Below are 288,358 nucleotides of genomic sequence, written 5' to 3' on the forward strand. Positions count from 1 at the left end.
TAGCTCAACTGGAATTCCATTACCTCCACTAGCTTTGTTCGTAGTGATGCTTCTTAAGACCCACTTGACTTCACATTCCAGGATGTCATCTAGGTTGGTGATCACACCATCGTGATTATCTGGGTTGTGTAGATCTTTTTTGTATAGTTATTCTGTGTATTCTTGCCACCTCTTCTTAATGTCTTCTGCTTCTGTTAGGTACATACCATTTCTGTCCTGTATTGAGCCCATCTTTGCATGAAATGTTCCCTTGGTGTCTCTAATTTTCTTAAAGAGATCTCTAGACTTTCCCATTCTATTGTTTTCCTCTATTTCTTTGCATTGATTTCTGAGGAAGACTTTCTTATCTCTCCTAGATATTCTTTGGAATTCTGTATTCAAATGAGTATAGCTCTCCTTTTCTCCTTTGTCTTTTGCTTCTCTTCTATTCACAGCTATTTGTAAGGCCTCCTCAGACAACCATTTTGCCTTTTTGCATTTCTTTTCCTTGGGGATGGTCTTGATCCATGCCTCCTGAATAATGTCACGAATCTCTGTTCATAGTTCTTCAGGCACTCTATCAGATATAATCCCTTGAATCTATTTGTCTCTTCCACTGTATAATTGTAAGGGATTTGATTTAGGTCATACCTGAATGGTCTAGTGATTTTCCCTACTTTCTTCAATTTAAGTCTGTATTTGACAATACAGAGTTCATGGTCTGTATCACAGTCAGCTCCCAGTCTTGTTTTTGCTGACTGTATAGAACTTCTCCATGTTTGACTGCAAAGAATATAATCAATCTGATTGTGGTATTGACCATCTGGTGATGTCCATGTGTAGAGGCTTCTCTTGTGTTGTTGGAAGAGGGTGTTTGCTATGACCAGTGCATTCTCTTGGCAAAATCTTATCTTTAGCTAATTTAGCCCATCTTCTGAGGTAAGACTTTTCTGAGAACTCTAGCTGGTATTTTATGAATCAAGAAGTCTTTTCATTCTGATGAGTGAGAACAGAAACTATTCTTAGCCCTGTATGAGGTTGAGGATTGTTCTACTTCTCTCAAGCCATTCTTTGCATGAGCTGGCTATTTTCCTCATTGTAATAAAACAGTACTCAGCCAAAGACTCAGGGGATCCCTCTGCAATTCCCTGGAGTTCTCTCTCTCTTTCTCTCTGATATTTTACCCTACAATGCTAACCACTGTAACCTGACTATGCGAAACTCTGTCTCCTCAACTTATTGAGATGCTTGAGTTCTCTTTGGGTTCCCACTTCCTGCACAACTCCCTGAAAACGCTACACAGTCAGCTGATTTATCCATCTTATTTGCTTGCCTGTTGTACGGTGTCTGAGAAGCATTGTATCATATCTGTCCCATTTGTTCTCTTTGTTAAGGTGGGAAGATAAATCTGGTCCCAGTTATTCCATTATGGCCAAAAATAGAAATCTCTTAAGTATCTCATTCTTAAATATTCATGGAAAAGTATGATTTGTAGACATCTACAGAAAGTCTATAACATGAAAAAGAAAAGAAAAGAAAAAAACCCAGGAGTAAGCGGAATTAATGCAGGGCAAAAAACTTCAAAAAACAAAAATTATAAATCAATATCCTGAGAATAATAAGTGAGAGTGAAAGTGTTAGTCACTCAGTGGTGTCTGACACTTGCAGCCCCATAGCCCACCAGGCTCCTCTGTCCCTGGGATTTCCCAGTTAAAAATACTGGAGTGTATTGCCATTCCCTTCTCCAGGGGATATAATAAATCTATAAAATATCTGAGAAAAAGGAAAATTAATCAAATTTAAAGTACACTAGATGACTATTTTAAACTCTAGTTTAAAAAATAATATGAATTATATTTTTCAGAAAACAAAGCAAATAGGAAATTGGACTAAAATGATAAAATATTTAGGAAAACCAATCCAGGATGCTCAGTATCAGGGTAGTGGTGTTCCAGAAAGGAAAAAGAGAAAATATAAGGAATAAAATTATCAAACATACATAAAAAGAAATCCATATATAAAGGAAGAAATTATCCAATTTCTAATGGTTTGGCACAATAAATGCAAAAACAGTACCACACTAATGCACACTTGTATGCAATATCATGAAATCAGTGATAAAGGAAAGATCCAATGACTTCTGTGGAGAATAATGTATTTTATATGAAGGACATATCAGAAAGACATTTTTCCACAGCAGTACTTGGTCCTATAGGATAATGAAGGCTCTAAGGGAGTATTTGGAAATATTTCCTGGTGGCTCAGAGGGTAAAGCATCTGCCTGCAATGTGGGAGACCTGGGTTCAATCCCTGGGTCAGGAAGACACCCTGGAGAAGGAAATGGCAACCCACTCCAGTACTCTTGCCTGGAAAATCCCATGGACAGAGAAGCCTGGTGGGCTACAGTCCATGATCGCAAAGAGTTGGACACGACTGAGTGACTTCACTTTCTTTCACTTTCATGAATAAAAGAAAGTTATTTAAGTTAAAAAATGAGACAATTCTTAACTTCAGAAAAAAAGATCTTAAGAGAGAAAATTCAATCATAGTATAGTATAAATTAGGGCTTCCCTGGTAGCTCAGTTGGTAAAGAATCTGCCTGCAGTGCAGGAGACCCAGGTTCAATTCCTGGGTCAGGAAGATCTGCTAGAGAAGGGATAGGCTACCCACTCCAGTATTCTTGGACTTCCCTTGTCACTCAGCTGGTAAAGAATCTGCCTGCAGTGCTGGAGACAGGGTTCGATTCCTGAGTCAGGAAGATCCCCTGAAGAAAAGAATGACTACCCACATCAGTATTCTTGCCTGGAGAATTTCATGAACAGAGGAGCCTGGAGGAGTACAGTCATGGGGTTGCAAAGAGTCAGACTTGTCTGAATGACTAATTTATACTATAAATTTATATATTCATAGTTATACATTATTACCTAATAATTATGATATGCTACATTGGTAGGTAATAATCTGCATGAAAGAAATTTACATTCTTTTTCAAAATAATGAGAAGTTTATTTCAGGTCTTAAAATTGTAAATCAAGGAAAAGAGGTACAATCATGTTATTTGTTATGAAAATTGAAGAAATGAAGGCTAATACCAAAAGTTATAACTAAAGGGATTATTGCTTCTTGTAGGTAGTCTAGGGGAAGGCAATGCAGAGGACACTGATTAAAAAAAAAATTCCTTTGGTACTAAATATGTGCATGCGTTATTTTGAGTAAAAATTAAGACGTAATTTCAATAAGATATAAAAAAATATTGACTCTGTTCCCTGTGTCCTTGGGGCAGATTCAATCCTCTCTGGAGATTTTAGCCAAGCTAATTTATGTGCAATTCCCTCTTCATCATTTTTGTTCAGGAATTTATTTTTTGTTTTTAAGCAGAGCTACTAAAAGATGGGGCAACCTGTGTCTCCATATTCATTTTATTTATAGTGGTCTTAAAATACCAACTAAAGAAATTATAGACACATGCTACACCTGAGATATTTTCAAGCATGCATTTTGTTGCTCACTTTTATTCACCACTCCGCTCTCATCACCTCTACTCACTATCCCTTCCAAACTCCCATCTGCTTGCTCCCTTGGGATGATATTAGTTACGCCATTCCTTCACTAGCTGCTGTGCTCTTCAGTGTGAACAGGGCCTTGTGTCCAGCTCAGTCAGGACTTGTAGCTGAAGAGCTCATTTGGACCCTGCTTCACTTGGTCCCCTTCCAACTATGTTCTTGGCTTACTTTACTTTGGTGGTTGAGAAATTACAGACACCATAACATTTATCTTTTCTTATCTTACCTGCATCTTCATATATCTTACTGACTAAGACACATTCTTCTGATTTAATACATCTTATTGCTATTAAAATAACAAAAAAATTCCAAGTATACCTAAGTAAATTATTATAACTTTCTTTTACACAAACCAAACATATTTTATAAAAGCATTGTAAAACAAAATATAATTTACTCTTGGCCTTTATTATTCACCACTAAGTAGAATGATAAAGGAATAGTCATCGTCTTCACAAAGTATTATACATTTTTCATGGTTTAAATGCTTTCTATGGAGCAGTCTCTATGTTAAGTAATTCATAAGTATTCTCACAACAGCCCTGTAATGTAAGTACTGTTATTATCTTAGATAAGAGAATTGAGATTTAGGGATATTAATATTTTCCAAAGATCATAAATTAAGTCAGAGATTTAGCTACAAGGTACAAGTTTCTGTGGAGTCATACAGACTGGAAAGAAAACCGACTCTGCCTGTTAGAAATAAAGGTCTTGAAAATGAGTCCTTAAAAAGACGATGCCTGAACTGAGTCCTGAAAATAAAGATTGAATAAAACAAGAAAATAAAGAGTGAGAAGATAACGTGTGCCAGAAAAAAGAAAACAGTAAGGGCCAACATGTAGAGTATGGCACTTAGGAACACCATAGAGAGATTCCTATGACACAAATATATACCCTGTGTTGGCAAAAGGATGAAGTAGTTTTATTGAAATCCAACCATTCTTATTTCTTATGTGTTGTTTATGGCTGATTTTGTACTGTAAAAGCAAAGTTGAGTAATTGCAACAAAGTCCATTTGGCCCACAGAGCTGAAAAATACTTGCTATCTGATGCTTTACAGGAAAAGTTTGCCAACCCCTGTTTTAGAAAATCAGTTAAGTTTTAGAGCAATTAAAAGTAAGAAAACAATTGTTTTTACCCTCTTTTCTTCTGTCTCCAGCATTCTTTATTTCTTTGTGTAGGTGCAAATTGTGATTGAGTATCATATTCCTACTGTCTGAAGATTTAAAATGTCTTATAATTCAGGTCTAGAAATGTCAACCCACTCCAGTGTTCTTGCCTGAAGAATCCCAGGGACAGAGGAGCCTGGTGGGCTGACATCAGAATGAGCACAGTCTCACTGAAATACCACGACTAAGTCTACCTCTGTTTGCTTTTATTCTTATTTCATACCTCTCCAGAGGTTTTGCATTATTTTTTTAAAACAATTTTTTACTAAAAAATATTAAATCCTGAAAAGAAAGTTCAGGAATATTACAATGCACTCTCGTGTACACTCACCTACAATGACTACTGTTAATATTGTTTTGCCATACCTTCCTCTTGCTACACACAGACATACATGCTAAGTATCAGCTGAAACCCTTGAGTGTCAGGGTTGTCATGACCCTTCACCCCTCAAATACTTCAGTGTACATTTCCTAAGAAATAGGACATAGCCTTATTAAGTTCAGAAAATTAAACATTAATACAAAATTATTTAACCTGTTGTCTCAATGTTGTCCTTTTTAGCATATATATATATATATTTTGATCAAGTATCCTAGTGCAAAATCCTGCCTGTGTTTACTTGTTATGTTCTTTTATCTCCTTTAATCTAGAAGTATTAAGATAAAGAAGAATCCCAAAACGGAAGAAATCCTCAGTCTTTCTTTGTGTAGTGTAAAAGTCTGACATTAAACTTTTGATTGCTGAAGCATCCATTTCAGACATCCATCTTAAATAGACCACTGTCAGCTCTATGGTACAGCTACTAGCCACAGGACTAGGTTGCTCCCATCCGTGAACTTCTCCTTCCATAATGTCCTAGGAAATGTAGATAATTGACAGCTTAAAGTGATCCCACTTTTCCATTTTTGCATTTTAATTTCCCATCTTATGCTTTAAATTCACCAACAAAGAGTGAACCCGTGAAACCCTAGGCACTTCATCTTTGTGAACCTAATACAGACAAAGCCCCAGGTCCGTGCTTCCTCCTTCTCTCTCTGCCTGTGACCTCTCTGTGTGGCCCTCCAGGCATGCCATGTACCCCCCAGGACCTGGGAGTAATAAATCTTTTTCTTTAAAGTTCCCTGGTAGTTTTGCTGAGATGTGTCCTGTGGTCATAATAAGAACCACAAAGGCTAGTCCAGCCACAACATTGGCCTTGGTGGTAGTGGGGGTAGTGTTTGTGGGACTTGCTATAGTAAATATAGGGTCCGGGTGAGAGCTTCAGAATTCCTAGCCAAGAACATCACTATCAACTGACTATGACCAACACAACACTGTGTCATGAAGTGATTTATTTTTTTTAAAGAATACATGCCAGCTATTTGAAGAAAGTTCTCCAGTTTGGATTGTCTGATAATTTTTCATGATTAGATTCAGATTATATACCAGATTAGATTCAGATTTATCCTGGTAGGAATACTATATAGATGATGTTGTGTCCTTCTTAATATTCCATTTCAAGAGGCACACAATATTTGTTTTCCGCTTTGTTGGTGATGTTGATTTTAGTCACTTTGTTAAGATGGAGACTGTCAGATTTTTTCTCTGTATAAATATCCTTTTCCCCTAGTATCTACCAAACAATGTGTGGGAGACTCTTTTTTTGAGGCTGTATAAATACTGTACTCCTTAATATAGTCCTCTAATGATGAACGGCCTGCCAGAAGCCTGGTTTCTCAACTTATTGCCATACTCAGGTTGGTCAGCAAAAAGTGGCTGTAAATCCTCAGAGCAATGCACCATTTGCTGCTGTTCAGTTGCTCAGTCGTGTCCGATTCTTTGCAAACCTATGGACGGCAGCATGTCAGGCTTCCCTGTCCTTCGCTATCTCCCAGAGTTTGCTCAATTTCATATCTGTTGAGTCTGTGATGCTATCTAACCATCTCATCCTCTGTTACCCCGTTCCCCTCCTGCCCTCAATCTTTCCCAGGATCAGGTCTTTTCCAATATACTATACTCTAGGACTTTTGTTTCTTTGCTGTCGTTCAGTCACTCAGTCATGTCCGACTCTCTGCGACCCCATGGACTGCAGCATGCCAGACTTCCCTGTCCTTCACCATCTCCTGGAGCTTGCTCAAACTCATGTCCATTGAGTTAGTGATGCCACCCAACCGTCTCATCCTCTGTCATCCCCTTCTCCTCCTGCCTTCAATCATTCCCAGCATCGGGGTCTTTTCTTTGTTTGTTTCTTGCCTCTTCTATTTTCAAGTGTTTGTTTCCCAAGTCCTGTGAGACTGCAAAAAATTTCACTTTGAATTTAAAAAGATTTTAGTTTAGATTTCAGCCTCTTCCATAGTCTTAGAATATAGCAAATGTCTTTTGTGGAAAATGGTTATGTATCTGTGGACTTCAAACCTTCAATTTTGTCTCTCTATCCCCAAGTGACTTCTAAAGGCTACATTGGTTTCTCCTTCTTTTAAATGTTTCTCTCTGTCTGAGCCAAACCACAAACTTCAGCTCACACCAAGAACTGGCAGATTCCCTCATATAAAAAATCAACTGCGATTTATCTAGTCACCTCTGAATGTTTTTCCTCTCTATATAATTTAGCACCATCTTCTTCTCATAGTTCCCACAGTTCCATGATGCCTTTTCAAAAGTATTTGTTGTAATTGATCTTTTTTCCTTTGTTATGAACTGTGAGACTATAGGCTTGACATAACCTTTTAAATCCTACTTAGAAGTCCAAGAACAATCAGTTCTTACTTGCATCTGATAACTCCAGTATCTGCATCTCCTGTGGTTCTGTTTCTATTGGCTGTTTTTCCTCTTTGTTCTTTTGTCATGTTTTCTGTCTCTGTTTCTGTCTGGTAATATTTTGACTAATGACCAACATTTTAAGTAAAAAAATTGTAGGGATAATTTGAAGTTTGAGATGATGTTATCTTCTCCAAGAGATGATTCATTTTTGTTTTAGCAAATAGGCTGAAGGCAGATAACTAATCCAATCAGGAATTGAATCTTTTCTAAATTCTTTAGGAGGGTTAGTCTAGTCTGTTTCTCCCTTGCTTTCAAAGAGCAGCTCAGTAGAAGTTTCATCTGGCAGCTTGGATTATATGTCAGATCTTTTTCTTCAGAAGGTCCTGAAGTCCAATCTTTGTTTCCAAATTCTGAAAGGACTGCGGGAAACTCCTTAGCTTCTCATTCTCTCAACTGCAGCTCACAAAATGACAAATGTCAAAAGGAAAAGTGATGGTTTTTTGTTTTTTTTTTTTTCCTGTCTTTACCACTCTTGTCTCTGGTATCTTTGACTCTCCCTGAGATCTTTATGCTTAGCTCCCCAGTGTCTCAAAACAGATTGGGTATGTGTGTGTGCATGTATGTGTACATAATTCTTGCTTTTACATTTATACCGAAATCGAAGATTGTTCTGCCACAAGCTACACTGCCATTTCTGATACCTTTTGTTTCTTTTCATTTGCTTGATATACATTGCCTACTTGTAAATATTTTATTTACTTTTTTTTTTTTTAAGATTTTACATGTGTGTCATATACGTAGTACAGAGTTAGGTTTTGCTTCATGAATCAATCTAAAACTCTTATTTTTAAAATAAAAATTGCCTTTTCTTTTAAACCATTTTTATTTTTTCCCCCTACTCTCATAGAGCCTTTCCCCTGCCAAACTTTAAACTTTTTATTTTGTATGGGGGTACATCCAATTAATAATGTTGTGGTAGTTACAGGTGAATAGCAAAATGACTCAGCCATATATATACTCGCACCCATTCTCCCTCAAATCTCCCTCTCATCCAGGCTGACACACAGCACTGAGAAGAGTTCCATGTGCTGTACAATAGGTCCTTGTTGGTAATCCATTTTGAATATAGCAGTGTGTACTTGACTTTCCTAAACTCTCTTAACTATCCCTTCCCTTTGGCAACCATAAATAAGCATTTGATATTTGATAATGTGAATATGTCTGGTCTTAGTTCTGACTTCACTTTGTGTTATTTTTTCTATTTTTATAGTTTTCAAAAGATCTTTCAGAATGTAATGCTTTTTCTTTATGTGGTGTGTATATTTGTAATTATTAAAATACTGATTTTTTATATTATTATATGGATTACTCTTATAACTTGATATCTTTCCTGGTGGCTCGGTGGTAAAGAATTCACCTTCCAATGCAGGAGACTCAGGAGATGGGTTTGATCCCTGGGTTGGGAAGATCCCCTGGAGGAAGAAATGGGAATCCACTCCAGTATTCTTGCCTGCGAAATCCCACGGACAGAGGAGCCTGGCTGGCTATAGTCCATGGGGTTGCAAAAGAATCAGATATGACTTTGTGATTGAACAACAATATTACTTTCAGCTCTGTATTTTAAAAATACAGGAAGGAAAAAAAAAAAAACTGTGTCCTTTGTTCCTTTATCACATGCGATATAACTTATTCTTTTTCTTAGGGCTTACCAGGTGGCTCAGTGGTGAAGAATCCACCTGCCAATGCAGGAGATGTGGGAGACTCAGGTTTGATCCCTGGGTTGGGAAGATACCCTGGAGTAGGAAATGATAACCTGCTCCAGTATCCTTGCCTGAAAAATCCCATCAACAGAGGAGCATGGTGGACTACACAGGGTCCAGAATCAGGTGTGACCAAGCACACACATTTCTTTTTCTTACCCTCCACTTATTCCATCACTTAAATTTAGTTAATAAACCTACTTTCTTAATGTTTACTTTAATATATTAAATCAATTTATACTTCTGTTCCTTGATTTATTCCAGTTTGAAATGAAGTCATTTGCTCCCCAATATTTACATGAAGTAAACTGCAAGCTTTCTGTAAGCCCCACTTCTAAATTATGAGGTTTATGTGTATATTGTGAAGGCATATCATATTTACATTTTCATCTGTCACCATGATACCAGCAGTTAATATGTCAGAATTAAGAACAGAATCCAAGTACTGTAAAATGTTGTCCTATGTATTTTAGATATAGTTCAACATTTACCAATGTACTCACATGCATTTTTTGCTGTAGTTACCATATTTATCATGTGATGAGATGAACTTCATCTTCTAATAAATTTCTCCAAAAAAGCTCAAAAAATTTTTGCATGCAAATAATTATAATTTTTTTGTTTGTTTTTTACTACTTGATGAATACTTTCACTGGATATGAAATCCTTAAGTAAAGTTATATTGGACTTCCCTGGTGGCTCAGACGGTAAAGCGTCTGTCTGTCTACGATGCGGGAGACCCGGGTTCAGTCCCTGGGTTGGGAAGATCCCTTGGAGAAGGAAATGGCAATCCACTCCAGTACTCTTGCCTGGAAAATCCCATGGACAGAGGGGCCTGGTAGGCTACAGTCCACGGGTCGCAAACAGTCGGACACGACTGAGCGACTTCACGTGGTTCATGTTCAAGTAAATTTTATTCATTGAATGTCCTCGAATGCTGTGTGGGAAATCTGGGACTGTCTGATCCTTCCCATATTACAGATGACTTTTATTTCTTTTACTGTTGCATAAAGGATTTTTTCTTTCTCTTTCAAGTCCAATAATATCTTAATATCTTAGCACTAACCATTCTGGATCTTTTTTTTTTTTTTTTCACATGCATTGTACATTTTAAATATTTAGGTTCAAGTATTCTTTTATTTCTTAAAAAAATTATATTGAATTATAATTTTAATAATGGGTTCTCTTTCTAAATTTTAGTTTTATTTATTGAGGATTTCAGTTCTGAATAAGCTGTATCTCCTTGCTTTCTATGTTTATCATGGTTTCTCTAATTCTTTGTTTTCCTTTTATTTTTGTAACTTTACCTCACTGTTTCTTTTAATTATAAATAAAAATTAAAATCTTTCTTAAGACAACAATGTTGTATAATTTAAAAAATTTTAAACTTTGTAGTCATATTTATGGCCCAAACCACTGTACTTACAAACTGATATATGTGTTGATTTCCACTCAAGTCCTAATGAAATAAACCTATGCAACCTGAGCAAAACACTACATTGGATAAGTATAAATAAATATAAAAGGTGATGACACTCCATTTACATAATTCATGATATGTGAACATAAGAAGTAACACCCAAGGAAGTCTATTAATTTGTCATACCCACTTCATATAGTAATTTTCTGTCTATTTATACAGATTCAGCTAAGTGAAACTAAGAGAAACCACCTATTGTACTTTCCTCATTTCATAGGAAAAATTTCTGATATTCAGAGGTCATGTGACCTTATCAACACTTTATCAAAGAAAAATATGAATTCTCATAGTTTTCTAATGTTGGCCATAAAAAGAAAAAAAACCACCTGATGTTACTTCAACATCCCTACTACGACTTGAAATTTTCTTTAACCTTTTAATTAGCTAAAAGTATTTGTGAAGAGAAATTGATGAATCCTATAAATCATAACATCTCATTGTCTTGGGAGTTTAAAAATCCACTCCATGTACTCATTTTCAATTTCTACTCTGAATAGACTACGAACCATATAAAAGTGAGATATTATTAATAGCAGATTTGATCACTAACACAGGAAGTAACTGCACTTAGATATTCTGCACCAGCTTGCTTCAAGTGCAAACACAAATACCGAAGAGAAACTCGAGCAAATGGTTGAAACTTATTGCCACACAGCTGCCCACTAATGTGTAAAAGAAAAAATAATAACCATCTTTAGCACTATTAATGCCATATACAAAGCAACCTGTTCAGTGCATGGCAAATGATAGATCCATAATATACAATTGTTATTGTGAATTTGCAGATTCAGAAACCAAGACTTAGTGATAAGTGAACTTCTTAAGGTCAGTTGTTAAGAAGCAGAACTAAGATTCAAATACAATTCTGTCCATTTTACCTCTTTCTGAAAATTTTCTCTATAATGGCCTAGAAACATATTTGTGCCAGTGATAACTTTCAAAATAACAAATATCTGTATAATCTTTCTTTAACATCACAGTTTAAAATATTTGAAGGTGGTTATCATATACCACAGGTCTTCCACAGTGGCTCAGCAGTAAAGAATACGCCTGCAATGCAGGAGCTGCAGGAGACGTGGGTCTGAGCCTTGGGTGGGGAAGATCCCCTGGAGAAGGGCATGGCAACCCACTCCCATATTCTTGCCTGGAGAATCCCATGGACAGAGGAGCCTGGCAGGCTACAGTCCATAATATCCCAAACAGTTGGACACGACTGAAGTGATTACACACATGCATGCACCATATACCACAAGAGTCTTCTCTGCTCTAAATGGGTATTCTCTTTCTAGTAGTTCATCTTTAATATGACATGTGGCTGATTTGACAGTCCACTCATAAATCTGACCATTCCTTCTGGACATGTTCCCAGTTGTCCATGCCTCCTTCTAAAATGTAACATCTAGAAATTATCAAAACACTCCAGTTATGTTGTCATTACTGAGTACAAAGTAGACCGTTTAGAGGTCTAACTATTAACTGGGGATAATGAGGAATTGCTGTATCTTGGCTGAACTCAAGTACCAGGAAGAGAAAAAAACCTCTGAAAAAATATCTCCTTTCAGTTGGGTCATAATATTCTGCTTCTGACAGAAAATGGTCCAAAATAACCACCACTTTTACTGAATTCTGAAGATATAAATATGTTGGTTATTCTGCAAGAAGGCACCAATGCTGAACGGAGGAAGTTCATGGGACAGTCACTGTGGACAGCTGCTTTTCTTGAATTTACAAATAATCTGTTAATTCTACCAGGGACAGGGAGATACCTGCTGCATGCCTCCTATAGCTTAAGTTCAAGTTATGCTATTTAATCCTAAACACAGTCATCAGAGTTACCGATGACTGCCCATTTGTATGTATTTTCAACTGAGGGATGATAGAATATCTTAGCATTCATTTATTTATCTTCACAACAGAAACTGGAGCCTTGCCCATGTTCATACAGTTAGGAAGGTGTAGAGCGCAGTGTTCTTGCCTGGAGAATCCCAAGGACAGAGGAGCCTGGTGGGCTGCTGTCTATGGGGTCGCACAGAGTCGGACACGACTGAAGTGACTTAGCAGCAGCAGCAGCAGAGCGCAGATTCTACTTTAAGTCTGAGGACTGTCCCTAGAGTCCATGTGCTTTCTTACATGTCAGGTTAATTCACAAGATGTGGTAGGAATTCTCTAAATGCTCTCCAATGATTTTCTGCCTCCTGATATTTGTATCTGTGTTGAATTCCCTCCTTTTGGGTGTGGGCTGGCCCTTGAAATGAATGGAAAATGGCCAAAGTGATGTAAACTTACTTCCAAAATTAGATAATAAAGAGACAGTGTCTTCCATCTAAGGTACTCCTTCTTTTGCTCAATTACTCACTCTTAAGGAAAGCCAACTGCACTTTGTAAACTGCCATGTGGAAAGACCTATATGGCAAGGAGTTGATGTTTCAATGAAGAGCCAGTAAGGACGTGAGGCCAGTCAACAGCCATGGGAATGAACTTGAAAGCAGAATCTCTCTCAAAAGACCTTTGAAATGACTGTAGTCCCAGCCAACACTTTGACTGGGAGAGATCTCCAGCAAAGTCATGGCTTGATTTCCTGAATCATCGGAATTATAAGATGATTAATGTCTACTGTTTGCAGCTACTAAGTTTGGGGGTAATTTGTTACACATCAATAGGTAAGCAAGATGTCATAGCAAAGCAGAGTCAGCGGGAAAGAGCAGAGCTGCGTGCAGTCACCAACACCTGTCTTTCACCCATAAGGTGTCGAGCATGCTTTAAACACTGTCCCAGCGTTGTGCTTATTTTATAGCTACACTATATACGTTCCTAATGGAATTGAAGCCTACTCTATACATGCATTAAGTTGTGCTGGTCCAAAACTTCTTTTTTCTTAAACATGGTAAAAAGGATAAACTTCTCATACTTTCCCTTGTTTCTGACATTTACAAACACAACTATTAGAATGTAAATGTGTCATCTTAATGATTATGAATTTTTTGATACCTGTTTTATAAAAAATCTAAAGTTGATTTGAAGTTGAATCACAAGTTGAAGTTGAATCACAAGTAGTTTGAGGGCTATTGTCATGGATTTTACCCACCATTTTATTTCCAGTCCAGCTCACATTGTAAACATCCATGAGTATTTCTATAGAACACTGTCTTGCTGCTGCTACTACTGCTGCTAAGTCGCTTCAGTCGTGTCCAACTCTGTGCGACCCCATAGACAGCAGCCCACCAGGCTCCCCTGTCCCTGGAATTCTCCAGGCAAGAACACTGGAGGGGTTGCCATTTCCTTCTCCAATGCATGAAAAGAAAAGTGAAAGTGAAGTCGCTCAGTCGTGTCTGACTCCTAGTGACCCCATGGACTGCAGCCCACCAGGCTCCTCCATCCATGGGATTTTCCAGGCAAGAGTACTGGAGTGGGGTGCCATTGCCTTCTCCGAACACTGTCTTATTGGCAACTTAATAGTGTTTAGGATTAAGATGAGTAAATATGAACCATAGCCCAATTGTACTTTTCCTGTTCTTTCTTATAGAAAGCAGTTCTGCAAGAAGTTGACACATTCAGTTTGGCCAAAAGACTTGTCCGAAGTATTCATGAGTCCTTGACTCCAGCAAATGCAGGTACCCTCCTAACTTCCATGTACTAACTTACAATTTTCACATAGTGCTTATAACTGTTCTTATGGGCCATAAGCAACAAAGGGGCAAACTAAGAATAGGTTACACATGCTAAATCGCTTCAGTCATTTCCAACTCTTTTGCAACCCTATGGACTGTAGCCTGCCAGGCTCCTCTGTCCATGGGATTCTCCAGGCAAGGATATTGGAATGGGTTGCCATGCCCTGCTCCAAGAGATCTTCCTGACCCAGGGATCAAACCTGCATCTCTTACATCTTCTGCATAGGTTCTTTACCACTAGTGCCACATTTGAAGCCCACAAATAGGCTATATTTAAAATTCAATTCTAAACTAGTCAATCTTAAGATAAAACAACCCTGAATACTCATTAGAAGGACTGATGCTGAAGCTGAAACTCTAGTATTTTGATCATGTGAGGCGAACAGGTGACTCATTGGAAAAGTCCCTGATGCTGGGAAAGATTGATGGCAGAAGGAGAAGAGGGCATCAGAGGATGAGATGTCTGGATGGCATCACCGATGCAATGGACATAAACTTGGGCAAACTTTGGGAGATGGTGAGGGACAGGGAGGCTTGGTGTGCTGCAGTCCATGGGGTTGCAGAGTTGAACATGACTGGGCAATGAACAACAACAAAGAATTTAAGTAAAACTTAAGATGTTATAATTATCTACAGAGGTAAATAGTTTGAGTTGGAAAATGTGTGTGCTCACTGAAATGTCATTATTTAGAAAACTTCATTTTATTTTTTGATCAGGCTTTGTGACATGCAGGATCTTAGTTCCCCAAACAGATTCTCAACAAATGGACCATCAGGGAAGTCATTTTAATGTATGAGATAAACTGTTAACAGATTATACATGACTATTAAAAACCCATAAAATTTTGACTGACAGTAACTTCCTCCCAGGGAATATAAAGCTGACCTAATTCCAATACACCAGCAAAATTTAGAAGAGTTATTTTTATTTTTGAAGAACAATGATGAACATTATAAACAAGCATGTTCTTTATTTAAATAAACAGTTCTAGCCTTTTTTTCACTGAGACACATACTGCTATCTGTCCCCCAATACTCAGTCTGTTTTTTTTTTTCAGGGTCCTATCTGGACTTTATTTAAATTGTGTACATAGCTTATTCATCAAGGATTATTTTTTGCATTAATTTTGACTTTTAAAAGCATTGCAGTCAAGTATTATTTATCTGGATTACTGAGTTCTTTGGCATCTCCCTAAATTTAGAGCCTGAGGTGAATGCCTCATTTGCACCCTAGCCCCAGTCTTGGCAGAGCCAAAATTGGAACCCAGGGCTGCTGATTCCAAAATCATGCTCTTAACTATTTTCTGTGCTGATCCCTTACCCATATGTGCATGTGAGCACACATGCACTCATATATGGTAAAATATTCTTTTCTTCAATAAACCTTACTGTGGCAATGGAGAGGGCGGGGGCTTAGAAATCAGACAGTTCTGGGTTTGAACCTTAATACTTAATATTATTCTTTTGGCTGCACTGTGTCTCGTTGCCATGCACCAGAGTTTCTCTCTAGTTTTGATTCCATAGTCTCTTTATTCGGAGAAGGCAATGGCACTCCACTCCAGTACTCTTGCCTGGAAAATCCCATGGATGGAGGAGCCTGGTGGGCTGCAGTCCATGGGGTCACGAAGGGTCGGACAAGACTGAGCGACTTCCCTTTTACTTTTCACTTTCATGCATTGGAGAAGGAAATGGCAACCCACTCCAGTGTTCTTGCCTGGAGAATCCCAGGGACAGGGGAGCCTGGTGGGCTGCGGTCTGTGGGGTCCCACAGAGTCGGACACGACCAAAGTGACTTAGTAGTAGTAGTAGTCTCTTTATTCCTTAGAATCTCATTTTTTATGTTTTGCTAAACCCATGGCTATTTGGAGAAATGGCAACATTTCTCAACCTTTCTTGCAACATGGTGTGACCCTCAGTTCTGGCCAATGGATTGTAAAGAAAAAGTTCAAACAGTGAGAGAGGGTTCACCTCTCTCTCCTTGCTTCTGATGGATAGAAAGGGTAGAGTTCCAAAAATCATCTTGGAACATGAGTGAAACTTTCTAGTTATAAGGATCTTTGTTACTGACTTGGTAGAACGCTGGAAACGTTAAGTAACATATTCTTCATTGCCTCACTGTCCAATCTAATGTCCCTCCAGGGATCCTAGGGGAAGGTTGCCCACGGGAACACTGTCTCTAATCCCTCATTTCCATCCACTGTGCACAAAATTGCTTTCCCAAAGGCCTAAAGGATAGTTAGTAACCAAACTACCCACCTACTGGTTCGGTCTGAGTTAACAGATACTCATTTCAGATTATCTGGGCAGATGAGGTCAAAATTCGAATCAGAGATGTGAACAGGATAGCTTGGGAAAAGCTCTCTAATATGTGAAAAGAAAATAGAAACTTTAAATATGAAAAACAGAGGGCTTCTTTGGGTAATAATATTTGAACTGAAGTTTAGTCAGACTCTTTAGCACCAAGACGAATTTTTTTTTTTTAAGTGGTATTCAGCTTGGGAAAGATGAGCATAATTTTCCAGGGGCTTTTTAGACTTTTAAACAGTAATAGTTCATGACATAGTGTAAATACCGAGAAAACTAAATATTAGTTTCTGTCTAATTTTGCTGGAAGTTTCTCCCAAATTTTTGAAGTATTCTTAGAAAAACCCACATTATGTTTTCCCTTTTTCAATATCTAAAGATTAAATATACGTTGGTGTGTTGTGTGTGTTAGTTTTTCAGTCGTGTCCGACACTTTGTGACCCCATGGACTGTAGCTCTCCAGGCTCCTCTGTCCATGTAATTCTCCAGGCAAGATTATTGGAATGGGTTGTCATTCTCTGCTCCAGAAAATCTTCCTGACTCAGGGATTGAACCCAGGTTTTCCCCCCATTGGAGGCACATTCTTTACCATCTGAGCCACCAGGGAAGCCCCTATATATGTTGATGTTTCTGTTTACTAAACTTTAAATTATCTTTAATATTCTTTCTATAAATCTCTTATTTTATACTTATCCGCCATTTGCACAAAATTAGACCTGGTTTTGTCCTTATTTTTTTCATGTATCTGGAAATTATATAACAGCCGCATCCCAGGCAGCAAATCCATCTGTACTTTGGTAGAGACCGTGGCACTGCTTATGGGACTACTGAGCTAGTCTGTGTGTCTCCTGATATTATTCATCATTGAGTTTTGTGCCAGTTTTTGTCTCCTAGGCCTTTTCAGTTTACATTCCTCATTCAAAGAGATGCCAAAAAACCAGCAAGAAAGCATTTATTAAGTTGGACAGTGAGACATTACAGAAATGAAGGCGCTGGATGGATGAGTATTTATCTTTACGAGGCCCCAGCAGCAAAGCCTGTTAGATACCAGCAATTGCCTGATTTTGTTTGGTGTTCACACCACTGTCTTCCTGCTTCAGTGTGCTACAGTCCTCAGAGAACTTCAGAAAGGACTGTGAATGTATTATACACATGTAAGCACTTCTGGAAATGAATTAGTAGAGACAAAGTCATGCATTTTTTTTTTAATAAAATCATGACAGAAATCTATGGAAGGAAGAAAAGAAAGTGCATTCTTGAATGTTTAGTAAATCAAAATGCATGGCTGACAAAAATGTTTGGGCTTAATTCCTTACCACAAGTTGAGAACTGTATAAAAAATATTTCACATGTCTTCTGTAAGCAGGGATAGAAGCAGAGTGGCAGCGTTACTGCTTCGTGGTTTTGGTGGGCTTCCATGGCTCAGCTTCTTCTGATCCTCATCTGCCTGAAAGGCCAGAAGTCCCTTCTCATTGATCCAGTAAGTTCCAGGTTTCTGACACTGTCAGGAACTTCTTACTAGTTAGCATTAGAAGCAGTCATATTTTTTTTTTTTTAATTAGAAAATGGAAATCTATGTATCTTCAGCTATACTGGAGCTCCTGCACAAGGAAACAAAAGGCTTCTTGGACTTTGAAAAGACTTTTGACATCATTTCTGCTTTTCTAGTCCAAGCACATTGGCTGCCAGGAAAGCTAAGGTGAAGCAGCTCTGACAAGGAAATACGTGGAGACAGGTGAGGAATGCCACTTTTTCATCCTCTGATTTTTGTATATCTACTGGGGCCACTAGGGAAGGATGTTTGACTTTTAAAAATGCTGTGGTTGGTAACTTTGGGCTTTCTTTGTGATGCTGACACAAGATATCATTTCTGGAGTCAGGTAATTTGCAGATGTTGTATACTTTGGCCTCATGGAAATTGAGGGAAAATATCTTTAAATGGTACTAGCAAAAAAAAAATTCTGGCATGAAAAGTAGTGTCAAAACTGAAGTATTTCCCAGGAACTCACAACTAGACTGAAAGTTGATGGACGACAAGGGTTGAGTCCAATCTAGTCTTATGTTACCAAATGTTTAGTATGTGCCTGGGTAAGTTACTCATGAAATATGAGTCATATATGAGGAAATTTATTTATTGATAAAAAATTATAAACAGAACTTTTTTTAAAGGGTAAAAAAAGCTTGCTTATTATTTGACCATTCATACTCAGAACTAGTTAATCATTTATTCATTAAACAAAAATGTACTAATGTCTTCTGATGTCAAAACAAAACAAAATTTTAAAATGAATATTAATTTATAGAAGGACAGTTTAAAGGAGATAAAATATAGCCTCACTCAACAGAGTCTTTAACTCAATTAAAAGGTGATTATTTGAGTAAAATAGAAATTATATAACTATCATAAAATCCTTGGAATCGATCAAAAAATTCTACTGGAAAAGATAAATAGTAGAATAGTAGTCACAAATTTCCAACATCTAAATGATATTGGAACTACAAGTTCATACCAATCACAGGTTATAAAATATTGATTTTTGGAATGAAATTTCCAATTGGAGTTGATTATATCTACTTTTGGCCTAATTTTGATGAGATGATTTCCTTTGTAGCATTAGGGGTAATTTTGAATTACAAATGTAGTGTAACAAAAGCCTAAAGAGAGAAAGAAAACAATTAAAACTGGATATGTACTACCACAAGAGCTAAGAATTTCTTGTAAAAGATATTGAGGCACCAGTTTTCAAGCTCCTTCATTGATCTGAGACTGAGGAGTTACACTGCCCGTCTCTCTGCCTAGACCTGTCAGGAAGGATGACACACACTTACGTGGACTCTCAAAAAGACGGAAGTCAGACCCGAGGAAAGCTAACACATTCTTTTTTTGAGGTTGTGGACCACATGTTTGATGGTTTTGGGGTCAAATAGCTACTGAATATTTTCTGTCCTAGTTACGGAGGGAAATGAGATTAATTATTAAATTAGAACAACTGATTCTTCCTCTGTTCTCCTTTTGTCTTTTCGTGGCCTGTATCTTCTTTCCTAACTTGCAGGCAACTTTCCCAACTTGCAGACATCAGAAAACAGCCTCTCACTGTGGACAGTAACTGCAGCCATGAAATTAAAAGACTCTTGCTCCTTGGAAGGAATGCTCTGACAAACCCAGACAGCATATTAAAAAGTAGAAACATCAGTTTGGTGACAAAAGTCTGTATACTCAAAGCTATGGTTTTTCCAGTAGTCATGTACAGATATGAGAGTTACACCATAAAGAAGACTGAGCACTGAAGAACTGATGTTTTCAAACTGTAGTCCTAGAGAAGACTCTTGAGAGTCCCTTGGACTGCATGGAGATCAAACCAGTCAATCCTAAAGGAAATCAACCCTGAATATTCATTGGAAGGACTGATGCTGAAGATGAAGCTCCAATATTTTAGCCACCTGATGCGAAGATCCGACTCATGGGAAAAGACCATGATGCTGGGAAATATTGAGGGCAGGAAAAGAGGGCGGCGGAGGATGAGATGATTAGATAGCATCACTGACTCAATGGATTTGAGCAAACCTTGGGAGATAGTGGATGACAGAGGAACCTAGTACACTGTAGTCCATGGGGTCACACAGAGTTGGACATGACTTAGCAACTGAACAATAACAACAGCATTAATAGAAAGGTAAAATATGATATATTTACATGCATAGATTCAGATAAAATAAAAGATCAAAGGGGAGAGGCATGTCAATATAGAAACCTCTCTTGATGTGCACAAATCACAAATTCAGTTCAAGAACATGATCAGCTATAGTGAAGATTCCCAGAAGAAATCATTTTTGTTCCCACCAGTCCCAATCCCTTTTCACCTCTCTATGAAAATACCCCTGATCTACATTCCAAGATACAAAATATTAGTACATTCATCAAAATTCCCCTCTTGCTGCATGCCCTCAGACTGAGGATGGGAAAATGAGCTCAGGGAAATGCTTTTGAAATTCTTTGGAATGCAGCTAAATATAGGAAAACATGAGTTACAATTGCCCCATGTAAGCAGTAATTCACTGGGGGGAAAATGGTGTCTGAAACCACAAAGCAGTTGATGATTCTTAAATCTGGCAGCCAAATCATGAGATCCTAGGCTCTGATCTTTTTGGAGGATCACTATTTCTGACATGAAGGTTAAAAGTCATTAATTTCCTCAAGTTACCATGCAAGATTTTTCCCAATTTTATTTAATTGACTATATTATTTTCAGAACCTTGATTTAATGTCTGTCACATAAAGCAAGAAAATAGATAACATACCAGAAGTAGAGGGGCAGAAATAGGTTATTGAAGGATATGTACTTTACCAAGTACAAAATCTCTCTTCTCCTTCTTTGCTTTCTGCTATCCATTATGATATCAGTAGCACAACTGCATGTGTGTGTGTGCGTAACAAAGAAAACAAAAAAGTTCTCCTTATATTTTCACATTGAGATAAAAATCTGCTTTCACGTGGAATTTGTTTCTTCGGAGAATTAAAACATTCATAAAAGCAGGTGCTAAATCAATCCTATTAGATTACATGCATTTCTCCACCCTATCGTGTACCCACATTTGTACACTATAGCGTGGCCATGTGGTAACTAATTGTGTAGTATATAAAGATTCTGGAAGAGAAGCAGCCCATTTTCTTCTCAGATAGTGGGAGATAGAGTAACATGTACACACTAGAGGAGATGCTATGGAAGAAAAGAAGACAGGCTGAGAAGCCTGAAGAGATGCTTGTTAGACACAGCAAAAAAAGAGACATGGGAGAACAGCAGGCAGACAATAAAGCAGAAACAAAGAGCAGGGAATGTTACCTGTAATAAGGGTAGAGGTTGTCCTGGAGTATTTAAGTTTTGATTTGACATACAAGAGGGATTGAATCTTCTAGCTCTAGAATGGATAAAATAAGGCCTGGAGGTGGAAGCAGACTGATAACTGAAAAAGAAGCTACCTGTTGGAGAGTAGGATAGACGAAGGCTGATTAACTAAGAAGATTGTGAAAGCCAGGCTGAGCACATTCAACTCAATATAATAAGAAATTTAAAATCATTAACACAGCATATAGGGATTTTTAAAAAAGATTTTATAGACATACAAATCTAATCTATTTGATTTTAAATAAATTAGCTAATCTTTCTGATACTCAATATTTTTCTTCTGTAAATAATATAATACAGTTGATCCTTGAATAGTCCAGAGGTTGGGGCACTGACCTTCCAAGGGGTGGAAAATCCCAGGATAACTTTATATCCTATCCTCTGTACCCAAGGTTCTGCATTTGCAGATTCAAGCAACTGTGGCTTAGATAGTACTGTAATATGTATTTCATGAAAATAAATCCACATATAAGTGGACCTAGTCAGTTCAAATTTGTGTTGTTCAATGTTACACTGTTATCTACAGTATGTTGTTGTAAAGATTAAATATGCTTATTATGCAAAGCAGGTGGCTTATTTTAATATGCACAATGATTATTAATTAGTTCATCCTTTCTCCCTTCCTTTAACAGAGTGTTATAGAAAGTAGAATATTAAGACAGTTAGATAGTGAAGAATGTTAGAAATTGAATTTAGTAGCAATAATCAGTAGACAAAGTATATAAAAGGTCAGTATTTTAACATGCCTACTGGTTAATGGACACTATTAATAATTTATCATTGTCTCTAAGATAGATCTTGATTGCAATAAGACAAAATAGTTCCTATTCATTTCAACCTTAACAGATACTTCCTTTATATGAACAGAGCTATCTGATAGGTATCCTTGTCTTTTTAAAAAACATAACAATGTTTGGCTTTAGGAGTATTTTGAGTGCTATAAATTATTCTTGCCAAAAACCAATCCTGTATTCTTTGAGCCTTAACAAATCTAGTAAAGCGAACTGTTCCTGCTTTTAGCACAAAACATTTCACTGTTAAATAGGTGACCTGCTTTTAATAAATACCAAAGTTATTGTTGGCTCTAAATTCTCTCTATGCAACTGAATGAATATTTGTATGTATGCAAGTTCTGAAACCTAATACAGACTGTAAAATTGTACAAATCCGCCAGTAATTCCATTTGTCTGTACAAATGGTGTCAAGAGAACTCAAAATATATTTCAAAACTTTCACGTTGTCTTTGTTACATCCTAACTTTCTATTGCTATACTGCTGTTCAGCTAAGGGTGGAATAATGTCAGAATTTCACTAATAGGAAATTGACTATATTATAGGAAAGAAAGCTGTTGTCAACAACTCTCATATTTTAGAAATTTTAGAGCTACTCTGGGAAAAAAATGAACTGGTAGGTTAGTTTTACTACATTGATATATTCCCTGGTATCTACTTGAGTGAATTTATATTGGTTTTATTGAAAAAACACTTTGGTTTTCAATTTAACTTTTAGTGGTAAAATTAGGCTTTTTAAAAAATAATTGTTTTCTTCTTTTAAAATTTTTTTATTATTATTATTTTTACTTTACAATATTGTATTGGTTCTGCCATACATCAACATGCATCCTCCACGGGTGTGCACGTGTTTCCCATCCTGAATTGTTAGCAAGGCTTCCCTGATGGCTTAATGGTATGCCATGACATGGGTTTGATCCCTGATCCAAGAAGACCCTGCATGCTGTGGAGCAACTAAGCTCACCAGCCACAACTATTGAGCCTGAGCTCTAGAACCCAGGAGCCACAATGACTAAGCCCATGTGCCACAGCTGCTGGAGCCTGCAAGCCCTGGAGCCTGTGCTCCACAACAAGAGGAGCCACTGCAGTGAGAAGCCCGTGCACCACAGCTAGAGAGTAGCCCCCGTGCCCCACAACCAGAGAAAGCCCTGCAGCAGCAAAGACCCAGCACAGCCAAAAATAAGTAAAATAAAAAAAAAATTTTTAAGCATTGTTTTCATATTAAAGTAGATGTTAATGTTAAACCTGTCATCGCTTTCTTTTCTACACCTCTTGTTGGAGAGTCTGACAACCTTTCACGAAGTGCATATTGAAACATCCCTATTCTAGGCCGACAGCCCAGTTTCTTGATTAAATCTGAAGTGTGTACATGACACAAGCTGAGCTAATCATATTCTTTCCTTTGAGAATGAAAATGTAGTACACAGAAACCACATAAAGTCAGTGGTAGGTGCCAGTCCACAGAAGGTTATGGAGCCTACAGGCATATTTCTGGGCATCTATAAAGGATCATGGAGAAGGCGATGGCACCCCACTCCAGTACTCTTGCCTGGAAAATCCCATAGATGGAGGAGCCTGGTGGGCTGCAGTCCATGGGGTCTCGAAGAGTCGGACACGACTGAGCAATTTCACTTTCACTTTTCACTTTCATGCATTGGAGAAGGAAATAGCAACCCACTCCAGTGTTCTTGCCTGGAGAATCCCAGGGACAGGGGAGCCTGGTGGGCTGCCGTCTATGGGGTCGCACAGAGTCGCACACGACTGAAGTGAATTAGCAGCAGCAGCAGCATAAAGGATCATGTGAATGCAATAAAACCAGATCTATAAACAGAGAGACATGAAATAGATGCCCACATAGATACAGTCATATGGCCCCAGAAATAAAAAAGTCAAGACATTAGCATCCTTGGTTCTTGAACAACACAACAGTCCTTCATTATAGAATCATTTTTGGCTTAACTCAACTTCCTTCTATTTGGATTCCAGGATGTTTTCTTGATCTTTGACAATATATCTCATTTACCAAATGCAGATTGAAAGACTTTTTTTCTTGCGTCATATGATACTTGAGTAACATAAATACAATGAGTACCTCACAGGTCTTCCATTTTTAATATGTTAGAGTATGGTAGAAAATAATGTTATGAAGGGAAACATTTTATAATTAACATAAAGGTCAAAATTTCATATAAATTTTCCTTCTCTGTCTAATCCCCTCACCAGTCCCTTGACTTCTACACACACACACACACACACACACACACACACCCCTAGATTCTAGGGAGTGCAGAAAAATTGAAACTAAGCGATCTTGTCATCAGACTCATAGAAAAGTCAGTATATAATAGGCCATTGTCATTCTCAACAAGACGAACACTGAGGCCTTGGGTGAAACAGCAGGGTTCATTCATCAATTTATTCTACTCTAGGCAACAGAAGAGTCCAACATGCATTTAAACTCTGGGACATCCCAGAAATCTTATGAGCCAGTCAGTTGCAATCTCTAACCCACACTATAGTAGTTTAAGAAATCAAGCGTGCTACGTAGGAGAAACAAAAAGTGAGTAAAGTTGTGAATTTCATGAAAATGAAATTATAAGTTCCTTTATTCCCTAAAATTAGTAAACTAAAGAAAAAAATGATTGAGAGAGACTCCACAAAGTAAGAAAGAAGGCATAGCATCACACACTGCATGTCATGGAGCATTCATAGGTGAAACATTTTTATATCCTTTGTTATAACTGCTCCAAAATCTTCCAAAACTAGGAGTTCCTAGCCCTCATGTTTTATCTCCAAACATGACTTCAGCTATTACAAAAATTTGTACCTTTCACCCATTTGGGAATGAAGGATATGTTACTACATTAAAGTCATAGAATCGCAAGAGGTCTAGTGGTTACTGAAAATTATTGTGATTGCCTTGTAATAGGAAAATTTCCAAAGTTCTCCCTTAATGTGGTTGCAATTTTGAATAGTTGATGTGAGAGAGTCAGTGTGGTAAGGATACAAAATACTTAGATTTCTTTACTAGAATAAAGACCTGGAGAAAAAGTCGTGAGTTGTGCAAACCATTCGTCTTGGTTGGTGCTTAGAGGCTTTATGCAAATGTAGAAACAATAAGAAGAGATCATTTTCCTCATCTTTTGAGTGTAAAATATTGGAAGGGGATTTTGTTTGGCTGCATCTTCAAAAACCAAGTATCATTGTGTGTAAACAATACCAATCCAACAGAGGGAGCTAAATGCACACGGGGATTGAGGAGATGGCAAAGACAATTAGGAAATTATAGTCAGCAGCATGTTTTAATACCTAAGTCTCAGCCTAATCTTCCCTCAGAACAACCTTCTGATGTGCACAGGAATGGACAATTGATTTGGAAGCCAACTTCCTTGTCTTCCCTTATTATTAAATCTTTATTTTCATTTTTATCCTACTCTTCCATTTGCTTTTCCTGCTTTCTTGATGCAGTCTCTCTCTCTCTCTTTTCCTTCCTTTTCCTTAACACGCTAGGTTTGACAAAAGCTTCCATAGCTATTATTTATTGCCACTGTTAGTGCTTAGGCTGTAGTATAATTCTCCACTAACTGTCTATATTCCTGTCAACTCCAATTTTTGTTATCAGTTTGCATTCTATACTGCAGACATATAGAAGATGTATTGTGTAATGCATCAAATGCATACATATGCGTCAAAAGCAATGCATACGAGTTAAGAATGCACGGATGAGAAAAGTACTCTTGAGTTATTGGCAGCTTCAGACTACTCAAACAAATCCAAAAGGACTGCTAATCAATTGTTGTGGTTTAGTTGCTAAGTCATGTCCGACTCTCTTGCGATCCCATGGACTGCAGCTCACCCGGTTCCTGTGTCTGTGGAATTTCCCAGCCAAGAATACTGGAGTGGGTTGCCATTTGCTTCTCCAAGGGATCTTCCCAACCAAGGGATCAGAGTAGCCTTGTTTAAATAATAGGCTGCAGGTCAAAGATTCCAAAGTAAATAAAAATGTATCTGATAAAAAACAAGCTTTTGAGCATCATGCTATATTCAGATTTCACCTATTTGTATCATTTCCATTTTGCTACTATTGAAATTGGGAATATGACCATCAAAGGAGAAAGTATGACACCCACTCTCAAACACTGTACAATCTATATGAATATAGGCATGTATTTCTAAGACTTTCTAATAGAAGCTTACATATAAACATATGTATATGCATAAGAGTATAGTTTTGGCATTGAGACATGTCCTGGATAATTATAAAGAAGAGAGTTATATGATTTATGTATTAACTAGTAGTTTATCATCATACTACTTTAAAGCATTTTAAAAGTTTACTCTCATTCCCAGGGAATTTTGTCATTACAAAGGCACTACAAAATCCATAATGAGGGAAGCCCAGTCATTACTACAAGCATTTTATTTGCTACACTTTAATGGATAAAGACTGAGAATAAAACTGTTTCAGATGAAATTTAAGTAGGTTTTAATTGAGGTAAGGGGATTCGAGAGTGGCAAATACCAAGAAGCAGCTTGTAAGCACCAAAGATAAGGTAAATGTGGGGTTATCATAATAATCTTATGAGTAATCAGAAAGATATTATCTATAGGGATCTGTGGCAATAGCTAATCGATTGTTTGGTCTCTAGGAATAAATGCAAACCTGTCTTCAGTCCCCAAAATGAAAAGTTACATCCTCTTAACCTTGTTTCATGATTTAATCCAGTTTGTAAACCCAGAATTATTTAATTGATAGACCACATATTCTTGATGAAAAACCCACACTGTACATCATTCTCTTCTTTTTCCCCCAACTTTATTGAGGAATAATTGGTAAGTATAATTTTATATATCTAAAGTTTACCACATGATCGTAATCCACCTACAATGCCGGAGACACATGAGACACAGGTTCAATCCCTGGGTCAAGAAGATCCTCTGGAGAAGGAAACGGCTACCCACTCCAGTATTCTTGCCTGGAGAATTCCATGGATAGAGGAGCATGGTGAGCTACAGTTCCAAGCGTCATAAAGAGTCAGATATGACCGAGCAACTAAGCATGAATGCATGCTTTCCATCCCCTTTCCATACACACACACACACACACACACACACACACACATATATAGTGGAATAATTACCAAAGTCAAGATAATGAACACATCCATCACCTCATATAGTTGATGCTTGTCTGTGTTTGGGATGGGAGGGTTGAGAACATTTCGGATCTACTCTCCGAGGGCAGAAGAACAACAGAAAATACAATGGACATATTGCAGACTGTGACCATTATGTGATATTTAAAGACAAACCTGGGGCTTTGAGGAGATTTCATCCTACTTAATGGCCACTTCTGCCCACGTTCCCTGAGGATGTCTATTCTGCTTCCCTTTGCCATTTGTAAAAGTTCAACAAAAATTTGTTGAATGCTCAGGTTCTTTTACTCTCTTGTTCTTGTCTTCAGAAAGTTTGCTTTCCATTCTTTTTCCAACAGGACTCTGAAACCCTAGAATCTCTACAGGATTGTAGAATGCTAATATAAGAGAGACAAAAATAACTATATTGGTAAACTTTTAGCCAGACTCATTAAGAAAGAGAACTCAAATCAATAAAATCAGAAATGAAAAAGGAGAACTTACAACTGACACCAGAGAAATACAAAGGATCACAAGAGACTACTACAGGCCACTATATGCCAACCTCTACATTGCATTATATGAGAAAAAGGTAGCAAGTGACTACTACTGAACACTCATTAAAAGTCAGGCCAAGTTAGATATTCCATATTATGCTGAAACATGTGAAAATGTTATATTTGTAGATCAAAATGGCAAATTATCAGCAGATAAATTATATACCTCAATCCAAAGGTTTTCTTTCTTTCTTTTTTCATAATTAATGCCTAAAGTCTAACAGAAATTTTACTAGAAGAAAGGTAATTGCATCAAATCTATGACTCTCTCTCACATATTCTTCCCTATTTCTCTACTTTTTTTCAACATTTAAAAATGTCCAGTTTCATCAATTAAGCATCGAGGCAGCACTAATGGTGGGGTTTCACTTTCCATTTGAATATACTAATGTGCAGTCTACCAATGCTGCTGCTGCTGCTTAGTCACTTCAGTCGTGTCTGACTCTGTGACACTGTGAACTGCAGCCCTCCAGGCTCCTCTGTACTCAAGGATTCTCTAGGCAAGAGTACTAGAGTAGGTTGCCATGCCCTCCTCCAGGGGATTGTCTGGACCCAGGGATTGGACCCCAGTCTCCTGCATTGCAGGCAGATTCTCTACCACAAGGCCATCAGGGAAGCCCACAGTCTACCACAGTGGAACTCAAAATCTCTGTCTTCTGCTGGATCAGCACTTCAGCTCACCCTTAGCTTAGTGTCGATGGCACCACGTTTTTTCCTGAACCAAATCAAATTTTGATATTCAGTCCTCTAGGATAACACGGTGAATATTATCCTTTCTGTACAATTAATGCAAAACAGTTGTTTATTAATATTATTTACATACTGAGGCAAGGCAAGGAATTATGCTGTGACCCATTTTAAATCTCTTTATCGTAAGTTAGTGGACTACTTTCCTACACATTTAATTTTAAAATAGAGAATATCCTCTCAGTCCATTCCACCAGCCATAAAAAAAAATAGCTTAAATTTGCTGACAGGCATTTTTGCAAGGCATTTACCACTTCCAAGTCCAAGTGAAATATTTCTCCATAGTGTTTTTTCAACATTTACAGTACATTTGAGAGAATCTATCTCAGATAAAGTCTATATTTCTTTTCCAGTGCAACTCTCACAAATTTTAAAATAAATAATATCATGACATGCTAAATTATTACACTACAATTATTTTCAGACTTTTAAAAATCAAAGTAATAATAGGCGTTAAAATTATCATAGATTAAAACTTCCTATTATGTAAGTTTTTATTAAGGTTTTAAAAGAAATCATAACCTTAAATTAAAGAAATTAGGGAGCAAATTTAGGATGTCTAAGTGTGGGTCAGTGTTCTAGGAGATGCCTCAAATTCTGTTATTTATTTATTCAATAGTATACCAACATTTTTAGGTAAGAAAAAACAGATTATTTTGTACATTTTATGTTATGCAAGTGTAAATTATTATTTATTTTAACAGATCTATATGCAATAAATTAATTTATATAATTATTATTTAAAGAAGCAATATACAACCAAATTTGGGATGTCAAATTTTACCCAGAGGTTTTTTCTTTAATTTATTTTGTCACTCCCTTTAATAGCCCAATGTTAGCAAAATTAATATACCTTTGAACATTTATCATATGCAGGATTTATAAGAAGATCCATTTTTCATGATTTCCTGGAAAATCATTTGCTGAATTTTAGAAACTGTGTGCATTTTACACATTTAGAAACTTGATTATTTTTATGTATAACCAACTCAAACATTCTTTTAAGAACTGACTATATCTAAATCAAACTATCTATTTTATCTTATGAAAATGTGAAGGCTGATTATAACTGACAGTTTACCAGGAAGAAACTAGATTTCCATTTATTTTCTCAAAACCCTCCATGACTTTTCAATGATCTTAAGTGACCAAAAGATCTAGGAAAATTTAGTTCATGAAAAAATAAGTCAGTTTGACATGATAGGAAAACTTTTGTGTTGGAAGTATTAACAGTGGGAAGGAGACTGATTTAAATTAAGTCAAATCCTGAGAGAGAACAGTCAGGGACAGAGGAAGATTGAGAAGACTCAGCATACACTAGTGAAGAGAGAAATGCTTGTTTTTTAAGTAAGTAATACTTAAAGTAGCTTCTTTAAATAATTAAATTAACTATTAAGCTTGAACATAAAATGAAAACTAGTTTAACTTAATGATGAATAATCTCAGAATACTAAATGTGTCTTTATTTTGTCTTTGATTTTATTTTAGAGAGCTTTGTTGCATGAGTCATAGAATCTTCACACTACTTTTAAAATCTTTATAAGAATTAAAGTGAGTATTTTAAAGTAGTTAATTGTCCATATATAAAAAAGAATACAAAGAAAGACAGGTACCATTCCAGCTTTTAATAAATTTCACAAAATGAAATCTAGCTCTTGACAAGAATACATACATGTTCATATTTGAGAAAGTTGTGAGAATGAATATTGTAAAATTTGCTGTTATTCATCTATATTGATTTATTTTCTTATGTATCAGGTCACTTAATTGAAGTAAAGTGATGGCTTCTATTACAGTATCTTAGAATAGTACCTTTGACTGCATTTCAATTTCTTGAGCTGTCAGTTTTTGTTCACTATAAACTGATTTATTAGAGACATATTTTGTACACATGTGTATTTGGCTTAAATTTTCTCTCCAGACTTTATCTATACATAGAAATAAAAAATTATCAACAAAGAGGTTAACTTTTTAAAAGAAGAGAAACTGAAAAAATTCCATCCATGAAAAGATACTTCAAAGATAGCACCTATTACTTTTATTTTTTTAAAGGATAAGACTAGCTAGTTAATTTAACAGTTTCCTGATCTTTCTCTTTTTTTTAAGCTCTTTTTATTTTGCCTTTATTCATTAACTGTATTTCTTAGTAACAAGTCTTTGCTGTATAATAATTTTCAAGTTTGCTACAAACTCTGCTTTAATTTTCTAGTAATCTGAGAAGACAACCACAGCTGCAATTTTGAGGCAGACAGTGATCCCTGATACTGACAGTTTTCCACAAACAGAAAAAAAAGGAAAAATAACTATTCCCACAAGTTTACCACAAATAATAAGCCTGTGGCAAATTCTAAAATTTGCATACAATTATCATTAAGTTTAACAAAAACATAATTATCCCTAACAATAAATGTCTTAAAGTGCTAAAATAAGAAAATTTAGCCACATCCAGTTGTATAACATTTTATGAAATATCTTGAGAAGCCTCTAATGGAAATCAAGGGGCTTCCCTGGTGGCTCAGATGGTGAAGAATCAACCTTCAATGCAGGACACCTGGGTTCGATCCCTGGATTGGGAAGATCCCCAGAGAAGGGAATGGTAACCCGCTCCAGTATTCTTGCCTGGAGAAGTCCATGGATGGAGGAGGCTGGTGGGCTACAGTCCATGGAGTTTCAAAGAGTCGGATGTGACTGAGCAACTAACACTTTCACTTTCTCAAACTGAAGCCGGTAAATTCTTCAGGGAAATACAATTACATTCTCAGTATTTATGAGTCTTCAAGTTTGAGAATGACTAATTTAAATCAGTGAGTGAACAGATCTGATATTTATGAGATTTCTTAAAGTTGCATTCTTTAAAGAATAATTCACATTTAATCTTCCACAATAATGCCAACAATATACTTAGCCAGTATTTAAATCCTAGTAATTAAAATGAGAGGAACCAGAGATCAAATTGCCAACATCCACTGGATCATGGAAAAAGCAAGAAAGTTCCAGAAAAACATCTATTTCTGCTTTATTGACTATGCCAAAGCCTTTGACTGTGTGGATCACAATAAACTGTGGAAAATTCTGAAAGAGATGGGAATACCAGACCACCTGACCTGCCTCTTGAGAAACCTATATACGGGTCAGGAAGCAACAGTTAGAACTGGACATGGAACAACAGACTGGTTCCAAATAGGAAAAGGAATACATCAAGGCTGTATATTGTCACCCTGCTTATTTAACTTCTATGCAGAGTACATCATGAGAAACGCTGGGCTGGAAGAAGCACAAGCTGGAATCAAGATTGCCAGGAGAAATATCAATAACCTCAGATATGCAGATGACACCACCCTTATGGCAGAAAGTGAAGAGGAACTCAAAAGCCTCTTGATGAAAGTGAAAGAGGAGAGTGAAAAAGTTGGCTTAAAGCTCAACATTCAGAAAACTAAGATCATGGCATCCAGTCCCATCACTTCATGGGAAATAGATGGGGAAACAGTGGAAACAGTGTCAGACTTTATTTTGGGGGGCTCTAAAATCACTGCAGATGGTGATTGCAGCCATGAAATGAAAAGACGCTTACTCCTTGGAAGGAAAGTTATGACCAACCTAGATAGCATATTCAAAAGCAGAGACATTACTTTGCCAACAAAGGTCCGTCCAGTCAAGGCTATGGTTTTTCCAGTGGTCATGAATGGATGTGAGAGTTGGACTGTGAAGAAGGCTGAGCACCGAAGAATTGATGCTTTTGAACTGTGGTGTTGGAGAAGACTCTTGAGAGTCCCTTGGACTGCAAGGAGATCCAACCAGTCCATTCTAAAGGAAATCTGTCCTGGGTGTTCATTGGAAGGACTGATGCTGAAGCTGAAACTCTAATACTTTGGCCATCTCATGTGAAGAGTTGACTCATTGGAAAAGACCCTGATGCTGGGAGGGACTGGGGGCAGGAGAAGGGGATGACAGAGGATGAGATGGATGGATGGCATCACCGACTAGATGGACATGTGTTTGAGTAAACTCCTGGAGTTGGTGATGGACAGGGAGGCCTCTTGTGCTGTGATTCATGGAGTCACAAGAGTCGGACATGACTGAGCAACTGAACTGAACTGAACCATATATTTAGCATTTTAAGGGACTGCTTAAAGTATAGTTTTAAGATGTAAGTAATTTTTACCAAAATAAAGCAACTAAGTAAAACTAGGTAATTAAATCAATGTTTATCATGAAAAATTACTGATTCTATGAAAAATTGCCTGGATAAAGACCAGATTCACAGGTTTAGAAAGTCTCACCAAGAGGAATGTGAGAGATGACATCAACAAAATGGTTAAATAAGATGTCCCAGCCTATCTATACACAGAAACACTGATTTAACAACACTATATGGATCAAATACCCTTATCAGAGAAACAGATTCCAGTTAAGAATTTGCCATTCTGCAGATGAATACAGAACTAAGAACAGCTGAATTGAAATGGGTAAAAAAGTAATTTTACCTGTTTTACCTGTGCCATCCCCTCTCACAAGTCAGTACAGTTCAGTACCAAGAGAGATCAATTTGGCCCACAGTTTTGTCTTGGAGGGAAAGAAAGAGTGAAGTGTGTTTTCAATATCCTATGCTTTTTAGTCAACTGGCTAAGGACTGGTCTCTGTCTTACTTCACACAGAGCACTGACGGAACTGGCAAAGTCCAGATATCTGGAGAAGCTAAGAACAACAACAACAAAAAAAGGAGGAGGACCACTTACTCCTGCCAGCGAGGCTCTGTGAGATTGCAAGAAGATGCACAACTCTGAATATTCCCTTCGTGAGTGAGAGAGGCTTGAAGTGTGAGCATCCATAAATAAGCTTTGAGAAGTTCCTAGAATCTCTTGCTAGGCTGACTGTGAAGCTCTAAATCTACTAAAGCCAGCCCTTAAAAATAAGGAAAAGGTGGTTCTTTCTTTATATGTGCAGAGTCCAACACAAAGCTAGAAGGAACATGAAGAAGCTGGAAAATATGATGCAACTGAAAAACATAATGAAGCAAATCTCCAGTAACTAACTCCAGAGCAATGGGTATCTGTGAATGACCTAACATAGAATTTAAAATAATTGTCTTAAAGTTCAGTAAGATACATGAGAACATAGGTAGATAACTAAATGAAATCAGGAAATGATAATCTGAACAAATGAGAATATCAACAAAGAAACAAACAACAAAAAAAAAAAAGAAAGAAAGAAAAAGAACCAAACAGACATTCTGGAACTAAAGAATGCAATAACTGAGTTGAAAAATTCAATAGTTTCAACAGTAGGCTAGGTTAAGCAGAAGAAAGAAAAAAAAAAAAAATCATCTCCCTCAAAGACAGTTCATTTGAAACTTATTCAGAGAACAAAAAGAAAACAGAATGCAAAAGAGGGACGATCCTGTGGAACTTATGGGAAGCCATAGACTCATGGGAGTTCCCCAAGAAGAAGAAATGGCAACCCACTCCAGTGTTCTTGCCTGGAGAATCCCTTGGACAGAGGAGCCTGGCAGGCTACAGTCCATGGGGTTGCAAGAATTGGACACGACTTAGTGACTAAACCACCACCACCAACACCACCACCACCACCACCACAAGGAGAAGAGTGAGAGAGGAAGAGAGAGATTGAGACAGAAAGATTACTTAAATAAATAATGTCTGAAAACTTTTCAAATCTAAGGAGTTACAAATAGACATCAAGGATTCATAAATCTCAAAAAGAAATTGACATTGAGGACACACCATCAAATTGTTAAAAAGGCAAAGAGAAAATTTTGAAAACAGCAAGGGAAAAGTGACTTCATGTATAAGACAGCCCCCATGAGATCTTCAGTGGACTTTAAAAAAGAAAGTTCACAGAAGAAAATGGGATGATATATTCAAAGTGCTGAATGACAGAAAAAAGAAAAAAACCTGCCAACCAAAAATATTATATCTGATAAAACTGTCCATCAAAATGGAGAGATAAATACTTCTCCAGACAAGCAAAAGCTTAGGGAGCTCATTACCACTAAACTACTAGACTTGGCTTACAAGAAACACTAAAGTTAGTTCTCCACATTGAAATTAAAGGACACCAATGAGCAATATGAAAAACAATGAAAATATAAAATACATATATGAGTAAATGGACAAAGATTACTATAACCCTGTAATGGTGGTATGTAAATCAATTTAATTTTAGTGTAGAAATCAAAACCATAATATTTAGATAACTATAACTACAAATATCTGTTAATGATATGAACATGCAAATTGTGATATTAATAATATAAAGTGTATAGGGTCTATAAAAGTCAATAATTTTTGTATGCATGTTGAATAGTTATCTTTTTAAAATAGACTGCTGTAACTATAACATGTTTTATGTAAATCTCATGATAATCACAATGAAAATACCTTCAGAAAATACACATAAGAAAAAGGAATCAGAGCATATCACTACAAAAAAATAAAAATAAAAAAAAAGACCATAAGAAAAGGGGAACGAAAGAATCATAAAAAAGAAAAAAATTAAGTAAGTACTCGTCTATCAATTACTTTAAACATGAGTGGATTAAACTTCCCTTAAAATATAAAACCTAGAGTGGCTGTATGGACAAAAGGACAAAACTCAGCATATACTGTCTATAAGGGACTCACTTTAGATTAAAAGACACAAAAAAAGCTGGAAGTGAGAGGATAGGAAAGAGTATTCCGTTAAAATGGTAACCAATAGAGAGCAAGGCCAGCTATATTTACATTAAAAAAAAATGCTTTAAGTAAAAAACTGTGACTAGAGACACTGATCAATTTATCAGAAAGATATAACAATTATAAATAAATATGTACCCAACATAAAAGCACCTAAAATAGAAAGAAAACATTGACAAAACTAAAGGGAGAAACAAACAGCAATACAATAACAGTAGGAGATTTTTAATACTCTTCTTTCAGTAGTGGATAGAACACATAAACAGAAAAGAAGGAAACTGAGGACTTGAACACTATGTCAAATGTACCTAATACACATACATAGACCAGTCCACCAATAGAATAAACCTTCTTCTCAAGCACCCATGGAATATTTTCCAGAATAGATCACATATTAGGTCACAAAGAAGTCTTAACAAATTTTAAAAGATTGATATCAAATATCTTTTCCAAGCACAATAGAATAAAATGAAAAATCAACAATAGGAGACAAGTTAGAAAATTCACAAACATATGGAAATTAGCACATTAATGAAAAGTCAACAAATTTTAAATTTCAGTTTTAGAAAGAGAGGTTTGAGAGGAGAGGAAGGCAATAATCAAAGCGTTAGAGACAGAATTTTTCAAAATTTCAACATAATTCCTCAGAATAAATAATTAATAAATAAAGTGACTCTCAAACATAATAAATAAAAATAAACCCAAACTGTATCAGTCATCTTAAGCTAAACTGTACTGCACTAACAAATTACTTTAAAAATATAGTATCTTAAAACAACAAAGATATATTTCTTGTTCACGTCACATATCCATTATAGATTTACTGTACTTCGGGTCCATGTGTACACTCCGAAATCTAAACTGATGGGCATTTCTTCCTTGGGGCGTTGTTAGTATTGTCACAGAGGGAAAAGAAAATCGTGTAAAACTGTGTAACGACTCTTCAAGTTTCCACTAAGCTATTGTACATGTCAGTTCTGCTTTCATTTCACTGGTTGAAGCAAGTCACATGACTAATACTGATTACAATGGGACAGGGACGTATGATCTTCCCATATTAATATAATCTTACTATGTTCCTATCTGGGCTTCCCTGGTGGCTCAGAGGTTAAAGCGTCTCCCGGGTTCCATCCCTGGGTCGGGAAGATCCCGGAGAAGGAAATGGCAACCCACTCCAGTACTCTAGCCTGGAGTGGCTACATGGAGGGAGGAGCCTGGTAGGCTACAGTCCATGGGGTCGCAAAGAGTCGGACACAACTGAGCGACTTCACTTACTCACTCATGTTCCTATCTAGAGTGTATTAATTAGTATCTGCTGCTACTGCTAAGTTACTTCAGTCGTGTCCAACTCTGTGCGACCCCATAGACGGCAACTCACCAGGCTCTCCTGCCCCTGGGATTCTCCAGGCAAGAACATTGGAGTGGGTTGCCATTTCCTTCGCCAATGCATAAAAGTGAAAAAGTGAAAGTGAAGTCGCTCAGTCACGTCCGACTCTTAGCGACCCCATGGACTGAAGCCTACCAGGCTCCTCCATCCATGGGATTTTCCAGGCAAGAATACTGGAGTGGGGTGCCATTGCCCTCTCCAATTCGTATCTGGGAAAACAAAAATAAAACTGAGTATTTCAAACAAAAGTATATAATACAGAGAATTGTTTACAGTGTGTTTGAAAGCTAGGGGAGCCAAAGGGAAGGTAGTGTTATCCAGGTGTTACTGTTTCTGTTGGAAGCACTAAGATACAACCATATTGTAGGAATCCAACAACCCATCCTCTTAAGGACACACGCTGAAATATCTGGGAGTGCACATCCCTACTGTTGGGGCTGCCATATCGATACTATAATTGTTGTCTGCTACTCTTACTAGAGATTGGCTGCTGAGGCTCCTAGACAGCAGAAGCTTCCACTGAGGTGCTGAGTTCATCCAGTGCTGCTGCTAAGACTGCTAGGACAAGAAACAGAAGAATGAACATCGAAAGAAAAGAAGCATAAAAGCAGTTGCAGAGAAAAGCCACACAAAGGAACACATAGGTGAGAGTAGATTGCTGGGGACGGCAATGGAATCCAGAGACAGTGCAATAACGTTTTTTAAGTGCTGAGGAAATGTAAATATTAGCTTAGAATTCTACATAAAGTTAAACTCATTCAAATGTGAAATTTAAATAAATATATTATCAGGAACACAAAGGCTAAAGCTTTAAATTTTGTAGACCTCACTGTACTGCAGGATGAATTCTAGTAAGAAGAAAGTAAAACCAGAAGAAAGACTACAAAAAGACATTAGTAAAAATATTGGCAAATCTAATCATGGTTTGACCAATAAATGCAGTGATAATAGTCACTGTAAATGGATTAAAAACAAGACGGAACTAAAATAAGACTATGTGTTTGTATGATGGGAAAGATTAATGATAGTAATAGAGAGCGAAGCACCATAAGTTTATTATAAACATAGAAAAGTGGAGATAGCAATATTTTTAACCTACAGTTAAGTCAATTATTTCCTAAAAATTTAAGAATAACAAGTGAAGAGTCTAAAATAAGTGTATAGTTTCAAAATCAATAGAGGGAGAAAAGTAGATCGGATTATCACCTAATAGAATAGGAGGAAAAAAGATATCAATTTCATTGTATTTGACTCCGTTTATAATCCATGCATAGCAACTTAACATAGAAAATTATTTTTCTCACATAACAAGAAGACAAGAAGTAGCCAAATACTAAGTTACTGTTCATTGTCTCTATTATTCTTTAGGTTATAAGATAGTTGCTGTAGCTACAGCTAGTACTGCTGCATTCCAGTGAAAAATTAAAATTCTTTGGAGCTACATATTTTTCATTTAACAGGTAAAAAATGTTAAAAAAAAAAAAAAGAACACTACAAATGAAAACTTTTGGGTGCAGCTAATGCAGTGCTTAGGACAAATATATAGCCTTGTTTGTTTTAGAAAAGAATGGGGCTGAAAATTAGGTAAGCATTCAAATATGGACATTTAAAATTGAAAAAGCAAAGTAGTAGTAGGAAATAATAAAGATAGAGCAGAAATTAATAAAATATTTTAAAATACCATAAATTTTTATAGCAAAATTAATAAAATTCTGGGAAAACTGATTTAAAATGTAAAAAAATTTAAAAAGCTACATACACATAATATTGAATATAAAAAGTAAGAAGTAAGAACTACAGCTGAGAAACAGGTAGTAGAATACTACAAATTATGGCAGTAAATTTAAAAAGTTTTAAAGCTGGATAAAAGGGTAAAGTTCCTACAAAAATATAATTTATCAAATTGACTCAAGTGGAAATAGAACATATAAAGTATTGCTAACTATTAAAGTAACTGAAACTAGAAATGCTTCCCCTGGGACTTCATTCCCACAAAATGTCCTGATAGATTTTAATAGCTAAGAATATTTTCTGCACAGAGATGATATGTAAAATAGAATTATGAAAGCTTTACATCACAGAAATATGAGAATTATTTTTAAAAGCAAAAAGTTGAAAACAGCCCAAATGCTCAACAACAGGCATATAATTAATAAATTCTGGATTCTTTTTTCATCAGTATAGTATTAAGTAGCCTTTTAAATTGGAAAACTCAGCAGTGGCCACAGGACTGGAAATGATCAGTTTTCATTCCAATCCCAAAGAAAGGCAACGCCAAAGAATGCTCAAACTACCACACAATTGCACTCATCTCACACGCTAGCAAAGAAATGCTCAAAATTCTCCAAGCCAGGCTTCAGCAATACATGAACTGTGAACTTCCAGATTTTCAAGCTGGTTTTAGAAAAGACCGAGGAACCAGAGATCAAATTGCCAACATCCACTGGATCATGGAAAAAGCAAGAAAGTTCCAGAAAAACATCTATTTTTGCTTTATTGACTATGCCAAAGCCTTTGACTGTGTGTATCACAATAAACTGTGGAAAATTCTGAAAGAGATGGGAATACCAGACCACCTGACCTGCCTCTTGAGAAACCTATATGCAGGTCAGGAAGCAACAGTTAGAACTGGACATGGAACAACAGACTGGTTCCAAATAGGAAAAGGAGTACGTACAAAGCTGTATATTGTCACCCTGCTTATTTAACTTCTATGCAGAGTACATCATGAGAAACGCTGGGCTGGAAGAAGCACAAGCTGGAATCAAGATTGCCTGGAGAAATATCAATAACTTCAGATATGCAGATGACACCACCCTTATGGCAGAAAGTGAAGAGGAACTCAAAAGCCTCTTGATGAAAGTGAAAGAGGAGAGTGAAAAAGTTGGCTTAAAGCTCAACATTCAGAAAACTAAAATCATGGCATCTGGCCCCATCACTTCATGGGAAATAGATGGGGAAAAAGTAGAAACAGTGTCAGACTTTATTTTTCTGGGCTCCAAAATCACTGCAGATGGTGATTGCAGCCATGAAATTAAAAGACACTTATTCCTTGGAAGGAAAGTTATGACCAACCTAGATAGCATATTCAAAAGCAGAGATGTTACTTTGCCAACAAAGGTCCGTCTAGTCAAGGCTATGGTTTTTCCAGTGGTCATGTATGGATGTGAGAGTTGGACTGTGAAGAAAGCTGAGCACCGAAGAATTGATGCTTTTAAACTGTGGTGTTGGAGAAGACTCTTGAGAGTCCCTTGGACTGCAAGGAGATCCAACCAGTCCATTCTAAAGGAGATCAGTCCTGGGTGTTCATTAGAAGGACTGATGCTAAAGCTGAAACTCCAATACTTTGGCCACCTCATGTGAAGAGTTGACTTATTGGAAAAGACCCTGATGCTTGGAGGGATTGGGGGCAGGAGGAGAAGGGGACGAGAGAGGATGAGATGGCTAGGTAGTATCACCGGCTCGATGGATATGAGTTTGGGTAAACTCTGGGAGTTGGTGATGGACAGGGAGGCCTGGCATGCTGCGATTCATGGGGTCGCAAAGAGTCGGACATGACTGAGCGACTGAACTGAACTGAGCCTTTTAAATATTTTAAAAATTTCTTTCCTTTTTACATTGCATTTTCTGATAAACCTAAAATTCTAACAAATTTTTATTACTTGTTAATTGCCTGGTATTAATTCTTAATTTGGAAATTTAGCATGTGTTCATTCTTGAGGTGTGGCAGGTGGACAACATTAAGGCAGGCTGGAAATGCTGAGTACAAGGTGATAAGAGAAAGCAATAATGGGTAGTGGCCTAAAGTGGATAGAGCATTAAGGTGACATTCGATGACCAGGATGCATGAGAGAACATATGAGCATTTTTCCTGGACCCCAGAACTACCTGGAGAATGGAGCTTGCTCAAAGACTTCCTACTAATTGAAAAATGTCAGATTCTGAGCTATTAATATTTGAGTATTAATATTAGAATCTGAAAGCACCTCCTTTACAAATGAAAAATGCTTGTAACTTAGTGCTAAATGAAAAATTAATCTGGTACCAGACTAATTAATGATGTAGCAATCTGATATCATCATGATCATATGTTTTTAAAGCCTATATACAAAAGAACTTTATTGGACGGAGGTACATCAACATGGTAAGAATAATTGCATGTATATGATTAGATTTTTACTTTCCTTCCTTCTTTTATTTTCCTTATTATTTCAGGTTTTTTAAATGAGTTCATAAAGCAATACTCATTAGAAAAATTTCAAAATGATCCCATTTCCCAAAGTGGGCAAAAGAGAGAAATAGCTTTTACAGAATAGTGCCTGTCCAGGCACCCTTCCCCACAATGAATGCTCTACATTATGCAGCCTTTTACCTTTGACCTAAAGACATAAACAAAAACTCAGTTTGTGCTGAACCAGTTTTACTTTTAGCTTAGTCTTAAGCATGATCCATGCTGCTGGCTGTTTGCCTCTTGTAATGCATTTTCTGAAATAGCCACAGAAATATGTAACACAAACATTATTTTTCAGAACCCATCATTCATAAGATAACCATAATAAACTCCTCTGTAACAGACTTTCAAGGAATATTACATTTTCACTCTGAAGTAAAATAGAAGCCTGCATTACAGCAACCTGGCAAACTTTCTGACTTGCGTTCTGGTGATTGCCAACAACTTTCTTCTCTTGGGCCCTGAATTTAGGACCAAACGCAAACCACAGAGAACTACAGAGACACCACGTTGCACTGCTCCTGGTAGCAAAGAAAAACTTGACTCTGTTGGCAATCGAACAAACAGAAGGATGTCACATTCTCACCACTCCCACATCGTGACCAAGCAATGTGACTCTGCCTGTAGAGTATTGGCTAGAACTGTAACAATGGCAAATATTGACATGGCTTAGCATTTCCCACAGAAGTATCTGGCACAGTTAAGATATTGGTTATTGTCTATTTAGGCCACCAAGCCTTTGATATTTCAAGCTAATGTTGTTCAGTAGAGAGGAACTGGTGTACATGATACTTAATCAAAAACAGCAGCTACTGAAATACTGACCTTAAAACACCCCTAGTAATAGCATCTCTCTTGCTCTACTTCTGTGCGTAGGTGTCTGTTAAGAACTCTAAAGTTTCTGTTCAACTGGTCAGAGGAAAAACATTGATAGATATATATGACCTTGAATCATGCTTCAGTTCAGTTCAGTTCAGTCGCTCAGTCGTGTCTGACTCTTTGCGACCTCATGAATCGCAGCACGCCAGGCCTCTCTGTCCATCACACACTCCCAGAGTTCACTCAGACTCATGTCCATCTAGTCAGTGATGCCATCAGCCATCTCATCCTCTGTCGTCCCCTTCTCCTCCTGCCCCCAATCCCTCCCACCATCAGAGTCTTTTCCAATGAGTCAACTCTTCGCATGAGGTGGCCAAAGTACTAGAGTTTCAGCTTTAGCATCATTCCCTCCAAAGAAATCCCAGGGCTGATCTCCTTCAGAATGGACTGGGTGGATCTCCTTGCAGTCCAAGGGGCTCTCAAGAGTCTTCTCCAACACCACATGGCACTTGCTCTCCATCTGAGGAACAGGTCCATAGATTTCCTTATCACTATATACCCTAGGATCTCCCTGGTAGTCAAGTGGTTAAGACTTGGCAGTTCTGCTCTAGAGGGCCCAGGTTTGATACCTGGTTGGGAAATGAGACTCCACAAGCCGCAGGGTAAGCCCAAAAATTAAAAAAAAAATTAATTACATATCTTATCCTTCAATGCAGGAGACCCACGTTTGATTCCTGGGTCTGGAAGATCCCCTGGAGAAGGAAATGGCAATCCACTTCAGTATTCTGGCCTGGAAAATCCCATGGACAGAGAAGTCTGATGGGCTACAGTCCATGGGGTCTCAAGAGGCAGACATGACTTAGAGACTAAACCACCACCACCACCACCACTATCCCATCAATGTAGAGCAGGTATGTTTTAAAACAACTAACTTAATCCCTGAACAACCTTTAAAAAACACAGAACTATATTTAATATTTATACTTGTGGAGCAAAGAATTCTTAAAATTGAAATATATAACTTAGATGTTTTAAAATTAATAAAGATTTGAAATAAACTATCAAAGGGTTATTACAGGGAACACATTCACATTAATGGGTGTTTTTGTTCAGTTGCTTAGTCAGGTCCAACTTGTTGTGACCCCATGGACTGCAGCATATCAGGCTTCCCTGTCCTTCACCATCTCTTGGGAGTTTGCTCAAACTCATGTCCATTGAGTCAGTGATACCATCAAACCATCTCATCTTTTGTCTTTCCCTTCTCCTCCTGCCTTCAATCTTTCCCAGCATCAGGGTCTTTTCCAATGAGTTGGCTCTTCTTATCAGGTGGCCAAAGTACTGGAGCATCCCATTAATAGGTAGATAAGACTGTATATCAAGCTCTGCATTTTAATTTATTTTATTGAACTATAGTTGATTTCCAATGTTGTGTTAGTTTCTGCTGTACAGCAAAGTGGTTGTTTTATATATAGATAAATATACTTTTTCTCTTCTGTGGAGTCTTCTCCACTAGGGTTTATTGCAGAAATATAGTTCTCTATACTATACAGTAGGGCCTTGTTTTATCCATTCTATATATTATGGTTTGCATCTTATCAAGCTCTATATTTAAATGGATGCTTCTGAATTGTTTTAAGAGCTCTTTCTGAAAATATTGTATTTTACCTAGCAAAATCTTTTTCTTTTCACTGATAATATAAAACTAATTATTTTGCCATCTAAACTACAGGTATTTCAAAATTGCAACAGTTTTCTATGCAGAGTTTTTCATGTTGTATAACCCTACAACCACAATGAATTATTTCCGTGTGACCTTTTACTGCTATCACAGATGATCACCAAAAATTAGTCAAACAATAGTTGTAATGCTCCAGTCACTTGTTTCTGTGTTGACTTCTAATTTCGGTGAATTTATGCTGTACTTGTGGGCTTCCTAGGAGGCACTAGTGGTAAAGAACCCACCTGCCAATGCAGGAAACATGAGAGATGTGGGTTCAATCCCTGGGTTGGGAAAATCCCCTGGAGGAAGGTGTGACAACCCACTCCAGGATCTTACCTAAAGAATCCCACAGACAGAGGAGCCTGGCAGACTACAGTCCATAGGGTGCAAAGAGTTGGACACAACTGAAGGGACTTAGCATGTGCACTGCTGGACTTCTGAGTTTAGGAACTGTAATTTAGTAAAGTATAAAACTCATGGCTTTAGAATGAACATTTCCCTAGCTCTCCCCAACCCCATGAATGTTATTGTTTAAACAGAGGTGAGAAAACATTTTCTTTCTGAGTGCTCTGTTGCCTGAAAGTACCTAAAGAGCAAAAGCTCTAAGAGCCTCGTGTCTACTTCTGAGCAGAAACATTCTCAGTATAGTCTGTTTCATAGCCAGGCTTAATACTTAACAAATTGCCTGGTAGTGCAATCACCTTTCTGCTTGCAGAAAACCAAAGGTCTCCCATGACATGAATGACACTGTAAATCTACATGGCTATTCATTTCCACTGACTTTCAGTGCTCTTAACCTTATCAGAGAGCCTGATAATCCCCAAATAATTTTGTTGCCTTTTTGCACTGTTGCCTGGTAATGAAAACAGAACCCTCCTTCCAGCCATCAACTTTCACATCACCCTTTGGGAACAGTCACACACACACACGTATTCATACGTATATTAGATATGTTAATATGATTCAGTGTTTATTTGGAGGCCTTGACGAACTTATTCAGATCAAATCGGATCATCTCTGTGGATCCTTTCCCTTTGAGCACAATAACCTAATTTAACAAATCACATATTTGCTTAAGTCTTCTTTCTAATGGAAAGAAAACGACATGGAAAAAGTTGAATTTTTAATATCATTAATCTATAGCTAACTCAGCTTGCTGTCTTATGCAATACTACGAGAAACAGCTGGGCCCCACTAACCAGAAAGCACTTTTATGGTTTCTCTTAAGGGCCATTAAATCAATGTGATGAGAGCACAGCTGGACTGGATCCTGAAAAATTTATCAGATCCCACACAATACATAAAGGAAGCATGCGGTGCTATTGCAGACTCGGCACCGACCCTCTTGCTTAGACTGCAGGTGGAGCTTAACAGAAAAAGCAAACTCCCCTATTGAGCCCTTGAAAATCTGATTTTCCCTTCTACCTCTCCCCTCTGTGTGGGTGTCTTCTTAAAATACCAGTTACTCATGCAACTATTAAAAAGAATTTTCTGGCTGGATTTATTGGCATGGCTAGGACGTACAAGGACCTGCTTGGCTGTCCCAATATAGCTTTCAACACCAAGAGTCATGTTTTTTGCTTAATAAATTTCACCACATGGTGGGTCCAAAACTACAGCCCTTATGAAAATTTAGAGAGCACAGTAACTCAATAAAGGCTTTCAGTTAAGGGCCAATGCACAAGTAACAACTTCTACCTTATCATACTGGAGCAAATAGGACAACTGCCAAATACATGCATCAGTTTTTTTTTTTTTTTTTTTTTTTCTTTTCTAATTTCAACTCAGCTTTCCCCAATGCTTTATGTATACTGAATGAAATTTTAAAAATCAATGTTATCTAAAGGGCATGGAAAGATTTTATAATGAACCAACAAGCACATATTAGGTAAGACAGTGATAGAACTTAGAAACTAGACCACCCAGATCTGTGGGCAATTAGGCATAACTGCCTTAGGGGTCTAACACCACGGTCTCTGTTCTCTTAATCATGATATCATAATGAGAAAGATAGAGGTATTATATAGCATGAATTTAAATCTAAGTTATGAAATTATATCACTAATTTTGTAATCCTAAGCAAAATATTTACTCTTTGAAATCTGTTTCCTCACCTGTAAAAAAGAAAATGATGAGAGAGTCTTCCTCATCTCAGTATTAGAAGGAAAAAAAATGAAATAATGCAAGTGAAGAATTTAGTTTGGTGGTTGGTATATAGTAAGTGTCTGCTATATCTTCTCTATCTTTTCCTTCTTACTCCTCCTTTTCATTATTATCCCTCCATCATCAGTTTTCACTATAGCACTCATCATGCCCACAGTATTGTGAACGTCTCGGCTGTAGATAAAGTATCTTACTTATTTCTACATCTCTCATAACATATTTAATATTTAATGCAGGGAAGCATTACTTAATCAAGCCTTGAATAATAAATCACTTGTGGTTCTCTGCTAGATGAAAATTGCTCATCCCTAAACATATGGCTTGAGAATTTTCCATGCCTTAGAACTGACAAGTTCCTTTTAAAATCCACACGTGTCAAAATATAAACTCATATGCCATACTTAGTAGTGATTATCATATATCATAGATGCCCATAAGGACATATTTTTAGCAAAAGATCAGATAGTAATAAATGCTACATCAGTTCAGCTCTGCTGCTCAGTCGTGTCTGACTCTTTGCGACCCCATGAACCACAGCACGCCAGGCCTCCCTGTCCATCACCAACTCCCAAGTCCACCGAAACCCATGTCCATCGAGTCGGTGATGCCATCCAACTATGTCATCCTCTGTCGTCACCTTCTCCTCCCGCCCTTAATCTTTCCCAGCATCAGGGTCTTTTCAAAGGAGTCAGCTCTCCGCATCAGGTGGCCAAAGTATTGGAGTTTCAGCTTCAACATCAGTCCTACCAAAGAATACCCAGGACTGATCTCCTTTAGGATGGACTGGTTGGATCTCCTTGCTGTCCAAGGGACTCTCAAGAGTCTTCTCCAACACCACAGTTCAAAAGCATCAGTTCTTCGGCACTCAGCTTTCTTTATAGTGCAACTCTCACATCCATACATGACTACTGGAAAAACATAGCCTTGACTAGACGGACATCATGTCATGACTAAATCAACTGTTCTTATGTAACATAGCCATACTAATAGTGGCCACACTCATATCTGCATGGTTGAGGGATCTGCTCTAGAGTAATTTATTGTCAAAATGGAGGTATCACGTGAAATATAAATTAAAACATAGCAGCTAAAAATCAATCAGAAAAAAATCAGGCAGACAACTTAATAAGATCATCTTTCAGAAAACACTAATGATATTTTGCCTATTATGGACAGTTTAGGAACACGGATTTTTTTCCTTATTTTTTTCCTTCTTACATTAAGATCAAAAGTGCACTCTTACTTCCTTTCCTCTCATAGTTATTTTAAGCATAGCCAGATATAATAAGGACACCCTCAAGCAATAACAATGAACAAACTTAAATTTCAGAGGTTTATATTTTTATTCAAGTTGAACTTTTTCAGCAGTTTCCAGAAAGCTCAAGTTAAAATTACTTACATTGAACCTTTCATGCCTTCTTTTATAACACTCTCCCCTCAACCCCATACTCCACTACACACAAACATAAGGCAGCTAGAAAACTAGAGGTAAGATACCTATCTTATGATCTTATAACATCTCCAAATGAGGGTCCGGCAAGCACAATAGTCTTGCGTATAACATGAAGATCCCTTTTATTTATAGTATAGCTTTGAATCATACAAACTCTGGTTTTAACCAGCTGAGTACTCATCATTCATGTATGATTTATGTTTATAACATAGTTTACCCTATTTAAGTTTGGCACAAAATGAAGGTTAAAATCAAGGCCTGTTTCCAATTCCAGTCTAGTTAGTGTGTCAGTATTCTGATTTTGGATCTTCCTATAATTTTCTCATTTCATGCTACAGCATTTTATGTGAATTCTATATTCTCTGCCATCATAGCTCAACAGCTACAAAATAGTTGAGGAAAAGAAAGAAGTAGTTGAGTTATAGTATGGGCTTAGAGAAGGAAATGGCAGCCCACTCCAGTATTCTTGCCTGGAGAATCCCATGGACAGAGGAGCCTGGCAGGTTACAGTCCATGGGGTCGCAAGAGTAGGACACGACTTCGTGACTACACCACCATATAGTATGGGAATTAAAATTATTTAAAAGTTAGCTGAATTTTCTCAGATTTACCACCTACCACCAAAGGGCTCTGTCGATATTTTGATGGGGTAATAATTTAGCACCTGATCCAGATAAAAATAATATTATGAATAGTCAGTATCGTTCTCTTCTTTTTCACTTGAATTAATCAACCAAGGTCCTCATCAAACCCCAGCCTGGACAATTTTATCGATTTGCTGTTTTAACAAAGATTCATGTTCATGTTTAGAACATTAGAAAAAAGTAGTGGGAAGTGCCATTTGTCTCTTTCTGTCAGGCAAGGATGCTGTAGGAGAAGGGTGCCTCTCAATTAAGGGATGTGGAACTAAAGAAGGAAAAAAGTCATGTATCTGAATAGGCAGCAGCTGACACAGCCAAGGGTTCTTACTTCCACCTCCTTCCTGTTTCAACAGAGAATTTTTGAGACTAACATAGAGGAATAATTAGAGGCAATAGTGAGCCTCCAAATGGACTCCCTATAGAACTACGTAAGCATCCAGAACCCTTGTCTAAGCTCTGAAGGCGTCACCTCATTTCTAGCAAGCCACTTCTAGTAAGCGGCAGCAGGCTCTGCAAGGTGTCTCAGCTCTTTGCTCTCCAGTTTGTTCAGGCTCAGCATTGCTTCTCCCTGGATACCTCTTCACTGAAGTAGTCTCCAACAAGGCAGCTGTACCAATGGCTCTGTGTCTTCATTTATCTTCATTTGAGATTCCTAATTGGGGAATCTCTGCCAACAAGCTGGGAGACGGCCAAGACACCTTCTGGCCTGCAAGACCACCCACTGACTCACAGAGGACCTACCTCCAGGCAGATGCAGACCCTCCTCAGAGCTACTGCTAAAGGAAGACAGACTGCGTTCAGCTCCCATTGTTCATCCTCAGCCTGTTGCCCTTGGGTGGAGAACAAACTCCACAAGGGAGGCAGAGGCCCTGCTGCCCAGAGGTAATTTTAATCCTATCCATTAGAAAACAATGCCATAGGACTTCAGAGGGGCCATGCTTTCTCAGAGGAACATTACAATCACAGTCAGTGCACCATGCAGCAAAATGCAGTGAATTTAGCCGAGGTTACTAACTCGAGCATCACATGGAGTGCACTCCTGAAATAAGCACCCCTTTTTGTTCCCCAGTATATCAAGTGGATGTAGCTCCCACTGAGAGCAGAAAATAAGTCTGTAATGATAGAAGATAGACTGAGAAAAGCTGTAAAGGAAGCACCAAAAAAAATTGCTTTCATTACGGGTCACACAGAGTCGGACACGACAGAGCAGTTGAGCACACACGCAAGCATTTTGTAATATTTGGAGACAAGCATCTCCAACTGTTGAGAATTTGCTTTTTGACTGCAGCCACTAATAATGGAACACGATGGCACTAAAAAATCCCTTATCTTAGCCTGGAATTGCTTAGGAGCTGAGAAAAATAATTACCAAAAGCTCTCTTCTTTTCAGCCTCTGGAAATGAGAGTTGAAGAAACTCAGCATGAACAGCTATGTCTCTAGAATTCTCTGTCTCTTTCTAAACAATGTTGATGAAATAGATATGGTAAAAACATCCAAAAAGAATCACATCTCTTGGAAGATCTGCTTCCCAAACTATCCTGAAGCTCATCCTAGGACAAATATGGATATTAGCACACTGAAAGAAGGTTACATGAATATAGAAGGGGAGAAATGTAAATTCTGCAAGAACTTTGTCTTCTGTCCCCAAACTAGACTACATTCTAAGTCAGCAAAGAATCTAAGAAGTTACATTATCAGTACCTGAGTCCTTTTTTCCCCCATATGCCACATACATAATACTAATACCATACATAATACCAATATCTGTTGTGGAGATAAGTATAAATGGCTTCCAATTTTGTCACATTCTTTTCTGCTCAAACATGAAGTAATTAAAATCTTTTATGCTGGGAGGAGAGTATGATTCTTAGGAAAGAAACTGGAAGAAATCTAACTTCCCCTCTCTTTTTGTCCATTCAATCAAAGAGTTTTGTTTGCTTTTAGTCACCAAGTGAGGACCAGTTTAGCGAACACTTATAGCTTCCTCTACCATTTCATCCACTAGAGTACTTGAATTTTTGGACAAGGTAATGGGTGACATCTGTCTGAGGATAAAGGGATGGAGGGATGGAGGGAGACAGGGAGGGATGAAGTGAAAGAGAGAGGGTGATGGGGGAGTGTGAAGACAGAAAATCTCGGCAGGCTGTTCAGATTTAAATTTTGGTCTCTTTTGATGTTGTTACTGTTGCGGCTAATATATTACTGACCTCTTTCATATTTGCTACAAATGAACAAAAAAATAACTAATTAACCTTAACCTTTTTGTTTTGCTGTTAAAACTACTGTTCCTTTAGGCGGCTTACAAAGAGAGGACATTTGGGTAATAACTGCCTTTTATTTTGCCCTTTGTGTCCATGTAACATCTTAATGAAATGTTTAGATTTGAAATATTTTAAGTGTAATTAAGGTAGCATAGTTGGCTTAAAACTCAACATTCAAAAAATGAAAATCTTGTCATCCAGCCCCATCAATTTATGGCAAATAGGGTAAAAGTGGAAACAGGGACAGATTTTATTTGGGGGGTTCCATAATCACTGTGAACAGTGATAGCAGCCCATGAAATTAAAAGACACTTGCTCTTTCGAAGGAAAGCTATGACAAACCTAAACAGCATATTTAAAGGCAGAGACATCACTTTGCTGACAAAGGTCCATCTAGTCAAAGCTATGGTTTTTCCAGGAGTCATGTACAGATGTGAGAGATGGACTATAAAGAAAGCTGAGAGCCAAAGAATTGATGCTTTTGAACTGTGGTGCTGGAGAAGACTCTTGAGAATTCCTTCAACAGTAAGGAGATCAAACCAGTCAATTCTAAAGGAAATCAGCCCTGAATATTCATTGGAAAAACTGATGCTAAAGCTGAAGCTCCAGTCCTTTGGCCACCTGATGTGAAGAGCCAACTCATTGGAAAAGAGCCTGATGCTGGGAAATATTGAGGGCAAGAGGAGAAGGGGACGACAGAGGATGAGATGGTTGGAAGGCATCACTGACTCAATGGACATGAGTTTGAGCAGACACCGGGAGATAGTGAAGGACAGGGAAGGCTGACATGCTGCAGTTCATGGGGTTGCAAAGAGTTGGATATGAGAGTGGCTGAGCAACACAAAAGAAGCATACAGACAAAATCCAAGCATCTAGACTACCTGAGTGTGATAATACTTTTGGTATTCATAACATAATGAAGCTGGAAGAAAACTTAGAGGTCAAGTATGTTTTGAAATATTATAGTCTTCCCATTTAAGTTGAATATGCCTTAAGTCTCTCAAAATCTGTTGGCAGCTTCCCAGTATGGGCCACCGTTGCTCTCACAGGGACTATTATCTCTGGCCATTCTTCAACTCAATTTCTTCCTCCTCTCAGCACCTTTCCACTATTGTGCTCTCCCCTTGATACCTCAGTCATCTTTCAGGATTCAGTTTAAACGTCATTTCCTTTAAGTTTTCCTGATCCTCCCTTTCACTCCTATGCTCTAAAGCACTTGTCCTCGATTTGCCTTTCATTGGTGTGTTGGAACCAAATCACTGGAGTTCGCCAGACTCAATTGTGAACATTTATTCTCAATTTCATGTTCAGTAACCACATATTGGCAGCTTGAAACTGGCCAATGTGGAAGTATTTAAATCACATAAATTGGAAAATGCTACAAATTAAAGCTTCTTCCTTGCCTCCCTCCTTTTCCATTGGTCTTGTTGCTCCTATTACATATTCACCAAAGACCTTTTGACTATTTGTTATTACACATTTTACTGTGTGATCTTTGCTGAATATTTTTCCTGTCTTCTGTTTAGATGGTAAATTTCATGATACCACAGACCTTATCCCTTTACTGCTAATTCCAAGTCAGTGCCTAGAAAACAGTATATGGTCAATAAGTGCTTAATAAAAAAACTAGTCATTAATTTACATAAAATACTTGGTTAAAAAAATATTTACTTCAAAGTTAATGTTATTACTGTAAAAATGTTGAAAAATATCACACACAGTAAATAAAGTAAATAATATGCTGCTGCTGCTAAGTCACTTCAGTCGTGTCCAACTCTGTGCGACCCCAGAGACAGCAGCTCACCAGGCTCCCCCGTCCCTGGGATTCTCCAGGCAAGAACACTGGAGTGGGTTGCCATTTCCTTCTCCAATGTATGAAAAGTGAAAAGTGAAAGTGAAATCGCTCAGTAGTGTCTGACTTTTAGCGACCCCATGGACTGCAGCCCACCAGGCTCTTCTGTCCATGGGATTTTCCAGGCAAGAGTACTGGAGTGGGGTGCCATTGCCTTCTCTGAAATAATATGCAGAGCCTACCATAGAAGCAATCATTGTTTACATTTTGGTGAATGTCATTTATGATTTTCTCCTAGTTATAAACATATAATGTAGATATAAATGTGCATTTTGTGGTTTTTACACAAACTACTATGTTTTAAAATACATTATGAATGAATCTATGTATTGTGAACATCTTTCTATATTTATCTATCATATATTTATCTATGTACACATATATATACTTACATTACCAATTTATTGTCTTTTTGAATGTACCATATTTTACCAATAATCTGGGGAGAATTTGAATTTTTTGACATAATAAATTTGTAATCAATATTCATATCTGTATTTCCTTTTATAATTCTATGATCATTTCCTTAATGTGGAGTACAGTAATTACTTGTTTAAATGGGTTTTTAAATATGAATTTCCAAATTACCTTCTAGCAATTGAATTATTAATTTCATTACATATAAGGGTTTTTTCCCTCCAAACCCTCTCAATCACTAGATATTACCTGCATGTCTCCCAAAGAGAGGAACCAAAAATAAATCTAGCCTTAATTTGAAGTAAGGTTGAGTACATTTTTCAAAATGAAAAGTAATAACCCCAAATAATAGAAAACCCTAGAAGATAAACCATCCCATTATTTGGAGAATACATTCTTTCTCTCTCCAAATAAATCTGCTAAATTCTTTGGAGGCAGGACATTCTGTTAAGATCATCTCTGACGATCTGGCCCTGCAAATTTGATGAGAAAAAAAAAAACAGGTGAAATGGGAATGATCATTTATACCTTAGAGACTAAATAGAGTAAGTGCAGAGAATTTCCTCAACTAGGAGAAGCCAATAGTGACCTTAGTTCAGTGGCTCAGTCGTGTCCAACTCTTTGTGACACCATGGACTACAGCACGCCAGACTTCCCTGTCCATGACCAACTCCCGTAGCTTGCTCAAACTCACATCCATTGAGTCGTTGATGCCATTCAACCATCTCATCCTCTGTCATGCCCTTCTCCTCCTGCCTTCAATCTTTCCCAGCAACAGGGTCTTTTCCAATGAGTCAGTTCTTCACATCAGGTGGTCAAAATTTTGGAGCTTCAGCTTCAGCATCAGTCTTTCCAATGAATATTCAAGACTGATTTCCTTTAGAATTGACTGGTTTGATCTCCTTGCAGTCCAAGAGACTCCCAGAAGTCTTTTCCAACATCACAGTTCAGCTTTCTTTAGAGTGTCCAGCTTTCTGTACAGTCCAGCTTTTTTATAGTTCAACTCTCACTACTTGAAAGACCATAGCTTTGACAAGATGGACCCTTGTCAGCAAAGAAATGACTCTGCTTTTTAATATGCTGTCTGGGCTGGTCATAGCTTCTGTCCCAAGGAGCAAGTGTCTTTTAATTTCATAGCTGCAGTCACCATCTGCAGTGATTTTGGAGCCCAAGAAAATAAAGTCTATCACTGTTTCCATTGTTTCCCCATCTATTTGCCATGAAGTGATGGGACCAGATGCCATGATCTTAGTTTTTTTAATGTTGAATTTTAAGCCAGCTTTTTCACTTTCCTCTTTCACTTTCATCAAGAGGCTTAGTTCCTCTTAACTTTCTGCCATAAGGGTGGTATCATCTGCATATCTGTGGTTATTGATATTTCTGATATGCAGCAATATCAATAACCTCAGACCTCCATAAGACCTCAGATTTTAGGGATACTACCATCCCTGGGAGCTATCCAGGGTACTAGATTGAAGCTCTGTCTGACCCAAAGGACCAGAGCTCTGGGTCTCTGTGATTATAACTTTTGTTGTAGTTCTACCTTGACTCCCCAAATTCCCACTTCCAGTCCAAAACCAAAGCTATTCTGTACAAAACTAGTTAAAAAAATGAACCAACTGATTTTCTCAAATGTGTTTAAAGAAGTTTTGCCTAATCCTTTTGCTTTCTTGCCTACTACTTGTTCCTGTAACCTGTCATTTATGCCCCCAAATATACAGCCTGATTCTCTAGCTGAGTATCTGAAACAAGCCCTTCAGTACTGACTGTCATGTACAGTAGAAACCATTGCTTATTTATTTGTACATCTACTTGTCAGGAAAACTTGAGAAGTCTGAGCAAGTTTGCAAAGACCAGAAAAACTCCCACTGTCACATGGATCTTCTTGTTTCCTATTTTACCATGACCAAAAATTTTCCCCATGAATTCAATTATTGATATTATGTTCCCTTCCTTTTTATCCAATATATTTTCTTACTACTTTCAAGCTTGTCTTCTCTGTCTCTTTTAAGAAATATTCATTGTATTATACCAGCATTTCAAAAGTCTTCTTAAATATTAGTATTCTTCTGAAAACTGGATAGAAAGAAAATGTCAAGTCCAGGGAACCCAAGGGTTAAAACAGTTGTGAATGTGTTTCGTGTGTTAAGTAGCTAAGAAGACTTATGGCATCTCCAGAAATTTGAGCCTTGCATTTAACTATGATAGTGAATTTGGTCCCCAAAGAGGCTTGAAGCCATTGCTTTGGGTACCAAGATTTTTTTTTTTTTTTAAACTAACTATAGCATGCCTGCTTGGCTGTTTTTAGGGACAACTCCCAAAACAGGAGAGGAAAATGAGGAATACACTCATTGCCCACACTTTTAGATGAAGACCATAGCAGCTATAATTTTATTTCTAGCAAATAACCTAAGACTACAGATCTCTTTACTAGGTTATGCAGGAATCTCCCACAAAGTCAGCACACCTTTCACTCCTGTCAAAGCAAAGCCCACCAACAAAGATGTCTAACAGCATGTATGGAACCTATAATTAGCTTTTAAAATCTTACTCTTATAGAAAGGAGAAGATATAAAGTGTAATCAAAAATTAGAAAAAAATCTACAATAAAAAGCACAAAAGAAGACCAAATTCCTCTAATTAGCATAAAATTACATTCAGAGAAAGGAATGACATAAACAGCAAGATATGAAAAAAAGGTTAAGAAGGACTTTAAAAAATTGGAAGCATTTACAAAAATAAAAAATTTCTAAAAGTAAATAAGTACATAAATAAAAGCTTTTTAAAAAATCATGGCATCTCAGAATATTAAAGATGTGAAAATCTTGCAGGAATGTTTAATGACGAATTTTTAAAAAGATACCAGCCAATTAATAAGTTACTGTAAAGGCTTTTGGGAAGATCAGAAAATTTACTATTATGTTTAACAAGGTGCTTGAAGTTACATGCCATCAAAATGAGAGAGTTGACCAAAAAATGTGAATGACGAAAGATTCACAAGACAATGAATTCAGCCTAGAAAGGCCATCCAAAGAAATCACAGGATGACAACTACATCAGTCCTTGATAGTAACTGATGGTTCAGACTGGAGCAAGTCAATGGATATATCTGGAAAGAGGTCTTAGAATACAAAGCCATCAATATATTATTCAATATAGTTAAGTTTTAAAATTAAAGTAAGGTTGAAATCTGACTCAAAGGCATGTATATTCTAAAGCTATCTATACACATTTCCACAGTTGTTCTAATTTACAGCTTAAATTATAGCATAGATGAGTTCCAATTTATTACACATATACCTATATCCTGGGTGTTACTACTTTAAAATACACATTTAAAAGCCTGAAATTTTAAAAATAGCCACAAACTAAAAAAAATTAAAATTAAAAAGGAAGTGCAAGATCACTTACAAATCAAGAAAATAAATACAATTAAATTGGAGATGAGGCTAGAAGGAGATAATTCTTCATGACCAGATAATTTTTTGTTGTAGGGGGCTGTCCTGTATATCATGTTAGTAGCACCTTCCTTGAGTTGTGAGAATCAAAAATGCCCCCTGACATCGCCCCTGCCTTCTGGGGGGGCAAAATCATTCCTGGTTAAGAATCATTGTATCCTTATCATCTCTCCATCTAAGATGAAATTATAATTTGTGACACATTTATTTGGAAGAATTTAATTAGTAGGGTTATACATCTATTTGACAATATGAAAAAGCTTTAATATTTTTTTAGCCACATTGCATACTCCTACTAATCCAACTGATCTTATACTCAATTTGTTTTAATGAATGACTTTGCCTGTGTTTATAGAGGCTCGTCCTTCAGTTCACTGAGACAATGATGAGAAGATGAGCACAGCTCTACTAAAGAATATTTTTCAGGTACCTCAACTAGTTCCTAGTTGTGATATTCAGATAGACATGAATTTCAAAATATGTTTAGAGGTTATAAAATATTTAGCTATTAATTTTACTGTCACATTAAACGATTAGATCAGAAAATAAATTCACAGTCATGGTCTCAGGTGCTGGGATGGCTTAAAAAATCTTCTTTTAACGTCAGAAGTAGGACGTGCCACTGTCAAAGAGAGGTGCATGCATGTGTGTATATGTGTGTGTGTACACATATTTCCTTTCTCCCTTTTCCAAACTCCTCCTTTCTTTGGAGAATCACTGTTAATCATTTGGTATGATCATTTCCAAACAATAGTCCATACACAAAGACATAGGTGTCTTATGATTTCAAATTTTAATAGTTTCTATGCTTTCCTTGTGCACAAGTTTCTCTATTCACACAAACATATAGATTCCAAAAATAAATGTATTCTTCTCTTGCCACTCCAAATTTTTCCTCATTAGTAAAAAAAGAATGGAAAGAAATTCAAGAAAATGTTAACAGAGTCATGTTTGAAAGCCATGACTGTGTTTGATTGTTTTTTTTTTAATTCCTGTTTTTCAAAAGTTTCACACTACATTTCAAATGAAAACTGAAACATTTTTAATATAAAAACATTACAAATCCTTTCTAAAAGAATTGTCATAGTAAAAAAAAAAATAACGAAAGAAAGAAACCTGTCCACATATTCTAAAGTAAATTTTTTAGTGTTTTACTTGATGAAATATATTTGTAACCAATTAAAAACACTTACTTTAAACCTATCCCTGACATTTTTTGACCTGAGTTGTATATGCCAGAAATCTGAGGCCAAGAGCGAGGGAGCCAGTCCAAAGACTGACATTCACAGACAGCTCTTGTCAACACAGTGTTTCGTTTTGTTTTCCCCACACACATGCACCTCTAATAAGCATTGCAAACACATGCTGATTCCCCTGTGCAGAATTAAAGCACCGATCACATTCCCAGATCTTAGGAAAAGGAAAGTTTTTTTCTAGTACTGCTACCCAGTGGTGGATCATAAAGCATCTAAGAAAACAGGGATTTAAATCTCTTATCTTCCTCTCCACTCTCCTGCATGTTCTTTCCCCTATTCTCAATCAACTTTATAACCATGGGCCTTCTGTGGAACTGTCCATCCAAAAAAGATTTCCCCTCCTCTGCATTCCTGAAAAACTATGATTTTTATAATACTAATCCAGAATTAAATTCTATTATGATATTTGTTATTATTTTCATATTAGATTTCCATCTTCAGTGGAAATGAAAAAGAGGTTCTGTAAGTGCGACTCTACTAGGTTCTTCAAGGTTTCCTCCCACCACGTAAAACTCAGCTAAACATCCAGGTTCTGCTAAGAAAAGTCAATGTGGAAACTTCCATTTTTTTCCCCCCAAAATAACTTTCTTGTCTCTTTCTGGACTCTCAGTACCTTTCCTCTCTTTGCAAATATTGACCCCCAGCTTCTTCTTGGCAGTTGCTTTGCTATCTGCTTTCATCTGATTACATAGAAAGGCTGTAAGAGTCAGTCGGCAGGATGGGGTGGATAGAAATTCTCAGATGTCTGCACTTTACTTTCTATGAATGTGGGTCCATTTTTCAAGAGGATCTCTTACAGAGAGTTCACTAGAAGAGCTATGCAAGAACATGCCACATTGATTAACCTCTCTAATATTCAATTTCCTATACTTTGAAATAATAATGATACCTATCTTCCTTAGATGTCAGGAAGATTAATGCAATAACAATAGCTAAAAGAATTCTGCAGAATGAATGGCCCAGAGTTAGCATTATTACCACCAACACTATCATCATTTTTATTGCCATCACAAAACCATATGGCAGTAACCGCTCTGTCTTTTGTGAGATGCTTGGTAAAACAATATTCTCGATACTTAGTGTCTTTTATGTTTCTCTTGTATTATAACGTTTTCTAAAAATGGACTCCAAGTGTAATTTTCCCAGATATCTCTCCAAAACAATTGCAGGAAGGTCTTAGTTATATGTATCAAAGTCCAGAAAAAAATGTCAAGTCACTTACCCAGAAGATCTAATGTTTACCTGGGATCGCACTGAGCACTCAGTTCAGTCGCTCAGTCGTGTCCAACTCTTTGAGACCCCATGAATTGCACCATGTCAGGCCTCCCTGTCCATCACCAACTCCCGGAGTTCACTCAGACTCACATCCATCGAGTCAGTGATCCCATCCAGCCATCTCATCCTCTGTCATCCCCTTTTCCTCCTGCCCCCAATCCCTCCCAGCATCAGAGGCTTTTCCATGAGGTGGCCAAAGTACTGGAGTTTCAGCTTTAGCATCATTCCTTCCAAAGAAATCCCAGGACTGATCTCCTTTAGAATGGACTGGTTGGATCTCCTTGCAGTCCAAGGGACTCTCAAGAGTCTTCTCCAACACCACAGTTCAAAAGCATCAATTCTGTGCTCAGCTTTCTTCACAGTCCAACTCTCACATCCATACATGACCACAGGAAAAACCATAGCCTTGACTAGACGGACCTTTGCTGGCAAAGTAATGTCTCTGCTTTTGAATATGCTATCTCGGTTGGTCATAACTTTCCTTCCAAGGAGTAAGTGTCTTTTAATTTCATGCCTGCAGTTACCATCTGCAGTGATTTTGGAGCCCCAAAAAATAAAGTCTGACACTGTTTCCACTGTTTTCCCATCTATTTGCCATGAAGTGATGGGACCAGATGCCATGATCTTCATTCTCTGAACGTTGAGCTTTAAGCCAACTTTTTCACTCTTCTTTTTCACCTTCATCAAGAGGCTTTTGAGTTCCTCTTCACTTTCTGCCATAAGGGTGGTGTCATCTGCATATCTGAGGTTATTGATATTTCTCCCAGCAATCTTGATTCCAGCTTGTGCTTCTCCCAGCCCAGCGTTCCTCATGATGTACTCTGCATAGAAGTTAAATAAGCAGGGTGACAATATACAGCCTTGATGTACTCCTTTTCCTATTTGGAACCAGTCTGTTGTTCCATGTCCAGTTCTAACTATTGCTTCCTGACCTGCATATAGGTTTCTCAAGAGGCAGGTCAGGTGGTCTGGTATTCCCATCTCTTTCAGAACTTTCCACAGGTTATTGTGATCCACACAGTCAAAGGCTTTGACATAGTCAATAAAGCAGAAAAGGTTTTCTGGAACTCTCTTGCTTTTTTGAGGATCCTGTGGACGTTGGCAATTTGATCTCTGATTCCTCTGCCTTTTCTAAAACCAGCTTGAACATCTGGAAGTTCATGGTTCACGTATTGCTGAAGCCTGGCTTGGAGAATTTTGAGCATTACTTTACTAGCATATGAAATGACTGCAATTGTGCGGTAGTTTGAGCATTCTTTGGCATTGCCTTTATTTGGGATTGGAATGAAAATGGACCTTTTCCAGTCCTGTGGCCACTGCTGAGTTTTCCAAATCTGCTGGCATACTGAGTGCAACACTTTCACAGCATCATCTTTCAGGATTTAAAATAGTTCAGTTGGAATTCCATCACCTCCACTAGCTTTGTTTATAGTGACGCTTTCTAAGGCCCACTTGACTTCACGTTCCAGGATGTCTGGCTCTAGGTGAGTGATCACACCATCGTGATTATCTGGGTCGTGAAGATCTTTTTCGTACAGTTCTTCTGTGTATTCTTGCCACCTCTTCTTATCTTCTGCTTCTGTTAGGTCCATACCATTTCTGTCCTTTATCCAGCCCATCTTTGCATGAAATGTTCCCTTGGTATCTCTAATTTTCTTGAAGAGATCTCTAGTCTTTCCCATTCTGTTGTTCTCCTCTATTTCTTTGCATTGATCACTGAGGAAGGCTTTCTTATCTCTCCTTGCTATTCTTTGGAACTTTGCATTCAGATGCTTATATCTTTCCTTTTCTCCTTTGCTTTTCACTTCTCTTCTTTTCATAGCTATTTGTAAGGCCTCCTCAGACAGCCATTTTTCTTTTTTGCATTTCTTTTCCATGGGGATGGTCTTGATCCCTGTCTCCTGTACAAAGTCACGAGCCTCAGTCCATAGTTCATCAGGCACTCTATCAGATCTAGTCTCTTAAATCTATTTCTCACTTCCATTGTATAATCATTAGGGATTTGATTTAGGTCATACCTGAAGGCACTGAACACTAGGTTGCCTAATCCACAAAACACATTTTCTATGTGAGGGAGGTTGAAGGAATAGGAGTGAATTTAAAACTCTGCCAAAACAGCAAAAGATGCTTGTCCAAAAAGTGAGAGGTAGAAAAAAGTACTTGGAAAAGCAAAGTGTTATATTTAGAATATCTATTAAGTTACACATACAATTACATTAGTTAAATAAAAATAATTTAAGAAAATAAATTACATTAAATACATCAAATAAAATCAGGAATTAGTGAAAAATACCACATCCAATAAATTGTTTTAAATTCAAATAAATAGCAGAAATTCAAGAAAACTTTCTAACGTCTTGAAAATAACTAAAGCAATTAAAAAGACATAGCATCAATACTCAGCTGATTCTTTCACAAATCAGTATTACAGTTATACTAAGAAATGTTTCACCTTTTAATGGGCTAAAATTACCAGAGTGGAATGTGTATATCTTAGGTGTACAATTCAATAAGTTTGAACAAATGTATACATCTGTGGAACCAATCAACACATGGAATAGTTCCATCTTCTGGCCCCTTGCACTTAATCTGCATTCCTCATAAAGAACAACTTGTGATTTTCATTACCATATATCAGAAATGCTGATTCTTGAACTTAACATGAATGAGACCATACAAGATAAAAAAAAGAATTTTTATATGTGACCTCGAAAGAAACCAAACTAGTTCAAGTAGCTCTATTGTGACAGTGGTATGATACATAAAATGTAATGTTTGACTGATCACAAATATGTTTCACTAATATTTATTTGTATATTGTCCCAGACTGTATCATACCATTTTCTTAATTGTTATTTGCATTAGAATAGGACTGGCTAAAACAAATAAAGGTTAATATAGAACGTTCAATGGAAAATACTCCTCACCACTGCACAAAATGTGAATCATGGTGTGTTCATGCATATTGAGTCGCTTCAGTTGTCCAACTCTCTGCAACCCCATGGACTGTAGCCCACCAAGTTCTGTCCATGGGATTCTCCAGGCAAGAATACTGGAGTGGGTTGCCATGCCCTCCTCCAAGGGATCTTCCCAGCCCAAGAATGAAACCCATGTCTCCTGGGTCTTCTGCACTGCAGGCAGATTCTGTACCACTGAGCCACCAGGGAAGCCCCATGGATCATGGTAGTCACTTACAAAACTACCTAAATTTGCATAATTCCATAAGTTGTCATTTCCTTCTCCAAAGCTAGAAAGGGTACTTGCTAAACAAATAACTTGAGGAACCTCATTCTTGTAATGACTATACAAGTTTCAACAAAAGACAGTAAATGTGTATGAAGCTTAATGTACAACATGCAAATTCAAGTAAAGTGTGAATGGCTTAGCGCTTGGGAATGGAGCCCAGTACGGAACAAGGGTGGGGCACTAGGCAGAACCACCACAAAGAGGAGTAAAAATTGATGCCAAAAGTCCTCAAAGAACCCAAGTCACTCTTCTTGACCTGTCACCATATTCTTCCCTAAAATGAAGGCACACAGAAATTTTTTCAGAGGAAGAAGGAAAAATAGCAGAGACTCCTAGGATTGAAGTGGTGTTCTTGGTAGAAAAACTGTTGTAACCAGAAAATATGTCAGTAATTGTTAGATAGCTAACACAGGGCTTGGGTTTCCCAGGTGGTAAAGAACCCACATGCCAACGCAGGAGACATAAGAGACTCAGGTGTGATCCCTGGGTCAGGAAGATCCCCTAGAAGAGGGCATAGCAACCCACTCCAGTATTTTTGCCTGGAGAATCCATGGACAGCAGAGGCTGGTGGGCTACAGTCCATAGGGTCACAAACAGTTGGACAGGACAGAAGCGATTTAGCATGCACACATGCATGCATGCATAGAGCTTAGCCCCTGGAAGTGGGCGTTGGTCATGAAGCAGAGAATAACCCCCTAATCAAGAATACAACAGTTTCCCTTATCCTAGGGATATATGTTTCAAGATCCCCAGTGGGTCTTGAAAGACCCCCCAGAGAGTCACACCTGAAACTGTGGATAGCACCAAGCCCTATGTATATTGTGTTTTTTTCCTATACATACATACCTATGATAAAGTATAATTTTATAAATTAAACTTCAGGCACAGTAAGAGATTAACAACAATAAATGATAATAAAATAGAATGATCATAACAACATACTGTAATAAAAGTTAAGTGAATGTGCTCGCTCTTGTTCTTTTTCTCAAAATATCTTAGTGTACAAATTTAAAATCTTTTCATCTTAACTAAGCATTTTTCACACACTGTGGTTCTATCTTTTGTAGTTCTATGGTGTGACAGAAAAACTAGCTTAAATTTCTTTTTCCTTCCTCATGATTTCATGGGTAGAAGATTTGCTCTATAGAGCCAACTTTCCAGCTTCCAGGATAGCCAACTCCACCCTCCACTCCTCTCACATCCCCATTCAGTTTGGTTTTCTTGTCAATGTCAATGAATTTTATGTACATGCTTGGTATACAACCAGTAAGAAATGAACTTTTTAGCAGAATTTTAGTATAATCAGATTTAATGTTCATTCTATCCCTGATAGCTCAGTTGGTAAAGACTCCACCTGCAATGTTGAAGACCCTAGTTTGATTCCTGGGCCAGGAAGATCCGCTGGAGAAAGGATTGGCTACCCGCTCCAGTATTCTTGGGCTTCCTTTGTGGCTCAGCTGGTAAAGAATCCGCTTGCAATGAGGGAGACCTGGGTTCAATCTCTGAGTTGTGAAGACCCCATGGAGAAGGGAAATGCTACCCACTCCAGTATTCTGGCCTGGAGAATTCCAGTATTCTGGATTGCAAAGAGTCAGATACGACTGAGCGACTTTCATTTTCACTGAATATTACAGTATATACTTTTTCAAGAAATTAAACTTGATTACCGAAATAGCTACCAGTGCTAGTTAGCAATGCTAGTAAGCTGCATTTTGCAGCAGCAATTTCTAGGAGTGTTTGGGTGATGGTAGTGAGGGTGGGACAAGTAGAAGCAGCAGGGGGTAGGGAGTGGATTAGGCTAAAAGGGTTATTGCTAAACAAGTAACCTGGGAGCCTCATAGGAAGATTATGACTGTCAAATATGGTACATAAATTTGGTTCAGTTATACTCTAGGACATCTTAGAATTACAAAAGCTTTACTAGCCTAAACTTCTCTAAGGTAAAAGTAAACACCAACAGTCCTTGTTTCTAATTCATCATTAATTATAGCTAGTTCAAAAAATATAAGCACCTGTAAGTGTAATTTAAGACTTGAAGTCTTCCCCTCTTTCACTTTCTAATTTACCCAAGCAAAGATTCAATTTAAACGTGAAAAATAATCTCAACATAACTTCATAACAGCATGGGGATCAAAGACATTTACAAAATCATCAATATTGCAAATATAAAAAATTGCATTATACTTACAGTTAATACAACTTTGGAAACATTTTAAATGTTGTTACACTGCTCTTCTCTTTACTAGATAGGAGCCATTTGGTGCTACACTTTTGAAATCAAAAGACAAATATTCTATATTCAAGAGGAAAATCAGAATGATTTTTTGCTTAAACAGCCTTTGATCCTTTCTTTAGAAAACCTGAGAGTACAAAATAAAAATCCCATTACCAAACACCTCAGAGATTGCTCTGTATCCTCCTGCCAAACTACCACATAGGAGATACAGAATTTGAAATTTTTTTGTCCCTTTCTTTCTCAGATATAGATCACAAGGGCCCTTAGAAGACAGCAAGCAAAAACATTTGGAAATTAAATTATTTGTTTCATTAAAGCAAATTTTACTGTGAATTGACAGATATCTTTAGCCACAAGCTCTCACATAACACCTCACTGTCTATTTGTTTGAGAAGGAAAGTAGAGGTTTCACCTTCCTGGAAGCTAAACAGTACACAGCAGGAAAGTTGCTTTCTTTAGAACAACCATGACACAAAGTTTATAAGAAAGAATATTTTTATAACGTTTAGTCCATGGTAGCAGAATTTATTCCAGGGTGGAATTGTGTTTACTTATTTTTAATGGTGTGTACTGCAGTGCATCTGACTTCTCCTCCACTGGAACGGTTTCTTTCTGTTCCTCACAGAGACACCACTTTCAAAAGTGTAGCTGCTAGCCTGAAGCAGCTCAGAAGATAGTATGCAGGGTGGTGCTGCCCTGAATGAGGCTTCCAGAAGTCCATGTGCATGGGCCACTTTAATCCCAGAAGCTGGACTGTTTTAAGAATTTCGCTTAACATAGGCATTACCCAAAAGGACTTATTAAAAGATAAAAAAATTGTCCAGAAGTTTTGGACAATCTAAACAGAAATCTCATGTGATTAATAGTACTCTTGCTGCTTGCTGCTCCAAATTTGTCTTTAGCATTAGATATGGTCACAAAATCGAAAATAATGATAAAGGTGATGATAGTGATGGGATCTATATTATGAATTAAGACGGTCCTGAGTGAATTTAATGGTAACCTGCTTGGATAGAAGCCAATGTCCGTGCGTGTGTGTGCACATAAATGAGATCCACAAATATATATTGCTTAAAGACAAATTCTCATCTGGGTTTGTCCAATTTGTATCCCAACCACCTGACTGAAATGAACAGGTAGAATGTACTTAGACCAGATTTCTAGAAATGATGGTGACTCTTACTGTAAGACTATGAATAAGATCAAAGAAATCATTGAAAATGACAAATCCAAATTACAAAATCAAGAAAGTATAGTCTTACTGTATGATTTAAGAGTAAATATACCAAACAATTGCCTGAAAGCTATATAGTAGACTTCTAACATAAAGTTTCTTCTCACAACAAATCTGATGAAAAAAATTTTACAGAATGTGGCTAAGTGAATAATATCTCTTCTGGTCCAAGTTGTATTACTATTTTCCAAGATTTGGCTAATCCTCATCTATGTACTCCATGAAATTGTAGCAAGACAGTCCCTGCTTTATATCAAGACTTCAGTTTCATTTCTGCCTTATGAACTTGTTCAAAGTTCACCTTAAGTACAGCTTTATCACTTGATTTTCAAGCTGTATCTAGCTTTCTCCTTTGGGCTCTGAAAAATACCAGTTTTTCTCTCCATGACCAGGGGCATTAACCCTCTTCTGTTCTCTGCCAGGATGTAGAAATGGGGGCGGGGGCGGTGGGGGTTGCATTGTACTTCTTTTGTCAGATTTCTGGGAAGGCCGTACAGAAATGTTAATCTTCTATTTTGATCTTTCGAATTACTATTACCCAAACACATCACATTGGGCCAAATAATAAATCCAAGAGAAATAGTGCTTTTGCCTGGAAGATTATGTGTGCTAAGTTGCTTGTAAGACTCTTTGCAACCCTATGAACTGTAGCCTGCCATGCTTCTATGTCCATGGGATTCTCCAGGCAAAAATACTGAAGTAGGTTGTCATGCCATCCTCCAGGGGATCTTCCCGACTCAGGGATTGAACCTGGGTCTCTTATGCTCCCTACATTGGCAGGTGGGTTCTTTAACACTAGTACCACCTGGAAAGCCCCAGAAGATTATGTCACAGTGGCCATTTTTCATTTACCAAAACTTAGTTACTTAAATGAGCTCAGCATTTATATGTTAATGCAATATAGGCAAGCAGCAAAATGAAAGCTGGATTTGAAATGGCACATCTAAACTATTTTCCTCTGGTAGCTCCAGATATGATTTTACAAAGAGCCATTAATTAAGATTCATAGTTAAAACCATTGGTGGCATTTGTACAATTAAAATAACAAAATGATGCTCAACCAAACTCTCCTGAGAGCACTTTTGATGTACAGGGTAGTATAAAAGAACATATATTTGATTTTTTTTGTTAAGTGAAGCTTATTTTTATTACAGCTATAGTCACATCAATATGAAGAGAGCATAGTAAGGTATGTAACTCCAAGGTCTTTTGCCCGCACAGCAACTGTTAGCCCATCAACTTCATCTATGAGTCACAGCAGGTCTATACCACCATATTGTTAAACTAATATTTCACCTTATGAAGCAGGTCTAAACTTATTATTTTAAATATCTAAAAACAACTGGCCCTTACAAATCAATTTAATTTCCTGATCCAATTATAAATTTGTCATCAATAAACATACTTTCACTTCCAACAAAAACAAGTTTCTTGATAATACAAAAGAAAAATACTTATAAATATATCTTTGCTGTAGTAATAACATTTTGGAGAGATGATAATTTTAAATGTATATAAACTTTAAAATGTAATAATAATAAATTAAATGATACAATCAATTTAATAAATTTTAAACTGTGAAAATTTTAAAATTGTATATATGTCGGCTAAAAACAGAAAGGTTGATGTGCAAGTTTGAAATAAGTAAAAATACACATAAGATAAAACTTTAAAAAAAATTTAAACCCTTGATTTGTTCTGTCGAAAACACTTATTATTGACACTCCTGACAAGAAACAATATAGTAAATATGACATCAACTCCCTACCTCAATCAGGGATTCTTTAGTAAGCAGCTATTCTGAGGAGAATAATAAATATATGCTTATTTAAAATATAAACTAATTTTAACTAAAGTTGAATAAGTTCAGTCAGTTCAGTCGCTCAGTTGTGTCCAACTCTTTGTAACTCCATGCACTTCAGCACGCCAGGCTTCCTTGTCCATCACCAGCACTCGGAGCTTACTCAAACTCATGTCCATCAAGTCGGTGGTGCAAACCAACCACCACATCCTCTGTCATCCCCTTCTCCTCACACCTTCAATCTTTACCAGCATCAGGGTCTTTTCAAATGAGTCAGTTCTTCATATCAGGTGGCCAAATTATTGGAACTTTAGCTTCATCATCAGTCCTTCCAAAGAATATTCAGGACTGATTTCCTGTAGGATAGACTGGTTGATCTTGCAGTCCAAGGGACTCTCAAGAGTCTTCTCCAACACCACAGTTTGAAAGAATCAATTCTTCGGTGCTCAGCTTTCTTTATAGTCCAACTCTCACATCCATACATGACTACTGGAAAAACCATAGCTTTGACCTTTGTTGGTAAAGTAATGTCTCTGCTTTTTAATATGCTGTCTAGGTTGGTCACAGCATCTATTAATTTCATGGCTGTAGTCACCATTTGCAGTGATTTTGGAGCCCCAAAAAATAAACTCTGTCATTGTTTCCGTTGTTTCCCCATCTATTTGCCATGAAGTAATGGGACCGGATGCCATGATCTTAGTTTTTTGAATATTGAGTTTGAAGCCAACTTTTTCACACTGCTCTTTCACTATCATCAAGAGGCTCTCTAGTTCCTCTTCACTTTCTGCCATAAGGGTGGTGTCATCTGCATATATGAGGTTATTGATATTTCTCTTGGTAATCTTGATTCCAAGCATTTGACATGATGTACTCTGCATAGAAGTTAAATAAGTAGGGTGACAATATACAACCTTGATGTACTCCTTTTCCAATTTGGAACCAGTCTGTTGTTACAAGTCCAGTTCTAACAGCTGCTTCTTGACCTGCATACAGATTTCTCAGGAAACAGATAAGGTGGTCTGGTATTCCCATCTCTTGAAGAATTGTCTGCAGTTTGTTGTGATCCACACAGTCAAGGTTTTGTCATAGCCAATGAAGCAGAAATAGATGTTTTTCTGGAACTCCCTTGCTTTTTCAATGACCAACAGATGTTGGCAATTTGAACTCTAGTTTCCTCTGCCTTTTCTAAATCCAGCTTGAACATCTGAAAGTTCATGGTTCCCATACTGTTGAAGCCTGGCTTGGAGAACTTTGAGCATTACTTTGCTAGCGTGTGAAAGTGAATGTTACTCAGTTGTGTCCAACTCTTTGCGACCCCATGGACTATACAGCCCATGGAATTCTCCAGGCCAGAATACTGGAGTGGGTAGCCTTTCCCTTCTCCAGGGTTCTTCCCAACCCAGGGATTGAACCCAGGTCTCCCACATTGCAGGCTGATTCTTTACCAGCTCAACCACAAGGGAAATCTAAGAATACTGGAGTGGGTAGCCTAGCCCTTCTCCAGCAGATCTTCCCAATCTAGGAATAGAACCGGGGTCTCCTGCATTGCAGGTAGATTCTTTACAAATTGAGCTATGAGGGAGCCTGTGAGATGACTATAATTGCATGGTAGTTTGAACATTCTTTGGCATTGCCTTTCTTTGGGATTGCAATGAAGACACTTTTTCCAGACCTGTGGCCACTGCTGAGTTTTTCAGGCATATTGAGTGCAGCACTTTCACAGCATCATCTTTTAGGATTTGAAATAGTTCAGCTGGAATTCCATCACCTCCACTAGCTTTGTTCATAGTGATGCTTCCTAAGGCCTGCTTGACTTCTCATCCCAGGATGTCTGGCTCTAGGTGAGTGAACACACCATTGTGGTTATCTGGGTCATGTGACCTTTTTTGTATAGTTTTTCTGTGTATTGTTGCCACCTCTTTTTAGTATCTTTTGCTTCTGTTAGGTCCATAACATTTCTGTCCTTAATTGTGCCCATCTTTGCATGATATATTCCCTTGGTATCTCTCATTTTCTTGAAGGGATCTCTAGACTTTCCCATTCTATTGTTTTCCTCTATTTCTTTGCACCTATCACTGAGGAAGGCTTTCTTATCTCTCCTTGCTATTCTTTGGAAGTTTGAATTCAAATGGATATATCTTTCCTTTTCTCCTTTGCCTTTGCTTCTCTTTTTTCTCAGCTATTTGTAAGGTAGCTAAAACCTCCTCAGACAACCATTTTTCCTTTTTGAATTTCTTTTTCTTGGGGATGGTCTTGATCACTGCCTCCTGTACAATGTCACAAACCTCCATCCATAGTTCTTCATGTACTTTATCAATCAGATCTAATCCCTTGAATCTATTTTTCACTTCCACTGTATAATCAAAGGGGTTAGATTTAGGTCATGCTTAAATGGTATAATACTTTCCCCTACTTTCTCAATTTAAGTCTGAATTTGGCAATAAGGAGTTCATGATCTGAGACACAGTTAGCTCCCAGTCTTGTTTTTACTGACTATATAGAGCTTCTCCATCTTTGGCTTTAAAGAATCATATCAATCTGATTTTGGTGCTGGCCATCTGGTGATGTCCATGTGTAGAGTCTTCTCTTGTGTTGTTGGAAGAGGTGCTTGCTATGACCAGTGCATTCTTTTGGTAAAACTTCGTTAGCCTTTGACCTGCTTTGCTTGTATTCCAAGGCCAAATTTGCCTGTTACTCCAAGTATGTGACTTCCTACTTTTGCATTCCAGTCCCCTATGAGGAAAAGGACATCATTTTTTGAGTGTTAGTTCTAGAAGGTCTTGTAGGTCTTCACAGAACCATTCAACTTCAGTTTATTCAGCATTACTAGTCGGGGCATAGACTTGGATTTTTGTGATATTGAATGCTTTGCCTTGTAAACGAACAGAGATCATTCTGTCATTTTTGAGACTGTATTCAAGTACTGCATTTTGGACTCTTTTGTTGACTATGAGGGGTACTCCATTTCTTCTAAGGGATTCTTGCCCTCAGTAGATATAATGGTCATCTGGGTTAAATTCACCCATTCCAGTCCATTTTAGTTTACTGATTCCTCCAAGCCAGGCTTCAGCAATACGTGAACCGTGAAATTCCAGATGTTCAAGCTGGTTTTAGAAAAGGCAAAGGAATGAGAGATCAAATTTCCATTATGGATTATGGAAAAAGGAAGAGAGTTCCAGAAAAACATCTATTTCTGCTTTACTGACTATGACAAAGCCTCTGACTGTGTGGATCACAATAAACTGTGGAAAATTCTGAAAGAGATGGGAATACCAGACCACCTGACCTGCCTCTTGAGAAACCTATATGCAGGTCAGGAAACAACAGTTAGAACTGGACATGGAACAACAGACTGGTTCCAAATAGGAAAAGGAGTATGTCAGGCTGTATATTTTCACCCTGCTTATTTAACTTCTATGCAGAGTACATCATGAGAAACGCTGGGCTGGAGGAAGCACAAGCTGGAGTCAAGATTGCCAGGAGAAATATCAATAACCTCAGATACGCAGAGGACATCATCCTTATGGCAGAAAGTGATGAGGAACTAAAAAGCCTCTTGATAAAAGTGAAAGAGGAGAGTGAAAAAGTTGGCTTAAAGCTCAACTTTCAGAAAACTGAGATCATGGCATCTGGTCCCATCACTTCATGGGAAATAGATGGGGAAACAGTGGAAACAGTGTCAGACTTTATTTTGGGGGGCTCTAAAATCACTGCAGATGGTGATTGCAGCCATGAAATGAAAAGACGCTTACTCCTTGGAAGGAAAGTTATGACCAACCTATATAGCATATTCAAAAGCAGAGACATTACTTTGCCAACAAAGGTCTGTCTAGTCAAGGCTATGGTTTTTCCTGTGGTCATGTATGGATGTGAGAGTTGGACTGTGAAGAAAGCTGAGCACCAAAGAATTGATGCTTTTGAACTGTGGTGTTGGAGAAGACTCTTGAGAGTCCCTTGGACTGCAAGGAGATCCAACCAGTCCATCCTAAAGGAGATCAGTCCTGGGTGTTCATTGGAAGAACTGATGCTAAAGCTGAAACTCCAGTATTTTGGCCACCTCATGGGAAGTGTTGACTCATTGGAAAAGACCCTGATGCTGGGAGGGATTGGGGGCAGGAGGAGAAGGGAGCGACAGAGGATGAGAGGGCTGGATGGCATCACTGACTCGATGGACGTTGAGTCTGGGTGAACTCCGGGAGTTGGTGATGGACAGGGAGGCCTGGCGTGCTGTGATTCATGGGGTTGCGAAGAGTCGGACACAACTGAGCAATTGAACTGAACTGAACTGAACTGAACTGAAAATGTTGATGTTCGCTCCTGCCATCTCCTGTTTTACCACTTCCAATTTGCCTTGATTCTTGGCCCTACATTCCAGGTTCCTGTGCAATGTTGGTCTTTGCAGCATCAGACTTTACTTTCATCACCAGTCACATGCATAACTAGGTATTGTTTTGGCTTTGGCTCTGTCTTTTCATTCTTTCAGCAGTTATTTCTCCACTTTTCTCCAGTAGCATATTGGGCCCCTACTGACCAAGAGTTCTTCTTTCAGTGTCCTCTCTTTTTGCCTTTTCATACTGTTCATGGGGTTCTCAAGGCAAAAATACTGAAATGGTTTGCCATTCTCTTCTCCAGTGGACTACGTTTTGTCAGAGCTGTCCACCATGACCCAGCTTTCTTGGGTGGCCCTACATGGCATGGCTCATAGTTTCATTGAGTTAAACAGAGCTGTGGTCCATGTGATCAGTTTGATTAGATTTCTGTGATTGTGGTTTTCATTCTGTCTGCCCTCTGATGAATAAGGCAAACAGGTTATGGAAATTTCCTGATGGGAGGGACTGACTGAGAGGGAAACTGGGTCTTGGTCTGATGGGTGGGGCCTTGCTTAGTAAATCTTTAATCAAATTTTCTGCTTTGGGTGGGGCTGTGTTTCTTTCTTGTTGTTTGACCTGAAGCCAAACTATGGTGGAGGTAATGAAGATAATGGTGACCTCCTTCAAAAGGTCTTCCTGTGCACACACTATCACACTCAGTGCTCCTGACCCTGCAGCAGGCCACCACTGACCCACGCCTCTGCCAGAGACTCCTGTACACTCATGGGAAAGATTGGGTCAGTCTGTTTTAGGGTCACTGCTCCTTTCTCCTGGATCCTGGTGCACACAAGGTTTTGTTTGTGCCTTCCAAGAGTCTGTTTCCCCAGTCCTGTGGAAGTTCTGGTGGCTCAATGGTGGGGTTAATGGCGACCTCCTCCAAGAGGGCTTATGCCGTACCCAGGTCTGCTGCACCCAGAGCCTTTGTCCCTGCAGCAGTCCACTGCTGACCTGTACCTCCATTGGAGACACTCAAAAACTCAAAGGAAGGTCTGGCTCAGTCTCTGTAGGGTGTCCTGGTGCACACAAGTTGAATAAATCTTTTAAGAAATCATCACTCTGACAACCACATTTAAAATCCAGTCATGGGCATCTTAAATTAGTTTTTACAACTGAAGAGAAAAGTCTTTGTTAAAGGTAACTCAATAAAAAAGGATACTCAAACCAGTATCTGTTTTCCAATTGCTTGATGCTTCCATAAAAATCATTTTCAAAGCAGGAAAGCAAAATTTCCACAATAGGATAAATATTGATGACCCAGAGGATGGAATCAGCTTTTAGTCTAAAACAAACCCTCTTGCTTTAAAAGGTACACTTATTGGTTGTGTAAAACATTTTAATATACTAATATACTGTTACTTTACCTGGTTCTTTTAGAGTTAGAGAAAAGTTTGGAGAACTGATAATTTGGACACTTAATTGATCTTTGATTAAAGAAGATTAAATTCCTTTTCACATCAATAATTAATAAACACTTATATGGTTGGCTTATTTAGCACATATTTCATTGAGACAAAAAATTAAAAATATGTGATTAAGTTTTAAATGTTTTGCTTTTCTCCTTACAACATACATTAAATGAAATGGAATCTCAGCACTGAATGATAAAAGTTGATTATGACAATAAGTGGTTTGACATTTATTTTACATCATATGAGAAGAAAGTCACTGGATTATGGGTAAAATAATGATTATTACTAACCATCAGCAAATTGTTCTTTCCCTGAGACCCTGTCAATCTACAATATCATGCAACCATTGAACCTCTCAGGAATAAGACAACATTATAAATACTTCATCAGTACTCCAATACTTTGGGTCAATACTCCATCCAAATAGGTGGAAAATCTTCTACAACACATTGTCAGTACTAGTTTCTGTGAGTTGCTTTACTGATTGTCTCTTCACGGTATGAAGAAGAGAAAAATTAAGTTAACATCTGAATCTACATATTTATATAAGAGACTAAATTCTCACAAATTATGACACCTAGACGAAAAAGCAAGTAGAAGTTGTTCAATGCTGAAACTGAAATGAGTGTCAGTCCAGTTCAGCCCAAACTTCTGAAGCTGACAAATCCAGTGAAGAAGGAATTGTATTCATTAGTCAAGAAGTATAGTTTGAAAATAAAAAAAAATTCCTAATGGTAACTTTTTAAAAATACCGCTTTCTCTTAAAACAGCCACACATACAAACACACTATGGAATATGATGGAAATTTTATATTAATTCACAAAAATTTCTTGTGATATGTCAGGATTCTTTAGAGAAATGGAACCAATAGGAAATATGGAAGAGAGAGATTTATTATAAGGAAATGAGTGATGCAATTATTGATGTGGGTAAATTCCATGACCTGCAGGATGAATCAGAAATTTGGAAACCCAGGAAGGATTAAAGGACAACAATTCAATAGATGATTCTAAGGCACAAAGGAGAGACTTAGACTTCAGATTTTAAAAAATCGAATGAATATATGGAAATTATTTGAAGGTATAGAAAAGAATGAGGTTACATAGGCAGAGAAGGTACAGGACAGAACTTACCCATTCTCCAACATCTAGAGCAGAGATAGAGGAGGAACCAGTAAAGGTTTCTGATCAGTGGTAGAGAGTGAGGGAAGCCAAGAACATCAGAAACCTGGAGAGGTATCTATTTTATTAAAGAGGCAGTGTCAGCCTTTTCAAAGTGCTTCTGGAAAGTGAAGGAAATTAAGGACAAAAAAAAAAATGCTGACTTTGGCAAAATAGATGGGGCTTCCCAGGTGTCGCTAGTCATAAAGAACCTGGCTTCCAGTGCAGGAGAGGTAAGAGATATGGGTTCGATCCCTGGGGTGGGAAGATCCCCTGGAGAATGGCATGGCAATCCACTCTAGTATTCTTGCCTGGAGCATCCCATGGACAGTGGAGCCTGGCACACTACAGTCCATAGTGTTGCAAAGAGTCGGACATGACTGAAGCAATTTAGCAGACACGGACAGTCACCTTGATAAGAGCTATTTGAGGGAAGCAGAGAGAACAAAAGCTTTATTGATGCTCTGCCATTTTGGTTTTGGGGTTCCTACTCCAGTTCTATACCAGTGATCCTGCTGTCCAGGACCATTGCATTCTTGCCTCATTGCCTTCTTCTTCCCAGAGCAAGTCTGCACTGCCATCCTCCAAAGACAAATTGATCAGATTGAGGCCCTTGTCTTCCTATTTCAGGAGCTTGGCAACCCCAGCACCCTGAGCTGATTCGGCTTCAGCCAGAGCACAGTGACCAGGTTCTACTGCACTTATAGCCTGGCCAGCACACCATGACTCAGCACCAGCCGCAGCCTCTATGCCTTGTCCCTGGAGCCACATGTACACCACACCCTCCTTGGTCCTGACCTCTACATGGAGTTCAAGAATACATGCACCAAGGAGAAGGTGGAGCCACAAAGGATGAGTGATTGCATTACCTAACCTAGGTCACCAAGGTGCACTTCCCAGCTCAACAGATTGTGAGCCTGCAGTCCCAGCTCAAGTGCTAGGGAAGCTATGCCTGGGGACCTCCAGGAAAGAAGATATAGGAGCGGTGACAGAGGTGGACATGTTTACCAATGACGGGTAGGCACAGCAGGACAACCTGGCCAAGGAGGTCATGTATCTCCAGAAGAAGTTGCAAGAGGAGATGCTTCAGAGAGGAGCTGCGAAGGAGGAAACTCAGAGTACTCTGGAAACTTTCAGACAGGGTGTTGATAATATTTCTTTGGTGTGCTTTGACCTTGAACATAAAGTAGATTCCTTGCAAGAAGAGGTTGATTTTCTGGGAAAACTGTGCAGTGATGAAAGCTGTGAGCTGCAGGCCCAGCCTTAGGGTAGCACAGGCAAACTGGGGTGCATAGTTCCAAGCCCGAATTCACAGCTCTTTGTGGGAGATGGAGAATGAAAGAACCTTTGGGAGATTGAGGAATGGTACAAGTCCCATTGTGCTATCTCTGTGAGACTACTGATTGAACTAAAGCAGTGATGCCCTGAGCCAGGGGCAGCAGGAGCCAAAACGGTGGCAGAGCCAGGTTCAGTTCCTTACTTGTGAAGTGCATGACTTATACTACCCAGAGCAATCTACAGATTTGATGTAATCCATATCAACACCCCAAGAATATTTTTCACAGAACTAGAACAAATAATCATAATAGTTATATGAAACCATAAGAGACTGAAAATTGTCACAGCAATTCTGAAGGAAAAAAGCAGAGCAGGAGGCATAACCCTCTCAGACTTCAGACAATACTACAGAGCTATGGTAATCAAAACAGTATGGTGTTGGCACAAAAACAGACATATACATCAATGGAACAGACTAGAGAGCCCAGAAATAAACCTATACACCTGCAGTCAATTAATTTTTGATGAAGGAGGCAAGAATATAAAATGGGGAAAAGACAGTCTTTTTACCAAGTGGTGTTGAGAAAGTTAGACAGCCACATGTAAATCAATGAACTCTCACCATACACAAAAATAAACTTGAAATGGCTTAAAGACTTAAACATAAGATTTGACACCATAAAACTCCTAGAAGAAATCATAGGCAAAACATTCTCTAACACAAAATTATACCAATGTGTCTTAGGTCAGTTTCCAAGGCAAACTAAAAACAAAACTAAACAAATGAGACCTAATCACACTTACAAGCTTTTGCACAGCAAAGGAAATCATAAAGAAAAAAAAAATGAAAAGACAACCTACAGAATGGGAGAAAATATTTGCAAGTGATGCGACTGATAAGACTTAATTTCCAAAATATACAAAGAGTTCATACAACTCAACAACAAGAAAACAAACAACTCAATTGAAAAATTATCATAAAACCTAAGAAGACATTTCTTCATAGATGAAATACAGTTGGCCAAGAGGCACATGAAAAGGTGCTCAACATAGCTAATTATTAGAGAAATACAACTCAAAACTAAAGTGAGTTACTACCTCACACTGGTCAGAATGGCCATCATTAAACAGTCCTCAAGTAACAAATGCTAGAGAACATGTGGAGAAAAGGGAACCCTCCTACACTGTTGGTGGGAATGTAAGTTGGTACAGCCACGATGGAAAACAGTATGGTGGTTCCCCAGAAAACTAAAAGTAGAATTACCATATGGGCCCAGTAATCCTACTCTGGGCATATATACAGACAGCTGAGCTACCCACGAAGCCCATACAGACAAACCTATAATTCAAAAAGATATTAATACATACACCTCTATGTAAATAGCAGCACTATTCACTATACTTTGTTTAAAATGTATATATACACACACATATACACATACATATATACATATGTGTGTGTATATACACATACACATACATATATACATATGTGTGTGTATTTATACATATGTACATATATACATATCTATATACATATATAAGTATCTAACTGACTCACTTTGCTGTACAGCAGAAATTAACACAACATTGTAAATTAACTGTATTTTAATTTTAAAAAGTGCAAGGCTTGAAAGAACTAAGAACTCTCTGGAGTTCCACAATCATGAAATAGAAGAGAGATTTGCTGTGGAAAGTGCTAACTACCAAGATACTCTTGACCTCCTGCAGAATAAGATTCAGAACAGAAAGGAAGATATTCCTTGCCGCCTCTGAGAATATTAGGACCTGCAGAATGTTAACATGACTTTGATTTTTAGTCAAGAAAACAAGAAAACACTGGAAGGCAAGAAGAGCAGAGTTTCTCTGCCTCTCCCCAACTTTTCTTCTCTGAACCTAAGAGAAACCATTCTGGATTCACACTTTCTGGCTGATAGCCACTCAAAATGAATACTTCTAATTAAGAAAGTAAAACCTAAAGATAAACAGGTTTTTAGTGAAACTTCAAGCATCATGTTGATACTGATAAAATTGTACATACTCAGGTCAGCAATAAATTTCCAGCAAGAATAAAGAAGAAATTCATATCTTACAGAAAGAGCTTTCTAATGTCTTTATGCTGTCTTTCAGCAGCACATGATAGAGTTGAAAGGAAAATAAGCCCTAGTTCTTAAGAATCAACACTCCCAAAGAATTTAGAAGAAACATTTACAACATAATCTAGTTTACAAAGAAGTCTGGTACTACATTATCTCTTTAGAAAATACTTTGAATACCATTGAAACCTCTCCCCCCCTCTCCGCCCCCAATCAGGTATTCAACCATCTTGCTTCTGCTTCACTACACCAACAAATAAGCAGAAAAAAAAAAAAGTTTTATTAGAATGGGTTGAAGAGACAATGGAAAGTAAGACAGTGGAGAGAGTAAGAATAAGTTCTTTTGAGGAGTTTTGCTGTTAAGAAGAGATTCCCAGAGCAGTGGCTGGGAAGGATGTGGGGTCCAGAGATGAACTTGGTTTTTGCTTTGTAAAGATGAATCTAATCAAGATGTGTGTGGGTTTATCCTGTAGCGGGAGAGAAATTGGCAATGCAGGTGAAACGGGTGTGGGTGATATAGTTTCAAGAGCAAAGCCCTTGAGGAGAAAGGTGATGAGGTCCAGGGCCTCAGGAAAGAGCTGGCGTGAGGAGCAGAGACACTTTCTCTTTCATAACAGGATAGAGAACAGAGTAAATAGTTGCAGGCAAACGCACATTTGGAGAACTGATGATGGAAACAAGATACTCTTCTCATCAGATCACATTTATTTTCTCTGTGCATGTTCTGAGCAGTCATCATATGAATGTCAAAAGGGAAGAGGTTATTAAAGACTTGAAGAGAAAAAAAGTTGAAAGGTGAATTTACTGGGATAGTACAGTGGTATTCTGGAAGTGTTGAAGTGCTTCTTCAATATTTAAGTTAAATCCAGTTTGAACACTTATGTGCTTTTCTTTAGCCAAGTTTTTCTGTCCAGGTGTGCTTAGAAAGTAAACAGAAAATGTGTTTCATCAGCCCCAGCTGTTTTGTCACATGGGTACCATGACCGTGGAATCTCAGAGAAGGAGGGTAAAGGTGAGATCATAAAGAAGCAGAGAGTCAAGACCTGAATATTTGGTAAGACTTTATTTTCTCTCTTCTGTCATACATGTATTTTCTAAAAATACTAGAAAGCTGGCTCAGATATAAAAGTAAGCAATTTAGTACTCATGGTCTTGAATCTTATTCCAATTCAAATGTTGAGTTATTATTCAAGTTATGTAAGCACAGACTTTGAATATTGAGATAAGCAGCCTATATACTGTGTGCTAAACCACTTAGAACACAGATCATACAGATCAATTGAAGAATGCATTTATAAATGGAACTGTTTAAACAATCAAAAGTGGAAGGAAGAAACTAGAAGAATGCCAAAAAAGATAATACAAAAGCAATTAGAACAGACTCAATAAAAGGAGAAAAAAAAGGAGACAAAGGCTATGTCTAAATAATGCCAAAACAAATAGTTGGTAAGGGAAACATCTAGTCAATCAGCTGGATGTTTTGTCTACAGGGAACCTAGCAACGGACTTGACTGATTTCTTTTTTCACTGAATTGACTGAATGAAGTGGTTGTTTTGGAAGCATGTTGACATACACATAATGACAGAGGCAGAGAAGAAAAATAAAGCCTGTATTTGGAAAAGAAGAAACCCTTGGGACTTCTAAGTGATGGGTGATTAGATGAAAATTGAAAAAAGAGTGGATTTAGGGGTGAAATGAATTTAGTTTCATTTAGTTTCACAAATTTGAATTTGAAATATAACAAACAGTAATTCATTTTCCAAAATTATGGGAGACTTATTTGTGAAACAATAGAAATAAAGTTAGAGGTGTTCAAGCCTCCTCTTTTTGTCTCTAGCACTGCATCCTTCTACATTTATTACTTTTATTTCCCTAAAGTGTAATTTATCCTCACTGAGTTATAATTTAATTTACTGTTACAAAAGTGTTCATTTTCCCACCCTTCCTACTTTTAAATTGCAAAGGTTTGAGCAGTTCTCCCTAACCCTGCACAACTATATTAACACAGCCATCAGAGCCAGTATATATAGTTTCTATTTTGTCATATGGATATACAGGAAGTCATCTTACAAACTAGCATGAAATATTAAAATATCAACTCAAGTTTTCCAATGACAAGATTACCCCTGAGAAGCAATTTCTGTTTAGGAAGTGATATGTCATACTATGCATTATTTTTAATGTATTCTATTTGGAAGTGGTAAATTACTAACGGAGATGTACCATCATCTTGTGTCACATGAATAGTAAGGAGAACAGAGAAGGATACTCAACTCAGTCAAATATTTTAAAAGAAACACTCATTGACATATAAGTGAGGTTTAGATACACACAAACACGATAATTTTTTTCCTTCTTTAAATCTATATAACCTGAGACCAGAAACTTTTTTTGTATATTAGGTGAAGATTTACAGAAACTATAGAAAATAATATATCACTCTACAGTAAAGTGAGGCCAACATTATGTTGAGCTTTTGCTGCTGTTTCTGGCTTATCTTCCTGAATATTTTATTCTAAATTCCCTAAAAATGGCTAATTTCCAATCACTTTTTTAAACTTTATCAAAGAATTATAAGGAAATAACTTGGCAATGGGCATCAAACACATAAACCCTGAACTGTTTATCCAGGGATCATTCCTTGGCCTCTGCCTCCTCAGGACCTGTTTTTTTGTGAGGTTCTGAGGCACGGTCTGTATGGCACCCAGAGAAGGTTCTATATTCTCTTACTTCCCAGGAGGCCATGTGGCCTGTTGGGAAAAGCACTGCCTTGAAAGATACAAAGATTCTGAATTTAATCCTGGTCTTTCCACTTTATGATTTTGGACTGGTTCTTCCACTTATGATTTTGGACAAGTAATGAAGCAGTCTGCACTCTCATTTCTTTGGGTGGCAGTAAATATGTCCTTAGTAATCAAATGGGCAATATGGACAGTAACTAAAATTTGCTGTGGTATTTCACCGAGATTTTAGGGATAAGTAGCCAGAGGTGAGATGATCTAAGAAATGGTACAGAAAGAGATCAAAGTAGAAAATAATCTTCCTTATCTCTGAATGGTGAAATAAAGAGTTTCCCAAAGATACCTCCAAAGAACCAACTCATGAGACCATTAAAATACCACCATTTAAGTGCCTGCCAATTTTTAGCAGAGGAATGGCATTATATGACTTCAGTTTTAAAAGATTCACTTGTTTAAAACTTCTGTATGAGGAAGCCCAGTCTGGTGCTCTGTAAACACCTGGAGGGGTAGGATTTGAGGGGGTAGGGAGGCTCAAAAGGGAGATGATATATATGTATAATTATGACTGATTTGCATTGTTGTATGGCAGAAACCAACACAACATTGTAAAGCAATTATCCTTCAATTTAAAAGTTAAAAAAAAAAGAAAAAGAAACAACTCTGGTGTTGATGATGGATAGTAGAAGGACGAGAGTATAAGCAGGGAGACCTGCTTAGAGGTTATGGCAGTGATCCAAGAAAGAGGTGATTTGAACTGGGAAGGGCATGGTAAACATGATGAGAAATCACTAGGTTGAAATTCAGAAAGCAGAGCTTAAGGTGTTTGTTAGCATGAAGTCTGAGAGTGAGGAAGCAAGAATGAATACCAAGGAACACGCCTGCACCTGGAGGGACTGAGTCATCACTTCCTAAGGAAGGAAAGACTGAGCGGAGCAGGTTTGGAGAGAGATCAGAAGGCTCAGTGCTGGGCTTGGAATGTCTGTTAAAATCCAGTGGAGATTATAAATGGGGAGTTGGACATGAGCCAGTTTGGGACAGAGACCATATTGGAGATAAAGTATTGGAATTTGTCAGCATATAGTTGGTTTTTAAAATTGAGGGACTAGATGAGCTTATAAAGATAATGAAAGAAGACAGAGAAGTCAAAAGAACTAAGACTAGGACACTGCCAAATGAAAGGTCAGAAAGAAGAAGAATCACCAAAGAACAATGAGAAAGGAAGAAGGGATGAATCTTAAGTCACAGGTCCTTCGCCACACACTTGGGAAAGCAGTAAAATTTATAATGAGTTAAATCCCCAAACACTATATTTAAAAGCAATAAATATGAAACAAAAAAATTATGAGGAAAAAAATAGCATTCCTCTTTTAGCTATTACTCTAAGATAAATAAAATGTATTTTACCAGCTCAGTAAAGTAGTTTTTCCAGTTTAAATCCAAACATAGCATGTGCCTGTTCCGAGTGATTTTACCTATCACTGTTAACAATAGCCTGAATAATCGGGGAAATTTCTAGGGAATTAAAATGTTTAGGCTTCATTATAAAAGTTAGCAGGGCAAACACAATACATGCATTCAAGAAAGAAAAATAAATTTTTCAAGCATCTGTGACTAAAAACCACGAATCAGATGGGAATAAAGTAATAGAACTGTAAACTTGGATTGAAAAACCCAATGAGCCAAAAAAGAAGAGGGAAAAAAAAGTCAAAGTCAAGTCAAAAGGATGGTTTAAACTCAAGAAATCTGAAACACCATTTATTAACTATGTGTAATGTCTGTTAAATGTTAATTAATTATGTGTTAAAGTGTCAAGTAAATGTTAAATGTTAATTAAGTATGTGCCATACCTGTTAAATGTACTAGGCAAAAATAAAAAATAAGTATTGGGCAGCCAAATTTTAATTAATCAACACAGCTTTATGAAATTTGTCAATATTCCATATTTTACAAATTATTTGAAAAATAGACACTAAATAACTTTTGAAGGATCCACAGTTTAAATGGCACATTCAGTATTTAAACCCAAAGCACCCAAAGCTGTCTGATTCTCAGGCCCATGTTTTTAATTGCTTTGCTAATCTGCCTCAGTTTAGTCTTAAAAAAAAAAAATCTTTAAAAAGTACTTGTTAATAGCCAATATTAAGAGTTAAGAAAACCCTGCTTTCTCAATGTGTGTGTACGTAACTCTAGAGCACTACAGAAATATGTCAAGTACCTCATATGAATCAAAATAAAATATTCAGATCAGATTAGATCAGTCGCTCAGTCGTGTCCGACTCTTTGCGACCCCATGAATCGCAGCACGCCAGGCCTCCCTGTCCATCACCAACTCCCGGAGTTCACTCAAACTCACGTCCATCGAGTCAGTGATGCCATCCAGCCATCTCATCCTCTGTAGTCCCCTTCTCCTCTTGCCCCCAATCTCTCCCAGCATCAGAGACTTTTCCAATGAGTCAACTCTTCGCATGAGGTGGCGAAAATACTGGAGTTTCAGCTTTAGCATCATTACTTCCAAAGAAATCCCAGGGCTGATCTCCTTCAGAATGGACTGGTTGGATCTCCTTGCAGTCCAAGGGACCCTCAAGAGTCTTCTCCAACACCACAGTTCAAAAGCATCAATTCTTCGGTGCTCAGCCTTCTTCACAGTCCAACTCTCACATCCATACATGACCACAGGAAAAACCATAGCCTGGACTAGACGAACTTTTGTTGGCAAAGTAATGTCTCTGCTTTTGAACATGCTATCTAGGTTGGTCATAACTTTCCTTCCAAGGAGTAAGCGTCTTTTCATTTCATGGCTGCAGTCACCATCTGCAGTGATTTTGGAGCCCACAAAAATAAAGTCTGACACTGTTTCCACTGTTTCCCCATCTATTTCCCATGAAGTGATGGGACCAGATGCCATGATCTTCGTTTTCTGAATGTTGAGCTTTAAGCCAGCTTTTTCACTCTCCATTTTCACTTTCATCAAGAGGCTTTTGAGTTCCTCTTCACTTTCTGCCATAAGGGTGATGTCATCTGCATATCTGAGGTTATTGATATTTCTCCCAGCAATCTTGATTCCAGCTTGTGCTTCTTCCAGCCCAGCATTTCTCATGATGTACTCTGCATACAAGTTAAATAAGCAGGGTGACAATACACAGCCTTGACATACTCCTTTTCCCATTTGGAACCAGTCTGTTGTTCCATGTCCAGTTCTAACTGTTGCTTCCTGACATGCATACAGATTTCTCAAGAGGCAGGTCAGGTGGTCTGGTATTCCCATCTCTTTCAGAATTTTCCACAGTTTATTGTGATCCACACAGTCAAAGGCTTTGGCATAGTCAATAAAGCAGAAATAGATGTTTTTCTGGAACTCTTTTGCTTTTTCCATGATCCAGCGGATGTTGGCAATTTGATCTCTGGTTCCTCTGCCTTTTCTAAAACCAGCTTGAACATCAGGAAGTTTACGGTTCACATATTGCTGAAGCCTGGCTTGGAGAATTTTGAATATTGGGTTAGCCAAAAAGTTTATTCGGGTTTTTCCATAAGACGGAACGAAAAACTCAAATGAGCTTTTTGTCCAACCCAGTAGAAATATGGTGCATCTTTACTGACGTCCAATTTTTAGCAAAGGGGCAGAAGAACTGAATCTTTAAGCACTTTGTAGATTTTGCCACAGACAGGTCAATGCAAAGACAACAGTTTTCTATTTTCTGTGCTGTTCAATTTTGTGATTCCATAATGAAAGACCATAGAAATTCCTGTGAAGAGTATAATTGGAGTACTTGGTACATTGAGTTATAAATCAACCTAGGACTCTTAGAGCCCAATGAATAGGAATAGCAGTTACTCCTTGAACAAAATCAGATTAAACCAACATCTCACTAGGCTACAGAATATATACATTATGGTTTCTCTCTGTTATCAGAGTGCTACACAGTTAAAAGAGACGGGGGTGGTTGGGGGATGAGGTGAAGAGGGAAGGAAGGAGGAGAATGCATTTTAAGGAATGAGTGGACACAATTTATTTTTTAAATTTTTCATTAGAGGAAAAAATTGGCTCCCACAGATTACCACAACTTCCTGCTTTCCATGTTTTATTTACAAGTATGATAATGAACTCAATTTTCCTGATACAGTAAATTCCAGAATAACCCCAAATAGCAAATCTTTTTTTCATGCTCTTACACTCTCCAGTTTTATGTATAGATATATATTATGTGTATATATACATATTTATATACATGTATATATGTGTATATATTTTTATATGGCATTTATACTTATATAACTTTATATATGGCATATATACTTATATAACTTTATATAACTTATATAACTTTTTTATATAACAAAAGAACATGAATTTGTGGTTAAAAACAGAAAGCCTGAAGCACAAGCTCAAAATGAGGAAAAGTAAACATGATAATGAGGGTAATTCAGAACAATCTGAGATCCCCAAGCATCGTGACAAAAACACAGTTGGTTCTGAGGCTACCCATCGTATACTGACTGCAGGAAGGATGACATCACTATCCCAGCCACAGCTAGGAATTCAAGACAGCAGCAGCCTTTAGTCTTGAAATATACTGTCTGTAAGACACTAGCGTAAAATGTGGGCATTATTATTGAGGAGAGGCAAATGAGTACTAACTCTGCTCAAGACGACCCTGAATAGCAAAGTTTCAGTCATACAAGATGACTAAGTTCTAGGGATCTGTTATACAGCATCGTATCTATAGTTAATGACACTATATCCTATGCTTACATGCATGTCAAATCTCTTCAGTTGTGTCCGACTTTTTATGACCCCATGGACTGTAGCCCGTCAGGCTTCTTTGTCTGTGGGAATTCTCCAGGCAAGAATACTGGAGTGGGTAGCCATTTCATTCTCCAGGGAATCTTCCCAACCTGGGGATCAAACCCAGATCTCCTGCACTGAAGGCAAATTCTTTACTGTCTGAGGCACCAGGAAAACCCTTTAAAAGGGTAGAGGTCATGTTAAATCTTATTATAATAAAGAAATACATTTACAATCATATTTTAATTCCTATCATGTACATATACAGAAGAAAAATAGCCAGAATTTCCAAGACTCTTATTTATTTATTTATTTATTTTTTGCAGCTTACTTTCCTCCTTACTTCATAATATTGGAGTAGTCAGGATTTATTCTGATGGCTCAGATGATAAAGATTCTTCATGAAATGCAGGAGACCCAGGTTTGATCCCTGGGTCAGGAAGATCCCCTGGAGAAGGAAATGACAACACACTCCAGTATTCTTGACTGGAGAATCCCATGGACAGGGGAACCTGGCAGGCTACAGTCCATGGGGTTGCAAAGAGTCAGACATGACTGAGCAACTAACACTCACTTTCAGGATTTATTCTTCAGACTTCATTACTTTTCTCTCCTTTGGTCATTTCATCCATGCATAACTTTAAATACACATAGTATTTCAATTTTAAATGTATCTTCTATATCTAAATATTTCTCATGAAATATGTGTTTTGCAAAGTATTATACTAAAGCTTATTTATAATAAGGCTTCCCAGGTGGCTCAGTGGTAAAGAATTTGCCTGCTAACGCAGGAGACACAAGGGACTCGGGTTTGATCCTTGGATCAGGAAGATCCTCTGGATTACGAAATGGCAACCCGCTCTAGTAGTCTTCCCTGGAGAATTCCATGGACAGAGGAGCCCGGCAGACTGCAGTCCATGGGGTCACAAAGAGTCGGATAGGACAGAGAACATACACACACACAGAAACACACACACTAGTAACTAAAGGTTTAGATTCAAATTTCTTGATATCATCTATTCAGTTCAGATCAGATCAGTCGCTCAGTCATGTCTGACTCTTTGCCACCCCATGAATCGCAGCACACCAGGCCTCCCTGTCCATCACCGACTCCCAGAGTTCACTCAAACTCGTGTCCATCGAGTCAGTGATGCCATCCAGCCATCTCATCCTCTGTCGTCCCCTTCTCCTCCTGCCCCCAATCCCTCCCAGCATCAGAGTCTTTTCCAGTGAGTCAACTCTTCGCATGAGGTGGCCAAAGTACTGGAGTTTCAGCTTTAGCATCAGTCCTTAGTTTCTTTTAAAATCTAATCCATGTCTACTTTTCTAATCCTGTCTACCAATATATGCAACAAGTATCCATCACACTGTTCTTCACAATGCACTTACAGTTTTTTAACATTATTACACTCTTTCCTTCCTGCTTACCTCTGTGCGTACTATGTCCCCTCCTTAAAATTCCCTTTCCCAGTTGGTTTTCGATTTTTAAGAATCAGTGCAGAAGTTGTTACTATACAGTCGTTAAGTCAGATCCAACCCTGTGCGTGTGCGACCCCATTGACTGTGGCCCGCCAGTCTTCCCTGTCTTCCACTATCTCCCAGAGATTGTTCAAATTCATGTCCATTGAGGCAGTGATGCTATCTAACCATCTCATTCTCTGCCACCCTCTTCTCCTTTTGCCTTCAGTCTTTCCCAGCACCAGGATCTTTTCCAGTGAGTTGGCTCGTCACATCAGGTGGCCAAAGTATTGCTTCAGCAACAGACCCTCCAAGGAATATTTAGGGTTGGTTTTCTTCAGGATTAACTGGTTTGATCTCCCTGAAGACCAGGGGACTCTCAAGAGTCTTCTCCAGCACCACAGTTCAAAAGCATCAATTCTTTGGCACTCGGCCTTCTTTATGGTCCTACTCACATCTGTGGGCTTCCCTTGTGGCTCAGCTGGTAAAGAATCTACCTGCAATGCAGAAGACCTGGGTTCAATCCCTGGTTGGGAAGATCCCCTGGAGAAGGGAAAGTCTACCCACTCCAGTATTCTGGCCTAGAGAATTCCATGGACTGTATAGTCCATGAGGTCACAAAGCGTCAGACACAACTGAGCAACTTTCACACACACACACACACACACACATTCACATATGTACACGACTATTGGAAAAAACCATAGCTTTGACTACATGGATCTTTGTCAGGAAAAAAATGTCTCTGTTTTTATGACACTGTCTAGGTTTGTCATAGCTTTCTTTCCAAGGAGCATCTTTTAATTTCATAACTACATTCACTGTCCACAGTGATTTTGGAGTCCAAGAAAATAAAATATGTCATTGCTTCTACCTTTTCTCCTTTTATTTGCCATGAAGTGATGGGACCGGATGCCATCATCTTTGTTTGTTTGATAATGAGTTTCAAGCCAGCTCTTTCACTCTTCTCTTTCAACTTCATCAAGTGCAAGAGTAGTAGAAGTGAAAATTATTAAAACTTTCTTCCTCATAATTTTTTATCCAAATTTTGTATTGTGGATCATATTAATTTTATCATTTATAAAAATATTTTGTAGGCTCAGATAACTTAGCCTATGTCTCCCTTTATTATAATACTTAGCACTTTTCTATGATTGTTTCCTTATCTATGCTTTAAATAGACTGAATATTCTCAAGTTAAGGGAACTTATTTCATTTTTACTTTCTGTTCAGTGTGATTTCTGGTTGCCATTCTATACCAATCTTCTTAACTAGGTTTTGTTTAAAAATTTATCAACTATAGATTGAAAATTGTTATCTTAAAGATGTCCTCTAGTATCTTGAATTTTGTCTCAAATTTTGATTAGTGGGAAGAAAAAGTACTTTGAGTAACTTTTTTTTCATTTTTGTCATATCCCTTACATTCTATACTTTAACTGGAAAGAAGATAATTTATTATGAATATTATTATACTTGATTTTGAGTTATTCTTTTTAATGAAATTTTGATGCAGAAATGTTGACATTCAGTTTTTAATGCATCTTCACATGATACAAAGCAATCTCAAAACTTTTTTTGGCTGACTCATAGCCAAAAAGGAATTAAAACTACTTCTTAATAATAACAATTAAATATAGGACTACACAAATAACTTTATAGTAATAGCATTATACCATAAAGTTGAAAGTTGAAAGTGAAGTCACACAGTCGTGTCCGACTCTTTGTGACCCCATGGACTATAGCCTACCAGGCTTCTCCATCTGTGGGATTTTCCAGGCAAGAGTACTGGAGTGGATTGCCATTTCCTTCTCCAATTATACCACAATTCAATATCTATTATTTTATCTCACATTGTAATTTAAATTTTAATACTTTTGGTGCAAATATGGTATTATGTTTTTTTATTAAACTATAGAGCTAATACTCTCTGTTTATCATTTGTCCTATCAACTGATTTTCATATTTATTTAACTTTTTATCAGTTTTTAATAATTGACTTTATACATATATTTAACAGCTTTAACAGTCATCAGTAACTATCTGTACCAGTTTTTCTTTGCACTAATAAATAATATTTACACTTTTATCAAATGGTAAAATTTCAACATATACAGCACATAGAGTAATTTACAAAACGAAATGATGGAATAGGAAGTCCTGGGCTCTCCTTTTCCCAATGGATACACCAATTCAATGACAACATATAGACAAATTCTCTTCATAAGAAATCTAGAAACTATTGATAGGCTCATACAGCCTAAATGACAACAAAACGAAAGTAAGACAGCAAAAGAGAAAAAAAGTGGGAGAAAAGAATTACTAGACAGGCAGAAAACATTCAACAAGATGGCAGAGATAAGTTCTTCCTTATCAATAATTACCTTAAGTGTAAATGGATTAGATTTTCCAATCAAAAGTTATACAGTGGCTAAATGGATTAAAAATTACAATCCAACCATATGCTGCCTACAAGGCAATCACATCATATTTAACTATACACACAAACTGACAGTGAAGAGAGGGAAAAAGATATTCCACATAAATGGTAACCAAAAGAGATAGAGGTGGCTCCACTAGTATTAAACGAAATACACATTAAGTCAAAAAACATACACTTTAAGGCAAAGAGAACATTCAGTTCAGTTCAGTCGCTCAGTCATGTCTGACTATTTGCGACCCCATAGACTGCAGCAAGCCAGGCTTCCCTGTCCATCACCAACTCCTGGAGCTTGCTCAAACTCATGTCCATCAAGTAATGTCATCCAACCATCTCATCCTGTGTCATCCCCTTCTCCTCCTGCCTTCAATCTTTCCCAGCATCAGGCTCTTTTCCAATGAGTCAGTTCTTTGCATCAGGTGATTATTGATAAAATTATCAATTCAACAGGAACAAATACCAATTAATTATATATACCTACCCAACTTCCTGGTGGCTCAGATGGTAAGGCGTCTGTCTACAATGCAGGAGACCTGGGTTCAATCCCTGGGTCGGGAATATCCCCTGGAAAAGGAAATGGCAATCCAGTCCAGTACTATTGCCTGGAAAATCCCATGGACAGAGAAGCCTGGTAGGCTACAGTCCATGGGGTTGCAAAGAGTCGGACACGACTGAGCGACTTCACTTTTTCACCCAACTTCAGAACATCTAAATATATAAACAAACATTGACAGAACTGAAGGGATAAAAAGATAGTAATACAATAATGGTAGGAGACTTCAACATTGCATTTTAAATATTGGATAGACCATCCAAGCTGAAAATCAGTAAGGAAACAGTGTATCTGAGCAACATTATAGAGCAAGACTGAAAAACATACAAAACGTTTCACCCAACAGCAACAGAATAAACATTGTTCTCAAGCACATATGGCACATTCTCCAAGACAGATAACATATTAGGTCATAAGATAAGTGTTAATAAATTTCAGCAAATTCAAATCATACCAAATATCTTTTCCAGTGAAAACAGAATGAAACTGAAATCAATAGCAGAAAAATTTTGAAAAGTTCACAAATATGTTTAAATTAAAGCACAGTCTTGAACTAACGGTCCAAAGAAGAAATCAAAAGGGAGATCAAAAAATATCTTGGTACAAATGAAAATGAAAACATGCACACCAAAACATATGGGATGTAACAAAAACAATACTAACAGGGAAGTTCATGGTAATAAAATGCCAACATTAAAAAAGAAGAAAGATCTCAAATAAACAACCTAAGTCCACACCTTGAGGAAATAGAAAAAGAACAAACTAAGCCTAAATTTAGAAGATGAATTATTAGTATGCTAAAACCCACAAAACATTTTGAAAGAAATTTAAAAAGAGGCAAATAAGTGAAAATGTATTTGGTGTTAATATATAGGAAGAATTAAAATTGTTAAAATGTTCATACTATCCAAAGTGATCTACAAATTAAACATAATCTTGTCGCAGAGTCGGACGTGACTGAAGCGACTTAGCAGCAGCAGCAGCAGCAGCAAAGGCATTCATTTTTACAGAAATAGAAAAACAATCCCAAAGTTCAAGAACCACAAATGACTGAATAACCTCCCCACACTGCTCTACCCTAACAGTTACTTTCCCTCTCCCCACTTTCCACTGTCTTCCCTGCTACTGGGGTCCATAATGGAAACTGTGATGCTTCCCAGCCAACTCCAGCTCTTGGTCCTTCTTCATCTTATGGTTTGCTTGGTATAGGTTGGCAATTGCAAAATAGATGGAGGCAAGGGAGAAAGGAAAAGAAAGGCAAATGCAAGCAGCATTTCTTTTTTCTTTTCTTAGTCTCTGGCCCAAATCCATTGAACTCCCCTCTCTTTCCTCTGTACCCCCACTATTTTCCACACACATGCCACACAGAACATCCTCCCTAACTTCTACCTAACCCCACAAATAGATCCCCTCAGTTTGCAAGGCATCATTTTGTCTTCCCTGAGATCCTCATCCTCTTTCCTCCTTGGAACAAATGTCATAATCTATACTCACCAGAATTGTACAGCAAAATATCTTTTAAACCTTTATTGATATAATGTGGCTAATCATGCCAATTATTTAATTCAACGGCAAGTAACAATACATATTTCAGCTCTTACAAAGATGTTGTGAGGAAGTTATTATTACATTTATTTTACAGATGATAAATAGGTTAAATAACTTGCTCTAATTGAAGAGTTGGAGAGTTGAGGAGTCAAATTTGAACCTGGGCATGTATCATTCTTATATGCTTATTTTTCCTCAGTGCTTCTCAATATTTTTCTTCTTGGTACATTGTAAGTTAAACAGATCTCTGCAGACTGCCTGGAAGTCTACCCATTGAGTATAACACTGTTTCTATGAGAAAATACATTCAACATTTCAAATCACCAATTTACAAATGATCATTTAGACCACAATCAGTTCTTAAACTGAGGATTGTCCGTGCTACGAGAGTATGCAGAAATATGCTCTTAATTCAAATGATGAATCATGTGGCTGAGAATTGAGCTGGGACGTAAGCACAAATTTTCCCTGACCTTTGGGTCCCTGCCTTCTTCTGCTCTGCTGGTGAACCCTTGTTTTTCTACAAAATAAAAGCTCATTACTCCCTAAGGTCTCATTTCCCTTTTGAAATAGGGCAAGCTGAAAAAAAGTAAATAAGTTGTACAAACTCTCCAAATTTTGCCACAAACTAAGTTGTAAGGAAGATTTGAGAGTTGAGTAGGAAGCTTGAATATCTCCTCCAATGCAAATGAATTTGAAAGCCCTGCTTTATAAAGTTTAGTGCATACAGATCAACTAGGGATCCTGTTAAAATATAAATTCTGGTTCAATAGATCTGGGATAATGTGTGTGTGTGTGTGTCTCTCTCTCTCTCTCTTTTTTTTTTTGCATTTCTAATAAGTTCCCAAATGATTCATGTGAAGATTTTCCTGACTTAAACATCAATATAGTAGATGTTAATTAATATTTGTTGGTTTTCATTAAGTAAAAATACTGCACCTAACATAAAAAGTCTTATGTAATTGATACATACCATTGCAGCTGACTTGCTCTAGTCTTTTAATGAGTACTATGACCCTGGATAACCATGTAGTGATATTTCCCAGCCCACTCAACTTGATGATATATATGCATTTCTAAGTTGCTTAGAATTTTTTTCTCCTTAAAGAAAGAAAAGAAACCTGTGTTTTGATACTTTCTAGGTTATACATAAGTTATCAAATGAAAGCTTTTTCTTGGAGAAGAAGGCATGAGAAACATGCTGGGAAAGAAAACTGCTGACTCTAATATCTTAGTGCCTATGTGAAGCATAAATGCTTACTCTACATACATGTCAACTCAAAAACCCACAGTTCTTATATGGCCCCATAGGGCTTTATTGATGCCTAGTCAGTTTTTTATTGCTACTGAATAAAGTCTTTCTGACATAAGTATTTGACCTCTGACACTATCATGACTCTCTCCTGGTGGTCATCAGAACATAAATTCTCTTACATTCAGTAGATGATGTAGAATTTATTATTTGGCAGAAACACAGCAAAAGTAGTTGGTGGAGATGAATATTGTATGGACTTAGAGGGTGACTTGATTAAAGTTCATAGAATTGAGTTTCTTTTATAATTTGAGTAAGTTATGCAAGTGAAGAAAGACTGTCCTGAATCTCTTTAGCAATAATTACAATTTTGCTCTACGTTTTATGACGACTTCTAGTTCTTGAATACAAATTAACGCCAACTGATTATGAATACTTTTATTGACATAAGCATATATTTATTCTTGGTTCTGTTAAATTTGGGGGGAGACTTATTTTTCTCATTTTTGTGACCAGATTAACAATGTCTTCTTTAAAATGTAACCAAATAGGCCACATAGAAACTGAAGTATTTACTTTGAAAGTTTACACCATTGTGTCTATAATAATAATCCATAATTTAAGCCTTGAAATAACAATAATAATACCTGAAATTTGTGTTTACAGGTCCTCATGTCAGTTTTTCATCCATTACTTTATCTATCCTAAACATTTTGTAGATATACAAAAGCTAGGAAACTTGTTATTGCTCTTCTCACACTAATGGCATTTCATCCACCCAGTGACACATTAGGCAAATCAGTTTGTAAAAGGAATCTCCTATTGTCTGAACCTATCCTCTGTTACCAAAATACCAAAGATCCTATTTCTCTCCAGCTTTATTTACACGTTAAATGCAGGAACCAAAGGTTAAAAGAAGGTCAGTTACTATGATCTATTCTCACGTTATGAACATTGATATCCATCTGCTTTTGTTTCTTCAAGGGAAAATCACTGTCATATACCAATAGTAAATAAAATGATAATTAGTAAATATCAGGAAAAGATAAAAGCACTGCCTAATGTCCTAGACAGTCAGTGGTTTCACCTGTTACCTACTTGTCTCTGGCTGTTGTTTTAATGGGAACCTTTTATTTCTGAATAAGAATAATAATATTCTGAATAATAATACATGAAAAGGTATTTCGTGCTGATTGCTAATTTTCTTAATTATTACTTAAAAGAAATTGCAATAGATAATAGTTTATTAGGTCCTATTTTTCAATTTGTCATATTAACTGCTTTCACCTATTTGAAAATGTTATTTACTGACATTTCATCTGTTTTATTTCCCTAAAACATTCCTTGCCTCTGGAGAGTAAATTTTTCCTTAATTGGTCTTATTTTTAAATCCTGTTTCATTCTCTATTCTCTATTCTCCAGATTCAGGATTAGATTAAAAAACAGAAGAACCATCTAATGTCTTTATCTATCTTGATATAAAACAAGATAGAAAACCCATACATAAGTCTCCTACATTCTTATTGAAGGAACAGATCTCAGACTGGTCTTGCTGGTAAGTTTGTTATCTGGGAAGGTGAAATTCAACTCATGCAGTCACATCATGCAGTCACACAGGTTTTGCTTTTATTCTTAACTACGTGATTCCTTTTGTGAGAAAACAAGCAGAATCCAGAGTTATAAAGTAGGGAGGTTAAAGTTATGAAAAAATAAAACTAATAAAATAGACCTTTATAAGAGTAAAGAGGAAAAATCTTGTGATTATCTCAATAGATCATTGTCACTGTTCAGTCACTAAGTTGTGTCCGACTTTTTTGCTACCCCATGGACTGTTGCCTACCAAGCTTCTCAGTCCATAGGATTTCCCAGGCAAGAATACAGGAGGGTGTTGCCGTTTCCTTCTCAAGCCTGCATTTCCTGTATTAGCAGGTGAATTCTTTACCACTGAGCCACCTGGGAAGCCCATCTCAATAATTACAAACATATATATTCATGACTTTAAAATGCTCTCAGCAAACTATGAATAAAAGGCCTGAATCTGAAAATCCTGTAGCTATCATGATACCTAGTGGTGATATGGCAAAATATTTACTCTAAAATTGGGGACAATGCAAAAGAAAGCACTCACATCATTTCTATTCCGTGTTGCATGTGAAGGTCTACTCAAGGAAGTAAGGCAAGAAAAAGAAACAAAAGATACGAATATCAGAAAGAAGAAGTAAAACTATATTTATAGATGTTATAATTGTATGTATCCAAATCCAAAAGGAATCTTCATAACAAATGAACTTCCCTCAGACGCAGTAAGTGAATTCATCAAGGTCTCAGTGTACGTAATCAAATCTGAGTATTTCTATAGACAAGTAACAAAAGATGAAACATAATTAAAAAATAAATTCCATCTGGAATAGAATTAAAACAAATAAAATATTTGGTGACAGACTTTAGCAAAACATATAAAAGAATTGTTGATAAGATTCAATATTGTTGGAAAATTCAATAATAAAGATTTCAATTCTTCCTAAACTATTCACAGCATAACTCTGATCAAAATATCATCAGGCTTATTTGTAGATACTGAGAAGATTATCTTAAAATTTATATGAAAATATAATGATCTCAAGCAGTCAAAACAGTTTGGAAAAGAAAAACAAAGTTGAAAAACTTTTACTACCTGATTTCAAGATGTTATAAAGTTACAGCAATCAGTATAATGAGTCACAAGGATATATAGATTAATGTATCAAACCATAAATGAAAAAAAATTATAAACTAGACTTCATCAAAATAAAAAGTACTGTTCAACCAAAGACACATTGAAGAAAGTGAAAAGAAAGTATGAGGCTGGAAGAAAATATTCATGATATATTCTGAAAAGTGATGCATATCTTGATTATATAAAGAACTCACAAAAAATAAAAAAAGATAATCTACCAAATACCAAGATGGGAAAAAGTTTTGGACAGGTACTTCTCACACACACACACACACACACACACACACAATATACAAACAGCCAATAGACACACTTAAAAATGGGCAACCTTGTTAGTCATCAGGGAACTCAAAGTCATAGCTAGTTGTCACCACATGCTCAAGAGAATGGCTAAAATTAAAAAAATTGCAGTGACAAATATTGGAGAAGATATAGAACAGCTGGATCCCTCATTCACTGCTGGCAGGAGTATAAAATGGTACAACCACAATGAAAAATTAGTACTTTCTTCAAGTTAAATGTACAACTACTCCATGACTCAACAGTTTCACTCTTAGCTATAAAGAGTGAAAATAAAGCACAATTACACAGACACTTGTACTAGAATGTTATTGGAGGTTTATTCATGTTCACAAAACTTGGAGAAAAACCAAGTTAACAGGAGAATGGATACACAAGTGTGGGTTAGATAGTACATCCATAAAATGGACTATCACTCAGCAATAAAGAGAAGCAAACAATTGAGGCATAGCTGAGGGAAACAAGTCAGAACAAAATGGTGCATACTGTTTGATTCCATTTTTATGAAGTCCAAGAATGGTCTAAACTATGGAACGGAAATGAAGACACTTCTTGTCTACAGCGGAGAAGGGCAAAGAATGAGAAGGGACACTAGGAAGACTAATTCAATGGCAATGTTCTATATTCAACTGGTATGTGGGTTACATGCGTATATACTTTGTCAAAATTCACTGAACTCTACATTTAAGGTATGCGAATTTACTGTATAGTTATACTTAAACTTTTTAAAAATAAAGTTAAAACTTTAAGATGGCAAAGAAGAGCTTCTTGCACCTGGTGATTTTTTTTTCTCCAAAGTGATAAAACTGGCAGCTGTGGTTCCTCATGGGGAATTTTGGAAAGCCTTGGAAGCCTGTAACTCAGTGGTTCCTAAATTGGCTGCACACTGGAATCACCTGGGGAGTTTTAAAGAGCAGCGGTGTCTGGGTCTCACCCTCAGAGATTCTTATTTAATTGGCTTTGGGGGTGGCCTAGGCATCAGGATTTTTAAAGTCTCCCCAAGCAATTCTAACGTGCAGCCAAGATTGAGAATCACTACTAAAACCATTACTGGCAGCCCACTGCCTCTTGCTTCGCGTAAACAATTCCAAACAGATGATGATATTTGTTGTCATTACAGAGTCTCATATAAACCATGTCGATTGGCATATTCCTGTTCAGCATATTACTATGTCACTATAATTGCCATGTACCTATAAAACCAGAAAAACACAAACAATAACAAAAAAACGTAGCATTTCATTTCATAACACCAATAAGCTAGAATCCCCTAGACTGTGTTTTACCCCTTGACATCTACTCCCATAGCATCCTAATTTTTTCCACTTATAGTATTGATACTTGCTAGACTTGTAATATGTTTCTTCCATCATCTTGAAACTTTAAAAAAAAGCAATGGCCACACGTATCTTTCTAACCACAGTGCCTGAAGAATTATGGAGGTTCAACACATATACACTGAGTGATGGGATAACCTCTACTCACTTGACACTAAGTTGCTCAAGGAAAGATGAGTGTTTCTCTCTTCTCCTGCTCACAGTATAGTAAAAAAAAAAAAAGACATGCCAAGCTTTTCTCCTTGTCACTCACGTCCATGGTGAAGAAGTAAGAATGTTGTAGGTGAAATCTGTTTCTACATCTGTGCAAGACTCTATGTTGTCTTAGGGATATATCAACCAACAAGACAGTAAGTCATGGCCAGTGGAATGGAAAAGACTGTGGGGTCTGTGAAAGGGCCAAGGGGGGAAGGTGGGTTGTTTGAACTGCTGTTTACCATGATTTACTATGCTGCGGCTATTGACAGGGCTGCAGGCAGCTCCCTTCCCAGAAAGATAGGCATGCAGGCCATTCGTAGATTTCATAAATTGCCCAAGAACAACACAGCACATCAACATCTCATGGGGAGAGCTCTTGGAACAGACAACATAATTTAGTGCCAGCAAATAGAAATGTCTAGCACAGTTTAACACTCCTTAACCTTCACCTCATTAGACAGCTGTCCTGTCATTTATTGGTCATTCTATTTTATTGCTGTTGTATTACTAGTAGTAACTAAAGAGTGGGTGCTGATGCTGCATCATGGACCTACCTCTGATCACGCAGACTGGGAAAAAAGCCACTGTAGCATCGTAAGGAGAATGCTCCAGGGGTCAATGCTGGAACACATTTTCTGGGGTGAGAGATGTAAACATCTGCAGCTTCTCAGCTCTTCATCTTTTCCCATACTGCTCATTGTGGATGCTTTGGTGCCAGTAATCATGACGGTACAATGAAATACCTGATGTGGCCTAATCCATCTCTCCTGTACCCTTCTCGGCCACAATGGCAAAGAGTGCAAATAAATTGAAATTTTTATTTTAGAACACATTATATATTTCCGTTAATTCAAACAAGTGGTCTTCATTATTATTATTAAAAGTAACTCCTTGAAAGAAATGTCAGAATGCTCCCATGTTATTTATTATGGGTAAGTAGTTTCAGTCAGTTCATTGGCATTTTCTGGGGTTAACATATGCCTTCTTCAAAACAGCAATAGAGTCAAGAGTTGATTATTTCTAAAAATCTATGCTGTGGTGATATATATGGGTTTTTTGTTGTTGTTGTTGTTTTTTAGTGTGTGCTTTGTTATGTCCTTAGAACAATTCTAAAGTAATGAGCCATTTCAGAAGCATTACATATGTTCTACTGGATATAGTACAAAGCAAAGCATCCCCATATTTCTAATATATAGTACATACTGTGGTCTGGGTCTATCCCAAGAAAAAGAAAGGTGAAATAATTTATAAGTCAAGAAGGACTCATAAGAGTGAAGAAGGCATTCAGTATCTGTTTATAAGACTTGTATTGAAATATCCATGATATAATGGCTAGAATAACATGAAAACTGGGACCACATTTTTCTAAGCATAAGAGTAGGACTTTTGCTTTAAATCCATCATCACATAAAACATAATGAAATTTTAAGCAATAATAACACCTTAGTAAGTGGCATGATTATTGTTATTGAGAAACAGATTGAAGCAGTTAGGAGACTGTTGGCTGACCTGGAACATTTTCTATGTAAAATGTAAACTTGGAGGCTGTGACCAAATTTAATTTAATATGACTAAACCATTTTAATTGAAAATGAACACTTCTATGCCAGGTTCTAACCTGAATAGTTAGGCCAGTTGTATTAGTTATTTATTGCTGCATAACAAATTACCAGAAGGCTCAATGGGTAAAGAATCAGCCTGCAGTGTAGGAGACACAGGAGATGCGGATTCAACCCCTGGGTCAGAAAGAGCCCCTGGAGGAGGGCGCAGAAACCCACTCCAGTATTCTTGCCTGGGAAATCCCACAGACAGAGGAGCCTGGCGGGCTACAGTCCATGTGGTTTGAAGAGTCAGACACGACTGAGCAACTAAGCACATGACAAATTACCCTAAAACTTAGCAGCTTAAAAATAAGAAACACTTAGCTCAGTTTCTGTGCATCAGATATCTGGGAGTAGATGACCTGGGTGTTCCTCTGGCTTGGAGTCTTTTATTCTCATGAGCTTGCAGGGACTACAGCCATCTGAAGGTTTTACGGAAGCAAAGAAATCCTCTTCCAAGGTAGTCACTCACATGCCTGGCAAGTTAGTGCTGGTTTTGATAGGAGGCCTTAGTTTATGAGGCTTCAGAATATAAATGTCTTCACAGGCCTCCTTAAGTGTCCTTATGACACAGCATTTGGCTTTTCCCAAAGCAAATGACCCCAAAGGAGCAAAGCATTAGCCACAGCGTCTTTCACGCTCAGCCGCAGAAATCACAACTCCCTCATTTCCTCAATATCCTTTTGGTTAAGTAGGTCAGCCATATATCATGTGGGAAGAGATAACACAAGAGTGTGAATACCAGGAAGCATTTGAATCACTGGGGACAATTTGCTGATGCGTAGTAGGGTTCCTATCCTCTACGGACTAGCTCCTAATAGTAACTTCTCCCTGGCATCTCAGTTTTGACAACCAAAAACATCTCTGCTGCTGCTGCTAAGTCGCTTTGGTCGTGTCCGACTCTGTGCGACCCCATAGATGGCAGCCCACCAGGCTCCCCCGTCCCTGGGATTCTCCAGGCAAGAACACTGGAGTGGGTTGCCATTCCCTTCTCCAATGCATGAAAGTGAAAAGTGAAAGTGAAGTCGCTCAGTTGTGTCCGACTCTTAGCGACCCCATGGACTGCAGCCTACCAGGCTCTTCCATCCATGGGATTTTCCAGGCAAGAGTACTGGAGTGGGGTGCCATTGCCTTCTCCAAAAACATCTCGACATTGCCAAATGTCCCCTGGGAAAGAAGCTGTGCTGAATTGAGTACTACTGAGCTGGAATAATGAAGTGAGTCTAATAAATACAACATCTAGTATAACTACTTTATGAGGTAAAGAAAGCACTGTCTTTCTGGCTTAACTTTTTATATCCTGTGCTTTTGAATGAAAGAATAAATGAGTGAGTAAATTATTAAAAATCCAGTTCTGAACTTAAATTTTTAAAATAGAATAACAGCTCTTTAGGATGAAGAAAATCCAACTGAACAAATAAATGTTATATGTAAAAGACAATATTCAGTTCAACATCAGTCAAGAAAAATATCATCCCTAAAAACCAAAGCAAACAAACAAAATGAATGCAATGTTGGAATACATTAATAGAACTGGAAGATTCAGAACAAGGGACATGATATTACCCGGACTGAAGCATGGCATTCAATTCTATTGAAATATATCTCAAGACAATAACAGACTAGAATGATTCTAGGAGTAACTATAGATACAGTGCCTGAAAAATATAATCATAAGATGAATGGTTGAAATAAATAAGCTAGTTTAGTTCTGAAAAAAATAAGTGATGCTGGGGAACACAAAAATTTCAAATTCTGAAAAATAATCATATTGTTAGTAAATTCTGTATATACCAGAAGACTGAATTAAAATAGATGTATCAACTTAAAGAGAGGTTTGGATTCAAAGGAAATAAGTACCTTCTAAAGATAAAGCTTTTCAAAAATGCCATGGGTTATTTTGAAACCTTGTGACTGGTTTCTATTTCTGAGATTTGATTTAATGATTGCATTAAGAATATCCTCAAATTACACTGATATTCAAATCATGATGATATGTACATAGCTATACTAGCTGTCCTATGATCAAAATTAAGTATTCAACAGATACTGAGATTCAAAATTCATTTCCCATATTTTTCTTTAGAACAGATTTGAAATACAATCATCAGTACAATGAGAAAATGAGCAACCATTTTTTTATTTCTATAAACTGAGAGATGCTGCAGTCTGCCTTCACTGACTGAACATTAATTGTGCAAGAAATATCAGTAGTAAGTAACCAGAAATACCCAGAAGTGGTGAGCTTAGCTAATGAAGGACCTGATGTGCAGATGCTGGAAACAAAGCAAATCCTGGAGGTACAAATGGAAAGCAGAAGGGAGCAAGAAAGCCATCCTGAAACACCCATTCAAAAGCACAGGGCCTGGCCTCGATCATCAGCGTTAGTTCCCAGAGAGGAGAGCCACGTACCAGACCTTCCTGTCTAGTTGTGTTATAGCAGCTTAGCTCAGCCCACGTAGCCTCATCTAGTTGTAAAGAAAGTTGGCCTATTAAAGACAGAAGGAATGTTTTGTATGGACCAGGAATTCCTCAAGTCTCCCCAAAGAAGAAAATTTACCTCCTCACAATAAACTAGGAATTTCCTTGAAGACAAGTGGGAATTATTACTCTGAGTTCCTTAAGATTATTTCTATATTTGGTTTCCAGCAATAGACTTCACCAGTCACCCAAGTCATTGATAGATTTACTTAAAAGAAATATCAGAACCACAGGAGGCCTACAGCAGAAGAATTGTTATTTTTTGTTGTTGTTTAATGTCATTATCTGAAAATTTTTAGCTATCATCATTGCTACAGTATCTTCAAACATCCCTACCACTGTCTGCTCAAACCCCACTATATTTTTATCATTTTTCTCATTGGCCTTGATTGTCACTGCTTCACTGCTACCATCAGTTGAATCTGTACTGCTGTCCTGTATCAGCTACTCTAACATCTGCCAAAAGTTGCTTACTGATGCCAGAGAGCAGCATTTCTTCTCTTCATGCTGATCTTTGAATTTCCCCCAAACCTAGACATATACATAGATGGCCTGACTACCATCACACAGTTAAAAAAATTTTTTTTTCAGTACAGATATTTTGCCAAAAGAGAGCAGACTGGTCCTCCTATACATGTTGTGGAAACCAAGAAATTGGGTTCAATAAAACACAATTCTTTAGTATTCCATTATTTTAATTTTGTTTCAAGAAAAAAAAAAATAACCAAAAAGAAATGAATACAGATTAGCTGTTTTAAAAAGAACACAGATCTTTTTTCTGCTGAAAGAAACAAGATACAGAAGGCATACAAAGACATAAAAAAAAAAAGTCGCATATGTTGAGAAACTCAGGAGTGTCATGCCTCATAGATGAATTCTGTCCCTACTGTTATTTAAATCTTACTGATTCTTAGCAAGGACAGAATTGACAAGAAAACTACAATGACGCCTCCATTGCAGGAAACTTTAATACTTCATGGAATTAGGAAGAAGCAGAAATTACTGCTTCAGACATATCTTCAAAAGATTAGATCTGTGTTAAGATACAGAGTGCTAAATCTGGGGAGTTGTTTTCCAAGCTTAACCTCTGAATCTGTTGATGTTTGTTTATTAACAGGACAAACTAGTTACTAACCAGACTTAGGAATGCATCCCAAAGAATTAAAGGCTCCTTTCAGTTGACAAAGTTTATTGTGAATTCAGTATCATCTATGCTCAATCCCAAAGGATTTCTAGCACCTGGGCAATCACCCAAGTGTTATTTAAATTCATGTCTCAATTTAACTAAGCTATATTATATGTAATGAAAACTAGCAGCCCACCAAATAATTTTACTTCATAAACACATCTAACAAATGGAGGAAGGAATTTTCATTTTTTATGACCCAAAGTTTCCACTCAATGTCTCAGACAAGGCTACTTCAACACATACAAAGATGACTTGGAAGAATGAGACTCATAAAAGCAGTATATCAGAGTAAGTTTTTCCTTCTCAAATAACGATATTCAGGTCATGTGCCTGCCAAAACCCATTCATTGTGGAAACATTTTTCTCCTGCTGTTCTCTCAAAATGCACCTAACAAAATACAAGTTTGTTAAAAAAACAGCATAACTCCAGTGGTATAATATATAACAATGACAAAGAAAAGAATTCCCTCCCACATTACATCATTGTATCCATGGTCTTAAACCAAACTCAGTCCAGACCAGCCTCATTTTTTTAAAACCATATTTAATAGGACATTAGGAAGGTTTCCAAGGACAAAGACAGTAGATTTCCTAGGACAGTCAGTAGTTCTGTAATCAGTGATAGGACAATCTCAGAACACATATGTGGTGTTGATCCTGTGAAACACGACACTTCTAATAAATGTTGAGAAAAGAAGGGGAAACCCTATGTGATCACCCTGCTAAAGTTTCCATTGTGATGGCTACTTCAAGTCAAAATAAGAAGAAGAATTCTTAAATGGTTAATAAAGAAATAAACCTAGATTCTCAGGAAAAGTAGACAGTGTGAGCCAGTTTCAGCTGCTGAAACTTTTATGGAAATAATTTTTTTCTCACAAACACCACGCAAGAAGGGAGAACTTTGCACACAGTAGGCAAGTCCTGGGAAAGTTGAAAGGATCTTTCTACTCAGCAGAAAAAAGCAAAGGATTTTTTAAAAGTACCATTTTCTGTAAGGCATTGTTAAGGATTAACTCATATTATATGTATAAAATATACAGCTATATATGTCAAGAATTTATATATTAGGAATTAAATAAATGTTAGAATTGGAGCAAACTCTAGGAGATGGTGGAGGACAGAGGAGCCTGGAGTGCTACAGGCTACGGGTTGCAAAGAGTCGGACATGATTTAGTGACTGAACAACAAGTGTTATTCTCCTTAATATACTATTTTAAGTGACATATATTTAAGCTGAATCTTTTTCTTAGTTTTAAAAGAAAAATCAAGGATCCTTTAATTTTAGATAACACATATAACACAAAAATCCTTACTTGTTGTTCCCAGCAAAGAAAATCATAACCCGGTACAGTGTCTATGGTAACTTTGTGCCAACGTGTAACTTAATTTTAGCACATTGATATGAGTTTGTAAACTCTTATGTCTAACAGAATAATTGGTTTTATTCCCAGAGTCCCCACATATATAAAACAACTTGAGGGCTTCACAAAAGTGTTTAGAGTGAAAACAATAAAGCAAGAAAAAGCATACTGTCTCAGGTTCACTGCTAATATTAAAATCTACATCTAACTTTAGGGTCTCTCATCAACTCAAAATGTAAGTCTCAGGGAAAATTCAATGGCATTCTGGAGGGACAACCATTTACAAAGAATTTTAGAAGAGCAGAATAAATAATTTTATTTAATAGTGTCAGAAGCTGAATCTTTAAACAGTGCCTACCAGGCTTATCAAGAATTACCTGATTCCAAGTCACTTTGTGTTTTATCTGAGTATATATTTTGCACCTGTCATATAAGACAATTTGGTCTTTGAAAGAAAATTAAAATTAGGCTTTAAACAACAATATCATAATTTCAGAAAGATGTTTTTCTAATATAAATCCTTCTTCCGTTATCTAAAATTCAATGGCTTATTCTAAATCAATTAAAGTATCCATAAAACCAGTACATTTTATCAAATATTTCTTATGATACGTTTCAAAAATGTGATTTATATGCTAAATTAAATCACTTAATCTCAGAAAGTATCAAACTTATTTTGAAGCTACAGTGAATTTAAGATTTAGTGGAGGAGCAAAATGGTTTACTAAACTCTCCTACACAGATAAATTTCCAGGGCAGCAATGGAGATGCAGTCATAGGGAACAGACTTGTGGACACAGTGGGAGAAGGAGAAGGTGGGATGAATTGAGAGAATAGCATGGAAACATACATTACCATATGTAAAATAGATACCAAGTGGGAATTTGCTGTGTGACACAGGGGGCTCAACCCAGCGCTCTGAGACAACACAGAGGGTGAATGGGGAGGGAGATGAGAAGGGGTTCAGGAGCGAGGGGACATATGTGTATTTGTGGCTGATTCATGTTGCTGTATGGCAGAAACCAACACAATATTGTAAAGCAATTATCCTCCAATCAAAAAAAAAAGGGATTTTTAAAAAATTGAATCTCAGGGAGAATGTTTAGAAAGGAAAAAGATATGATGAGTTTTTCATTCTGGTGAACTGTATCTGCAAAGGCCCAAAGAAAAGGAGATTGACTTGGAAATTGACATGAGAGATTTGGGTTAGATACACACACACAAAAGTCCTAGTGGTAAACATCATAAAACTGTTGAATTATTACTAAGAGTCACTACTCCATTCCTTCACACTTGATCAGAATTTATAGATCAAATCATATCTGACTTGGTCTTTAGTATTATTATACATAAAATGATCAAATTTATAAATATTTGCAAGTATTCACAACAAAGGAATTTAAGAAAGTATTTTGAAGTTACTTTCAGCTGTAAACAAAAATATTTGTTGTGCTTTCCTCTGGAGGGGTTAAGCCCTCCCTCTGAGCCCTGAAGCAGACTGTACACAGCTCTATCTGCATTTACAAGATTATCTAATGATTTACTTAATGATGTACCTCAAGGCTGCTCAACTAGATGAGTTTCTTAAAGTGTATGGCTTTATTTGTCTTGTACCCCCAAGGTTTGTGGTCTAAATACAAATTCAAGAGTTATTGAGCTAAGAATGCAAGTGTAAAACTTCTATATGAAGAAAAAATGTGTTTAACACCCAAACATCTGTAGCAAAATGGAAAAAATGTCATAATCCAGTGAAAAATAGAAGATATACTACGACTACCAGAAGATATATTTGAGCTTTTATAATACGTATTTTATAACAGAAGTGATCCTAAGACTTAGTGATTTTATTTAAACATTAATATAAGTATAGATATATTAATGGGGCTTCTGATGGCTCAGAGGTAAAGAGTCTGCCTGCAATGCAGGAGACATAGGAGACCTGGATTCGATTTCTGGGTTGGGGAAGATCCCTTGGAGGAGGAAATGGCAACACACTCCAGTATTCTTGCCTGGGAAATTCCATGGACAGAGGAGCCTGGAGGGCTATAAAGGTTGCAAAGAGTCAGACACGACTGAATAATATAGTATATATTATAAATAGATCATAATATAGATATATTAATATAGGTATGCTATTCCTCTAAGGGATAACAATTATCTTCATCCAAAATATATGAAAATATTTATAAATATATCTTATGAAGAATGCTGTAAAAAAAGAGAAAATATTTTTTAAACCCACAGAATAAATAGATTTTCTGAAGCTAGTTAGAACTTTATAAATAGCTGATTTCAGGTTCGCATTTTAGAGTTAAACACTGAGAAATATTAAGAGGCATCCATTATTGGCCTCTGTGCAAATCTCAGCTCTGTAGGACTATGACTTGGTAAATTATTACATTTGCAATTTTGTTAATCATTCTGAGCTTTTACAAATAAAATGGGGTTCAAAGTATTTTACAGTATGTTATAAAGGCTAAAATCAAAGAAGATACCAGATCTACAGTAGGAGCTTACTACATGTTACTTAAGAAGGGAATAACATATTATAGAAGAGAGAAATTTATTAGTTACTGAACCACTGGCAAATTGCTTTTACCCTTTGAATCTCAGTTTACTCATCTATATAATGAAAATACTCAAACTTACTTGTTTAGGTTAAATAATGGCCACCCAAAGATATCAAGTTGTAATCCCTGGAGCATGCTACCTCATTTGAAAAAATAAGCTTCTTATGTATGATTAAGAATCATAAAATGAAAAGATTAACCTGATTATCTATCCTGGTGGGCCTTAAGTACTATCACAAGAGTGCTTATAAACTAGAGACAAAGACAAATTCTGCACAGAGAAGAAGATAAACAGAAGAGGAGGAGCAGTGTGAAGCTGGGAGCAGAGATTAGAGTGACATAGTCAAAAGCTGGTGTCTGAAGCCACCAGTTGCTGGAAAAGCCAGGAGCGGAATTTCCCCTAGAGCCTTCAGAGGAAGCATAACATTGCCGAAAACTTGACTTCAGATTTCTGGTTTCTAGAATTATGACAGAATAAGTCTTTGTAGTTTTAAGCCACCAAATTTATGATACTACGCTATGGCAGCAACAGGAAACTAACATAGGTACGTTGGGTGACTTTCGTACATACAGATACAAGTCCATCATGATAAGAAAGAGAGCTGCAAACATCTCCCACCCATGCTTATAGTACAAACCACTCAAGATTAAATTCTGACCAAGTAAGGCCCAAAGGGTCGGCGAAACTTGAGCAAGAAGCACCTATAATGGGGGTTCCAAAGCTCCATAGGAGATCAGACAGTCCAGTTGTAGGATATCAAGGACCATCAAGAAGAAACAGGCAAGAGGGAAGTTCATCTGATTAAACACAAGACAGTGAGATGATACTTCACCTGTTGTCTGAAGTGTTCCCATTGGTCTATTGCAAAGATAGGCTATATTCATTCATGTAGAGCTGAGAATGCACACTTGAGGAATGTGACTATTTCACTGAATCCCCAAATGTGCATTTGATCCAGAAAAGGTCGTAAATAAATATAGTAAATAATGGTGTAGTTATTATTGTTATTATTATAACATCAAGCATTGATCAACAGATTGAGGGAAGAGGAGAATATAAAGAAAAGTTCTGATCAGAACTCTGTGCTCTCTATTTCATTATACTGCCGTCTACCCTTTGCTTTATTTTTCATGCAACTTATGATGTAGGTTTAATATACTTTCTCTGGGGCTTCCCAGGTGATGCTAGTAGTAAATAACACACCTGCCAATGCAGGAGACATAAGAGACACCAGTTTGATCCCTTGGTCAGAAAGACCCCCTAGAGGAGGACATGGCAACGTATTCTAGTATTCTTGCCTGGAGAATCCCCATGGGCAGAGGAGCCTGGTGGGCTACAGACCATAGGGTCACACAGAGTCGGACACAATGGAAGAGACTTAGCACTCATGCTATTTTTCTAATCTCATTTCCTGCTGCTCTTCAACAGACTTGCTTGCTCTATGCTCTAGCCTACCTTCTACACAAATAGCTTGTGAATTTTAACACCTTCAAGTCTATAGTCAAGCTTTTAATAGCTCCCTCTGCTTGGGAACTCTGACTTTCCGCACTCTTTCTTGGTGAGCTGCTTGTCATCCAGTTGTTCTAAGAGATCTTCCTGGTCAGGGTCACATCACCTCCATCTTGTTCCCAGTTTCAGTTCAGTTCAGTCAGTTTAGTCACTCAGTCATGTCCGACTCTTGTGACCCCATGAATCGCAGCACGCCAGGCCTCCCTGTCCATCAGCAACTCCCGGAGTTCACTCAGACTCACATCCATCGAGTCGGTGATGCCATCCAGCCATCTCATCCTCCGTCATCCCCTTCACCTCCTGCCCCCAATCCCTCCCAGCATCAGAGGGAGGGATTGACTTTTCCAATGAGTCAACTCTTCGCATGAGGTGGCCAAAGTACTGGAGTTTCAGCTTTAGCATCATTCCTTCCAAAGAAATCCCAGGGTTGATCTCCTTTAGAATGGACTGGTTGGATCTCCTTGCAGTCCAAGGGACTCTCAAGAGTCTTCTCCAACACCACAGTTCAAAAGCATCAATTCTTCGGTGCTCAGCCTTCTTCACAGTCCAACTCTCACATCCATACATGACCACAGGAAAAACCATAGCCTTGACTAGATGAACCTTTGTTGGCAATGTCTCTGCTTTTGAATATGCTATCTAGGTTGGTCATAACTTTCCTTTCAAGGAGTAAGCTTCTTTTAATTTCATGGCTGCAGTCACCATCTACAGTGATTTTGGAGCCCCAAAAAATAAAGTCTGACACTGTTTCCACTATTTCCCCATCTATGTCCCATGAAGTGATGGGACCAGATGCCATGATCTTCGTTTTCTGAATGTTGAGCTTTAAGCCAACTTTTTTGCTCTCCTCTTTCACTTTCATCAAGAGGCTTTTTAGCTCCTCTTCACTTTCTGTTCCCGGTTTATCTTACAAAACATATCATCTCCTTCTCTGGGCAAGCATCATAGCTCAGTCATTTAACTAGTGTTTCCTGTAGGTCATCTATGTGCTCTGTTCTTTTTCTTTCAAGACTTTATTATATGCTTCTTTAGTTTGTTGTCCCTGTTAGAATGAGTTTTTCAATGACAGGAATGCTCTTATTTTTCTTTGTTGTTTCCCAGTGCAACTAGACAGAATGAATTATTAAGAACTGAGTGAAGTACAGAGTGAAGTAAGTCAGAAATAGAACTATAAATATCATATAATAATGCATATATATGGAATCTAGAAAGATGGTACTGATGAATTCATTTGCAGGTCAGCAATGGAGAAATAGACATAGAGAACAGACTTATGGACACAGGGGGAGTGGAGGAGGGAGCGGGTGAGATGTATGGAGAGAGTAACAGGGAAACTTACACATAAACTACATAGCCAATGGGAATTTGCTGTATGACTCAGGGAACTCAAACAGGGACCTGGTAACAACCTGGAGGGGGGCGGTGGGGAGGGAGATGGAAGGGAGGTTTGGGAAAGAAGAGACATGGGTGTATCTATGGCTGACTCTTTTTTGACAGAAAACAACAAAATTCTGTAAAGCAATTATCCTTCAATTCAAAAATAATTAAAGAAAAAAAAAGAACTGAGTGAAGGTTTGCCCAGGATAGGCATTCCGATTTTCTAGAACATCAGACATTGATGGTAAGCATGAAGTTTTATACTAGACAGCTAAAAAAGAGCTCTTTAAAGAAAAAAAAAAAAAAAAAGGAGTCATGTAGTATCAAGCAACATAATCATGTTATACTTAACCCAAAATGCACTTGAATTTTCCAACTGAAAACAAGACAAGCTTCCTTATTAATATTTTTTAAACAAGCAAGTACAGTCATTTAAAAAATGAATGGTATTTCTGTACTCTCAGTTACCAAAGCTAGCCTAAATATCAAGTAGAGTACTCACAGAAAGAGACAACAGCAAGTGATTTTACTTTTTTGTCAATACATTTTGGAAACACAGGAACTATCAGAGAAGGCTGGATGAGAAGCAGGAACCAAGAAAGCTAGGTGTAAGGGCCAATTTGTTTAACCTTCTGAGTCAATCATCAACGTGAGCCACAGGATACAGTCAGGGATGACTGAGAAAAGAAGTGTGAATAGAACTTATCTGTAGAAACCCCTGAAACACCCTTGGCATGATTTGTGTAGATCTGCAGTTCTGAGATAAAGAGGCACACTACTACTCAGACCTGAAGCCCATTTCAGAGAGCACCAGAGACTCTCATACTGGCCTTCACCCTCAAGACACGAAATAGGACGGTCAGTTGCCCAGATCAAGCCTATAGGAACAAGTAAAATGTTAACTTTCCGAGACTTAAAAATAACAACAACAACAAAAATTAGGAAATTTGGCCAGTCTAGAAAAGTAACAATGAAAATAGGCACCTCTTTAGACAGTGCTGCAGGGAAAAAAAAAAACAAAACAAAACAAAGAAACAAAAAAACACAAAATTTTCCACAAGGGCGTCTATTCTTCAGTAAGGATTTATTCCTAAATATCAGACCTGTTTACTGCTGGGGAGATTAAATCTCAGGAGAAGCAATTTAAGGACTTCTGAAACAAGATTCATACAAAAATTAAGCAGGGGAATTCATGAGTAAAGAGGAATTTAATAACATTACTAAATATTCTAGACAGAATAATAAGACCACATATATTCTTATGCAGAATGTAGCACATACATTCTTCTTCTGTATTAACAAATCATATAAATATGTAAGATTAAGCAGGTACTTTTAACTCAAATTTTCTTAGCATATACAATAACCAACCTCTCCTTAAATTATTCCTCAATCATAGTAATTTGTGTAAATCATTTTTTTTTCTAAAAATGGCAATGTACTGTTACTATAGTTAAAAGCCATACACATTTATGCTTTTGAAAGAAGCAACTCCACTTCCAGTACCAATTTGGTTAGGTACTATTAGCAGCTATAACTAAAAACAACTCTGTTGTCAGTAGATGTTCACTTCCCAGAAACATACCAGTTCTTACTAAACAATAAATCTGTGTCCCAGTCTTATCAATCAGGTGGTTCTGCAAGCAGATGGGAAAAACAATATGGAGATGCCCTACCAACTTCTTAGAGCCAGAGCCTGGGTGAAAAATACTCTCATATTCCAGTGGTAAGAATAAATCATATGGATAAGAAAAGTGAAAGTGTTAGTTGCTCAGTCATGTCTGACTCTTTGTGACCCTGTGGACTGAAGCACACAAGGCTCCTCTGTCCATGGGATTCTCCAGGCAAGAATACTAGAGTGGGTTGCCATTTCCTTCTCCAGGGGATCTTCTCAACCCAGAGATCGAACCCGAGTCCCCTGCATTGAGACTGATTCTTTACCATCTGAGCCACCAGGGAAGCCAGCATATGGATATACCCGGATCTAATAGTAAATATGAGTTATAGTCCCTTTTCTTTACCTATTAATTTAGTGAACTTGAGTAAGTAACTAAATCTTTCTTGAGTTTCAGATCCAGTTGAAATTAAAAGAACAATTTCTATATTGAAGAATTGCTTGAAAATTAGCATACATAGCAAACACCCTCTTCCAACAACACAAGAGAAGACTCGACACATGGACATCACCAGATGGTCAATACTGAAATCAGACTGATTATATTCTTTGCAGCCAAAGATGGAGAAGCTCTATACAGTCAACAAAAACAAGACCAGGAGCTGACTGTGGCTCAGATCATAAAATCCTTATTGCCAAATTCAAACTTAAACTGAAGAAAGTAGGGGAAACCACTAGACCATTCAGGTATAACCTAAATAAAATCCCTTATACTTACAGAGTGGAAGTGACAAACACATTCAAGGGATTAGATCGATAGACAGAGCGCCTGATGAACTATGGATGGAGGTTTGTGACATTGTACAAGAGGAAGTGTTCAAGATCATCCCCAAGAAAAAGAAGTGCAAAAAGGCAAAATTGTTGTCTGAGGAGGTCTTACAAATAGCTGAGAAAAGAAGAGAAGTGAAAGGCAAAGGAGAAAAGGAAATATATACCCATTTGAATGAAGAGTTCCAAAGAATAGCAAGGAGAGATTTAAAAATAGCCTTCCTCAGTGATCAATGCAAAGAAACAGGAAAAGAATAGAATGGGAAAGACTAGAGATCTCTTCAAGAAAATCAGAGATACCAAGGGAACATTTCATGCAAAGATGGGCACAATAAAGGGCAGAAATGGTATGGACCTAACAAAAGTAGAAGATATTAAGAAGAGGTGGCAACAATCAGATCAGATCAGATCAGATCAGTCGCTCAGTCGTGTCCGACTCTTTACGACCCCATAAATCGCAGCACGCCAGGCCTCCCTGTCCATCACCAACTCCCAGAGATCACTGAGACTCACGTCCATCAAGTCAGTGATGCCATCCAGCCATCTCATCCTCTGTCATCCCCTTCTCCTCTTGCCCCCAATCCCTCCCAGCATCAGAATCTTTTCCAATGAGTCAACTCTTCGCATGAGGTGGCCAAAGTGCTGGAGTTTCAGCTTTAGCATCATTCCTTCCAAAGAAATCCCAGGGCTGATCGCCTTCAGAATGGACTGGTTGGATCTCCTTGCAATCCAAGGGACTCTCAAGAGTCTTCTCCAACACCACAGTTCAAAAGCATCAATTCTTCGGTGCTCAGCCTTCTTCACAGTCCAACTCTCACATCCATACATGACCACAGGAAAAACCATAGCCTTGACTAGATGAACCTTTGTTGGCAAAGTAATGTCTCTGCTTTTGAATATGCTATCTAGGTTGGTCATAACTTTCCTTCCAAGGAGTAAGCGTCTTTTAATATCATGGCTGCAGTCACCATCTGCAGTGATTTTGGAGCCCAGAAAAATAAAGTCTGACACTGTTTCCACTATTTCCCCATCTATTTCCCATGAAGTGATGGGACTGGATGCCATGATCTTCGTTTTCTGAATGTTGAGCTTTAAGCCAACTTTTTCACTCTCCGCTTTCACTTTCATCAAGAGGCTTTTTAGTTCCTCTTCACTTTCTGCCATAAGGGTGGTGTCATCTGCATATCTGAGGTTATTGATATTTCTCCCAGCAATCTTGATTCCAGCTTGTGTTTCTTCCAGTCCAGCATTTCTCATGATGTACTCTGCATATAAGTTAAATAAACAGGGTGACAATATACAGCCTTGACGTACTCCTTTTCCTATTTGGAACCAGTCTGTTGTTCCATGTCCAGTTCTAACTGTTGCTTCCTGATCTGCATACAGATTTCTCAAGAGGCAGGTCAGGTGGTCTGGTATTCCCATCTCTTTCAGAATTTTCCACAGTTTATTGTGATCCACACAGTCAAAGGCTTTGGCATAGTCAAGAAAGCAGAAATAGATGTTTTTCTGGAACTCTCTTGCTTTTTCCATGATCCAGCGGATGTTGGCAATTTGATCTCTGGTTCCTCTGCCTTTTCTAAAACCAGCTTGCACATCAGGAAGTTAACTGGTCACATATTGCTGAAGCCTGGCTTGGAGAATTTTGAGCATTACTTTGCTAGCGTGTGAGATGAGTGCAATTGTGTGGTAGTTTGAGCATTCTTTGGCATTGCCTTTCTTTGGGATTGGAATGAAAACTGACCTTTTCCAGTCCTGTGGCCACTGCTGAGTTTTCCAAACTTGCTGGCATATTGAGTGCAGCACTTTCACAGCATCATCTTTCAGGATTTGGAATAGCTCAACTGGAATTCCATCACCTCCACTAGCTTTGTTCACAGTGATGCTTTCTAAGGCCCACTTGACTTCACATTCCAGGATGTCTGGCTCTAGGTCAGGATCACACCATCGTGATTATCTGGGTCGTGAAGCTCTTTTTTGTACAGTTCTTCTGTGTATTCTTGCCATCTCTTCTTAATATCTTTTGCTTCTCTTAGGTCCATACCATTTCTGGCCTTTATCAAGCCCATCTTTGCATGAAATGTTCCTTTGGTATCTCTGATTTTCCTGAAGAGATCTCTAGTCTTTCCCATTCTATTCTTTTCCTCTGTTTCTTTGCATTGATCACTGAAGAAGGCTTTCTTATCTCTTCTTGCTATTCTTTGGAACTCTGCATTCAGATGCTTATATCTTTCCTTTTCTCCTTTGCTTTTCACTTCTCTTCTTTTCACAGCTATTTGTAAGGCCTCCCCAGACAGCCATTTTGCTTTTTTGCATTTCTTTTCCATGGGGATGGTCTTGATCCCTGTCTCCTGTACAATGTCATGAACCTCATTCCATAGTTCATCAGGCACTCTATCTATCAGATCTAGGCCCTTAAATCTATTTCTTACTTCCACCGTATACACAGAACTATACAGAAAAGATCTACATGACCCATATAACCACGGTGGTGTGATCACTTACCCAGAACCAGACGTCCTACAATGTGAAATCAAGTGGGCCTTAGGAAGCATCACTATGTAAAAAGCCAGTGGAGGTGATGGAATTCCAGTTGAGCTATTTCCAGTCCTAAAAGATGATGTTGTGAAAGTGCTGCACTCAATATGCCAGCAAATTTGAAAAAGTCAGCAGTGGCCACAGCACTGGAAAAGGTCAGTTTCATTCCAATTCCAAAGAAAGGCAATGCCAAAGAATGTTCAAAGTACCACACAATTGCACTCATATTACACACTAGCAAAGTAATGCTCAAAATTCTCCAAGTCAGGCTTTGAACCTCCAGATGTTCAAGATGGATTTAGAAAAGGCAGAGGAACCAGAGATCAAATTACTAACATCTGCTGGATCATTGAAAAAGCAAGAGAGTTCCAGAAAAACATCTACTTTCACTTTATTGACTATGCCAAAGCCTTTGACTGTGTGGATCACAACAAACTGTGGAAATTTCTGAAAGAGATGGGAATACTTGACCACTTGACCTGCCTCCTGAGAAATCTGTGTGCAGGTCAAGCAGCAACAGTTAGAACTGGATATGGAACCACAGACTGGTTCCAAATCAGGAAAGGAGAACATCAAGGCTGTATATTGTCACTCTGCCTATTTAACTCATATGCAGACTACGTCATGCAAAATGCCAGGCTGGATGAAGCACAAGCTGGAATCAAGATTGCTGGGAGAAATGTCAATTACCTCAGATACACAGATGATACCACCCTTATGGCAGAAAGCAAAGAGGAACTAAAGGGCTTCTTAATGAAAGTAAAAGAGGAGAGTGGAAAAGTTGATTTAAAACTCAACATTTAGAAAACTAAGATCATGGCATCCAGTCCCATCACTTCATGCAAATGGAGAGGGAAACAATGGAAACAGTGACAGACTTGAGTTTGTGGGGCTCCAAAATCACTGTAGATGGTGACTTCTGCCTTGAAATTAAAAGACACTTGCTCCTTGGGATAAAAGCTATTACCAACACATTAAAAAGCAGAGACATTACTTTACCAACAAAGGTCCACCTAGTCAAAGTTATGGTTTTTCTAGTAGACATGTATGGATGTGAGAGTTGGACTGTAAAGAAAACTGAGCACTGAAGAACTGACGCTTTGAACTGTGGTGTTGGAGAAGACTATTGAGAGTCTCTTGGACAACAAGAAGCTCCAACCAGTCAATCCTAAAGGAAATCAGTCCTGAATATTCATTGGAAGGACTGATGATGAAGCTGAAACTCCAATACTTTGGCCACCTGATGCAAAGAGCCAACTCATTGGAGAAGACCCTGATGAAGGGAAAGATTGAAGGCAGGAGGAGAAGGGGACAACAGAGGATGAGCTGGTTGGATGGCATCACCGACTTGATGGACATGAGCTTGTGTAGACTCTGAGAGTTGGTGATGGACAGGGAAGCCTGGCGTGCTGCAGTCCATGGGGTCACAAAGAGTTGGGCACAACTGAGCGACTGAACTGAACTGACACTCTTATTAGTATATCCAGCAAATAATAGGCACCTAATAAAAAAAAGCAGTTCTTGTATTATCAATAATATATTGAGTTAATTATGCTAATACTAGCTATAGTAACTAATAACCTCCCAAATTTGGTGGCATAACATAATAGAGCTTATTACATGCATGCTAAGTCATAATGCAATAAGCAGATCCCTGGGCAAAAATACTTGGTAGCTATTTCCTTCTCCAGGGTATTTTCCTGACCCAGGAATCAAACCTGCACATCTCCTGCTTAGCAGGTGGATTCTTTACCACTGAGCCACTGGGGAGATCTAACATTAAAAAGCTTATTGCAGGTTATTCAATGCAGGTGTCCTTTTGAGGGAGAGGTTTTTTCACTGTGCTAACTTGGGAAGCCAGGCTGTTTCTATTCTGTGGGTCACTCATCCTCCAGGCTTGCTAAGTTCTTTGCTTCAATCAAACAGTAAGAGAAATGGACTGAAAAAGTTTCAGCCACTACTATAAAAGACCAGCCTGATAGTGACAAACACTTCCATAGACATTCCATCAGCTAAAACTAATCATATCATTCATCTGGATGTGAACGGAATTGGACAATGTAGTTCAAGGTAGAATAGCTTCCTTCGAGTCATAACTCAACAGTACTGAAGAGGAAGCATTGATTTTATGTGGGCAACTAGCCATCTCTGCCACAGCCAATGTTGTTCAGTAACTCAGCTGTGCCTGACTATTTGCAACCTCATGGACTGCAGCACATCAGGCTTCCCTGTCCTTCACCATCTCCCGGAGCTTGCTCAAACTCATGTCCATTAAGTCGGTGATGCCATCTGTCATGCGAGTGTATGTTCCTCGGTTCTTTGTCTCGTCACAACAAAGATTTGGAGCAACGGACATTAAAGCCCTCGGCGCGTCACAGCTCTTGGGTCTTGGACAAACACGTGCTACAGCTCTTAGGCAAATCAGTGTTACAGCTCTATTTTATTTAGGAGATAGCAGGAGAATCAAAGACTCGAAGAGAAGAGAGTGGAGGAGTGCGTGGGGAGGGAGAAAGAGAGAGAGAGAGCGTGCGCATGCACGCGGGAGAGAGTCCATGAGAAAGCACTTTGGCTCCTCCTTTTGTATGTTTTTTCCTCCACCTGGGCCTGCCCTATGCAAATTGAGCTTAGCCAGGAGTGCTGTTTGTTCTGTTTGTTCTGCCTGAAGTCTTCACTCTGGTCCTCGGACCTTCCTTGTCTTTTAGCCACAGCCATTTTGGACTCCTTTTCCCTATTTTACCTACCTAACACATCCAACCATTTCATCCTCTGTCATCCCCTTCTCCTCCTGCCTTCAATCTTTCCCAGCATCAGGGTCTTTTCTAATGAGTTGGCTCTTCACATCAGGTGGCCAAAGTATTGAAGCCATAGTCAATACCTTTGGCTACTAAATATCACTGGGTATCTTTTTCCCCACAAAAACACAGTTACCCCTGTCCCAAGATATATAATTCAAAGTTCTATCCAGTTATAGATCCAGCTCAAAATCTAGGAGCTCTGAGAAATACACAGTCATCTCCATCAGATCCATATGTGGCAACTCATGGTCTGGCGACCTACAAATTAAAAGTATGTTGTCTTCCCTCTACATCCCAGATATCAATATACAATGTTGCAGGAATAACAGAATAATCACCTCCCACTGGCAAAAGGGGATGATGGAAACCTGTGGTGTCCCTGTTCCATAACAATCACGAAATTCTGCCAGGCAGGCATTGAGAAGACCTCTACCCTAGCCATGATCAAAGCTCTCTGGTTAGTCTCGGGATCAAAATTCCCTTGTCAATACATTTCTTTCAAAGTTAGTAGGCTTCTGATCTGTTTGCTTCCAGTGAATTCCATCTGTCAATAATGACAACGGAAGTTCTTTTATCTTCACTACAGAGCTGAGCCCAACTGTTTAGTTGAAGTCTTAATGAGACTTTTTCAATCTTATCTCATCCAATTGAGGTCCAGAGCCTTAAGCTTTTCCAACCATTGTGAGGTCTGAGATTTCAGGATTTTATCTATTCCCTTTTATTTATGTTCTCAAAAACCAGGCAAGTTTTGCTTGAATTCATGTCTTTCTTATCTTATCTTACAAAATCAGCAAGTAACAGCAAACACAAACTATATTACTCTGTTTTCCAACTTCTGACCCTAGAGCCAAAGGCACACGGCCTACCTTCAAAGTCATCACAGGGAATGGTTTTATCACAAATTCTGCCATTGCAAAACATGCATCTCCATTTCCCTATCCTCTAATTTCTCTTTTATCACCACTCAATCTTGATATCAACCCTACATATTTATACTTTTTGAAAGCAGCATTTCCAGTACCAATTTGGTTAGGTAATACTAGCAGCTATAACTAAAAACACTTCTGTTGACAGTAAATGTTCATTTCCCAGAAACATTCCAGTTTTTATTGAATGATAAATCTGTGTCCCAGTCTTACCAATCAATCGGTTCTGCTAGCAGATGAGAAAAACAATATGGAGATGCCCTACCAACTTCTTTGAGTCAGGGCCTAGGTGAGATACACTATTTCTTCTCATATTCCAGTAATGAGAATGAATCATATAGATATACCTGGGTGTAATACTAAATGTGAGTTATAGTCTCTGGCTAGGCAGTGATCTTCCAGATTACCCACCAATGAGGGAGCATGAATTTGCATTGATTAGTTAACTTTTACTTTTGAAAATAATTAATTAATAGCCCTAACATTATTATTATAGAGTAACTGATCATAATAAAAGAGCAGGAAATAGGATATTAGAGCACAGCACAATGTATTGAGTCTTCTTAATCTGCAGCCAAAAATAAAAAGTTTTTAATTTCCCTATGAAAACAATTCCCCTTTTAAAAAGAGATTAGTCTCTTGAGATTCACCAGGGAACAAAACAAAGATACTTGCCCTCATGAAGTTTATACTCAGCCAGATGTTTAATATTTGACAAATAACATGATGCCCATACACATGGTTAATTTTAAAGGCAGCATATCTTTAAGACTGGGGTCAGCCCCAGTCTGCCCATTTTTATCCATCTCTACCCATTAACAGAATGTCAGTCCTAAATGTTCATTGGAGGGACTGATGCTGAAGCTGAAGCTCCAATACTTTGGCCACCTGATGCCAAGAACTGACTCACTGGAAAGGACCCTGATGCTGGAAAAGATAGAAGGCAGGAGAAGAAGGGGACGGCAGAGGAGATGGTTGGATAGCGTCACTGACTCAATGGACATGAATTTAAGCAAGCTCCGGGAGACGAAGGACAGGGAAGCCTAGCATGCTGCAGTCCATGGGGTCGAAAAGAGTTGACAAAACTGAGCGACTGAACAATAGCCCATTAACAGAGCTGTGTCCTTGGACAAGGTATACAGCCTCCCTAAAACTCACCATCTTTAACTCTAAAACTGAAAATTCCCTCTCCTTACTTTACACACTTGCCCAAAGGGTCAAACGTGAAACTGTTTGTAAACTATCTGTGAACATTTAAGTGTGTTAAGAACCAATATCAAATAACCTTGCAGGCCATCCAGCTATGAGAAATGGAGAGATATCTAAATCAGGATAAGAGATTATAAATGTGCCCGGATTTTAAGATCTCCTTTCTCTAATCAAAGTTTTTGGCACTTTTTCTTTATCTCACAGTCTTTCCATTAGAATTCCTGTCAATGCTCACTTTAAAATATATTAGCATCTGGATATGTCTTACCACTTTTATCAAAAAATCCTCATTTAAATACCCATTATTTCTCACAGGTTAATTACAGTGACATCCTAACTAATCTCCCTGCTTCAGTTCTCCATTATGGTCACTGTCCTCAGGGTAGCCATACTGATTTCCTTCATTGTTTCTTAGAGTTCACTGTGAGCATTCCTCAAAAGAGACATATTTTCCTCACAAGTGGTGGATAAATAAAACATTCTCTTCATCCTTTCATGCAAACTATCCAAATTCCTGACATTTTTGACCACCTTTACTGCATCCACCCTGGCCCTGAGCTTTCTCATCTCTCCTGTGAATTACTACAACAGCCTCTGGGTGTCTTATTTTGTTTTGCTCTATAGTCTGTTCTCTGCACAGCAAGGAGTTAAACCATGTCCCTTTTCTGCCCAGAACCCTTCAATGATTCCAGATCATGCCAGATAAACTGCAAAGTCCTCCCCATGTCCTTCAAGACACCTGTGACCCTCCCCCAGCTCCTTCTCTGGCCCTATCTCCTTCAGTCCTCCTCCTCTGCTCACTCTACTCCAATTTGGCCTCTGGGCTTTTTTCTAGAATCCCGCCTCAGGAGTCCTCACTGTTGCTTCCTCCTGAAATCTTGACTCCCAGATATTCCCAGGGCTTTCTCTCTCACTCTGCCTAGAGATAGAGGGAGGCCTTTCCTGATCAATGCTCTAGGAAAGAATATTTGTTTGGAATTACCATTCACTATCTCCTTATCTTGGTTTCTATTTTGTATAATATGTACAGTATTTATCCCCATTGCACATGTCTTATATTTATTTGTTTATTGCCTATTTCTAACACAAAGAATATAAGCTACAAAAAAAGCAGAGATTCTGTCCGTTTTGTTCAGTCACTAGAATAGTACTCAAAACATCATATATGCTCTGTAAGCAATTTTCAAGTGAATTGCTTTTTGAGAATATCAATTCCTATCCACATTGTTCTACTTAATAAATTATGTATTCCAAATTAAGAAAGATCTCTGCTGCATGCTGCCCCCACTCCAGGATTCAATAAATATATTTTTCTTTTAAATATAATTTTTTCTGTAAATATTTTAGTTTTTCTGAATCAACCTTTACATAAAGAAGGTTTCTCATAATCATGCTAAGTTAATGTATATTATTAGAATAAGACTGCCTTGATGTATGACCATTACAAAAGTGACTTTTTAGTCACAGCCAAATACATGAGACACCTTCATTTATATCACTGGTTCCATCATCTGAACTAAAAGATCATGAACTAACATAGAATTGTATACGTACACAAGTGTTTCTACATCTATGCTGCTGCTGCTTCTGCTGCTAAGTCGCTTCAGTTGTATCCGACTCTGTGCGACCCCATAGACAGCAGCCCACCAGGCTCCCCCATCCCTGGGATTCTCCAGGCAAGAACACTGGAGTGGGTTGCCATTTCCTCCTCCATAGATGACATTAAGTAGGTAGATAGATTGGTAGATAGACAGATATTGAAACATCTTTCTCTTTCTCTTGGAATTGCTATTTCTGCAGTGGCATGGTAGGGAAGAAGAGAACATGTGCTTCTGTGTTAAATACATATCTCATAAACCTTGAAACCTCAGTATAAATTCTATATAACCCAAGAAAGGTAGATTTTTTATTAACATGTATTTTTGAAAGTAATTTTTCTCAGAATTTGGTACTTAATTGTTATTGCTTCCTTGTAAGTGTCATGTAATTACTGGAAACTCCTCACCAGGTTTTACTGAACTTAGCTATTTCTGTAGTTAAATTTTCTGTTGAAATTCTTTGATTTTCACTATCAATCGCCAAATATAGTGCATTTTGAGAATGTAATATCAGTAAGCAAACAAAATTAGTGGTAAGGTAATCAATGCTCCCCTCCCCAAACAGAAAAATGAAGAATGCATAGCAGATTAGTTCTCAAAATAGACTCTCCATGTCAGAAACCTGGACTCTACATGTTAAAACATTGATAGAGTCCCCAGAAGACAATGTTCAAAAGACACTAGACTTCTGGTTCTGGGAGTCACACTGGCTCAAATATTATGAGACCATTAAAATCACTATTTGAGGAATGAAACAACTCATAGGTTCTAGATTATAGATAGCTGTCCTCCGGAATATTATTTTATAGTTTAGAAAAGTTGGGAAATATTTGTATCCCCCAGTAAAAACTAAACAAAACAAAAACCCCATGAGGAAATGGAATGGAAAAAAACCCTTTTTATTTGTCTAAGTAATTTGATTATTTTGGAACTCATGTTGGGAAAAAAAGTAATAAAACAATTAAAGGTACAGCTGTTCTAGCCATACACTTCTTAAATGGGATTCCCACAAGCAGGATGAAAAAAAATAAAAATTCTGTTGACCAGGTCCCTTGCTTCCTTCCAGCCCCTTTGATGTTGTTTACCTGTTGGCTCAGCTCCTCATTTTCCCTCCCATCCCATTCAAAGTTACTCCTACCTAATTTCATAGCATACCAAACTGAAAATGCTGCTGTTTTCTTTTTCCTTGTCTCCACTCTTCCTGATGTAATTTCCTCCCAATCTTTGAAATATATTTAGCTATAAAAATATTTAGCTATATAAATATTTTTCCCAGTATGGCTTCTTCAACACTGACTCACTCTATCTCCTTCACTGGGCTGTATACACTCAGCTGATTTCAATATCCCCTGTGATTCTCAAAACAGAAGTTACAAGAAAGCCACATCAAAGGAGCTTTGATATAATTGAAAACATTTCCCTTTTAATATATATAATTCATTCATGCATCTAGTTAATAAATGAGCCTTCTATATTTGGTACTGTAAGGCATATAAACTCATGGAAGACTCATGGTCTCTTCATAACAGCATAATTATAATTATGTCGGCAAGAAAAATGCTCAGAATCCATCAAAAAGGCAGTGTTATTTAAGTGCTATAAAGTGGTACGGGCTAGTTTTTCAAAGGTACAGACGAAAGAGCAATTCCTTCTGCTGGGATGACTATGGGCAATAATGAGCAAGATGCAGATTTTTAGTTCAGCCTTAAAAGAGGACTAGACTTTTAATAGAAGACTTCATTATAGCTGAGAGATAGGTGTGAACCAGAGAAAAGATGTGAGAAATTGCCAAGTTAAGTGCCCAAAGAAGGGTAGCTAGTCTACACTGACTCAGGCTTGCATTTTGATCGATGGTAACCAAACAAAAAGGTCAGACAAGTGAATCAAACGGCAAAACTACAGGCAAATAGGTTGGGATTTAGCAGAGGATAGTGGTGTTTAAACTGTTTGCTCACAAACTCCAAAATGATTTTGAAAACTAGACACTCCCTTATATATTTTTAAGTTAACATCGAAAGCAGTCATTACAAATTGAAATAACTTCAGAGGATACTGTTTTCACATAATTATACATATATTGGTTTTTAAAATAATGTTATATCACCCTTCTAAATATATCCAATAAAACTTGAATGATACTTAGACATATACAGCTATCATCTGTTTAAATAAACATGGATAATGTCTTCTTTAAATTTTACATTGTTCATACTTTGTCTTAAATTTAGATCACTTCCCGTTCTGCAATATAAGTTTACCTAATACAGCTATATGCTTGAAAGTCTTTTATTGCTATACCCTTGCTCTGACCAAAAAAAAAAGTATATAAAGTAATGAAATTCCCTTGTATTTAAAGTGTACAGGGTTAAAATTTAGTCCCTAGGACAGCAAGGAGATCAAACCAGTCAATCTTAAGGGAGATCAACCCTGAATATTCACTGGAAGGACTGACGCTGATGTGAAGCTCCAGTATTTTGATTATCTGATGAGAACAGAGGACTCATTGGAAAAGTCCCCGATTCTGGGAAAGGTTAAGGGCAGAAGGAGAAGAGGGCATCAGAGGAAGAGATAACTAGATGGCATCATCAGTGTAATGAACATGAACTTGGGCAAACTCCAGGCGATGGTGAGGAACAAAGAAGCCTGGCATGCTGCAGTCCATGGGGTCGCAAAGAGTTGGACACGACTGGGCGACTGAACAATAACATCCAGTTATTAACACTAGTAGTAGTACACAATTTGTCAAAACAACATACCTAGATTACAAGTGCTGATAAATAATTATTAAACATAAAAGCAATCTTGGGGGGAAGTCACTCCCTCAATGTGATGAATGAGGCAGATTTTTCTCAACTGGTCCATTATTAAAAAGGAAATATCATTTTTACTAGAGTGAAACCCGGTATGCCATCTATTCAATCCCATTTTTCACCTTTAGAAAGGTAGCATAGAAAAAGTTGTTCATAAAATAAGGAGATGGGGATGGGAAAGTCATTTTCATAAAACTGTCACAAAATGCTTTGAACTCTGTCAGCGCTTCATGCTAAAATTCATGTGGTGATCTATCATCAAAAATCACTTTTAATGATCTACCAGCTGACAACAAGATTAGGTTTTTCTTCAGTTTTGTTGAAAAATAGGAAACCACCTGCTTTGAAAAAAGGCTGGGGAAGATCTAATCATGCACAGAAGCCCTGTGACAGACTGCGAAATTAAAGAGCAAGAACTAAAGGGCACTTTCATTCCTGTGTATCCAAACTAGAAAGAACTTTCTCCTGTCTGTTTCACTCACTTAAATGTAAAATCATGCCAGCTGCAGCAACAGCAGAAGCAGCTGTGCTGCCATTTGGGAATATCAGTAATGACAGTGTGCACCTAAATGCTTCAATTAGTGAATTTGAAATAGAGTTTGAGTCATCGTTGTCATTCTATCTATATAAGAACCACCGTTCTATTGCAGAAAAGAAATAGGCACTACTTTATGAAAGCTTTCACATTAAAGATAAAATGTATTTGTATAACTTTCTTTGCATTTCAGTTATCTTTAATTTAGGCCATTTCTTTCCAGGAAAACATAAATCACACAATTCCTTTTTTTTTCGGGGTGGGTAGAAAAGGTGGTTTATAATGTGCAAACAAGATTCCTCTGTGAACTTTATTCTTGCTTTCAGAACTACCAAGAGAATTGAAAATAAAAGCAGACCAAAGTCCCATAGCTAAGTGGAGCCAAACTAATTCTGAGATGTGCTGCAAAATTAGAGCAGACAATTTCTGAGTGAACTGTATTTGAAAGTTGGCAAAATAACTTCACTCCTCTTCCAAATAGAGAACAATGAAATTTGACTTGGACCAGTAGTCTCATACACTTTTATTTTTTGACTAATTCAAACTCCTTTCCCACCACCACACTCTAAGAATTACTGATTTTACTAAGGATTAAAATGCAGCATTGTAATTCAAGCACTTTTTGCAATTTTTAAAGAGATAAGACATGAGCTCCGTAGGAAAAATAAAATGAAGCAATATAAGGAAATTTTACTTTCTTTTTTTAAAAATTTATTTATACAGAGTGAAGTAAGCCAGAAAGAAAAACATCAATACAGTATACTAACTCATATATATGGAATTTAGAAAGATGGTAACAATAACCCTGTATGCGAGACAGCAAAATAAGGAAATTTTACTTTCAAGGAGAATAACAAAATATGTCAAAGAGAAATAAAACCATGGTGAGGAAATATGGCAGCATGCACACTGATTTACATTTCCTTCTATGCCAATGTGCTAGACTTTCCAAATTAAAGGCCCTCTGGGGTACTTTCCAACTGAGGGCTCCCAGGTCGACCAACATTATCAACTTTATTGAATTTTCTTTGCAGAAAACTAGAAGGATTTCCCCTGTAGACTCATCCAGATCTCTCAGTATGTTCCAATATTGAAGATTAAGGAAATAAAGGATGAAAAAGTAAAAATCTAGTGCTAATTAATGCTTATAAAAATCTGTATTTTATGAATTTAAAACTTTTCATCTGAACCAAAAAAGAACACACAATTGATAACTTGGGGCAGTAGTGTAGCATGTTTCTTACATTATTTTTTACAATTTTATGGAAATTATTTCTCAAAGGAAATAGAAAGAAAAAGAAGAGGAATGCATTATCTTCCCAATACCTAAATATGTCTAATGCAAAACATATACACACCCACTTATTGGTCATCGCAAATAATTTAAAAAGAAAAAGAGCAAATGTCTGCTCAAAGATTCAGAGATGGTGGGTTTGATTTGATCAATTTAAAAATAGTTCACCATAAACCATATCAGATCTGCATCTGTTTATGAATTCATTTGATAAGGTTCTAACTGTGGCATTGATTAATGCTATACTACCAGAGAGATTAAAAATTGTTGTTCTGGGTTATCCAGAAGGAAGATGTTAAATAGATCAATATATGGGGTGCTGAGAGAGATATTGGAATAATACACCTCAGGCAGATTCCCCTTTAATTAGTCTCTTCACAGAGGGAATCTTGAAAGAAAGAAAAAAAAAATCCATATATCCAGCCATCATTCATTTGATTTGTGTAAAATTAAAAAAACTGAATTTGCCTAAAGTTATTTTCAGATAAAATTCAAGTTGTTGGAGAACATTCGATAGTTTCAAAGTACTCAGGAAAATGTAAAACAAATGAAAGATCTGTTATACAATTTTATTGCAAGTGGAAATACGATATAAAAATGATGAACAAATGTATGAATTAGAACATGTAGGAATTAGAACAGAGCAATACAAATGTAACTAAGTTTTGAATCTGATTCCAGCATAACCTTTGATAGATTACCCAATTATGTTATTAAAATTCACCTGTTTAGTTCTCTTTAAAAATACATATTTGACAAAAGAAATGATGATTGCTTGTCTTACAAAAAGAGAAAATACATATCTCACACTGCAAAAGAGATTACTAAGGCCTTTTGGTGATCACTGTATTTCAGAAGCCTTGAAGAAAAATATGGATTTAATTAAGCAAAAACAGTTCTACACATTGACTGGTTCCACCACCCTCTGTTAAGTATCCAGGGTTTTCTTTAATAATGTTCTCAGGAAAAAAAAAAAAAAAAAAATCTGTTTCAGTCTTCGTGAAAATACATTCAGTCCTGTGTGTGTATCTTGGTTAGTGTTCTCAAAACATTCAGGCTTGGTGCCCTTCCAAATACTTTTTAAAACCCCACTGTTCCATGACACTGATAGATTTAAACACAGGGGCCTTGGGGCAGAAAAAAAGGAAGGTATACTGATTGAACACTATTCACGATTTTCAAAGTAGTCCAAGTAAAAGCCTTAAAGCAGCCAACATGAGATAATTCAGAATCTCATAGTTATTGCCAACAATAAGGCTCAACTTATTTTAATTATATTCATTTTTGTTATTGTTCAGAGGTTCTCATCAGTCATAAGATTATAGCAGAGAGGGGGTGGAAAAAAAAAAAAAAAAACTCTGATCATGTTTTACCACAGAGTTATAATTCGTGTCGTCAATAATCCAAGTCATGTGAATAAAACACATGCACTAATTGAAAAATAGCTAGGACAATACCATTAAATTTTTATATGGAGTAATTTCTAGCTGATCACACACACTTCGTGTATAACTCCAGACTCCCACCAAACCAAAGAGATGGCCCAGCAGGGAATGCTTGCTTATAAGAGAAAAAACTGCTTTAATGACAGCACATAATGCATGCCCCATGCACAACCCACAGAGAAGTCTGATTTCTTTTAACCCCTTTAGATAATATGCACAGTCAATGGATGAGTTGTTCTTGTATGCTTCTGAGTTCTGAGAATTATCCTTATGTTTCCTTTATGATCTCATATTACAATGTTTAAGTTATCTGTATCTTATAATTCTACAGCAATTCTGTGGATTTAAATAGTGGACATTTTTGACTGTGAGTTTTAACTCATAACAATAATGTTTTCCATTTATAGTACTTCCTGACTATATTTAACTGGCCTCTTGTTTGCTAAAATAAAAATAGAACTGCCAGACTTGTCTATTCTAGTTATCAAAGTGAATTTGGCTAGCATATGGTTCTATTAACTATCCAAAGCTAAAGCCTTGGATATAGTTGGAGGTGAAAAGGAAAATTATGTTTATAAACTGAAGAGACTTCAGTTAAGAATGTATTCCAAATCTAGATTGACAAAGATAGCCATCCTGCACAGGCTGATTTAAAACTTCAGGATTCTACAATATGTGGTCATTTGTACCAGAATAACACCCCTCACCCACCATCAGGCCATGTCAGCTCTAATGTGGGGCCTCCTTTAGAGCAACTTCCTGATTTGTAAGGTGGCTGAGTTGGAGACAAGGATACCCTTTGTTATCACAAAGGAAAACTATTTATCTTCTGTGGAAACTGGCAAGTAGTGGAGCTTTGTGTTTTAGTCCACCTTTGACACTCACACTACACTTTTTATCTCAGTACTTAAGCACTTGTGAAAATACACCATTGACACACCCCTGGTGTGAGGCAAACAGTACAGTCATTTGGCAGCCCTGTGAAAATGGGCTATAAGAAAACTGGGAGATGCTTATCCTTCATATTTACTTTTCTTCCAAGGCCTTTTAGGTGCTTTCTGTCTTGTTTATTCTCACAGCATTTGCTATAATAGTGAACACACCCTGTTTGTTGTGTGTTTTGATGGCCGACCTGTTTAATCACTCTGCTAAACAATAAAAATTTTTAAAAATCACTCTGCACAAGCCAGAAATATTACATCACATGATTAAGACTCCACCATGGACTGTTTAGTCCATGGGGTTGCAAAAAGTCAGACACGACTAAGTGACTTTCACTTTCTTTATTTCCTGCTCTTACACTGAGTAAAAAGACATGTGTGCTAAGTTGCTTCAGTCATGGACTGTAGCCCGCCAAGCTCCTCTGTCCATAGGATTCTCCAGGCGAGCATATTGGAGTGAGTTGCCGTGCCCTCCTCCAGGGGATTTTCCCAGCCCAGCGACTGAACCTGCATCTCTTACATCTCTTGCATTGGCAGACGGGTTCTTTACCACTAGTGTCCTTGAATTTTTTAATTTACATGATCTTAAACAGTGGTATGTTGCTAAGAACTTTGAATTTATCAATGAATTTATCAATATCTCGCAGGAATATTCTAAGTGTGATCCTGGTTGATAGCAGGAGATGACCAGGCACACAAGAGTGCTCCTGAGTTGAAATGACACATTTAGGTGACCTCTCTTCACTGTCACTCCTTTGCCAAATGCTATAAACCGCTTCATAAAGTTTGTGTGTTTTGATAATATTTCCTTTCTTCTCTCACACATCATCCTTTAAAGCAAATAAGTTATCACGTGAAGAAAATATATCTAACTACACATTCTACTCTAGGAGAAACTGTGTGAAGAATTTAGTCAGAATGCACCCATTTATCTCTTGATGTAGAGTGAAATGTCTCTCTGGGCAACTCAATACTTTCTGAGTCTCCATCCTCAACCTGTTCTCAGACCAGTTCTCTTCCTGGGTGCCTATCTCAAAAGATTTCATTCTTATAAAACAGACTTTGTTTCTATTCTTTACTTCAGTTAAGTTATCTCCTTGCCTCTTTCCATTCTTCCCCTTTCCCCACAGCACTTCTGGATTAATAAAATAAATCTTTTTCTTCCTTCTCTCTTTTCTTTCTTTCATCCTTCTTCCTTCCACAAGGTGATGGATATAATTCTAGATTTTAGGGATAGAAGGATTAGTAAGACAGGATTTGCCATTTTCTCTTTCTGACTGGTGTCAAATGACTCCCTGAGATTTCCATGGACTTCCATAGCCATAAACTCAAAGGCTAAAGCAAGTCATTGAACCATAGCTCTATTCAACTCAGCATAGTCTTCATGCCTTTACTGAGTACTTATTCCATACCTGGCTCTCCATTGTTTACCAAAAATACTGAAATTATGACACACTGGGAGAGGCTGAAACTTAAAATAAATACAGTATGTATGATAGAAATTTATATGGAAGCCTGTAGGATATAAATAGGGATCATGCAAGGATTTTTGAAGGAAATGGCTATGTGATCTAACTCTTAAATAGTGACAAATGGTTAACCTGAGAAGGATGTAGTGAGTGAGGGGAACCTACTGTGTGTGAGCATTTCCCACAAGGGAGCAAATGAATCGTGGTAGGAGAAAAATACCATGGTGGAAGCAACTAATCCCAAACAATTTGGTGTTACTAGCAACCACAAATAGGAAATCCTGAGTCAGCCTTGCCCTGAAGGCATATTACACTAACACAAGTACGTTCAAATGCCTCATGGTGGGTCTTGAATACTTCACGTTGCCATGGATCCTAGAATCCCTACTTCTTATACCCAGTCCATTTCACTCAATGAAGTTAACTGTCTAGGCCCTCAAAGAGGGTCTAGAAACGTCATAATAGTGGCTAGATTTTATCTTCTTAGCAATGCAGAACCGCATCAGGAAGGAAAGTGATATGAACAGCTGAGACAAAACACTTTGTTAGTTGTATAGCAAACTGAAGGTAAGGAGACCAGGCTCAACTTACTTTGCCTAGGCTGAGGAGGAACAGGTGATTGAGGCCTGAATGAAGGTAATGAAAGAAGAAATGCAGACTGAGTGGAGAGTCAAGGAATGTTTTGAAGGTTAAATTTGGCAGGACGTGAATGAAGAAGGGTGAGCAAAGGAGACCCAGTGAGAAGAGAGAAGTAGAGTTATCTTGAACAGATTTATTAAGACAAAGAATGCAAAAAAAAAAAAAAAAAAAAATACAGCAGCTAAGAGAGCACAGAGTAAACGGTGAAGGCTTCAGTGGTAGGAGAGGGCAGGTTTACAGACAGGCGTCACTTCTCTGTGACTTATGAAAGTCAGCTAACTCCAATAACTACTTTGTGACCACATAGACAGTAGCCTGCCAGGCTTCTCTGTCCATGGGACTTTATAGGCAAAAATGCTAGAGTAGGTTGCCATGCCCTTCTCCAGGGGATTTTCCCCAGTCAAGGCTCAAACTCCTGTCTCTTGCATCTTCTGCTATTGGCAGGAAGATTCTTTACAACTAGCACCACCTGCAAATCCCCTGACTAACATCTAACTTCCCTTTTACTCCAGTTGTTACATAAGAACCTTGAGCCTTGCATTTGACTTATTGTCTAATTACCAGCTTGAATCCTGGCCAAACCTATATCCATTTCAAATAAGCTTACAGGACAGCCTCTTCTTCACAATATAACCAAAGACAGCACCCCCAGAAACTCTCATTGGAAAAAGTAAAGCCAGCCTAATACTTGAATAGTTACTGTAAAAAGTTTTACTTCCACAACTATCATATAATATTTTAACAGCTGAGGGCATAACATTCTAAGTGACAAAGTTCTCATTTAACTTATGATAATGAATTATCACATTTGACTAATAGTATCATTCTACTGAAGACACTGTTGTGGTGTTAGAATAGAAAGGCAAATCGCTTCTATTTTATATTGAGATCTCAATCACAGCCAAAGAAAATTGAAAGAGAGGTATTCACGAGTTCATGTTGAATATAGCTCCATTTAACCATTACAGAGTTCATAGAGAGTACAGGAAGTGAACTACTTACTGCTTACATTGAAAGGAACATTTGATGTACTCAGCCTCTTTCCAGATAGATGTCTAAGCTGCAGAGCAAAGGAAATAAAGCAGATATTTCTAATACTAATTAGCTTGTGCTACATAAACACTTTATACTGAAAAAAGGCTTTGTCATTGGAATTTAGGGACATTTCAAATCCATGATTCTTATTAAAGGAGATAACATTTGACAAATACCATTGTTTGATTTGTCATTTCAATATTAATTCTCCTGTCCTGGGGTTCTTAACTTCTGATTTATGCCCCACTCTCAGTGAATAATCAGGTTATTTATACTTCATATAAAGTTAGATGAAACTGTCATTAATATCCAGTTCTTCAAGAGATGGTGATCCCTAGGCATTACCATGAATGACTTAGAAAGTAGAGGTACCCTACTCCTGTTACTAATCGAGCTTATCTTCAAGTTAAAAGTGGGAAAATATTGATTAATATGCCTTATAAATTTACTACATTTTATAGCACTAAATTATTCAGAAAGAGAAAAGAAGATTTTTCTGGGGCAGGAGAAGTAGCCCTTTTCCTTTCACAGAAAATTCTAGCAACATTATGACAAATTCACATTTATTTGTAAACTGTTGATACAACTTCATATTTCCCTCAAAGTATCAGGCATTTCTTAAGATAGTTATTCAAGATTATATAACACTAATTTCAACTATTGTTCTTATATACATTAAGCCAGTGTCTTTACAAACTTGATCCTAAAATCTGTGAACTCTGGGAAGCCCTTGTCCAGTTACATGACTCTCAGTTTCCAGGTCAAGTCAGAAAAACTGACATGAACAAGCCTCTCTGTGTTTCCTTCATTTCTGGCAAGAACTTAGGAGGAAAAAAAAAATGAACAGGGTAAGATTAGAATCCCTTTGAACCCTAGTATGATCTGGGACTCTGGTTTGAGTGAAAGTGGCTTTGGGTGATGATGTCATTTACACATCAATGTCTGTCTCTCCTGTTATCATTGTCCCACAGGGACTGTTTCTCTTAGAACTTCAAAAAGTCCTTTATGACTTACAAGTGCGTGCAAGCTATCAACAGTCAGTTTCCTTATTTGTCCTTTTCTCCCTTGGCTCTTTTTCTTTTCTTGACTATTACATGAACACAGACTTGAGCTTACTGGGTAGTTTTGTTCTAATAATGCTAGCACACTCTGCTGTACACTGGTAACATCACAACACACTCAGCACTCAGACATTATTCTGCAGCTCAGCATAGCTGATATTCATCCATCCTTCAGCTTTGGCAGCATTTCAGTAACCTTTCTTTGTTGTTGTTCTGCCTAAATGAGCGTGTTTTATAACATTTTCTTTGGTTTTTTGGGGGTACAATTTTCTTATGCTAATTTTTGTTAGCATCAGATATATAATGAGCAAGTCACTTAATTCTTTTTCATCATCATATTCATCTTAACGAGATGTATCACCAACTGACTTTCACTTTCAAGTCTCCTTCTCTCCTTTCAAGCATTTATTAATCTATTTAAGCAGTAACCCATTAAGCACTTATTACTAGAAGAATGTCACAGATGGTTGTTTGGGTGCTTTAAATTAAAATTCTGTCTTAATAATATCAAGAAAGGAAAACTAAAATGTTTTAAGTCACAAGAGTAATGTCATGGAAGCATTATCTATAATGAGAGGAAGAGTAACCTGATGTATTGACTGATCTTTGTTACAAAAAGATCACAAGTCACTTATTGAGAATACCCACCGGACCCTTCAGATATATTATCCATGAATATTGAAAAATAATTCAAGTGAAGAATGCATATCTTTCATTTGAAATCAGCATAAACCATTAATAAATAAATCTAAAAATAAATTCATCCAGAGATTCTGATCAGTACATCAGTCTGCCTTGCCTGTAAATACTTCTATAGATTGTGAGAAGGAAAGTGAGAGTGAAATAGATAAGGTGCCATGAGAGGTGGCAGGGCAATGGAACCATAACTCATCATTTCTGAAACACACTTTTGAGACTCAACAACACCAGAATCTCATTAGTAAAAGGATCAAGGTCTATGTTTAAAGATCTTGTGATAGGTCAGACTATGCTGTAAATCCCTCTGCAATGAGGTAAACCTCTGCAGAACAAGAACATATATGTGTTTCATATTGAATATTTTTAATGAATGGGCTTCAATGAATAAACCTCAAATTACTTGTTTTGAGGATGTAAACCACATAACAAAATGTATCAAAATTATTATATCAAAAATCATAAATAGTCAACGGCATTGTTGCTGAGCCAGCTAACGAGGGCCTCTGCTCTGGATCTAACTCTGCCAGGTGGCACCAATATGAATAGGAGACAAAGATGTTTCATTTCCTCCTCCTGGAAAATCATTACAGCCCATCTGCTAAGCTTTCTCATCTCTAATAAACATTATTTCCAGATTCTTACTTGCCCTGTTAGCAAAACATACAGCATTAAGGAACTCTTCTGTCTTAGAGTACTAAGAAAAAGTATAGCACAATCATGTCATTTACCAGCATAACCTCAAAATTCAGCATAACTACTGATAACATTAGGGATGCTGATATCAAGTCACCTATAATCAAAAGACACAAATAAGAAGGATAGCAGTACTATGACCTAACCAGAACTGAGATAATACAGATACAGAGGCTTAATATAATCCCTGGCACAAAATGTGACTAATGCCTTCCTTCTCCCATCTGAAGCAGCCCTCAAAAAAGCTTTAAACTAAGAAAGCATTGGATAGGCTTTATTTCTTCCTATCTTGATAAAATTACATAGCCTTTGTTTTAACAAAAAAGTGTTTTTCAATTATTCTGCAAACTTATAGCTTTTAATGAAAACATTTAAATCAAAGTAGACAACTGAAGTATGATCTGAATTATAGCTGGGACTATCTCAGACTCAAGACAGTTAGAACATCATTTACCTCACTACAAAATAATTATAAACTTAACTGACATGATTTACTGCTCACCTATAAACCTGAACTCGAATTTATGTATTCTTCAAAGAAATACAATAATAGTAAAGTAGCTCAGGGAGAATGCCACTTAACTGAAACAAAAGGATGAGAGGGAAAGAAATGAGAAAGTTTAATGGGAAGTTAGACATTTCTGAAATCTACAATGGCACTTTCCATTAACAAAATACATTTCGATAAGAATCTTGGCCTCAGGCAAATTGAACCATGAAAAATCAGCTCCCTGAATGTTCCTGTCAGAGGCCAGTGATGGAGGGATCCCTGTAAATTCTTAATCTGCTTTTTTTTCAGGGCAGGACAATATAGCTTTGCTGAAAGGAAGGTCGAGCTGCTGAACTTCCACAGTAGGTAACCCAGAAAGCAATCAAGCTGAGCTGGCGGGGAGTGGATTCCCACTGAACTCTGTAGCGAGGGCTTTTCTCCTCCTCTGCAGGTACCATACAGAAGGGAAGATTCCTAGGACTTGTGGCTTAATTTCTCTGGCTACCGCACTAATCGCACGCATCCCGTAATTACTGTCTTTCTTTCTTCCTACAGACTGTCATTCTTCTGTCTCTTAGCTCCATCCCACAGGCAGGCAGGGTCTATACAAAGGCTGAGCTAGTTAGCCAACCACCTGAGGGAACTCTGGGCCTCCATGGCGCTCACCCATGCCTTTTTTCTCTTTCACTTGTCACCCCTCCCAGTATCCCTACTAAAAGAATATTTAATTTGCATTCTTTCCCAGCTAACTCAAAGTTAAAGGGAATTGCTTCAATAAATGAGACGCCTGTGCAGAAAAGCCTCAGCAATCTTTGCATCAAGTCTGGACTCCTATAGAAATAGCCACATATCTCAGATGCAGCCAGGATACCAACAGAGAGATGCCCTTGGCTGCCTCCAGGGGTATGAGAGCTGGCACCGCCATGCCTTAAGCATCTTAATGAGTGGGACCTGCAAGTCTTAGCCCAAACCAAACACTGGAAGGCTATTCAAAGGTCACAATCGAGGTGGAGAATTTTCTAGTCAAGCTTGTCAAGAAATTATAACCATATGGGTGACTATCAAATTGAACAGGAGTGGGGCTTGTGCCTTGCGTTCCAGGCATACTTGGCTTTCCTGTGGGTCATGAACATCTCGCTCAGGCTGAGTAAGTGCATGAAGAGGCTAACAAAAGTATATTCAAAAGGCTCTGGGTTGGAGCACCATATACATCTTTCAGTGTTGTTGCTGTGCCTCTTCCTAGGACCCTGGGGTAGGTGTGCTAAGCACTTCTGTGAAAGATTGATTGGCTTCCAGTCCTGGAGCATCTGGAGGCATTGTGGAGACAGTTTATGGTAGCCCTGGAGGTGCAAAGCACCTCATACCATGCTGAGGTGACCCCATTGGTAAAGTGTTAATTGGCTCTGAAGGGAGCCTCATCTGGTCAACCCAGATGGAGATGCAGATTTATCTCCCTAGATTGAAAGTACCACAAAAATGCCAAGCCACCTTCTGAGAAGAATGGAATGGATGCTAGGCAATAACAGATTGTCAATATAATGAAAGGTTAAAGAGCAATCAAATGACGTGTACTTGCCCCGTTTATCATAACGAACAAAGCTGGGGTGTTCACAGAGCATAAAAGCAACTCCACTCCTCCGTTTTGTTTATTTTGAAAAATATTTTAAATGCCCATGTGAATCAACTCTTGGGTTGTGGCCAAAATAGTAAAGTATACTCAATAATTGTAAGTAAGGAGGAAAAATGATGTATATAGACCAACTTAATTCACACTGGATGTTGCCTATATGCTTTAAGTGAAAAATTTAGAGTTTGCTTAGCATAGCATAAACCTCGGGAAGATGTCAATGTGCCTTAACTCTGGTTTCCCCTAAAACTAAGCCTAAGAATTAAGGACCAATTGTTGCTCAATTTTAAACATGACTATTTTCTTGTTAAATCTCTAACTTCTCAGGTGTGATAAATTGTCTCATAAGACACCTGCCCCAACATCATGAGTGTATATAAATGATTACAAAAAAGCTTGATATGTGGCCCTTGGCTCAGAATACAGAAGCTGTCATTTTATGCTTAAAAAGAGAATTACAAAATAGGTAAAGATGTGAGAATACATGTTCTTCCGTTGAAAGCACCTTTCTTCAAATACTGAATTTCACTGTGGCTGGAAGATAATGTGATCACAGCTATTACTTATCCTTCGTCAGCCACTATACTGAAAATCTCTGTAGGTTTACGAAATCTGTAGCTTTACACCCACCCCTCAGAGTAGCTGTTATTAACCCAATTCATCTACCTAAATCTCTAAAATCTTTAAGAGGTGAGCAAATATAAGAAAATGTTTCAAATATTTGATATCCTTAAAGAATTTGCTTTCCTGCCTTGCAGGGTAACATTACGTATGACTCTTTGCTGGTACAAGTACATGTGTATTTTTCCATTTTAACACCAGACTGAACATGTAGGGAAAGAGCCGCAAGTTTAATCTTCACTTAGGTGACTTGTGAACAATACTTACAATAGAACAAGCGCTAGTCAACGCTTAGAGACAGATGGGATCAGCCATCACTGAGAGAATAGAGACACGTTGGGTCACAAAACCTCGACTATCCCTTTGATGGTCTCTGCACTCTGGCTTGGATTTACGCAGTGAAAGGACTGGTGGAATCCTGTCTGTTACTGCTGCTTCAGTATGCTCCAGGCAAGGTGGTGAGGCGATTTTCCTTACCTTGACGATTCCACTCCATAGAAATTGTTTGGGAAAGTCTCTAACTCTAAAGTTAACATGAAAATTCAATCAGTTTGCTAGGCTGACCACGGAGGTTAAATTATTTAGTATTCTGCTTGTTCATGTGAAGAAAAATTAAATGTCTGTTTGACATAGTTTCTCGCTAGACGGCCTCAAGCAGCAGCTTAATGACTAAGAACGGGACCACTAAAGGCTGCCTTTTCTATCACCGTTTTCCCCTCATACTTACACACAGGAATTCATTTTAAGAAATAGTTTCTTGTTTTTGGCTTTATTCCTTGCAGAACTAAAGTACTTCACTCATGTAAACATTCCAGAGAAATAAGTATTTAACATCTAGATGAGTTCTCTACATCATTGACGCTTACCCCTGTGAAAACCGAACTTTAAAAAAAGACTGGTCTTGATAAACGTTTTTCTAAAACCTCCAACTGAATAATTAAATCTTTTAAAATTAACCTGAGTAAGAACAAGACAGCATTCATATATAATCAGTCATGGCCCTTATAAAGTCTTTCTAAATACAAACTATATATTGAATTTAATCCCGCACCACCCCCCTCCCAAAAAAAACCCAATAAGCCAGTTTAATATCCTTCACCAAAGGCCGAAGGCTAATTGATGCAGCATCACAACCATGCTCACTCACACTCATTAAAGTAATGATAACAAAAACAAGTTTAGGACATTACAGAAACTTAAAATAACGTAGTACTCTAGAGTTAACATTCACCACTTACTGTATTAAACTCATATTGTTTTGTCTGTGAAAAGAAAATGTGAAGTAAAGTAACATTTTCAATCAGAACAACTTTGGGGAGATTTTATAGCAGTCATCAGGGAGAATTTTACCAGGGGCGTGGGACTAGTTATGGCACTTTTTAACACAATCTCCAAAACATATTGTGTTGCCTTTAAACATTCTCATTGCACTTTTTTTTAAGTCAACATACACATTCAAGATAAAATCACTTTTTCCACCCTTGAAATACATTTTTTTTTATTCTTATACTGCCCTTTTATTGACACAAGCAGCTTTGCCTTGTGTCATTATAAAAGTGAGTACTTTGTTTGAAAATTATAATTGCACTCACTTTTATATCACTTGATTGCCATATTATTGAATTGCTTTTTTAGGCACCTCAAAAGCATGTGATACTAAATTTAACCATAAGTCCACAAAATCAAAAATCTTTGCCTTTTAGTGAAGCAGTTTTGTACAGCCGTTTTAAAGAACTATTAAAACTCAGTTACGTTGATTCATCTGAAGTACTGAATTATTATCAACAGTCCAACCAGACAACAGAGCTGGACAGCCTATGAGAAGTATTAAAGGTAAGAGGAGACAGTTTGGGTGGGGGAATGTCTGTTGGCATTTTTGTTTACTTACTTCCTTTTAAAAATCCCTTTTTGTGATTATCATGGCCTAATTTTGAAGGTGATTCCTAACAAAGGAAACTAAGGTGTTATAAATGCCCTGTGCTCAGTAGCTCAGTCGTGTCCAACTCTTTGCAACCCCACAGACTGTGCCCTCCAGGCTGCTCTGTCCATAGGATGTTCCAGGCAAGAATACTGGAGTGGGTTGCCATTTCCTTCTCCAGGGATAAGTGCCTTAAATACTTAAATACCTAAAAAGTACTCACAGATAATATCAAGAATCAAGATGGAAATAGACCAGTTAACTTGAAGCTAGTATTGCTAGGAGTCCTTGACAAACTAAGTGCCCAGCTGCAAAGGCCAAATAAGTTAGCCATCCAGGCACTGCAGATTGTCAGGTGGCATCTCCAGGAAGAATCACACAAAGTTCTATAATCTGTCATAGAGTAATAAAAGTGTTGAAATCAAAGTACTGGTCCTATGCACTGTAGACATATACTGTTTTAATTCCTATATAAAATTCTAGACAACCATGTGCTAAGTTTTTTTAAAAAATCTATATTTTTGAAGATGGTACAAGAATTTGAAAAATGTCTCTCTAATATTTGTCTTTGAGGGAACAAATCATTCTAAAACACAAAGGAAAAAATAACCCAAGACAGAAGTCAAAGAAAAACAATTCAGAAATAGCAGAAAGAATAATCAAAATCAAAAAATTTGAAAGTGAAGAAACGTGACACTATGACAGAGATAAAAGTAATTGAGGTTAAATAATACTAGAGGAAAAATATGACAGAAAATGTCTAACTTCCAGTTATGGCAAGACAGAAGTATACCTAAAATTCTCCTGTTAAAAATATGTAGAAGTGCAAAAATAGTAATATAAAAGTATTATAATTCTTCTGTTGAGTCTTCAAAATGTAAAGGAGAATACCTTAGGCTAAAAGAGAAAAGTAGAAAAGAAGGAACTGAACACAGTAGTAATCAGCTCCATCAGTGATTTCTCTTATATAAGGTCCTGGTGAAATGTACGGCGAGAGGGTTAGCATGGGGGTGGTAGTCAATATTTCTAACCCAAAGTTTTGGTTTTAAAGTTTACATGTGAAAAGGAGAAGAGAGGCCGAGGGAGGAGTTGAAACATGTGACTAAAGGTAGGAAACTCAAAGGGACACACCCCTGGTATGAGGATGTACCAGAGAAATTCTGCCCACCAACACTGGGAGTTATTGAAGTAGGTGTTTCTGTCATGACTTCAGATGACCAAAATCAAATTAAAAATAATAAAAATAACCGCCCTCTCCAAGAAATCTGTACATATGCTCCATGTTAATTTGAAGTTTGAGATTATAAACTCTTTATGATAGGGAAGACCTTAAGTCAAGAAATGGATTTTAAAATGTATTAATACTAAGGCACATGTGGCTCAGAGGTTAAAGCGTCTGCCTCCAATGCGGGAGACCAGGTTCGATCCTTAGGTCGGGAAGATCTCCTGGAGAAGGAGATGGTAACCCACTCCAGTGTTCTTGCCTGGAGAATCCCATGGATGGAGAAGCCTGGTGGGGTACAGTCCACGGTGTCGCAAAGAGTCGGACACAACTGAGCGACTTCGCTATTCACTATTAAGGCACATGGCAGAATGTCAAGTCATTTCAAAGGCATAAATCATTAATTCAGGTCACACACAGTTCTACTGATAAAGTCACAGTAAGCGTAAGTTCACAGTCAAAATTCACAAAATGCACAAGAAAACAAACAATCCATTATGAGCTAGAGCCAATAGAAACAATCAAACAAATCAAGAGAATTAAACATTCAAGAACTTGAGATGGCAAAATAATGTTGCTACTGCTAAGTCACTTCAGATTATGAGATGTAATTGGACTATATCCCTGATAAGTTTATGGTCTACAACATAATGATTTGACTTACATATATCATGAAATGATTATCAAAATAGGCTTAGTGAAGATCCATCATCTCATATAGGTACAACATTACAGAAACAGAAAAAAATTTTCCTTATGGTAAGAATTCTTAAGACTTACTCTTAACAGCTTTCATTTTTATAATGTATTATAATTATATATTATATTTATTATGTTACTCATTATATCTTTAGTATTTATTTATCATATAACTGGAAGTTTGTGCCTTTTGACTGCCTTTATCTCATTCCCCTTCCCCCAACCCCATCTTTGTTAACCACAAATCTGATTTCTTTCACTATGAGTTTGTTTGTTTGCTTGCTTGTTTTTGAAGCATAACTGACCTACAGCACTATGTAAGTCAGTACACATATACTGATTTGATATATCTATACATTTCAAAATGGTCACCACAATAAGTCCATTTATCATCTGTCACCATACAAAGATATTTCATAATCTTTGTTGATATTCCCCACACTGTACTTTTATACATATTACTCATTTATTTTGGGACTAAAATCTTTTATCTATCAATGTTAATCTCCCTCACCTGTTTAAAATGTGTTTAAACAAAGACATTAATAAAGGAATTGTAAAAGAAAGCACACGCACACACACAGAGCTCAGAAATTGGAACAAAGAGACGTTAAAAGGACCAAAAAAAACCCTACAAAAGAAAGATGGGGCCACTGAGGTTTAAAAATAAATAGCAGAGTGAACATAGCTGAAAAGAGAATTAATAAACCAGAAAAAGCAGTTGAGGAAATTACACAGGACAAGTATAGAAAGATTAAGAGACAATAAACACAAAGAAGAGCTCAAGAGATATGGAACATAAGAGAAAGGATCAACTTACTTCTGGTAGGATTTACACAAGAAGAGATCAATGATAAGAGAGAAAATATGCAATGAGATAATAGCACAATTTCAAGAAGGACCACAAGTCCCATATCACATAAATAAATCTGAATTCCTTTCTAGATATGTTATGGTGAAACTACTGAAAACAAAAAAAGAGGTGTTAGAACAATACTGAGATAAAGATTATATGTAAAATAATAACATTTAAACACATAATCAATTTTTTACAGCAACTGTAGAGAGTCAAAGACAACAGAAAAATAGCTTTATTGCACTGATGGAAAATACCTCTCACCCTTGAATTCTACAGCCATATAATAATCATCAATTACTATTGAAGATAAAATTAAGATATTTTCAATAAAGACTATGTTCATTATTAATTATGATCACCAAATACTGCTAAAACTCTGTGGGAGAGGGAGAGGGTGGGATGATTTGGGAGACCAGCATTGAAACGTGTATAATATCATACATGAAATGAATCTCCAGTCCAGGTTCGATGCATGATACAAGGATGCTTAGGGCTGGTGCACTGGGATGATCCAGAGGGATGGTATGAGGAGGGAAGGGGGAAGGGGGTTCAGGATGGGGAACACGTGTACACCCGTGGCAGATTCATGTTGAAGTATGTCAAAACTAATACAATATTGTAAAGTAATTAGCCTCCAATTAAAATAAATAAATTTATATTAAAAAAAAGAATGTACTTCAGGAATAAAAGGAAAATAGATGAGAGAATTCAAATTAACAAAAGCAAAATTAGAAAATATCCACAAACACAGAAAAGAATAATAAATATTATGAAACAAACACAAACCAAAGTTGATTTTGTGAAATCCAAATGAATAAACAGAGAGACTCAGAGCAGATCACTTATGTTTTCTGGGTAAAAGAAAACTCATTAACCCACAAACATAACTATTCCCCTCTACTCTCAGTAACTATCTAGAAAATATATTCAAAACTAAGATGCCACTATCAAATGCAGCAAAACAATAAACTACCTACAAATTGATACAGCAAAACTCCTCATGGAGAAAATTTTTTAAATCTTTTAAATGGCATAGAAGCGGTTCTAAATAAATGAAAGGATATAGCAATCATACACAGCTATTTGCATCTCCTAGCCCACCAGCCTGGAGAAGGCAATGGCAACCCATTCCAGTACTCTTGCCTGGAAAGTCCCATGGACGGAGGAGCCTGGTGGGCTGCAGTCCATGGGGTCGCTAGGAGTCGGACACAACTGAGCGACTTCACTTTCACTTTTCACTTTCATGCATTGGAGAAGGAAATGGCAACCCACTCCAGTGTTCTTGCCTGGAGAATCCCAGGGATGAGGGAGCCTGGTGGACTGCCGTCTCTGGGGTCGCACAGAGTCGGACATGACTGAAGCGACTTAGCAGCAGCAGCAGCAGCCCACCAGCCTGACCCTTTTTATGATTTTTGTGTTTTTTAACTCATGTATTAGTATTCAATTACAGGAAAATAGTTTAACTATGGAAAATAGTTTAATTATAGGTCCAAATCCAATACTATAAAAGTATCATCTTTGTGTTTGTCTAAAATTTTAATATTTTGATTTTCACATTTACTTTTAAATAATGTGAAATTGATATCTTGTAGATGATAGAAGATAGACATGTAATTTTATTTTTTTACTTTTGAAAAATTAATTTTCCCAGCATCATTGATTGAATAGTTCATTATCTTACCACTTATTTGTAGTTTTGCCTCAATCATAAAATAACTTAGCATAAAGTGTTGGTTTGTTTCTTTCCTTCTCCATTGGTTTTAATGTTTACTCCTGTACCAATAGCTCATGTTCTTAATTATAAAAATCTTACAAAAACTCTTGATATTTGATCACAAATTATCTTAATCTATTTCTTCTTTTTCAAAACGGTCTTATTCTTCATTCTTAGTTCTAGTTTATAAATTTTGAGAGAAACTTATCAAATCCTCCTCCCACCAAAAAATTCCTTTTTTGATCTAAGTGAAATTACATTTAATTTATAATTAATACAGAAGGAACTCACATCTTTAGAAGATTGAGTCTTCCAATTTGTGAAGACAATATGGCTCTCCAATTGCTCATATCTTCATTAATGTCCTCAATAATAGCTAACAATTTTTCTATAAGGCATTTAAAAGATTTGTTGCAATGTGACCTCTATATTTATCTATAATATTTTGTAATTAGTGATTATTAGTGTTTAAAATTCTGATGATTTTTTAAAAAATATTGGCATGTTGATGTATGGCAAAACCAATACAATATTGTAAAGTAATTAGCCTCTAATTAAAATAAATGAATTTAATTAAAAAATAAATAAATAAAATATATTTTAAAAAATATTGGCCTTTTATATATGTATAGCAATCTCACTGAACTCTCTTATTTGTTCTCAATTTTTGTCTGTGAGTTCTTTATATCATCATCAAACAATAACTTTTTTTTCCTATTTTCCAATAAGCTTTTCTGTTTTTTACTTTGTTTTTCTTTTCTTATTATTTGAGCTGGGACCTACATTGAGATATTTAAAATAGCAATAATAGCAGACATCCTACCCTTATTTTTGCCTAGAATTCTTGGGACTGTGCTTCTAATACTTCAACATTAAATATGATGATTTCTCTATGATTTTTGACAGATCTTGAAAATTATGTACATTTCTATTATGACCTTATATAAGATTCCAAACACGCATGAAGTGTTTTTTTCTAATCTCAGTTCAGTTCAGTTCAGTTCAGTCACTCAGTCGTGTCCGACTCTTTGCGACCCCATGAATCGCAGCACGCCAGGCCTCCCTGTCCATCGCCAACTCCCGGAGTTCACTCAGACTCATGTCCATCGAGTCAGTGATGCCATCCAGCCATCTCATCCTCTGTCGTCCCCTTCTCCTCCTGCTCCCAATCCCTCCCAGCATCAGAGTCTAAGTGAATATAAAAAATTTCTCAACACTTACTGAGGTAATCATAGGTAACTTTTCTTCCTTAATTTGTTACAAGAGATTTTAGAATAAATTATTTACCAAAGTTGAACCATCCTTACAAGAGATTTTAGAATAAATTATTTACCGAAGTTGAACCATCCTTACACTAGTGTGTAAATATTTCCTTTTGTCCTTATAAATAAGTTGTGAGATATTTAAAGCTAAATATGCATATAATTATACACAATAATTATGTAATTCATTTATTGTCTTATCTATTAGCATATTGATTTGAATATAGGACATACATGATCTTTCAATAGTTAATTAATAGTTAATATGAAAGCTTAAATAAGAGTTCTTATTGTAACATCAAAATTTAAACTGCAAAATGCACCAAAGGAAACTATAGACAAAATGAAAAGACAACCCTCAGAATGGGAAAAAATAATAGCAAATGAAACAACTAACAAAGGATTAATTTCCAAAATATACAAGCAGCTCATACAACTCAATACCAGAAGAACAAACAACCCAGTCAAAAAGTGGGCAAAAGAACTAAACAGACATTTCTCCAAAGAAGACACACAGATGGCTAATAAACATTGAAGAGATGCTCAACATCACTCGTTATCAGAGAAATGCAAGTCAAAACTACAATGAGATATCACCTCACACCAGACAGAATGGCCATAATCAAAAAATCTACAAAAAACAAGTTCTGGATAGGTTGTGGAGAAAAGGGAACCCTCCTACACTGCTGATGGGACTGTAAATTGATACAGCCATTATGGCTTCCCTGGTGGCTCAGACGGTAAAGCATCTGCTTGCATTACAGGAGACCTGGGTTCGACCCCTTTCCAGATCGGGAAGATCTGGAAAAGGGACTGGCTACCCACTCCAGTATTCTTGCCTGGAGAGTTCCATGGACAGAGGAGCCTGGTGGGCTACAGTCCGTGGGGTTGCAAAGAGTTGAACATGACTGAGTGACTAACCCTTTCACTTTTTCTTTCATGGAAGACAGTATGGAGATTCCTTCAAAAACTAAGAATAAAACCACCATATGATCCCAAAATAGCACCTGTAGGCATATACCCTGAAGAAACCAAAACTAAAAAAAAAAAAAAAAACACATGTACCCCAATGTTCATGGCAACACTATTTACAATAGTCAAGACATGGAAGCAACCTAAATGTCCATCAGCAGATGAGTGGACAAAGAAGCTGTGGTACAATTATACAATGGAATAGTACTCAGCCATAAAAAGGAATGCATTTGAGTCAGTTCTAATGAGGTGGATGAACCTAGAGCCTAATAAACAAAGTGAAGGAAGTCAGAAAGAGAAAAGCAAATATCATATACTGATGAATACATATGGAATCCAAAGGATGGTACTGATGAACCTGCTTGCAGAGCAGCATTGGAGACACAAACACAGAACAGACTTATGGACAAGGGTTGGAGAGAGGAGGGAGAGCGTGAGATTAATGAAGAGAGTGCTATGGATGCGTATAGAGTAACATAGGTAAATAGATAGCCAATGGGGATTTGCTGTATGACTCAGGGAACTCAAACTGGGGCTCTGTAGTAACCTAGAGGAATGGGAATGGGCAGGAGGTGGAGGGAGATTCAAAAGGGAGGGGACATGTGTATACCTATGGTTAGTTCATGTTGATGTATGACAGAAATCAAACCAATATTGTAAAGAAATCATCAACCCCAAAAAATAAATATTTAAAATTAATTAATTAATTAAAAATGTTAACTGCAAAATGAAATTAAATATAGAGGAAAATTCTGAAGGATGTTTTGAAGCTACATCAGAAACCACATGAAGAAAGAAACATAGGCCTTTTGATTAAGAAATATGGTGTGAAGGCAAAAGATAACGGTAAAAAATGTGAAATTGCTTCCTTTTGCACTCTCTGCCAAGAATACTTTTAAGACTGAAAAGTGGAACAAACATTTGTAAGAGTAAACTAAAACCCAAGGTAGTTAAGCAAGCAATCAGAACACTTAGTCAAATTAACTCCAGTGTTTTACTCAGAAACTTATATCTCCACTTACCGAGAGAATTTATAGATGTATTTGTACCAGACATAAATTTTGGTAAAGTGATTGACAAAAGAACAACAGTTCAATTCAGTTCAGTTGCTCAGTCGTGTCCAATTCTTTGCAACCCCATAAACCGCAGCATGCCAGGCCTCCCAGTCCATCACCAACTCCCGGAGTTCACCCAAACCCATGTCCATTGAGTCAGTGATGCCATCAAACCATCTTATCCTCTGTTGTCCTCTTCTCCTCCTGCCCTCAATCCCTCTCAGCATCAGGGTCTTTGAATTCAAATGAGTCAGCTCTTCTCATCAGCTGGCCAAAGTATTGGAGTTTCAGCTTCAACATCAGTCCTTCCAATGAATACCCAGGACTGATTTCCTTTAGGATGGACTGGTTGGATCTCCTTGCAGTCCAAGGGACTCTCAAGAGTCTTCTCCAACACCACAGTTCAAAAGCATCAATTCTTCGGTGCTCAGCTTTCTTTATAATCCAACTCTTACATCCATACATGACCACTGGAAAAAACCTAGCCTTGACTAGACGGACCTTTGTTGGCAAAGTAATGTCTCTACTTTTTAATATGCTGTCTAGATCGGTCGTAACTTACCTTCCAAGGAGTAAGTGTCTTTTAATTTCATGGCTGCAATTACCATCTGCAGTGATTTTGGAGCCCCCCCAAAAAACGTCTGACACTGTTTCCACTGTTTCCTCATCTATTTCCCATAGATGGGACCAGATGCCATAATCTTAGTTTTCTGAATGTTGAGTTTTAAGCCAACTTTTTCACTCTCCTCTTTCACCTTCATCAAGAGGCTCTTTAGTTCTTCTTCACTTTCTGCCATAAGGGTGGTGACATCTGCATATCTGAGGTTATTGATATTTCTCCTGGCAATCTTGATTCCAGCTTGTGCTTCCTCCAGCCCAGCATTTCTCTTGATATATTCTGCATATAAGTTAAATAAGCAGAGTGACAATATACAGCCTTGACGTACCCCTTTTCCTATTTGGAACCAATCTGTTGTTCCATGTCCAGTTCTAACTATTGCTTCCTGATCTGCATACAGGTTTCTCAAGAGGTAGGTCAGGTGGTCTGGTATTCCCAACTCTTTCAGAATTTTCCAGAGTTTATTGTGATCCACACAGTCAAAGGCTTTGACATAGTCAATAAAGAACAACAGTACAAGTGACCAAAACTGGCAAATATATTTTTTATTTCCAAGGAAAAAGAATATAACAAAAACTATTGACTCAAATTTAAATTAATTTCAGGGAAAATTGTACTGACTATGAAACCAAGAGCTATGTGCAAAAATAAAGTTTTGGTATCTTGAAAGCAGCATAGGCTCACTATAAATATACTATAAAACTAGCACTATTTCTTTCCTGTTATTAAAGGAAGCACTAAAATTGTCCAAGTAATGGGAAGGAATAAGACTTCATATAGATGAATTTCTGCCAGGTATTTCACTTAGTAATATCTGGAACAAGTTAGAGACATATGAACTTACAGTGATAGTACAAATAGATGAAATTGCACTGGGCTGAGTGCTTTGTGTTTGTTTGTTTGCCATTCTGGGTCTCACCTGTGGCATGTGGGATCTTATCTAGTTGCAGCCTGTGGGATCCAGCTTCCTGACCAGGGATAAAACCCAGCCTCCCCACATCAGAAGCGCATAGTCCCAGCCACTGGACCACCAAGGACAGTCCCAGCTGAGTGTTTTTTTTACAAAAGGCTTATGAATAATGGATTAATGCCACCCTGAAAGGAGAACTCTTGGGATTTCAAAGTTTTCTTTCGACTGTCTGTTCTGTTCAATAGTTTTATCAATAACCTGAAGAATGAAGTTGCATGCATATCAGTTACAAACTTTACCTCAAGGTAGAAAGAGTTAATACATTGAATCACAGGCATCCATCTTATGTTAAGAATTAAATATGTTTGGGGGTATTATTTTGAGGTTTTTCAGTCTAAATAAAATAATGAACTATTCAGTTCAGTTCAGTCGATTAGTCGTGTCCGACTCTTTGTGAGCCCATGAATTGCAGCATGCCAGGCCTCCCTGTCCATCACCAACTCCTGGAGTTCACTCAAACTCATGTCCATCGAGTTGGTGATGCCATCCAGCCATCTCATCCTCTGTTGTCCCTGTCTCCTCCTGCCCCCAAACCCTCCCAGCATCAGAGTCTTTTCCAATGAGTCAACTCTTCACATGAGGTGGCCAAAATACTGGAGTTTCAGCTTTAGCATCAGTCCTTCCAATGAACACCCAGGACTGATCTCCTTTAGAATGGACTGGTTGGATCTCCTTGCAGTCCAAGGGACTCTCAAGAGTCTTCTCCAACACCACAGTTCAAAAGCATCAATTCTTTGGTGCTCAGCTTTCTTCACAGTCCAACTCTCACATGCATACATGACCACTGGAAAAACCATAGCCTTGACTAGACGGACCTTTGTTGGCAAAGTAATGTCTCTACTTTTTAATATGCTATCTAGGTTGGTCATAACTTTCCTTCCAAGGTGTAAGTGTCTTTTCATTTCATGGCTGCAATCACCATCTGCAATGATTTTTGGAGCCCCAAAAAATAAAGTCTGACACTGTTTCCACTGTTTCCCCATCTATCTCCCATGAAGTGATGGGACCAGATGCCGTGATCTTAGTTTTCTGAATGTTGAGCTTTAAGCCAACTTTTTCACTCTCCACTTTCACTTTCATCAAGAGGCTTTTTAGTTCATCTTCACTTTCTGCCATAAGGGTTGTGTCATCTGCATATCTGAGGTTATTGATATTTCTCCCACAATCTTGATTCCAACTTGTGCTTCTTCCAGCCCAGCATTTCTCATGATGTACTCTGCATAAAAGTTAAATAAGCAGGGTGACAATATACAGCCTTGATGCACTCCTTTTCCTACTTGTAACCAGTCTGTTGTTCCATGTCCAGTTCTAACTATTGCTTCCTGATTTGCTTATAGGTTTCTCAATGAACTATTCAGTTCAATTCAGTTCAGTCACTTAGTCATGTCCGACTCTTTGCGACCCCATGAACTGCAGCACGCCACGCCTCCCTGTCCATCATCAACTCCCGGAATTCACTCAGACTCACTTCCATCGAGTCAGTGATGCCATCCAGTCATCTCATCCTCTGTTGTCCCCTTCTCCTCCTACGCCCAAACCCTTCCAGCATCAGAGTCTTTTCCATTGAGTCAACTCTTCACATGAGGTGGCCAAAGTACTGGAGTTTCAGCTTTAGCATCATTCCCTGCAAAGAAATCCCAGGGCTGATCTCCTTCAGAATGGACTGGTTGGATCTCCTTGCAGTCCAAGGGACCCTCAAGAGTCTTCTCCAACACCACAGTTCAAAAGCATCAATTCTTCGGTGCTCAGCTTTCTTCACAGTCCAACTCTCACATCCATACATGACAACTGGAAAAACCATAGGCTACATTGCGGCTTTGGATTGCAGTTTTGGACTGTGATTTTAAATCATCTTAACTAGGTTCAAAGAAAAAGGAAAGAAAATGAAGTCGCTCCGTTGTGTCCAACTCTTTGCGACCCCATGGACTGTAACCTGCTAGGCTTTTCTGTCCATGGGATTCTCCAGACAAGAGTACTGGAGTGGGTTGCCATTTCCTTCTCCAGGAACTAGGTTCAAAGACATCTTTAATAATCAAAATAGGAACCATTACAATCAACATATTTTTGCCAACTAGAAATGTTTGTTTATTCCTGTAGCATGAATATCAGTGCTTCTAAATTCGACAAACTCTTGGAAAGAATTTTCAGCATCCTGCTGGCGGGCTACAGTCCATAGGATGGCAAAGAGTTGGACATGACTGAAACGACTTAGCACACACACATGCTGGTTGTGGAAGCATTTCCCTGCCAAAAGTTGTCGAGTTGCTTGAAGAAGCGGTAGTCAGTTGGCAAGAGGTCAGGTGAATATGGTGTATGAGGCAAAACTTCATAGCCCAATTCGCTCAATTTTTGAAGCATTGGTTGTGCAATGTGAGGCCAGGTATTGTCATGGAGAAGAACTGGGCCCATGCTGTTGACCAATGTCAGCATCAGGTGTTTAAGTTTTCAATGCATCTCATCGATTTGCTGAGCATACTTCTTAGATGTAATGGTTTTGCCGGGATTCAGAAAGCTGTAGTGGATCAGAGCACCAAACAGTGACCATGACCTTTTTATGGTGCAAATCTGGATTTGAGAAATGCTCTGGAGCTTCTTCTCAGTCCAACTACTGAGCTGGTTGTCACCAGTTGTCATACAGAATCCACTTTTCATTGCACATCACAATCCAAACTAGAAATGGTTCATTGTTCTTGTGTAGAAGAAAAGATGACACTTCAAAACGATGATTTCTTTGATTTTCAGTTATAAGGCACCCACTTACCAAGCTTTTTCACCTTTCCATTTGCTTCAAATGCTGAACATCCATAGAATGATTGATGTTGACTTTTTTGCCAATTTCTCATGTGATTATAAGAGGATTGCCTTTGATGGTGACTCTCAGTTGGTCATTGTCATCTTCGGATGGCCAGCCACGACACTCCTCATCTTCAAGGCTCTCATCTCTTTTGCAAAACTTCTTGAGCCACCACTGCACTGTAAATTTGGTAGCAGTTCCAGGGCCAATGCTTTGTTGATACTGTGAGTTGTCTCTGCTGCTTTATGACCCATTTTGAACTCAAATAAGAAAGTCACTCAGACTTGTTTTTTGTCTAACATCAATTTCATAGCCTAAAATTAATATAAAATAAATAGCAAATAATGTCATTGGAAAAAAATGAAGTGAGAAATGCATGTTAACCACATTTATTTAGAATGCATTCCAATATCAAACAGCAAATTTCAACAATGCAAAAACTGCAATTACCTTTGCACCAATCTAATAATTAAAACATATTTCAAGGAATTATAAAAATTGAATGATATCTTTGTGAAATTAAATAATAAATATAGTAACCCACTCTAGTATTCTTGCCTGGAGAATTCCATAGACAAAGGAGCATGGATGGCTACAGTCCATGGGATTGCAAAGAGTTGGGCATGACTAACTCTTTCACAAATAACTTACACTGAGATCAAAAGCAAGTAAAACAAAACAAAAGCTACATATAATGAGCTACACATGTCAACAGCATTTCAGGTGAAAGGATATAAAGACTCTATGTCACTGCAAGCCCAAAATGACCAAAAAAATTTAGTGTGTCCTTTTAAAAAACTCTAATGCAATCCTAGCTGTGTATACTCTGTGCATCACTCCGTTCTATTCTGGACATACCTGTTCACAACATTATAGTTCTGTTTTTTAGGTTTTTTCCTTCTAAAAACCTAGAATTATTGCTACACAGAAGGGAAAAAGAGAAATCAAGGTTTTTGTTCTATTTTTTTCCCCCCATGAGGAAAGAGTAGAGCAACTATTGCTGTTTACCCTGGAGTAGACTCAGATGGCATGTGAAAGCAGTCTTTAAATATTTAAAAGACAGTTGAAGAGCAATGAAATCAGTTATGTGTGTCTCAAGAGGATTTAAATATGATCAAATTATGAACAATTATCAGGGCGGAATTTGACTCAATATACAGAACTTGGATCAATTTTAGCTATACATAAAAAACTGAATCAGCTGTTTTAAGTGGTAGTGTTTTCCATATCACTGGGAAGATCACCAGTTATTTTATGATGTAAATCCAAGCTGCAGGTTACAGCAGAGATTTCCATGGCAAATTTCAGCTCTAAATTTTTTTCATTTTATGATAAACATGATGTTTTACTTATTAATTTCCCCTTTTTTCTTTTACTATTTCTTTCAATTGGTTAATATTTACCAGTGAAAATTTTTATGATCTACTAGGTGATAGTTTTATGACCTGATTATCTTTCCATTTTCAAAGTTGATAGGACAAAGAAATTTTCATCTCCTAGCATGTTCTCAAGAGCTGAACTTCAGTTTTCTGAAGTTTTCTTTCTGATTTAGTTTAAAATATAAATAGGGTGAAATTCCAAATGTTTAGAGTCATCAAATTATCCAGCTAGAAGCTACTAACTAGACTGTGGATTAGTTTCTACCATGAGAGCCACTGAATACTTTTTAATCAGGAAATTAAAGAGGAAATTAAAGAGGAAATTAAAGAGGAAAATTAAAATTAAAATTAAAGAGGAAAATGGCCTAGGTATCTAGTAAGTATAACAAAGCACAATATAGGCAATCAGTGTGTACACTAAGCAAATATTTAAAACAATTTGTTTAATTCAATCATATCAAAAATAAACAGAATTCATATTGAGCGGTCAACAAAAGCTACTGATGATAACTGATCCTACTTTAGAAGTTCATTCTTAACTATTGTAGTACATTCTTTAGTATCATTACATTGATAAAAGCTTAGAATAAAATGGCAAAAAAGTAAATTTTATAGTAACTCATAATTTTGTATAATCATTAAACTATTATTGACTTGGCATTGAATATGTGACAGGCATTGTTATTTACATTTGGTAGAGTCTAATTTAAAAAGAAGTGAGTAATCAAGTTTAACACAGTATATAAATTTTTGAACAGGATTTATTGTAATTGCATTTTTAGTTAAATTTAGTGTCAAAAGTATAACTAAAAGGAGACAATTTTCTTTTGAAGACTACAGTATAAGTCTTCCTGATTATTATTTCTTCTCTGTGAGGAAAATAGAAACACTTTATGTGTTGTATGGACTTCATAACTTCTGTTAATCTCTCAAAAATATTTCATATTTTGCTATTCTCTCCCTATGCATATACAGAATCCTACATTCATGTATCTCCTAATAGATACAGTTTCAAACTTCACAACCTATTACTACAAGCAGAAAAATAAAAAAAACAGAGGACAGCTCAAATTTGATACACTGACAAAAACAAGAAATGAGAGTTGACATCTTCACAGAGGAGAAAACGAAAAAAGGCACAAAATTATTTTATAAAGTAGAAGATAAGGCGATGGGCTCAAAAAAGGACAGAAATAGTATGGACCTAACAGAAGCAGAAGACATTAAGAAGAGATGGCAAGAATATACAAAAGAACTGTACAAAAAAGATCTTCATGACCCAGATAATCACGATGGTGTGATCACTGACCTAGAGCCAGACATCCTGGAATGTGAAGTCAAGTGGGCCTTAGAAAGCATCACTACAAACAAAGCTAGTGGAGGTGATGGAATTCCAGTTGAGCTATTCCAAATCCTGAAAGATGATGCTGTGAAAGTGCTGCACTCAATATGCCAGCAAATTTGGAAAACTCAGCAGTGGTCACAGGACTGGAAAAGGTCAGTTTTCATTCCAATCCCAAAGAAAGGCAATGCCAAAGAATGCTCAAACTACCGCACAATTGCATTCATCTCACATGCTAATAAAGTAATGCTCAAAATTCTCCAAGCCAGGCTTCAGCAATATGTGAACTGTGAACTTCCTGATGTTCAATCTGGTTTTAGAAAAGGCAGAGGAACCAGAGATCAAATTGCCAACATCCATTGGATCATGGAAAAAGCAAGAGAGTTCCAGAAAAACATCTATTTCTGCTTTATTGACTATGTCAAAGCCTTTGACTGTGTGGATCACAATAAACTGTGGAAAATTCTGAAAGAGATGGGAATACCAGACCACCTGGTCTGCCTCTTGAGAAATTTGTATGCAGGTCAGAAAGCAACAGTTAGAACTGGACATGGAACAACAGACTGGTTCCAAATAGGAAAAGGAGTTCGTCAAGGCTGTATATTGTCACTCTGTTTATTTAACTTATATGCAGAGTACATCATAAGAAACGCTGGGCTGGAAGAAGCACAAGCTGGAATCAAGATTGTGGGAGAAATATCAATAACCTCAGATATGCAGATGACACCACCCTTATGGCAGAAAGTGAAGAGGAACTAAAAAGCCTCTTGATGAAAGTGAAAGTGGAGAGTGAAAAAGCTGGCTTAAAGCTCAACATTCAGAAAACGAAGATCATGGCATCTGGTCCCATCACTTCATGGGAAATAGATGGGGAAACAGTGGAAACAGTGTCAGACTTTATTTTGGGGGGCTCCAAAATCACTGCAGATGGTGACTGCAGCCATGAAATGAAAAGATGCTTACTCTTTGGAAGGAAAGTTATGACCAACCTAGATAGCATATTCAAAAGCAGAGACATTACTTTGCCAACAAAGGTCCGTCTAGTCCAGGCTATGGTTTTTCCTGGTCATGTATGGATGTGAGAGTTGGACTGTGAAGAAGGCTGAGCGCCAAAGAATTGATGCTTTTGAACTGTGGTGTTGGAAAAGACTCTTGAGAGTCCCTTGGACTGTAAGGAGATCCAACCAGTCCATTCTGAAGGAGATCAGCCCTGGGATTTCTTTGTAAGGAATGATGCTAAAGCTGAAACTCCAGTACTTTGGCCACCTCATGCAAAGAGTTGACTCATTGGAAAAGACTCTGATGCTGGGAGGGATTGGGAGCAAGAGGAGAAGGGGACAACAGAGGATGAGATGGCTGGATTGCATCACTGACTCGATGGACGTGAGTCTTAGTGAACTCTGGGAGTTAGTGATGGACAGGGAGGCCTGGCGTGCTGTGATTCATGGGGTTGCCAAGAGTCGGACACAACTGAACGACTGATCTGATCTGATCTGATCTGAAGGCTATTTAGTGTAAGTACAATTATCCTTTCACATGCTAATAATCTCTGAATACAGCTTTGTTTAATGAGTAAAATTTTTAATAAAGACTGAGTGATCTATCAATCAATTCTTAAATTGTGAGTCATACATTATTTAAGAAGGCAGAGGAAAAAATAACTTAGAAACATTCCCAATAAGATAGTTTTAACGCTAAAATTTTCATTCTTAAAGTTAAAAGTTTTAAATATCTAATGCCCCAAAATGTTTTATTTTAAAATTGTTTTATTTAAAAATTAATTCACATTTTAATTAATGTATTAAAACAACTGTTGACCAATTTAATTGAGTCAAATTACCAAATGGTTTAAATTTGGGGTTTTCCAAAATATTTAAAATTAAAATCACTCTGCTTTATATAAACAGCGTTTCCAAATTTAACAGAATATAAGCAATGCAAAAAAGTGCTAAAGGCAGGTTGAAAAAAATTCACCTAGAAAATATTATCATATATATGTATATATGTACAACTTCACAAGAAATGTTAAAGTAATTTCTCTAAGCAAGAAAAAAAAGACTATAATTGGAAATAAGAAAACATCGAGAAAAGGGGCCCCTCATTCACTCTTGGTGGGAATGTATATTGCTGCAGCCACTATGAAAAACAGCATGGAGGTTTCTCAAAAAATTAAAAATAGGACTACCATATGATCCAGCAATTCCAATCCTGGATAGCTATTCAAAGAAAACAAAAACAGTAATTAGAAAAAAAAATATGTATCCCCTATGCTCACTGTAGCATTACTTACAATAGCCAAAATATAGTAGCAACCTAAGTGCCCATCAGTAGCTGAATGGGTAAAGAAGATGTGTTATCTATCTATCTATCTATCTATCTATAATATGTCTATATCTATCTACCTATATATATATATATATATATATAACATATATAAACCATGGAATATTACTTAGCCATAAAAAATTAAATAGTGCCATTTGTGACATGTATGGGCCTAGAGGGTATTATGCTAAATGAAATAATTCAGACAAGAAAGACAAATAATGTATGATTTCACTTATATGTGGAACCTAAAAACTGAAACAGCTGAACAAACATAACAAAACAGAAACAGTTATAGATACAGAGAACAAATAGGTAGGTTGCCAGGGGTGTGAAAATGGAGGGAGGAAAGAAATAGGTGAAGGAGATTAAGAGGTACAAACTTCCAGTTTCAAAACAAATGAGTCACAGGTATGAAAGGTACAGTATGGGGACCACAGTCAATAACCATGTAATATCCTTGTGTGGTGATACATTATCACTAGATGTTGTAGTGATCAGTTTAAAATGTACAGAACTATTAAAACACTATACTGTGTTATAGGAATTAACATTATGTTGTAGGTCAATCGTATTTCAAAAACAACCAACAAGAACAACAAAAAACTCATAGAAAATGAGATCAAATTTGTTTTTTTACGAGGTTCAGGGTAGGGGTTGGTGGGGGACAGAGATTAGATAAATGCAGTTGAAAGATCAGACTTTCAGTTGTAAGATAAATAATAGGAATATAATGTTCAACATGATAAACATAATTAACACTGCTGTATGTTGTATATAAAAGTTGTTGAGAGAGTAAATTTTAAGAGTTTTCATCACAAGAAAATTTTATTTTCTATTTCTTTAATTTTGTATCTGTATGAGATGATGGATGTTCACTGAACTTACTGTGATAAAGACTTTGTAATGTATGAAACTCAAATCATTATACTGTACCTTCAAACTTATATAGTATGTCAATTATATCTCAATAAAATTGGAAAAAATAGAAAAGATTAATAAAACTAAGAGCTGGTTCTTTTCAAAGATAATATTGGTAAACACTGGCCATGCCCATCAAGAAAAAAAGAAAGAGCCAAAATAAATAAAATCAGAAACGAAAAAGAAGTTACAACTGACTCCACAGAAACACAAAAATTTTAAGAGATTACTGCAAACAATTATATACCAATAAAATGAATAACCTAAAAGGAATATTAAATTCCTAGAAAAGTACCATCTCCTAAGCCTGAAGAAGAAAGAAATTGAAAATGTTAGGCAGGACAACTACTAGTAATTGAAACTGAATCAGTAATAATAATAATAAAAACCTCCTAATAAACAAAGGTCCAGGATCAGGTGGTTTCACAGGCAAATTCTACCAAATATTTAAGAAGTGTTAACACCTTTTCTTCTCAAACTATTCCAAAAATGGCAGATAAATAAATGTTTCTGAAAACATTCTACAAGGCCCCCTTATCCCTGATATTGAAAACAAAGTGTCATACCAAAAAGAAAATTACAGGCCAATATCACCAAGGATATGGATGCAAAAATGCTCAACAAAGCATCAGCAAACTGAATTGATCAACATATTAAAAGGATCATACACCATGATAAGGTGGGATTTATCCTAGGGTTGCAAGGATGGTTCAATATCTGTACATCAATCACTGTGATTCATCACATTTGCAAATCAAAGAATAAAAGTCATATAATCATCTCAATAGATGCATAAAAAGCTAACACAATTCAATATCAATTTATGATGAAACTCTCACCAGAGCGGGTACAAAGGGAATATACTTCAACATAATTGAAGCCATGTATGACAAACCTATAGGTAACATCATACTCAATGATGAAAAACTGAAAGCACGTTTTCTAATATTAGGAACAAGACAAGGATGCCCACTCTTACTGTTTTTTTTTTTTTTTTTTCAGCATAGTATTGGAAGTCCAAGCCACAGCAACCAGAGAAGTAAAAAAAAAAAAAAAAAGAATCTAAATTGGAAAGGAAACAGTAAAACTGTGTTTGCAGGTAACATGATATTATATTTAGAAAATCCTACAGATGACACCCCAGAACTGTTAGAATTAATAAATGAATTCAGTAAAGTTTCAGGATATAAAAAAAGAAAGAAAGAAATAGGTGAGGGAGATTAAGAGGTACAAACTTTTACTTACAAAATAAATGAGTCATGGGTATAAAATGTACATCATGGGGAACTAGTCAATAATACTGCTATGCCTTTGTATGACAGATGGTAACTAGACTTACCATGGGGATTATTTTGTAAGGCACAGAAACAGAGAATTACTATGTTGTACACCAGGAAGTAACATAGTGTGCCAGGTCAGTTATACTATAACTATACAAATGAAATCATAGAAAAAGAGAGTATATTGTGTGAATACCAGAGGCACAGGGTGAAAGAGGGGGAATCGGATGAAGGTGCAAATATTTGCAGTATATATCTGCCAAACTAATCATATTGAGTTATATATACATACATACATATACATATAAGATGAATGTAAATCAAGAAGTAAAAGGCCGACAATACAATAGAAAAGTGGCAAAGGAGCTTCAATAGGAACTTCACAAAGTTGTATATCCAGATAAACAACAAGGAAATAAACATGTGTTCAATATCATTAGTCACCAAGAAAGTGAAGGTTAATACCGAAATTTAATACCACTACATGTTTATCATGGTGGGCTTCCCAGGTGGAGAAATGGTAAAGAATCTGCCTGCCAATGCAGGAGTCGCAAAAGATGCAGTTTCAGTCCCTGGGTCAGGAAGACCCCCTGGAGGAGGGCATGGCAACCTACTCCAGTATTCTTGCCTGGAGAATCCCATGGACAGAGGAGCCTGGCAGGCTACAGTTAATAGGGGTGCAAAGAGTCAGATGTGACTGAAGTGACTTAGCATGCACACGTGCAAAGAGAAAACAGATACAATGCTGAGTAATGAAATAAATAAATTAGTCATGATCACAAAGGGAGAAGTCCATTAGACATATTCATAACTAGTGTGAACTGACGTCAGCTCTATTAGACCCAATGATCTTAGTACCAAGTTATGTGTGGTGGTTGAGATTTTTGGTACTCTCTTAATTCCTTGGGCTAAGAAACTTTAGAGTATAAATGTTCACCTCTGGTAAAATATAACACATTGAATGGTAATGTACTTGCTGGAAGGCACACATCTGGCTTTAGAAGATATACTTATTTTATTGAGCAGATCATATTTTGCCCTCAGAAATGTTGTACTGAGAAAGTCTAGCTTGATTAAATAGCTCAAGAAAACTATGGCATCCAGTAAAATTAAAAAGCTGAGTCAATGTACATTCTCCGAAATAAAAGTTTTCTACCACAGAAAAAGGCATTTAACGCTAGGGAGTTTGCCCCCAGCATTTAGGGATGTTTTTAATGAGTACTTGCATAGTGTACATCATCCCATTCATTTTGTGGTATTTGAGGTGACCTATCAATAACAAATTAAATATATTACGAGTCTACAGAAATCAGCATTTCTTACATTCCCAGCTAAATCTTAGTGCATTATTTATTTAGCTGAACTGTCACTCAAATTAACGATCCCTATGTCTACTGGAAGTCATGAGGTAAGTGAAATGGAGGCATCAAGCAATTTGCCCATGGCCACCCACATAGTTAGTTGTCATGGCCAGTGTAAGACAGTTTCACGATTTCCTGCCCCATGTTCACAGACCACAGGATCTTGCCTCATTACCCAAAATGATGAAATTAAGTATCATCAGCTCAAAGAATATATTTATTGCTTCTAACTTTTTCTTTGTCACCCTGGAATTCCTTTTCTCTGTATGCCCATATGTAGATAAAAACCCTTTTTAAAAGAATAAAGTTAAATAATAAGCTGAGTCTTTTTTGTCCCATCTGCTTATTTTATAAAAATGGTAATAAGGAGGGGGAGGAGGTTCAGGAGGAGGATAGGAACAGGACTATAACCGCCACTAACCCTTCTTTGGGACGGCCTCTGGTTCACACTCAGTGCATGGTGGGAGGTCAGTTTGGTCAGAAGATTACTTATTTTTAAGACATTGAAAGCCATATATTAAGTGGTTGTGTAAGCAGTTAGGAAAATCATTGGGAAAGTTTTCTCAGGATGTTAAGGAAAAAAGGATAAAAATAAAATAAAATGATGGAATCTGGAAGATACATCTTAAAATTATAGTGTTCTCACGTAGCAAGTGGGAGATTATGTATTAGAGCAAAAACCTGAGAGGAATTACAGCTCCAAATATAAACCCTTGCTTACTAAAGAGAAAACCAATCCAGAAAGTGGGATTTGAAAACATAAGGGAAAGAGGTCTGTGTTCCCTCTCTTCCACACCACCTGCCTTTTTTAATATGCTGAAGGATATTTGGGAACCAAAAGGACACATTTTAGATATGGATAAACTTTAATCTAGAGGGAAAAAGAAAGCCCAGCTATGTCTCCTAATATTTCTGGGACAGGGCAACCAGATGAATGATAATGACAACTGGTGGGAGAGAGAATTTGAGGGGAAAGAAGATGAAGATGATGAAGTCAATTTTAATGAGGTAAAAATCAAGATAGTCACAGACTACCCAGGAAGACTGACAAGAACAGACACTACGTTTGATCTTAGCCAAAAGGTGAACTGTGGTGTTGGAGAAGACTCTTGAGAGTCCCTTGGACTGCGAGGAGATCCAACCAGTCCATTCTAAAGGAGATCAGTCCTGGGTGTTCATTGGAAGGACTGATGTTGAAGCTGAAACTCCAATACTTTGGCTACCTGATACAAAGAGCTGACTCATTTGAGAAGACCGTGATGCTGGGAGAGATTGAGGTTAGGAGGAGAAGGGCATGACAGAGGATGAAATGGTTGGATGGTATCACCGACTCGATGGACACGGGTTTGGGTAAACTCCAGGAGTTGGTGATGGACAGGGAGGCCTGGCATGCTGTGGTTCATGGTCACAAAGAGTTGGACATGACTGAGCGATCAAACTGAACTGAACAAAAAAACTTGTATGTAGCAAGTTTGTACATGTGAGGGTCTGGAGTTCAGGACAGAGACTGGGGTTGTAGATAAAAGTTGTCAAGTTATTTGTTTAGAAGTAAATTCATCTGATGACACAGGGCCGAATGGGGTTGCTTGGATAGCAGGCCAACTAGGAATAGAACTGGATTAAAGACACACTAGAGCAACCAGCGGATAAGGCAATGGCACCCCACTCCAGTACTCTTGCCTGGAAAATCCCATGGATTGAGGAGCCTGGAAGGCTGCAGTCCATGGGGTCGCTGAGGGTCGGATACGACTCAGCATCTTCACTTTTTTCACTTTTCACTTTCATGCATTGGAGAAGGAAATGGCAACCCACTCCAGTGTTCTTGCCTGGAGAATCCCAGGGATGGGGGAGCCTGGTGGGCTGCTGTCTGTGGGGTCACACAGAGTCAGACATGACTGAAGTGACTTAGCAGCAGCAGCAGCAGCAGAGCAACCAGCTTTACAGGGAAACTGGCAAGGAGAACCAGAGAGAAAACCAAAGTGTGACACACAAATCAAGGGACAGTTGTTCCAAGGAGGAAAGAGCAAACTGCCTGTGGCAGGGCCAGGACTCAGGCATATGCAGAACTGTGTGAGGAGCTGGTAGGAAGGCACGTGACAAGGTTTATCCAAGAGGTTCTGGCTAAAGAAGAGAGACCTTTCTTCATGTATGCACCCTATCAAGAGAGAAGCAGCTGCAGAAGAAGCCAAAGAAGTTTTCATTAGGAACTCTGAAACATGGAAGACCAGCTGTGTTGCTTTTCATGTCCAGATAACAAAGTGAGGAAGAGCCAAAAAGATGCTCCCACTTCACAAATCATAGCCTGGTGGCGGGACATTTTTGCAGTTCTAGTGCTTTGGGACGTTTGATGATATCATCTTCACACAAACATCAGGGGTCCAAGGAGGACACGAGTAGCTGTGAGCAGTAGGTAAGGAAGTGAAGTCTCTTAAAAATGCAAAGGACAGAAAGCCAACTGCAACAAGCGTAAGCCACACGGCCTTTGTGGCTCACAAACCTAGGATGGACAGGAAAAGGTTCAGGGACTTATACACTGCTTTCAGAGCACATTTCGCTGTCTTCAACTTTAGTTTCAGCTGTCTCTATATGTTGGCTTCATTTTCTTATCTTCAAATCCCTGTGTGTGTGTCCTCAGTCGCTTAGTCCTGTCTGACTCTTTGTAACCTTTTACACTGTAAAGGGTCCTCCGCCAGGCTCTTCTGTCCATGGGATTTCCCAGGCAAGAATGCTGGGATGGGTTGCCATTTCCTCCTCCAGGGGATCTTCCTGACCCAGGGACTGAGCATGCTTCTCCTGCATCTCCTGCATTACAGGCAGAGTCTTTACCACTGAGCCATTGGGGAAGCCCTTCCTTTCAAATGGTTCCCTCCATATACTATAATTATGTTCATGGATTTGTGTTTATGGGTGTGCATTCTATTTGTAAAGGAGTAGAGGCAAACCTCAACATTCAGAAAACTAAGATCATGGCATCTGGTCCCATCACTTCCTGGAAAATAGATGGGGAAACAGTGGAAACAGTGTCAGACCTTATTTTTTTGGGCTCCAAAATCACTGCAGATGGGGATTGCAGCCATGAAATTAAAAGATGCTTACACCTTGGAAGGAAAGTTATGACCAACCTAGATAGCATATCAAAAGCATAGACATTACCTTGCCAACAAAGGTCCATCTAATGAAGGCTATGGTTTTTCCAGTGATCATGTATGGATGTGAGAGTTGGACTGTGAAGAAAGCTGAGCGCCGACGAATTGATGCTTTTGAACTGTGGTCTTGGAGAAGACTCTTGAGAGTCCCTTGGACTGCAAGGCGATCCAGCCAATCCATCCTAAAGGAGACCAGTCCTGGGTGTTCATTGGAAGGACTGTTGCTAAAGCTGAAACTCCAGTACTTTGGCCACCTCGTGTGAAGAATTGATTCATTGGAAAATACTCTGTTGCTGGAGGGATTGGGGGTAGGAGGGGAAGGGGACGACAGAGGATGAGATGGCTGGATGGCATCACCGACTCGATGCACATGAGTTTGATTGAACTCCGGGAGTTGGTGATGGACAGGGAGGCCTGGTGTGCTGCGATTCATGGGATTGCAAAGAGTCGGACATGACTGAGAGACTGAACTGAACTGAACTGAAGAGACAGATGGTTTCTGGCAGACCTAGGTTCTTCCAGTTTAATGACCTAGACCAAAAAAAAAAAAATGGGTATTTTTCTTCCTATTCACTGATTTCAATCAGATTGGCCACTTCTACTAAACATCTGTCCAATGGTTTGACTGGGTAAACTCCCCTCCCCAGGTCAAGAGAGTCAGGGAGAAGCTGTCCTCCCAAAGCTACAGCTGGATATGGAAAAACAAAATACAGGTTATTTCTGTGAACATGACCAATTGGCATCCACAGCCTGGTGAAGCCAGAGGAAGCTTGGATTACAGGGGTTAAGTGCTGTCTGGGTCAAGTAAGGCAAGAATTGAAAAGAGCCTGTAGAATTAAGCAATTAATGGTCATTGTTCATCTGTAGACTAAGCAGCTTCAAGCAATGCGGAAAGCAAAAGCCAGATGGCAGTGATGTGGGAGGTAAACAGGAGGTGAGGAAGAACAAACACCACCAGAAGGGCTCTTTTTAGAACCTCAAACTTAGCTATGAAAGAAAGCAAAATGGACATGCAGGATCAAAAGATAATTTTGGGGGGGATTAATTTTGAAACATCTTTTAAATGTTACCATTTAACACTTTCCTAAAACTGCAATTGACCCTTGAACAGCATAGATTTGAGCTGTGTGAGTTCACTTATGCACTGATTTTTTTTCAATAAATATACTGAATTAAATTTTGGAGATTTGTGATAATTTGAAAAAATTCACAGATGAACTGCATAGACTAGACAAATTGATAAAATAAAGAAAATAGTAGGCATGTCATGAGTGCATAAAAACATATGTAGAAACTAGTGTATTTTATCATTTGTTATCATAAAATGTACGCAAATTTATGATAAAAATTAGTATTTATCAAAACCTACACACAAACACTGACAGACCATTCATGGTGTCATTTGCATTTAAGAGAAATGTAAAAAAAAAAAAAAGAGTAAAGATTCATGGATGGATCCAGAGTCTGTCATTCAGAGTGAAGTAAGTCAGAAAAAGAAAAACAAATATTATGTATTAATGCATGCATGTGTAATCTATAAAATATAGTACAGGTGAACCCAGTTTCAGGGCAGGAACAGAGATGCAGACATAGAGAACAGACTTGTGGAAATAGTGCAGGAAGGGGAGGATGGGACGAACTGGGAGAATGGGTTTGACATAAATACACTATCATATATGAAATTGACAGGCAGTGGGAATCTGCAGTATAGCGTAAGGAGCTCAGCTCTGTACTCTTTGATGACGAAGAGGAGTGGGATGGGGATATATGTCTACATAAAGCTCATTCACTTCATTGTGCAACAGAAACTAACACAACACTGCAGAGCAATTACGTGCGTGCTTAGTCTCAGTCGCGTCTGACTCTGTGTGACGCTGTGGAAGGTAGCCCACCAGGTTCCTCTGTCCATGGAATTCTCCAGCCCAGAATACTGAAATGGGTTGCCATTTGCACCCCCCCAGGGGACCTTCCTGACCCAGGGACTGAACCCTATGTCTCCTCCATTTAGCAGGAGATCCTTTACCACTGAGATGCTGGGGAGCCCATAAAGCAATTATACTCAAGTTTTTTAAAAGTTTTTAAACTGAATAAAGTTAACTGTAATATATATGTTACTACTATAATAATTTTGTAGCCACTTTCTGCTGCTATTGCAGTGAGCTAAGTGTTGCAAGTCACATAAAATGCTATATGATGATAATTTCAGCATAAGCAGTTCATCTCTCCAATAAATTGCACATAACAGTAAAAAGTGATCTCTTGCAGTTCTTACATAATTTTCATTGTGTTCAGTGAAATACTATAACCTTAAATTATACCACAGAAGTGTCACTAGTGAGTGATGCTGGAAGGGCTCCCAAGAGGCCAAGTCATGATGTAAGTTGAATTGCTTGATATATACCATAGACTGAGGTCTACAGCTTCAACTGCTCACCATTTCAAGATCAATGAATCCAACATAAGGACCACTGTAATAAAAAAAAAAAGAAAAGGAAAGTTGTAAAGGTATCACCATAGCTATGCCAGCAACCTTGCAGTTTTTGCAAAACACCTTTTACCTTATTGAAAATGCAGCTTTTATGTAGGTGCAGGTTGCTGTGAGAAAGGCCTACCTATAGTCTCTAGTATGAGTTGAAGAAAGCAAAGATAGTATCTGAAAACTTATAGCAAAAGGAAGGTAAAGGATCTAAAATGGGAGAATTTAATGCAAGCAAAGGAGTTTGACAATGTTAGAAAGAAATTTGTCTTCAAAAATGTCAACATAACAAGAAAAGTAGCTTCTACTGACCAGGAGGCAGCAGATAAATCCCCAGATACCATTAAGAAAATCATTAAGGAGAAAGAACATCTGCCTGAACAGGTTTTTAATGCAGACAAAAATGCCCTATTCTGAGGGAAAAATATGACAAACCTAGACAGCATATTAAAAAGCAGACACATTACTTTGCTGACGAAGTCTGTCTAGTCAAAGCTATGGTTTTTCCAGTAGTCATTTATGGATGTGAGAGTTAGCCCATAAAGAAGGCTGAGCAACAAAGAACTAATACTCTTGAACTGTGGTGCTGGAGAAGATTCTTGAGAGTCCCTTGGACTGCAAGGAAATCAAACCACTCAGTCCTGAAGAAAAACCCTGAGTATTCACTGGAAGGACTGATGCTGAAGCTGAAGTTCCAATCCTTTGGCCACCTGATGTTAAGAGCTGACTCATTAGAAAAGACTCTGAAGCTGGAAAAGATTGAGGGCAGGAGGAGAAGGGGATGACAGAGGATGAAATGGTGGGATGGCATTATCAACTCAATGGATGTGAGTTTGAGCAAATGCCAGGAGATGATGAAGGACAGGGAAGCCTGGTGTGCTGCAATCCATGAGGTCGCAAAGAATTGGACACGACTTGGCAACTGGACAACAACAAAAGGCTGACTCTATGCTTTTGAGCAAATCAGTCAAGTTATGGAGAAGGCAATGGCACCCCACTCTAGTACTCTTGCCTGGAAAATCCCATGGACGGGGGAGCCTGGTGGGCTACAGTCCATGGGGTCACTAAGAGTCGGACACGACTGAGCAACTTCACTTTCACTTTTCACTTTCATGCATTGGAGAAGGAAATGGCAGCCCACTCCAGTGTTCTTGTCTGGAGAATCCCAGGGATGGGAGAGCCTGGTGGGCTGCCGTCTATGGGGTTGCACAGAGTCGGACACAACTGAAGCAACTTAGCAGCAGCAGCAGCAGTCAGGTTAATGTTCAGGACTGTCCTTATCTATAAAGTGGCTAACACAGAGCCTTGAAGGGAAAAAGATAAATACCTGCTGCCAGTCCTTTGGTTGGATAACAAGGCCTGAACAATGAGAACCCTTTTCCTAGATTGGTTCCATCAATGCTTTGTCCACAAAAGTCAGGAAGAACTATGCCAGTAGGAAACTGCTTTTTAAAGTTCTTTTGATATTGGACAATGCCCTGGCCACTCGGAACCCCATGAGTTCAATATTGAAGGCATCAGAGGGGTCTACCTCCCCCTAAACACAACATCTCTAATTCAATCTCTAATCTAGGGGACATAAGGACCTTTAAGGCTCATTACACCCAGTACTCTAGGAAAAGGACTGTCAACACCATGGAAAAGAACCCTAATAGAGAGACCATTATGACAGCCTGGAAGGATTACACTATTGAAAAGGCCATCATCGTTACAGAAAAAAGCTGTGAAAGCCATCAAGCTCAAAACAATAAATTCCTGCCAGAGGAAACTGTGTCCATATGTTATACATGCATGACTTAACAGGATTTATGACTGAATCAATCAAAGAAATCATGAAAGAGATTGCAGATATGGGGGGGGGAAAGGTGGAGGTGAAGGGTCTCAAGATATGGATCTTGGAGAAATTCAAGAGCTAATAGACACCACACCAGAGGAAGTAACAGAAGACAGCTTGAGGGAAATCTCTGGTGGTCTAGTGTTTAGGCCTCAGCACTTTCTCTGCTATGACCTGGGTTTAATCCCTGTTCAAGGAACTAAGATCTTGCAAACCATGTGGAGAGGCTGAAGGAAAAAAAAACAAAACAAAAAACGAGAAGTTTGATGGAGATGAGTCCTTCCCAACAAGTACCAAATGACAAGTGAGGAAGGTGATGAAGAAGCAGTGCCAGAAAACAAGCTGATATGAGACAAGATGGCAAAAAGTTTCTGATTGTTCAGAACCTTCTTTTGTGACATGGGCCTTTCTATGATTTGGGTGCTGAAACTAAAGTAAGCAGTAATAGGTAATGCATAAAAACATTTTTGGAGAAATGAAAAAAAAAAAATTGGCTGTATCTCTATCGTGTCACACAGAGGTGCTTGCCTCTCCTTCCCCTCCTTCCTCCTCCTCTTCCACCTCTGATACCCCTAAGACAGCAAGACCAACCACTCCTCCTCCTCCTCAGCTTACTTAACATAAAGACAATGAGGATGAAAACCTCTATGATGATCCACTTCCACTCAATGAATAGAAAGTAATCATTATGCCATAGAGTTAATAAATTTATCTGTGGCATATGTGTGTGTGTCTTTATGCAAGTCTGATAACTGGAATCAAGATTTCATGGAGAAATATCAATAACCTCAGATATGCAGATGACATCATCCTAATGGTAGAAAGTGAAGAGGAACTAAAGAGCTTCTTGATGAAAATAAGAGGAGAGTGAAAAAGCTGGCTTACAACTCAACATTCAAAAAACGAAGATCATGGCATCTGGTTGCATCACTTAATGGCAAATAGATGGGGAAATAGTGGAAACAATGAGAGACTTTATTTTTTTGGACTCCAAAATCACTGCAGATGGTGACTGCAGCCATGAAATTAAAAGATGGTTACCCCTTGGAAGGAAAGTTATGACCAATCTAGACAGCATATTAAAAAACAGAGACATTATTTTGCCAACAAAGGTTCATCTAGTCAAAGCTATGGTTTTTCCAGTGATCATGTATGGATGTGAGAGCTGACTGTGAAGAAAGCTGAGCACCGAAGAATTGATGCTTTTGAACTGTGGTGTTGGAGAAGACTCTTGAGAGTCCCTTGGACTACAAGGAGATCCAACCAGTCCATCCTAAAGGTGATCAGTACTGGGTGTTCATTGGAAGGACTGATGTTGAAGCTGAAACTCCAGTACTTTGGCCACCTGATGCAAAGAGCTGACTCATTTGAAAAGACCCTGATGCTGGGAAAAGTTATGGACAGGAGGAGAAGGGCACAATGGAGGATGAGATGGTTGGATGGCATCACGAACACAATGGACATGAGTTTGGGTAAACTCCAGGAGTTGGTGATGGACAGGGAGGCCTGGCGTGCTGCAGTGCATGGTGTCAGACACAACTGAGAGACTGAACTGAACTGAACTCCTTGGAAGAAAAGCTATGACAAACCTAGACAGGATATTAAAAAGCAGACATGTCACTTTGCCAACAAAGATCCATCTAATCAAAGCTATTGTTTTTCTATTGGTCATGTATAGATGAGAGAGCTGGACCATAAAGAAGGCTGAATGCCAAAAAATTGATGCTTTTCAACTGTGGTGCTGGAGAAGACTCTTGAGAGTCCCTTGGACAGCAAAGAGATAAAACCAGTCAATCCTGAAGGAAATCAATCCTGAATATTCATTGGAAAGACTGATGCTGAAGCTAAAAGCTCCGATACTTTGCCACTCCATGTGAAAAATCAGCTTACTGAAAAAGACCCTGATGCTGAGTAAGATGGAGGGGAGGAGAAGAAAGGGACAACAGAGGATGAGATGCTTGGATGGTATCACCGACTCAATGGACATGAGTTGAAGTAAACTTCAGGAGATAGTGAAGGATAGGGAAGCCTGATGTGCTACAGTCCATGGGGTCATAAAGAATCAGACAGGACTGAGTGACTCAACAATAACAACACAGGCATAAGGTGGAGTGGTGTTTAATATAAATATAATAATTTGTTGGTTTTCTCACTCACTTATAAGATTGCTTTCCATAATTACATTACCAAACTGTAATGTGTGTGTCTCTTTCTCTTAACTGGAGAAACTAAGTATCAGCTTATCAGTTTATAATCACAGGTAAGTTGGGATTTTTTAAAGTAATGATATTTGCACTGTTGTATTATGAACGTGATTATAATAATGTATGCCCCAAAATTTTATAATGATTCACTCATTAGAGCGACTCTGCAACCCTGTGGACTGTAGCCCGCCAGGCTCCTCTGTCCCTGGGATTCTCCAGGCAAGAATACTGGAGTGGGTTACCATTTCCTTCTCCAGGGGATCTTCCCGGCCCAGGGGTTGAACCAGGGTCTCTCACATTGGAGGCAGATGCTTTAACCTCTGAGCCACCAGGGAAGCCCAAGTATATAGACTAGACTACCATAAAGTAATCATATTTCTGCTTCTTCATTATCAATGAATGAATCAGTATACCTTTTTCACATTATGTTTTAATTTTTTATATCTAGTGTCAATAATATGTATACTGTATCATATAAAACAATATAGATATGCTCTTCAGTAGGTACTGAAAGACAACTCATCTTGTAAACAGATGATATAAACTTACAGTATCAATAAATGTAGTACAGCATGGTAATTGTATTTTCTCTTCCTTGTGACTTTTTTTAATAACGTTTCCTTTTCTCTAGCTTACTTCATTGTGAGAATACAATATGTAATACATATGACATACAAAAGATGTGTTAATTGACCAGTTTATGTTATTAGCAAGGTTTCTGATCAACAGTAAGCTATTAGTAGCTAGGTTTTTACAGAATCAAAAGTTATACGTGGATTTTTGACTGTGGGGGTCGGAAGGGTGTTGGCGCTCCTAGTCTTTATGTTATTCAAGGGTCAACTGTGCTACTGTCACAATTATTTTCTTCATGCACACAATTCAGACTTTTACACTTCAGGTTGTAGATTCTATTAGACTTTGCTCAAATTGTAAATGCAAAATTGAGCAAGTCATTTAACTTCTTGAGTCTGTTTATTTGTAAAATGGAGTAATAGTACTTATCACTGAATAGTACATGAGAATTAAACAAAATTAATGCATTATTTGCCAGAAGAGAATTCTTAAAAAGCAGTTCAATGAGTTATCATAAATTTTCTCATATAAATGTAATATGTCATCAGTTCAGGGACTAAAATATGAACCTTAAAAAAAATAATAATTTTTTCATTTTACAAGCTTCTTTTCTATTTGTTCTCATGGAAACCTATTTTGGTTGCCATAATATACAATTTCACTTATTAATGCTGTTAGTAGTTACCAAGAAAGAATTCCATCAGGGATTCTTCTAAGGAAGTAAGCAGATTTTATATTGACATTATGCTGTCTTAAGGGACAACTGCTGCTGCTGCTGCTGCTGCTGCTGCTGCTGCTGCTGCTGCGTCACTTCACTCGTGTCCGACTCTGTGCAACCCCATAGACAGCAGCCCACCAGGCTCCCCCATCCCTGGGATTCTCCAGGCAAGAACACTGGAGTGGGTTGCCATTTCCTTCTCCAATGCATGAAAGTGAAAAGTGAAAGTGAAGTCGCTCAGTCGTGTCTGACTCCTAGAGACCCCATGGACTGCAGCCTACCAGGTTCCTCTGTCCATGGGATTTTCCAGGCAAGAGTACTGGAGTGGGGTGCCATTGTTTTCTCCAGGAGACAACTAGTGTTTATTCAATATTGTATTGAAGACAGACATCTTGGCAAAATCAAGATTAGTGGACAAAATGTGACTCAGACTACTGGAGGCAGGTTTCTATTTTCTTTAAGTCTCAGTTATCCTCATGTTTTGAACCTGCCGCTTGAGAAATCTGTATGCAGGTCATGAAGCAACAGTTAGAACTGAACATGGAACAACAGACTGGTTCCAAATAGGAAAAGGAGTATGCAAGGCTGTATATTGTCACCCTGCTTATTTAACTTCTATGCAGAGTACATCATGAGAAACGCTGGACTGGAAGAAACACAAGCTGGAATCAAGATTGCTGGGAGAAATATCAATAACCTCAGATATGCAGATGACACCATCCTTATGGCAGAAAGTGAAGAGGAACTCAAAAGCCTCTTGATGAAAGTGAAAGACGAGAGTGAAAAAGTTGGCTTAAAGCTCAACATTCAGAAAACGAAGATCATGGCATCCGGTCCCATCACTTCATGGGAAATAGATGGGGAAACAGTGTCAGACTTTATTTTTTGGGGCTCCAAAATCACTGCAGATGGTGACTGCAGCCATGAAATTAAAAGACGCTTACTCCTTGGAAGGAAAGTTATGACCAACTTAGATAGCATATTCAAAAGCAGAGACATTACTTTGCCAACAAAGGTCCATCTAGTCAAGGCTATGGTTTTTCCTGTGGTCATGTATGGATGTGAGAGTTGAACTGTGAAGAAGGCTGAGCACCGAAGAATTGATGCTTTTGAACTGTGGTGTTGGAGAAGACTCTTGAGAGTCCCTTGGACTGTAAGGAGATCCAACCAGTCCATTCTGAAGGAGATCAGCCCTGGGATTTCTTTGGAGGGAATGATGCTGAAGCTGAAACTCCAGTACTTTGATCACCTCATGCAAAGAGTTGACTCATTGGAAAAGCCTCTGATGCTGGGAGGGATTGGGGGCAGGAGGGGAAGGGGACGACAGAGGATGAGATGGCTGGATGGCATCACTGACTCGATGGACATGAGTCTGAGTGAACTCCGGGAGTTTGTGATGGACAGGGAGGCCTGGCATGCTGTGATTCATGGGGTCGCAGAGTCGGACACAACTGAGCAACTGAACTGAACTGAACTGAATACTAATTTTTTTAGCTTTTATTTCTCTAATAAACTGGTTTCATGCTTAATTCAGTATCATTCTTTTTCTTATTTACTATATATAGATAACTGAGTTGAAGAGTCACTCATTTAAACCAGTAAGGCTTAGTTTACAGTCATTACATCTGGCTTTAGCTACTTCCAGAATTCTGACTTTGCTGATCACACAGACATATTTAAGAACAGCTACAATCAATGTCTCAAATCATGTCTTTAAGAATGAGAAAAGATTATCTAACTTATGAAATGTCTCCTTTAGGAGGGGTTCAAATGCACTGATCTTTTCTCAAACTGAGATACTGTCAGTGCTGTGGTAAGTTAGAAAACACATATGGGAAATTTTACACACAATATCAAATCAAAATTGCAAGGTCTTTGGAAATCAGAAATAGGGCTCTAATGAAAGCCATTTTTCAATCCCCAGAATAACATATAATGTGATTCCTTTAGTGAAAAAGACATTTCTCTAGACTGGGTAGTCTCAATGCAGAATTAATTTTATAACATAAAATACACAGTGAGTAGAAATGTTGCCTCCACATGAGTCATGCTGAACATGTTGAACAAAAGCACAGGATTTCCCATAATTTTGAGACAATATGGAGTTTTAAAAAAAAAATTGATCACCACTAATGTTAGTAGAAAAATCTTTAGAACATTTCAGTAGGAAACTAAAGGCTGTGTTTAGACTTACATTGCATGGCTCTTTAAGTTCTTTCAAGTTAATATTTTAGGAAAAAGTAGCATCAGGGAAATCACAAAGCTGCAGCTGACCACAATGCAAAATAAACATGACAAATGATTAGACAAATATCAAACTGTCGTCCAGTTAAGAACCAACTGTCCCTGCTAATTGATCTGAACATGATTCTGCCAAGTAGGAAAAGTATAGGATCTGATGGGGAAAAGTTAATCACATGTTTTAATGTTTGGCTTGGACTTTTTTGTATGTGTGACTTTTTCTTTGTTCTTTTTTTTTTTTAACTTCTGTAGGTAAAGTAGAACATTTTACTGGTAGTAATATAGGAAAAACAGAAATTAGAATCAGGGACTTGAACTCTGGTACTAGTAGTACTACTAATTCACTATGTGACTTTGGATAACTCTTAATATCATGGTGACAATTTCTTTTTATCTATAAAATTAGGAAGTTAGTGGCAACTAGATAATCTTCATAGTCTTTTTTGGCTCTAGTATTTCATGTAGAAAGATGCCAAATCTATTAAGAGTGGTATAAACCAAAGAGTGCATAAGTAACCTCAGATAATATACATACATATTAACAGCAGTTTTCAATGCTGTAAAAGGTCCTATGTCAAAGGCTTTTTGTATACTATCATAATTTTTTAAACTATCTTGCAGGGTAGTAATTCACTTACAAATGAGAGAACTTAAGCATGAGAGAAATTACGTGACTTACCAGAAATTGCTGGTAAGCAACAAAACCAGGTTTCAAACTTCATAGTGCTAGATACAGTGCCTTTGACATATCAAATATTTGCCCAGGTTAAGGAGATTGTTGTAAGGATAATGATAATTTACTGTCTTGGAGAGATGATTATAATAGGAGATAAAAGGTGAGAACACTTTCCATTGCCCCTAAAAACCACCTGTTTAGAAACCACCTGTTATAAAAATACTCTAAACCTTTTTTGTTGTGGTTTCATACAAGAAGGCCCTATGCCATTAGTGAGACAGAAATACGAAATCCGAGTCACAATGTGGGATCTCAGCAATCGGTTTAAACCTTCTCCAGAATGTGAGTTTTTAAACCCATAAGATTTTCACGTGGAAAATTATGTTATTATGGATCCTTAGCAAGGAGTGTAAAAATACTTAAGAGCTCGATTACTCTGGTAAGACTCCCAGTACTATATGCCACTAAGAGATGTGGTCAGAAAGGACAGCCTTGCCTTTTTCCTTATCTTACACAAAAAGCTTTCAGTTTTTCAGTTTTAAGTAAGATGCTAACTGTGGGATTTTCATATATAGCTTTTGTTATGTTGAGGTAATATCTTTCCATTCTTAGTTTGTTGAAAGTGTGTTGAATTTTGTCAAATGCTTTTCTGTATCTATAGAGATGATAATGTGTTTTTTTTTTTTTTTTTTTTACCATTTATTCTGTTAATATGGTACATCTTATTAATTGCTTTCCACATGTGGAACCATCCCCATATCCTGAGGATAAATCATGATGTGTAAGCCTTTTAATGCATTACTGAATTGAGCTTGATAGTATTTTGTTGGAGATTTTTGCATCTGTGATCATTAGGGATATTGGCATGTAGTTTTTTTTTTTTATAGTGTCTTTGTCTGGCTTTGGTATCAGAGCAATGCTGGCTTCATAAAATTAATTTGGAAATGTTCCCTCTTCCTCAGTTTCCTGGGAAAAATCTGGAAAGGACTGGCATGAATACTTTAAAAAATATTTAGTAGAACTCACAAGTAAAGTCATCTGGTCCTAGATACCTACATAAAATGTGGAATATACATGCTACATGGCTTCAGTCGTGTCCAACTCTGTGTGACCCCATGGACTGTAGCTCACCAGGCTCCTCTGTCATGCAATTCTCCAGGCAAGAATACTGGAGTGTGCTGCCATTCTCTTCTCCAGGGGATCTTCCCAATCCAGGAATTAAATCTGCATCTCTTTGTATCTCCTGCCTTAGCAGGTGAGTTCTTTACCACTAGTGCCACAATGGAATATTATTCAGCCTTAAAAAGGAAGGAAATCCTGCAATATGTGACAACATGGATAAATCAGGAGTATATTATGCTAGGTGAAATAATTCAATGACAGAAGGACAAATACTGAATAATTCCATTTACATGAGGTATCTAAAAGAATCAAACTCACAGATGCAAAGAGCAGAATGGTAGAAATGCCAGGGGCTGGAGGTGGGGAAATATGAAAATGCTGTTTAATGGCTATGTGAATTTTTATTTATGCAAGATAATAAGTTCTAGAAATCTTCTGTACCATATTGTACCTAAAGTTATCATTACTCTATCATACACTTAAAACTGTGTTAAAAGTGTGGATCTCATGGATGTTAAATGTTCTTACCAAAATGAATGCATGAATAAGTTAATAAATAATATTAAAACATAGCCATTGTTAACAGAAATAAGTATCAAGAATAAATCCTTGACCTACAAAAAATATTATGTATTTTATATATTATATTTCTACTATATATGATTTCAAATGAACAGCCAACATCATGTTTATCAATAGTTATCCTAGAAGCATTCCTGTTAGAATCAGGAACAAGTCAAACATGATCACCATAATTATTTAACACTGTTTGAAAATACTTACACAACTTGTATAATGTATATGACTACACAAGTAAATATGAAATTACACAATGAAGACTGATAGAAAAATTTTAAAAGGTTTAGTATAAGGGTTAAGTTCTCTTCCCTCAGGAATGTTTATAGTGGACTAACTAACAGGGGCTCAAACACCATGTAATAAAGCATCTATCAATTGCTTCCGCTTCTAGTAGCACATAGTGGCTTGCGCAGCAGCCAGCTCCTAATAAAACTACCTATAGCAAATGGGACATTACAGAATGCACGACTGCATTTCTGTTTAGCTTGATTTTTCTTTTTTTTTTTCAGAGCAAATGTTCTTCTAAATGTTGTCAAAGGTTTAACAGAAATTGGCAAGAACTCATATGCACCTTCATAAGATATCCCCACACAATTAAGAAAAAGAAGCCCATGCAAATCAAATGCCGTAACTTGTCCAGGGTGATACCATCAACTGGGACCTTACCTGGGGGAAATGAACAGTAATAAAGCACTTCATGTAGCAAAACAGCAATTAGAATACTGAGCCTTGGACCCAAGACCCTCGCGGTGAGGTCAGAGACTTCGAGAAGTAAATTCACAAGGGTATCAACTAAAAAAATTGAAACAGAGTATGTGTAAATTCTAAACCAACAAGCAGGAAAAATAAAATAGACCAAAGGAAAATAAAATTCAATTGCTTCAAAATTATAGGAAATAAAATATAAGCAACCACTCCAAAGCATAGAGAAAGCAACACAAATGGAATCAAAAAGAAACATCCAAATATATACATATCTATGAAATTATAAATTGACTAAATTTTTGCAGGAGAGAAATTGTTAGATCAGGTGAAAAAAAATCCTCCCATATGCTATATCAATAACACAATCAACATAAAAATATGAAATGTGGGAAAGTAAATGAATGGAAAAACATGTAAGAGGTAAACACTAACATAAAGAAAGCTGGATTGGCTATATCACTAATATTATTTAGAGGGGGGAGGTGTTATACTTTGCTGGAGGGATCTTAGTTCCCCAACCAGGGGAACCCAGGCCCTCAGCAGTGAAGGCCCAAGTCTTAACCACTGGACCACTAGGGAATATGCAGGGCTGGCTATATTATTTCTCCAAATTGATATTAAGGAGACAATAATGATTAGAAGACACACTGAAACCATAATCGCAGAAAACTAGTCAATCTGATCACACTAGAACCACAGCCTTGTCTAACTCAATGAAACTAAGCCATGCCCTGTGGGGCCACCCAAGAAGGGCGGGTCATGGTGGAGAGGTCTGACAGAACGTCATCCACTGGAGAAGGGAATGGAAAACCACTTCAGTATTCTTGCCTTGAGAACCCCATGAACAGTATGAAAAGGCAAAATGATAGGATAAGGAAAGAGGAATTCCCCAGGTCAGTAGGTGCCCAATATGCTACTGGAGATCAGTGGAGAAATAACTCCAGAAAGAATAAAGGATGGAGCCAAAGCAAAAACAATACCCAGCTGTGGATGTGACTGGTGATAGAAGCAAGGTCCGATGCTGTAAAGAGCAATATTGTATAGGAACCTGGAATGTCAGGTCCATGAATCAAGGCAAATTGGAAGTGGTTAAACAGGAGATGGCAAGAGTGAACGTCAACATTCTAGGAATCAGTGAACTAAAATGGACTGGAATGGGTGAATTTAACTCAGATGACCATTATATCTACTACTGTGGGCAGGAATCCCTTAGAAGAAATGGAGTAGCCATCATGGTCAACAAAAGAGTCCAAAATGCAGTACTTGGATGCAATCTCAAAAACGACAGAATGATCTCTGTTCGTTTCCAAGGCAAACCATTCAATATCACAGTAATCCAAGTCTATGCCCCAACCAGTAATGCTGAAGAAGCTGAAGTTGAATGGTTCTATGAAGACCTACAAGGCCTTTTAGAACTAACACCTCAAAAAGATGTCCTTTTTATTATAGGGGACTGGAATGCAAAAGTAGGAAGTCAAGAAACACCTGGAGTAACAGGCAAATTTGGCCCTGGAATATGGAATGAAGCAGGGCTAAAGCTAAGAAAGTTCTGCCAAGAGAACGTACCGGTCATAGCAAACACCCTCTCCCAACAGCACAAGAGAACACTCTACACATGGACATCACCAGATGGTCAACATCGAAATTGGATTGATTATATTCTTTGCAGCCAAAGATGGAGAAGCTCTATACAGTCAGCAAAAACAAGACCAGGAGCTGAGTGTGGCTCAGATCATAAACTCCTTATTGCCAAACTCAGACTGATATTGAAGAAAGTAGGGAAAAGCACTAGACCATTCAAGTATGACCTAAATCAAATCCCTTATGATTATACAGTGGAAGTCAGAAATAGATTTAAGGGCCTAGATCTGATAGAGTGCCTGATGAACTATGGACTGAGGTTCATGACATTTGCAGGAGACAGGGATCAAGATGATCCCCATGGTAAAGAAATGCAAAAAAGAAAAATGGCTGCCTGGGGAGGCCTTACAAATAGTTGTGAAAAGAAGAGAAGCAAAAAGCAAAGGAGAAAAGGAAAGATATAAGCATCTGAATGCAGAGTTCCAAAGAATAGCAAGAAGAGATAAAAAAGCCTTCTTCACCAATCAATGCAAAGAAATAGAGGAAAACAACAGAATGGGAAAGACTAGAGATCTCTTCAAGAAAATTAGAGATACCAAAGGAACATTTCATGCAAAGATGGGCTCGATAAAGGACAGAAATGGTATGGACCTAACAGAAGCAGAACATATTAAGAAGAGGTGGCAGGAATACACAGAAGAACTGTACAAAAAAGATCTTCACGACCTGGATAATCACGATGATCTAGGTGAGTATGATCACTCACCTAGAGCCAGACATCCTGGAATGTGAAGTCAAGTAGGCCCTAGAAAGCATCACTATGAACAAAGCTAGTGGAGGTGATGGAATTCCAGTTGAGCTACTTCAAATCCTGAAAGATGATACTGTGAAAGTGTTGCAGTCAATATGCCAGCAAATTTGGAAAACTCAGCAGTGGCCACAGGGCTGAAAAAGGTCAGTTTTCATTCCAATCCCAAAGAAAGGCAATGCCAAAGAATGCTCAAACTACCACACAATTGCACTCATCTCACACGCTAGTAAAGTAATGCTCAAAATTCTCCAAGCCAGGCTTCAGCAATATGTGAACCATGAACTTCCAGATGTTCAAGCTGGTTTTGGAAAAGGTAGAGGAACCAGAAATCATTGCCAACATCTGCTGGATCATGGAAAAAGCAAGAGAGTTCCAGAAAAACATCTATTTCTGTTTTATTGACTATGCCAAAGCCTTTGACTGTGTGGATCACAATAAACTGTGGAAAATTCTGAAAGAGATGGGAATACCAGACCATCTGACGTGCCTCTTGAGAAACCTATATGCAGGTCAGAAGGCAACAGTTAGAACTGGACATGGAACAACAGACTGGTTCCAAATAGGAAAAGGAGTACGTCAAGGCTGTATATTGTCACTCTGCTTATTTAACTTATATGCAGAGTACTTCATGAGAAAGCACAAGCTGGAATCAAGATTGCCAGGAGAAATATCAATAACCTCAGATATGCAGATGACACCACCCTTATGGCAGAAAGTGAAGAGGAACTAAAAAGCTTCTTGATGAAAGTGAAAGAGGAGAGTGAAAAAGTTGGCTTAAAGCTCAACATTCAGAAAACTAAGATCACGGCATCTGGTCCCATCACTTCATGGGAAATAGATGGGGAAACAGTGGAAACAGTGTCAGACTTTATTTTTTTGGGCTCCACAATCACTGCAGATGGTGATTGCGGCCATGAAATTAAAAGACGCTTATTCCTGGGAAGGAAAGTTATGACCAACCTAGATAGCATATTCAAAAGCAGAGACATTACTTTGCCAACAAAGGTCCGTCTAGTCAAGGCTATGGTTTTCCCAGTGGTCATGTATAGATTTGAGAGTTGGACTGTGAAGAAAGCTGAGCACTGAAGAATTGATGCTTTTGAAGTGTGGTGTTGGAGAAGACTCTTGAGAGTCCCTTGGACTGCAAGAAGATCCAACCAGTCCATTCTGAAGGAGATCAGCCCTGGGTGTTCTTTGGAGGGAATGATGCTGAAGCTGAAACTCCAGTACTTTGGCCACCTCATGCAAAGAGTTGACTCATTGGAAAAGACTCTGATGCTGGGAGGGATTGGGGGCAGGAGGAAAAGGGGACGACAGAGGATGAGATGGCTGGATGGCATCACTGACTCAATGGACATGAGTTTGAGTGAACTCCGGGAGTTTGTGATGGACAGGGAGGCCTGGCATGCTGCGATTCATGGGGTTGCAAAGAGTCAGACATGACTGAGCGATTGAACTGACTGACTGAATGATTAGAAAAAGATAGGTTCACTATATAATCATAAGGTTCAACTCATCTGGAAAATTTAACAATTCCAAATTAGTATGCATCAATTAAAAAAGCTTGTAACTATACAAAACAAGAAGCTCTAGACATTAAAGAAACCTTAAAAATTTAACTCTACATTTTAAGGTTTGAAAACGTATCTCTCAATTTTTGATGGATTACATGGATCGTAAAAATTAGTAAACATATAGAAAAGCTATGACAAACCTAGACAGCATATTAAAAAGCAGAAATATCACTTTGCTAACAAGCAACCATATAGCCAAAGCCATGGTTTTCCAGTCACATATGGATGTGAGAGTTGAACCATAAAGAAGTCTGAGCATTGATGAATTGATGCTTTTGACCTATGGTGCTGGAGAAGACTCTTGAGAGTACCTTGGACAGCAAGGAAATCAACCCTGAATATTTATTGGAAAGACTGATACTGAAGCTGAAGCTCCAATATGTTGGCCACCTGATATGAAGAGTTGACTCACTGCCTAAGACCCTGATGCTGGGAAAGACTAAGGGCAGGAGGAGAAGGGGGAGACAGAGGATGAGATGGTTGGATGGCATCATTGACTCAATGGATATGAGTTTGAGCAAACTCTGGCAGATGGTGAAGTACGGGGAAGCCTGGTGTGCTGCATTCCACGGGGTTGCAAAGAATCACAGAAGACTGAGTAACTGAACAATGCAAACAACAACAAAACATATAGAAAATGAGAACATATAAGTACCAAGTTTGATTCAATAACATATAAAATTCTACACCAAATAATTAGAATGTATACATTCTTCTCAATCACACATGTAATATTCATAAAAATTCACTGTGTACCATTTTGTAAAACAAGTCTCAATAAAATTTCAAAGAAAAATCATGTTCTCTTACCAATTGAATTAAAAAAATTAATAACAATGGATAAACACTTAACCCATACATTTGTTAGTATTTAAGACATTTCTAAATAATAATAGTTATAGGAAGTATAGGAGGAAAACAAAATTAAAATTAGAAATACTTCAGTTCAGTTCAGTTCAGTCACTCAGTCATGTCCGACTCTTTGCGACCCCATGAATCGCAGCACGCCAGGCCTCCCTGTCCATCACCAACTCCCGGAGTTCACTCAGAATCACATCCATCGAGTCAGTGATGCCATCCAGCCATCTCATCCTCTGTCGTCCTCTTCTCCTCCTGCACCCAATCCCTCCCAGCATCAGAGTCTTTTCCAATGAGTCAACTCTTCGCATGAGGTGGCCAAAGTACTGGAGTTTCAGCTTTAGCATCATTCCTTCCAAAGAAATCCCAGGGCTGATCTTCAGAATGGACTGGTTGGATCTCCTCGCAGTCCAAGGGACTCTCAAGAGTCTTCTCCAACACCACAGTTCAAAGGCATCAATTCTTCGGCGCTCATCCTTCTTCACAGTCCAACTCTCACATCCATACATGACCACAAGAAAAACCATAGCCTTCACTAGACGGACCTTTGTTGGCAAAGTAATGTCTCTGCTTTTGAGTATGCTATCTGGGTTGGTCATAACTTTCCTTCCAAGGGGTAAGCATCTTTTAATTTCATGGCTGCAGTCACCATCTGCAGTGATTTTAGAGCCCCCCAAAATAAAGTCTGACACTGTTTCCACTGTCTCCCTACCTATTTCCCATGAAGTGATGGGACCAGATGCCACGATCTTCATTTTCTGAATGTTGAGCTTTAAGCCAACTTTTTCACTCTTCACTTACACTTTCATCAAGAGGCTTTTTAGTTCCTCTTCACTTTCTGCCATAAGGGGGGGTGTAATAACAACAACAAAAGCACTACATATCAAACTCATTATGGAAGAAAGTTTGCCAGTTTGCTGTAAACATAAACATAGTCTTATTATATGATCCAGCATTGTACTTCTAGGTATTTACCCAATTGATTCAAAAACATATCCTCACAAAAATGTACATATGGATGTTTATAGCATCTTTATGTATAATTTCCAAAGCTGGAAGCAACCAAGATAAATGAATAAATGAACTGTTGTATAACCATGTAATTAATATTGTTTACCAATAAAAAAAGAAATGAACTATCAAACCATGAAAAGGCAAGGGTTAAATTGTTTCTTTATTGAAGTATAGTTGATATATAATATTATATACTGCAGGTGTTCAATATACTGAATTCACATTTTTAAAGTTATACTCCATTGGTAGCTTGATAGGGATTGCATTAAACCTATAGGTTGCTTTGGGTAGTATACTCATTTTCACTATATTGATTCTTCCAATCCATGAACATGGTATATTTCTCCATCTATTAGTGTCCTCTTTGATAGATTCAATGCAATCCCTATCAAGCTACCAACGATATTTTTCACAGAGCTAGAACAAATAATTTCACAATTTGTACAGAAATACAAAAACCTCGAATAGCCAAAGCAATCTTGAGAAAGAAGAATGGAACTGGAGGAATCAACCTGCCTGACTTCAGGCTCTACTACAAAGCCACAGTCATCAAGACAGTATGGTACTGGCACAAAGACAGAAATATAGATCAATGGAACAAAACAGAAAGCCCAGAGATAAATCCACGCACATATGGACACCTTATCCTTGACAAAGGAGGCAAGAATATACAATGGATTAAAGACAATCTCTTTAACAAGTGGTGCTGGGAAAACTGGTCAACCACTTGTAAAAGAATGAAACTAGTACACCTTCTAACACCACACACAAAAATAAACTCAAAATGGGTTAAAGATCTAAATGTAAGACCAGAAACTATAAAACTCCTAGAGGAGAACATAGGCAAAACACTCTCCGACATACATCACAGCAGGATCCTCTATGACCCACCTCACAGAATATTGGAAATAAAAGCAAAAATAAACAAATGGGACCTAATTAAACTTAAAAGCTTCTGCACAACAAAGGAAACTATAAGCAAGGTGAAAAGACAGCCTTCAGAATGGGAGAAAATAATAGCAAATGAAGCAACTGACAAACAACTAATCTCAAAAATATACAAGCAACTCCTTCAGCTCAATTCCAGAAAAATAAACCACCCAATCAAAAAATGGGCCAAAGAACTAAATAGACATTTCTCCAAAGAAGACATACAGATGGCTAACAAACACATGAAAAGATGCTCAACATCACTCATTATCAGAGAAATGCAAATCAAAACCACAGTGAGGTACCATTTCACGCCAGTCAGAATGGCTGCGATCCAAAAGTCTACAAGCAATAAATGCTGGAGAGGGTGTGGAGAAAAGGGAACCCTCTTACACTGTTGGTGGGAATGCAAACTAGTACAGCCACTATGGAGAACAGTGTGAAGATTCCTTAAAAAACTGGAAATAGAACTGCCTTATGACCCAGCAATCCCACTGCTGGGCATCCACACTGAGGAAACCAGAAGGGAAAGAGACACATGTACCCCAATGTTCATCGCAGCACTGTTTATAATAGCCAGGACATGGAAGCAACCTAGATGTCCATCAGCAGATGAATGGATAAGAAAGCTGTGGCACATATACACAATGGAGTATTACTCAGCCATTAAAAAGAATACATTTGAATCAGTTCTAATGAGGTGGATGAAACTGGAGCCTATTATACAGAGTGAAGTAAGCCAGAAAGAAAAACACCAATACAGTATACTAACGCGTATATATGGAATTTAGAAAGATGGTAACGATAACCCTGTATGTGAGACAGCAAAAGAGACACAGATGTATAGAACAGTCTTTTGGACTCTGTGGGAGAGGGAGAGGGTGGGATGATTTGGGAGAATGGCATTGAAACATGTATAATATCATATAAGAAACAAATCGCCAGTCCAGGTTCGATGCAGGATACAGGATGCTTGGAGCTGGTGCACTGGGATGACCCAGAGGGATGGTACGGGGAGGGAGGTGGGAGGGGTGTTCAGGATGGGGAACACGTGTACACCCGTGGCAGATTCTTGTTGATATATGGCAAAACCAATACAATATTGTAACGTAATTAGCCTCCAATTAAAATAAATAAATTTAAATTAAAAAAATAAAATAACTTAGAAAAAAATGAAGTTATACTCCATTTATACTTATTATAAAATACTGGTTTTCAAATGTTAACTCATCCCTGAATTTCTAGGGTAAACCTCACTCAATTGTAATGCATTGTCCTTTTAGTATATAACTGGGTTTTACTGCTCAAATTTTGTTTAATTTTTCATCTATGTTCATGAGTTTTGATCTGAAGTTCTCTTCTTTTTTTAATATCTTAATCTGGTTTTGGATTGTCATTCTGGCCTCAAAGGAAAAATTCAAAAGTATTCCTTCCTCCTAGGTTTACTTAGCAGCAGCAGCAGGTTTTTGGAGGTATTTCTGAAGAATTGGAATTTTTCCTCAAATGTTCAGTAGAATTCACCAGTGAAGCCATCAGCACCTGAAGTTTCTTCATGGAATAAAATAACTATGAATTCTATAATAGATACAGGGCTATTTCTATAATAGATACAGGGCTATACAGATGATATTCTTCTTGAGTGATCTTTGGTAATTTGTATCTTTCACAGAAGTTATCCATTTTACCTAAGTTGTCTAATGTATTGGTATGAAGTTTTTCACCTATAATTTTATTACTATCTGCAGAATTATGGTGATATTATCTCTCTTTCTCCTGATATTACTAGTTTGCATGTTCTCTCCTTTTTTCTGGTTGATTTGACTAGAGATTAATCAAATTTACTTACCTCTGTTTTCTAATTAATTGATTTCTACTTTTTCCCCCTTCTTTCTTCTGCCTAATTTGAAGTTATCTTTTCATTTTCTTATTTCTTCAGATGGAAACTGATGACATGTAGTCTTTTAAAGGAGGCAATGCACTTCTTTGTTATTTCCTAAACCATAATCTAAAAATAAGATTTTATATGTGTGTCAATGAGAAGATACTTATGTGTAAGTCACATTCACAGATAGCCTACTTGCCTCTAGGTACTGTCCAGAGATAAACTATTCTACCAACATCTAGGGCTTTGGTTTTGTGAGTGCAAGTATAATAATGACAGTGTAGAAGGGACCTTAGAGATTATGTGATTTAACTTAAGAGGAATCTGTCTGTATAATGTTACACAATAAACTGCGAGCAGAGCCACAGTTAAAAATCATGTCTCTAAACTCTATACCTAATCTTATTTCCACTAGACTATGCTATTTTCTAACGTTGTCCCATTAAATTGTCATAAATTTAATAACCTGCTACAAAATGAAATATTTTAGATAAAATAATATTCAAATTTGTAAAATAACACAAATACAAATAATCTTTTTTAAAATTAAATTTCATACCTTCAGTGTATATGGTCTTCACTTAAACATATGTTAACCAACTAATCCCAGTGGGCCTTAGAAAGCACCACTATGAACAGAGCTAGTGGAGGTGATGGAATTCCAGTTGAGCTATTTCAAATCCTAAAAGATGATGCTGTGAAAGTGCTGCACTCAATATGCCAGCAAATTTGGAAAACTCAGCAGTGGCCACAGAACTGGAAAAGGTCAGTTTTCATTCTAATCCCAAAGAAAGGCAATGCCAAAGAATGCTCAAACTACCGCACAATTGCACGCATCTCACATGCTAATAAAGTAATGCTCAAAATTCTCCAAGCCAGGCTTCAGCAATATGTGAACCGTGAACTTCCTGATGTTCAAGCTGGTTTTAGAAAAGGCAGAGGAACCAGAGATCAAATTGCCAACATCCGCTGGATCATGGAAAAAGCATGAGAGTTTCAGAAAAACATCTATTTCTGCTTTATTGACTATGCCAAAGCCTTTGACTGTGTGGGTCACAATAAACTCTGGAAAATTCTGAAAGAGATGGGAATACCAGACCACCTGATCTGCCTCTTGAGAAATCTGTATGCAGGTCAGGAAGCAACAGTTAGAACTGGACATGGAACAACAGATTGGTTCCAAATAGGAAAAGGAGTACGTCAAGGCTATATATTGTCACCCTGCTTATTTAACTTCTATGCAGAGTACATCATGAGAAATGCTGGACTGGAAGAAATGGAACAACAGATTGGTTCCAAATAGGAAAAGGAGTACGTCAAGGCTATATATTGTCACCCTGCTTATTTAACTTCTATGCAGAGTACATCATGAGAAATGCTGGACTGGAAGAAACACAAGCTGGAATCAAGATTGTCGGGAGAAATATCAATAACCTCAGATATGCAGATGACACCACCCTTATGGCAGAAAGTGAAGAGGAACTCAAAAGCCTCTTGATGAAAGTGAAAGTGGAGAGTGAAAAAGTTGGAAAAAGTTTTCTTCAGAAAATGAAGATCATGGCATCTGGTCCCATCACTTCATGGGAAATAGATGGGGAAACAATGAAAACAGTGTCAGACTTTATTTTTCTGGGCTCCAAAATCACTGTAGTTGGTCACTGCAGCCATGAAATTAAAATACGCTTACTCCTTGGAAGGAAAGTTATGATCAACCTAGATAGCATATTCAAAAGCAGAGACATTACTTTGCCAACAAAGGTCCATCTAGTTAAGGCTATGGTTTTTCCAGTGGTCATGTATGGATGTGAGAGTTGGACTGTGAAGAAAGCTGAGCGCCGAAGAATTGATGCTTTTGAACTGTGGTGGTGGAGAAGACTCTTGAGAGTCCCTTGGACTGCAAGGAGATCCAACCAGTCCATTCTGAAGGAGATCAGCCCTGGGATTTCTTTGCAGGGAATGATGCTGAAGCTGAAACTCCAGTACTTTGGCCACCTCATGTCAAGAGTTGACTCATTGGAAAAGACTCTGATGCTGGGAGGGATGGCGGACAGGAGGAGAAGGGGACGCCAAAGGATGAGATGGTTGGATGGCATCACTGACTCGATGGACTTGAGTCTGAGTGAACTCCAGGAGTTGGTGATGGACAGGGAGGCCTGGCGTGCTGCGATTCACGGGTTCTCAAAGAGTCGGACACGACTGAGCGACTGAACTGAACTGAACCAACTAATCCAGCAGTTGATTTTACAAGCATTTGTCCTCTCAAGTCTGCCATATAGCTGAGCTCACTGCATCAGTTCCAGGCAAAACAATCAAAAGTTTTACAATAATAAAATGGAAGGGTGGCTACTGTTCTTTTTTAAAAATAATTTTGATGTAAAACATTCATATATCAGTTTTACTTTATGCCTGATAGTGCTCAAATAAAACTACTAGCTATTTAATTTAAAAGAATAAAGACAGAGGTAGTTAGAGATAGGGAGAAGAAGGAGGACAGTGGGAAAGAGAGAGAGAGTGAGAAGGAATGAAAGAGGGAGGGGGAGGGAAAGGAAGAGAGAGAGAAAGACAGACAGAAGGGAAGAGAAGGAGGGAGGAAAGGAGAAAGTTTCGTTATTTTCTTAACTTTCAACATGAACTAAAAAGGTATTGAACAGTGTTCTGAAATTTTCTAAATAATCTAAACCAAATCAATACAATGTTTCTTCAGAGAAGCTGAAAACCTTTGGGTTGTATTTTTTTTTAACCAAATAAAGCTTAGTTATAATAAATTGCATAAGTAAAATGGTATGACAGGGACACTAAAAAGAGGTCCTTCCTGTTCAAAGTCATTTCCCTTACTGATATCTGAATGTTTATTAACAATCCTCTCTTTAGTAAGCTTTTCAACATTCTGTCTCTCTCTTTTTTAATGAAAAACTGTCCTAGAAGGGATACTAAAGTTCATAAAATTTTAGTAAGAAAGACTCTACTGGTCAAGTTAGCTACATGACAACATTGTTAGAAATGAACCTGCTTTGGGGTTATGTTTCCTAGGTAATGTATCTCAAGAGTGTCACCACTATAGATCACTGGGTTGCTGCTGCTGCTAAGTCACTTCAGTTGTGTCCGACTCGTGTGACCCCATAGATGGCAGCCCACCAGGCTCCCCAGTCCCTGGGATTCTCCAGGCAAGAACACTGGAGTGGGTTGCCAGTTCCTTCTCCAATGCATAAAAGTGAAAAGTGAAAGTGAAGTCACTCAGTCATGTCTGACTCTTAGCGACCCCATGGACTGCAGCCTACCAGGCTCCTCCATCCATGGGATTTTCCAGGAAAGAGTACTAGAGTGGGGTGCCATTGCCTTCTCCGATCACTGGGTTGGGCCTTCTAAATTTATAACTGAGAAAACATATATATATACATATATATATATATATATATATATATATATATATATATATATATATATACAGAGGCTTGTTTAAAGTCACATCAGTTCAGTTCAGTTCAGGCACTCAGTTGTGTCCAACTCTTTGTGACCCCATGGACTGCAGCAGGCCAGACTTCCCTATTCATCAACAACTCCCAGAGCTTGTTCAAACTCAAACTCCTGTGCATCAAGTCAGTGATGCCATCCAACCATCTCATCCTCTGTCATCCCCTACTCCTTCTGCCTTCACTCTTTCCCAGAATTAGGGTCTTTTCCAATGAGTCAGTTCTTTGCATCAGGTGGCCAAAATATTGGAGTTTCAGTTCAGCATCAGTCCTTCCAATGAATATTCAGGACTGATTTCCTTTAGGATTGACTGGTTAGATCTCCTTGCAACCAAGGGACTCTCAAGGGTCTTTTGCAACACCGCAGTTCAAAAGCATCAATTTGGCACTTAACTTTCTTTATGGTCTGACTCATAGCTTTGACTAGATGGATCTTTGTTGGCGAAGTAATGACTCTGCTTTTTATTTATTTTTTTATTTAAAATATCTTGTTTTATTATCTATTAAGGAAAATTTCTTTTTTCTTTTTTTTGGACTGGTAGCTTGTTTTTTTTTTTTTTTTTTTTTTTTAACTTTACAATATTGTATTGGTTTTGCCATATATCAACATGAATCCGCCACAGGTATACACGTGTTCTCCATCCAGAGGATGGGGGTGGGAGGGTGTTGGGAGGGTGGTGGGCATGTGGTGGGAGGGTGGTGGGCATGTGGTGGCGGGAGGTGGGTGTGTGGTGGGCGGGAGGTGGGAGGGTGGTGGGAGGGTGGTGGGCGTGTGCTGGGAGGGTGGTGGGAGGGAGGTGAGAGGGTAGTGGGAGGGTGGTGGGCATGCGGTGGGCGGGAGGTGGGAGGGTGTTGGGCGTGTGCTGGGGAGGGTGGTGGGCGTGTGGTGGCGGGAGGTGGGTGTGTGGTGGGTGGGAGGTGGGAGGGTGGTGGGAGGGTGGTGGGCGTGTGCTGGGAGGGTGGTGGGAGGGAAGTGGGAGGGTAGTGGGAGGGTGGTGGGCGGAAGGTGGGAGGGTGGTGGGCGTGTGCTGGGAGGGTGGTGGGCGGGTGGTGGGGGGATGCTGAGAGGGTGGTGGGAGGGTGGTGGGAGGATGGTGGGAAGATGAATGTGAGGGTGGATCAGAGGGTCGTGGGAGAGGTGGTGGTTGCCGTGGGGTTCCTCTCAAGTTGCAATGGGGATCTCAGGGACTGGCTTGTATTGCCTCAGAGAAGTCACGTCTCTTTTCGAGTTTCGAGGGGCCCGTCGGGATTCCTCTCGAGTCACTGCCGGTGAATAGGGCCGTGTCTAGAGTTCAGAACCCTCCTCCATCCTCCCTCCCCGTACCATCCCTCTGGGTCGTCCCAGTGCACCAGCCCCAAGCATCCTGTATCCTGCATTGAACCTGGACTGGCAATTTGTTTCTTTTATGATATTATACATGTTTCAATGCCATTCTCCCAAATCATCCCACCCTCTCCCTCTCCCACAGAGTCCAAAAGACTGTTCTATACATCTGTGTCTCTTTTGCTGTCTCACATACAGGGTTATCATTACCATCTTTCTAAATTCCATATATATGCGTTAGTATACTGTATTGGTGTTTTTCTTTCTGGCTTACTTCACTCTGTATAATAGGCTCCAGTTTCATCCACCTCATTAGAACTGATTCAAATGTATTCTTTTTAATGGCTGAGTAATACTCCATTGTGTATATGTGCCACAGCTTTCTTATCCATTCATCTGCTGATGGACATCTAGGTTGCTTCCATGTCCTGGCTATTATAAACAGTGCTGCGATGAACATTGGGGTACATGTGTCTCTTTCCCTTCTGGTTTCCTCAGTGTGGATGCCCAGCAGTGGGATTGCTGGGTCATAAGGCAGTTCTATTTCCAGTTTTTTAAGGAATCTTCACACTGTTCTCCATAGTGGCTGTACTAGTTTGCATTCCCACCAACAGTGTAAGAGGGTTCCCTTTTCTCCACACCCTCTCCAGCATTTATTGCTTGTAGACTTTTGGATCGCAGCCATTCTGACTGGCGTGAAATGGTACCTCACTGTGGTTTTGATTTGCATTTCTCTGATAATGAGTGATGTTGAGCATCTTTTCATGTGTTTGTTAGCCATCTGTATGTCTTCTTTGGAGAAATGTCTATTTAGTTCTTTGGCCCATTTTTTGATTGGGTGGTTTATTTTTCTGGAATTGAGCTGAAGGAGTTGCTTGTATATTTTTGAGATTAGTTGTTTGTCAGTTGCTTCATTTGCTATTATTTTCTCCCATTCTGAAGGCTGTCTTTTCACCTTGCTTATAGTTTCCTTTGTTGTGCAGAAGCTTTTAAGTTTAATTAGGTCCCATTTGTTTATTTTTGCTTTTATTTCCAATATTCTGTGAGGTGGGTCATAGAGGATCCTGCTGTGATGTATGTCGGAGAGTGTTTTGCCTATGTTCTCCTCTAGGAGTTTTATAGTTTCTGGTCTTACATTTAGATCTTTAACCCATTTTGAGTTTATTTTTGTGTGTGGTGTTAGAAGGTGTACTAGTTTCATTCTTTTACAAGTGGTTGACCAGTTTTCCCAGCACCACTTGTTAAAGAGATTGTCTTTAATCCATTGTATATTCTTGCCTCCTTTGTCAAGGATAAGGTGTCCATATGTGCGTGGATTTATCCTTGCATTCCTATACACTAATAATGAGAAAATAGAAAGATAAATTAAGGAAATAATTCCATTCACCATTGCAATGAAAAGAATAAAATACTTAGGAATATATCTACCTAAAGAAACTAAAGACCTATATAGAGAAAACTATAAAACACTGCTGAAAGAAATCAAAGAGGACACTAATAGATGGAGAAATATACCATGTTCATGGATTGGAAGAATCAATATAGTGAAAGTGAGTATACCACCCAAAGCAATTTATAGATTCAATGCAATCCCTATCAAGCTACCAACGGTATTCTTCACAGAGCTGGAACAAATAATTTTACAATTTGTGTAAATACAAAAAAACCTCGAATAGCCAACACAATCTTGAGAAAGAATGGAACTGGAGAAATCAACCTGCCTGACTTCAGGCTCTACTACAAAGCCACAGTCATCAAGACAGAATGGTACTGTTACAAAGACAGAAATATAGATCAATGGAACAAAATAGAAAACCCAGAGATAAATCCATGCACATATGGACTCTGCTTTTTAATATGCTATCTAGGTTGGTCATAGGTTTTCTTCCAAGGAACAAGTGTTTATTGATTTCATGGCTGCAGGCACCATCTGCAGAGATTTTGGAACCCAAGAAAAGAAAGTCTGTCACTGTTTCCATTGTTTCCCCATCTATTTCCCATGAAGTGATGGGACCGGATGCCATGATCTCTGTTTTTTGAATGTTAAGTTTTAAGCCAACTTTTTCACTCTCTTCTTTGCCTTTCATCAAGAGACTCTTTAGCCCTTCTTCACTTTCTGCCGTAAGGGTGGTGTCATCTGCATGGTGGTGGTGGTGGTTTAGTCACTAAGTCATGTCTCATTCTTGTGACCCCAGGGACTGTAGCCCTCCAGGCTCCTCTGTCCATAGGATTCTCCAGGCAAGAATAATGGAGTGGGTTGCCACTTCCTTCTCCAGTCATCTGCATGCTGCTGCTGCTAAGTCACTTCAGTCGTGTCCGACTCTGTGCAACCCCATAGACGGCAGCCCACCAGGCTCCCCCTTCCCTGGGATTCTCCAGGCAAGAACACTGGAGTGGGTTGCCATTTCCTTCTCCAATGCATGAAAGTGAAAAGTGAACGTAAAGTCACTCAGTCATGTCTGACTCTTAGCGACTCCATGAACTACAGCCCACCAGGCTCCTCCATCCATGGGATTTTCCAGGAAAGAGTACTGGAGTGGGGTGCCATTGCCTTCTCCAAGTCATCTGCATATCTGAGGTTATTGACATTCCTCCTGGAAATCTTGATTCCAGCTTGTGCTTCATCCAGCCCAACATTTCACATGATGTACTCTGCATGTAAGTTAAGTAACCAGAGTGACAATATACAGCCTTGACATACTCCTTTCCCTATTTGGAACCAGTCTGTTGTTCCATGTCCAGTACTGTTGCTTCCTGTCCTGCATACAGATTTTTCAGGAGACAGGTAAGGTGGTCTAGTATTCCCATCTCTTGAAGAATTTTCCAACAGTTTGCTGTGATTCACACAGTCAAAGGCTTTGGCATAATTAATAAAGCAGAAGTAGATGTTTTTCTGGAACTTTTTCCATGATCCAACAGATGTTGACAATTTGATCTCTGGATCCTCTGCCTTTTCTAAATCCAGCTTGAACATCTGGAAGTTTACGGTTCATGTACTTTTGAAGCCTGGCTTGGAGAATTTTGAGCATTACTTTACTAGTGTGTGAGATGAGTGCAATTGTGCTGTAGTTTGAGCATTCTTTGGCATTACCTTTCTTTGGAATTGGAATTAAAACTGACCTTTTCCAGTTCTGTGGTCACTGCTGAGTTTTCCAAATTTGCTGGCATATTTATTGCAGTACTTTTACAGCATCATCTTTTAGGATTTGAAATAGCTCAACTGGAATTCCATCACCTCCAGTAGCTTTTTTCATAGTGATGCTTCCTAAGTCCCACTTGACTTCACACTCCAGGATGTCTGGCTCTAGGTGAGTGATCATACCATCGTGATTATCTGGGTCGCAAAGATCTTTTTTGTACAGTTCTTGTGTGTATTCTTGCCATCTCTTCTTAATATCTTTTGCTTCTGTTAGGTCCATACCATTTCTGTCTTTTACTGAGCCCATCTTTGCATGAAATGTTCCCTTGGTATCTCTATTTTTTTCAAAGAGATCTCTAGTCTTTACCATTCTATTGGTTTCCTCTGTTTCTTTGCACTGATCACTGAGGAAGGCTTTCATATCTCTCCTTGAAACTCTTTGGAACTCTGCAATCAGATGGGTATATCTTTCCTTTTCTCCTTTGCCTTTTGCTTCTCTTCTTTTCTCAGCTATTTGTAAGGCCTCCTCAGACAACCATTTTGCCCTTTCACATTTCTTTTTCTTAAGGATGGTCTTGCTCACTATCTCCTGTACAATGTTAAGAACCTCCATCCATAATTCTACAGGCAGTCTACCTATCAGATCTAATCCCTTGAATCTATTTGTCACTTCCACTGTATAACTGTAAGGGATTTGATTTAGCTCATACCTGAATCGTCCAGTGGTTTTCCCTACTTTCTTCAATGTAAGTCTGAATTTGGCAATAAGGAGTTCATGATCTGAGCCACAGTCTGCACCCAGGCTAGATTTTCTGACTATACAGAGCTTCTTCATCTTTGGCTGCAAAAAATATAAACAATCTGATTTTGGTATTGACCATCTGGTGATGTCCATGTGTAGAGTGTTCTCCTGTGTTGTTGGAAGAGGGAGTTTACTATGACCAGTGTGTTCTCTTAGCAAAACTCTGCTAGCCTTTGCCCTGCTTCATTTTGTACTCCAAGGCCGAATTGCCTGTTACTCCAGGTATCTCTTGACTTCCTACTTTTGCATGCCAGTCCCCTATGATGAAAAGGACATTGTTTTGGGGTGTTAGTTCTATAAGGTCTTGTAGGTCTTCATAGAACCATTCAACTTAGTTTCTTTGGCATCCGTGGTTGGGGCATAGGCTTGGATTACTGTGATATTGAATGGCTTGCCTTGGAAACGAACAGAGATCATCCTGTCATTTTTGAGATTGCATCCTAGTACTGCATTTCAGGCTCTTTTGTTGACTATGATGGCTACTCCATTTCTTCTAAGGGATTTTGCCCACAGTAGTAGATATAATAATCATCTGAATTAAATTCTCCCATTCTAGTCCATTTTAGTTCACTGATTCTTAAAATGTCAATGTTCACTCTTACCATCTCCTGTTTGACCACTTCCCATTTACCTTGATTAAAAGTTATGACCAACCTAGATAGCATATTGAAAAGCAGAGACATTACTTTGCCAACAAAGGTCCATCTAGTCAAGGCTATGGTTTTTCCTGTGGCCATGTATGGATGTGAGAGTTGGACTGTGAAGAAAGCTGAGCGCTGAAGAATTGATGCTTTTGAACTGTGGTCTTGGAGAAGACTCTTGAGAGTCCCTTGGACTGCAAGGAGATCCAACCAGTCCATTCTGAAGATCAGCCCTGGGTGTTCTTTGGAAGGAATGATGCTAAAGCTGAAACTCCAGTACTTTGGCCACCTCATGTGAAGAGTTGACTCATTGGAAAAAACTCTGATGCTGGGAGGGACTAGGGGCAGGAGGAGAAGGGGACGACAGAGGATGAGATGGCTGGATGGCATCGCTGACTCGATGGACATGAGTCTGAGTGAACTCCAGGAGTTGGTGATGGACAGGGAGGCCTGGCATGCTGCAATTCATGGGGTCGCAAAGAGTCAGACACAACTGAGTGACTGAACTGAACTGAACTAAACTGATGGGCCTAACATTCCTGGTTCCTATGCAATATTGCAATATTGTTCTTTACAGCATCAGACTTTACTTCCATCACCAGTCACATCCACAACTGGGCACTGTTTTTTGCTTTGGCTCTGTCTCTTTGTTCTTTCTGAGTTATTTCTCTGCTCTTCCCCAGTAACTATTGGGCACTTATCAACCTGGGGAGTTCATCTTTTAGTGTAATATCTTTGTCTTTTAATACTGTTCATTGGATTCTCAAGGCAAGAATATTGAAGTGATTTGCCATTCCCTCCAGTGGACCACCTTTTGTCAGAACTCTCTACCATGACCTGCCTATCTTGGGTGGCCCTACACAGCATGGCTTATAGTTTTATTGAGTTGAAGAAGGCTGTGGTCCATGTGATCAGTTTGATTTAGTTATTAGGATGGAGTAGAACAAGATGGTGGAATAGAAAGACACGCAGTCATCTTCTCCTGTGAGAACTCCAAAATTGCAACTTGCTGCTGAACAACCATCAGCAGGAGAATGTTGAATCCCACCAGAAATTGATACCTGATGTCCAAGGTCAAGGAAATGCCCTAGAAAGACAATAGGAGGGGCAAAATCGCCTTTAGAATCAAATCCCACACCTGCCAGAGGCTCTTAGAGGGCTCAAACAAAACCTTGTTCACAGAGGGACCCAGAGTCCACACACAGACAGAGTCAGACCTGCCTTTGAGTGTTTGAGTATCTCCTGTGAGGCATGGGTCAGCGGTGGCCTGCCACATGGACAGGGGCTCTGGGTTCAGCAGATGTGGGTCACATATCATGTGGCACAAGTCTGCTTGGAGGAAGTCGCTATTACCCCCACCATAGAGCCACCAAGCAGATGGCCCACAAACTGAAAAATAATTATACCAAATAAATTCTCACACTGTTAAGAAAGTTCTAGGACCCACAATAGATTTCCCAACCTGGGGATCTGGCAAAGGGACTGAGAACGCCCAGGGAATTTTACTTTGGAGGCCAGTGGGATTTGATTACAGAACTTACACAGGACTGGGGAAATAGACTCTTGGCGGGCACAAACACAACCTTGTGTGCACCAGGACCCAGGAGAAAGGAGCAGTGTCCCCACAAGAGACTGACCCAGACTTGCCTAGTGTCTGTAACGAACTTAGCACTCAGTAAATGCCAATACCCTATCCCTGATGTTTTACTTCAAAACACTGAATACCCAATATGTTCCATCCAGTAAGATAGTGGTTAAGACATGAGAAAATAGACAATAGATACACTATGAACCTTTAAGGAAGACAATCTCAAAACTTTTGTCAGTTTCTTATAGGCCTTCTAAGGCTTGACCTTGGTGGCTGTTCTTATCCTGTTTTGCTCCTGATAGCAAGAACTTTGCCAAGTCAGCTCAGAGAAAATCCCCCATGCTCCATATCTGATCAAACTGCTCATCCCCCACCCATGATACCTGATCATCCTGACTGCCTTCAGTAAGAATTCTATTCAATTGATTGGGCTAGAATTCCCACTTATTCCTGATGTTTCCTCCTAGTAATTTTCGATCCAACTCCCACCCTACACCTTGACTATAAATCCTCATTCAACCATGCTCAATTAAGAATGGAAATCAGTTCTATTCTGAGGTCTCTTTTCCCATGTTGCAATAGTTCCTGGATAAAAATCTGTCCTTATTGCTTTAACTACTATTCAGCAGCTTTTTTTTTTCTTTCTAACACAAGTAACAGGTAAACATAGAAATTAGCCATAATAATATAAAAATATAACCCTTATGGCAGAAAGTGAAGAGGAACTAAAAAGCCTCTTGAGGAAAGTGAAAGTGGAGAGTGAAAAAGTTGGCTTAAAGCTCAACATTCAGAAAACAAAGATCATGGCATCTGGTCCCACCACTTCATGGGAAATAGATGGGGAAACAGTGGAAACAGTGTCAGACTTTATTTTTCTGGGCTCCAAAATCACTGCAGATGGTGACTGCAGCCATGAAATTAAAAGACGCTTACTCCTTGGAAGGAAAGTTATGACCAACCTAGATAGCATATTCAAAAGCAGAGACATTACTTTGCCAACAAAGGTCCGTCTAGTCAAGGCTATGGTTTTTCCTGTGGTCATATATGGATGTGAGAGTTGGACTGTGAAGAAGGCTGAGCGCCGAAGAATTGATGCTTTTGAACTGTGGTGTTGGAGAAGACTCTTGAGAGCCCCTTGGACTGCAAGGAGATCCAACCAGTCCATTCTGAAGGAGATCAGCCCTGGGATTTCTTTGGAAGGAATGATGCTAAAGCTGAAACTCCAGTACTTTGGCCACCTCATGCAAAGAGTTGACTCCTTGGAAAAGACTCTGATGCTGGGAGGGATTGGGTGCAGGAGGAGAAGAGGACGACAGAGGATGAGATGACTGGATGGCATCACTGACTCGATGGACGTGAGTCTGAGTGAACTCCAGGAGTTGGTGCTGGATAGGGAGGCCTGGCGTGCTGCGATTCATGGGGTCGCAAAGAGTCGGACATGACTGAGAGACTGATCTGATCTGATAAGTGCTGAGAGGAAAGAATGACACTTTTAACACACTGTAATACATGAGGGAGTGAGATGTTAAGGAGACTACAGTCCAGACTGGAAAAATGGAGAGACTGCCCTTCCTTAACACGCTTGCATTATACAGGAAAGCAGTTGTGCAAACATAGATAATAAACTCATATTCCCATGATTTTCAGGCCAAATTCTTTGAAACCTCACTTTGGGTATTAAAAAGGCTTAGAAACAATATTGGCTACATTGGCACACAACAAGAAAGACTTTAAAATCTAAAATTAAGGGTCTCAAGTGTAATTCAGGATCCCTTCTTTAAGTGAATTTAAAACAAATCCCCACCTCCCAATCCAAATTGTTTCCACATTAACACTTGTGGTTGCCAGTTTAGAGACTCTCATAATAGATATAAATAACAAATTAAGTTACAGAAAATTTGGCTTTCATTTTCAAACTCAGAATTGTCATCACTTGTATGTTTTTCCTCCAATTTGAATGTGAACAGCAATCTTGCATTTTGTTTATTGAAAACACAACAATTAACCACAAGAATAAGATTTATTTTTTCAAAAACAAATAATTAAAGTTCAACCACTAAAGAATAAAGCTCTCCTTTAAAAAAAATTATTGGAAGAAAGGACACATTGGCATTGAGAGGATATTAATTTTAGGCACCTACCAGTAGTTAATGCTTACAATTAGTGTTTTGGTCTGAGGAGATAATCATCCTAAAGTTCCAATATTTTAAAGGAATTAGTGAGAAGCATAAAGGTAGAGGGGCTTCACCAGTAGCTCAGCTGGTAAAGAACCCACCTGCCAATGCAAAAAATGCAAGGTTCTGCATGAAACATAGGTTCAATCCCTGGATGGGAAGATCCCCTGGAGAAGGAAATGGCAACCCACTCCAGTATTCTTGCCTGGAGAATTCCATGGACAGAGCAGCCTGGTAGGCTACAGTTCATGGAGACGCAAAGAGTCAGACACAACTGAGCATGCACACACATGGGCGTGGGCGAGCACGCGCGCACGCACACACACACACACACACATAAAGTTCGGGAGAAACAGAAACTGCATAATGACCTGAGTAATCTGATCTCATACTTTGGTTGTTATATGATTTGAATTGGCTTACAACATAGCCAACTCACTAACTTGCTCTTGAAATCCCACAAGATAAATTTAATTCCTCAAAAAAATAAAGTTGGAAACAGACAAGATGTTTTAAACACACCATACCTTATTTGACCCAGTTGGTATGTTCCTCAGAAATTACTTTAATTTTCATTAGTTTTCTTCTTGATAATTCAATTCACAAACTACTATGTGAATTCTGAGTTTAAAAATTTTTTTTAAATTGTAAATAATTGCTCAGCCTTGCTTTAAATACTGAAATGTAATTAGTATTTTCTAATTCTTATTTTTCAGTTCAACTTTTAAGATAAACCATACTCACAAATCATTAGCAACCTTTTAACCTTTACTTTTACCATCCTGGAGTTTATTGATTCTATATCATTGTGTTTTACATTGCTACTAATCACCTAAAATGCAGACATTATAGCAAAGTTTCTTATGTAAGGATTAGAAATCTGGGTGGAAAACGACGTTACAAAGAAGATAAGGAACCCATTGATACTGGATCAGTCAGAGAAATCAGAATATAAAGACTTTGAAGGTGAGATATGACGTAAGTAAATAACAATAAAAATGATTTTGAAATAAATGACAAAAATCATGGTACAGAAAATGTTATAGAAATTTGGATATAATGGAGATTACCATGTGATAGAATAATCAGAGAAAATATCTCAGAGAAGGTAGTCACACTGGTCAATGAAGAAATCTCAGGAGAGTATTCACACAAATAAGGAGACCATATCATTTGTCATCTCCTGCCTATATCAAACGGAGAAGGCAGTGGCACCCCACTCCAGTTCTCTTTCCTGGAAAATCCCATGGATGGAGGAGCCTGGTGGGCTACAGTCCATGGGGTCGCTAAGAGTCGGGCACAACTGAACGACTTCACTTTCACTTTTCACTTTCATGCATTGGAGAAGGAAATGGCAACCCATTCCTGTGTTCTTGCCTGGAGAATCCCAGGGACGGGGGAGCCTGGTGGGCTGCCGTCTATGGGGTCGCACAGAGTCGGACACAACTGACGTGACTTAGCAGCAGCAGCCTATATCAAAAAAGGGCCTCATTCAGCTTGGAAGTTAAGTGAGGACAGGAGGAAGAGGTGTGGTAGTTTGAGGACACAGAAGATATGAAGTATTTTTTGACAAAAGAGATAAATCAGACTAGGGATATATAGTATGATTACACAGAACCATTAAGCACATTCTTGAGGATCATGACCATGAGTTTAAAGTGTTATCAGTTAGGGTATCAAGCCACATTTAGCTGCACATATGCAAGTGGAAAGGTGGGGAGGGTTAGGTTTAAACAGGAATATAGTTTTGCCAGGATGGGAAATACACTACCAGGTGATGGTGTAGGTGACCAGTTCAGTTCAGTCGCTCAGTCGTGTCCGACTCTTTGTGACCCCTTGGGCTGCAGCATGCCAGGCCTCCCTGTCCATTGCCAACTCCCAGAGTTTACCCAAACTCATGTCCATTGAGTCAGTGATGCCATCCAACCATCTCATCCTCTGTCACCCCCTTCTCCTCCCGCCTTCAATCTTTTCCAGCATCAGGGTCTTTTCCAATGAGTCTGTTCTTTGCATCAGGTGGCCAGACTATTCAAGTTTCAGCTTCGGCACCATTCTAATGAATATTCAGGACTGATTTCCTTTAGGATGGACTGGTTGGCTCTCCTTGCAGTCCAAGGGACTCTCAAGAATCTTCTCCAACAACACAGTTCAAAAGCATCAATTCTTTGGCACTTCTCTCTCTTTATAGTCCAACTCTAACATCCATGCATGACTACTGGAAAAAACATCGCCTTGACGAGTCAGACCTTTGTTTGCAAAGTAATGTCTCTGCTTTTTAATATGCTATCTAGGTTTGTCATAACTTTTCTTCCAAGGAGCAAGTGTCTTTTAATTTCATGGCTGCAATCACTATCTGCAGTGATTTTGGAGCCCAGAAAAATAAAGTCAGCCACTGACTAGACAGACTTTTGTCAGCAAAGTAATAACTCTGCTTTTTAATATGCTGTCTAGGTTGGTCATAACTTTTCTTCCAAGGAGCAAGCATCTTTTCATTTCATGGCTGCACTCACCACCTTCAGTGATTTTGGAGCCCAAGAAAACAAAGTCTGTCAGTGTTTCCATTGTTTCCCCATCTATTTACCATGGGACCAAATGCCATGATCTTAGTTTTCTGAATGTTGAGTTTGAAGCCAACTTTTTCACTCTTCTCTTTCACTTTCATCAAGAGGTTCTTCAGTTCCTCTTCACTTTCTGACATAAGGGTGGTTTCATCTGTGTATTTAAGGTTATTGATATTTCTCCTGGCAATCTTGATTCCAGCTTCATCCAGCCCGGCATTTTGCATGATATACTCTGCATATACATTAAATAAGCAGGGTGACAATATACAGCCTTAACATATTTCATTCTCAATTTAGAACTAGTATGTTGTTCCCTGTCTGGTTCTAATTGTTGCTTCTTGACCTGCATACAGATTCAGGAGGCAGGTGAGGTGGTCTGGTATTCTCATCTCTTGAAGAATTTTCCACAGTTTGTTGTGATCTACACAGTCAAAGGCTTTGGCGTAATCAGTAAAGCAGAAGTAGATATTTTTCTGGAATTCTCTTGCTTTTTAAATGATCCAACAGATGTTGACAATTTGATGTCAAGTTCCTCTACAATTTCTAAATCTAGCTTGAACATCTGGAAGTTCATGGTTCACTTACTGTTGAAACCTAACTTGAAGAATTTTTGAGCATTACTTTGCTAGCATGTGAGATGAGTGCAATTGTGCAGTAGTTTGAGCATTCTTTGGCATTGCCCTTCTTTGGGATTGGAATGAAAACTGACTTTTCAGTCCTGTGGCCACAGGCTAGTTTTCCAAATTTGCTGACATATTGAGTGCAGCACTTTCATAGCATCATCTTTTAGGATTTGTTTATTTATTTTTATTTTTAAACTTTACATAATTGTATTAGTTTTGCCAAATATCAAAATGAATCTGCCACAGGTATACATGTGTTCCCCATCCTGAACCCTCCTCCCTCCTCCCTCCCCATACCATCCCTCTGGGTCGTCCCAGTGCACTAGCCCCAAGCATCCAGTATCGTGTATCGAACCTGGACTGGCAACTCGTTTCTTACATGATATTTTACATGTTTCAATGTCATTCTCCCAAATCTTCCCACCCTCTCCCTCTCCCACAGAGTCCATAAGACTGTTCTATACATCAGTGTCTCTTTTGCTGTCTCGTACACCGGGTTATTGTTACCATCTTTCTAAATTCCATATATATGCGTTAGTATACTGTATTTATGTTTTTCCTTCTGGCTTACTTCACTCTGTATAATAGGCTCCAGTTTCATCCACCTCATTAGAACTGATTCAAATGTATTCTTTTTAATGGCTGAGTAGTACTCCATTGTGTATATGTACCACAGCTTTCTTATCCATTCATCTGCTGATGGACATCTAGGTTGCTTCCATGTCCTGGCTATTATAAACAGTGCTGCGATGAACATTGGGGTACATGTGTCTCTTTCCCTTCTGGTTTCCTCAGTGTGGATGCCCAGCAGTGGGATTGCTGGGTCATAAGGCAGTTCTATTTCCAGTTTTTTAAGGAATCTTCACACTGTTCTCCATAGTGGCTGTACTAGTTTGCATTCCCACCAACAGTGTAAGAGGGTTCCCTTTTCTCCACACCCTCTCCAGCATTTATTATTTGTAGACTTTTGGATCGCAGCCATTCTGACTGGTGTGAAATGGTACCTCATAGTGGTTTTGATTTGCATTTCTCTGATAATGAGTGATGTTGAGCATCTTTTCATGTGTTTGTTAGCCATCTGTATGTCTTCTTTGGAGAAATGTCTATTTAGTTCTTTGGCCCATTTTTTGATTGGGTCGTTTATTTTTCTGGAGTTGAGCTGAAGGAGTTGCTTGTATATTTTTGAGATTAGTTGTTTGTCAGTTGCTTCATTTGCTATTATTTTCTCCCATTCTGAAGTCTGTCTTTTCACCTTGCTAATAGTTTCCTTTGATGTGCAGAAGCTTTTAAGGTTAATTAGGTCCCATTTGTTTATTTTTGCTTTTATTTCCAATATTCTGGGAGGTGGGTCATAGAGGATCCTGCTATGATGTATGTCAGAGAGTGTTTTGCCTATGTTCTCTTCTAGGAGTTTTATAGTTTCTGGTCTTACGTTGAGATCTTTAATCCATTTTGAGTTTATTTTTGTGTATGGTGTTAGAAAGTGGTCTAGTTTCATTCTTTTACAAGTGGTTGACCAGTTTTCCCAGCACCACTTGTTAAAGAGATTGTCTTTAATCCATTGTATATTCTTGCCTCCTTTGTCAAAGATAAGGTGTCCATATGTGGGTGGACTTATCTCTGGGCTTTCTATTTTATTCCATTGATCTATATTTCTGTCTTTGTAACAGTACCATACTGTCTTGATAACTGTGGCTTTGTAGTAGAGCCTGAAGTCAGGTAGGTTGATTCCTCCAGTTCCATTCTTCTTTCTCAAGATCGCTTTGGCTATTCGAGGTTTTTTGTATTTCCATACAAATTGTGAAATTATTTGTTCTAGCTCTGTGAAGAATACTGTTGGTAGCTTGATAGGGATTGCGTTGAATCTATAAATTGCTTTGGGTAGTATACTCATTTTCACTATATTGATTCTTCCAATCCATGAACATGGTATATTTCTCCATCTATTAGTGTCCTCTTTGATTTCTTTCACCAGTGTTTTATAGTTTTCTATATATAGGTCTTTAGTTTCTTTAGGTAGATATATTCCTAAGTATTTTATTCTTTCCGTTGCAATGGTGAATGGAATTGTTTCCTTAATTTCTCTTTCTGTTTTCTCATTATTAGTGTATAGGAATGCAAGGGATTTCTGTGTGTTGATTTTATATCCTGCAACTTTACTATAGTCATTGATTATTTATAGTAATTTTCTGGTGGAATCTTTAGGGTTTTCTATGTAGAGGATCATGTCATCTGCAAACAGTGAGAGTTTTACTTCTTCTTTTCCAATTTGGATTCCTTTTATTTCTTTTTCTGCTCTGATTGCTGTGGCCAAAACTTCCAAAACTATGTTGAATAGCAATGGTGAAAGTGGGCACCCTTGTCTTGTTCCTGACTTTAGAGGAAATGCTTTCAATTTTTCACCATTGAGGATAATGTTTGCTGTGGGTTTGTCATATATAGCTTTTATTATGTTGAGGTATGTTCCTTCTATTCCTGCTTTCTGGAGAGTTTTTATCATAAATGGATGTTGAATTTTGTCAAAGGCTTTCTCTGCATCTATTGAGATAATCATATGGTTTTTATTTTCCAATTTGTTAATGTGGTGTATTACATTGATTGATTTGTGGATATTGAAGAATCCTTGCATCCCTGGGATAAAGCCCACTTGATCATGGTGTATGATCTTTTTAATGTGTTGTTGGATTCTGATTGCTAGAATTTTGTTAAGGATTTTTGCATCTATGTTCATCAGTGATATTGGCCTGTAGTTTTCTTTTTTTGTGGGATCTTTGTCAGGTTTTGGTATTAGGGTGATGGTGGCCTCATAGAATGAGTTTGGAAGTTTACCTTCCTCTGCAATTTTGTGGAAGAGTTTGAGCAGGATAGGTGTCATCTCTTCTCTAAATTTTTGGTAGAATTCAGCTGTGAAGCCGTCTGGACCGGGGCTTTTGTTTGCTGGAAGATTTTTGATTACAGTTTCAATTTCCATGCTTGTGATGGGTCTGTTAAGATTTTCTATTTCTTCCTGGTCGAGTTTTGGAAAGTTGTACTTTTCTAAGAATTTGTCCATTTCTTCCACGTTGTCCATTTTATTGGCATATAATTGTTGATAGTAGTCTCTTATGATCCTTTGTATTTCTGTGTTGTCTGTTGTGATCTCTCCATTTTCATTTCTAATTTTGTTGATTTGATTTTTCTCCCTTTGTTTCTTGATGAGTCTGGCTAATGGTTTGTCAATTTTATTTATCCTTTCAAAGAACCAGCTTTTGGTTTTGTTGATTTTTGCTATGGTCTCTTTTGTTTCTTTTGCATTTATTTCTGCTCTAATTTTTAAGATTTCTTTCCTTCTACTAACCCTGGGGTTCTTCATTTCTTCCTTTTCTAGTTGCTTTAGGTGTAGAGTTAGGTTATTTATTTGACTTTTTTCTTGTTTCTTGAGGTGTGCCTGTATTGCTATGAACTTTCCCCTTAGGACTGCTTTTACCGTGTCCCACGGGTTTTGGGTAGTTGTGTTTTCATTTTCATTCGTTTCTATGCAAATTTTGATTTCTTCTTTGATTTCTTCTGTGATTTGTTGGTTATTCAGCAGCGTGTTGTTCAGCCTCCATATGTTGGAATTTTTAATAGTTTTTCTCCTGTAATTGAGATCTAATCTTACTGCATTGTGGTCAGAAAAAATGCTTGGAATGATTTATATTTTTTTGAATTTACCAAAGCTAGCTTTATGGCCCAGGATGTGATCTATCCTGGAGAAGGTTCCATGTGCGCTTGAGAAAAAGGTGAAATTCATTGTTTTGGGATGAAATGTCCTATAGATATCTGTTAGGTCTAACTGGTCTATTGTATCGTTTAAAGTTTGTGTTTCCTTGTTAATTTTCTGTTTAGTTGATCTATCCATAGGTGTGAGTGGGGTATTAAAGTCTCCCACTATTATTGTGTTATTGTTAATTTCTCCTTTCATACTTGTTAGCATTTGTCTTATGTACTGTGGTGCTCCCGTGTTGGGTGCATATATATTTATAATTGTTATATCTTCTTCTTGGATTGATCCTTTGATCATTATGTAGTGACCTTCTTTGTCTCTTTGCACAGCCTTTGTTTTAAAGTCTATTTTATCTGATATGAGTATTGCTACTCCTGCTTTCTTTTGGTCCCTATTTGCATGGAAAATCTTTTTCCAGCCCTTAACTTTCAGTCTGTATGTGTCCCCTGTTTTGAGGTGGGTCTCTTGTAGACAACATATGTAGGGGTCTTGTTTTTGTATCCATTCAGCCAGTCTTTGTCTTTTGGTTGGGGCATTCAACCCATTTACGTTTAAGGTAATTACTGATGAGTATGATCCCATTGCCATTTACTTTATTGTTTTGGGTTCGAATTTATACACTGTTTTTGTGTTTCCTGTCTAGAGAATATCCTTTAGTATTTGTTGGAGAGCTGGTTTGGTGGTGCAGAATTCTCTCAGCTTTTGCTTGTCTGAAAAGCTTTTGATTTCTCCTTCATACTTGAATGAGATCCTTGCTGGGTACAATCATCTGGGCTGTAGGTTATTTTCTTTCATCATTTTAAGTATGTCTTGCCATTCCCTCCTGGCTTGAAGAGTTTCTATTGAAAGATCAGCTGTTATCCTTATGGGAATTCCCTTGTGTGTTATTTGTTGTTTTTCCCTTGCTGCTTTTAATATTTGTTCTTTGTGTTTGATCTTTGTTAATTTGATTAATATGTGTCTTGGGGTGTTTCGCCTTGGGTTTATCCTGTTTGGGACTCTCTGGGTTTCTTGGACTTGGGTGATTATTTCCTTCCCCATTTTAGGGAAGTTTTCCACTATTATCTCCTCAAGTATTTTCTCATGGTCTTTCTTTTTGTCTTCTTCTTCTGGAACCCCTATGATTCGAATGTTGTAGCGTTTAATATTGTCCTGGAGGTCTCTGAGATTGTCCTCATTTCTTTTAATTCGTTTTTCTTTTATCCTCTCTGATTCATTTATTTCTACCATTCTATCTTCTAATTCACTAATCCTATCTTCTGCCTCTGTTATTCTACTATTTGTTGCCTCCAGAGTGTTTTTAATTTCATTTATTGCATTATTCATTATATATTGACTCTTTTTTATTTCTTCTAGGTCCTTGTTAAACCTTTCTTGCATCTTCTCAATCCTTGTCTCCAGGCTATTTATCTGTGATTCCATTTTAGTTTCAAGATTTTGGATCAATTTCACTATCATTATTCGGAATTCTTTATCAGGTAGATTCCCTATCTCTTCCTCTTTTGTTTGGTTTGGTGGGCATTTATCCTCTTCCTTTATCTGCTGAGTATTCCTCTGTCTCTTCATCTTGTTTAAATTGCTGAGTTTGGGGTGTCCTTTCTATATTCTGGCAGTTTGTGGAGTTCTCTTTATTGTGGTATTTCCTCGCTGTGTGTGGGTTTGTACAGGTGGCTTGTCAAGGTTTCCTGGTTAGGGAAGCTTGTGTCGGTGTTCTGGTGGGTGGAGCTGTATTTCTTCTCTCTGGAGTGCAATGAAATGTCCAGTAATGAGTTATGAGATGTCTATAGTTTTGGGGTGACTTTGGGCAGCCTGTATTTTGAAGCTCAGGGCTGTGTTCCTTTGTTGCTGGAGAATTTGCTTGGTATGTCTTGCCCTGGAACTTATTGGCCCTTGTGTGGTGCTTGGTTTCAGTGTTGGTATGGAGGCATTTGATGAGCTCCTGTCAATTAATGTTCCTTGGAGTCAGGAGTTCCCTGGAGTCAGGGTTTGGACTTAAGTCTCCTGCTTCCGGTTATCGGTCTTATTTTTACAGTAGTTTCAAAACTTCTCCTTCTATACAGCACCATTGATAAAACATCTACATTAAAGATGAAAAGTTTCTCTACGGTGAGGGTCACTCAGAGAGGTTCACAGGGTTACATGGAGAAGAGAAGAGGGAGGAGGGAGTTAGAGGTGACCCAAATGAGATGAGGTGAATCAATAGTGGAGAGAGTGGGCTAGCCAGTAGTCACTTCCTTATGTGCACTCCACAACTGGACCACTCAGAGATGTTCACGGAGTTATACAGAGAAGAGAAGGAGGAGGAAGGTGACAGAGGTGGCCAGAAGGATAAAAGGGGGGAATGAAAAGGAGGGAGACAGATCCAGCCAGTAATCAGTTCCCTAAGTGTTCTCCACCGTCTGGAACACACAGAAATTCACAGAGTTGGGTAGAGTAGAGAGGGGTTAGGGAGGAGACACAGGCGACCTGGGGGAGAAAAAGCAGAGTCCAAAGGGAGAGAGAGCAGTCAAACCAGTAATCTCACTCCCTAGTGAAAAATGGGTCCTGAAGATTGGGTTCTTAAAGGTACAAAGTTGGTAACAAATACATAAAAGCAAAAATTAAAAATCTAGAGTAGAGTTTGGAATTTCAAAAATACGATGTTAAAGAAAAGAAGAAGGAAAAGAAAGAGAGAAAAAACGAACAAACAAAAACAAACAAGGTCGCGAAAATTATAAAGAAAGTACAGGTACAAAATTGATAACTAATACCAAAAAGCAAAAATTAAAAATCTAGAGTAGAGTTTGGAATTTCAAAAATACAATGTTAAAAAAAAAAAAAAAGAAGAAAAATAAAGAGAGAAAACAAACAAAAACAAACAATGTCACAAAAATTATAAAGAAAATACAGGTACAAAATTGATGTCATTCAGATATACAATGTTATGTAAAAGAAGAAGAGAAAGAAACAGAGAAGAAGAAAAAAAGAAGTCACAGAAATTATATTAAAAAAAACTATAGGTATAAAATTGATAACAAATACCAAAAAGTGAAAATAAAAAATCTAGAGTAGAGTTTGGAATTTCAAAAATACAATGTTAAAGAAAAGAAGAAAAAAAAAAAAAAAACAAGATCAAAAAATTATAAAATATATATATATATGAAGTTTGCTGAAGAAGAAAAAAATAGGGTCTTTTTTTTTTTTTTGCAAAGTAATAGGTTATAAAAGTGAAAATTAAAGGAACAATAGAGGACTTAAAAATTTTTTTTAATTAAAAAAAAAAGAAAGAAAGAATGATCGTAAAAATAATAAAAATATATCTAGGACTTTCTTGGTTTTGTTGTGGGTGTTGTGGGTTCAGTTCATTTTTGGCTAGTTCCTTGGTCAGACTTATATTTCTCAAGATCTATAGGCCCCTTCCTATGTAGCCCGTAGTAACCACAGGGTTTTGATCTATTGCCTGTAGCTTCCAAGGCGTTTCCCTCTGTTATATCTTCTTCTGTTTGCTAGTCTCTTCAGTATCTGGTTTCCGCCCTGACACAAAGGGGACAGTGGAGGACACTTTTTTTTTTTTTTTTTAGGCTTACTTGTTCAGTCGCGCTCTGGGGAGGGAGGGAGGGATGCTGCAAACAAATAACACTGGCCTGGGCTCGCAGTGCCTCAGCCACCCTGGGTCTGCCCCCGCTCACGGCGCATGTAGCCACCCTGCCCACACTGCTCGGGCTCTAGGTTGTTCCGCTGGGAACAATCCGAGGCCGGCCCTGGGTTGCATGCACCTCCCAGGTCCAAGCCGCTCAGGTTCAGGCACTCGGGTAGTCCTCAGAGGCGCAGACTCAGTTGGGCCTGCGTTTTGTGCTCTTCCCAGGTCCGAGCAGCTCAGGTGATGAGGTGTTTGGCGAGCGCCAATGCTGCGACTTATCACCTCCCTGCCACTCGGTTATCTGGGTGTAAAACCGGCGCACCTTCTCAGGCAGATGTTGACTGTCCAGACCCCCAAGAAGTTTTAGTTAGCAAAGAAGCCTGCTTACAGTTTTATAGATAATGTCTCTCTGGGGCTGCGATTGCCCCCTTCCAGCTCTGGCTGCCTGTCACCGGAGGGGGAAGGTCTACAGCCGGCTATCTCTGTTCAGTCCTTTGTTCCGTGCGCGGGCCTGGCGGTCTTAGGTTAGGGCTGGCTTTTCGCGTGGTAGATATCCCACAGTCTGGTTTGCTAGCCCAAATTATTTCGCTCAGATAGCGCTCAGGGTATTCAGGCCAGATTCTTACTCTCAGCGATGCAGCCCGCGCCGCGCCTCCCTGCCCAGCCCCCGCTTGCTAATGGCGGATGCAGGCGTCTGCGCTGCTTCTCCTCTGGGGGAGTTACCGTAGGGCTCGCAATCTGCGAGTTTTAATTGTTTACTTATTTTTTCTCCCTGTTATGTTACCCTCTGTGCTTCCAAAGCTCGGCACAGATTCGGCAGTGAGAAGGTTTCCTGGTGTTTGGAAACTTCTCTCTTTTTAAGATTCCCTTCCCGGGACGGAACTCCGTCCCTCCCTCTTTTGTCTCTTTTTTTTGTCTTTAATATTTTTTCCTACCTCCTTTCGAAGAGTTGGGTTGCTTTTCTGGGTGCCTGATGTCCTCTGCCGGCATTCGGAAGTTGTTTTGTGGATTTTACTCGACATTTAAATGCTCTTTTGATGAATTTGTGGGGGAGAAAGTGTTCTCCCCGTCCTACTCCTGCGCCATCTTGGCTCCTCCCCTCTCATCTTTTAGGATTTGAAGTAACTCAACTGGAATTCCATCACCTCCACTAGCTTTGTTCATAGTGATGCTTCCTAAGGCCTACTTGACTTCTCATTTCAGGATGTCTGGCTCTAGGTGAGTGATCACACCATTGTGGTTATTTGGGTCATGAAGATCTTTTTTGTATAGTTCTTCTGTGTATTCTTGCCACCTCTTAATATCTTCTGCTTCTGTTAGGTCCATATTACTTCTGTCCTTTATCATGCTCATCTTTGCATGAAATGTCCCCTTGGTATCTCTAATTTTCTTGAAGAGATCTCTAATCTTTCCCATTCTGTTGTTTTCCTCTATTTCTTTGCATTGATCAGTGAGGAAGGCTTTTTCCTCTCTCCTTGCTATTCTTTGGAACTCTGCATTCAGATGGGTATATCTCTCCTTTTCTCCTTTGCCTTTTGCTTCTCTCCTTTTCTCAGCTATTTGTAAGGCCTCCTTAGGTAACCACTTTGCCCTTTTGCATTTCTTTTTCTTGGGGATGGTCTTGATTCCTGCCTCCTATACAATGTCATGAACCTCTGTCCATAGTTCTTCAGGCACTCTATCTAACAGATCTAATCCCTTGACTCAATTTGTCACTTCCACTGTATAATCGTAAGGGATTCGATTTAGGTCATACCTGAATGGTCTAGTGGTTTTTCCTACTTTCTTCAATTTCAGTCTGAATTTGGCAATAAGGAGTTCATGATCTGAGCCACAGTCAGCTCCTGGTCTTGTTTTTGCTGCTTTTCCATCTTTGGCTGCAAAGAATATAATGAATCTGATTTCAGTATTGACCATCTGGTGATGTCCATGTATAGTCTTCTCTTGTGTTGTTGGAAGAGGGTGTTTGCTATGTCTTGTTCAAAACTTGGGGAAGGTGGTAAGATCAGTTAATTTCATGGGCATGAGCCCATCAGTGTACTTCCTCTGCTGTGAGATGAGTTCATTTCACAATGGTATGGAGAATGTCATGACAGATGATATAGCCTTCTCTGAGTGCACAAATGGTGTTACTGGCAGAAACATTACAGAAAGGGAAGGTAGATCCATATCCAGAATATGTCTCTGTTCCAGTGAGGACAAATATCTGCCAACTTTATAAGGAAAAGTTTCAACATAGCCTCCTAACAGGTGGTTAACTGCCCAACCCTCTCTGTCAAGAATGGTATAGTGGTTGAGATCCAAGGTTGAACATCTCAAGGGACAGGAAATAGAATCTGTCAGATTCTAAAAGACTAACCACCCACCCACTAGAGATCCCACCAGTTGATGGGAAGAGCATCCAAGAATTTGAGGGCTTTGTTTTAAAATCTTTACATTAGCTTATTACTTAACAAAATAACATGAACATCTTTCTGAAATATATATATATCCAGTCCTTCCCTGGACACTCAAGTTGAGATTTTATATATATATATATATATATATATATATATATTTGGAAACCCTAATATAGTGAACATTTTTACATATGCATATTCGTACACTTCTGGTCACCTGACATGAACAGCTGACTCATTGGATAGGTCCTTGGTGCTGGGAAAGATTGAGAGCAGAAGGAGAAGAAGGTGTCAGAGGTGTCAGAGATGACAGGATGGCATCACTGATGCAGTGGACATGAACTTGGGAAAACTTCGGGAGATGGTGAGGGACAGGGAGGCCTGGTGTGCTGCAGTCCATGGGGTTGCAAAGAGAGAGACACAACTGGGAGACTGAACAATATTCGTATGCTTATTTTTTATCCCACAAGGAGGATAAGAGGTCGAAACTGCATATTCAAAAATTTAATATTAACAAGTTATTTGCAAAAAAAAAAACTGTAGTAATTCATAGTCCTAACAGTATAGACTGTGCTTTTAACAATAGCCTCCTCAATACTAAATGCCACCTTTTAAAAAAAAATTACAATTGATGAGAAAGCAAAATGGTACCTCCTTTAATGGTATCTCCTTTTAATTCATGGTTTCTAGACTGTAATAATAATAACATAATCAATAAATCATGTCTGACTCTTGCAGCCCCATAGACTGTAGCCTGTCAGGCTCTGCTGTCCATGGAATTCTCCAGGCAAGAAAACTGGAGTGGGTTTCCACTTCCTTCTCCAGGGGATCTTTCCCACCCAGGGATCAAACCCAGTTCTCCTGTATTGCAGACTAATTCTTTACCACCATGCCCCTGGAGAAGCTCTTTATATACTATAAATGGTACTAAACATATTTTATATGTTCCTTGGTAATATGTCTTCCCTCTTTTATTCCTTGTCAATCTTGCTAGAAGTTTACCAATTTTATTGATCCTTTCAAATTACATATTTGGCTTTATTGTTTTGCTATATTGCTTTTTGTGTTTATTTTTTGATTTCTGTTCTTATTTTCTTTTCTTATTTCTGTTTGTTTTTGGTTTATTTTACTCTTCTTACTCTAGTTTCCTAACATGAAAGCTTGGATTATTGATATGAGGCCTTACCTCTTTTTTAATGAAAGCATTCAATGCTATAAAATTTCCTCTAAGCATTATTTAGCTGTTTTCAAAGTTTTGTATGTTGCATTTTCATGTTCATTTCCTCAAAATATTGTAACCTATGCCCTTTTCATTGAGAGTGCAGAATCTTAACCCCTGGAACAACAGGGAAGCCCCTGTAATATACCTTTAGATTTCTTCTTTGACCTGTGATTATTTCAAAGTGTTATTTATTTATAAGTTTTATTATAATTTTTATAATAATTTATATTATTATAATTTATAATAATAACAAATTATAATATTTATTTATTTATAAGACTTTCCTATAATCTTTCCACTAGTGATTGCTACTTTAATTCCACTATAATGTGAGGGCATATTTTGTGCACTGTAATTTTTTTTTTAATTTATTAAGATTGTATGATCCAGAATATAGGGTGTCTTGGTGAATGTTCTACGTGTACCTGAAAAAAAAAAGTGTATTGTGATGTTGTTGGACAGAGTATCTTAAAATATCAATTAGATCCAACTGGATGCTGGTATTGTTTAGTTTTTCTACATCCTTGTTGATTTTGTATTTCTATCAATTATTCAGAGGAACATTGAAGTCTCCAACTATAATTGTGGATTTGTGTATTTTTCCTTTCGGTTTTGCCCATTTTTGCTCTGTTTTAGGCTATATACACATTTAGAATCATTATGCTTTCTTCATTGGAAGGACTCATGCTGAAACTGAAGCTCCAGTATTTTGGCCAACTGATGCAAAGAGCCAACTCATTGGAAATTACCCTGATACTAGGAATGATTGAAGGCAGGAGGAAAAGTCGATGACGGAGGATGAGATGGTTGTATGGCATCATCAACTCAATGGATATGAGTTTGTGCAAACTCCAGGAGATAGGGAAGGACAGGGAAGCCTGGCATGCTGCAGTCCATGGGGTTGCAAAGTATCAGACATGACTGAACAACTGAATGATGACAACAATGCTTTCTTCATATATTAAAATTTTATCATTCTGTAATATTCCTTTTTATCCTTGGTAATTTTCTTGTCCCTGAAGTCTGCTTCTCTGTTATCAATAACAACATGTGAGCTTTCTCATATCACTACTGGTGTGGAAGTCAGCTTCTGAAGTACTTCCCAGTGACCCTACAATATGATATTTATTCCCTTGTGTAATTTCCTCCATTTGTGTGTGGGTGGGGCATAGAACTTTCTTTAAAAAATAGAATATGGCAAAGGAGATGGAATGTCATGAGATTAGGTTATAAAAGACTGACTTTTCTGTCTGTTGTTCTTTCTTCACTCCTACTCTTCCAAGTTTCATTCCAGATTATTTCCCCTCTGAAGAATTTATTTTCACACTTCTTTTTTTTTCTCCTTTATTTTTACACTTCTTTTAAGGCTGGTGGCTCTTGTCTTAGTTTTCCCTCATCTGAGAATATTTTTATTTTACCTTCATTTCTGAAGTAATTTTTTGCTGTGTATAGAATTCTGGATTGAGGGTTATTTTCTTTTAGCACATTTCAAATGGCCCACTTCTTTGTGGCCTCGTAGGCTTCTGATAAGAAATTCACAAACATTCACATCATTATTTCTCTATAGGTAATACATCATTTTTTTCCTCTGGCTGTTTCCAATAACTTTTTCCTCATCTTTCATCAGCTCAGTTATGTTTTGGGGCATGGATTTCTTTGGACTTATGCTTGAGGTTAACTAAAATACTTGAATCTATAGGTTTATGCCATTTGCCAAACTTGAGAATTTTTCCTTTGTTTGCAAACTTTTTTCAACACTGCACTCTTCCTCTTTTGGGGACTCACATGATGTGAATGTTCAACATTTTATCATTGTTCTATAGGTCCCTGAGACTCTATTCCTTTTAAAAAATATTTTTCCTCTCTGTTCTTCTGATTACATAATTGCTATTGACCTATCTTCAATTTCACTGACTCTTTCTTCTGTTGCTAATAAGAGCTCTTCTTGTTTTTGATTACTCTCTTTTTCTTTTCTAGTATTTCCAATTGGTTTTTTCCTACATATTTTGTATTTCTTCACTTAAACTTTCTACTTTGTCTTTCATTGTAAAAGTGTTTACAGTTTGTTTGCAGCATTTTTATAATAGGATGCTTAAAGTATTTGTCAGACCATTCCAACACGTTTGTTATCTGTTTTGATATCTATTGATTGTCTTTATTTATGCAAATTGAAATGTGGATGGTGGTCTGTTGATGAATTTGCTTCTCAAAGTCTGTAGTATAGTCTTTAGGTTCAGATTCATATAAGGACAGTTCCAGGGTGAGCCCAGGAATCAGCTTATGGATTCGTTTTCCAAAGCACCTCCTTTTCCAGGGTTTTGTCACTACTTATCAAATTTCCTGAGTTTCCCTGTTCACACTTCTCACTAGAAAGGTGGAATTTTAGTTATTCAACCCTTTCACACACTTCTGCGATGGTACTGACATCTAGTGAAGTGGAAAAAAGATGGAGAGAGGGCAAAAAATGATGGTGGTGGAGGGATGGTTAGTGGAAAGGGAGTTGTTTCCACCTTCTTGGATTAGAGATCTTTAGTCTTTCCCATTCTATTGTTTTCCTCTATTTCTTTGCATTGATCACTGAGGAAGGCTTTCTTATCTCCCCTTGCTATTCTTTGGAACTCAGCATTCAGATGGGTATATCTTTCCTTTTCTCCATTACCTTTTGCTTCTCTCCTTTTCTCAGCTATTTCTTAAGGCCTCCTCAGACAACCATTTTCCCTTTCTCATTTCTTTCTCTTGGGGATGATCTTGATCACTGCCTCCTGTACAATGTCTCCATAGTTCTTCAGGTACTCTATCTATCAGATCTAGTCCCTTGAATGATTTGTCACTTCAACTGTATAATCATAAGGGATTTCACTTAGGTCATACCTGAATGGTTTAGTGGTTTTCCTTACTTTCTTCAATTTAAGTCTGAATTTTGCAATAAGGAGTTCATTATCTCAGCCACAGTCAGCTCCCAGTCTTGTTTATTCTGACTATATAGAGTTTCTCCATCTTTGACTGCAAAGAATATAATCAGTCTGATTTTGATATTGACCATCTGGTGATGTCCATGTGTAGAGTCTTCTCTTGTATTGTCGGAAGAGGTTATTTGTTAAGACCAGTGTGTTCTCTTGGCAAAGCTCTGCTAGCCTTTGCCCTGCTTCATTTTGTACTCTAGGCCAAACTTGCCTGTTACTCCAGGTATCTCTTGACTTCTTACTTTTGCATCTCAGCCCCTTATGATGACAGGACATCTTTTTTTGTGTGTTAGTTCTAGAAGGTCTTGTAGGTCTTCATCAGTTCAGTTCAGTTCAGTTCAGTCACTCAGTCATGTCCGACTCTTTGCGACCCCATGAATCGCAGCACGCCAGGCCTCCCTGTCCATCACCAACTCCCAGAGTTCACTCAGACTCAGTTCCATCAAGTCGGTGATGCCATCCAGCCATCTCATCCTCTGTCGTCCCCTTCTCCTCCTGCCCCCAATCCCTCTCAGCATCAGAGTCTTTTCCAATGAGTCAACTCTTCGCATGAGATGGCCAAAGTACTGGAGTTTCAGCTTTAGCATCATTCCTTCCAAAGAAATCCCAGGGCTGATCTCTTTTAGAATGGACTGGTTGGATCGCCTTGCAGTCCAAAGGACTCAAGATATTCTCCTCACCGCTGCCCCTCCTGACCTGACCTTGGCATCAGGACATATCAAATACTTGTCTTTAGACTTCAGTTACCTTGTCCATAGAAAAAAAGGTGTCAGATTTGGAACAACAAGACTCATCCTGAATACATAGTCAAAAGCTTACTTCAGAGGTTTTACCCTAAGATTTTGATTCAATAAGTGATGCCTGCATAATTGCATTTTAACAAATACTCAAAGTGATGTAATGTGTGTTCTTTACCAACTACAATTTAGAAAATGTAGTCAAATATTCCAATTTCCTTTTGGTTTTATCCTAAGCCTGTTTATTAGAAAACAAACAAAAGCAGGGCTAAACTTTAAAAAATAATACACAGAGCCTCTAACCACCATTGTCCTTGAACTTGGTTCACAAAGCTAATGAACCTCCTGAACTCAATTCTTGGGGTTGATAGAAATCATCTTGTATTTTAAAGACTTTTTACGACCATTAGGCATTGTGAGGATATCAAACATAGTATGCCTGGGAATTGCAAAAAAAATTATTAGGTTGAACCATAGGAATTTGTTAATATTCAATAATTTTTTACCTATAAAAATAATAATTTCCCATAATTCAACTTAGATCATTTTCCTTTAGTTTGCCACTTCCCATAATTTAGTAGGTATAATCTCATTCAGTATTTCTTTCCTTTTTCCTAGACTGGTGAGTAAGACTGTTTATCAGAGGGCTTGATGGATAGGAAATTATTTTGCTGTTTTAAGGTCATTATTTGTCAAAGTTGAGAAGGGTATGTTTGTAGTGGGGTTAAGATCAATTTTAGTTATTTTCTTTGTGAAGTTGTTTGCTAGTTTCACCTAATCCATGGGCTCTTCTGACAGAGCAGAAAAAAATAAATAAATCTATGGGGTTTAGTTGGTCCCTGCTATATCAGTCAAGTAGTTCCTTAAGGGTTTGAACACTGAGTTATTTTACTGGTTAGCCAGAAGTTTGGTTAGCAATACACTAAAGCAGACAGGATGAACAAAGTCACAGTATTTGGAAGGAGTGGGGAAATGATCCATTTTTTCATTTTGTAAATATTTATTGAGGTTTTGCACGGCACCACTAGGCACTATGAAGACTTCAAATATAAATAAGATCCCATCTTTGTTCTCTAGAGGCTAACAATTTAGTGGAAAAACAGACATATGTACAAGTATACATTACAAGGTATGTGTGATAAGGGCTAAAATTTTGGTAGCATTTCTAATGAAAAAAATGTGTCTACTCATTCAAGCAGCATCCATGGAGTTGGAATATATTTGTTCTTATTTTTCTTTTTAATAAAACCCAATAAAAGTTGTGATATCTTTAAAAGAGATCAAAGGAGATTTGTTTCTTACACAGATTATGAGGCAAATATTTTCAATTTAAATCTCTAAAGATAACATTGCATTAGTTTGACTCATTATTCAGAAATTGTAGTTTATGCTTGGGAATTTATACTGATGACAAATAAAACATCACAGACTTTCTCAGCTGAGCTTTTGGTTACCAGAAAGATAGTTTTAATTGAATATTCAGCTTGAATAGTCTATTTGAATGAATAATAAAAGAATATATATGGATACTCTTATTGCCTCTATTATGTTACTTTTGGGGAAAAGGAATGGGTGTAGACTTAGTGTTGTTTTACTCCTATTATTTGGCTTATTTGTTTTTGTCTTAGCACCTGTTTTGAGAGTTAAGCCATCATTTGTAAGGAGCTATATAACTGTCATGCTAAAATCTGTTACAGTACCAGTGACAGCAAAGCCCACAATATATGGATACTTTGGGGGCGGCACCCAGAGCAGCAGGCTTCCTTGGTGGCTCAGATGGTGAGGAGTCTCCCTGAAATGCAGAAGACCCAGGTTCTCTACCCTGGAGAAGGAAATGGCTACACACTCCTATATTCTTGTCTGGAGAATTCCATAAACAGAGAAGCCTGGTGGGCTACAGTCTATGAGGTCACAAAGAGTGGGACACAACTGAGTGACTAACACTTTTTCACCCCATGCAGCTCGTGGAACTTCCCCGACCAAAGACTGAACCATAGCCCCTGCAGTGGAAGCATGGAGTCTTAGCAACTGGACCATCCAAAAAGTCCCTACAGATGCTTCGGGGACTTTGGGATTTAACCAGAGGATCTCAACAGGTTTTAATAGGCATGAAGTGGTCAATCCTCACATTAGCTCTGAAACATGAATATTACACAGGGTTGGTGTTATGAACCAGAGAGGCATGAGGAGATATATGTTTAAACAGTCATTTGGGGAACATCAAGCTGAGACTGAACATGAAGCTGAGGACTGCCCCTCTCCTGTGAGCAGAGCAGGTGTTAGTGCCAACGCCCTCCACCTTTGTTTTGCCTAAAAACCACTGATGCAATTTGTCTAAAAGCACAGTTATCAGGCCAGAATTTCTTAAGTGCTCAGGGGTCAGTTGTGCTGGACTCTTTTGCTACCCCATGGACTGTAGCCCACCAAGCTCCTCTGTTTATGGAATTTTCCAAGCAAGAATACTAAAGTGGGTTGCCATTTCCTATTCCAGGGGATCTTTCCAACCCAGGGATCGAGCCCATATCCCTTGCATCTGCTGCACAGGTGCACTGGCGGGCAGATTCTTTACACTGTGCCACCTGGGAAGCCCCAGAACTTCTAAAACCTGGGTATTTTTTAAGTACAGATTCTGTTTCAGTAGGCCTGGAATCAGATTATATTTTAAGAATGAAACATCAGCACTAGCAACACTCAAGTTGAGTAAGTCATAGAAGGGCATTCCTTGTTAAAACACAGATTGCTGGGCTTCCCTACAGAGAGCCTGGTTCAGTAGATGTGGAATAGAATCCAGCAATTTATATTCCTAACAAGTTCCCAGGCTGTTGCTGATGCTCTTTATTTGAGGCCCACACTTTGAATAACAATGATCTTGATTGCTCTCCAGAACTACTGGGATCTAAGCGTTCTTGTTTTTAACGTGCTTCCCAAATGCTTACAGTGAAGATAAAATTTTGAGAACCATAAAGCCAACAGAGACTGACTTGGCTAAAGAGACTGACCCTGGATCAGGCAGCAGATATGCATAGCCCCCAAAATCAGGTGTTACTTCAGTCAATTTCAGAAGGAACAGTACAAGAAGTGGAACAGTGAATGATGATAGGTGAGCACGAACACAAAGGAGCCAGGCTGACCTTGACTCCACTTCCAAAGTTCTAGCACTTCAAAGCGTACATGACCTGGCTCAGTAGTGGTGGGCAGTGGGATGGGAAGCCAAAGGACAAAGCCAGATCTGAGGACTTAGCAGAAAAATGAGTTGTAGGGTGACAAGCTAAGGAATCTGGAACACAAGAGTATAAAGTAGTTCAGAGCAAGCTGCTTGGGACAGACATTCAATTTTAAGTTATACTGGCTGGCCTTACACCTTACCTGGAAGAGCTGAGACAGGTCGATGTAGACTTTCAAAACTTGGTATCCATTTCTTTTGGAGATGGAAATGGCAACCCACTCTAGTATTCTTGCCTGGAAAATCCCATGGATAGGGGAGAGAGTCCATGGGGTCACAAAAGAGTTGAACACTACTGAGTGACTAAACAGTAAATCTATTTCGCTAGACACTAATGCCTGCACACCCTTCCTTCTGCTTTAACTTGAAAATCCTTAGAGTTTACTAAACATTCTTCCATTCTCTATTTAATCAGTCTTCCTTCTTCACCCATCAAGCTACCTATCATTTTCATAACTTTCGTTTCTATTTGTCCCAACATTTTTTCTGATGTTTAGAACACAATTGCTAATGATATTTTTCAAAAAATAATTCTATCCTGGACATTAAAGTTCCCAAATTGCTCTTAGATATTTTACGTGGCTAAAATTAGAATTATTTCCCAAACTAAAGTCTAAAGACAACCTATAGCATCACACTGTTAAAATGCAGATTCTTAGGCATCACCTATCAGATTGCATCTCCTGGGGCAGATTCCCTTGAACATGCATTTTTAAGGGGTTTTCCTTGAAATATCTATGCACACAAAGGTTGAGAATTACTGTAATGATTGCTTTTTCTGCTCTTTCTCCCCTCTGGGTGGGCCTCAGCTGTTATAAATTTAGTAACTTCAGTTATTCCTTTTAGATGAATGATTGAAAATAGATTCTTAGAGACACAAAATCTATATCATTCCTGGGTATCTTGAAACTACTTAAAAATAGGGGGAAGTAACATTAAAAAACCCAATTGATTTTTCTATGTAAAATATACAATGTAAAGATTGTTTCAGACCAGATCTTCATAATATCTGCCCCAATAGAATTATATTACTGGGACATAACATTGAGCAGAGTTCCCTGTGCTATACAGTAGGGCCTTGTTGGTTATCCATTTTAAATACAGCAATGTGGACTTGTCCATCCCAAACTCCTTATCTCTTTCCCCACACCCCACCCCTGGAACCATAAGTTCATTCTCTCTGAGTCTCTTTCTGTTTTGTAAGTTCATTTGCATCATTTCTTTGTAGATTTCACATATAAGTGATGCCATACAATATTTCTCCTTCTCTGTCTGACTTGCCTTCTCAGTATGACAATCTCTAGGTCCATCAATTTGGCTGGCAATGGCCTTATTTCATTCATTCTTAATGGCTAAGTAATATTCCATTGTATGTATGTAACACATCTTTCTTATCCATCTTTCTCTGTCCATAGGCATTTGTCTTGCTCCCGTGTCTTGGCTGTTGTAAACAGTGCTGCAATGAATGTTGGGAAGCATGTATTTCTTTGGATCATGTTGTTCTCCAGCTATATGCCCAGGAGTGGGATTGTAGGGTCATATGATAGCTCTATTTTTAGTTTTTTAAGGAATATTCATACTATTCTCCATAGTGGCTGTACCAATTCACATTTTCACCAGTAGTGTAGGGCAGTTCCCTTCTCTCCACACCCTCTCCAGCATTTACTGTTTGTGCATTTTTTGATGATAGCAATTCTGGCTGGTGTGAGAGACATTTCATGTAGTTTGGATTTACATTTCCCGAATAATTAGCAATGTTGAGCATCTTTTCATGTGCCTCTTGGCCAGCCATATGTCTTCTTTGGAGAAATGTCTCTTTAGATCTTCTACCCATTTGTTGATTGGGTTGTTTGTTGAATGCTGCTAAGTGTCATGAGCTGTTTGTAACTTTTGGAAACTAATCCCTGTCAGTCACAAATATTTGCAAATATTTTCTCCTAATCTGTGGGTTGTCTTTTCATTTTGTTTATTGTTTCCTTTGCTGTGCAAAAGCTCTGTAGTTTAAGTAGGTCCCATTTGTTTATTTTTATTTCCATTATTCTGGGACATGGATCGAAAAAGATATTGATGTAGTTTGTGCCAGAGAGTGTTCTGCCTAGGTTTTCCTCTAGGAGTTTTATAGTCTTTGGGCTCACATTTAGGTCTTTAGTTATGTCACAGCCTGAATGGGAGGAGAGTTTGGGGGAGAATAGATACCTGTATCTATCTGTATGGCTGAGTCCCTTTGCTGCCTACCTGAAATTATCACAACATTGTTAACTGGCTTTATCCCAATACAAAATAAAAAGCTTTTTATAAAAAGAAAAAAAAAAATTATATTATTAGGTATATCAAGTGAAAAACTACCTCCGTTAATTTGAGGTAACTATCAACACTGATACCTAAGAACACAAAACAATGAATAAAAGTATCCACAAGGCTAACACTGTCCTCTCCTTTGTGACCCAGAACACCACATTCAGTCATTTATTTATTTATTTTTCCTTAGGTTGGAAGGATAAGCCCATCACAGTAGCTTCTGGGCACATTTACAGCATTTTAGAAGAGACATTCTACAGTTTCTGTATAAATTCTGAGCAGCTTAAAATGAATACTAGCTCTGTTATTTAAAAGGATTTCTGGTTTGTTTCAAGTTGAAAGTGATTTAATAGGAGGCCCACAGAGAAAATGTCTCAGTAATCAAATTATAACAAGTAAGGATTAAAAGTATTAAGAAGTTTAAGCAAACTCTTCAGTGGCCTTGTTTTTTCCCCTGGTAGGGGGTGGGGCTGGGGTGAGGGTCACTTGAAGTTGGCTGTGGGAATAAGCACAACAAAATTATGAGAAGGAAAAACACAAAAACTGCAAAAATTTTTGGGTTCATTATGCATATCCAGCAACAATGTTTTTCAAACACTTGGGTTTGGCCAAACTTAGCTGCCTTTTTCCCAAGGACATTTTGTCTCAGTCTACTATTTTCTTTCTGAATATATCAAGTCAACTATATTTTACAGGTAAATTTTATTTACATTTTAGGATTTATTTGTACTTAATTCATCAAAGTATTTTGCTGTGTGAGCCACTGGATTTTAGGAAAGCCTTGTGATCTTTCTAATAGAGTTTTAGACCATTTTTTTTTTTTCCTTTCTTAGAAACAGGAAGTCACTTTAGCCAAAAGCAAACAAGGTTAAACTCCAGAGTGTTCAATTTGGGCTTGACATTTTAGAAACCACAGATCCAAATGGGTCTTGAGTTAGGCAAAACATTCTTTCTCATCTTTATTAGGTGAGAAGAAAACATTTAGAGTAAAAGCAAAACTGATTAAAGTGGGACTGCATTGCTTTAGTCTTCTATAAGCAAAAATAAATCCACACATTCTTTTTCTAATAAAAAAACACATTTATTTTTAAAAAGTTATATCTAGTAATTTTTGATATGCTTTTTAGTATATACTACATAAACATATATTACATACAGTAAATGTATGGATATATATCAACATATATAGTTATAAATTTATAAATATATTAATAAAGTTTTTATTAGTTAAGAATTTATCTACTACTCTTGTAAAGTGACTAAATTGTATTCTGTAAGATATAACAAAGGAAAAGAGCATTATGGTTGAAATCATAGACTCCTAGCAGATGAGTGTCCCAAATATATCAATACAAAGATTGCTAATTAGCTTGCTTTTAAACCTCTTCAGGAAAAGAGTTCAAATCCTCTTGCAGTCATGCGATAAGATGGAGAGTAAACTGATTACTGTTTTCTAGAAAGACAAGATAGGCAATCTTGGCCTAGTTTTTAATCTTTCCAAACCTCTAATAACAACAGAGAAGCTAGAATAACAAAATAAAATTTTATGACCAACACCCACTGCAAAAGTTGATGAAAGAGCATCTCTGCAGCTCCCAGACTTGGATCTGCCATCAGGCCCTCGTGGTATTAGCAACTGCATGCAAGAGAGTGGAGGGAAGAAAAATAGGACTTCTGATGAATATGAAATCCAGGAACAAATTCCTAAGAGGGGTTCACCCCAAAAAAGAGTCCTCATTTTTGTGTAAAAAGCTCAGTGAGCCATTTCAAAAATAGCAGACATGCCTAGGATGTTCCTTCAGAGGCTGTGATTCACGGGGGAGTTCAAGGGATCACAGAGTGGGCTGATTGTACAGAGGTGTCTCCATACTAAGAACTTTCCTAATTGACCAACCTGAGGCCCCCTTTCAAACAACTGCCTGACCTAAGGAAAGCTGGGTAGACACACTGATGCACAAAAAAAAGAAGTTCCAGAACAAAAGTATGGAGGAGAAGGCCCAAGGCATGAGGCTAAGAAATCTTGCTGGACTATTCCATTTTTTTGAGTAATAGGAAACACTTATCACTTAAAACCAGCAAGAGGAATGAACTGTGGACAGAACCCATGTAAAGCTTTTCTAAGGAAAAGGAATAATGAGCAAAATAATACTCATGTTGACAAAAAAAGGCATGCCAGAAAACATTCCACAAAATTGATAAAATATTCCCTAACATTTCAAAACAAGCTAAAAGAATTTCAGAAAATAATAGAAACTATGAAAGAATACCAGAAGAATTAGAAACACTCAGAAATGAGCTGATGAGGAGAAAAAGAATATTTGAAAAGAGGAAAAGAACTCAAGAAAGATTTAGAAACAAAAGTAAAGATCATTTCAGAAATGATGACTAAATTAGAAGGAATGTAGGAAAAAATAAATGGATTTGGATAATGGATAATGCCTTTGGATATATTTGAAAAATAGGAAAGAAGAAAGTAAAAGAAGATATAAAATTTAAAAATAAAGCAATGAAACAAATTAAAAGAAATTTACATAGGGAAAAAGGCAAGCAAAATTCACCACCTATGTAACAGAAGTCCTCAGTGAAGACAGATAAAGCAAGAGAATAGAATCAATACTGAAATGTATAATTCAGGAAAAGTTTTCCGAAATAAATACCATCTTTATATACATATTGAAAAGGCAAACCCATACCCAGAAAAGTTTAACCAAAAGAGACTACATATTATTATAGTAAAACTAATTTTTTTTAAAGTCTTTTGAGTATCTAGAGAAAAAAGACAGTTCTTTATAAGGATGAGAAAACCTGATTGTTCTCATGCTTTTTAACAGGAGCACTTAATGACAGAAGACAATGAAATATCTTAACATATTTGAGATACTCAAGGAAAGAATGTGTGAACTAATTTTTTATATGCAAGATGACCTTCAGAATGAAAATGCTGAACTTTCTAAGAACATACAAGGATTCTGGAAATATTATCCCACGGCACCCTTCCTGAGTAATCTACTAGAGAAGAAACTTCATATAGTGAAAATGACTAGACAGGCCTGGCATGAAGACCGGCGGTGAGAATCCAATACATATTTACCTGTGACACTAAAATTAAATAACAAATACAAGAAAAAACATTGTACCTGAGAAACTAAAACTAAAGAACAGATACAAGGAAAACGTTGTAGTACATAATGGCTACATGTTCCTATGATGTGTACAAAGCACAATTATTAAGAAGTACAGGGAGACAGAAAAGATTACAGAAAATAAAATAAACTTGCTAATTACCTTACATAGCTTCTATAAACAGAGGTATCACAGAGTTAGAGTATCACTAAACCTTCATGAAATAATGCATATAGACAACAAACATTAATGGCAGTTAACACCATAAAAAGAAAAATAACCAGACAACATGTGCTTCCTGATAAAAGTACACATGACCATCAATGACATATGTTTGTGTCTGATAAAAAAGAAAAATCAAACCTGAATTTGAAAGTCTTAAATCCCTTTATTTGATAAAAATAAAGAAGATGGGGTCAGGCGGGGGCAGGAACAACATGTTAAATAACCACACAAGCATACATTGAGCAAAATCCAGACTGTGGAAAATTCTCCAAGGCAAATTCAAGTGGGTGCACAGATCAAAAGGGACTTAAGATACAAGTCAAACAACTGCAGTGTAGAAACTCTGCTGAATCTTGATTTGAACAATCTTCAAAAATAATTATGAAGCAACTGAGGAAATCTGAACACTCTTTGGACATATAATGATATTTTTAAATTAATGGGGGATTTTAAATATGTTGTAGTTCTGTTTCTTAGAAAATAATAAACAACTGACTATGAAAATTTCTTCCTTATCTATCACATAATCACATTATTTAACCTACCAATATGCTAACATAAAATTATAACATAGCACCATGGGACCATTGACATATTACAATTAAGTAGTAATTTAGAAGTCTTGTGGTTAAAATAACAAACTGAAATAGAAAGTTTGTCAGATGAGATCTGGTCTAATAAATGATTGCTTAACCCAATATCTAGTCACTTTAAGGATGTTCCATGATGCACCTTTTGAGTTCACTAATTAATCTATTATGGAACAACAGAGGATGAGATCATTAGATGGCATCACCAACTCGATGGGCATGAGTTTGAGCAGGCTCTGGCATTTGGTGATGGACAGGGAAGCCTGGCATGCTACAGTCCATGGGATCACAAAGAGTTGGTCATGACTGAGCTACTGAACTGAACTGAACTGAACTGAATTAATCTATTCCATAGACATAATTGGTCCTCTATTAAATTATTTTTGTGCACGTGTCTAAAATGAGCCCTCTTTGGCTTACCTTTGAATCCATTTCCTTTACTTGGCTTCCTTAAAAATGGTCATATCAAGACAGACATGGATTTGACTACTTTTTGTCAGTGATCACTAGATGGATTTGAGAAAGGGCTTCAAAGAGTATATGTAAAGTTTAAGTGAGATGGTACTTAAAATGTTGGCATTGGAGAATTCCCTGGTGGCCCAGTGCTCAGGTCTTGGTGCTTTCACTGCCGGGGCCCACATTCAATCTCTGGTGGGGCAACTAGGATGCTGCAAGCTGCACGGTGCAAAAAAAAAAAAAAGTATTGATAGCTGTATCTGCAGGATCCTTACTCTCAGAAAAAGAAATTCATGGTAGCTAGTTTTAGATGAAGAAGGTTATTGAAAAAATCAAGTTAGGCAGTTTACAAATCTCAGGGAGAATCAAAGAATGGAGTTTGAATATTACAGAGCCAGGAAGAGCATCAAAGAAAAATGCACAAACCTCCATCAGCTATTCTCGTGTACCCACGACAGCTAGCCAGATATCATCTTGTTTCTTAACACCTAAGACACCAGGGGTCTGTTGCCAGAAACTCCAGAAACTGACTCTAGTTTGCCTTTAGAGCCAAGTGCTCCCATTATCAGGATTGTCAACTGATCTGATCTTTTCAACAAAAGCATTACTGCTCACTTCTGTACTAGCTGAGAGTATCTGCTTAGTACAACAGTTCTACACAAGTAGAACCTTTGCTGCAAAGGATTTTGAGAAATATATCTTTAGCCTTCTAGATTCTGCTGTACAAAAGTTATGCTAAAAGGGAGTCGATGTTTACTATTAATAAGCAAACTAAAATAAATGTCCTCCAGTTTTCTAAAATACCTAAGTTCAATCAATGTGTTCCTTCTTTAATTTAAGGTCTGCTGACTCCTCTGACCCTCCCCAAAGGGGCTATTCTTTCTGAATATCTTTATCTTTACTAGGCTTCTTCAGTCTTTCTAAATCCTCTCTTTAAATGTTATTAATTTTGTCCCTATATCCTGTATCTCAGTCGTGTCTGACTCTCTGCAACTCCATGGACTGTAACATGCCAGGCTCTTCTGTCCATGGAATTTTCCAGGCAAGAATACTGGAGTGGGTTGCCATGCCCTCTTCCAAGGGATCTTTCAACCCAGGAATTGAACTCACATTTCCTTCATTGCAGGTGGATTCTTTACCACCAAGTCACTGGAGAAACCCATAAAAGAGCATATGTATTACCAGATTATTTTTTCAAAAATAATAACCCCCAAATGACTGTTTTGCTAAAACTCAAGGCCAAGTTTCAAAATTCATATTCTTTAAAGTGAAAGGTCCACTGTCCTCATCTCAGCTCAGTGTTCACTGCTCATGGCTATTTTTGCAGCTTAAGAAACAAAACATATTTATTCATGTCCTCACCCTTTATTGAAGGTCTCCTTAATTTTTTCCAACACCTTATATACACATAAGTATAACTCATCTCAATGAAAGGTGAAGGACTTTTGGTCTACTAAGGAAAGTGAGTTAATAAATGCATCATTCGTCTACGTTTGCCTACCTGACTTGGAAATTACATATTTCTCTTTGCAATCAAAATGGGAAAGGAAACAGTAGAAAAATAAAATCTATTGAGGACCATGAATTATAGGATAGAAAAGTGTGGAAGGAGATGATGGCAGGAGTGAAGGAACTGCTTGAAAGCAAGGATGAGTGGTTTGAATAGGACACAGAAGATAATGAAGAGCAAATGGTTTAATAATGCCAGGAGAACAAAATGATCTTGGCTATAAAATTCTGAAACATCCTGCATTATAAGAAGTGGTTAGAAAACTTTTGGCTCCATTGCCCTAAAACAGGTATGTCTCAAAATTTTCCAGTTTTGATAACTATAGGCTGCTTTAAGTGGACAAATAACCACTTTTGTACAAATATTCATGAAAAGTATTAATAAATATTAATATTTGCTCAGAACAGTAGCAATTAGTTGATGGACTGAAACTAGCCAACATCATAAAGAAATAATCATTAAAATCAAGGGAGGGAAGGAAACTACAAAATTATGAGGTACAGTCATTGGCCCTGAGAACTCCCAGAGCCACCCTCATCGATGGTAACCACTTTTGATAGGCTAGAAAAAGACTGGCCATTTTCAGGCTTCCTTCATGCTCTAAGATTATTGGGCCAATGTTGTAAACAATGACAAGTCTCTTTCAAATTGACCCAGAGGGGTCTGGAAACCAAAGTTCAAATCTCTGGAGACTATTTCCATCCTTATGATGAACTACAGGCTCTGTTTGTGTTTACCATATGGGTTTAGTCTTCAGTCAATGAAAAGATAAGCAGCCTCAGAAAACATATGGTATATATTCCACGATAATTCAGAGAAGTTATGCAATGTATCTTCCATAGAATCTACACTGTAACAGAGAATAAAAATCTGAATTATAGTTGCATGAAACCTGCCAGCATCAGATTGTTTTACTTTGCCATTCTTAACAGGCAAAAAATTGCAAACCATTGAGTAGAATTAGTATATTGTACATTTTTCTCCTTTAAGACTAGAGAAATACATTCTTTTTTTCAGTTCAGTTCAATTGCTCAGTCATGTCTGACTCTTTGTGACCCCATGGACTGTAGCACAACAGGCTTCCTTGTCCATCTCCAACTCCAGGAGCTTACTCAAACTCATGTCCATCGAGTCGGCGATGCCATCCAACCATCTCATCCTCTATCATCCCCTTCTCCTGCCTTCAATTTTTCCCAACATCAGGGTCTTTGCCAAGGAGTCAGTTCTTCACATCAGGTGGCCAAATTATTGGAGTTTCAGCTTTAGCATCAGTCCTTCCAATGAATATTCAGGACTGATTTGCTTTAGGATGGACTGATTGGATCTCCTTGCAGTCCAAGGGACTCCCAAGAGTCTTCTCCAACACCACAGTTCAAAAGCATCAATTTTTCAGCACTCAGTTTTCATTATAGTCCAACTCTCACACCCATACATGACTACTGGAAAAACCCTTGCTTTGACTAGATGGACCTTTGTTGGCACAGGAATGTCTCTACTTTATAATATGCTGTCTATGTTGGTCATAGCTTTTCTTCCAAGGAGAAGCATCTTTTAATTTCATGGCTGCAGTCACCATCTGCACTGATTTTGGAGCCCCCTCCCCCCAAATTAACTATTCTTCTGTTAGTAATAATATAAAACCAATGTACACTCTTTTGTATACTGCAGATGGTGACTGCAGCCACAAAATTAAAAGAAGCTTGCTCCTTAGAAGAAATGCTATGACAAGCCTAAACAGCATAGTAAAAAAACAGAGACATCACTTGGCTGACAAAGGTCCGTAGAATTGATGCTTTCAGATGTGGTGCTGGAGAAGACTCTTGAGAGTCCCTTGGGCAGCAAGATCAAACCAGTCAATCCTAAAGGAAATCAATCCTGAATATTCAGTGGAAGAACTGATGCTAAAGCTGAAGCTCCAATAGTTTGGCCACCTGACGTGAAGAGTTGACTCTTTGGAAAACACCCTGACCCTGGGAAAGAGTGAAGGCAGGAGGAGAAGGGGACGACAGAGGATGAGACGGTTGGATGGCACCACTGACTCAATGGACATGAGTTTAAGCCACTGCTACATAGTGAAGGACAGGAAGCCTGGCATGCTGCAGTTCATGGGGTCACAGAGTGGGACATGACTTAACGACTAAACAAAAACACTCTTTTGTACTTATATAAGCTACCCTCTTCATAGCATGAAATAAAGTTTAAACAATTTTTGTTCCTTATGTCCTGAAGTAACGTATGCGATAATGATTCTATCAACTGATGTTGATGTATTCTTTTTATTTAAAATCCATCAGTATACAAATACCTTTAATAATATTTTCAATTATCCTTTAAGTCCTAAATCACAAGCATAATTTTAAATCATAATATTTTCCTCTGAATATAAAAAAGAAAATGTCAGTTTACAAGGCATGTCTAGGTAGTAGACTGATGAAAGTATGTTTGGCACCCAAAGAGGGTGAAATGATTGCTTTAATTTACAGTGTAGGGGAACCACACTATTTTGCAGCAAGCATTTTTTTTAACTTTTCTCCTTGTCTTTATTTTTAGTCCCTATGATGTTTTGTTCCCAGATGGAAGAATGTAGCTGAACAAGGGCTGCTGCTAATTATTGAGAAAACATCCACATGAAGTCCAGATGTTAATGTGTGATTTTTTTTCTTTTTATCAGCAAATAGATTTCTTTCTGTGTTATGCTGAGATTAGATTAGACCCTTTCTACACTTTACCTTAGTCATTTGTAGCCCTTACTTTATTTAGTTTTCAATCAGTCATTTATCATTCAACTACACTCTGTAAAAAGCTTATATCCAAATGAAATGACTTTATTTATGTTTCTTGTTTTGTTAAGAACAATCTAATCTAGGTTTCCATAAAAAAGGGCCTTTTAAATAAGACGTTTTATTTGAAATTTATAAAATAAAATGTTGAAACTAAGCACAAAGTGAATGTCTGGAGAAAAAACAATAAAGACTACATTTTGCTAGATGTTAACACCACATAATTTCTTTCATAATGGTTATTGATAATAGAAGAGCAAGACTAACCCTAAATGAATTATGAGGATTTTTAAAGTCACTCTGCTGAAAGAAAACATGAAACAAAAACAGTCAATCTCTCATGGTTTGCTAATTGATCAATACATGATCACTTTATAAAAATGTGTGTTTAGCTTAATTTAAAATTTATTTACTGACTCTATACTCCAGAGCAATATAGTTGTATAAATAGAGGCAATTACCACAATGTTTTCTAAGGCTAATCCCCTATTGTATTCTGAATCTTCTAGAAATATTAGCATTATAAGCTACATACTCAACACCAGAAAATTTACATTTCAGTCTACAACTCTCTTGGGCTTCCCTCAAAGCTCAGTCGATAAAGAAATCCATCTGCAATGCAGGAGACCCCAGTTCGATTCCTGGGTCCGGGAGATCCGCTGGAGAAGGAATAGGCTACCCACTCCAGTATTCTTGGGCTTCCTTGGTGGCTCAAATTGTAAAGGATCTGCCTGCAATGCAGGAGACCTGGGTTTGATCCCTGGGTTGGGAAGATGCCCTGGAGAAGGGAAAGGCTACCCATTCTAGTATTCTGGCCTGGAGAATTCCATGGACTCTATAGACTATGGGCTCTCAAAGAGTCGGACACAAATGAGTGACTTTCACTCACTTCACTACAACTCTCATACAGGAAAAAAAAATGAGATTACAACAAAACCAAACTTTATAATTTGAAAAAAATCAATTCACTTAAAATTGTTATGATAACTGCTACAATCATTTTTATTCTTGGAAACAAATTTTGCTAAAGTATGTCTCAGTTACTCAGTAGATACATAAATTTCTTTCCATTTGTAGACAAAACTGGGTGAAAAAAATCTATGAGACCGTAATTTTAAACTGTGTTTCTTCTTAAACTAAAGTTATAACTTTACAAACCTTCCCACCAGCAAAGGAGACAAAGAGACGGTTCATTGTCTGATTTGGCTCAAGTAAGGGGAGCCATTATGTTGGCCTTCAGCTGAGTTGGTAGAAAACCAATTTCAACTGGGTCAGATTAAAAATTTGAGCATAACACAGATACATCTGATTGTTTTGTGCAAGAATTCATGGTATGGAAAGATTCTGAGAGATATTTAAAGGTAAATTGGCTTCACATCATTTTTTAATTTTCTAACAAATTTAAATTGATTTTGTCATGCCAGGCAATTTTAAACATATTTGTTCATGAATGTTTGCTTAAAGGAAATGAGTCATTCAGTCACTAAGGGAAAACTTTTGTCATTAAAATAAGTCACTGTCTGCAGACTTCTTCATACACAGGTTGTGCATGTGGTTTACTAATTAATAAGTTAAACACTATGGAGGAAAAAGGTTTAACATCCTTTATAGACTTTTACATCAGATAACATTAGAATCCCTATGGCTCAGATGGTGAAGAATCCACCTGCAATGCAGGAGACTTGGGTTCTATCCCTGGGTCAGGAAGATCCCCTGGAGAAGGAAAAGGCAATCCACTCCAGTATTCTTGCCTAGAGAATTCCATGGACAGAGGAGCCTCGTGGGCCGTAGTCTATGGGGTTGCAAAGGAGTCGGACACGACTTAGCAACTAAACAACAACAACAAAATTTTTTTTTTTATTTAGCCTAATAGTATATGGTGAAAAAAGGGGGAGAATTATGACTAGATATTATAAAGTATGAGCAGGGTTTTAAATACTTTAAAGTGAAATCTTTTTTTTTTAATTTAAATTTATTTATTTTAATTGGAGGCTAATTACTTTACAATATTGTATTGGTTTTGGGGGTTCAGGATGGGGAACATGTGTATACCCGTGGCGGATTCATGTTGATGTGAAATCTTTATAGGCCTTCCCTGGTAGCTCAGCTGATAAAGAAGCTGCCTACAATGCAGGAGACCTGGCTCGATTCCTCAGTCAGGAAGATCCCCTGGAGAAGGGATAGGCTACCCACTCCAGTATTCTTGGCCTTCCCTGGTGGCTCAGCTGGTAAAGAATTCGCCTGCAATGCAGGAGGCCTGGGTTCGATCACTTTATGAAGTTATAGATCTTTTAAAATATTTCCCCAAATGGTCACATTTGGTGTTTTGCTTCACATTTTGGGAGCTTGATCTTCGATCTGTATCCCAACAACATGGAATTATTTTAAATATTAGATATCCTTACAATGCCAAATCTATGCATAAAATTTAGGAAGATACAGCATATCTGGGGGAGGCTAGTAAAGCTTGGGTTCACAGTCCTCCCTAATGATGGGGCCCCTAAAAGATATTATTAATATAGACATAATAGAAATTATGAATATGTTTCAATTCACAGGATCATGATTGTTTCTTATATTTATGAAGCATTAACAATCTAAAAATAAATATTATTTTTAGTGGATTGAAAGCATCTTGCTAAAATTACCATTTCCTTGATTACCCTGTTTTATATTAATAGAACCATAAACCAAAAAAGTCTTTCAAAAGTGATTAGTATGCCTACCTGATTCCAGGTAGGATTGCATGCAGATTTTCTAGTGACTGTAGTTGATGGGAAAAAAAGTAGAGAACATATATCAAATTAGTTATGATCATTTCTAGTCCCAGAAATTTCATTGTCAGGAAATACTTTGTACATGTCATTATGAGTCTTCTTATCCACACTAACCCCAAAACATTAAACTCTGGACAGTAGGGTTGGTCTTAGGATGAATCATTTCAATTGACTGTACAGTCATTTACAGGCCAAGTTTTTAATGCCAACACAAAAGCATTGAAACATTTTTATGTAGGAAAAAAAGTAGTATTTATTTCCCCAAAATGTCCACTGCGTTTGTTAGACCATTTTTATAAGAACAGAAAAATGAATCACTTAGAGTATAAATATTAATCTACACAAATAAAGTAAAATATCAGCAATGTGGCCTTGTGGGAAGAGCAGTGGTCCAAGATTTCCAGATGACTCTGACTAATAAGTCATAACACTTTAGGCAAATGATTTGGCCTCTCACTTACTATTTTTAAACAGTGAAATTGGAATAATAATGGCTGTCTGAGAAAATTCATTGCATAAGTAATACAAACTGCAAAAGTCATAAAAACATAAAATCCACCATTTTACTCAATAGGAGGATATGGCCTTAAGTTAACTACCTAATCTCCACAATAGATATGGTATTCTGAGAAGTCACAAAATTTAACTAAAGCATCTAGAATTTCTCCCTCCAGATAAATGGAGCCTAGCAGCACATCAGAAATTCAGAAAAACAGAAGATACTATAATCATAATGGCTGAGAGATTAAACACTCTATTGGTACAAAAAGTAAGCACAATATGAAAATAAATATACAGATTTTCATAAAGAAGATAAAGATAATGTACCTGTCACTTTTTACACTTTTATTTTAAAAGCTTTATCAAATTTTAGTTTTCCCCCTTCTGAAAGAGGTACTAAAAACAAATTTTCCAAAGGCCAAGAGAAAACTACTTTCAATAGGGCAGAAAGCAATCCTTACTACACATAAAGTTGGGATGGTTTGAGATGAAGAAGAGGAAGATTTAACACACTGTCTTAATGTAACAGTTCATTCTGAAGAGGATATAACCAATCAGTCTATACCATAAAATGAAAGAGTTTTAAAACGTTAGCAGAGATACTTGTAAAATTTAGCACAATAGGGATTATTTAATAATGTTTCACTATTTGGATAAGCATTAAAACAGACTGTTATGACAAGGCATATAACTAGGATCTCTAAGAAAAGAAAATAGTTCATTTGGAATTGCTTGGCCCTACCTTTGCTAAAACGTGGGGTACTTGAACATTGACCTTTGAGATCACTTCCAGTACTTGCATTTTATAGTTTAGTCTTAGGAAAAGAAACGGACATTCTCAGATTGACTGTGGTTTACAATTTCTTATTTTATTACACTTATTGTACTTCTAACACACCATTTTTGCAAAGTTAATAGCAATATTTTAAAGGAAGATGAGAAGTTCTGTACTCAATAATGAGCTTAATGCCAACTAATCACTTTAACCAGAGCAGTTTTGACACAGGTTAGCTATAAAGTGATTGAATTTCTAACTTAGTTTAATACACACAATAAATACTAGTGGGTTTTCATTTCTAAAGGTAAGCATAATTGCACATGTCTGGCCAGATATAATTAAGTCTGAAAAGCTGAAACATTTTAGCCAATACTCAGAGAAAGAAATGTAATAGTATGTGTTCATTATTAAATGTTACATACCCTATAAAATGCCACAGAAGACATTTCATTTTTTAAAGATTATTGGTTATATTCAAAATGACCTTCTGGGCCATTAGGTAAAATTTGTTTCCTCAGAGAGCTGAAAGTGATACAGCCCCCATGATCTAACTGCTGATCTCTTGGTTCCCACAGATTTCAGAACTAGAATTTGGCCTGCTGAGTTTTGGCAAGCCTTATATTGGTATCAAGCAAACTCTCTTCCAAAAAAGTGTTGGATAGCCCTACCATAACTCTGAATTGTACTGAAATCCAAATGTGAATTTCCTGGAACACATATGGGAACATGTAGTCAACAGATTTCTGAAACTGCATACCAGCACTTTGCTTTTTTGCCTCTACAAGTGCTTGCCTATCTTGGAAGAAAATCTATTAAAATCTTTTCCAATGGATTCAGAGAAAAAATACTGCAAGTAAAATGTCCACTTTGCTAGCTAGTCAGCTTCAAAGTATGATATCCTGTGTGTGTGTGTGTGTGTGTGTCTAGTTGCTCAGTCGTGTCCAACTCTTGCAACCCCATGGGCTGTAGCCCACCAGACTCCTCTGTCCATGGGATTCTCCAGGCCAGAATACTGGAGTGAGCTGCCATTCCCTTCTCCAGGCGATCTTCCCAACTCAGGGTTCAAACCCACATCTTGTGCATTGCAGGCAGATTCTTTACCCACCAAGCCATCAGGGAACTTCCAGATAAAGCTGAGTGAATATGAACTGTTTATTATGTACATATAAGGGAATACTTTCGCTATAGCAAAAGTGTGTGTGTGTTAGTTGCTCAGTCATGTCAACTCTTTGTGACCCCACGGACTGTAGCCCACCAGGCTGCTCTGTCCATGGGATTCTCCAGGTAAGAATACTTGAGTGAGCTGCCATTCCCTTCCCCAGGGGATCTTCCTGACCCAAGGATTGAACCCAGGCCTCCCTCATTGCAGGCAGATTCTTTACCATCTGAGCCACCAGAGAAGCCCTAGCAAAAGAGTAGAGTGACAATAACAAAACCACAATCATTATCATTATCTTCTATGCAAACTTCCTTAAATTCAGCTTTTTCCTCAATTAGGACAACATGGAATCTTAAGACTCAAATTTGCTGCTTCTCCTTTTGTCCAATTAGAGTTTTTGATAAAGGCTGTTTTACATCGCATTTTCTTAAACTACCTGACTAAAACATTGGTTTCCAGATATTTAAAACACTCGTTTTACTTATTTCCCATCACTTGCCACCTCTTATTTCTAAAGAAATTCTCTTGAGTTTTATCTGAACATGTTCTCCACTTTTCAGATTTCAGGCACCACAAGGTCAAGGGGACAGCCCAGCCACTTTCTACTATGTCAAACCAATAGTCTGAGAAAGTGAAGTTAACTTGAGGGATGCTTAATCCACAAGTAACCAATGAGTTTATGATGGATTCCAAGTATTTTACACTCTGGAACCTCTCAGGTAATCCTAGGATTCTTTAATTATCAAGACAAATTCTGAAATAGCACCTAATATACAGTAAAAAGAGGGAAGGACAGGGGGAGTTACACATGGAAATAAATTTTCTGGAATCTGAAGAACTGCTAAATAATAATAGAAATGACACCTCTCCTCAGAATAACAATTATTTAAAAATAAGATCATATATTTTCCTAAATGAAATTTGTCATACATCATCTAAAAAACATAAATGAATGTTAAAACATTCTAGCTACTAGACTGGTATGTAGAATTGATATTGATAGAGATGAGCCTCAAAGCAAAGAATTCAGGACTGACAGGCCTCTGATGAGCAAGCTAGGCAAATTTACATGAATTCAGGACGGTTGATACAAAATCACTGTTTTCTCTTACCACTTCTAACCCAAAGTGTGTTTTTTTTTAATGTGTTTTGATCACAAAATGACCACCTGATAAAATGTCTTCTGATCTGAAGTAATAGAGTGTACTATTATTTTAGATCTGTTTGAACCACGTTTATGGTAATGGCTATGAAATGGATGGAGAGAGAGAGACTGTCAACATGCAGAAGGTCCCAAGTAAAGCTTCAGGCGTGTGCCCAGCTCAGATTCTTGACAGATGTGTCCAAGTCTGGGAGACTCTGGGTAAGCCAGAAAAATGCCTCCTTGGACACAGTCCATTCTATTGGATGAGAGAGCCAAGTTCAGACTTTCACAGTAAAAACAATGAGCTGGTCAATGAAGTTGATACAAACTGTGATAGATAGTGAGTACAATAAAAAGTCCACTAAATCAGATTTGCCTTCGGACTCATCCTGTTTTATGGAAATAGAGACTACAAGTTGTGGGTGGGGGATGAGCTGTTTAAAAAAAAAAAAAAAAACACTTTGTAAGATATTGAGGTTCAAGCCAATCTTTGAGTATATACCCACTTGGAAAAAAATAGTATTAAGACAATAGAAAGATCTACTCCTCAACGGTCCCACAGAATTGTAGGGTATAGGATTTCAGCTGTACCCTAGCTCTGGGGGGAATGGGATACAGCACATAGCTCACATGCCTGCAGTGGTTGTTTTTCCCAAAGCAATAATATTGGGGATGGAGAGGGTAGAGACCATGGCTACTTAAGGAAGCTGAGAAGATGTTAGAGAGCATATGTATGTTTGCCAGAAAAATTCTCAGATATAAGTAAGGAAAACTTTGAATATAGTTAAGTTTCAAAATGTACTGTTGAAGCCTGGCTTGGAAAACTGTGAGCATTACTTTGCTAGTGTGTGAGATGAGTGCAATTGTGCGGTAGTTTGAGCATTCTTTGGCATTGCCTTTCTTTGGGACTGGAATGAAAACTGACTTTTTTCACTCCTGTGGCCACTGCTGAGTTGTCTAAATTTGCTGGCATGTTGAGTGCAGCACTTTCACAGCATCATCTTTCAGAATTTGAAATAGCTCAACTGGAATTCCATCACCTCCACTAGCTTTGTTCATAGTGATGCTTTCTAAAGCCCACATAACTTCACATTCCAGGATGTCTGGCTCTAGGTGAGTGGTCATACCATTGTGGTTATCTGGGTCATTATGATCTTTTTTGTACAGTTTTTCTGTGTGTTCTTGCCACCTTTTCTTAATATCTTCTGCTTCTGTTAAGTCCATACCGTTTCTGTCCTTTATTGTGCCCATCTTTGCATGAAATGTCCCCTTGGTATCTCTAATTTTCTTGGAGAGATCTCTAGTCTTTCCCATTCTGTTGTTTTTCTCTATTTCTTTGCACTAATCACCTAGGCAGGCTTTCTTATTTCTCCTTTCTGTTCTTTGGAACTCTACATTCAGATGGGTATATCCTTCCTTTCCTCCTTTATCTTTCTAGAACTGAGAATTTTCAGATGTTCAACCTAGATTCAGAAAAGGCAGAGAAGTCAGAGATCAAATTGCCAACATCCTTTGGATCATAGTAAAAGCAAGAGAATTCCAGAAAAAAATCTACCTCTGCTTTATTGACTATGCCAAAGCCTTTGGCTGTGCGGATCACAGCAAACTGTGGAAGATTCTTAAAGAGATGGGAATACCAGACCACCTTACTTGCCTCCTGAGAAATCTGTATGCAGGTCAAGAAACAACAGTTAGAACCAGACATGGAACAATGAACTGATTCCAAAGTGGGAAAGGAGTAAGTCAAGGCTGTATATTGTCACCCTGCTATTTAATGTCTATGCAGAGTACATCATGTGAAATGCTTGGCTGGATGAAGCACAAGCTGGAATCAAGATTGCTGGGAGAAATATCAATAACCTCAGATATGCAGATGACACCACCTTTATGGCAGAAAGTAAAGAGGGACTAAAGAGCCTCTTGAAGAAGATGAAAGAGGAGAGTGAAAAAGCTAGCTTAAAACTCAACATTCAAAAAATGAAGATCATGGCATCCAGTCCCATCACTTCACAACAAATAGATGGGGAAACAATGGAAACAGTGAGAGACTTTATTTTCTTGGGCTCCAGAATCACTGCAGATGGTGAGTGCAGCCATGAAATGAAAAGACATTCATTTTGTTTGCTTCTTGGAAAAAAAAAACTATGACCAACCTGGACAGCATATTAAAAAGCAGAGACATTACTTTGCTGAGAAAGTCCATCTTATCAAAGCTATGGTTTTTCCAGTAGTGATGCATGGATGTGAGAATTGGACCATAAAGAAAGCTGAGTGCCAAAGAATTGATGCCTTTGAACTGTGGTGTTGGAGAGACTCTTGAAAGTCCCTTGTATGCAAGGAGATCCAACCAGTCCATCCTAAAGGAAATCAGTTCTGAATGTTCATTGGAAGGACTGATGTTGGAGCTGAATCTCCAATAGTTTGGCCACCTGATGCGAAGAACTGACTCACTGGAAAAGACCTTGATGCTGGGAAAGAGTGAAGCCAGGAGGAGAAGGGGATGACAGAGGATAAGATGATTGGATGGCATCACCAACTCGATGGACATGAGTTTGAGTAAGCTCTGGGAATTGGTGATGGACAGGGAAACCTGGTGTACTGCAGTCCATGGCGTTGCTAAGAGTTGGAAATGACTGAGCAACTGAACTGAACTGACTGAAGGCTCAAAACAGCAGATGAAAATGAGAGCTAAGGAATACTGTTCATTCCTAATAATCCATCTCCATACACCATCCTTCAGGTTGCTGTGGCCTGGTACAATATGGGCTGCATATTTGTCATACATATCATCTAGGGCTTATAAGTAGTTCAGGTTACATGAAAGTGAAAAGTGTTAGTTGCTCAGTTGTGTCCAACTCTTTGCGACCCCATTGAATGTAGCCTACCAGGCTCCTCTGTTCATGGGATTTCCCAGGCAGAATACTGGAGTGACTTGCCATTTCCTTCTCCAGGAGATTTTCCTGACTCAGGGATCAAACCCAGATCTCCTGCATTGCAGGTGAATGTTTTTCCATTTGAAGCACCAGGCAAGCCAGGTTACAAGAACTCAGGAAAAATCTGATTCTTTGCGATTTCCAACTGAAGCAAGCACTTTGTTAGAAGCTCATAAAATTTATTACTTGATAAACTAGCTTCATTTTGAAGCAGAGGATTAAATCAGAAAATTGCCTAAAATATCAAATGCTCTTACATTAATCACTACTTCCTTCTTATTAAAACAGTTTCCTTGGTTTTTATAAACTTGATTTTTGTCCCAATTTCTGACCCTTCCATATTGGACTTCTCAATTCTCTTTCTTCAGCCTTAAGTGCTCATGAGCTCCAAAGTTCCATCATTTATTTTCATATCTTTCTCTGTACGCTTTCCCTGGAAGACCTCATCTCAAATAAAGTTCAATTTACAATGTAAATGCTGACAATTTTCTTATGTAGTTGGTAGAGTTAAGAAACAAATCATTAAATAAATCAGGGAAAACGTGAGGATTGGCCACCTAGAGAGTAGAGGTAAAAGTAGAAAAAAGTTCGGGTAGAAAATAAAATTAAATTTGCTCATACCACGGTCTTTACACTACCTTTCAGATAACTGGTCTACTCAAAAGACAATTTACATGAACGTGTTAACACTCGTAACCAAGGAGAGGTGTTTGTATTCTTTTTACCCATATAATCAGCCCCAGTTTGTGTTTGGAGAAACAATCCCCAAATCTCATACATTTTGTTTAGCCAGGAAAAATCCTTGAAGGATGAGGGAATCTCAGACATTGTTCTGTTTTATTTCACTGGTTCAATTGTACACTTAAAAAAAATATGATCCAACATTAGTATATTCAGAAAAAAGAAAACACCAGGGTCAGGACACTTGGGGGGTAAAAGAGAAAGTCAAGGTTTAATATGCCAAATTCAGGTCCCAGAGCAAGGCCCTCCTTCTGATCATCCAGTGGGTTAGAAGATTATTTACTTTTAAATCAACAGGTATTTATCTCATAAAATCCAAATATTATACTCTTTAACAACCACATTGACTGCCCTTAAGATACTAAAGATAAAATAGGAGGAAAAAACTCTCTTGTCCCAGAGGCAATGATTTGAACTGGCTTGACCATGTCTGTGTGCATGTGTGCAGCATAGCAGAGAGGAAGATAAAGTGCAATGTGGTCTTTTTTATTTTGAAAAACATTCTCTAGATGAACTGAAGACATCGACTATACAGATGTCAACATCTGGCCTCTTCCAGCAACCGCTGCTCTAGAAGACAGTTCAAATCCTTCCCAAATCAGTGGAAAGATTTCGTTCTCACCAAGGCTTCCCAGGTGGTGTTAGTGTTAAAGAAACCACCTACTAATGCAGGAGACATAAGAGATGTGGGTTCCCTAGGTTGGGAAGGTTCCCTGCAGAAGGGCATGGCAACCCATTCCAGTATTATTGCCTGAAGAATCCCTGTAGACAAAGAAGCCTGGTAGGATACAGTCCATAGGGTTGCAAAGAGTTGGACATGACTGAAGCAACTGAGCACACAGGCACACAAGGCCTACAGTAAGGAAACCTTCAGATCAGATTAGTCGCTCAGTCGTGTCCGACTCTTTGCGACCCCATGAATCACAGCACGCCAGGCCTCCCTGTCCATCACCAACTCCCGGAGTTCACTCAGACTCACGTCCATCAAGTCAGTGATGCCATGCAGCCATCTCATCCTCTGTCGTCCCCTTCTCCTCCTGCCCCCAGTCCCTCCCAGCATCAGAGTCTTTTCCAATGGGTCAACTCTTCGCATGAGGTGGCCAAAGTACTGGAGTTTCAGCTTTAGTATCATTCCTTCCAAAGAAATCCCAGGGCTGATCTCCTTCAGAATGGACTGGTTGGATCTCCTTGCAGTCCAAGGGACTCTCAAGAGTCTTCTCCAGCACCACAGTTCAAAAGCATCAATTCTTCAGCGCTTAGCTTTCTTTATAGTGCAACTCTCACATCCATACATGACTACTGGAAAAACCATAGCTTTGACTAGACCTTTGTTGGCAAAATAATGTCTCTGTTTTTTAATATGCTGTCTAGGTTGGTCATAACTTTTCTTCCAAGGAGCAAATGTCTTTTAATTTCATGGCTTCAGTCATCATCTGCAGTGATTTTGCAGCCCAAGAAAATAAAGTCTGTCAGTGTTTCCATTGTTTCCCCATCTATTTGCCATTAAGTTATGGGACCAGATACTATGATCATTTTTTGAATACTAATGTGTATTTTATGTTTTATTTGAATATATATGTGTATGTGTATATATATATATGTAGTCTTCCCTGGTAGCTCAGCAATAGAAAAGCAGATTCAATCCCTGGGTCGGGAAAATTCCCTGGAGAAGGAAATAGCAACCCACTCCAGTATTCTTGCCTGGGAAATCCCATGGACAGCAGAGACTCAAGGGCTACAGTTCATGGCGTCTCAAAGAGTCAGACACAACTTAGTGAGCAAACAACAGCAATGTGTGTGTGTGTGTCTGTGTGTCTGTGTGTGTGTGTGTGTATAAGCAATCATATAATACTGAATTAAATTTTAAATATTTAATTTAATTAGGCAAATCATTTTTTTATATTGAACACAGGCTCATGTGACTCAGGGTTTTAAAATGCCAAACTGAGTTTTACTTATATTTCCCTTAATTACTTATTTGAAAGTTAAAATTTAATATGTGCTGCATACCGGATATGTTCAAGAAACTGTGCTAATAATTCAGAGGTGGGAGAAAGCACAGGGAGAAATAAGATGTGGTCCCTGGATGAAAGAGCTCACCAGCTATTCCAGATCACACAGGTCACCAAACCTAAAGCCAGGTATCCCATGATAAGTGAGATAACAGAGGCCACAGAATACTGTGGGAAAACAGATAGAGGGGATCCTGGGATTTGAAGACAAGTCTTTCCCAAGTTAGGAAGGACATTGCAGGCAGGACAAGTGTGGTCAAAGGTAGGGAGGCATGGAAAAAACATATCAAAATTAAAATACTTCTTGTTGTCTTTGGCAGGAAAGGAAACAATTTGAGGGATCAGCAGAGGGGCATTTTCAGAATTGTTTGTATTCCATTTACTCCAGGGAATTTCTATACCTGTGAAAATTATTTGACACACATTAAACCTGAAAAGGAAGAACTCTAAATGACTAATACATCTATTTTAAAATGGCAACTTAACTGGATAGCAGAGAAACACAAATTAAAATATTTACTTTACTTGCCAAATTAGAAGATAAAGATAATACTCTGATTTGGCAAGAGTGTGCATTTTTTAAATATTTCTTTGGCTTTATCCTAAGGAAATAATCATTAACCTTCAAGAAGAAATAATAACAAAAAGAATCATAGGGACATTATTTAGCAAATCAAGTTCAACAATATATTAAAAGGATCATGCAGCAGGATCAAGTGGGATTTATCCCAAGGATGCAAGGATAGCTCAATATTCACAAATCAATCAATATGATACACCACATTAACAAACTGAAGAATAAAAGTCATATATGATCATCTCAAAACACACAGACAAAGCTTTTGACAAAATTCAAAGTCCATTTATGGTTAAAAATTTCAAGAAAGTCAGAATAGAGGGACACAGCTCAATATAATAAAGGCCATGTATGACAAGACCACAACTAACATCATACTCAACAGTGAAAAGCTAAAAGCATTTACTGTAAGGAACAAGACAAGAATAAGTTTGCCCACTCTTAGCATTTTTATCTGCCATTGTATTATAACTCCAGTCACAGCAAATAAATAAATAAATGGAATCCAAATTAGAAAGAAAGAAGCAAAACTGTCACTATTTGCAAATGACATGATACTATATACAGAAAATCCTAAGGATACCAACAAAAAACTATTAGAACTCATTGATGAATTCAGTAAAGTTGCAAGACACAAAATTAGTATGTAGAAATCTGTTGCAGTTTTATACAATAACAACAAACCATTAGAAAGAAAAATAAAGAAAAAAAAAACATTTAAAATTGCACCAAGAAAAAAAAAATCTAGGAAAAAATCTAACCAAGGAGTTGAAAGATCTATAACTTGGAAAACTACTAAGACATTGATGAAAGAAGTTGAATATGACACAAACAAATGGAAAGATATACTGTGTTCATGGACTGGAAGAATTAATTTTGTTAAAGTTACCATACTAATCAAGAAATCTATAGTTTCAATGAAATTTCTAACTAAATAACAATAGCATTTTTCACTGAACTAGAATAAGTACATTGAACATTTGTAAGAAAACAGAACTGATTCAAATGTATTCTTTTTGAATGGCATTGAAACATGTATAATATCATGTATGAAACGAGTCACCAGTCCAGGGTCGATGCACGATACTGGATGCTTGGGGCTGGTTCACTGGGACGACCCAGAGCGATGGTATGGGGAGGGAGGAGGGAGGAGGGTTTAGGATGGGGAACACAGGTATACCTGTGGCAGATTCATTTCAATATTTGGCATAACTAATACAATATTGTAAAGTTTAAAAAATTAAATTAAATTAAAAAAATAAATAAATAAAAATAATCATTAAAAAAAAAAGAAGAAAGAAAACAGAAAAGATTCCAAAGAGCCAAAACAATCTTAAGAAACAACAAAATTCGTAGTATCATACTCTTTGTTTTCAAACTATACTACAAAGCTACAATATCAAAAAAGTATAGTTATGACATAAAAACAGACACATACGTCAATGAAACTGAGTAGAGTGTCCAGAAATAAACCCACATTTATGTGGTCAATTAATCTACAATGAATGAGGCAAGAATATACAGTGGGGAAAAGACCACCTCTTCAATAAATGGTGCTGGGAGAATTGGACAGCTATATGCAAAAAAATCAAACAGAACTATTTTCTCACACCTTATACAAAAATAAACTCAAACTGGATTAAAAACTTAAATGTAATACCAAAAACCATAAAAATCCTAGAAGAAAAAAACAGGCAATATGTCCTTTACATCAGCCTTGGCAATATTTTTTTGGATTTGACTCTAAAAGCAAAAACTGTACATTTGTTGGATCATGGAGAAAGCAGGGAATTCCAGGAAAATATCTACTCCTGTTTCACTGACTACGTTAAAGCTCTTGACTCTGTGGATCACAACAAACTATGGAAAATCCTTAAGAGATGAAAGTACCAGACCACCTTATTTGTCTCCTGAGAAACTTATATGTGGATTAAGAATAAACAGTTAGAACTGGACATGAAACAATGGACTGGTTCAAAATTTGGAAAGGAGTACAAAATGGCTGTATACTGTCACCCTGCTTATTTAACTTACATGTGGACTACATCATGCAAAATGCCAAGCTGGATAAATCACAAGTTAGAATGAAAATTACTGGGAGAAATATCAACAACTACAGATGTGCAGATGATACAATTCTAATGGCAGAAAGTTAAGAGAAACTAAGGATCCTCTTGATGAGGGTGAAAGAGGCGATTATATAAATGTGGGTCTTAATTTTTCACCTGAAGTCATTCTGTAGGGTATTTATCAGTAGTTTTATATTAATCTGTTCATTTCTGTACACTTAAAACAGACTCCATCAAGTGCCACACTGGACATCAATATGGCACTTTTGATCAGGTAGCAAATTTCTCTGCACCCTTTCTGTTTCTATTTAGAATAAAATAGATGTAGAAGGTAGGGGAAAAGTCAGGTTCAAAAACAAAAAAATACATTGAAATGATAATGACTACATTATAATAACTCATTCTCTTTTCTTATTTTTAGTTTACAAAGATCTTCTTATACTTAAAACTGCCCTTTGAGATGAAAGAAATTCCTATAACCACTAGATGTCATTGTGATGTAATTCAAATATTGATGGATAATCACATATCTGATAAAAGTAAAGATTTAAGCAATTTTTCTGAAGGAGAAAACATGAACTGTCACTATCTGTTTTAGAATTCTTTTTTTTTTTTTTTTTTTGCTTTGTGACTTTTTAAAAACATTTTTATTATAGTTGACTTACAGTGTTGCATAGTTTCTGCTGTACAGCAAAGTGTATCAGTTATACACATACATATATATACTCTTTTCTATATTATTTTCCCATACACATCATTACGTAGTATTAAGAAGAGTTCCTTGTGCCATATACACAGTCAATCCTTATTAGTTATCTATTTTATAATGAAATGTCATTATCTTGAAAATAGTGACAAAACATTTCCTTCATCAGGGAAAAACTAAAGTTCTTTATTCTCTGTTGAAAAGAATGCTCCAAACCTTGGGAACACAGTTAAATGTGGTTATTTGACATCATTTTAGTTTGACTGCCTCAGAAGGTGCTGTTCATTCTACACATATGCTTTAATTCTGAAACTTTCAGCTGCTATTTTTGTTGTTACCTCGCAAACTTTAAGTGGAAAAATTAAATGTGTGAAAGCAGTTCAAGGTAAAATTTCAGGTGAAGAGGAAAGGGAGAAAGATAAAGAGGTCCTTATCTCTTAAGCCCTATTTTCTCAGTGAGTTAGAGTGAAGGTAGGGTGATTTTTTTTTTTTTTTTTTCCCAGATTGACAAGAAGAGGTGTGTAGCTGGTTGATAAAGAGAGATGAAGATTTAACATATTTTTTTGTACTTAATGGAAGAGTTTTATGGACTACGTTATATGTTATAGATCTTATCCTTTAAACTCATATGTTGAATCCCTAACCCCTAATGTGACTATATTTGGAGACAAGGCCTTGAAGAGGTAAGTAGAATAAATGAGTTAATAAAGGTGGAGTCCTAATCCAATGGAATTAGTGTGCTTATAAGAAGAAGTGGAGACTTGGGACACGTATACAGAGATGAAAGGCCATGTGAGGACACAGTGAGAAGCTGGTTATCAATGAGCCAAGGAGGCCTGTCAACTCAGTCAGTTCAGTTGCTCAGTTGTGTCCAACTCTTTGCGACCCCATGGACTGCAGCAGGCCAGGCCTCCCTCTCCATCACCAACTCCCAGAGTTTACTCAAACTCCTGTCCATTGAGTCAGTGATACCATCCAAGCATCTCATCCTCTGTCAACCTCTTCTCCTCCCGCCTTCAACCTTTCCCAGCATCAGGGTCTTTTCCAGTGAGTCATTTCTTCACATCAGGTGGCCAAATTATTAGAGTTTCAGCTACAGCATCAGTTCTTCAAATGAATATTCAGGACTGATTTCCTTTAGGATACACTGGTTTCCTTGCAGTCCAAGGGACTCTCAAGAGTCTTCTCCAACACCACAGTTCAAAAGCATCAATTCTTTGGTGCTCAGCTTTCTTTATAGTCCAATTCTCACATCCATACATGACTACTGGAAAAACCATAACTTTGACTAGAAAGACCTTTGTAGGCAAAATAATGTCTCTACTTTATATTATGCTGTTTAAGTTGATCACTTTTCTTCCAAGGAACAAGCAACTTTTAATTTCATGGCTGCAAGCACCATCTTCAGTGATTTTGGAGCCAAAGAAAATAGACTGTCACTGTTTCCATTGTTTTCCCATCTATTTGCCATGAAGTGATGGGACCGAATGCCATGATCTTAGTTTTCTGAATGTTGAGTTTAAAGCCAACTTTTTCACTCTCCTCTTTCATCAAGAGACTCTTTAGTTCTTCTTCACTTTCTGCCATAAAGGTGGTATCATTTGCATATCTAAGGTTATTGCTATTTCTCCTAGCGATCTTGATTCCAGCTTGTGCTTCATCCACCCCAGCATTTCCATGATGTACTCTACATATAAGTTAAGTAAGTAAGGTGACAATATACAGCCTTGACGAATTCCTTTCCAGATTTGGAACCAGTCTGTTGCTCCATTTCCAGTTTTAACTGTTGCTTCCTGTCCTGCAAACAGATTTCACAGGAGGCAGGTCAGGTGGTCTGATATTCTCATCTGTTTAAGAATTTTCCACAGTTTGTTGTGATCCACACAGTCAAAGGCTTTGGCATAGTCAATAAAGCAGAAGTAGATGTCGTTCTAGAATTCTCTTGCTTTTTCGATGATCCAACAGATGTTGGCAATTTGATTTCTGGTTCCTCTGCCCTTTCTAAATTCATTTGAGCACCTGGAAGTTCACGGTTCACATAAGCGTGGCTTGGAGAATTTTGAGCATTACTTTCCTAGCCTGTAATAGGAGTGCAATTGTATGGTTGTTTGAGCATTCTTCAGCACTGCCTTTCTTTGGGATTGGATTGAAAACTAACCTTTTCCAGTTCTGTGGCCACTGGTGAGCTTTCTAAATTTGCTGGCATATTGAGTGCAGCATTTTCATAGCATCATCTTTTAGGATTTGAAATAGCTCAACAGGAATTCCAACACCTTCACTAGCTTTGTTCATAGTGAAGCTTCATAAAGCCCACTTGACTTTGCATTCCAGGATGTCTGGCTCTAGGTGAGTGATCACACCATCGTAATTATCTGGGTCATAAAGATGTTTTTTGTATAGTTTTTTGGTGTATTGTTGCCACCTCTTCTTAATATCTTCTGCTTCTGTTAGGCCCATACCATTTCTATCCTTTATTGTGGCCATCTTTGCATATTAAAAAGCAGGGACATTACTTTGCCAACAAAGGTCCGTCTAGTCAAGGCTATGGTTTTTCCAGTGGTCATGTATGGATGTGAGAGTTGGACTGTGAAGAAAGCTGAGTGCCGAAGAATTGATGCTTTTGAACTGTGGTGTTGGAGAAGACTCTTGAGAGTCCCTTGGACTGCAAGGACATCCAACCAGTCCATCCTAAAGGAGATCAGTCCTGGGTGTTCATTGGTAGGACTGAAGTTGAAGCTGAAACTTCAGTGCTTTGGCCACCTGATGGGAAGAGCTGACTCATTGGAAAAGACCCTGATGCTGGGAAAGATTGAGGGCAGGAGGAGAAAGGGATGACAGAGGATGAGATGGTTGGATGGCATCACCGATTCAATGGACATGGGTTTGAGTGTACTCTGGGAGTTGGTGATGGACAGGGAGGCCTGGTGTGCTGCGGTTCATGGGGTCACAAAGAGTTGGACACGACTGAGCGACTGAACTGAACTTGCATGAAATGTTTCCTTGGTATCTCTGATTTTCTTGAAGAGATCTCTAGTCTTTCCCATTCTATTCTTTTCCTCTATTTCTTTGCATTGATCACTGAGGAAGGCTTTATTTTCTCTCCTTGCTATTCTTTGGAACTCTACATTCAAATGGGTATATCTTTCTTTTCTTCTTTACCTTTCACTTCTCTTCTTTTCCAAGCTATTTGTAAGGCCTCCTCAGACAGCCATTTTGCCTTTTTGCATTTCCTTTTCTTGGGGGTGGTCTTGGTCCCTGCCTCCTGTACAATGTTCGAACCTTCATCCATAGTTCATTAGGCACTCTGTGTATCAGATCTAATCCCATGAATCTATTTGTCATTTCCACTGCATAAACTTAAGGGATTTGATTTAGGTCATACCTGAATGATCCAGTGTTTTTCCCTACTTTCTTCAATAAGTCTGAATTTTGCAATAAGGAGTTCATGATTTGAGCCACAGTCAGCTTCCTGTCTTGATTTTGCTGACTGTATAGAGCTTCTCCATATTTGGCTGCAAAGAATATAATCAGTCTGATTTTGGTATTGACCATCTGGTGATGTCCACATGTGGAGCCTTCTCTTGTGTTGTTGGAAGAGGGTGCTTGCTATGACCAGTGCATTCTTTTGGCAAAACTCTATTAGCCTTTGCCCTGCTTCACTCCATACTACAAAGCCAAATTTGCCTGTTACTCCAGGTGTTTCTTGACTTCCTACTTTTGCATTCCAGTCCCCTATAATGAAAAGGACATCTTTTTTGGGTGTTAGTTCTAAAAGGTCTTGTAGGTCTTCATAGAACCGTTCAACTTTAGCTTCTTCAGCCTTACTGGTTGGGGCATAGACTTGAATTACCGTGATATTGAATGGTTTGCCTTGGAAACAAACAGAGATCATTCTGTCGTTTTTGAGATTGCATTCAAGTACTGCATTTTGGACTCTTTTGTTGACCATGATGGCTACTCCATTTCTTCTAAGGGATTCCTGCCCACAGTAGTAGATATAATGGTCATCTGAGTTAAATTCACCCATTCCAGTCCATTTTAGTTCACTGATTCCTAGAATGTCAACGTTCATTCTTGCCATCTCCTGTTTGACCACTTTCAATTTGCCTTGATTCATGGACCTGACATTCCAGGTTCCTATGCAATATTGCTCTTTACAGCATCGGACCTTGCTTCTATTACCAGTCACATCCACAGCTTGGTATTGTTTTTGCTTTGGCTCCATCCCTTCATTCTTTCTGGAGTTATTTCTTCACTCATCTCCAGTAGCATATTGGGCACCTACTGATCTGCAGAGTTCCTCTTTCAGTATCCTATCATTCTGCCGTTTCATACTGTTCATGGGGTTCTCAAGGCAAGAATACTGAAGTGGTTTGCCATTCCTTTCTCCAGTGGATCACATTCTGTCAGACCTCTGCACCATGACCCACCCATCTTGGGTGGCCCCGCAGGGCATGGCTTAGTTTCATTGAGCTAGACAAGGCTGTGGTCTGTGTGATTAGATTGACTTAGTTTTCTGTGATTTTGGTTTCAGTGTGTCTGCCCTCTGATGCCCTCTCACAACACCTACCATCTTACTTGGGTTTCTCTTACCTTGGATGTGGGGTATCTCTTCACAGCTGCTCCAGCAAAGCACAGCCGCTGCTCCTTACCTTGGACGAGGGGTATCTCCTCACCGCCGCCCCTCCTGACCTTGAACATGGAGTAGCTCCTCTCGGCCCTCCTGCACCAGTGCAGCCACTGCTCCTTGAACGTGAGGTTGCTCCTCTCTGCCACCACCCATGCTCAGTAAATCTTTAATCCAATTTTCTGTTGATGGGTGGGGCTGCGTTCCCTCCCTGTATTTACCTGGGGCCAAACTATGGTGGAATGGGTTTCCCTGGTGGCTCAGAGGTTAAAGCGTCTGCCTACAATGCGGGAGACCCGGGTTCGATCCCTGGGTCGGGAAGAGCCCATGGACAGAGAAGCCTGGTAGGCTACAATCCACGGGGTCACAATGAGTCGGACACGACTGAGTGACTTCACCTTCAAACAATAGTGGAAGTAATGAAGATAATGGCGACCTCCTTCAAAAGGTCCCATGCTCACACTGGTACACTCAGTGCCCCCGACCCTGCAGGAGGCCACTGCTGACCCATGCCTCCACTGGAGACTCCTGGACACTCACAGGCAATTCTGGGTTAGTCTCCTGTGGGGTCACTGCTCCTTTCTCCTGGGTCCTGGTGTGCACAAGTTTCAGTGGCTGCGCACGCTGGAGCTGTGGCTGCATTGTGCTAGAGGGGTAGCTGCATGGTGCTGGAGTGACTGTGAGGAGATACCCCATGTTTAAGGGCAGAGAAGCCCCAGAAAGAAGGTAGGCACTGGAGTGGTGGCTGCATGGCGCTGGAGCGACTTTGAGGAGATATACCATGTCCATGGGCAAAGAAGTCCCAGAAAGATGGTAGGAGGGGTGAAATCGCATTTAGAATCAAACCCCATACCCCCAGAGATGCTCAGAGGGTTCAAAGAAACCTTGTGCACAATAGGACCCAGAGACCCCACAAAGACTGAGACAGAACTGGATTTGAGCGTCTCCAGTGGAGGTATGGGTCAGCAGTGGACTGCCACAGGGGCAGGGGTTCTGGCTGCAACAGACCTGGGTATGGCATAAGCCCTCTTGGAGGAGGTCACCATTAACCCCACCATAAAGCCACCAGAACTTACACAGGACTGGGAAACAGACTCCTGGAGAGCACAAACAGAAAGGCCTGAGGAAAAACCAAATTTTCTGATGCCTTGATCTTGGATTTCCAGGCTCCAGAACTGTAAGAAGATAAATATCTATTGTTTAAGTCTCTCATATTATGGCATTCTTTTTAAGGCAGTCCTAGCAAATTAATGCAAAGAGATATAAATACACAGTTAGGTAAACCTCACTTATATATATTCTCTTCCCCTTCCTTACTAGGAAAATGTGATTTCATTAAGAGCAGCCATGTGTCCAGCTTCTATATTCATTCCCTCTCTTTGGCCACAATTGGAGGTTCTGGACAAAAACAAAGAAGTTTGCTGAGGCATTTCTGAAACTGTTTTGCTTTCCTAATATAGGCATTGTCACTTTTCTCCTTATTACTTCTTTTGTTTTGTCCTCCCTGTTTTTTGTATATGAGGCTGAAAATAGTAAATGGCTTTTGGCCTTGAAACAATCCTGAGATAACCATGAGGATTAAAGCCAAATGATAAGGCTAGTGGAGCAGGAAGACAGAAGGAGCTCAGAATACTAATGACACAGGAGTTACTATACCAGCCCTGGACTGTCAATCTCTGGACTTATTATTCTTATTAAAAGAATAAACATCTTATTTAAACCATTATATTTGGGTATCCATTGCATGCATTCAATCACAGTCCTGGACCGATAGAGATGCTACATTTATAGACAGATTTACCGAATACTGAAGTTTTGTTGGGAAGTTACTGTAGAAACACTGAAGAATAAGTAAATTGAGGCAATTGACCAGAGACTGATGGAAGTCCAATTAGAGTATAAAACATGGGGAAAGTAGAAAAGAAGATATATAAGGATGACACTGTTTAATTGGGAAAATTAGAAGAAAAAAGAATCTCTAAATAAAGTTGAATACTGTAAATGACTAGAAAAATAAAAGTGGTGATCAGAAAAATATAGCGTTTAAGATTTCATAATGGAATAGTTCCAGGTAGCAACAAGTTTCATGATCTAGCCAGAGGTAAGAGTGGCTCAAGGAGAGGAAAGTAAAGCTCTCTAAAGTTGAGATCAAGGATACTGCCATCTAGTAAAACATAGCCAGTGATGACAAGGGGGCAATATAGAAGTATATGAGTGTAAAAGGAAAACTACAAGTCATATTCTAAAAATGCTAATAATCATATGTAAATGTCATCAACAGGTAACAATGTGGAAGAGAAGAGGATAGTATAGCTAGATCACATGAATTTTAAGAGAATAAACATTCATTCAGAACAGGAAAGCAACAGGGGGATAAGCAAAAATATTTTCTCCCTAGTCTCTTCACATGTGAAAGCAGTTTACAGCTATCTCCCCAATTCTCCCTTAAGCAGATAGACATGAAATGTTTACTAAACAAATAAAGGAGGATTACCTACTCAGTCATTCCTTCATATTCATTCCTTCATGCAGAAGCCATCTGAATACCAGGAAGGAGCTAATGATAGGTTCCTAACTCACTTCCCTAGGAAAGAGAGCCGGTTGCCATTTTTAAAATGTTTGAGACTTGGAAATATGAACCTAGGCTCTGATGTGTGTCCCTATTTTAATACATTTTCACATAATAAATACCTTTTCCTCTGAAGGGCCCATTTGATTGTGAATCTTTTCCTTTGGTGAAAATAACAATACTTTCCAGTTAGGCCTCACAATAGAACTTTCCTTCAAAGTTGCTTCCTGATGAGCACATAGAATGCCAGAATATCCATTTCTAAAGTCAATCTCCTCTTTCTTAATTGACCTTCCAGTGAATCTTTGCAAAGGATTTAGTCTAGATTTTGTAGCCTCTACCACAACAAAGAACTGGCTTCCCTGGTGGCTCAGCTGGTAAAGAATCCACCTGCAATGTGGGAGACCTGAGTTCAATCCCTGGGTTGGGAAAATCCCTTGGAGAAGGGAATGGCTACACACTCTGGTATTCTGACCTGGAGACTGTATATCCCTGGGGTCACAAACAGTCGGACACGACTGAGCAACTTTCAAAACAAACAAACAAAGAACTGGAGAGACATATATTCATCTTTACCAAGACAAATTAAGCTATACCAGCAAAAGCTTTGATTTCCAGTTACTACACTGAATGATTTAACCCTAATTATGTAAAGTTTATCTTTCAGTGCCTACCTAACATTTCTCTCCTGAAATAAAGCTAGAGAAGATACCAGATGCAAAGATACTTCTCTATTTGCTCACTCTAGTTTACTGAATCCTTAATCTGGCTTTAACCTACCTCTTTCATCTCTGCTCATACTACTTTCCTGTATGCTAAGTCTCTTCAGTCATGTCTGACTCTTTGCGATCCAATGGACTGTAGCCAGCCAGGCTTATCTGTCCTTGGGATTCTCCAGGCAAGAATACTGAAGTGGGCTGCCATGCCCTTCTTCAGGGGATCTTCCCAAACCAGGGAGCAAACCCAGGTTATCCACATTGCAGGCAGATTCTTTACTATCTGAGCCACCAGGGAAGATCTAGTTGGTAAATAAAGAACAGTACACTGACCTTCTTTATTTCCCTTGCACAGCCAAATTCTTTTTAATTTTGTCTTCTACCTGGAGTGCTCCACCATCAGCACTCCACCATCCAATCCTTCCCAGGTTTGGTTCCTTTTTATTACACAGATCTCAGCTTAAATATCCTTGCCAGGGAGACTTCCCTGACCACCTAAAGAAGCAAGTTTGTGCTTCTTTAGCACCATCAATAGTAGTTCCCTTTGGTAGGCTGAATAATGGCCCTCCAAAGTTGCCTACATCCTCAAAGTAGGCAAATATGCTACCGTATAAGGCAAAAGACTACATGTCATTCAGTTAAGAATCTAAGATGATTAGCCTGAACTAAAAAGTGGGATGCAAAGTCAAGTGGGCCTTAGAAAGCACTACTATGAACAAAGCTAGTGGAGGTGATGGAATTCCAGTTGAGCTATTTCAAATCCTAAAAGATGATGCTGTGAAAGTGCTGCACTCAATATGCCAGAATATTTGGAAAACACAGCAATGGCCACAGGACTGGAAAATGTCAGTTTTCATTTCAATCCCAAAGAAAGGCAATGCCAAAGAATGTTCAAACTACCACACAAATGCACTCATCTCACATGCTATCAAAGTAATACTTAAAATTCTGCAAGACAGGCTTCAACAGTAAATGAACTGAAAACTTCTAAATGTTCAAGTTGGATTTAGAAAAGGCAGAGAAATCAGAGATCAAATTGCCAATATTCTTGTATCATAGAAAAAAAACAAAAGAATACCATAAAAACATCTATTTCTGCTTTATTGACTATACCAAAGCCTTTGGCTGTGTGGATCACAACAAACTGTGGAAAATTCTTCAAGAGATGGGAATACCAGACCACCTTACTTGCCTCCTGAGAAATCTGTACGCAGGCCAAGAAGCAACAGTTAGAACCAGACATGAAACAATGGACTGGTTCCAAATTGGGAGAGGAGTAAGACAAGGCTGTATATTGTCATCCTGCTTATTTAACTTATATGCAGAGTACATCATGTGAAATGTCGGGCTGGATGAATCTCAAGTTGGAATCAAGATTGCCAAGAGGAATATCAATAACCTCAGATATGCAGATGACACCACCCTTATGGCAGAAAGTGAAGAACTAAAGAGCTTCTTGATAAATGTGAAAGAGAGTGAAAAAGCTGGATTAAAACTCAACATTCAAAAAATTAAGATCATGGCATCTGGTCCCATCACTTCTTGGCAAATAGATGGGAATACAATGGAAACACTGACAGTCTTTTATTTTCTTGGGCTCCAAAATCACTGCAGATGGTGACTGCAGCCATGAAATTAAAAGACACTTGCTCCTTGGAAGAAAAGTTACGACCAAACTAGACAGCATATTAAAAAGCAGAGACATTACTTTGCTGACAAAGGTCGTCTAGTCAAGGCTATGGTTTTTCCAGTAATCATGTATGGATGTGAGAGTTGGACTATGAAGAAAGCTGAGCACCCAAGAATTGATTCTTTGAAACTGTGGTGCTGGAGAAGACTCTTGAGAGTCCTTTGGACTGCAAGGAGATCAAACCAGTCCATCCTAAAGGAAACCAGTCCTGAATATTAATTGGAAGGATTGATGCTGAAGCTGAAGCTCCAATACTTTGGCCACCTGATGCAAAGAACTGACTCATTGGAAAAGACCCTGATGCTGGGAAAGATTGAAGGCAGTAGAAGGTGATGACTGAGGATGAGATGGTTGGATGGCATCACCAAGTGGATGGACATGAGTTTGAGCAAGCTCTGGGGGTTGGTGATGGACAGGGAAGTCTGGTGTGCTGCAGTCCATGGAGTTGCAAAGAGTTGGACAGGACAGAGTGACTGAACTCCAAACAAGTGGGTCTAATACAATCACAAGAATACTATATGATTCTATAAGCAGGAGGATCGTGACCAGAGAGAGGAAATATGATGATGGGAAAAGTTAGAGTTTTGCACTTTGAAAATGGAGAATGGGCCCATAAGTCAAAGAATGCAGGAGGAATATAGAAGCTGGAAAAAAGCAAGAGAATGGATTCTCCCCTAAATTCCCAGAGAATGCATAGCTCAGCTGACACCCTGATTTTGGCTCAGTGAAATCTGTATCAGACAGTAACCTCCATAACTACAGGATAATAAATTTGAGTTAAGTTGTTGTTGTTGTTTAGTTGCTAAAGTTATGTCCAACTCTTTTGCGACTCCATGGACTGTAGCCCACCAGGCTCCTCTGTCCATGGGACTTCTCAGGCAAGAACACTGGAGTGGGTTGCCATTTCCTTCTTCAGGAGACCCTCAACCCAGGGATCAAACCTGCATCTCCTGTATTGCAGGTGGAGTCTTTACCATTGAGCCAGAAAGGAAGCCCTTTAAGTCACTAAGCTTTTGATAATTTGTTATAGTGACAATAGAAAACTAATACTCTGACACCTTTCTTATTTTATTGATTTATATATCATGGGTATCTCCTCACTAGAATGTAAACTCTCTAAGGACAAAAGCCTTGTGTTTTATACTCATTTCTATTCATACAGCTGTGCATGAAACACAGTAAGCACTCAATAAAATTGAATTGAGCGAATAACACAAAATTTGCATTTTGTCTGCCAAAGAATTTTATTCTTTCCCTAGACTTCAAACTTTATGCTTTCTGACTGGGAAAGGAAAAAGAAATGCTTGGCAGAGATAAAAGTGCATTGGCCATTTAAATCTCAGTATCAGAGGATTGTCATGGTAAGTGATTCCTGTACTAACAATATGCTCCTTCTCATTTTGATTTAGCTGTCTTATAAAAAGGACAAGATGTTGCAATCCTTTTCCAAGGCACATGCTGTTGGGTTTTGAGTCTTCAGATCTCCATGTAGTCTATTAACTGGAGAGCTGACATAATTATCTTTAGAGCTATAAATGGTGGAGGAGCTGCCATCACCTTATCTGGAGTTTATTTGGAATTGAAAAATTATTTCATCATTGGTTATTTTTCTAGGGATATGTGAAAAATTCCTGGAAATACTGATTTTAAAATACACCTCAATATTTGTAGGTTTTAGCACATAAATATAGCAAACATTTTGCTTCTATTTTTAGACTAAGACATTATTTATGAACTTTCATGAGATGGATTCTGTAGACCATGTCAAAAACAACATTTCTAAGTTTCTTTAACCACTGACATAATTTCCCCTGGGCCTATATATATCCAGAGTTGGGCTGGTGGAATACAGAGTTCAGAAGACCGAGACAGAGTTAAGAGCTTTCAGTTTAAAAGTTATCTTTTGTTGAAAATTCTCACTAGTTCTATTCTCATGGATTTCACTTATTTTTAATCAAAATCTTATTGTCAGTGGTTGATCTCAGTCTTGTCTATATCCAGTGTTTCTAATCCAATGGTTATATCCTGATTTAGTAAGAAATAATGAGAAACAAACAACAACAAAAAGCCTTAACCTTAGATTGTCAATGAGAAATTCAAAAAAGAACATAAAAAGGCTATTTGGAAACATTCAACTTATGTTAGAAATGCTATTCTGCCCCCCAAAAGCCTAAGTTTAGTCAATAAATTCTGTCGACTCTGGATTTAACCATGAGAATCAATAAGAGACATATTTGGGAGATTTAAGCACAATATTATAGTTGCACTTTAAAAAAAAAAAAGAGAATTACAGATTCTATCAATGACTATGAATTTCTATCAATGACTGTGAATATTAATTCTTTCAGATTTATCACTCCAGTTTATTATTTTAAATTTGGTAAAGTCTTCTATGACCAGATCTAGTTATTTCTCCTTTTATAGTTTATCTGAATAAGGTATTAAATGAAACATATAGGAAAATATTTTACACCAGTTTTTCTTAATATCTGTTCCAATTCATGAACTCTAATATAATCACTCCCCTTAAACCCAGTTCAGTCACTTAAATCCAGGGCCATAAGGATCTTACAAAATCTCACTTAGGAACCTTCTTGACAATTTTGACTCAGATTAAGTACTTCAAACTCCACCTGCCATCCATCATCTCATAACATTTTATACTCATGATCTCTCCAATATTCATTACTTTGGCTTCATACTAGAATATTTTTCCCCTCATTCTATCCATTTTGAATTTATGAATTCTGGCTGGTTTCTCTTTCTCTCTCTCTCTCACTCCTTCTCTTCCTTTCACCTTTTATTAAATTAATACAAAAAATTAAACAATACAATTTTTACCAAAAACTAACAAACAAACAGAAACAACAGTACTAGTGCATAGTGCTATTGCATCTCTGGATTTCAGTCTCAAGAATTCAGCAGGATAAACCTGCAGCTGATTCACCTAGATGATCCCAAAAGATGTTCCTCTTCAAGTTAGGTTGTTTATTTGAGAGTTTTCTTTCTTGAGGCAGGTCTATATCACTATAAACCTTTTTTATAACTGTTTCTGTTGGATTCTATGGATTTTAGAATGTTGCATTTTCATTTTCTATTTGTCTTGAGATATATAATTCTTTGTTATTCTTTCTGCCATTAGAATTCTCTCTTTAGCTTTTGCCATTTTAATTAAGTCTTGACGTGGGTCTGTTTGGGTTTATATCATCAAGGACCCTCTGCCATTCCTGTACCTGGATATCTGCTTCCTTCTTCGGGTTTGGGTTATTTTAAGCCATAATTTCATCAAATATATTTTCAACACCCCTTTCTCTCTTATCCTTCTAGGACCCCTATCATGTAAATGTCAAAGTTATGTTGCCCCAGATATCTCTTAAACAGATCTCTTTGTTTTTCTTTTTGCCCTTCTGATTGAGTGATTTCCATTATTCTATCTTCTAGATCACTTATCTATTCTTCTGTGTCACTTCAGTTCAGTTCAGTTCAGTTCAGTTACTCAGTCGTGTCCCACTTTCTGCGACCCCATGAATCACAGCACGCCCAGCCTCCCTGTCCATCACCAACTGCCGGAGTTCACTCAGATTCATGTCCATCGAGTCAGTGATGCCATCCAGCCATCTCATCCTCTGTTGTCCCCTTCTTTTCCTGCCCTTAATCCCTCCCAGCATCAGAGTCTTTTCCAATGAGTCAACTCTTCGCATGAGGTGGCCAAAGTACTGGAGTTTCAGCTTTAGCATCATTCCTTCCAAAGAAACCCCAGGGCTGATCTCCTTCAGAATGGACTGGTTGGATCTCCTTGCAGTCCAAGGGACTCTCAAGAGTCTTCTCCAACACCACAGTTCAAAAGCATCAATTTTTCGGCACTCAGCAGTACGTCAAGGCTGTATATTGTCACCCTGCTTATTTAACTTATATGCAGAGTACATCAAGAGAAACGCTGGACTGGAAGAAACACAAGCTGAAATCAAGATTACCGGGAGAAATATCAATAACCTCAGATATGCAGATGACACCACTCTTATGGCAGAAAGTGAAGAGGAACTAAAAAGCCTCTTGATGAAAGTGAAAGAGGAGAGTGAAAAAGTTGGCTTAAAGCTCAACATTCAGAAAACGAAGATCATGGCATCCAGTCCCATCACTTCATGGCAAATAGATGGGGAAACAGTGGAAACAGTGTCAGACTTTATGTTTTTGGCCTCCAAAATCACTGCAGATGGTGACTGCAGCCATGAAATTAAGACGCTTACTCCTTAGAAGGAAAGTTATGACCAACCTAGATAGCATATTCAAAAGCAGAGACATTACTTTGTGAACAAAGGTCCATCTAGTCAAGGCTATGGTTTTTCCAGTGGTCATGTATGGATGTGAGTTGGACTGTGAAGAAGGCTGAGTGCTGAAGAATTGATGCTTGTGTTTTTCAGTGCAGTTACTGTATTCTTCAGTTCTATCAATTTTTATATTTTCTAGTTCCTTGTTAAATGTCTCATATTTATCTACTTTTTTCCATAATTCACTTAGCATTCTTATTACTAGTGCTTTGAACTCTTTATCTGCTAAATTGTTTATGTTTGTTAATTTTTTTTCAGGGGCTTTTCTCTTGCACTTTCAATTGAAACAAATCCCTCTGTCTTCTTACTTTGCTTAACTTTCTCATCTTTGGAAAACTAGGTGCAATAGTTGTCTATGGTGCTCTTGCAGGGGTGTCCCTGTGTGTGCGCATCCCTATACAGTTTGTGAACGCCCAGCGGCTTTGGTGGAAGAGCTGATCTGACATAAATACAATTTCTTTCCTAAGGGTGTGCTGGTAACTGTCACTTTGGTAGCAAGTGGAGATGGAGCTATTCCAGCAGGTGCTGCTTCTGTTCAGTAGCTATCACTGCCCTATTTAGGACAGGGGCAGGCACCAAGTTGCTGGAGCAGAAGCCCTGGGAGCCAGGTCCGAGCTGGCTCTCCCCACTCCCAGCACTAGGAATCTCACCAGAGGATAGCAGTGCTGGGGCAACACTGGTAGTATGGTGCTCGGCTTGGATCATGGAACACGCTGTGGAGGTTGGGTCACGGAGAGAGATTGGGCTGCTTGTGTTAGCATCAGTAATGCTCCCCTCACTGTGCTCAGATACCCCTTGAGTCTAAGCTGCACTTGTCTCACAGTCAAGGTCTCTCTTCAGTTGCAACAGCCCTCACCCCAGTGTGGAGCTGCATTGTGAAGCAAGTGAACCTGGAGCAGTTGCTCTGCTTGGGCTGGGGGAAACACTGGGGCCATTGTGGGAAACTGATCATCTATGCTTACAGTTTTAATCCACCCTCTCCATCATGCTCAAGGTGTAAGCAAACTTGTGTGCACTTTTCACAAGTGAGTCCAGACTTCCCATAGCTCTCCTATTAGTCCCTCCAGTCCTCCAACCAGTCAAGGGAACTGTCTTCTCAGTGTCAGAACCCAGGGTTGGGGTGCCCAATATGTGGCTCTAACTGCTCACTCCCCAGGGAGGTTCTCTGCCCGTGCAATCTCACTTCTCTTCTGAGTACCCTCCCAGGGCACTGATCACTTCTCTTCCATTCCAGTCAAATTCTGTGTGGATCATTAACAGCCTTGGCCACACAGGAGTCTTCCTGCCAGTCTCCTGCTGGTTTTCAGTGAGAACCCTTCCACATGTGGATGCATTTTTGATGTGTTCATGGGAGGAAGTGAGTTTTGCATCCTCCTACTCCCACCATCTTGATCTCACTGTAATCTTTCAGTTTCTCAGTTTTCCATTTCTTTCAACAATGCTGTGTAGTTTTCAGTTTGTCTTATGATTCTTTTGTTAATTTATTCCAAAGCATTTTATTCTTTCAGATGCTATTATAAATATATTTTTCTTTCTTCACATATTATAATAATTCATTCTGTTCTGCTCCCTCCTTTTGTGTCCCGTGCACACCTTATATCTGCACCCCATGTTTGATAGGTCTATTATTCACCTTGTCAGTGGGGAAGAGACTTCCATGAATGGATGAATAACTTGCTGTGTCTCTTGGTGTGTAGTCCCAAACAATGATGCTTTCTAATAAAGAAATATTCATACTAATTTATTAAAGCTTTATATTTCTTCCTTTAAAACATACTCTTTTCTTTTAACTAATCATTAAATGAATTAGTATACCCCTGGATAATTAAGAGTTACACATACTACTTTTGTGCAAGTTTCCAAGTATTCTTTGCTTTATCCAGTACAATTATGGGAAACAAATGACTATACATATTAAAAGATAGTACAATATTTGAGACTTATATTTGAAGCTAAGTTGAAGTCATTTGAGCACTGACAAACTCTCAATAAAAAAACAGGATTTGCTAGGATGAAGTAACAAGAGCGATATTTTCAAACCCAATAGCTTTCATTTTTCTTAACATTAGTCTCATATTGACCTAAAGAGTAATTCCATCTTTTTTTATAACAGAAAGAGAGAAACTAGACAGAAGCAAGTATAATATAGAAGGGAGGAGTAGGAAACAAGTTAAAGAATTCAAAATTTAGATAATAAAGTTCATCTAGGGGAAATACTAAAGAAATTATGAATTCTTAACCTTGAAAAGATTCACAGTTGATTATATAATTGCTTTAATATATTAAACCAAAGGTAATAATCTGTATTTCCTCTCCACTGGGAGATAAGCTGGCAATAAGAAAATTATATTTTAGAAAAAAAGAAGTTATTTTAGATATAAAGGTTATATTGACTATAAAATGATTAGAACAGAAAATAAATTATATAAAAGTTTTAAAATTCTTTCTAGTGAGGACCAGGATGACATAGTAAATGGACATCAGCTTTCTCATGGCTGGCTTAGGTAGTTGTGATAAGTTTCAAGTAAGATGCATCTAGTACCTTTTTCTATTTCTGAGGTTCCCCAACTCATCTGCATAATATTCTGTTAGCCTTCAACTAGTTGTTATATTTTTAAAGGGTAATATAACCCCAAATTCAGCTATCAGAGTAATTACTAAGTAAAAAAGAAAGCAATCACACACACACAAGCCTATCTATATTGCACTTTATTTCCACATTCAGTAATTCATTTAGTTATAAAAATAGACCTCATTGGAAAGTAGGTAAGAATAATTTTTTATAATATGTTAGGATTCCAAAAATATTTTTATATAGCAATTCCTCCTGTGTCTAATGTGTTTAGTTGTAGTAGCCATGAAAAAACCTCAAGAAGTATTAGATTTTGCAGATTCAACACATTTTAATTTTAAAATCAAAAGAGCAGCCAAGAATCTAATTTCCTACTCTAGAATGTAGAGCTGAACATAGCATTTGGAGATAAATACCAGAAAAATCACTTCTCTAAAACATGACTTCATAGCACTACTGTTCTACCCAGAAGAAGATGAACAATCTGTGTTATCTGATACTAACTGAATTGATGATTATTTGGGCTGCATAATTATCCAAAGAAAAACACACAGGTATACAGCCACTGAGTCTTATTTTGGTTATTAGCAATTTTAGTGTCCATAAGTATTTAAGATGATTGTTAATGGACAAAACCATAACTTGTCTTAATTTGCAAAATGTTCAGAGGAATTCAGTTACATTAAAAATAAAAAAACTGGATATTCACAAGAAAAGAATGAAGTTGGAGTCTTACCTAACACTGTACACAGAAAAAACTTAAAATGGATCAAATATCTAAATGTAAGCCATAAGCTAAAAAACTCTTAAAAGAAAACACAGAGCAAAACCTTACAAAATTGAATTTGGCAGTAATTTCTTGGATATGTCACCAAAGGCTCATCAACAGGAGAAAAAATGGACGTTGGATTTCATGAAAAATTTTAAAATGTGTACATCAAATGATCAAGAGTAAAAGGCGAACCTCAGATAAAGAATCTCAGAGAAAAGATTCCTTATTGCTGAGCCACCTCTCCACTAAATAAGGTATAGAAAAGGTGAATAAGCACATGAAAAAACACTCAACATTAATAATAATTAGGAAAATGCAAATGAAAACTACAATGAGATACCACCTCACACCCATTAGGATTACTACTACCAAAAAAATCAGAAAATAAATATTAGTGAGGATCTGGAGAAATTAAAACCCTTGTGTATATTTGGTAGAACTGTAAAACGTTATAGCTGTAGAAAAAAGTACAGCTGTTTCTCAAAAAAATTAAAAATAAAAATACCGTATCAAGCAGTTCCACTTTGGGTATATAGCCAAAAGAACAGAAAGCAAGGTCTCAAAGAAATAATGGTACATCCAAGTGCATAGCTTCATTATTCAGCTAAAATGTGGAAGTCCCCAATTCTTCACTGACAGGAGAACAGATACGGAAAACTCAGAATAAATATATAATGGAATACTATTCAGACTTTTAAAAAAGGAAATTCAGACATATCCTACAACATGGATGGAACTTGAGACATTATGCTAACTGAATTAAATCAGACAAAGACAAATATTGTGTGATATTATTTATATGTAGAATAAGAAAAAGGACACATACTGTATAATCCCATTTATATGAGGTACTTTGGTTCAGTTGACTTGCTGAGTCATGTCCAACTCTTTGCAACCCCATTGACTGCAGCATGCCAGAATTCCCTGTCCATCACCAAGCCCTGGAGGCTCAAACTCATGTCCATCCACTTGGTGATGCCATCCAACCATCTTATCCTCTGTTGTCCCCTTCTCCTCCTGCCCCCAATCTTTCCCACCATCAGGGTCTTTTCAAATGAGTTAGCTCTTTGCATCAGGTGGCCAAAGTATTGGAGTTTCAGCTTCAACATCAGTCCTTCCAAAGAACACCCAGGACAGATTTCCTTTAGGATAGACTGGTTGGATCTCCTTGCAGTCCAAGGGACCCTCAAGAGTCTTCAACACCACAGTTCAAAATCATCAATTCTTCGGTGCTCAGCTTTCTTCACAGTCCAACTCTCACATCCATACATGACTACTGGAAAAACCATAGCCTTGACTAGACGGACCTTTGTTAACGAAGTAATGTCTCTGTTTTTTAATATGCTGTCTAGGTTGGTCATAACTTTCCTTCCAAGGAGTAAGCGCCTTTTAATTTCATGGCTGCAACCACCATCTGCAGTGATTTTGGAGCCCCCCAAAATAAAGTCAGCCACTGTTTCCACTGTTTCCCCATCTATTTGCCATGAAGTGATGGGACCAGATGCCATGATCTTCGTTTTCTGAATGTTGAGCTTTAAACCAACTTTTTCACTTTCCTCTTTTACTTTCATCAAGAAGCTCTTCAGTTCTTCTTCACTTTCTGCCATAAGGGTGGTGTCATCTGCATATCTGAGGTTATTGATATTTCTCCCGGCAATCTTGATTCCAGTTTGTGCTTCCTCCAGCCCAGCGTTTCTCTTGATGTACTCTGCATATAAGTTAAATAAGCAGGGTGACAATATACAGCCTTGACGTACTCCTTTTCCTATTTGAAACCAGTCTTTTGTTCCATGTCCAGTTCTAACTGTTGCTTCCTGACCTGCATACAAATTTCTCAAGAGACAGATCAGGTAGTCTGGTATTCCCATCTCTTGAAGAATTTTCCACAGTTTATTGTGATCCACAGAGTCAAAGGCTTTGGCATAGTCAATAAAGCAGAAATAGATGCTTTTCTGGAACTCTCTTGCTTTTTTGATGATCCAGTGGATGTTGGCAATTTAATCTCTGGTTCCTTTGCCTTTTCGAAAACCAGCTTGAACATAGAGGTTCAGTTTTATAAGATGAAAATAGTTAATGAAGATGGATGGCAGTGATGGTTATGCATTGTGTATGTATTTAATACCACTGAATTATATACTTAAAAATTGTTAAGATGGTAAATTTTGTGTTACATGTATTTTACCACAATAAAAATAAACTGCAAAAACTAATGTATCTAAAAAGAGAGAGAGAGAGAAATAAGGCTGCATTGTGGAAAACAGATCATAAGATAGCAAGAACCGTTATGGTAAACCAATTTTGATTTGCTAGAGCCGGGTATTATGGAACTCAAAAGCTTAAGCCAAGAAGATAATTGGCATAAGTCTACACACATAAAGTTCCATTGCTCTCACAATGTAAACTAGTTTGAGTAGACTGCATGAGGCTGAGTTTCAGAGAGAAAAGAGAAATATACCCTTCTCTTCAGAGACAGAAATGGAGGGAGAAGTGGTAGGCAACAGAATCCCTAGAAATGGCCTGGGGAAATCTATGCATGGTTTACTAAATGAAGACTCAGGAGATAGAAACCTCATGGAAAAGTTTCCCTTTTAATAAAGGAAAAAAGGTATGGCTTCGGCAACATTTAAAAAGTTTAACCAGCCCCATCTGCAAGTGTCTCCCATATGGTCCCACACTGCAATGTCATGGCAACAGCAGAGATGGCTGGAAATTATCCTGTGTTGGAAGGAAGTTGGAAGCAGTCTTGGCTCCTATGGGTTAGAGACTGGCAGGTAAAATGTAGCAAATGCACACACAAGTATTATGCTACAGTTAAAAGAAACAGATCATGTAAACAAAGCTACAAAGATGAATCTTAAAATGATAGGGTTTAGGGAAAACTTCAGAATGAGATCTACAAGCTTACCATTCATATACTAATCCTCTGCCTTCATAATTATCAAGTATATGGAAATTCTTTGAATGCTTGTTTTTCCATCTATTCATTAAACAAATATTTAAGCCCCTGTTACGTACCAGCCCCTGGGCTATGTGCAGGCTATTGAGCATTGAATAAGGCATATGTATGCCTTCAAGAAGCTTAAAATCTACTAGCAGAGGCAGAGAAGTATATAGTCAATCACAATGCAATTAAGTAATTATTAACCTTTATTTATTCTCCTTCTTACCTTTTTCATGTTTTTCCAGGTGACATGTCAGTTTCATAAATGACACAAAGAAATTTCACACTTAGGAGACACCACAATAGTGCCTAAGAATTCAAATGCCTCTAAGTATGTCAACCAAGTGAGCAATGTCTTATATATTACCTCTTAGACAGCTGAAACTCATTAGTTGTCTTGGGCCGTCCCATGAAAAACGCCCTGCACCCAAACATGAACAACAGTAGGTCCTGACCTTAGTCAGAAAACAGACAACCAAATGTCCTGTGTGCTATCCATCTGTGGTATTCACTACGACAACAAGAACCACTTCAAAAAACAATATGTGGCATTTGATAAAATAGAAGGTGCTGGAGGGAAGAGGCCATCAGTTCAGTGAAATTAGATCCAGCTGCAAGCCACTCAGGCCAGGGCTATCTGTAAATCGCTTTTTCCCCCTGCCCTGTACATTATTTAACAATCTACTACAGATCACAAGAGCACAGCCAAAAGCCATATGTTTGGCATCATGTGGATAGCATCTGGTATTTTTTAAGATACAACTAAAAACGTTGAAAACACAATAAAACAACTGTCATTCACTTAATGCTTATGCTTATATCTCAGCTCATGGATGGTTTTACGACAAATAAACAGTTGTATGAAGTCTCAGTTTAGTCACCTTCCTTTATATATTTCTTCCCTTGGTGAATTACACTTTCATCTTTCCTTTTAGCTTTGTCCAAGTGTACTTTTATATAATGCATGTGTGCTACTGTAGAAGGTGAAACATTGCTGTATAAGCAGAGTGAAACTGTCTTTTTAAGGCAGCTTCAGCCAAGGCATCTACATGACAATAAATATTATTTACACTCAATTCTTTTTACTAAAAGTCAGGATGGGTCTGGATAATATGTTTCATAATGTCTAGAATTCAGGTTTATATTGGAGTAGTAAGGAAGAAACAAATATGTTTGACACTTGGGAAAGAGTACCTGGGCAATTTGGAGGGCCCTTCTAAATGATATATGAACTACCATTCCAGATCAAGTCTACCCTTTTATTTGAAAACTCATTTTATTCTGATAAGTATACCTGTTAATAATTGGTAGTCCCAAAACAGTTTAGGTAAATCTTGGAAGAGTTGTAAGGCTCTAACTTATTGATTTAGGAAGACACTTAACTCCTTGCTTGAACAAACTAATGACACTGACTAATTCACGTCTTTGCATCTGTCCATACAGTAATGCTGTTAGCTTTAAAACTCTCAGATAGGGACATGTTAGCTTTCTCAATTTGGATGCTCATTAAGGATAGTATACTAATTGCCTTTAAAAGCATTTAATATGTTACATCATATGGTTAAACTGTTAAAGTTATTAGGACAGGTTTTTAATTTTAGTTAGAAAACCAAAGTTTAAAAATAGAAACTCTCTTCTGTAAAATTTGTATGTAATTTCCAAAATCAAAGTACACTCAGTATTAAGGTATGCAAAATCAAGGTACATCACATTTAAATTTGATTCCTCTAACCACTTTTTCATACTCTAGACATTTTTCCACTGTCATTTATTTGGAGGAGTTGCCAAGATGTGGCCTGGTCTGGGGGATACATAGATTTCGTGTCCCAAAAAGATATTGGTAGAGTTCACTGAGAGCTAGTACCAAAAACAAACAAACAAACAAACAACAATTAGGATAGAGTTTTTAGCAGAAAGTAGAAAGGTTTAGAATATACTTATATGGATAAAAACTAGAAAACAATTTTATTAGTTATTTAATTCATAACTAAAATTAAGTGATCATACTTTGGATTTATTTTTGTTAAGACACTGAGTTCCTTAGCTTGTACATGCATGCCCACTTTCTACAGTTGTGTTCGTCTCTTTGTGACCTCATGGACCATAGCCCACCAGGTTCCTCTGTCCACAGGATTTCTCCAGCAAGAATTCTGGAGTGGGTTGCCATGCCCTCCTCCAGGGGATCTTCCTAACCCAGGGAATCCGCATATCCTGTGTCTCCTGCATTGCAGGTGGATTCTATACTGCTGAGCTACAGGGGCAGCCTCCTTAGCTACGTTTCTCTAAATCTCTAAATAAATCACTGAGTCGTTTTTAAAAAAGATGTAATTTATCTACAGTAAATTGTAAGTAATTGTTTAATTAGTGGTCACGTTTACTAGTGTTACTACATAAATTCCAAAAGCTTGGCTTAATTCAAGTGGAGAATATCATTTCAAATCTTGTTGCTTCTCACCTTTGTGCTTTACACACTTCATCTATATGCCAACCATAGTGCTTATCAAGATGCACTATAATGACTATTATAGCCCATTAATTCTTCAAGACAATGTGTCAAGGCCATGTCTTATTCATCTCTGTGACCCTAGGATTGACTTTCAAGAAGCTGACTAGGGGAAATAAAAGTATTGAATGAAAGAATAAATTATTTGACAATAAAGGCAAAAGCCAGTCAATTTGGGGATTGTTCCTTTGATGTACACTGTCCAGCTATCAAATCTATTAAAAAAATGTAAACACTAATCTGTTTAAGGGCTTCCTAGGTGGCTCTGTGCTGAAGAATCTACCTGCCAATGCAGGAGACACAGGAGATGCAGGTTCAATCCCTGGATCAGGCAGATCCCCTGGAGGAGGAAATGGCAACCCACTCTAGTATTCTTGCCTGGAAAATTCCATGGACAGAGGAGGCTGGTGGGCTTGCAGTCATAGGGTTGCAAAGATCTGGACATACTGAGCAACTGAGCACACACGCATAAAATCTGTTTAAGGCTCTTGCCTACCTGAAGCATAAGACCATTAAAATGGCAGAAAATGGTATACAGGAGTATGTGTAAACTCACTGACACAGAATACAAGAATGGATCCAAAGAAATGGACCAAAAAGAAAATTTTCTTCTTACAAATATTCAGAAAAATGGAGAGTGAAAAAGTTGGCTTAAACTCAATATTCAGAAAACTAAGATCATGACATCCAGTCCCATCAGTTCATGGCAAATAGATAGGGAAACAGTAAGACTTTATTTTCTTGGGCTCCAAAATCACTGCAGATAGTGACTACAGCCATGAAATTAAAAGACGCTTACTCCTTGGAAGAAAAGTTTTGGTCAACCTAGACAGCATATTGAAAAGCAGAGACATTACTTTGCCAACAAAGGTCTGTCTAGTCAAAGCTTTGGTTTTTCCAGTGGTCATGTATGGACGTGAGAGTTGGACTATGAAGAAAGCTGAGGACTGAAGAATTGATGCTTTTGAACTGTGGTGTTGGACAAGACTCTTGAGAGTCCCTTGGACTGCAAGGAGATCCAACCAGTCAATCCTAAAGGAAATCAGTCCTGAATATTCATTGGAAGGACTGATGCTGAGGCTGAAACTCCAATACTTTGGCTACCTGATGTGAAGAACTGACTCATTGGAAAAGACCCTGATGCTGGGAAAAAGTGAAGGCAGGAGGAGAAGGGGACGACAGAGGATGAGATGGTTGGATGGCATCACGAACTCAATAGACATGAGTTGACTAAGCTCTGGGAGTTGGTGATGGACAGGGAAGCTTGGCATGCTGCATTCCATGGGGTTGCAAAGAGTCCAACACGACTGAGTGACTGAACTGAACTAAACTGAAGTGATCCCTGACCCAGCGATGGAAAATGTGTCTCCTGCATTTCAGGTGAATTCTTCACCATTGAGCCACAGGGGAAGCTCCCAAATCACGTTAACCTTTAATATAATTCTATATTTCAAAAGAATGTATTTATACTGCAATTTCTTATAATGTTTACATATTACCAATTAAACTTCTGGTTATATAGAAGTTTATTAGCTTATTTACAAGACTATCTCTTCTCCTCTTTCTTCCCAATATGGGAAGTGGATACCAATGATCATGATGATCATGGCAGGGAGCAGGGGGGAGATGGGAGGAGTATGTAGTTCTCTGCTGTTGCTTCAGTCATGTCTGACTCCTTGCAAACCCATGGAGCATAACCCGCCAGGCTCCTCTGTCCATGGGATTCCCCAGGCAAGACTACTGGGGTGGGTTGCCCTGCGCTCCTCCAGGGGATCTTCCCAAGCCAGGGACTGAACCTATGTCTACTGCAGCTCCTGCATTGTAGACAGATTCTTTACTGCTGAGCCACCAGGGAAGCCAGAGTGTGTAGTAGATGGTACCAAATGCAGTATTTTGAGGAGACGCCAAATTAAAAACTTGGCCAACTTCCCATCAATTCAAAGAGTGAATCAGAGAGAAAGATCCTGGGGCAAGATCAGTAGAATAGAGCATGGAGAGCTCAGTCAAGAGAAAAGATTAGAAGTGAAACTGTGAATGGGGGAGATGATGGGGAGGATGGGGTGCAGACAGACAGACAAATTTTCTACACCCACAATAACCCCTGGCAACCCTTACAGAGATTAGAACTGGACTAGAAAAACTGCAGTAAAAAGTAGTGTAAGATTTTTTTTTTCTTAAATCATTTCAATTTTGAAGTAATTTATGGAAAACAATATATTGGAAACACTGTAAACTCTGTCGCCAAATAACTAGCTATCCTGGTGAATGCCAACATTTGGGAGCCCTGAGGCAAAAGCAAGAATAAAAATGGAAGCCAACACACTATAGTCTATACATTTAAAAGTTATAAATCAAGTCAACTTTTAAATAGAATATAATTTTATAACAGAGAGAAAATGTACAAAGCCACATTTTTTTATATATATAACTGAAAGAAAAATAATGTATAATTAAATTTAATAGTTTTCTGTGATTGTGGGTTTCATTCTGTCGCCCTCTGAAGGATAAGAGGGTTATTGAAGTTTCCTGTTGGGAGAGACTCACTGTGGGGGAAACTGGGTCAGATTCTGATGGACTGGGCCATGCTCAGTAAATCTTTAATCCAATTTCCTGTTGATGGGCAGGGATGTGTTCCCTCCCTGTTGTCTGACCTGAGACTAAACTACAGTGGAAGTAATGAAGATAATGGCAACCTCCTTCACAGCCTTGTCTAACTCAGAAACTATGAGCCATGCAGTGTAGAGCCACTCAAGACGAAAGGGTCAGGGTGGAGAGTTCTGACAACACACGAACCACTGGAGAAGGGAATAGCAAACCACTTCAGTATTATTCCCTTGAGAACCCCATGAACAGTATGAAAAGGCAAAAAGACAGGACACTGAAAATGAACTCCCCAGGTCGGTAGGTAACCAATATGCTCCTGGAGAACAGTGGAAAAATAATTCCATAAAGAATGAAGAGATGGAGCCAAAGCGAAAACAATGCCAGTTGTGGATGTGACTGGTGATAGAAGTAAAGTCTGATGCTGTAAAGAACACTATTGCTTAAGAACTTGGAATGTTAGGTCCATGGATTAAGGTAAATGAGAAGTGGTCAAATAGGAGACAGCAAGGGTGAAAATCGACATTTTAGGAATCAGTGAACTAAAATGGACTGGAATGGTCATGTTTAATTCAGATGACCATTATATCTATTACTGTGAGCAAGAATCCCTTAGAAGAAATGGAGTAGCCCTCATAGTCGGCAAAAAAGTCTAAAGTGCAGTTCTTGGGTACAATCTCAAAAATAACAGAATGATCTGTTTGATTCCAAAGCAAACCATTCAGTATCATAGTAATCCAAGACTATACACCTACCAGTAATGCTGAAGGTGAAGTTGAATGGTTCTATGAAGACCTAAAAGACATTCTAGAACTAACACCCCAAAAAGATGTCCTTTTCATCATAGGGGACTGGAATGAAAAAGTAGGAAGTCAAGAAATACCTGGAATAACAGGCAAGTTTGGTCTTGGAGTAAAATTAAGCAGGACAAAGGCTAACAGAGTTTTGCCAAGGAACTCACTGGTCACAGCAAACACCCTCTTCCAACAACACAAGAGAACACTCTACACATGGACATCACCAGATAGTCAACACCGAAATCAGATTGATTTTATTCTTTGAAGCCAAAGATGGAGAAACTATATAGAGTCAGCAGAAACACAACCGGGAGCTGACTGTGGCTCAGATCATGAACTCCTTATTGCAAAATTCAGACTGAAATTGAAGAAAGTAGGGAAAACCACTAGACCATTCAGGTATGACCTAAACCAAATCCCTTACGATTATACAGTGGAAGGGACAAATAGATTCAAGGGATGAGAGCTGATAGACAGAGTGCCTGAAGAACTATGGATGAAGGTTCAAACATTGTACAGGAGGCAGGGACCAAGACCACCCCCAAGAAAAAGAAATGCAAAAAGGTAAAATGGTTGTCTGAGGAGGCCTTACAAATAGCTGAGAAAAGAAGAGAAGTGAAAGGCAAAGGAGAAAAGGAAAGATATACCCATTTGAATGAAGAGTTCCAAAGAATAGCAAGGAGAGATTTAAAAAAAAAGCCTTTCTCAGTGATCAATGCAAAGAAACAGAGGAAAAGAATAGAATGGGAAAGACTAGAGATCTCTTCAAGAAAATCAGAGATACCAAGGGAACATTTCATGCACAGATGGGCACGATAAAGGGCAGAAATGGTATGGACCTAACAAAAGCAGAAGATATTAAGAGGTGGCAACAATACACAGAACTATACAAAAAAGATCTTCATGACCCATATAACCATGGTGGTGTGATCACTTACCTAGAACCAGACATCCTACAATGTGAAGTCAAGTGGGTCTTAGGAAGCATCACTACGTAAAAAGCTAGTGGAGGTGATGGAATTCCAGTTGAGCTATTTCAAATTCTAAAAGATGATGCTGTGAAAGTGCTGCACTCAATATGCCAGCAAATTTGGAAAATTCAGCAGTGGCCACAGCACTGGAAAAGGTCAGTTTCATTCCAATTCCAAAGAAAGGCAATGCCAAAGAATGTTCAAAGTACCACACAATTGCACTCATATTACACGCAAGCAAAGTAATGCTCAAAATTCTCCAAGTCAGTCTTGAACTTCCAGATGTTCAAGATGGATTTAGAAAAGGCAGAGGAACCAGAGATCAAATTGCAACATCCGTTGGATCATTGAAAAAGCAAGAGAATACCAGAAAAACATATACTTCTGCTTTATTGATTATGACAAAGCTTTTGACTGTGTATATCACAACAGACTATGGACAATTCTTCAAAAGATGGGAATACCAGACCTCCTTACCTGCCTCCTGAGAAATCTGCATTCAGGTCAAGAAGCAACAGTTAGAAATAGACGTGGAAAAACACACTGGTTCCAAATTGGGAAAGGAGTAAGTCAAGGCTATATATTGTCACCCAGCTTATTTAACTTATATGAAGAGTACATCATGCAAAATGCCGGGCTGGACAAAGCACAAGCTGGAATGAAGATTGCTGGTAGAAATACCAATAACCTCAGATATGCAGATGACACCACCCGTATGGCAGAAAGCAAAGAAGAACTAAAGAGCCTCTTGATGAAAGTGAAAGAGGAGAGTGAAAAGGTTGGCTTAAAACTCAACATTCAGAAAACTAAGATCATGGCATCTGGTCCCATCACTTCATGGCAAACAGATGGGGAAACAATCGAAACACTGACAAACTTTATTTTCTTGGGCTCCAAAATCACTGCAGATGACGAGTGCAGTCATGAAATTAAAGACGCTTGCTCCTTGGAAGAAAAGCTATGACCCACCTGGACAGCATATTAAAAAGCAGAGACATTATTTTGCTGACAAAGGTCCGTCTACTCAAAGCTATGGTTTTTCTAGTAGTCATGTATGGATATGAGAATTGAACCTTAAGGAAAGCTGAGTGCTAAAGAATTGATGCTTTTGAACTATGATGTTGGAGATAACTCTTGAGAGTCCCTTGGTGTGCAAGGAGATAAAACCAGTCAACCCTACAGGAAATCAGTCCTGAATGTTCATTGGAAGAATTGATGCTGAAGCTGAAACTCTAATACTTTGGCCACCTGATATGAAGAACTGACTCCTTGGAAACGACCCTGATGCTGGGAAAGATTGACGGCAGGAGGACAAAGGGATGACAGAGGATGAGATGGTTGGATGACATCACCAATTCGAAGGATATGAGTTTAAGCTAACTCCAGGAGTTGATGATAGACATGCTGCAGTCTGTGGGATCGCAAAGAGTTAGACTCAACTGAGTGACTGAACTAACTGAAATTTAATAAGTATTACAGTTGTGTAAGTGGTCTGTAGATGGATTGAGTAATAAAATAAACAAATCCATAAATCATTAATTTTTTATAAAATCATTTTTCTTACCTTAATTTCAGCAAAGCCACTATTACAACAGTGTGTTGTGGAGGCCACTACTTGTTTACCCTGAATACTAGTTGCACCATACTTGGTGCATAATAGAAGCTTAATAAATACTTGTTAAATAATGAAATATTTTATGCCTACTACACATTATGTGATGAGGGCTTCCCTCATAGCTCCATTGGTAAAGAATCTGCCTGTAATTCAGGAGACCCTTTTCAATTCCTGGGTCGGGAAGATTCTCTGGAGAAGGGAATCAAAACCTTGGAGAATCCCATGGTCAGAGGAGCCTGGCAGGCTACAGTCCATGGGATCACAAGAGCTGGACACGACTTAGCGACTAAACCACCACTACCTCACATTATGTGATGTGTTAGCCTTAGCACAGGGAGTGCTTCCTGCCCATGACCTTATAGAGACACCTAAAACACGATCCACATGCCAGAGTAGGATTTATCAACCTCTTCAGTCCTTTGAGTGACTTCTGTGACAGCTCAACCTAAAGCAGACAGCATTAGAGACAACAGCAGGGCCACCGCTCATCACTAAGCTCAATGGTGGCTTTCTGGATTAAATCAGTACCAGATCTGAGGTCTCATTATTTTTATTCAATACACAATTTGAAAGCAACCCAGTGAATCTGGGAGAATGGTTTCAGTACTATGATAGCCTTATTCCAGCTTCAGTGTGGAGTTTGGCTCCTTCTCTCCCTCTGCTCCCAAGCTTAAATCAACTGTCAGTCTCTGTTCCAAATTGGAGTTGTGCCACAAGCATTTCCCCTGGCAATGAGTCATTTCACCCTTATCTTTAGGGGTTGGTGGCACAACCCATGAACTCAAACTGGAGGGTGGGTCATTTGAAACTAGGTTCAATTCATCAGCTGCCAAGATCTGATTGAAATATTTAAATCTATCTATCCAAATTTCAGACAATTTATAGGGACTTTATAAAAAGAAACAGAAAAATAAAGATTGTTACAATAAAATGAAACACATTTTTGGAAAATGCCTACTTTTGTAACTGTCAAAAATTATAGTTTTCATGGAATTATACTATAATTCTTTTGATTTTTCTTTCTCCAGAATAATCACACTTAACCAGACTGCCAGCCCAGGTAATTACATGAGTATGTCGACTCATTTAATGTCAGCATGGAGCTTTTACCAGTTATGAGTAAATAATGTATTTGTACAACTGGAAGTGATTTGCAACAAATTTGACTTATCAAGCAATACTGAGTTTAGCACTGATAAATATTAGTAAAATGTTGGATGGAATTCAGACCACATTGGTTGGAATAAATCAGTGTAGGTTTCAGGGGAAGCATAACAGCATATAAAAATCAAAAGCATTAAATTCACCTAAAAGGCCAATCTGACAGCACTGGGGGCCAGTATCTTTTCTTCATTCCTAAAGTGCATACAATGTAGACCTTAGGCTCGAGTATTAGCAAAATCTCCTCCAATATTCTTCTGATAAATTTACCCATTTTCCATGAAGGAACATCTTACAAGGAGAAAAAGGCAAAGTCTCGACCTCATAATTTTAAGGGTCACTCTTAAAACTTTTCAACAAAAGAATTGTTTCATGGGATTATGGGAACCTCCATCTCCAGGTTCATGCATTTGGGACTCCTTAGAGATAGTCTATTACCTGTATAATCCATGTCCTTCCCAGAGAGGACTTGGTACCAAGCTGGTGGCTGCTATGCTTAGTGAGTAGATTTATTAGTTACTATAGCTGATTCATTTTTCAGCATTATGTTTTTTATTTGTTAATCTCAATAAATAACAATTAACACAGAATTAGCAATCAGCATAAAAAGGTCCGATGTGTGCGTGCTAATTTGCTTCACTTTTGTCCAACTCTTGGCAACCCTATGGACTGTAGCCTATCAGGTCCCTCTGTCCATGGGATTCTCCAGGCAAGAATACTGGAATGAGTCGCCAAGCCCTCCTCCAGGGGATCTTCCCAACCCAAGGATTGAACCCATATCTCTTATGTCTCATGCACTGGCAGGCAGATTCTGTTGTTCACTAGCAACAGCTGGGAAACCCAAAAAGACCAGATACTGAAGTACCAATTATTTATCTACCAAAAAGAAAATGCTTCCTGAGATGTAACAAAGTATCAATAGAAAATAAAATGTTTATTTCTTCTACATTTAAAACCAGGTCAAAATTCTTTAAGTTTCAAAGTAAACTGTATTTTCATTTACAGCACTAGTAGCTAACCTCTCCTGCTTCATCTTGATTCACTTACTTATCCACAAATTTCTTCCATCAAGAATCTGTAATGGATTTCCTCTTCCTCCAAGGAGTGCAGCTATGGGAATCAGGAACAATATTTTCAAACTGTCACAGAAATATGCCTGACATTATGCATTCTATGTATCTTATTATGTGCATACAGCTCTGATTCTTTCCTGGACTTTAGCTCATACATCAACATAAGATTAATAGCTCTTCCCTGTTTTATGCACCCAATGTGCATTTGGCAATTTATCACAGCAAGAATGAGTCCTGAAGCACTATGATAAAATGTCTCACCATCATAGCTTTACTCTATTCAGGGACAGAATGTTTAAGCTCAGTACATTATCTTTGTTTTGTTTCCATCTGTAGTGGTTGGAATAAATGTAATGTTAGAAAGAAACTCAAGGGACATTTTAACTTTAATGGCCCTTGTATTCGGAGTTATAACTAAGTGTAAAACTACTAAAATGAAGTTGGTGTACCATGGTTTTACGGTACTATGACAATTACCTGAGAATTGCATCCATGCTGAGAATCTCCACAAGTGCTCAATCATTGTGGACTCTGCAGCAGAAAAGCACTAATACATAAAAAAATTGTATCTATGTACAGAGTCACCAGTAGTCAGATGACAAATGCTTACATGGCAAGAAATACAGAAGAATCAGAAATAATGGCACTTAACATTCATGCATACTCAACTCCTACCTTCATTCCAGCAGGTTAACAATTGGAAGTATTTTGGTGGAAAAGTTTGTTTTCTTTGAAGTAAGGGAAGAGATAATTTGTAGCACTCAGACCTTAAGACTGTTGGGTACAGCCAAGGCTGTAGCTAATTTGGGGTTTCAGAGATGGAAGGGCACCCCCTGGTTATTTCATATCACATCCCCCTTTGAAGGAGTTCTTAAGCAAATGTTTACCTTGTCATCATGTGTAACTTGGGCAATATGTTCTGAGTATTACAGGGTTATGTGCTCCCCACTGTGGGTTATTCACAAAATTTCCTGAAGTTGTGTAAAGCAAGTCACTGTGAAGGTTCTCCAAGGTTCTGGTTGACTTATGTTTGGAATAAGTCTTTTGTTGTTATTTGCTTTCTGACAGAGGAACTGGAAATTGTCTGGACTTTGGAACTGACTTTGTAATGTTTGGATAGTGCTCTTAAAAGTGTGTGGTGTGTTAGCATGTGGTTTACTTATGCAAAACAAGACAAAAGATGGATTTAATCTACATTTAGGTGTGCTTTTGGGAAAAGTTTCTAACAGTCCCAATTTTGTGGTACAACAGACTCATACTGGCTAAAAAAATCTGGCAATGTACTTAAATATCACCTTCTCAACCTGAGTTCAGCAACACTGTGGAAACCGCTACTAGGTTTGTTTCTCCCTTCCTCCCCATCTTCACTTATTAAAAAAAGATAGCTTATTTAAGAACCACATCTTGAAAATTAAGTAGACAGTGACCGCATTTGCCTGCTACTATATTTTACTATATTATATATTACTATTTTACTATACTTTACTATATTAAAGTATTTTGAATAGCAGCAACTCAAACCTACCTCGATTCTGTAGCAAATAATTCTGGACCATTTCCTTTATAATCGGAAGCTGGGGGGTAGATAAACTGATGCATATGTAAAGTGGTGAGAAGTTAATTGGAGAACGTATGTTTCCATAAAAGGATGCGCTCTTTACCTTAAATTGTATCTCTGTAATTATTCATATAACTTTAGTTGAAGGAAAGCAATATAATGTGATACTCTTCCTGAATAAAGGTCTGGGTCAAAGGGCTCTCCTGCTCTCCCCAGTTCACACATCCCCCTTTCTGCACACAACTAGGAGAAAAGACCCTGAGGAGGGAGGAGGGTTCAGGATGGGGAACACAGGTATACCTGTGGCGGATTCATTTCGATATCTGGCAAAACTAATACAATATTGTAAAGTTTAAAAATAAAATAAAATTAATAAAATAAAATAAAATTTAATTAAAGAATGTATTTAATTGACATACTGCTGATTTCCTTCACCTATAAAAATAGAACATCACCTTTACCTAAAGATGTGTGCACACAGACTGAACTGCACATATAGAATAAATTAATCATGTGGCAGTTTTATCAAAATGAGAACCAATGTACCACCCATAGCCCCATCCTAGCCACATAGAAGCCCAAGAGTGCTCCCATCGGCACAAGGCATCTATGTTCTTCCCACCTTCTTCTCTCCTTTTATTAATCAGTGGTACTTTATTTATCTTGGGAAACACTTTTCTGCTGTCAGTTCCTAAGTTAACGAAAAGTATTACATACCCTTCAGTTTGCTTTTAGGGAATATTTAAGTGTTTTAATAATATAGCTAGAAACATGATTTGTATGGCAGCATGCATGCATGCTCAGCTGTGTCTGACTCTTTGGGACCTCCCATTGACTGTAGCCCGCCAGGCTCCTCTGTCCATGGAATTTTCCCAGCAAGAATCCTGGAGTGAATTGCAATTTCCTACTTCAGGGGATTGAACCCACCCAGGTATATGCTTTACTACTGCATCACCTGGGAAGCACCTGTATGGCAGAATTAGCCACAGAAATTCTGACAGTGGTCATTCCTAAGAAATGCCCAGTTCCAGAACTTCAGTTGCAGTAACTACTCTGGTTGTGCTCTCTTAACCGTCCTGGCCCTTGCCTTGTTAACTCTATTACTGTTCATAGGAGATCTAATTGGCTGATCTAACTCCCAACATTAATGACAGGAATGATAAGAGAAGCTATTTCTAATGTAGTATTATATAGAACAAAATGTAGATGGAATCCCAGGCCAGGAATATGTTGACCCTGAAAGATGTCCATCCTGTCTCAGAAGGAAGATGTGCTGCCTGGTATACTTGTATGCCTATGTCCAGGTCTGGAAGATGAAAGCCACCAAGAAAGTGTGTGTGTGTGTGTGTGTGTGTGTGTGTGTGTGTGTGTGTATTTATATATAAACATACAAATTTGCTACAGAGGAAGGATTTTCTAGTCTACCCAAGCTGATAAACCGTGTATCCTTGTGTGTGTGTATATATAGATGGTTTATCAGCTTGGGTAGACTAGAAAATCCTTCCTCCTCTGTAGCAAATTTTTATTTCCATTCATTTATTCACTTAGTCATTCCTAGCACCAAGTAAACCTCATAAGCACAGCCATATCAGAACTGGGTATCTCAGCCAGTTTCAGCTACAGGACATGCATGCTGTATTTACTGATAGCTTCCTATTATAAGCCACTGCAATTTGAGACCTCTCCAGGGTCAGTCCAGGACACAGTGAGAACTAGTTCTACACACCCCTGTATAGGACAGAAAAACTAGATCTGAGTATTTTAAATTTCCTAGACTGGATAAATTAGAAAAGACTGGACCCTTCATTTGCCTCCTCAAAAGGATAAAAAATTAGTCTCATCAGTGAATAGGAATAAGGCAGCCTATGTAAGGCTTGCATAAAGCTAAAGTAGTGATGAGTAACAGACAAAAGGGGAAAATCAGAAACAAATGATATGAAAAAAAAAAAACAGGAGAGGAATATGGGCAAGAAACAACAGAGGAGGAAGTAAAGTAGGAGAGAAAAGAGGGCTGGAAAAGGCGTGAAATGCTGTGAGGCCCAAGATAGGCGCTCACCAACTGGTCGAGAGGAAAGGGGAAATTTGTGGACAGCAAAAACGGGATGGACAAAGGGGTGAGGGGCCGAGAGCATGCAGCGTCTCACCAATTCCCTACTTCTACCTAATGCAGGTGGCTATCATCTCTGTTGACTATTGTAACAGCTTCCTGACATCCTCCTGGCCCTTGCTCCTCTATACTTTCTCTTCCATCAAGAATCAGAAATAAAAGCTAAATTGTAGTCATGTCACTTCCCTGCTCAAAACATTCCAATATCTTTCCTCCTCACTCAGAATAAATTTCAAAGTCCATATTATGGCCTCAGATGCCACACGTTATCTGTTCTAACTTACCTCTTCTGCATGCTACAGCAAAGCTAATATTCTGTCCCTTGAACACATTAGGTTTATTTTCTTCTTCAGGGCTTCTGTGCTCCAACCAGATCTCAAGGCTGAATCCTTCTCATAATACAGGTCACAGTTCAAAATCCATCTTGACTTTTTTCTAACTCATACATGGAATTTGATAAATGCCTGAATGAATGTGAACTATGAAAGCTTCCGCACAGCATTAACTTTGAAAAACTTAGGGAACAGATGAGACTTGGTCACTGGGAATGTTTGTTTCTCCAGATTGTTTAGGAATATCTTGTAGAAGAGATTAATTTTTGTTCATCCCCTTGTGGCTCAGCTGGTAAAGAATCTGCTGCAATGCGGGAGACCTGGCTTCAATCCCTGGGTAGGGAAGACTCTCTGGAGAAGGTCAAGGCTACCCACTCCAGTATTCTGGCCTGGAGAATTCCATGGACTATATAGTCCATGGGGTCATAAACAGTCGGACACGACTGAGCAACTTTCACTTCACTTCACTTCAGATCACAGAAATAGTATCAATATATGGAAATAACAGGAACATTCCAGACAAAGAACTTCCTAAAAATGAGAACAGTTTACACATCATTGCATTTCCTCAGTATTGAACAATTCATATAGTAAATAGTCAACAAAAGTGTTGAATGAATGGAATTATTATATGCCTGAAGCTAATTTTGTTATTCAAATTTCAAAGTGGCAGCAGTTTTAATGATTTGCTTTACTAAGAATTCACATAAGACTCTTATTTCACAGTATACATAACTATATTAAGGTCAAGACTTATTTGCTCTCAGGAGATCTGTATTGGGTCTCACCTCAGTGCTGATGAATACAAGTTCAGTTGCCATGAATCTGCACTCTACCAAACTTAATCATCCAAGAGGCAAAATTCCCAAGGCATGTCTACACATGTCTTTCTTTACTTGTCCTGCATTCAAGTGGCATGATGCATTAGACTGGCATTGTCCAGCTGCCTGAATAAAATCTCAACTCTTAAAAAAAAAAAATTCTCCCAAATCAAATTTTGCCATCTCATTTCTAAGTTCAAAATGGTTCAATTTTTAAAAGTCACTGGCTTTCCTGTTTTTAAATATGCTCCATATGTAGAACTGCATCAGGCTTTTAAAACCATCTACTTTCTGTGTATCTTTACCAGTCCTTTCTATATTAATTGAAATAGGCAATGCTAGTTCTGATGGCTATTACTTTGGGCCAGTGATTTTTTTTTTTTTTTTTTATTCGAGTCCTTATTAACCTAATGACTTTGTCTTCCCACCTGTGTACCTTTGTAAATGCTGTCCTTGAGAATCCCATAACTCCCTCTGCTCCCAGTTTCCCTGATATCTCCTCAATGCCTCTTTTTAACTCAGGAAAAAGCCTAAGCTAATCTTTAGGGATTTCCTTAGTCACTCAAATTCAGAGAATCCTCCATTTCTTAGAATTCCTAGAGCAAGGCCTAGACCATGAATCAGGCAGTGTGCTGTCTAATCTTCAAAGATGGCCTTCAAAAATACCTCAGTTATCTATGTGCTCTCCCTCATATGGAGAGTTTATTCCCCTACCACAGCACAGGCTGCTCTCTTGTGACTGCCTTGACCAATGGAAAGGGTGTTAATATTGATATCCTGGTACTTTTGATCTAAGTACATTTAAGAGTACTAAAATGTCTACTTCCTGATTCTTGGAGCCTCAATCCATGATTTAAAGCAGCCCCCTTGGATAGAGGCCACATGAAGATGTTCTAGAGGACGAGACATTATGGGAAGAGAGAATCAACTTGGAAGAGACCCGAGGCCCAGATACATGAGTGAAGAAGTCATCTTGGATATCCCAGCCCAGTTATCATCTGACTGCAATATGAGACTTCAAGTGAAACCAGCAGAAGAACAGCCCAGCTGAGCTCCAGCCAATCCAAAGAATCACAAGAAACAATAAAAGCATCATTGTCTTAAGCCATTAAGTTTTAGGGTGATTTGTCAAACAGCAATAACCAAAACAGGCAATCTATGCTGTTAGTAGCATAGATTTTTATGGGTGGAATTGCATTAAATATTGGTTAACTGTCCTGTGTCATGAGCTATTCCCTGTGTTATTTGCTCAAACTACATACTTCTTAAGGACAAAGAATGTTTTAATTGCTTTTATGCCCCTCACTCTCCAGCACAGTGCCCTAAAAATATCAGCTGCTGAAATAATACTAACTAGTCCATCGACTACTTTAGAGACCCATCTAATTTATTTTGGCTCTTGGAAGTCTTAGAATAAAGCTAATTTTGTTACAAAATCATGTCCTTACATACATAAAAATCTTTGAGGACTATATAATTCACAAGATTTCAGAATCCAAAAACACTATCATTTATATCTTGCACCTTTAAATATTTTTCATATGTGAAGAAACATTGTTTACATAGTTATTCAACTATAAGAAAATATAATTACTTTGAGGCTGCCCCTAGAAACCAAAAAGAAAACTGACTCAGCTGCATCTAGAAATAAAGTAACATTTAAAATTCCAAATGACTAACAGTAACATTTTATTACTCAAGGGCATAGAATCTATATTACTGGTAATATCCCAAAACACATTAGAAGACTTATGTAACAATGAAATGATTGCATTTCCAGAAAGATACTTACCAAGTTTATTGCTGGTTCTTTCTGCACTTCTTCAGTGATTCAGTCTTTTGGCTAGACATTTTAACTTCTTCTGCATCACTGGAAACTTGTCCAAAATGTATTTCAAATAACCACATACATTCAGAGCCTCATTCTTAAAACTTATAGGAATATTTCACCAATTCAGTGATCTCACTAACTAAATATCTTTGGCTATACAATTCCACACCTACATCACATATCATTTGGGGAACAGGGTGTACTAGGTATCCTGATAATCTATCTGGCTAAGTTTATTTCCTGGTATTGAATTGTTTTAAGTACACCAGTCATTTAAAGTGAAGGTTACTTTATATGGGATCACAGATATTAGAAAGCAAGAGAATAAAATGACACACAATTTTGAAAATATAATTTAAGATGTTGAACATTAAAACTATAAATATGAAAATAAAATGTTTTATTTAAACATGTTTGAAACCACATATTTATGTATTATTTTTCATATTCATAAATTTCCTGTCCAATTACAAGTATTTTCCACATTTTCTCACTAGTAAAATCTGTATTTCCTCTGGCCACACAGTCTGAGAAAGCAATAAGATCAAAAAGAGTAACAAATGTCCTGATTCTGTATTCAACATCTGAAAGAACTCCAGCCTAATATTTTAAGGCTTTAAACTTAATGATTTTAATATACATCTTTTGTAGAATCAGTGGGTTCTACAAAACAGCTCTTCTGCCAGGGACACATATCTAATATATGCTTTTCCTTTCTTTAAGACAGAACCTTGACTGTGTTCAGAGAAAGTGCCAAAAATACTAAAATACTTATGAATAAAATTTAACCAAGGATATAAAAGACCTTAACACTGAAAAACTATGAGATAGAGGAAAGAAATTGAAGACACAAACAAATGGAAACAGATATCATGTTCTTGGATTTGAAGAAGCAATTTTGTCAAAACATTCATACCCAAATCAATCTACAGATTCATTGCAATCCCTATCAGAAGTCCATCAGCATTTTTCAAAAAATAATAATAAATAAATAAACTATCCTAAAATTTCTATGGAACTGCCAAAGACCCCTAAAAGTCAAAGCAATCCTAAGATGGAAGAACAAAGCTGGAGGCATAATACTTCCTGGTTTCAAGATATATTACAAAGCTACAGTAATCAAAATCGTATGGTACAGGCATTAAAAAAAGACACAGACCAGAAGAACAGAGGAGACAGCCCAGATGTAATCCCATGCGTATATAACCAACTCATTTTTAAAGTATTTATTTGGCTGCATCAGGTCTTGGTTGTGGCACCAGAGATCTTCACTGCATCATGCAGGATCTTTCAGTGCAGTGCACAGGCTCAGCTGCTCTGAAACACGTGGGATCTTAGATCCCAAACCAGAGATCAAACATGTTTCCCTTGCATTGTATGGCAGATTCTTGACCACTGCACCGCCAGAGAAGTCCCTGACCAACCCAATTTTGACAAGGGCGCCAAACACATAATGGGGAAATAATAGACTCTTAAATAAATGGGGTTGGGAAAACTGAATATCTACACACAAAGGAATGAAACTGAACCCCTTTCTTATACCACACACAAAAATTAACTCAAAATGGATCAAACGCTAAATATAAGAAGTGAAGCAAAACGTAACTATAAGGCACATACATCAGATCACATTGTTTTTCTCTGCACAGAAAAAATTTCTTAAAATAGCAGTTTTTCAAATTTGAATTTTTAGTATTTATGCTTTACAACTACAAAGTCTTAAAATTTAATGCCAGTAGGGATCCAAATTAATGCTTTTTCTCATTTAAATCTTGGCAGACTTAACTCTCAAAACTCAGAGATAACATTTGATTTAAAAGCCCACTAAGAACAAATTGCTTAACCAGAAACCTGGACTTCACAATTAAGGTATTTCATCACCCACAAAATACAGGGAAAAGAAACATATATGGCAACAAAAGATAAAAATTCTCCTTTTCATTTAATGCTTTGTGGATAAGAAGTAGGAAAAAGAAAAACAGAAATGTTTTTCTTGGTTAACTAGTTACTGAAATCCCTAACAGTAGCTTTGAATAGCCTCTTTTCATCATAAACACATAGTTTTACACATAGATAACACTGCTTTTCTTTACTGTGCTATCCTAGTTGTGGTTTGATCACAACTCACGTATATCTTTGAAAATCTGTAAAAAAGTCAAAATTCCATTTTAATTATCTCTGACCCCCAAGTTTACAATATTTAAAGATTAGGCTAGGTGATCTGAATTCTTTATACTATGACTCCAGGGTACGTGGTTCTACCTGAAAATTATGAAATCTAGTCATTTCACATCACTCAGATCTCAAGACTCACCAGGATCATTGTCTTCAGCATTTTTATCTGCTTGAAAATTGCTGAGCACATGCAATCTTGAGCATGATTATGAGCAGCAAATTACTGCTCTCTGAATCTGAGTCTCCTGATTTGCATTTAAGTGCATAACTGTGAATAAAAACTATCTTTTCAGGCTTCTAGTAAAAACAAAATATCTCAGTTCAGTTGAGTTGCTCGGTCGTGTCGGACTCTTTGTAACCCCATGGACTGCAGCACGCCAGGTTTCTCTATCCATCACCAACTCCCGGAGGTTATTCAAATTCATGTCCATCAAGTCGGTGATGCCATCCAATCATTTCATCCTCTGTTGACCCCTTCTCCTCCCACACTCAATCCTTCTCAGCATCACAGTCTTTTCCAATGAGTCTCTTCTAAGCATCAGGCAGCCAAAGTATTGGAGTTTCAGCTTCAACATCAGTCCTTCCAATAAATATTCAGGACTGATTTCCTTTAGAATGGACTGGTTGGATCTCCTTGCAGTCCAAGGGACTCTCAAGAGTCTTCTCTAACACCACAGTTCAAAAGCATCACTTCTTCAGTGCTCAGCTTTCTTTATAGTCCAACTCTCACATCCATACATGACTACTGGAAAAACCATAGCTTTGAATAGACAGAACTTTGTTGGCAAAATAATGTCTCTGCTTTTGAATATGCTGTCTATGTTGGTCACAACTTTTCTTCCAAGGAGCAAGCATCTTTTAATTTCATGGCTGCAATCACCATCTACAGTGATTTTGGAGCCCCCAAAAATAAAGTCTCTGATTGCTTCCATTGTTTCCCCATCTATTTGCCATGAAGTGATTGAACCAGATGCCAAGATCTTAGTTTTCTGAATGTTGAGCTTTAAGCCAACTTTTTCACTCTCCTCTTTCACTTTCATCAAGAGGCTCTTTAGTTCTTCTTCGCTTTCTGCCATAAGGGTGGTGCCATCTGCATATCTAAAGTTATTGATATTTCTCCCAGCAATCTTGATTCCAGTTTGTGCTTCATCCAGCCCAGTATTTGTACTCTGCATATAAGTTAAATAAGTAGGGTGACAATATACAGCCTTGACATACTCCTTTTCCGATTTGGAACCAGTCTGTTGTTTCATAATCTCAATTGTCATGAGACAAGATTGAGAAATATCTCAATCGTCCTGCAAACGGGGTGTCTTCTGAGCTGCTTTTACTCAGTCACAACTTGCTAAATACTAAATTTACTTTAGCCTACACTATTTCACTAACTCTTCTTCATGCCTCTCAATCATGGTTAGGTAGATGTTGGGGGAGTGTGTAATTTCCTTGGTTCTGTCTCACCGCAGCAAAAACCTGAAGCGACAGACAGACCAGTGTTACAGCTCCGTGTTATAACTCAGTTTTATTTGGCAAGCAAAGGAAAATACATCCTTGAGGCATGAGGGCGGCCGACCACAAAGATGAGAGAAAAGAGGCCCCCGCCTCAATTTTGGCTCCTCTTTCTATATATTTTTTCTCCTCACACTGAGTCTACACTATGGAAATTGAGCTAGCCAGGAGGGCTGTTTATTTTACCTGAGGTCCTTACTACAGTTCTCCATCCTTCCTTCCTTCTATTTTTCAGGCTTTTCCCTCCCTTGTCTTTTAGCCACTGCCATTCTGAATTCCTTTTGCCTATTCTAAGTACCTAACAGTAGATAGAATACTGAAAGAGGAACTCCCCTAGTCGGTGGGTGCCCAATGTGCTACTGGAGATCAGTGGAGAAATAACTCCAGAAAGAATAAAGGATGGAGCCAAAGCAAAAACAATACCCAGTTGTGGATGTGACTGGTGATAGAAGCAAGGTACAATGCTGTAAAGAGCAATATTGCCTAGGAACCTGGAATGTCAGGTCCATGAATCAAGGCAAATTGGAAGCGTCAAACAGGAGATGGCAAGAGTGAATGCCGACATTCCAGGAATCAGTGAACTAAAATGGACTGGAATGGGTGAATTTAACTCAGATGACCATTATATCTACTACTGTGGGCAGGAATCCCTCAGAAGAAATGGAGTAGCCATCATGGTCAACAAAAGAGCCCGAAATGCAGTACTTGGATGCAATCTCAAAAACGACAGAATGGTCTCTGTTCGTTCTCAAGGTAAACCATTCAATATCACAGTAATCCAAGTCTATGCCCCAACCAGTAACGCTGAAGAAGCTAAAGTTGAACGGTTCTAGGAAGACCTACAAGACTTTTTAGAACTAACACCCAAAGAAGATGTCCTTTTCATTATAGGGGACTGGAATGCAAAAGTAGGAAGTCAAGAAACACCTGGAGTAACAGGCAAGTTTGGCCTTGGAGTACGGAATGAAGCAAGGCAAAGGCTAACAGAGTTTTGCCAAGAGAACACACTGGTCATAGCAAACACCCTCTTCCAACAACACAAGAGAACACTCTACACATGGACATCACCAGATGGTTAATACCGAAATCAGACTGATTATATTCTTTGCAGCCAAATATAGAGAAGCTCTATACAGTCAGCAAAAACAAGACCGGGAGCTGACTGTGGCTCAGATCATGAACTCCTTATTGCCAAATTCAGACTGAAATTGAAGAAAGTAGGGAAAACCACTAGACCATTCAGGTATGACCTATTTCAAATCCCTTATGATTATACAGTGGAAGTGAGAAATAGATTTAAGAGACTAGATCGGATAGAGTGCCTGATGAACTATGGACAGAGGTTGGTGACATGGTACAGGAGACAGGGATCAAGACCATCCCCATGGAAAAGAAATGCAAAAAAAAAAAAAAGCAAAATGGCTGTCTGGGGAGGCCTTACAAATAGCTGTGAAAAGAAGAGAAGCAAAATGCAAAGGAGAAAATGAAAGCTATAAGAAACTGAATGCAGAGATCCAAAGAATGGCAAGAAGAGATAAGAAAGCCTTCCTCAGTGATCAATGCAAAGAAATAGAGGAAAACAACAGAATGAGAAAGACTAGAGATCGCTTCAAGAAAATTAGAGATACCAAGGGAGCATTTCATGCAAAGATGGGCTCGATAAAGGACAGAAATGGTATGGACCTAACAGAAGCAGAAGATATTAAGAAGAGGTGGCAAGAATACACAGAAGAACTGTACAAAAAAGATCTCCATGACCAAGATAATCACAATGGTGTGATCACTCACCTAGAGCCAGACATCCTGGCATGTAAAGTGAAGTGGGCCTTAGAAAGCATCACTATAAACAAAGCTAGTGGAGGTGATGGAATTCCAGTTGAGCTCTTGCAAATCCTGAAAGATGATGCTGTGAAAGTGCTGCACTCAATATGCCTGCAAATCTGGAAAACTCATCAGCGGCCACAGGACTGGAAAAGATCAGTTTTCATTGCAATCCCAAAGAAAGGCAATGCCAAAGAATGCTTAAACTACTGCAAAATTGCATTCATCTCACACGCTACTAAAGTAATGCTCAAAATTTTCCAAGCCAGGCTTCAGCAATATGTGAACTGTGAACTTCCAGATGTTCAAGCTGGTTTTAGAAAAGGCAGAGGAACCAGAGATCAAATTGCCAACATCCGCTGGATCATGGAAAAAGCAAGAGAGTTCCAGAAAAACATCTATTTCTGCTTTATTGACTATACCAAAGTGTTTGACTGTGTGGATCACATAAACTGTGGGAAATTCTTCAAGAGATGGGAATACCAGACCACCTGACCTGCCTCTTGAGAAACCTATATGCAGGTCAGGAAGCAACAGTTAGAACTGGACATGGAACAACAGACTGGTTCCAAATAGGAAAAGGAGTACATCAAGGCTGTATATTGTCACCCTGCTTATTTAACTCATATGCAGAGTACATCATGAGAAACGCTGGGCTGGAAGAAGCACAAGCTGGAATCAAGAATGCCGGGAGAAATATCAATAACCTCAGATATGCAGATGAAACCATCCTTATGGCAGAAAGTGAAGAGGAACTAAAAAGCCTCTTGATGAAAGTGAAAGAGGAGAATGAAAAAGTTGGCTTAAAGCTCAACATTCAGAAAACTAAGATCATGGCATCTGGGCCCATCACTTCATGTCAAATAGATGGTGAAATAGTGGAAACGGTGAGAGACTTTATTTTGCAGGACTCCAAAATCACTGCAGATGGTGACTGCAGCCATGAAATTAAAAGACGCTTACTCCTTGGAAGGAAAGTTATGACCAAACTAGATAGTATATTCAAAAGCAGAGACATTAGTTTGCTAACAAAGGTCCGTCTAGTCAAGGCTATGGTTTTTCTAGGGGTCATGTATAGATGTGAGAGTTGGACTGTGAAGAAAGCTGAGCGCCAAAGAATTGATGCTTTTGAACTTGGTGTTGGAGAAGACTCTTGAGAGTCCCTTGGACTGCAAGGAGGTCCAACCAGTCCATTCTAAAGGAGATCATTTCTGGGTGTTCATTGGAAGGAATGATGCTGAAGCTGAAACTCCAGTACTTTGGCCACCTCATGTGAAGAGCTGACTCATTGGAAAAGACTCTGATGCTGGGAGGGATTGGGGCCAGGAGGAGAAGGGGGACAACAGAGGATTGGATGGCTGGATGGCATCACCGGCTCGATGGACCTGAGTTTGAGTGAACTCCAGGAGTTGGTGATGGAGAGGGAAGCCTGGCATTCTGCGATTCATGGGGTCACAAAGAGCCAGACAGGACTGAACAACTGAACTGAACTGAACAGTAGATAAAAGAATTT

The sequence above is a fragment of the Bos indicus genome, chromosome 9 (genome assembly GCF_029378745.1).
Source record: "Bos indicus isolate NIAB-ARS_2022 breed Sahiwal x Tharparkar chromosome 9, NIAB-ARS_B.indTharparkar_mat_pri_1.0, whole genome shotgun sequence".
In the NCBI taxonomy this organism is placed as follows: domain Eukaryota; kingdom Metazoa; phylum Chordata; class Mammalia; order Artiodactyla; family Bovidae; genus Bos; species Bos indicus.